The 288,358-nt window shown below is 45.6% G+C and overlaps 1 protein-coding gene and 2 long non-coding RNA genes across 7 annotated transcripts; 1 reads left to right on the forward strand and 2 right to left on the reverse strand.

The window, feature by feature from the left end:
* Positions 1-71,581: 71,581 nt before the first annotated feature.
* On the reverse strand, positions 71,582-181,315 carry MIB2 (MIB E3 ubiquitin protein ligase 2). 5 transcript variants are annotated; one of them, XM_066606788.1, is made up of 20 exons: positions 181,229-181,315; positions 120,579-120,926; positions 118,094-118,159; positions 116,277-116,448; positions 107,623-107,729; positions 105,879-106,073; positions 105,649-105,791; positions 104,571-104,678; positions 103,146-103,250; positions 99,437-99,599; positions 97,314-97,447; positions 96,704-96,852; positions 94,934-95,090; positions 91,851-92,005; positions 81,339-81,465; positions 80,659-80,877; positions 78,398-78,576; positions 76,240-76,421; positions 73,677-73,742; positions 71,582-72,630 (listed from the first exon to the last, which is right to left on the reverse strand). In XM_066606788.1, exons 2-20 carry the CDS (start codon positions 120,832-120,834, stop codon positions 72,389-72,391), a joined length of 2,925 nt encoding a protein of 974 aa, XP_066462885.1. In that variant the 5' UTR covers positions 120,835-120,926; positions 181,229-181,315; the 3' UTR covers positions 71,582-72,388. The 5 variants fall into 5 exon arrangements, with proteins under 5 accessions (XP_066462885.1, XP_066462886.1, XP_066462887.1 ...); XM_066606789.1 differs by lacking the exon at positions 181,229-181,315 and adding an exon at positions 145,069-145,300; XM_066606790.1 differs by lacking the exon at positions 118,094-118,159.
* Positions 181,316-220,171: 38,856 nt separating this feature from the next.
* Positions 220,172-222,072, forward strand: LOC136572079 (uncharacterized). Its single transcript, XR_010785750.1, has 3 exons — positions 220,172-220,422; positions 221,420-221,565; positions 221,792-222,072. It is a non-coding gene; the product is annotated as an uncharacterized lncRNA (long non-coding RNA).
* A 3,806-nt stretch (positions 222,073-225,878) lies between these two features.
* LOC136572080 (uncharacterized) lies at positions 225,879-228,675 on the reverse strand. Its single transcript, XR_010785751.1, has 4 exons — positions 228,412-228,675; positions 226,538-226,683; positions 226,214-226,312; positions 225,879-226,123 (listed from the first exon to the last, which is right to left on the reverse strand). It is a non-coding gene; the product is annotated as an uncharacterized lncRNA (long non-coding RNA).
* Between the last annotated feature and the right edge of the window lie 59,683 nt (positions 228,676-288,358).

Raw genomic sequence — 288,358 nt, forward strand, 5'->3', positions numbered from 1 at the left:
AGGATTGTGAGTTTTCTGAACCGTTTCTTCTATACATATCCTGTGATCGTTCTCATTATGGCGTTCAAGATACCCAGCCATATCGACAGTGGGATCAGCCGGAGACTGAGGTGGGATCCAACCTACAAGAGATCTGTAGTGGACAACTTCCTCGAGCCTATTGCAGACTGGGAGACTGTACCCCCTCTGTTCCTCCTGGGGTATATGACATTGAAACACCCAAACTGGAAGTGTGGTCTCAGGCAGGTTCAGCATTGGTCTTACCGGGGTCTCTGGGCACAGCTGGAACCACCGTTCTTGGAACTTCCACCATTTGTAGGAATCAGTGGTAGAACGTCCAGTAGCATGGTGATGTGGAGGTACAGGAGTTAGAGTCGGCCACATGCTTAAAACAGTTTAAATGAAGACTAATGCAGTTCAATAACAGGAACAGAAGATTGGTAAATGTCAACAAGTTGTGTTAGCGACTTTAGGTGACAGCGGACTCATTATAGGTAACCGGATCTTCATCTTTCCGGTAGAAGCTAGTTTTTGTTCACCAGGACTCTACATGATGGTCTCACACAGGGACTGCTTTTCACCAAATTCTCTCAACTTTCTGATACGTCACAAATCTCGCTCCTGTGTTAGGGCTCCTATCCACAGGCGTAGCAATATCCCGCGGTAGATCTCCGCCGTGGGAGCCGCCGCCAGGGAGAGCGGACGGCTCTCCACGCTGAGCCTATCTGACATGCTGCAATTTTAATACTGCGAGTGGAGAATCGCTATGGTTCTCCGTTCGTGGACAGCATGGCTGCGGAAACGCAGTAGAAAATTTTCCGTGGACAGGCAGCCTTAAAGGGGTTGTCTCACGCCGAAACGGTTTTTTTTAAAATTCAATAGGCCCCCCGTTCGGCGCGAGACAAACCCAAGGGATGGGTTAAAAAAAAAAAAAAGTTTATTACTTACCCGAATCCCCGCGCTGCGGCGACTTCTTTCTTCCTTTACCAAGATGGCCGCCGGGATCTTCACCCACGATGCACCGCGGCTCTTCTCCCATGGTGCACCGTGGGCTCTGTGCGGTCCATTGACGGGGCGGAGCTACGAGGACCAGCTCTCCGGCACGAGCGGCCCCATTCGCCAGGGAGAAGACCGGACTGCGCAAGCGCATCTAAAAACACCAGAAGACAGCGAATTTAGACGGATCCATGGCGACGGGGACGCTAGCAACGGAGCAGGTAAGTGAATAACTTCTGTATGGCTCATATTTAATGCACGATGTATATTACAAAGTGCATTAATATGGCCATACAGAAGTGTATAACCCCACTTGATTTCACGAGACCACCCCTTTAATTTCACCTTTTACAAACTGGTCCACCCAGTTTTGTGGTATCACACATGATCCAACTGCTGCCTGCTATTACAAACCAAAAAGGCAGCAACACTATTATCAAGGAACAACGTACCATAATTAAAGAAATAACCTTCTTCTGTGACGTTAGCTTAATTACACCCGCAATCACCCCCTTACAACATCAATAACAGAGCTCCTGTGCCTGCATGAACAGTGCCAATCTGCTTCCATAAACAGTACCATGTGTCAATGGGCATTGCAATCAAAGCCAGAGGCCCCTTAGAAGCAGAATGAGGCTAAAAAAGTGCCATCATAATGCCAAACACAGTCAGTTCCTCATTATTCCTATCTTTCTGTACTTTCTTCCGTATATGAAAAAGGATGCATGCGTACCCTCTTCAGTCACCGGCCAATTATTTGCCACTTCGTATTGTTTTATAGCGCACTATGGGACTGTTCACACGTGCAGAATATTTCTGCAAAACGCACCTAAAATGCAGATGTAGATTTCAGCTCCATAAGCCACATGCAGATTTTGGTGCAAAATTTTCTGCATCTCTAGATGGGTCTTGCAGAAATATTCTGCACATGTGAACAGTCCCTAAGGGTTCATGGACATAAAAGGGTCAAACTTCAACATGTGACAATTCAAAATGTGCACACAACATTCATCCCACTGGAAACAGTCTGCACTTTCAAAGATGGCAACAACAGGGTTAACTGGAACCAACTCAAACAGGTTCTTGCAAGTAACTAGGACTGAACTCAGGGCAACAGTTTCAAATATAGAACTCAGGTCAATAGCAATCTTCATGGGAATTGACTCCTTTTTTTTCCTTCTGCGACTATTTCCTCTTCGCACCAGGTGCCCTTGTATCTGAAGATTGCCTTGCTGTGCGGTTCAGCAACACAGTGACTATTCCTCTGGATTGGGGCACAAGGCCATCGTTTCTTCCCTTGTATTTCCAGGATTCCACTTCTGCCCCTTTCTTTCTGGGCTACAACTACCCCACACAGCCTCACACTGCTGCTCCTGTCTCTGGGTTCCAACTGGACCACAGAGCTGCACACTGCTCACACTTAAAGTCACTAACTCAACTCTGCTCACTGTCTACCACTTCCGGTTGAGGTCGAAACAACTTTTTCCCTCGACACTGTGGTTGTAGCTCCTCCACACTCTGCATTGCTTTACACACAGACCTGGTAGAAGTGTATGGAGGTTGGTTGGCATTATAGTATGAAACTTCTGTGTGGTACTTACTGTATGTACAGAGAGATTCTCCTCTAGAATTATTCTGTTAATACAGAATCCAATGGGAGAAACCAAGTAATCTTGTAGATATGATACCTTTTAATGGGTAACAAAAATACATGATGTTATAGCAAGCTTTCGGACTTACTCAGACTTTCATTTTGCTCTACTGGCTAACATTGTACCAAACTTTTTTCAGAATCCAATGGAACATATCACAATTTTTTTTACTGTTAGATTCATGCAGAATCCAGCAGAAAGAAAATTAACTTTCTTATGAAATTGGAAACAAATGGAGCTCCAGTAAAGGTCTGTACACTTGTATGTTATATTACAGCACTACACAACTCAGAGTTCATGCAAAGCCATAATCCAGTCGTGTGTATGAGTCACAAATGGCGGGTGTGATAATATGTGCTAAGGAAAGTGACTACAAGATGGAAGTTATAAAATTGCCTTTTTTGGATAGTTTTCACTTGGAAAGAGGAAAATGCATTTGGGACGGAGCGAAGCTGCTGTCAATGACCGATAGTCATATGGAGAAGGAAACCACTTATTAGAGGAAACTGCAGAGACGACAGTTAATGCATCATGAGAATGCGTCAGGATTCTGATTACATGCCGCATTAGCAAATCATGTTCTGTCTGTCAAGGACGAGTCTTTTTGTAGATAGTGGGATGTAGATTTCCCACTTTTTGGCCCTTTATTTTAACTACTTTGTTATTTGTAGAAGGAAGCAACATTTATTCTGGAATGTATAATATATAGCTGTGTATACATTTACTTCAAAACCTGCAAATTCATATGTCCTAACTACACATACCTCATGCAGATAGGACATAATAGACGTACACATCGCATGCTGTGTATGCAGGGGGTTCAGGAGGCGAGCCAGCTCTATACACTGCGGGTATCGGCTGCCTTTGACAGCCGGCATCAGCCTGCCGCAGCTGTAATCTCAGGTAACATCAATAACTCTGCACTGAAATGTGCCAAACTACCACGCCCCGATTGTTCGCCTATTAAAACATGCCTGTGGCATGTCTTTAATAGGTAACCTGTAATACAGTATAATGCAAGACCACAGTATTGCACTATACTGTATAAGCGAACAAGCAATCTCAAGTTCAAGTTCCCGAAGATCCTTATGTGATCGAAACGTTGCACAGAGGAATAAAGACAAACATCTGATTAACTACGGCATCATTATTGCTGCTGCGGCTTATCTTCTACTTCAAGTTCCCTGTGGGGACTTAAAAAATTAAGGTGAAAATAATCATTAAAGCATTGAATAATCAAGTTTACTTTTTCTATTTAGGACCTAAAGAATGGTTGTGCCAAATTTCATGTTTGTATGACACCGGGAAGTCAGAGACTTAGTGGCGAGTCAGTCAGCCAGTGAGAGCTTTCGCCTTTATATATATAGATGTTCACAAATTCCTATGTGCTGTATAGCAATTGGGTATACTCTGTTTTGGTCCTGACTCCTGATGAATTCATCATAGGAGAAAATGCATCTGGTCGGTTATTTGACCTTTCCACATAGGATCATTATAGGGAACCTATTATAGGGATTCCGTGGAGCCGCTCTTTGTTGGGCGATAGCCCCACATTTACCTTTCTACATATAGAATAATAGATCGCAGGGCTTTTTAGGGACAGATCGATTGGTCTGAAACCTCCCCCTATCTGGCCAACTAAGACCTATCCATTGTTATAGGCAGCTTTGGATGAAACTGCCTCCATGAAATAAGGTATTTTATATACTTTGTCTGGCTTGTGTGCTTTTGTTACTCTTGGCGCCATTTACTTCAGTATTGTATCAGTAAAAGTTATGTTTTAATATATGCCATTATTCACCCCTTCTTCGCTAGATTCACAATCCGCAGCAATTTTGTATTGTAATACAAAGTGGATGGGGCTTTCAAAACCCACCCAAATGTAGTGGGGAAAATCCACACAGAAATCAGAGCATTCTATTTCTTTCACTGCAGATTTTACCCTTTGGGCAATCTGAAGGTCAATCCACCGCAAAGTCTACATGTAACACATGATTTGTGGCAAGATTGGCGGAAGAATAATTGTAGTGTGAAGCTTGGAAGACTTATGTGTTGAAACAAATAGGAAATCCAGTCATTTAATATTTTCCATTACTGAGTTCTTCGCTAGATTATAAATATTACATGTATGTCATATGGGTTTAATTCCAATGGATTTATTAGATTTACAGGTGATCAGCTACGTGTGACTTGTTATTTGTATAGCGCCAACTTATTCCGCAGCGCTTTCAGGTAATTTTATTTATTACCCCCCAACAAACTGGGTACTCATTTTACTAACCTTGGAAGGAAGGAAGTGCAGCAGCCCAAAGGGTAACTCAGGGCACAAGGCATACGTTGAGGAGCTGGGAGGGTAGAGTGGTCACTTGTCACAGTGGCACTTACCAGGCTTCCCCCAGAGGGACACATGTAGCCTCGGCCAGAGCAGAGCTGGGCCTCTTTTTGGACACCCCTAGGAGAGGGATGGCCAATATAGATGGAACAGGAATACATTTTTGTCACGCGTGATGCCATCGTTCCTATTACCTACCTGTGTGACCCTCGGCGGTAATAAAGAGAATTCACACACAATGTAGGGTTGAAGTGCCTTAGTGCCTGAGAAATGGTCAGGGCCTGGCAAAACTTTACTTGGAAACTTCAATGTCGCACAAATCAGGAACACACCAGTGCAGGTAAGAACAGACGGTCGGAGGTCAGGGAGGAAACTAAGGATGACACCGGTCCTTCCAATTCTGCATTATCTGTCAGGTACTGCTCTTGGAAGGGGAACTCTCCAGAGGAGGATAGGGGTAGGGTCACTCCACAGACACTCTTCTAACACAGTACCTCTGCATGGTGGTCTTAGCCTTCTTTTCTCACACTCTCTCTTTCTCCTCACTCTCTATTGGCTCCTGGCATTGGGATCATCAGGATACCTCTTTTCTTCCTCAATCACTTCACCACATGAGGGTTGAAGGTACCCCCATGTGGCTGACACTCTCACTCCAGAACCCAGAAGGTGATAGACTGAACTCTTCTCCCCTTTCCCACTTTCTGACACTCATATTTATAGTCTTTAGCATACCACATGACAGGATATAAATGGATATATTTGCAGACATCTCCCAGTCTCATGCAGACATTAACCTCTCACTAACTGTGCAATACACAAACAGGAGACTAGACAATTTGAACAGTGCATCTACACAAAAGACATGACATGTATGACAGTTATGGAGGGGCCAAAAATATACGTTCTGGGCCACTACAGAAGGCTGAGTCAACCTTGAGCCGGTTACCTGAACCATGCAGGGATTGAACCAGCAACCTTCAGGTTATAAGTGAGAGCTTAGGACTGCATTCTGGTGCCTTAACACTCTGTGCTATATGAGGCACAGTCATACAGGTTGGGGGCCATTCCCCCCCTTAGGTCCACCCAGTCATATGACGATCTTTCTCCATGTGACAGAATCTTGTGGCGTTACATGAATCATCCTCCTCCTTGCACTGTTTCCCCCCCTCTGATGTTCTGAGATGCCGCTGTCAGCCCTATAGTGTACCCCACAACAAAATTGCTTAGTTCTCCTACTGCATTTATGTTATGAGCTTGCTTCTGGTACTGTATCTATGTACCGAGCTTGGTTCTAAAGCTGCATTTGTGCTATGAGCTTGGTTCTGGTGCTTTATTTGTTATGAACTTGCATTAGGTGCTGTGTATATGTATTAATCTTGATTCTGGGGCTGTAGTTGTTATGAGCTTCGTTTTGGTACACTATTCACTGAGCTGAATACAGGAAGACAGCTTAGCGTAATATAGATTTTTTTCGTAAGACATGGGCGGGAGGATTCTGTATAGCATACCATCTAACTTAAGGCTGGCACTGCTTATAAGTAAATATGAAAGGTTCTGTTCACATTTGCGTTGTGGCTTCTGTTTAACTACAGTGCAGTTCCAGAACTCAGAACACTGTGCAGGTCGGTTGCATGACGGACACATTTGACTTACAAGGTCAGGGTGCCAGTTGTTTTGGCAGGATAAATAGTGCTTCACGTAGCCAACTTTTGATGTCAAACATGGCGGAATCCGTGCAGATGTGAACATTGCATTAAATGACACTAGTATCCACTCCATTACAGTAAATGCAATAAGCACAGTCCACAACCTTCTTTTGAGACTTTGGTATCCACAAAGGAGATTAAAGATCTTCACATTTCAAGAACATGTTGTGCCGCAGAAGTTACGGGTTGCTATTAGTCTTTTGAAGCACAACATGCTTTTTTAGCCATGTACTGACTCCCAAAAGGCCGTAGGCTGCGCTAATCACATATATTATATTGAAAAGTTGAAGACGTTTGACCTGCTTCTAGGGTGGACCTCTGCCTGAGACATTTACCTATATAGAACTCTGCTTTAGGCCGCCTGCAGACGGGCTGGTCGGATCCGGCTGCAAGGATTCTCGCCGCGGGACCTGAACCGAGCGCCTGCAGAGAGCAGCCCGTACTCACCCACGCCCCCGGCTCCGCCTATTGGATGTGCGGCTTGCCGGGTAGCCAGCGCATGTGCAGACCGGAGCCGGCGGCCGGGCACTGACGTTTCTGTGCGAGCTCCACAGAGAAATAGAACATGCTGCGGTTTGTTTGCCACGCGAGATTTTGCGCAGACAAACCGCAGCCGTCTGCCTAGGATTGTGTTTGCTAACGCAATCCTATGGCAGCCTCCACGGGTGGAAATTCCACTGGAAATCCCGCCGCGGAATTTCTGCCCATCTGCAGGCGGTCTTACAGATTTATTTTGCTTGCTGGTCATGTTACATTGTAGGGGAGCTGGCTGCCTGGCTTATTTTGTCCAGACGTGTCAAGAAAGCAGACCAACAGTTTTAGAGATAGGAGACTAGGACATGCTGAATGACATGTAAAACAAAGAGGGTAACTGGGTCATTAGATGTGTGAAACCGTGAGTAAGGAAACAGATGAAGACTAGGTAGGGTCTTTGACTTGATCTTGCCCTGAGTGAACCTGCCAAAAGTGGAGCACCTGCCCCGAGAAAGGGCGACCCCACGACTGGAACCTTTGTAGATTCCCTTGCAAAATGGAAGTAATGGAATAATTTGCAGGATAGGACAAGCAAATACTAATTCCAATAACAGAGTACCGAAGAAACAATAGCACCAAAAAGAAAACTGAGAAACGTAACCCAAAGTCTAAACAGAAGGCATAATGAAGTGTTCAGAAGCATGAGATAAATTACGACCTAGCACTGAGCAGAACCAGTGTATACAACTATAACTTAACTAGGAATGGATTGATATAAGTATAACGCTCTTGATAACCCCTCTAAACATCTCATGTCTGGATGCTTCAAAAAAGCAAGTCCAACCATCTACCAAGGAATTTCTTAGCAAAAGCCTGGACACCAGTGAAATGGCAAAGAATGTTGTCCTGGCTACAGACTTTCCAAAACAGGGAGATGGCACAACTCATCAGCGATGGTTTTTTGAACATCTTTCAAGGAAGTGTGTGAACGTAGTATGGCTGGGCGTTTCTGGACCCCCTCATTTAAGAATTTCCCCCTTGAGTCTACCTGCTAAAAAGAGCTGAATTCTTGTATGTTCAGAAATCACATCTAAAACCGTCACTTAACAATGTAGCTGATCCGTCTGTGGCCTCCGTCAGTTCTGCGTCTTTTGATTATGCCGTACATTTGATCAGGTGGTTTGGTAAAGGAGCCCCGTTAGCAAAAGAACATAACAAATCAACGTTTCTTTTGCTACCAGTTTATCTGATGGGTATTTACTTTGGGAATAAATTGTATTTTGATGTCTTCCTATTGGTGTTACATGGTCTTCTTATTTTGAAGCTTTTGCCAGTACTCTGCAGTGGGTAGTTCAGAGAGAAATTCCGGAAGGATAGGGGTTAATCATCTTCTTGATAATTTTCTTTTTGAAGGACCAACTGAACTGGATAGGTGTGCGATGGTTTGGGATAAAGTTGAGAAGATTATATCATATTGTTTGGTAAAAATTTGGAGGAGTTAATAGAAATTTGATGTTATTTATGCCATTAATTGTAGGTTTTTCTTTTCACCATGTTGGCCGAGAGGGTTTTGTTCCTGGTTTGTACAAAGAGGGCTGAACACATCTTCCAGAGATAGGTTTGAATATTTAGAACTTGGAATTACAGTCTAAGTTTAAGAAGGCTGCTGTTTTATTGTTGGTGGAGACATGTCAACTTAAGTCATGGGGATTAGTGGGGGTTGTCCCCAGTTAATACAGGAGGGCTGTGTAACAGGGTAGTACATGTCCAATTGGGTTTTTGTTAAAGTAACATTGTTTTTTACTGTTTAAAGTATTGTGCCCTTTAGTAACCTTTATACATTGCCGTTATTGCCCGAATAATCACTTGAAACCATGAATTTGGGCAAATAGTCGTCACGTGTGCAAGCGGACGCCGACAGAGCACTGAGGAACAAAACGCTCATTTATCATAGTCGCTTGGTTTTTAACTCACCTACTAACCAAGCAACTGTTGGCCCATGTAAACAGGAGCAACTCAATCTTAGAGCAACTATTGATCCTTTTACAGAGGAGTGATAGATTACCAATCCGTTCCGCCGCTATTCACAGAATGACTATCGCTCCTCTGTAAGAAGAGCGATAGTTGCTGAGACAGCTGTCCGTTCTAATGCGCCCAACAGCCAACCCATAGAAAGGGACCTTTAGAGGCTTGAGATTGGATTACAGCGTTGCACAGCGGTAGTCTCGTCAGACTCAGAGAGAGGTGAAGCTAATATATAGAACAGCCTAAAAAAAGTGCGCTAAATAGTTTGAGCAAGGGGACATTGCCTTGGAGCAGATGCATCGTCTACTAAAAAATGTACGTATGCCACTACTATTGCGAGTCTGAAGGTCCTGTGCTAGATTCATGTCTGAAACAAGCCTCCATAATATCAGTACAGATTGCGGTAATGGAGGAAGTAACTGTCCTTCTGAGAGTTGTATCCTGAGCCGCCAGCTATTACGTGCTACCACTTGCACCCTTGCTACATATGTGCTGAGATGGACATGTTACGTTCAATGAAAGTATACAAAGTAAAATAATTTGGTTGTTCAGAAGATGTATCATTGGGAAACCTATGCAGGGTCATGTAGCTGAGCCCATTTCAATAGCCGCAAAGGTCATCTCGTGCAACTGGCACTTGATGCCAAAGAGAAGGTGAACAGTGACCGCTATATGATCAAATTCATTGTGCCAATCCTGGAGTCTGTCAAGCAGACGGATGTGGATCTACCTTGCCACACACCGGTTTGACTTTGGGCTATATGTATAGGCTGAACCTGGAATAACCAGTTTTCGCTCTAGACTCTTCGAAGCAGGTTACGGTCTCTGTTGCAGGGTCCTCAAGCCATTTTACACACACACAGCCTCGGTAATGTGACTGCCGATGCTGCACTGGACTGAGGTGCGTAGTAGAGAAACAGGCTGTAGACCGTGTTGGTGGCAGAGGTTACATGTTAAAGTCCATGCTGAAGGTCAGGGCAGGCAGTGATCAATAACGAAGTCCAGAGTACAGAACTGGTCGGGGAACACAGAGGTCAGAATAGTCAAAATCAAGCAAGGATCCAGAACAAACACAACCAGGGACTTTGTCAGCAATGGTAGTAGAAGACCAATTGCTTAGGCATCCACTCTAGGGTGTGGGTGCCTAATATAGGGAGTGTAGGAACAGGATTGGAGAAGGACGAGTTGTGGGAGCTCACACTGGCCAATTAAAAGAATCGGCAGGAGCGAGCATGCACAAGCCGTACAGGTAGAGATCAGGGGGCAAGAAGAGGAGAAGAAAGGAGCTTGAGCATGGCAGGGACCACCCGTGGCTACAGGAGCAGGTGAGCCACAATGGAAGTGTGCCATGACAGAACCGTCGTTTTACATCGCTGTCACCCTGGGGTACCACAGATATTTTTATTCCTTTATTGATATTCTTTAATATTGTATGGCTTATTAAGTATTTATGGTTTTAATAATTTATTATATATCTGTAACCCTTATTAAGTATCTTTTCAGCCTTTTTTGTGTGTGGTGTTTCATTTATGTATTATATGTCACCTATGTTCCTATCCGTGTTCAGGACTCCATCGATATATCTTCATAGCATTCAGAGCTTTGTTCTTTGCTTTTCCGATATGCAGCTCCAAATCCCTCCATGGACATGTTTAAAAAATAACATGCCGGCTATTGTGTGGGACAAGTTGCCATCTATCCTGGAACTAAAGCTTTCTTTCTATCTTTCTAAGTTCTATATGCAAGTGACAGGTTTACAGCAAACCGAAACAGTAGTTATATATAAAGTAAAGTCATCATCATCTAGGAACTTAATACCAAAACAATCCCCCGATTCCCGCATTACTGGAAAGGATACAGTAGCTTTTTCATTCTTGTGGATTAATATTTGCAGAGTTGAAACCCAAATCCTTATGTAACTTGGCACAGCGCTGGCAAGGGCACAGAGTGGAACTTCTTATTCATTAACTAAACATTTGTACAGAGTCAAAGAGGGCGACTGAGGCTAAACTCGCTTCTAGTTGTTATGGCAGTAACCCAGGCAGTCAGGTCAGCCTCTCTCAGACACCAAACAATCGCGGAATATAGATTACACTTACCCAATTTGTGTTTCATGGCCTGCCACCATTATCTACACTGTAAAAAAAAAAAAATATCAACATTATAAATCAGACCTAACAGCTTCAGACCCATAATGCAGCTGTTGAAATTAAAGCAATTATGTGTGGCTCAAATATTGCATTAGACACCAGTCAGTCCTAAAATTAAATCCAATTAATATTGCGAAGTTCCTCCTTGTGCCACCAAAACAGCTCTGACCCATTAACTCCACACAACCTATAGAGGTATCCGATGGTATCTAGCTGAGCCAAACATGCATGTTTGTATATGAGGAAGGTGGGAGAAATAGCTGTTGGCTCATGAGTAGAGATGAGCGAGCACCAAAATACTCGGGTGCTCGTTGCTTGAGTCGAACTTTCTGCGATGCTCGAGGGTTCGTTTCGAGTAACGAACCCCATTGAAGTCAATGGGCGACTCGAGCATTTTTGTATATCACCCATGCTCCGCTAAGGTTTTCATTGGTGAAAATCTGCAAAACCCAAGAAAGTGATGGAAACAACACAGAAACGGATAGGGCAGGCGAGGGGCAACATGCTGGGCTGCATCTCAGGCTCCCAGGTCCCGCTATTAAGCCACAATAGCGGCAAGAGTGGGCCCCCCCTAACAATTTTTACTTTGGACAAACCCTCATTAGTAAGCCACACCTTAGCTAAGCACCACACTACCTCCAACAAAGCACAATCACTGCCTGCATGACACACCGCTGCCTCTTCTCCTGGGTTACACGCTGCCCAACCCCCCCCCCGCACGACCCAGTGTCCACAGCACACACCAAAGTGTCCCTGCTCAGCCTTCACCTGCCCTCATGCCACACGCTGGCCTCATAGCCACACCACCCTCATGTCTATTTATAAGTGCGTCTGCCATGAGGAGGAACCGGAGGCACACACTGCAGAGGGTTGGCAGGGCCAGGCAGTGATCCTCTTTAAAAGGGGCGGGGCGATAGCCCATAATGCTGTACAGAAGCAATGAGAACTCCAATCCTGTGCCACCTTCGTCAGGAGCTGCAAACATGGGCATAGCAATGGGGAATCCATGTGCCACACAGTATTCATTCTGTCAAGGTGTTGCATAGCTCAATCCACACTGCAAGGGGAAAGCCATCAGCGCTCTGTCCTCTACCCAAGTCAGTCAGTGTCTTTGTGCCAGACAGGTCAAGCACCACGATGGGAACTAAGTTTGGACCAACAGCATAGGTGGGTCCTAGGAAACCCAAGATATGAACAAAAAATTGATCTGAGCGGCCAAACATGGCAGACTTGCACCGCGCCCACGACATAGGCCTCGGCCCACAGCTTCAGCAATCGTAGGCAGGAAGCGGACTTTCACTGCACCCAGGACATAGGCCTCTGCACAAACCCTCAGCAATCGCGGGCCTACAGCGGACTCCAATGCTAGCGTAGCTGTGCACGTCTCATTAGCGCTGTATTGCTCCTGTAGTTTGTCCCAATGCAGTGCCCCGGATAGTAGAGCTAACGTCAGATTAAATACAGGTGGGCTTCGGCCCACACTGCATGCCCCAGTCAGACTGGGTTTTTTTATAAATAGTCACAAGCAGGTACAACTCCGCAATGGGAATTCCGTGTGCACCCACAGCATGGGTGGGTCCCAGGAAGCTACCGGCGGTACATAAATAAATCCCATCACAGTGCCCTGCACAGCAGAGCTGACGTCAGATTAAATACAGGTGGGCTTCGGCCCACACTGCATGCCCCAGTCAGACTGGGGTTTTTTATAAGTAGACACAGGCAGTTACAACTCCCTAATGTGAAGTCCGTGTGGACCGACAGCATGGGTGGGTCCCAGGAAGCCACCGGCGGTACATAAGTAAATCCCATTGCATTGCCATGCACAGCTGAGGTAACGTAAGATAAAATACAGGTGGGCTTTGGCCCACACTGCATGCCCCAGTCAGACTGGGGTTTTTATAAGTAGACACAGGCAGGTAAAAATCCCCTATGTGAAGTCCCTGTGGACCCACAGCATGGGTGGCTCCCTGCAACCCACCGGCGGTACATAAATAAATCCCATTGCAGTGCCCTGGACAGCAGAGATAACGTCAGATAAAATGCAGGTGGGCTTCGGCCCACACTGCATGCCCCAATCAGACCGGGGTTTTTAATACATAGACACAGGCAGGAACAACTCCCCTATGTGAAGTCCCTGTGGACCGACACCATGGGTGGCTCCCAGGAAGCCACCGGCGGTACATAAATGTATCCCATTGCATTGCCCAGCACAGCTGAGGTAACGTCAGATTAAATGCAGTTGGACTTTGGCCCACACTGCATGCCCCAGTCAGACCGGGGTTTTTAATACATAGACACAGGCAGGAACAACTCCCCTATGTGAAGTCCCTGTGGACCCACAGCATGGGTGGCTCCCAGGAAGCCACCGGCGGTACATAAATAAATCCCATTGCAGTGCCCTGGACAGCTGAGCTAACGTCAGATAAAATACAGGTGGGCTTCGGCCCACACTGCATGCCCCAGTCAGACTCGAGTTCTTTATAAGTATACACAGGCAGGTACATCTCCCTAATGTGAAGTCCGTGTGGACCGATATCATGGGTGGGTCCCAGGAAGCCACCGGCGGTATATAAGTAAATCCCATTGCATTGCTCTGCACAGCTGAGTTAACGTCAGATAAAATACAGGTGGGCTTTGGCCCACACTGCATGCCCCAGTCAGACCGGGGTTTTTAATACATAGACACACACAGGAACAACTCCCCTAAGTGAAGTCCCTGTGGACCCACAGCATGGGTGGCTCCCTGGAACCTACCGGCGGTACATAAATACATCCCATTGCAGTGCCATGGACAGCAGAGCTAACGTCTGATTACATACAGGTGGGCTTTGGCCAAGAATGTTTTCATTGTTGGAAGAGGAGAGGGATGTTTTTGAGGCAGTACGTGTCCTGTCCCCGTGTCCGTGGTTATATGCACCTTACTAGTAACCGCGTTGGTGGGATAGTGGTCGCGACTGTGGACCTATTAGCGTGGTTTTATTTTGTTCGTTTTTGGAATGTGGCCAGGATTAAGTGGGCTGTGGTGGGGGGCTTTCTTATTGTGTCGTTTAAGGTGAAATTCTTGGACTGCCGCCAGACGGACCACTGCGAAAGCATTTGCCAAGAATGTTTTCATTGTTGGAGGAGGAGGACGGGGATGTTTTTGAGGCAGTACGTGTCCTGTCCCCTTGTCCGTGGTTATATGCACCTTCCCAGTGACCGCGTCGCTGAAAAGTTGTCGCGCCTGGGGACCTAGTAGCGCAGCCTCGCCTGTTACCGTGCAGGGCGGCGCGGGGTCCCCCGGCGACGGGGGGTGGCCGGTGGGCGGTGGCGTGGGCGTGTCCGCCCATAGGGTGTCGGCCGCACTCCTCCACCTCTCTTGTGCAGTAGTGGGGGAGTGGGCTCTTCCCTCCTACGCCCCTGGGCGGAGTCCTGTAGTCATAAGGCTGGCAGTGACCTGAGCTCACCGCCAGTTATTGGTTTTGTCAGCTCCTAGTTGGTCCTGTCTGCAGTTCGTCTCAGTCAGTTCCCTAGTTTGCTCGTCAGCTTCCTTTTCCAGCTTTGCCTTGTCCTCAGTATTTTATGTTTGGTCACTCCATCTGCCTTTCCTTGTCGGTACTCTGTCCCCCATTAGTTAGGAACATCTAGTGCAGCCGCCAGATCCCTAGCCAGGGTAGGGACCGCCGTCCAGTTGTCCGCCTGGGGTTAGCCAGGTCGAGGCAAGTAGGCAGGGACAGTGGGGTGTGGTAAGTTCAGGGCACCCCACCTGGCGTTCGGGGGTCAGAGTGCCGTAACATCGCCACCATCAGATCTTTGGGAAGCCTCCGTTTCCACAACCCTGTAACATAGCAGTAGCAGCAGTATAGGTAGAGCCGAGAATTAGTAACATTTCAGTGGTAAGAGTATGGACAGACCCCTGTAACATTTCATTGGCAGCAGTGAGGACAGACCCCACTAACATTTCATTTGCAGCAGTATACACAGACCCCAGTAACATTTCAGTAGTAGAAGTATAGGCAGACCCCAGTAACATTTCAGTAGTAGAAGTATAGGCAGACCCCAGTAACAGTTCAGTAGTATAAGTCTAGACAGACCCCAGTAACATTGCAGTTCCAGCAGTGTAGACAGACACCAGTAACATTTCAGTTCCAGCAGTATTGACAGACCCCCGTAATATCAGTTGCGATATGTCCCAGTCACATTTCAGTTCCAGCAGTGCAGACAGACCCCAGTAACTGTTCAGTAGTATCATTAGGGACAGGCCCCAGTAACATTTCAGTGGTAAGAGTATGGACAGACCCCTGTAACATTTCATTCGCAGCAGTGAGGACAGACCCCACTAACATTTCATTTGCAGCAGTATACACAGACCCCAGTAACATTTCAGTAGTATAAGTATAGACAGACCCCAGTAACAGTTCAGTAGTATAAGTCTAGACAAACCCCAGTAACATTTCAGTTCCAGCAGTGTAGACAGACCCCAGTAACATTTCAGTTCCAGCAGTATTGACAGACCCCAGTAACATTTCAGTAGTATCAGTTGCGACATGCCCCAGTCACATTTCAGTTCCAGCAGTGCAGACAGACCCCAGTAACTGTTCAGTAGTATCATTAGGGACAGGCCCCAGTAACATTTCAGTGGTAAGAGTATGGACAGACCCCAGTAACAGTTCAGTAGTATAAGTCTAGACAGACCCCAGTAACATTTCAGTTCCAGCAGTGCAGACAGACCCCAGTAACAGTTACGTAGAAGCAGTATGGGCAAAGCAGCAGATAAACATTTCCCTGGCAGCAGTGTAGGGAGAGCATAGTATTTGTAACATTTCAGTAGTAGTAGTATAGTCAGACCCCAGTAACATTTACGTAGAAGCAGTAAGGGCAAAGCAGCAGATAAAAATTTCCCTGGCAGCAGTGTAGGGAGAGCAAAGTATTTGTAACTTTTCAGTAGTAGCAGTATGGTCAGACCCCAGTAACATTTACGTAGAAGCAGTATGGGCAAAGCAGCAGATTCACATTTCCCTGGCAGCAGTGTAGGGAGAGCATGGTATTGGTAAGATTTCAGTAGTAGCAGTATAGACAGGCCCCAGTAACATTTACGTAGAAGCAATATGAGCAGAGCCCACTATTAGTTACATTTCTGTTATAGCAGTATAGACATGCCCCAGTAACATTTCCGTTGAAGCATTATGGGCAGAGCCCAGTATTAGTAAAATTACAGTAGTAACAGTATACGCCAACCAAGGTAACATTTCAGGAGCAGAAGTATCGGCAGACCGAAGTAACATTTCTGTTGCTGAAGTATAGTCAGACCCCTGTAGCATTACTGTGGCAGAAGTATAGGTAGGCAGAACAGAGTTACATTTCTGTAGCAAAAGTGTAGGCCAACCCCAGACACAGTGGTGTAGCATGAGTGCAGGCAAAGCCCATAAAAATTACTTGGATTACACTGTAGGCGAGGGCCCAAAAATTGGTGTACCAACAGTACAAATGTACTCCAGAAAAATTGCCCATGCCCAACCCAGAGGGCAGGTGAAACCCATTAATAGCTTTGCGTACTGTGGCTTACTTTGTAACTTGGCCTGGAGGCAGCCCAGTCTAAAAAACAATTGGTTCAGGTGGAAGTTTCAATGCTTTAATGAGAAGTGAAACAGATAAATATTATTTAGAAACGTTATATGAGCCTTTTGGCCCACAGAAAAATTGCCCGTTCGCGGTGATTACGAGAGGTTTCAGGAGGAGGAGCCGGAGGAGGAGGACGAATACCATACACAGATTGACAAAGGTCTTTAGGTAGCGCTGCTGTCCGCTGGTGGAGAAGAGAAATTATAAGGAAGGCTGCACTTAGGCCTTGCTGTGCACTATGCAGTTTGGATGGACGTGAAGTCCCACAGGCCACGCAGGCAAATGCACTGGGTCACCGGTAGCCGTAAAAAGGATTTCTTTTTTAAATCTCCTTTTTTTTCTATGCAATGCAGGCTGAGGCTATGCAGTGTGTATTGCACTTTCAATCTATGGGCGTCAGACACACCGTGCAATTGTCAGACAGCACACGTATAACACAGAGCGGTGTAGAAAATGTGTGGTTTCTTGGCGTACACTTAGAGGCAGACTGAGCTGACGCAACGCAAAGTGAGGACAGAAAAATATTTAAATGAAGGCTGCACGCAGGCTCTGATGTGCAATACTGAGGTACTACAACTCCCAGCAACCACGGAGTTAAATGCACACGGTCAGAGGTTGCCCTAAGAAGAACCGTTGGGGTTCTTGTAGACAGGATTCTACACTACCACTGTCCCTGCCTGACCAATACTGCCCCAATACTCAAGTACAGACTGCACGCCCGATATACATAAAAAAAAAAAGTGCAAAACTGCTCCCAGCACCCACAGCAGTAGTGCACTAGGTGAGCTGTGGCCCTAAGAAGGACCATTGTGGTTCTTGAAGATGCTAACACTATCCCCATAGCAGCAGCAGCACTTCCCCTGATCTCTGTCAGCATGCATCTGTGGAGAGCCGCGGGCGGGGCAGATTTAAATACTTGGGGGTAACTTGATCTCCCCAGCCACTCACTGCAGGGGGGTGGGATAGGGCTGGAACGTCACAGGAGGAAGTTGTAATGCCTTCCCTGTCTTTCTATTGTCCAGAAAAGGGTGCAAATTTCTCAGGGAAGGATATGTAATTGAGTTGAGTGCCGCGTGGTGCTCGTCTCGAGTAATGAGCGTCTCGAACACCCTAATACTCGAATGAGTATCAAGCTCGGACGAATGCGCTCACATCTCTACTCATAAGCATCTTAAAGGGCTTGTCCAGTCATAAACTTTCGATGGTCTATCTTTAGTATAGGTCAATAATAGTAGATCTGCAGAGGACTATCACCCGAGAACCATGCTGTTCACCTGGCCAGTGCGCTTGTGCACTGAGCCGATTTCTGCAGGAAGCAGACAGCTTCGTTCCTAAGGCTTGGAAATTATAGGCCAAGTTTCCATGCATTTTAATGGTAACGCTGTCTGCAATACCAAGCGGGGACACTGCAGTGAGAACGGAGCTGTCCGCTTCCTACAGAAATCAGTTTAGTGCGTCAGCCTCGCAAACAGCTGCTTGGTAGGTGTCCTGGGTGACAGATCTTTGCTTTTTTATTTTTGCCGACGTATCCTGATAGGATAGACCATCAAAACTTTACAATTGGACAACCCTTTTAAATTGGAAAATTGGGTTGGAAGATCCTTGGTTGGGTTGTGTATATTCTGACTGAGCAGATATGATTTAGTGGAATATGAAGCATCCCATCTGATCCAAACATGGAGCAGTTCTTTTAATCCATAACTTGATCCCAAATGTGGAACCACACTGAGTTTACAACTTAGAGACTTCAACCAATGAATGTTATGCCTTCCTAGACTAACCTGTCCCGGTACAGGCGTGTAGAATAATTTCTTCTGTTTTATTAAATAACTGCTGGATTGTCTCATGCTAGAGGAAACTATTGCATGTAGTACAGTGAGGTGGCAACTAAGCTTCTGTAGAGCTGAATATTGGTGGCAACATAGAAAAGTCTTTCCTGGTTGTCAACATGCACCTATTAACACTTCAGTTTTCAGCTTTGGGAGAGATTTTCTGAATATGAACTAGGTCCTGAACTCTTATGTAGTAAATCAGAAAAATGTAATACTTAACAAAATGTACCTAACCTTTCAAAATAGGCTCCTGTGTGTACATGAGGAATAACATTATTTCTGGCCCTTACATGACTTGTATCCTGCATTTATGACCAGTTTTTTTCCTCTGCAGGCTGTATCCCTAATTTTCAATTTTCTCTGAGCTGGTGGAAGGAGAATGCTGCTATGATGTTTTCATACGCTGCACATGCAGGAAACTGCAGATTCTGCTCTCCAACGCTATGTAGAGCAAACAAATCTCATCATCGTAGAGGGCATTAGAGAAGTACCGAGCAGTGTAGATGTGATTTCAGTAGCTCTATCACAGTAAATCACTTCCTATGAGTTCCAATTGCCACATTTGTGTGTGATTCTCTGCTTCTGTATGTCCCCCCCACCTCTGCTCTTACATGGAACTGTGATCTCGAGTTCTCAGTAAAACACAGTTTTATGATCACATACTGCACCAACCCATGACAACTGTGGTCTCCTTTAAGTAAACACAGCACAGCTAGTAGTACATAATGCAACCCAACCATTTATACAGTCCTCAGACCAATCTCCACCTGTATACAGACTCCAGACCAGCCCTCCCCATATATATATATATATATATATATTTTTTTTTTTTTTTTATATACGCCAAGCCAGTTTCTCCTCTCTGTCTTTAGACCACAGAATAGTCCCTCCTGTATGCAGACTTCAAACGAGCCCTCATGTATACAGATCCCATGCCCAGGCCCCAGTACATCCATAACACAGATATTAACATATATCTACTAGCTTTTATACCAGACATTGTTCGGGTACCCTTGCCACTCTTGATTTCTCTTTTTGAATTTGGGCCTGATGCTGTTCTGGAGTCTCTGCAGCCCTTGATGTCCTGGCTCTTTCCTGCAGTACTTGAAGTCAGGCCTCACACTGTTCTGTGGTTTCTGATGCCCTTGATATACAGTCTCTGTCTTTCTCTTTTTGAATTTGAGCCTCATGCTGTTTCGAGGTCTCTGCAGCCCTTGATGTTTTCCTTCTTTCCTACTCATTCTTAACCCCTTAGTGACAGCCCTATCGTAAAACAACGTCCTGCTGTTGCAGGACGTGTATGGAGGGAGGTAGCGGCGCTATCTCCCTCCATACAGCGCGGGCATCAGCTGTTTATTACAGCTGACACCCGCGGGCAATAGCTGCGCTCGGCCGTTCGCGGCTATTAACCCTTTAAATGCCGCTGTCAATTCTGACAGCGGCATTTAAATCCCCCGAACGCTGTTCGGGGGTCCCGCACGGCCCCCCGCGGTGAGATTGGGGGATCCGTGCAGGTTTCATGGTAGCCGGGGGCCTAATGAATGGCCCCAGGGCTGCCTTAGCAGACTGCCTATCAAGCCATCCACACAGGGTGGCTTGAAAGACTGCCTGTAAAAAAGCAGTATGACGTAATGCTATAGCATTACGTCATACTGCAGGAGCGATCAAAGCATCGCATGTTAAAGTCCCTTCAAAGTAATGTAAAAAAAATAATCAATAAAGTTTTTTTAATTGTGAAAAAAAAAAAAGTAATAAAAGTTTAAATCACCCCCCTTTTGCCATATCCATTATTAAAAAATCAAAATCATAAAATAAAAATATGTATTTGGTATCACCGCGTCCGTAAAAGTCCGATCTATCAAAGTAGTGGATTATTTTTCCCACACGGTGAACGTCGTCTGAAAAAAAAAAAAAAGAACGCCAGAAATACACTTTTTTAGTTAACCTGTCTCCTAGAAAAAAAACGCAATAAAAAGCGATCAAAAAGTTGTATGTATTCCAAATTGATACTATCGGAAACTACAGGACATCCCGCAAAAATTGAGCCCTTGTTCAACTACGTCGACAGAAAAATAAAAAAGTTATTGCGCGCACAAAATGACCGCAGAAAATAATTGAAAAAAATTAAATATCTTAAAAAAAAAATAAAAGTACTACAGCAAAAAAAATACTATACAAGTTTGGTATCGTAGTAATCGTACTGACCCATAGAATAAAAATATCAGGTCGTTTTTGTTGCAATTTGTGTGCTGTAGAAACAGGACGCACCGAAGGATGGTGGAATGTCGTTTTTTTTCCATTTCTTTCCGCTAAGAATTTTTAAAAAGTTTTTCAGTAAATTATATGGTACAATAAATAGTGCCATTGAAAAATACAACTCATCCCGCAAAAAACAAGCCCTCATACAGCGACGTCGGTGGATAAATAAAGGAGCTACGATTTTTTGAAAGGTAGTAGGAAAAAACAAAAATGGAGAAAAGCAAAAAAGCTCCGTCACTAAGGGGTTAAACAGGTTGTCTGAGTTATAAGATCTTGGGACAACCCCTTCTCCCCAAGCTCGGTTCTCCGCTCTCTGTTTACAGCTCCAGTCCTGCATGGGTTACAGGGGCTGCAGCCAATAGCAGAGCTTAAAGGAGATGTCCCGAGGCAGCAAGTGGGGTTATACACTTCTGTATGGCCATAATAATGCACTTTGTAATATACATTGTGCATTAATTATGAGCCATACAGAAGTTATAAAAAGTTTTATACTTACCTGCTCCGTTGCTAGCGTCCTCGTCTCCATGGTGCCGACTAATTTTCGGCCTCCGATGGCCAAATTAGCCGCGCTTGCGCAGTCCGGGTCTTCTGTAGTCTTCTATGGAGCCGCTCGTGCCAGAGAGCGGCTCCGTGTAGCTCCGCCCCGTCACGTGCCGATTCCAGCCAATCAGGAGGCTGGAATCGGCAGTGGACCGCACAGAAGAGCTGCGGTCCACGAAGACGGAGGATCCCGGCGGCCATCTTCAGCAGGTGAGTATGAAGACGCCGGACCGCCGGGATTCAGGTAAGCGCTGTGCGGGTGGGTTTTTTAACCCCTGCATCGGGGTTGTCTCGCGCCGAACGGGGGGGGGGTTTAAAAAAAAAAAAACCCGTTTCGGCGCGGGACATCTCCTTTAACGATTGATCTATAGATAAGTAGAGGACACATATCTATATCACTGTCAATCAATATGTGACGGGGGGGGGGGGGGAACACTGCTCATCGTCTCGTAGAGAGCACATTAGGCTGGGCCTAGTTGAAACTGCAATATGCACTTTTTCATTGCCCATGCAGAGCTCTGTCCTCTGAATAGACTTTCAGCTACTGTACTAATGCAGGAATGGGGTGAGGAGTGGAGCGCTCGGGAGATTTGTCAACTCTTGTGAGAGATTGCCCCTTTTTCAAGGAGTCTCCCTAACATTCCCAGAGAGTTGGCAAGTATGAATATGAGTTACAACTGGTCCCTTATACTTTTGTGCTCTCAACCTTCCTAACATGTAATAAAGAGATCACACCAATCTAGTGTTATAATAAGATGTTTAACATAGTCTTTTTTTTCTTACTATTGCGCACTACAGTGCAATAGTTACGTTTTTGTTATTTAAATTTCAAAGGGCCTGAAGACCCCCGATGGGTATAGGGGAGTCTTCTCCTGCCCTTTAAGTCTCCAGACAGAAAAAGCTTCAGTAAGTTTCTGTCTGCCGCTGCAGTGTCTGCTACCAGACCGAACAAAAGCTGATGAGGTAATATGGAAATGGAAATAGACCGTATTATTTTAGAATAGATACAGCAGGCGTGCCTGTGTGCCAAACCTTCTAACAAATAGACAGTGCTTCCTATGTATCAGGAAGTCTACTGTGCCTGCTGCTACTGTACAGCTGAGTGAATGAGCCTCTGTGTTCTTGTGTTCATTCTTCATCTGGTGCAGTGTTACCTCCTTTTCTGTCAGCTTCTGTTCCCATGTAGGAATTGTGGCCTCCATGATAAAGCTCAATAAAAAAAAAGAACAATCAGGGAGGTATTTGACCTAATAAAGCAGACCATGGAACTAATGGATGTGTCTACACCATGATTAATTTACATTCTTTGCCCAAGTTCTCTATCTACTTCCCTACCTGTAGCTCCATCTTCCGCTAATGACCTTAGACTAAGTTCCACCGTAGTCCGATTCTCACACTCCCATATCCAGTTCTTTTCCTGAGCTGCACCAGTTCCCTGGAATTCACTACCCCAGACAAATCAGATTAATACCCAATGTCCAAAGTTTTAAGCAAGACCTAAAAACACCTCTCTTTTAGGGGATGTGATAGGCCTCTCTATTTATATCTTACCCGTTTATCCAGTTTCAACACTGTCCATCAAAACTTGATCACACTAACCCCACGCCCCATACACTTTAATGCACTATCTATGTAGATATTGGCTGGTGAGCGACTCGTACAGATTTATGTACTGCGTTGTTGTTAGCCATTTAGTTGTTCACAACCCTCGCCGACCTTAAAGGCTCCCTCCATTCACGTTTTTCGGTTTTGCACTGCGTCTTTCAGTTGTGTGATATCCATGCCAGTATCAGCTGTGACAGTATCAGCAATCGTATCTTTTGGCGGCCGGGTCTTCTTTTGCCACTGATGTGTCGAAGCATTATAGATTTTTCTAGCAGCATGACCAAAATACATGAGTCTGAATCTGGCCATCTTCCCCTCCAGTGATATATCAGGTCTTATGCTATTCAGGACTTCTCTGTTTGTTACGCTCGCCGTCCAGAGTATATGCAGCAGCTTTCGCCAGCACCACAGCTCCAACACATCAAATCGCCTTCTATCAGCTTTTTTCGCAGTCCAGCTTTCACATCCATACATGACTACTGGGAAAACTTAGTTGCAATATCACTACTGTTTCCAGATTTTGTCCATGTTTAGCATCGTGCTTCGCCACAATGCTACCCTACGTTTTATCTCTGGCGTAGATTCTCCAGCCTGGCCAATTTTTGAACTGAGGAAGATGAAGTCTTACACATATTCTATGGCCTCATTGTTGATTTTGATTTGAATTTGGCCATTTTTTGCAGCTGTCGTAATTTAAGTCTTCGTTAATTTCAGGCCCATTTGTTCACTTTCAGTTTTAATCTTCCATATCAGCTACTTCACACCGGCTTCTGTTTCTGCAAGCAGAGTTGTTGTCATCCGCATAACAGAGATTGTTGATGTTTCTGCCACCTATTCTCACCCTTATTTCCAAATAATCTAGGTCCATCTTCCACATGATCACTTCTGCATATAGGATAAACAAGAATGGTGAGATGATGCAGCCCTGTTGGACGCTTTTGCCGATCCTAAACCAATCTGTGTCTCCATACTGTGTTCTCACAGTGGCTTCCTGATGGGTATAAAGTGATTTTATTAGCTTGACTAGATGTGCCAATACGCCCAGCTCTTGTAGGGTGTGCCATAGCTTGTTATAGTTGACGCAGTAAAATGCCTTGATGTAGTTGATGAAGCACTTGTAGATATTCTTTTGATATTTTCGAGCTTTTTCCCTGGTCAATTGTACATTTGCAATATAGTCACGGGTGCCGCATCCTCGCCGGAGTCCTGCCTGCATATCAGGGAGTGCCGCTTCAACTACTCATCTCAGTCTTTCCTGTATCATTTTGAGAAAGATCTTGTTTGCATGTGGAATGAGGACTATTGTTCGGTAGTTGGAGCAATTCTGGGAGTCGCTTTTCTTTGGTAGAGGGATGAAGACAAATCTTTTCTAGTCCTGTGGCCATTATGTGGATGCCCAAACTGCCTGGCACAGCGCCATGATGGTTTTCACTGACACTAGCAGCATTAACTCTGCGAGTATGTTATCTATGCCTGATGCTTTATTTTTGGCTTGGTCCTTCATTGCTATTACCACTTCTGACTAAATAATGGAGGCTCCAAGTCCACAGACTCCACCTCACGCAATGTACTACATACTACCCTATTTATATAAAAGACCATTGCACACAGCTACCTTTTGTTTCACCCCTATTTCCTCATAAGGCCGCTCACTTCTATTGTTCATTTTGGTTATAAGTTTTATATTGTATGTAATGTCTGATTTTGTCTGCTCATGTTCCCTTTGGATTTGTAAAGTCCTGCTGAATATGTTGGCGCTTTATTAGCTGTCATGTTAGTAGTCATATCCATCCACTTCTGCTTGAAGCACTCCAAAAGCCCCTTTACCACAAGAATTGGCACCAGCTTTACAAATAGCTTCCAATTACATCTCTGTCAAGAACAAACTATTCTGTCACTGTTCTAAAAATACCCAAATTGTGTGTTCAAGTCCCAGTCACTTTGCCAAAATTAGGGAAGATTAGAGAAACGATGAATAAAAAGCATGAGTGACTTATACCTATAAATAAATTCGTCTGTAGTCACCTCAGCTGGTGGTTCCTAGAGATCATCAATAAACTACACTATGCTACGAAAAGTAATTGGACACCTGAGCAAGCATCAAAAGTATTTCCATGTGTTAATACTTGGTGGGGCCTCTTTTGGCCCTAATGGCATTGGATACTCTCTGTGACATACTTTCTACTAACATCTGATACACTTCAGCTGGTATTTCCCTCAAACCATCCTGAAAACATCAGATAAGTTCTCCCAAAGAAGATGATGTTAATATTTTCTGACCCGATGTTTTAGTTCATCCCAAAGACATTCAGTAAGGTTCAGGCTTGGACTCTGTGCAGCCAGTCCAATTGCGGAACATCTATACCCTCAAATCCACCATAAACCTGCATTGGATTTGTGACGAGCTGCGTTGTCTTGTTGGAAGTATTGCTGACTATTTTCAGTGTGTTGCCCCATTGTCAGCAGCACATTATTAACTAGAATGTCAGCGTACAACCAATGGACTGAGACTATGCCACATAAAACATCCCCAGACCAGAACGGAACTTCCACTGTACCTAACTGTTGGTACAACACACCTGGGCAAAAGTCGCTCCCCAGGCATTCTCCACACCCAGGTACATCCATCTGATTTGAAGATGAAGTCGCATGATTCGTCACTCCATAGAACGTTCTTCCATTGCTCAACTGCCCAATTACGACGCCCCTTGCATCGCTGTTACACTTCTTAATGGTTGACTTGTGTGCAGCAACATAACCCGTATATCCAATAGCATACAGTTCTCGTTACAAATTATAGATGACACTTCCAAGGGTCTGCAGCTTATGTAGCATGGTTTAGGACACATGATATGCTACGACACAATGCATTCTATTGATAGGGCTGTCCAAATACTTTTTGTAGGATAGTGTACATGCACGCTTTCCTGAATACAAGATTTGGGTCTGACTTTCTTAATATTAATATTTACCTTTCACCATCATCTCTATTTTGGGTTTAATATTCATCTGTTTATTTCTTAAATTTATTTTACTACAGGTTGGAATTCCATTTGTCTGATTCAGAGTGCCAAATCTCCTGCAAAGACATACACAGCTCAGCTACAACATTAAAACCACTTTCCTGATATTGGTTAGGCCTCCCTCATGCAGCCAAAACAACTGTGCCCCATTGAGACACAAAACCTATGAAGATTTCCTATAATATTTGGCACCAAGACATTGCAACGCCCCAATGAACTTACTGTACGTATGGCCAGAGGCCTAGTCCTTGTCACATGATGCCAGTACTCTATCTGGACCCTTGGGGTGGTATGCCGCAGAAATCAGAGTCAAGTCCAGTTATAGTTTAGCAATCTGAGAGTGCGCAGATTTACTAACTTTGAAATTAGCAGTAACAAATTGAACACACAGTTCTCTGTAAAATGTACTTGTAGTAGGTACACCAGGATACAGCACTAAGCAGGCAATTTGAGTACAAGAAGATACAGTGGTAATGAATTGAAGATACTCTGACTTCAACGCTCTCACTTCCCTTCCTGTAGATTATTTAGTAAGACAATTTCCCCACTAGTAGATTTGGATGAGGAATTGGTTTGGATTTTAGTGAAGGATTTATGAAGCAGAGGGACAAGTGGCTGTAATGCTAATCCTGGCTTTGACTTCACCGGGTAGCCATGAATCACTGTTTGTAGAAGATGGACCTTAGAAAGGTTCTTCTTTTCCTCCGCTGTGGTGCCAAGGGAGAGGGTTTTCACCTCACTCTACCTTGGATGACAAACAGGCTGTAACGGACTTCTCCACTCCGACAACTGAACTGCAGCTTCTGCTCTCTCACACCTGGCTGAGTCTGCCTAACTGCTCACTGTTACTCTCTTTTATCACCTCTTTTTCCTACCCCCACTTACTAGACTCCTCCCACTCTTGAATAGGGACTCGTGTGTTCGTTTCCTGCCCTTGGGGCTCTGCACCAGTGAAATTAAACCTGTCAGCCAATGGGAGACCAGCTGACATCAGTGTTAAGCTCTAGGCTTAAGGAAAAAGGGGGGACACAGGGTCTCTCCCACAGACGTCACCTTCTGCATCCATGGTTTGCATGCAGAGAGGTGTGACAGGACAAGTGTGTTGTGCGTGTTCTGTAGGACCCGCTGGGCCACTACAACATTAGCAAGAAATCCATTGAGTGCTACAAGTTGTAAGGTGAGGCCTCCATGTATTAAACGTGCTTTTGCAGCACAATCGTCAATCAGATTGAGATCTGTGTAATTTGGAAGCCAAGTAATGATTTTGATCTCTTTGTCTTGTACCTCAAATCTGACCTGACGAGGAAACTGACCAACAGAAACAGTACAGGGACATGCAGGGTGACGTGTAAACACAGGAATTCAGAGTGGAGCTAGATGTGTAGGATTATACAACAGTCAATGGCAAAAATGGAAGAAAGGCCTAAAATCTTTCCCTACAACAGTCCTTACTAGATCTGCCAAAGAAGCAGAGAACCTATGCAACAGCCGAGCCGAGCGTGTCAAAATGAGGGAGACCACGAGGTTTGCAGAAGGGTTGTCATGGGTGGCTCTATGTTCCCTCCCGACAGTGGTATCAAGAGTGCTCTGCTCAGGGGTTGTGTAGCGACCCAAAGAACATATTGTGGTACACTTAACAGGAAGGCTTGTTTTGTCACGCGTGACACCAGTACTCCAATCGGACCCTTGGGTTGGAATGCCAATGAAATAACTAACAAGTCCTGTAGCTTGTGGTAGTAATCTGGGAGTACGCAGATTTACTAAGCTGATATTTGAAACAGTAGAAAATACAGACTCTCCAATTTGGTACTTGGTAATGGCACAAATAAATACAACAGTATGCAGTGAATTGAGCACGGTGAAGAACATCGTAATACTGACTTAAATAGAAACTGACTTCAACGCTCTCTCCTTTCCTTTCTCTGAAACAGATTTGCAGGACAATTTCCCCATTAGTTGCTTTAGCTGAAGGGATGAGTGAATTTAACAAAGTGTAGATAAAGCAGAATGTAGGAAGGTCACTAAACTAGTCCTGGCTTTGATTTCACCAGGTAAACTTCAGACTCACTGTTTTGTAGAAGACCAACCTTGTAAAGGCTCTCCTCTTCTCCACTTTGGATCACCAAGGGAGCGGAATGAGACCTCGCTCGACCCTGGGAAGAAACATCCTTAATGACGGCCTTTTCTTTTTTGTGCACATACCTCCTTCTCCTCAGACATGACCCTGCTACAACCTCTCCTCTCTTTCTCTTGGCTGCAACTATTAACTGCTCACTGACTCCTCCTTTTATCTCCTCTTCTCCTTCCCGCACTTTCTCTACTCCTCCCACTCTGCACAGGGACTTGTGTTGCTGCTTTCCCGCCCTTGGACTCTGCACCAGTGAGTTCAAAGCTGACTATCAGCCAATAGGACACCAGCTGACATCAGTGCTAAGCTCTAGGTTTAGTGGAGAGAAGGGGAGAAACAGGATCTCTCCTACAGACAGCACCTTCTATGTCCAAGGACAGCACATGGACAGGTGTAACAGGACAGATGTTGCTGTAAGTGTTCTGTTGGACCCGGTGGGCCACTACACCTGCCCCAAAAAAGGCAACCCCATGGCTGGAACCTAAATTAATTCCCTAAATGTTCCTGGAGGTTATATGGAGTAAGAGAATAATTTAGGACAGGGTCGGAAAGATTAGCCAAATAAACCAACCAGATACTGGTTTGATACAGAGTACAGATACTGAGAACGACAGTTGGTTTTAGAAAGAAAAGCAGACTGGCAAAATCCAAAGCCCAAAACGTAAGGGCACGCAGAAGCACAGTGCAAAAATACCCAACCACTGAGAGAGACCAGTAAAGAAGTATATAACTGGCATCCTCTGTCAAGAGAAGCCAGAATAAATACCCTCAGAAAGACACCGATAGGCTGACTAGGGCAATAGATAGCCAAGCCAGCCTATCAGCGCTATAGAGAAGGGAGTTGTTTATCCCTCAACATCCAATGCCAAATGACAATGCACCGGAAGGTGCATCACGTGGTCCAGCACTAAACTGATGTTTTGAAGTCACACTGGACCCAGGCATGTGTCAAGAGTTAGTTGGGGCCAGCAGCATGGTTACAAAACCATTCTCCAACAATTCTGCAGTGCAGCAGGGTGCATTATCCTACTGAGAGAGGCCACTGCTATTAGGAAATACCACTATTATGAAGGAATACTTGGCCTGCACAATGCTAAGTAGAGGGTACATATTACATCCACATGAGTGCTTAGACCCAAAGTTTCCCAGAAGAGCATCTATCAGACATCATGTTGCATATGCCAGCTTGTCTTCTTTCCGTAGTATGCTCTGTTTGCTATTCCCCAGGTAAGTGATGCACCTGGCCGTCCACATAGTGGAAAGGAGATGTGATTCATCAGATCAAGCAGCCTTTTTCTCCATTGTTCCATGGTCCAGTTAAGATGCTCACGTACATACAGTAGCTCTTCTATGGGTTCATAAAGCTAGTGGTGCCAAGGAGGAGAGGATGAAAACAATGCCTCACCGCAAAACGTCAGGGATCAAAAATGTATACCGATTTATGACACTGCCTCCATTTCCTGGGGAATAGATGAACTCTTAATTGTAAATTAACAAACATTAACAATTTCGCTCATCTCTAAGGCCTCATGTCCGCAGGCTTAAAATCCGCAGCGTTTTTCCCGCACACGGATTTGCGCCCCATAGGGATGCATTGGACTCCCGCAGGTAGTTAAATACCTGCGGATGTCATTTTTCCCATCAGGCGCAGATCCGCGTGCGAGAAAAAAAATGGACATGCTCCATTTTCGTGCGGGTCTCCCGCAGGCTTCTATTGAAGCCTATGGAAGCCGTCCGGATCCGCGGGAGACCCGTACCAGAATTAAACTCACTTGCTCCGGACGATGCGGATCTTCCCTTCTTCGCGGGTGGATCTTCTTTCTTCGGCCCAGCGGATGTGCCCGACGCATGCGCCCGGCACGCCACCGGCGTGCCGAGCACATCCGCCGGGCCGAAGAAAGAAGATCCGGCCGCGAAGGAAGGAAGATCCGCATCGTCCGGAGCTGGTGAGCTTATTCTGATTTTTAGGCCTCATGTCCGCGGGACAGGAGGGACCCGCTACGGATTCTACATGAAGAATCCGCGGCGGGCCTGATTTTTCCAGTGGACATGAGGCCTAAGGGTGACTACCCACTAGCGTTTTTTTTCAGCTGCAAATTCGCTGCGTTTTTTTCTCCAATTGTCAATGGGACTTTCTAATGTTACAAAACGCAATGCACAAAAACGCAAGCAAATTCGCAGCGGAAAAAAACGCTAGTGGGTAGTCACCCTAATAAAGGACTTCCAAGTTTAAAATACCTGTAAAGTTCCACCACCTTTTCCATAGATGTCTGTGGTTGAAGGTTCTATAAAGTCAAGTGTACCTTTAAACATCCATTCCATCATGAGATGTAGGCACAGTGTCATTCTGCAAGGGTCTATCAAGTACCCCAAACTCCTTTTTAACAGGCCTTCAAGCTTTTAATGAGATATGCTCTCTAAACAGACACTTTTCCAGCTGGCGGGGAATGTGGAATATTTTATACAATCTGTTCCAAAATAAGACAAATTCAACATACTCCCGGTTGTGTGCCAGAGAATGGGCGTGACGCAGGCAGAGAACTAGGTCACTGACTGACTTAGGGTGAATTTCCATTGACTCATGCCGCTGCCTACTTGTCTTGTACAGATCGCTTCTTTTAATTCAACCTCTCATGTTATTGGAGAAGGTTGATGCAGAATGTATGTTTTTATTAATGACCCATACGGTTTCCTCCGATGTCTATACACAGTGTCCGCACTGTGGTAACATGCATGATGTATTTGTTGTGAGTTTTGGAATTTCAGGCCATGATGAAGGACCAGCCTGCCACCCATTGTGTAGAATATGGTAATAAATTGTAAACATATTACTGCAGAGCTAAATGTAGCCATTCACGACATGAAAACATTAAGAAAATGGACTATTCACTATTATCATTCATTTTTACCTATATGGGGATTAAGTGCGTAATGCTTATTTGTACAACACAGCCAACATATGTGCAATGTAGTAGTTCTGAACTTGTCGGTAAGCATGAGGTATGGCAATTGTCACAGCTTTGCGGTTGCGACGGTGTTGTAGCATGTTGGCCATAATGCGGAGACAGACCAGTCACTCTGCAGGTCATGGGTTGACACACGTGATGCGGGGGTTGCTGGCTACTATCAGTACCGGTATGCTGCATGCTTGTATTCACTCTGAGAGTTCTACCTTTCAGAGAGGGTTTGAGGTGTGGTTCCCTCTCTGTGCTACCTATCAACAGGAAGGGCTTTATATTCCGACCCCTCCCTTAGTCCATTGCTGTTTATTCAGTTCTGTTGGTGGTTGGGGTCTCTATTCTGGGTGAAAGCGGTCTACTTACAGATAAGTGCTGGTTTACTTTGCTCTCGCTGTGTTAGCGTTCGCACAGTTGCGTTGCTGCGTTTATTGTATCCCTCATGGTGTTTTTATAGGGATAGTCAGGTCCCAGAAGAAGGTAGTGGGGCCGTCCTTTCCAGGACACTAACTCAGTGTTTAGGCAGGGGTTCCCCATCTTCCTGAGCAGTAAGGGCAAGTTACTTCCATCTCCTATGGTCTCGTGTCATGTAGTCTTTCCCAGTATAATACTGAGAGTGGTTTTGCGGTTCAGTGAGGACGCTGCCCTAGGTCTGTGCTGGGCATGGTGCTCACCAGGGACAAATTGGTAATCCTTGGAGAAAAAAAAATCGAAAAGTGGCCTCATGTCACAGGTCTAAATTACTAGGAGGTGTGGCGAACACAAGTAGGTGGGGCCATAAAAACGTTATGTATAGCCAGCCTCATTGGGGATAGATAGAATAGAACGTGTACAAGGTCTCTGTACTGGGCCTTTAAATTTTGCGGTCTTCTCCCCTCCTCATTGTTTGTGTCTGTCCCCTTCTTACGGGACAGAAAAATCTTCAGCAGGTGTTTCCTCTTATATCAACCCTAATTCAGATGCAAGGTGGTGCCATGGATCCCAGTACATGCCCAAGTACTGAAGCCAGTCCTGTCTGACCCAACCAGCCCACTGGGATTTCTCCCTGTAGCCAATCTACCCCCACTCTCCACACTTTCCAATCAAGGTGAAGAAAACAAATATTTAAAGAGACCCTCTAGTTCACAGTAAAGATTTTGCTTTACATGCAAAATGTATAGATAATGTACCTTTTGTCCTTTCAATTTTGCTTTTGCGGTTTGTTCCATTCCAAGTTTCTTCGTGTAGATAAAATGGCCACCAGATTCTCAGACTACCTTATTCACAGTGAGCTTCGTAGTATGAGAAACTACACCTGCTAGTGGGGCAAAGGATCTGCAGGGGAAGAAAGAGAACAGACATAGTGGCAACATCATCAGTGCTGATCCATTCAAGAACAGGAGGAATGTACCCCAGAATAGTAGTATTATATGACTGCCATTCAATACGTGTCTGGGCCAGAGTGAAAAATGCTACAGCTACAGGGGTTCCGAATGGGTGACCTCCACCTATGATGTCCATATACCCTAGAATATGGAAGGCATATGGAAGGGGTTGTCTTATTGAGTCATGTAGGTGGAATGGCCCAGAGTTAATGGGGTCCCCTGCAGAATGTTCTATGTCTTGTCAGTGTCTTGTTTGTAGAGTGCATTAGATTTATGTGTATTGGATATTTGCAGGACTGAGGGGTTAAGGTCTGGTATGTTCTGTCCTGTCTGGAAAATGTATCATTTGTGAGCACATGATGATGCTTGATATATGCGTTTGCAAGAATGTAATGAGGGGGAAGTCTAGTCAGTCACTCAGACCAAGACACTACAGAGGGGCTGTCAAGTTGGCCTGTGTGTGGAGTATGTAGAAGGCCGAGCAATTGCCTGATGCTCAGCCTGGGCCCGTTTAATCCAGGAACCCTCTGTACAACTGCTGAGTTCTGAGAGAAAGGAACCACTTATCAGTAAGAAGAGAAAAAAACAAGTGTGAGTGTTGTTGCCGGTGGAGAAAGTGATTGCCTGGAGTGAAAGGACCTGCAGATAACTTGGACTGTGGATTGTTCCAATACCCACTGAGCTCCACCGAGATATAATTCTGGTATGCTGTGATTTCTGCAACTGTTATTGACTTTATTAAGAAGTTTAAATAAATGGACAAGATCGACCGTTCCCGGTTTTGTTCCAAAATGTACTCTTCTGGCGTTGAACTATTTTATTCTTCTACAAGATCCACTCCATGAGAAGGAACAACGCTGCATAGGCCAACTAAAGGTAAAGAGTGGCAGCCTCGCAATTGCATGCTGCATACAAAATCCATGGAGAGTGGGGGATACAGCCAAGATTGGTTTGATTCCCATCGCTTGTCAGAACATATGAAACAGCTGTGATTTAGCAACTCAACTTTTTCTAATGTTTGCAATACATTCATTTTTTTTTCTCCCCCGAACCACAGAGATTCTGAAAAGGTCTCAAAGGAGTCTAAAATGTTATGAATGGCTGACATCTGCTATAGTTATATTGAAGTAGATGTTACTTAAAACTCTTTTTCTATGGCAAGAAACCCATTATGATGGCTTGCACTGCTGGGAACCCACAAACTAACCACCATAACTACTCCTGGATGCCACGTAGCTCTACAGAACCGGACTTAGAGGTGATTGGGTTCTTCTGAACTGAACGTAGATCTCCATAAGGTTCTGTTACACTCTATGTGCTGCAGCAGTAATATGGAACTTAAACATGGCCTTAGACGTCTTTAGCAGACGGGGTTAAAATTTCCATAGCAGACTCAAGATTGTGAGGTTTGTGCAAAAAATTCCTCAGCTTCTTTGCTTCAGATAAGGGATCCAACATTTTTCCTGTGATCTAGAAAAAAAAGGTTTGGGATGTGGGAAGCCTCTCCCGTTCCTCTTAAACACTGTGTACAGTTATTATGGTGAGAAACCGCAAATGAAAGGGTAACGCTGTACAAGAGCAATAAAAAAGAAACCTGCTCTTTGTGGTAAACTAGAATACTGCTATACAATATGAATATATGTAAAGTCTGAACGGAAAGAACACTGATTTTTTCATTGCAAACTTTTCAGAACTACAAAAGTCAGTCAGGGTAATTAATGAATAGGATCTCAACATCAATGGAGCAATGGAACAACTGCCCCCGCAGCCTCGAGCAGGGGACCAGAGATCAATCAAAGAAGAAGCCATCCATACATGTAAGACTGCATTCACATAGCGTTTTACACTAGGTCCCACAGTTCCATCTGAATTATGGAAAATGGCACTCTGGAGGGAAACCTAAAAGGTGCAAACTTTGGTCTTAGCTTAAGCAGGTTTGCGTTGGATTCCAGCGTTTGTACAGAATAGCAGTCAGCCAAATGTGCTATTCTGTCCGGCTAAAATACCGGAAAAGAATGAAAACCTGCTGAAAAGGAGACCAAAGTTTGCACCTCTAGTCTTCGTTTTAGTAATCACAGCCCATAATTCATTCCAGGTTGCCATCTGGATGTGTTTTTTGGCAATCCAGATGGAATTCTGGAATGCAGTGTAAAACGCAATGTGAATATAGTCTTAGTAATCACTTCTATCTCCCATCTCCAACCTAAGGCCTCATGTCCATGGGGAAAATCAGGCTCGCCGCGGATTCTTCATGTAGAATCCGTAGCGGGTCCCTCCTGCCCCGCGGACATGAGGCTGAAAATCAGAATAAACTCACCTGCTCCGGACGATACGGATCTTCCCTCCTTTGCGGCTGGATCTTCTTTCTTCGGCCCGGTGGATGTGCTCGCGAAGAAGGGAAGAACCGCATCGTCCAGAGCAGGTGATGTTAATTCTGGTACCGGACGGCTTCCATAGGCCTCAATAGAAGCCTGCGGGAGCCGTCCCCGCGAGAGACCCACACGAAAATGGAGCATATCCATTTTTTTCCCCGCACGCAGATCCACGCCTGACGGGAAAAATGACATCTGCAGGTATTTAACTACCTGCGGGTGTCCAATGCATCCCTACGGGGCGCGGATCCGCATGCGGGAGAAACGCTGCGGATTTAAAGCCCGTGGACAGGAGGCCTAAGGCCTTATTCACATGTGTGGTTTTGGTCAGTGAAAAATTGCTGCATTTCATTGCAAGTGTATGTGCATTTAACAACAGTTTTGTTTTTTTGCGTTTTTAACAAGTCATCTATTTTTCATGTACTTTAAAAAAAAAACAACAAAAAAACGTGGCCCAATTGATGTAATTTAAAACTCCCACTGAAGTCAATGGGTGAAGAAAAAAAACAAAAACAGAAACCCCCCATATGAGTTCATTCAGATTCTATAATGCACCCATTGACTTGAATGGGCACTTCTGGTCCAAGAGTCACACCAGAATGGTGCCATGGGGTGACCAGCTATTTTGTCAAACCTTCCTGTACCAATACCCATTCCACTAATTCTCGGGTAAGAAGTTGAAAAATATAATAGTTGGGCTAGTAGTGTACAAGGGAGAAACAGGACACCAATAAAAGAAGTGCTTTATATCATAGACAATTAATCTGCCTTGACTTTATAAAGAAAGTTTTTGCAGAAGTATTTCGTTTTTAGATTCCTCACCAGTTTCTCTTCTGTGTTCATCTTTGACAAAAACTAGTGTCTTCATATATCATTTGTGGTGTACTTTTATATTGCACATTATTTAGAGATTAGAGATGAGCGAGCGTACTCGCTAAGGGCAAATACTTGAGCGAGTATTGCCTTTTGCGAGTACCTGCCTGCTCGTCTCAAAAGATTTGGGTGCCGGCGGGGGGCGGGGAGTGGCAGGGGAGAGCGGGGAGGAACGGGGGGGGGGGATCTCTCTCTCTCTCTCTCCCCCCGCACCCCCCACTCCACACTGCTCACTCCCACAACTCACCGCTCACCCCAGCTGGCACCCGAATCTTTTGAGACGAGCAGGCAGGTACTCGCAAAAGGCAATACTCGCTTGAGTATTTGCCCTTAGCGAGTACGCTCCCTCATCTCTATTATCTCTATTAGAGATCCCTAAATCAGTAACTTCACATTTCCCTTAGTTTTTGCTTCCATAAATCTAGAACTTGCCGGATTGTCCGGAGTTTTCTATGGTTTATTTCACTGACCACATGTGACCTGTAATAAAGTGTACTTTGCCAACCATCTGCATTTTTTGCAGTTTCGGTTTGCTGTTCCTGGCTTACACGGCTGTTCTCTTGTCAGAAGGTTAAGCTATTAAAGAAAAAAATCCTGGATAAACAACACATGTAAAGCAGCTGGTTCAATACAAGCAAACAAATCCATCAACACCGATTTAATGAACGTCAGAAAAAAATTACCATCCTAACGTGTGAGGTCCTCCAGGTCCAGAGATCTTCAACATATGGGATGGACGCATGGATCCACAAAGTACAGACCAAAACCACTGACCTTTAGTACCGAAGCACATTACTATTAAATTTATACTAATTAGTAATTAGATTTTAATTTTCAGACATTGTCATAAAGGGTTGATAGTTTTGAAAAAAACCTAAAAAGCAATGATTTTTTGGTAATGAATCTCTCACTAAATGCTACAATATTTGACCATTTCCAGATGATATACTTCATGTGCCAACAAAACAGACCTAATGCTTTATGATATGTTCAAGGATTGTAAGCTATGTTCACAACGAAAGTCACAACGCTCTGCTGAATCCATCGTTTGATACCAATGAAACCGGACCGACCCTACAGACTTAAAGGGATTTTCCAGGCAAATTCTAATGATGACCTTTCCTAGGAAAAGGTCATCAATAGCCAATTGCCAGGCATTGCTACTCGGGATCCCCAGTGATCAGCTTATTGTCCGGCTTCCTGTCAGTTCAGCGGGGCCGAATGTTGGGGTCGTAGATGGAAGCATCATAAAGGGCTTCACTTCCATTGGAATTAATGGAAGCTGAATCCTCCTATTTCTTCCCAGACACCAGGGTCGGATGTGGAAGTGTAATAGGAGGCAGCACACCCGTTGATTTCAATGGGAGTAAAGCCCTCTCTGATGCTTCTGCCTCAGACACTGATGATGATGCCTGGCCCCGCTGCACTGACTACAGGTTGAACAATCAACTGATCACCAGGGATCCTGAGTGGTGGGTTCCTGGTGATTAAGGATATGTCTTCAATAGAATTGACCTGGAAAGTCCCTTTAAAATGGGATGTTTTAGGGTTCAGTAGTAGAGACACCTCAAACTTCTTAATATGCCCCAATAAATTTGTCTTATGCTGAAAACCCCCTTCAAAAAGTGAAGATTTTAAAAGCTGTAACCAATTCATATGGCTATTACTGTAGTGTTAACCCCTAATTATGTACAAGTTAGTATCCGTAGCTACCAAACAAAATATAATCTCTGTCAAAAAAAAAATCAAGCACCTAGGAGTTGTCGTTTTGTTGTAAAACTCGGCATGGAGTTACATCTCAGGCAGATATGCAAATGATTAGACTTGTGGAGTGATTAGATGAACAGTCTTGCCATTTGATGCCCTAAAAGGGGTTCCAATTGTATTGGTGCTTGTAATGTCTTACTGGCGCTCGATAGGAGCTACGGGTATAGTAGCTGTGCAGGACCAGAGATAATTCAGGAGGAAGCTGGAGGTCATCAGCAAGTAGTCACAAGTTGCAGTACAAAAGATGAGGCGGAAGCATAGTCAGATGGAATAAAGGAGATGTTATCAGGTAGTCACAGTTGCAGTACAATGGGTGATGTGGAAGGCGTAGTCAGATATAAGACAGGAGTCATTATCGGGTAGTCTTGCAGAAATAGTGGAGGAGCGGGTAATGTGGAGCTTGACCAAACACTGCTGTTAAGCAGAATAATCACGCAAGGAGGGAGTGGCAAGACTAGGTTTAATATAGAGGGCTACTTGGGGAAGGAACAAGACACGGAATAGCTCAGTATGAAAAGCTGCCGTTCATGACAATGCTACTTGTATGTCGTGGACCTCTTTTTCTACTTGTGTAGAGCTGATTGACCACTAGACGCCTCTATGATGCAGTTAAAGAGTTTGGGGGGAGGGACATTATTGAAATGCGAGGGTATGCACAAAAGGCAACTGGGCTCAGGATGCTCTTGCCAGACAACCAGTAGAGAGAAATGTCTGATCGTCCGACAAGCTCCAATTGTTTTGTTGACCACTATCCAGTGACAAGTCGACACAGAAAAAATGAAAAAATTCTTCCCCGCGCTCCAAGGGTTAAATATAAATACAGACTGCTGGTCCGTAATTTACCAAGACTGTTTTATTGCTACGCGTTTCGGCGTTCAGATTACGCCTTTTTCAAGCAAAATCCACATACAATTTAAATTTAAAACCATCTTATATATGTAAAGGTTTACCTCACACATGTTGTATCCGCTACGGACGCCGTCCAAAAGCCCGCCTTCCCCCTGGGAAGAGATTTGGTCACATGACTTAGTCATGTGACTTAGGTCATGGGACCCGAGTTCCTAATCTGTGGAACGCATGATGCGTTCCACTCGCGTTTCATAAAGCCGCGAGAGAGCGTTCCACAGATTAGGAACTCGGGTCCCATGACCTGAGTCACATGACTAAGTCATGTGACCGAGTCAACTCCCAGGGCAAAGCGGACTTTTTGATGGCGTCCGTAGCAGATACAACATGTGTGAGGTAAACCTTAAACATATATAAGATGGTTTTAAATTTAATTTGTATGTGGATTTTGTTTAAAAAAGGCGTAATCTGAATGCCGAAATGCGTAGCAATAAAACAGTCTTGCTAAATTATGGACCAGCGGTCTGTATTTATATTTAACCCTTGGAGCGCGTGGAAGAATTTTTTCCTTTTTTCTGTGTTGATATTCTTTTAAGCCCTGGTTATCCAGTGAGCTTTTCTTCCTGAGCTGCTGCTCGCTAGACAGAGACCAAGGATAAGGAGGATGAGAGGCCAACGAGGACACTAGGTGCCGGCAGATATCCCCTTGAGGGATTTTCGGCTGAGCACCATGTGAGTTATCATTTGGAAGGATTATTGTTGTGGAGGCGATATCTCCTGAGATGAGGCGCTGACATATGCTTTCTGTTTCTACTACTTCTATCCAGTGACAAGTGGCGATATAGTTACAAGGCCCCCGATGAAGCCATTTCCAAGTACATACTGCTTTTAACCCCCACCCACTGTCATAGAATCACAGAATGGAAGGGTTGGAAGAGACCTCTAGGGTCATCTGGTCCAACCCCCTGCTCAGTACAGGATTCACTAAATCATTCCAGATATTTGTCCAGCCTATGTTTGAACACTTCCATTGAAGGAGAACTCACCATCTCCCACGAGGAAGAAAAATATGTTTATTAAATGGAAAGAGGGGGGAATATCTAAAGAAGAATATAATGAAGTCTGCAGAAACTGTAGGACAAGTGTCGGAAGAGCTAAAGCTAATAATGAATTGAGGTTTGCAACAGAGGCCAAAAGCAATAAAAAAGGATTTTGGGGGTATGTCAAAAGCAAAAAAAAGTCAAAGATGCTATTGGATGCTTTCGAGATGAAAATGGTGAATTGGCTAAGAATGATGTTGAGAAGGCTGAACTTTTAAATTCCTATTTTGCATCGGTTTTCCCTCAGAAAGTAGATGTAACATTAACTGATCTTCCCTGTGCTATTGGGGGAATAAAAGAAGGCTGGTTATCTATAAGCAGAGAGATGGTGAAGTAACACATAGCTAATTTAAATGAATTCAAGTCTCAAGGTCCAGATGAATTACATCCTAGGATACTAAAGGAAGCAGCGCAGGCGATTGCCGAACCACTCGCCATAATCTTTGAAAATTCCTGGAGAACAGGAAAAGTCCCAGAAGATTGAAAAAGCGCAAATCTTCAAAAAAGGAAAGGAGGTGGATCCAGGAAACTACAGGCCTGTGAGCCTGACTTCTATACCAGGAAAGATCTTTGAACAAATTATTAAACAGCATGTATGCAAGTACTCGGATAAAAATAGAGTAATTAACCAGAGCCAGCATGGCTTTGTAACAAACAAGCCATGCCAGACAAATCTAAATTTTCTTCCATGACAAAATTACCAACTGGGTTGATCAGGAAAATGCATTGGATATAGTATATCTTGACTTTAGTAAAGAATTTGACAAAGTATCTCATACCAGACTTACTGAAAAAATGACCAAATATGGGATTGACAAGGCAACTGTTAGGTGGATTCGCAACTGGCTGAGTGATTGTACTCAAAGAGTGGTCATAAATGGCTGCGCATCCAAGTGGAAGAATGTATCAAATTGGGTACCACAAAACTCTGTCCTAGGCCCAGTGTTGTTCAACATTTTTATAAAGGATCTGAAGGAGGGAATTGATGGGAAACTGATTAAATTTGCAGACAACCCAAAGCTAGGAGGGATAGCTAACACTAGGGAAGAGAGACAGATTATTCAAAAAGATCTCATAGAAAAGCTTGAACAGTGGGTGGTGACTAACAGAATGGTATTTAACAAGGAGAAATGCAAAGTCCTACATCTGGGCAAGAAAAATGAAAAAAGCACATCCAGAATGGTAGGAATTGGGCTAAGCAGCAGCAAAAAAAACCTTAGGTATACTAATAGATCATAGACTGAACATGAGTCAACAATGTGTTGCAGCAGCCAAAAAGGCAAACACATTTATGGGATGCATTAAGAGAAGCATAGAGTCTAGATCATGTGAGATAATTATCCCCCTCTGCTCTTTCTTAGTCAGACCTCATCTGGGATACTGTGTTCAGTTCTGGGCACCCCGATTTAAAAAAAGACAGACAAACTGAAGCAATTTCACAGAAGCGTTTCCAAGATGATGAGCAGTCTGCAAATCATGTCCTATGAGGAACTGTTAAAGGATCTGGGAATGTTTAGCTTGCAAAAAAGAATGCTGAGAGGAGGTTAATAGTGGCCTACAAATATTTGAAGGGCTGGGACAGTGCAGAGGGATCAGCCCTATTCTCATTTGTACAAGGAAAGACTAGAAGCAATGCTGAAAGGGAGGAGACACAGACTAGATATTAGAAAAACTTTGACAGTGAGGGTGATCAATGAGTGGAACAGGTTACCACAGTGTTAGAGATGGGATTTCCACTAAGGACGTCGGTATGCGGGTGAGGCGGAACGCTCGTCCTGGAGCTGCGGGCACCCAGCCTGGTGGCCATGTCCGGGGTTTCCCTGCTCTGGTGGTTGGTCGGGGTCATGTGCAGGCACGCCTGTCCGCTGTTCGGCCGCACGGCGCTCTGGTCAGTGTGCGCCTCCAGGAAGGGGCGACCTTGTTGTCATGTGACTTCTCCCCACCCCTCCGTGCAGGGAGTTCTGCTTATAAGCCTGGCTGGGCCAGACACTGGTTGCCAGTGTTTGGTTCTGACTCTGTCTGCCTACACCCGCATTATTGACCTGACTACTCGTGTTCGGACTTCGGCTTCTATTCTGACTCTGTTTTTGGTTTGTCCTCCTGTACTGCACATGTGCCTTACTGGTTTGACCCGGCCTGTTTCCCAACTACTCTCTGTTTGCTTAGTTGTTTACGTCTTGTCTGCTACGCGGTACCCACCTGCCGGTCTCTCTGTCCCTCTTTCCTTGGGGTTCCTGTCCCTAGTGCAGCGCAGGGACCTTCGCCCAGTTGTCGCCCTGGGGCCTAGCCCAGGGGTGCAAGTAGGTAGGGACACGGGAGAGGGCTGGCGTAGGGACCTGTCCACCTGTCCCAGCCAGCCGTAACACACAGGAGGTGGTGAGTTCTCCCTCAATGGAAGTGTTCAAACAAAGGCTGGACAAATATGTCTGGGATAATTTAGTGAAACCTGCACTGAGCAGGGGGTTGGACCCGATGACCCTGGAGGTCCCTTCCAACTCTACCATTCTATGATTCTATGAACCGGTATACCATACAGAACCTGTGTGCCTCCATGCCTGCCCATATCACATTTTGTATCCAAGCTAGAAGCAGTACAACAGGGTACTAGAGCCTCCATTCAAGGGGTCAGTTTTCCACAATAAATTATCCTTTTGCTCTGATATTGTAATCACTTATTTATAGCAACACTGCAAATCACACATAGAAAGTTTCATTCCATTCCGACAACTCTTAGGCTCTTTTTTTGACAATAAGTGTACTTGAACATTAGGTTTTTTTAAACCAGACAACCTTTTTCATGTCCACTTTGGCCAACTCAAGTTGTATTTGAGGAGTTAAAGGGGTTGTCCTTTCCAAAAAGCGTGCGTGGCTGTATTCTAAGTATACTGTTTTCTAAGTGCGCTGTGTATTAAGTGTGTAACTTGGGATTTGTGTCTTTGGATTCAGGAACTTTGGCAGACTCACTTTTATTTAATTACTACTTATCTATTTGAAGTTTTGCATATAATACTTTTCTTAAATCTATCTGTATGATCCCCATTCAGAATGTGCTCCATGATTGACAATGCCATCAGTGTACATCTTGTGCCATGTATGCAGTCCTTGAACAGCCATTTGAGGGTGCATACTGCTGTACTAAATGTAAGTGTGTTGTGCATATAGATGTCCAGATCCTGGTTCTAAATGCACAACTGGCAACACTGAGATCCAGTGGCAACATAGAAAGGCATTTGCTGCTCACTGAGCAGGCACTCAGTAGGGCAGGATGAGCAGGCAGCCAGCTGGGTAGAAGTTAGGAGGAGGGGTAGATGGGAGAGATCTAGTGAGGCTAGTCCTGAACTGGCACACCCCAACAAGTTTGCAAAGTTGGCAGAGGAGAGGAATGCGATGTACCACACAAGAAAGGTAGAAGGAGATTAGGGAGGTAAACATGTGGCTCAAGAGTTGGTGCACAGAGCAATTATCTCTCATTTTTGTTAATTTGAACTCATTTTGAGCGAAAATCGTCCCGTGTAAATGGCCCTTGAGTAATGGAAATGGGTCTGGAGTAGAGATGAGCGAGCACCAAAATGCTTGGGTGCTCGTTACTCGGGACGGACTTTTCGCAATGCTCGAGGGTTTGTGAGCATTGATTTCTCTACGAAGGGCTTTAAATCCCCGCCTCCAGAAACACACGTGCCTTCAGCCAATGACAGCCAATGACAATGATGTCATTGAATGGCTGTGATTGGGTGTGTTTCTGGAGGCGGGGATTTCAAGCCCTGCATCCAGAAAGCAATACTCTGCCGTGGACCAGGAGGGAGCAACAGCCTGCAGGAGCGCCGCAGAACGTCAGAAGAAGTAAGCAATGATTTTTATTCTTTGCTCCACTGCATTGCCGGCGTATAAGGTGACAGTTGGGGGGTCGTCTTATACGCCCCGTCACCTTATACGCCGGTATATATTTTTATTGTAACACATTTCTGGATGAATTGCAGGGAACGGCTTATATATTTAACCCCTTCCCGACAATTCATCCCCGCGCACGCCGGCAGACCATTGCTTTCAGTGGAACCTGCTGTATTGCTGGCTCCATTGAATTCAATGGGCAAACATCGTTCTTCTCTGCCACAGCTGTTACAGCTATGGCAGAGGAGAACGATCTTTACGCTGACAGTGGGGGGGGGGGCACTCTTGCCGCTATTGTGGCTTAATAGTGGGACCTGGGAACTTGAGATGCAGCCCAACATGTAGCCCCTCGCCTGCCCTATCCGTTGCCGTGTCGTTCCCATCACTTTGTTGAATTGCCCAGATTTTCACAAACGAAAACCTTAGCGAGCATCGGCGAAATACAAAAATGCTCGGGTCGCCCATTGACTTCAATGGGGTTCGTTACTCGAAACGAACCCTCGAGCATTGCGAAAATTTCGTCCCGAGTAACGAGCACCCGAGCATTTTGGTGCTCGCTCATCTCTAATAAAAACCCTTTTTGGAAAAAATAATTATTTTTACATCACTGTATTCAAAGTCCAATAAATAACTTTTTTATTTTTCAATGTATGGCGTTCTGTGAGGGCTTGTTTTTTTTTGTGATGAGCTGTAATTTTTATTTGTACCATTTTGAGGTACATATGACTTTTTTGATCACTTATTGCATTGTATGAGTGATAAAACGAACAAAATCATTTTCCTTTTCTTCTTTAAACAGTTTTTGTTGTGCAGGATAATTGGGGAGTTCAATTTATAGTATAGGTCATTACATTGCGGGGGTCCGATGATGTCACAGAGGGATTTCCCTTCCTCTGTGAACATTTTACGTGCCGCGATCTACATAAATTGCCGCGTATTGGAGGTCACTGTCCTTACGTGCTCCCACTGGTGCAGCGGGGTACCAGCTATCGGTAGCAGCTAGCTCCCACAACTTCTGATCTCACGCCATCCACAGGATGATAGTTTACATCCTGTTGCTTTAAGTACACCGGAGCCAGGATGTAAACTTACGTTCTGTGGCATTAAAGGGTTAAACTACTAAAACAAGAAAGCACTAAAAACTGAAAAAGAAAAAATGTAAAAAGCAGATAAAAGTCGCAAAAGTGGAGACAGAGAGACTTATTATATAATTGAAGAGCAGTTTAGGATTAGTTTTACTCCCTTTGGCAATTAGTAAAAAGATTAATACTGAAAGTGTTGGGCCTTTAATAAATAATGTAGGAAAAATTGTAGAGGCTGATGGGGCGAAAGGAAATGTCAGATGAGATGCAGAGTGATAAAGTACATTTTAATAAATGTCACTAGTTTAGGGCGCCCACCCACTGGCGTTTTTTTTACCTGCGTTTGCGTTTTTCCTGCACAGGCATAGAGATAACATGTGTTCCTGTCCACTGGCGTTTTTTTTTCGGTCCGTTGCGATTTTTAACATAGGAACTGTCAGTTGCATATGTGTCCTTATTTTTCTCTTAATACACCCATGAATGGCAATGGAAATTAACGGAAAAGCCGCGAAAACGCCGCAAAAAACGCCGCGAAAAACGCACGGAAAAATCGCGGAAAACGCGCCGAAAACGCTGCGTTTTTCACGCACGGAAATCGCAAACGCCAGTGGGTGGGCGCCCTTAACCCAGAAAGGAGTGCAGACCAGCTTTAAAAAGATTAGAATACACCAATCACTGGGTGTAATGGGATATACTCTCGGGTTTTAGGGGAATTAGGTAATGTGAAAGACAGAGCCTTGGTTCTCATATTTAAGGGCTCTATAGTAACTGTGTCTGTTCCACTGGGTTGGTGCATATCTAATGTGGTGCCAATATTCGAAAAAAAAGTCAAAAATTGAACCTGGAAACTACAGACCGGTAAGTCTTACTTTTATTGTGGCTAAAATGTTTGAAGGGTTTCTAAGAGATGCTATCCTGGAGGACCTCAAGGAAAATAGCTTTGTAACTCCATATTAGCATGGGTTTATGAGTGGTCGCTCCTGTCAAACCAATCTGATCAGCTTCTACAAGGAGATAAGTTCTAGACTGGAACCGGGAGAGTCATCGGATCTTGTGTATCTGGACTTTTCCAAAGCGTTTCATACTGTGCTGCATAAAACGTCTGTATATAAAATGAGAATGCTTGGTCTGGGGGAGAATGTGTGTAAGGGGGTAAGTAACTGGTCAGTGATAGAAAGCAGAGGGTGGTTAGAAATGGTACATACTCTGATTGGGTCACCGTTACCAGTGGGGTACCACAGGGGTCAGTACTGAGCTCTATTCTTTTTAATATATTTATTAACGACCTGGTAAATAATAAAATATCAATATTTGCAGATGACACAAAACTATATAACGTAATTTACACAAGAGGACAAAATGCAGTTGCAAGTGAATTTGGATACGTTAAGGGTTTGGGCAACAAAGTGGCAAATGAGGTTTAACATTTTCCAATCCAGTTCCCTGCCACCCACACACTCCACAAATCATTTGTATGTGTTTCTGTTGAGTAATTCCAAGGAATCTACAATGCGCCTTTACTCCAAAAATAAATATGATGATTTTATTAGCAATTTATGAGAATGAACTCTTTCCAATCCAGTGTCGGTTCTTGTCCGACATTAAGATTTCTTTGCATAGCTCCGATGTCAGACAAGGGCCGACACGGTTCTAACAATATACAGGACAGAGCTCCAATGTAACATACATATGCAGAACAGCCTCTGACATCAGGGTGCTGACCTGCATACTGTTAGAAACACGTGTCGGCCCTCGTACAATAATCGGAGCTATGTGAGAAAATCTTAAAGTCGGACGAGGGTCAACACTGTATTTGAAAGGGTTAACACTGATAAATGTAAGGTTCTGCACATGGGCAGGGAAAATACATGTCACCATTACACACTAAATGGGAAACCACTGGGTAAAACTGACATGGAAAAGGACTTGGGGATTTTAGTTAACTAAGGTTAACTGGAGCAAACAGAGTCAGGAAGCTGCAGGGAAAGCAAATAGGATCATGGGGAACATTATTCGTCCTCTTTACAAATTACTGGTCAGACCACACATGGAATATTGTGTACAGATATGTACTCAAGGAGTACATATCTGAGCTTGAGCGGGTACAAAGACGGGCAGCTAAGCTAATAAATGCAGTGGGCGGACTACAATACCCAAAGAGATTAATCAAATTGGGATTAGTTTAGAAAAAAAAAAGTTGGAGACCTGATAACTATGTATAGATATATCAGGGGACAATACAGAATCTCTCCCATTAACTCTTTATATCCAGTACTGTGACTGTAATAAGGGGGCGCCCTCTACGTCTAGAGGAAAGAAGGTTTCTACATAGAAGTGGGTTCTTTACTGCAAGGCAGTGAGACTATGGAACTCTCTGCCTGAGGACGTGGTGATGGCAAACTATAAGATTACAAGAGGGGCCTGGATGCCTTTCTTGAGTGTAACTATAATACATGTAAATAGTAACTTGTTACATCAGAGAGGTTGTTGATCCAGGGATTATTCCAATTGCTAGATTTATGGTACAGATGGCATTTTTCCCATAAAATGAGGGAAATTGGCTTATACCTCACGGTGATTTACCTTCTTCTGGATCAACATTGCAGGATAATAGGCTGATAATATATGTCATACTATGTTAACAGATGTGACACCATTTACAGAAGGAAGAAGCCATGTTTTTCTAATCCAGTACAACACCTTTAATATTCACCTAAAGGGTACTGAGCTGCAGTAACAGTCACAGCCACAACTGTATGTATGGTGCCATAAACCATGAAGGGGATGTGGCATTTGCTGGAGTGTTGCAGACCCTACATTCTGATGATTTTGGCTCCCATCTATTAAATGGTGAGGTTATCCTACGAATAGGCTATCAATAATAAACTCCAAAAGAACACCAGATCCTCCACAAGAAGGCAATTAGAATACAGATGTATCATTATGGACATTAACCTGTTTATGGTTTAACGCACAGCCACCATATAACTACACAAATACATGGATATATTCCACCAATCACAGAGCCTGTATGGGTTGCGAGTCTTTGTAGGTGTCACTATTAGGGGCGTAACTATAGAGGGTGCAGGGGATGTGATTGCACGCGGGCCCAGGAACCTTAGGGGGCCCATAAGGCCTCTCTTCTCTATATAGGGAGCCCAGTATTATGAATAAAGCATTATAGTTGGGGGCCTTGTTACAGGTTTTGCATTGGGGCCCAGAAGCTTCAAGTTATGCCTCTGTGCAGCTTGGCTTAGGTATGGGTACGGGTATAGATAGAGGGGAGCCCCAGATCACCTTTTGCATCCGGGCCCCTGAGCCTTTAGTTACGCCCCTGGTCACTATGTAATTTTCCAAAGTAACATAAGACATTTTAATCTGTACGCTAAACAGTGCTGAGATGGTACTTACCACCTGGTGTTGAGCAGCACGAGAAAGTTAACAAGCGATGGATAAATTTAGAATATTATTGTACATGCTCCGCAGCCAACATTAATAGAGCATTTAATTGTGCTATGTGGCCATTTGGACAGTTTCTGTGTTTGCAGTAAATGCTCAATGAAGTGGACGGTTTTCGGGAGAGCATCCAGAAGCTGATGTGTAATCTTCCAGCTGAGCTTAGGGCAAGCCTGAAAGCACAACAATTACTGTACATAACACTAACAAGTTTACAGTAGAATAAAGTTTCCACCATTGAATGGACGCTCTACACATTCGTAAGACATGATTAGGCTCCGGTCAGCTGATTCAATGATTTACAGATGGGGAACAGTTTACAGATGTCTAATGTCATCTACAGGGTGTAAACCTCCTTGAACTTGGCTGCTCGGATGGAGGTTGGGTCTTCTTTTATAATGAAATATTTGCCCAGTCTAGCAGTTCTTTAGAAATTCATTCTATCTGGTTAAATTAAAGTGAAATACAATTATTAAAAGTAATGCAAGCTGTTTAGCAGCTGCATTCATGAGATAGCTAAAAACTGGAATCTCTTACTCAACAAGGAACTGCAGGCTCAGATCTGTGTTTCTGTGAAGTGGATCTGTTAGCTAATAGTCCTGTGATCACAGCAGCATCAGCGACGAGCAGGCAACCTCTGTCATGTGAAGAGAGATCGGACAGAAGAGAGAAGTCTGCGGTGAAACAATTGCCTTGTAGAAAGAGTGACTATAAGGGCTCATGTCCACGGGCAAAATGTGATTTAAAATCCGCAGCGGATCTCCCGCGCGCGGATCCGCACCCCATAGGGATGCATTGACCACCCGCGGGTAGATAAATACCCGCGGATCGTCAATAAAAGGCATTTAAAAAAAAATGGAGCATGAAAAAATCTGGACCATGCTCCATTTTCATGCGGGTCTCCCGCGGGGACGGCTCCCGCGGGCTTCTATTGAAGCCTATGGAAGCCGTCCGGATCCGCGGGAGACCTAAAATAGGAATTAAAAGCATTTACTCACCCGCAGCGGACCGCGAAGCTCTGCTCTTCCTCACGGCCGCATCTCCCTTGCTTCGGCTCGGCGGATGTGCCCGGCGCATGCGCGCGGCACGTCGACGACGTGCCGGCGACGTGCCGCCGGCGTCAGGAATTCATCCGCCGGCCGAAAATGAAGATCCGGCCGTGAGGAACAGCTGACCTTCGCCGCCCGCTACGGAAAGGTAAATGCTTTTAAATTTCTATTTTCAGCGCTCATGTCCGCGGGGCAGGAGGGACCCGCTGCAGATTCTCCATGTAGAATCTGCAGCGGATCTGATTTTCCCCGTGGACATGAGGCCTAAAGGAAAGGCCAACAGACAAACCATCTTCACACTTGTACTATATATGAGGATTTAAGGGCACTGCGATGTTGATTGTACACTGAAAGTACTAGATTAACCAAGTATAATGCACACAGTTCCAATGCCCTCTAATTTAGATCATAACTTATGACCCTGTCAATCAGCACTGAGGGAAAGAGCCATCATTGATCTTAATACACTTTTCATATATCTGTGAAGATCTGATGTCGGCGCCCTGTCCACGGCCGAGGCAGAATACCACTACAGGGGAGAACTGACAGGTCTCCAAGGTGAGCCTATCTGATAGATAGGCTCACCGCGGAGAATTGTGGCAATTGCAGCATGCCGCGACTTAAATCCCGTGAGCAGAGAATTGCTATGATTCTCCGCTCATGGACGCCGGCGCTGTGCTTTCCATAGCAAGCCTATGGAAAGCTTCACAGAGCGTGATCCGCAGGCGATTTAGCCCCAGCGGATCGCCCGCGGACAGGCAGCTGTAGGTTACAAGTCCGTTTTAGACCTGCTGATTTGAGCGAGCAAACTATGGCAGACTTCACTTGGCCAACCTGTCTGAACGAGTCAAGGATGTATCTGTCTGTATAAACGAAAAGTGTTCAGTTGCTCACATTCATTGTATAAATATATACGAACGACTGAAGGATCGGTAATTGAACCGAACAATGACTGAAGCAGCTAACGATGATTTTTATGCCTGCATAAAACAACGATAAATGAATGTTCATGGTTGAAATGAGCAAAAATTATAATCGCTGCGTGTAAAAGGGCCTTAAGGCTCAAGTTTCTCAGACTCTTCTCTGGAAAAGAGAGAAGGAGCGAGGAAGGGTGTGTGAATGAAAGTATGCACATATATATTTAACCATAACGAAATACTCTACTGTGCATGCTGTGATGTAGTAAATCTCCAAAGTCTACATTACATTGGTCTCTGTATACTTTCTAGTGCTTCTAGACTTGGCGAGTATGCCATGCTGTTATGTGTGCCCTGGCACCAAATCTAAAGGCTGTGCCTAGCATATGTCTGTCTGTACAGAAATGTTTACAGTACATCAGTTCAATAACTGGTATTATGCTATTACAAACCAATTATATGTTATATCATAGATCTTCTTAAATCCTTCATGGAAATGGAAAACTATCATTTTGAAAACTCCACCTGCCTTTGATTCAATACATGCATAAAGTTCACATTACATTCATTATACTGTCCAGATAGCAGCGCAGTTATGATCCCATTGTACAAAAATCTGTGCACTGGGAATCCTGTTTCAGAAACACTGCTTTCTGGACCCAAAATGGCAAATGCAATTGTAACATGGCTCCATTTAGGTGAATGGAGCCATTTGGTAGTTCCTTGCACAGTGGATAGACTGTAGTATTACTCCCTAAGGTAGATCTGTGAAGGAGCCACAGTTTACTCATTACTATGGCCCCTACATTCTGAGGGTCCTGGCATTAGCGATATGCCGCTATTTACTATGGTACAAAAACCTCTAACATAAATGTTCTACACGATCCTACCAAAAGTAATTAGACACCGGAGCCACATTCAGAAGTAGTAGCAGCTGGTATTTCCTCCATTCATCCTGCAAACGTCTCTCAAGGAAAATGCGCTGGCCAGTCTACAATGTTGCAAGGATAGTTGTCATTGGACAATTGAGCAATTGAAGAACATTTTATGGAGTGACAAATCACACTACTTCAACTTCAAATCAGGTAGAGATACCCGAGTTTGGAGGACACCTGGCGGATGCCTTTTTGCCCGAGTGTGATGTGCCAACAGCTAAGTATGGCAGAGGTTTTGTTATGGTCTGTGGATGTTTTACTGGCATGTTCTCGGTCCGTTTGTTGTAGTGGCAAGATCCATGGACACGTAGGTGTACCTCGACATTCTAGACAATAATATGTTACCAGCAGCGTGGCAATACTCTGGGAATGGTCAGCAATACTTCCAACAAGACAACACTCCTTGCCACAAATACAGCGCCGTTTTATGGCTATGAATGTTCCATCATTGTACTGGCCTGCACAAAGTGATGATCTGAACCCTACTGAACATCTTTGGGACAAACAGGAACATCGGGTCAGGAAGTATGAACAGCGTCCATCTTCTTTGAGAGAACTTGCCAAGCACTTGCAGGATGAATGGAGGGAAATACCAGATGAAGTGTATCAGATGTTGTGTCACAGAAAGTGTGCCACATAGAGTATCCAATGTCATTAGGGCCAAAGGAGACCCACTAAGTATTAAGCTATGTAAATAAATATACTACTTTTAATTTGTAAGGCCCATTTACATGCAAAGATAATCTTTCAAATGACTGAAAGATTGTGTGATCTATTTGCATAAAATATTAATCGCTATTAATGTCCATTAACACTATGATCTTCATTTGCATGTAAAAGGGCCTCCAGGAGCTGTTTGCAGATCCAAGCTTGTGATTAATAACACACCTAGCTGTGCACACAAGGCTCGCGGTTGCTGGCAAATTACAATGTTATCTGCCGTTTCCCATGGAGAGAACAGCATGCAGTCTTTTGAGAGACACTTTATCTCAGTGTCTGAACGATGGATTTTAAGTTCACCTTAAAATTATTGTTCAAACAAAAAGTGCACAATGCCCACGTTTACATGTAACTATTGTTGCTCGTTTTCGGTCATTTACACGCAACAATTATAGCTCAAAATTTGTTCAAATGGGCCTTTACTCAGGAGTCCAATAACTTTTGGTAGGATAGTGTATGTCTGTGTAATCAAGTTAGTCCACAGAGCTGTACTGTAATACAGTCAGTAGGGAAAATTTGATTTTTGTAGTTACCGTCAAATCTTTTTTTCATTGGAAGACACAACTTGGACCGTGGGTATAGCTACTGCCACTAGGAGGCAGACACCAGGCACACAGTGTTAGCTCCTCCTACTAGCTATACTCCTCCTACAGGCAGCAAGCTAATCAGTTTCTATGCAAGCAGTAGAAACAGCAGAGTATGATATGAAAAAGGTACAGCAGGTAGTGTAACGTACAAAACACTAAGAATTAAACCGTAACAGTGCAGAACTATGTAACTCTGGGGAAAACACTCCAACAAGGAAGGAGATATCAAACAAGCCTCAAAATAGGAAAAAAAGGGGGTGGGTGCTGTGTTCCCCAATGAAAGGTGGGAAAAAAACTTTTCTAGTACCGTCTGCAATCATGAAAAGGGAGTCGGAGCACCTGAAAGTAGAAATTTGTGCTAGCTAGATACTCAGAGCATGAACCAAAAAGCGAACATATGGAGATCTGCTAGGCAGAAGGATGGCAGCACAATATCCTCATTGATGTGGAATGACAACACCACCTTCGGTAGAAAGGAGGGCACACGATGGAGGACTACCCTGTCTTGGTGTACTACAGTAGAGAGAGGCTTGGCCAAGAGGGCTGTCAGCTCTGAGACTCGGCCAACGGAGGTGACAGCCATCAAAAATGCCACCTTGCATGCCAAAAAACGAGCTTGGATGTCTTGCATGCATTCAAAGGGACATGATTGATGTGCATCTAGAACCAAGTTAAAGTCCCAGGGTGGAACTGGAGAATGACAGGAAGGAGCACCATGGACAACTCCATTTATGAAGGTGTGGACGGCTGCTATAGATGCCAAATGGTGCTAGAAAAGAAATGGACAGGACCGATCCCTGTCTTTTCAAGGAGCGTAGGTGCAAGGCCATGTCTAGACCTGCCTGGAGAAAAGAAAGAAATCAGGAAAGAGAAAAATGCACGAGGTGAAAACCACACTGATCGCACCAGAAGAAAGCTTTTCACACCCGGAGGTAAACTGGAGAGGAATTTGGATTCTCTAAACCAGCGTTTCTCAACTCCAGTCGTCACAGACCCCCAATAGCTCATGTTTTCAGGATTTCCTGAGTATTGCGCACAGGTGATGTAATTTTAGTCAGTGCCTCAGAAATTGCCACAGGTCTTATTATAGGATTACCTTAAAAACATGACTTACTGGGGGTCCCTGAGGACTGGAGTTGAGAAACACTGCTCTAAGCTAGCGAACGTGCGGATTTGTCCCATTGAGAGAAAATTCTCCAGTGGAGAAGGTGGCCATGAAATTGGCTCCATAAAAGAGACTATTAACCCCAGGACTTGTGCAATGTCAAATGCAGTTCTAAGTCCGAATTTGTAAGCAGCTCAACTGTGTCTTGAGTGACTGAAGTTTCTGCGATGGTAGCAGAATACAGGCACTTCTGTCGAAGACCAAGCCCAGAAACTCCAGACACTGAGAAGGGAATAGAGAGGACTTAGAGTAGATGATAATCACCCACACGAAATGAAGGAGTGTCTAGAGTGATGTAGAGACTTTCCAGAGCGGCTGAGTGCAAAGGTCCTTTCACTAGGATTTTGTCGAGATAGGGGAAAGTGAAACTCATCTGAGTGTTTAGAAGGGCAATCACTGCTGCTAGGACTCTTGTGAACACCTGCGGAGCTGTGACCAACCTGAATGGAAGAGGCACAAGCTGGTAGTTTTCCGACCGAAGTGTGAAGCACAGAAAACAATGTTTTCTGCAGATGGGCACAGGGAAGGTATGTGTCCTTGATGTTGATGGACGCCAGAAATTCAACTTTTCCATGGATGCGATGACCGACTTTAGGGACTCTATGTGGAAATGCCAGACTTTCAAATATTGGGATCATCCTTCTTCTTGAAACCAAGAGTTTGAATGAAAACTCGTGAAACGCTGCTGGCATATCGCTTCATCCAAATTGTTGATCCGTGAAGGAGACATTGAAAGTCTGGAGTTGAAGAAATGGTCTGGAGGACGGTTGACAAACTATCACGTACGCTTAGGAGATACCTTCAGGACTTAGGCGTTAGAAACACAGGAAAACCAGATGTACAATAAAAAGGAGAATTCAGCATTTCCCAATATAAATCTATAGGTGCATATTAACTCTATGGTTGCAACAATGAAGCAGAAACAAAAAAAGTGGCAACAGCACTCAACTACATTTGTTATCAGAAATATACCAAATTACAGTATACACACTAACCACATTAAATAATGCAAGGTTCTTGGTATATAATCTGTCCCTCCTATTGGGCCATATAAATGGTATCCTACTTTATCTTGGCTTTATTTGTTGGCTTAGTCCCAAGAGATTCATTCTTAAAAAGGTTGAGATTAAACCACCTGGTATTCATTCGTGTTAGGACCCATCTGATAGTTTGGTCACCTGGACATTGGTAGATGGCTCAATATGATTTGATCAAATTATATACCAATAACCTTGCATTATTTAATGTGGTTTATGTGTATACTGTAATTTGGTATATTTCTGATAAATGCATTTTGAGTGCTGTTGCCACTTTTTTTTTTCTTTTTACGGGAGAACCAGATGTCTAGGAAATGGGATAATTATTCCCCCCATCCTGAGTGATTAGGGTGTGGGCCACAGTTTATGCAGATAATTCTGTGGATGGGAACGCCAGGAGGGTTTGGGTCTGAAAGAAGGTTTCTTCCTCTAATCCTGTGTGGTTTTCTTGGTATCCACAGTATGTAGAATGGAGCGCCGAAAGGAACGAAATTAAGGGCACCTGTTCTCAGGTAGGTGGGAGCTCTTACCACCGGGGCCTTCCAAAATGATTTTATCTAGCCGATTGCAAAGAAGTGGGAACCTACAAAGGGAAATCCAGTTTAAGACCTTTTAGATGCTGCATCAGTGTCCCAGGTTTTCAGCCACAAGGTCTTTCATGCTATGGAGGCCACCGAAGCCCGAGTCACTAGCCTGGCTGCATCCAAGGAGGACTTGCAGAGGTATCCATGGCTGATTTGTTATGCACTGTGAATTTTTCAGGGGAAGAACCGAGGAGAATGCCATAGTGTAATTGCTTGGCCCACTCAGAAGTAGCCCTGCTGATCCAGGCAGAAGCAAAGAGAGGTTGTAGGGGCAAACCTACTGTTTCAAAAGAGGTTTTCTAACGATTCTAGTTTCTTATCACTTTAGTTCACAAAGTTAGAGGCATCCGGCATAGACAAAATGGTGCATTTTGTCAAGCGTGATCGGACGGGTCATCCGATGGAGAGGATGTCCATTTCTTTATAAACACCTCAAGAAAAAGGTACATAATGGATAAACGCTTCAGTTTAGTGAAACACTTGTCAGAGAAATTACATTCCTTGGTCAGGACTAGAGATAAGCGAGCACCCAAATGCTCGGGTCCGCGTTATTTGAGTTGAGCTTTTCGTAAAATTCAAGAGCTCTACGCGAGTAACGAACCCCATTGACTACAATGGGAGACTCAAGCATTTTTGTATGTGGGACGCTGGGTGCCGAGCTTTTTTTTTTTTTCTCCCTATGTTCGCGCTCTCTCTCTCTCCAGTCAGCCAGCCAGCCAATTTGCCAATTACGTGCGCTGCGACGTGGTGGGGAGGGGCCAAAACTGGCACGTCACAACGGGGAGGAGCAAAAAATTGGGGCAGGGTCAAACACGGCTTGATGCTCGTTCGAGTAATGAGCACCATGGAGTACCCTAATGCTCGAACGAGCATCAAGCTCGGCAGAGTATGTTCGCTCAACTCTAGTCAGGACGTCTTCAAATTTCTTGTAGGAAGGAAATACCTTAGAGGAATGTCTTCCCCTGTGAATGCTTCTGGATCCGAATCTTTCACCTGCACAGGTTCTTTCACTGCAGCTATCAAACTAAAGAGGATATTTGGACGATTTTTCCTAATCCAGATCTGAATTAAAGAGATACTCAGACACTTGGCCTTCCGAGTGTGGGTCATTCCTGGGGAAAAGCTCAAAGCGCATTCCAGTAGGGGAAGGGGAGCGCGATGAAGCTCTCTGAGGATTGTCGCGAGTAAGGTGATATAGACCAGTGGTTCCTAACCTTTTTTAGTCCAGCTTCCCCTTTAGGTATTGGGATGGTTTAAACCCAGTCAAAGTTTACCTTGTTTACAAAGTTAAAAGTACAAACTAAAATACTGAATACTTTTTTTGCAAAGTTTGATAGTGTTTAACAGATTAGCATGAATTGTGAAAACAGGTCTCTAAAAATTACCAAAGTAGTAGTTTAACATATAATGCGTAAGGGAGGCGCTTCCGTAGGCTTTTGGAGTATTAGTAGATAAAGGAAATTAATACTGGTATAATGAGAATAGGACTCACCTGGTGTTTAGTGAGAACCCCTTAGAAGGGGGCCCCACTAACACCTCCACATCCAAGTAGGCTTATAGGATCCTAGAAGGATCTCACAGAAATACTTGTCCGTCCTCAGGTGTGTAGAGTAGGCTGCTCGGCTTCTGTGTCCAACTGCCAGGTTGGACTCACAAGGTGAGTAAAATAGAAGTGGAAAACAGTACAGTATTTTAGAATACATTTTGACTATATGAAGACGTCGTCCCTGGTGGCATTTGGATAGATAGTGCAGGCGGACTTTCTTTTTCTACTTCTAAAGTAGTATTTTAGTCAGCTTAATTTTAGCTGCTAGAATGTAGGTGCTAAATACCTTAAAACATGTTTATTGTGGATACAATAATAAATAGGTTTTATAGCAGAAGATAATTTTTTTTTGGGAAGCAAGCAATAATACCATCTTTAATTTTATCATTCGATAGAAACATACAACGTATAAAGAAAATGCAAGATACACCTTAATCCTTAATGGTAAGAAGACTAATTAAAATGCAAGAACAATGAAATTCGACTAATAATAATGTTTGCCACAATCAATCTGTGTCATTAACGCCAATTTCACGATATCGGGTTATATCTTTGTCAACCGCAGTCTCAAGTTGCCCCTTACACATATCTGAAGTTTGTTTCTCGCTTTTGTCAGGAGCTGCTGAACCGCGCTGAAGCCCCTCTCCACTAAGTACGTAGATGGAAAAGCTAACATGAGCAACAACTTCCTGCCACAGGATAGGAAAGGAATTCTTCACTTTTACCCAAAAACATTCATAGCCACATTGTTGAAAAACTGCTTGGTCTTCGCTATCGTGTTTCAAGTCGATCAACTGCTCTTGTAATCTGGGATGAAATTCTCCTGCGTCTGCTGAAAATAGACTGAGTACCCACGTTGGTATTTCAAGGGTACATAGATCATGAAACCTAGTTTGCATGTCCTCTTTGGCTTGTTTGAGGTGTGAGCAAAAAACCTCTAAGTCTGCATCTTGAAGTTTGTTTCTGTCTTCGTGTGCAATTTCTTGAAGACTCGGAAACTAGCAGAGCTTGCATCGACTCAGGTTATTGGTATGAAGGTCCAGTTTGGCAATGAAGGAAGAGATCATACCTTTAGCCTTAATGAAAAAATGGATTATACCTACCTGATAATCAGGTTTCCAGGAGTCTCCACGACAGCACCAATTGAGATTGCCTCCTCCTGATAGGACAGGAACACACTGAGAGGTTAAAAGCTCCCCCCCCTTCCCCACTTTCCTCAGTGGATTCTAATGAATTGCCGGGGTAGGAGCTCAACTTACATTTTTTCCCTTAACCGGGGTTTTTTAAAAAAAAAAAATTTTTTTAATAAAATTATATATATATATATATATATATATATATATATATATATATGTTTTTTTATATTATATAGTTTCTTTTCTATCAATTTAGGGGGGGAAGGTACGGGTGCTGTCGTGGAGACTCCTGGAAACCTGATTATCAGGTAGGTATAATTCATTTTTTCCCCAGTCGCCTCCACGACAGCACCAATTGAGACGTACCAACTAAAGTTTCCCTAGGGTGGGATTGCTGCCGAGAGGACATTGCGGCCGAAGGCCATGTCCTTGTCCTGCTGCACTTTTACTCTATAGTGTTTAACAAACATGTGGGGTTTCTTCCAGACTGCGGCTTTGCATATCTGCTCGACCGAAGCTGAGCTATGTTCGGCCCATGAGGATGCTACTGCCCTTGTAGAATGGGCTTTAAGAGCTAAAGGGATTTCCTTCCCGAGGGCTTTATAGGACTCTATGATGGCCAGGCGGATCCACCTGGCTATGGAGCTTTTTGCTGCTTTGCTCCCTTTATTTGGGCCACTGAACTGGACGAACAAGTTGTCGTCCCGCCTCCAGTGGCTTGTCGCCTTTATGTAGCCTAGGACTGCTCTCCTAACGTCCAGGCAGCTTAGGGTTTTTTCTTCCTCGTTTTTAGGTTTACTAAAAAATTAGGGGATTATTATGTCTTGGGACCTATGAAAATGTGATACTACTTTTGGCATAAACGCTGGGTCCGTTTTAAATACTAATTTGGTGTCCGAGATTTTCAGGAACGGGTGGCGAATGGACAAGGCCTGCAGCTCGCTAACCTGTCTTGCAGAGGTGATGGCTACTAAGAAAATGGTCTTGATAATAAGCATTTTTATGGGTAGTGCTTCGATCGGCTCGAATGGTACCGTTGTCATGGCCCTTAGGGCCCAATTAAGGTTCCAGTCTGGAAAAAGATTTATGGGCCTAGGCCGTAATCTAGTTGCTGCTGCTAGGAACCTGTTGACCCATCTGTTGTCTGCAAACTGTGTGTCACATATGGCGCTAAGGGCTGCGACCTGGACCTTCAGGGTGCTTGGAGAGAGGCCCATCTCTAGGCCCTCCTGCAAGAACTCTAAGATTAGAGGGATGTCCAGGATAGAATCCCCGCGATCCCTTCCCTGTCTCCAAAAGTTCGCGATCCCTTCCCTGTCTCCATGAGGAAAACCTTCTCCAAACTTTCTGGTAGATAAGGTGGGTAGTCTTTTTTTCTGCTGGACATTAGTGTTTCTACTACTCTCTGAGAATCCCTTCTCTTTTAGTGAGGATTTCTCAAGAGCCATGCTATTAAGTGGAGCTTGTCTAGGCTCGGATGGCTCAGTGGCCCCTGTGATAGAAGATCTGTCCAGGTAGGGAAGATGACTGGGTCCTGGACGCTCAATGTTGCTACAAGACCGAACCAGCTTCTTTTGGGCCAGAAGGGGGTCACCAGGATTAGTGTGCATACCTGGGTTCTGAAATGTTGTAAGACTCTGGGGATCAACGGTATAGGAGGAAAGGCGTACACCAGCCCCTCTCCCCAGTCTTGGCCTAGGGCGTCTACTGCTGTCGGACAATCTCCTGGCCGGAGGGAGAAGAAATTGCTTACTTTGGCATTTTCCCTGGTTGTGAACAGGTCCAATTGTGGGGTCCCCCACTGGTTGATCAGGATTCTGAATGCTTTCAGGGAGAGAGACCATTCTCCTGGGTCTATTTGCCTCCTGCTGAGAAAGCCTGCTTTTTGGTTTAGCGTCCCCTTCAAATGGGTTGCCGTGATCGAGAGGATCCGGCCCTCTGCCCAGTGGAAAATTTTCTGTGCGATTTTTTGCAGAGCGGGAGATCTTGTGCCCCCTTGGTGTCGTATATGGGCGACCGCGGTGATATTGTCTGACAGTATCTTTATATGCTGGTCCCGTAGCGAGTTCCCTAATTGCTGTAGGACCTGCCATACGGCCTGTAGTTCCCTGTAATTTGAGGACTGTTCTTTTGTCCTTTGAGGCCATGGGCCCTGAAAGAACTGGTTCCCCACATGCGCTCCCCATCCCCAGGCGCTTGCATCCGTTGTGATGTGAGTGGCTGGGTTTTGTAGCCAATGAACCCCTCTCCGCAGGTTCTCTGGGGATGTCCACCAACGCAGGCATGTTTTCACCGCGCTTGGAATGTACATTCTTGTCCCTAGAGAGGACTGCTTTTTGTCCCACGTGAATAGGACTGAGGCTTGCAGGGCTCTGATGTGAGCCTGGGCCCATGCCACTCCTGGAATGTATGAAGTCAAGCTTCCCAGGAGAGACATGGCTTCCCGAATTGTGCATAATCGTCTCCGTAAAAAGGTTTTGACTAGCCGTCGGATTTTTTGTATTTTCTCCTCGGGTAGGCAGGAGCATTGCGATTCTGAGTCGAGCGTTATACCCAGAAACGTTTTCTGTTTGTCGGGATCTAGGCTGGATTTTTCCCAGTTTATGATCCATCCTAAGGATTGGAGAAGTTCTAGCACTATCCTCAGGTGTTTCGTTAGGAGTTCTCTGGACTCTGCTATTATTTGGACCGACTTCTTCCTCAGGTAGGCGGCTACCTCCGCCATAATTTTGGTGAAGATTCTGGGTGCTGAGGAGATCCCAAAGGGCAGGCATCTGAATTGATGGTGCTCTATTCCTTTGCCCATATCCACTGCGAACCTTAGGTATTTCCGGGACCCCTCGTTGATCGGTACGTGGAAATAAGCATCCTTTAAATCGATGGATGCCATGTAGGCTCCCTTGGAAATCAACTTTATCGTTGAGGAGATGGACTCCATCTTGAATTTTCTGTATCTGATGCAGGTGTTCAGAGGTTTCAGGTTCACTATCATCCGCTGTTTCCCACAGGGTTTCCTTACTAGGAAGAGCCTGGAATAATGGCCCTGGGTTTCCTCGTTTTGCGGTACGGGGGATATTGCGTTTAGTTGTTGCAGGTCCCCAACGCTTTGCCTTAGTAGGTGTAACTGTTGTTTGGAGCCTCCCGTGATAATGAATTTTCTTCTGGGGAGTGACACCAGCTCTATCCGATATCCCTGCTGTAAGATCTTTGGGATCCATGGGCCTTCGGAAATCGCAGCCCCTTGATCCACAAAGCCCTCCAGCCTTGCCCCTACGGGGATGGCGTCAGGGTCTCTGCTTTGGCTCCCCCTGGTGGGGGTTAAAGAGGATGTTCCTTCCTCTGCCCCCCTTGGGGTAACTCCAGCGGCCTGTCTTGCCCTTGCCTCGGTAGGCCTCTGGCTGTTGCCTTGAGGCCCGGAAGAAGGTCTTCCCTCTCTGTGGCTTTTCTTCCGGGAATCCCTTCTTTTTGTCGGCCGCCTTCTCTAGAATCTTGTCAAGATCCGGTCTGAACAAAAACTGGCCGTAGAACGGGAGGGCGCATAGCTTATTTTTTGAGGCTAGGTTGCCTGACCACGATTTCAGCCATAACACTCTTCTGGCTGAGTTAGACCGGGCTGTAGCTGTCGCCGAGAGTTTGACAGTTTCGGCCACTGCGTCCGCTAGGAAATTTGTTGCCATACGCAGGATCGGAAGGGAATTTAGGATCTGTTCCCTCAGCGTCTTATTGGTTAGGTGTAGCTGTTCTAGCCATAACCCCAGAGTTCGTGCCACACAAGTGGTTGCGATCCCTGGCCTAAGTATGTTTGCCGCTGCCTGCCATGATTTCTTTAGAAGGCCCTCAGCTTTGCGATCCATGGGATCTTTTAACTGTGCGGCGTCCTCCACTCTTTTTGGATTATTTTGGTGATATTCTTGTGGACAGGGAAAAAATGGATTATACCTACCTGATAATCAGGTTTCCAGTAGTCTCCACGACAGCACCAATTGAGATTGCCTCCTCCTGATAGGACAGGAACACACTGAGAGGTTAAAAGCTCCCCCCCTTCCCCACTTTCCTCAGTGGATTCTAACGAATTGCCGGGGTAGGAGCTCAACTTAAAATTTTTTATTATTTTTTTTTTTTAAAATAAAATTATATTATATATATATATATATATATATATATATATATGTTTCTTTATATTATATAGTTTCTTTTCTATCAATTTAGGGAGGGAAGGTACGGGTGCTGTCGTGGAGACTACTGGAAACCTGATTATCAGGTAGGTATAATCCATTTTTTCCCCCAGTCGTCTCCACGACAGCACCAATTGAGACGTACCAACTAAAGTTTCCCTAGGGTGGGATTGCTACCGAGAGGACTTTGCGGCCGAAGGCCCTGTCCTCGTCCTGCTGCACTTTTACTCTATAGTGTTTAACAAACATGTGGGGTTTCTTCCAGGCTGCGGCTTTGCATATCTGCTCGACCGAAGCTGAGCTATGTTCGGCCCATGAGGATGCTACTGCCCTTGTAGAATGGGCTTTAAGAGCTAAGGGGATTTCCTTCCCGAGGGCTTTATAGGACTCTATGATGGCCAGGCGGATCCACCTGGCTATGGAGCTTTTTGCTGCTTTGCTCCCTTTATTTGGGCCACTGAACTGGATGAACAAGTTGTCGTCCCGCTTCCAGTGGCTTGTCGCCTCTATGTAGCCTAGGACTGCTCTCCTAACGTCCAGGCAGTTGAGAGTTTTTTCTTCCTCGTTTTTAGGTTTACTAAAATTTGAGGGGATTATTATGTCCTGGGACCTATGAAAATGTGATCCTACTTTTGGCATAAACGCCGGGTCCGTTTTAAGTACTAATTCGGTGGCCGGGATTTTCAGGAACGGGTGGCGAATGGACAAGGCCTGCAGCTCGCTAGCCCGTCTTGCGGAGGTGATGGCTACTAAGAAAATGGTCTTAATAGTAAGCATTTTTATGGGTAGTGCTTCGATCGGCTCGAATGGTACCGTTGTCATGGCCCCTAGGGCCCAGTTAAGGTTCCAGTCTGGAAAAAGATTTATGGGCCCAGGCCGTAATCTAGTTGCTGCTGCTAGGAACCTGTTGACCCATCTGTTGTCTGAGAACTTTGTGTCACATATGGCGCTAAGGGCTGTGACCTGGAACTTCAGGGTGCTTGGAGAGAGGCCCGTCTCTAGGCCCCTCTGCGAGAACTCTAAGATTAGAGGGGTGTCCGGGATAGAATCCCCGCGATCCCTTCCCTGTCTCCATGAGGAGACCCTTCTCCAACTTTCTGGTAGATAAGGTGGGTAGTCTTTTTTCTGCTGGACATTAACGTTTCTACTCCTCTCTCTGAGAATCCCTTCTCTTTTGGTGAGGATTCCTCAAGAGCCATGCTGTTAAGTGGAGCCTGTCTAGGCTCAGATGGCTCAGTGGGCCCTGCGATAGAAGACCTGTCCAGGTAGGGAAGATGACTGGGTCCTGGATGCTCAGTTGCTACAAGACCGAACCAGCTTCTTTTGGCCCAGAAGGGGGTCACCAGGATTAGTGTGCATACCTGGGTTCTGAAATATTGTAAGACTCTGGGGATTAACGGTATAGGGGGGAACGCGTACGCCAGCCCTTCTCCCCAGTCTTGGCCTAGGGCGTCTACTGCTGTCGGACGATCTCCTGGCCGGAGGGAGAAGAAATTGCTTACTTTGGCATTTTCCCCTGGTTGCGAGCAGGTCCAATTGTGGGGTCCCCCGCTGATTGATCAGGATTCTGAATGCTTTCAGGGAGAGAGACCATTCTCCTGGGTCTATTTGCCTCCTGCTGAGAAAGGCCGCTTTTGGTTTAGCGTCCCCTTCAAGTGGGTTGCCGTGATCGCCCTGTGATTTGAGGACTGTTCTTTTGTTCTTTGAGGTCATGGGCCCTGAAAGAACTGGTTCCCCACGTGCGCTCCCCATCCCCAGGCGCCTGCATCCGTTGTGATGCGAGTGGCTGGGTTTTGTAGCGAATGAACCCCTCTCCGCGGGTTCTCTGGGGATGCCCACCAACGCAGGCATGTTTTCGCCGCGCTTGGAATGTACATTCTTGTCCCTAGAGAGGACCGCTTTTTGTCCCACGTGGATAGGACTGAGGCTTGCAGGGCTCTGGTGTGAGCCTGGGCCCATGCCACTCCTGAAATGCCTGAAATCAAGCTTCCCAGGAGAGACCTGGCTTCCCGAATTGTGCATAATGGTCTCCGTAGAAAGGTTTTGACTAGCAGTCGGATTTTTTGTATTCTCTCCTCGGTTAGGCAGGAGCATTGCGATTCTGAGTCGAGCGTTATACCCAGAAACGTTTTCTGTTTGTCGGGATCTAGGCTGGATTTTTCCCAGTTTATGATCCGTCCCAAGGATTGGGGAAGTTCTAGCACTATCCTCAGGTGTTTTCGTTAGGAGTTCTCTGGACTCTGCTATTATTTGGACCGACTTCTTCCTCAGGTAGGCGGCTACCTCCGCCATAATTTTGGTGAAGATTCTGGGTGCTGAGGAGATCCCGAAGGGCAGGCATCTGCCTTGATGGTGCTCTATTCCTTTGCCCATATCCACTGTGAGCCTTAGGTATTTCCGGGACCCCTCGTGGATCGGTACGTGGAAATAAGCATCCTTTAAATCGATGGATGCCCTGTAGGCTCCTTTGGGAATCAACTTTATCGTTGAGGAGATGGACTCCATCTTGAATTTTCTGTATCTGATGCAGGTGTTCAGAGGTTTCAGGTTCACTATCATCTGCTGTTTCCCACAGGGTTTCCTTGCTAGGAAGAGCCTGGAATAATGGCCCTGGGTCTCCTCGTTTTGCGGTACGGGGGATATTGCATTTAGTTGTTGCAGGTCCCCAACGGTTTGCCTTAGTAGGTGTAACTGTTTGGAGCCTCCCGTGATAATGAATTTTCTTCTGGGGAGGGACACCAGTTCTATCCGGTATTCCTGCTGTAAGATCTTTGGGATCCATGGGCCTTCGGAGATCGTGGCCCCTTGATCCACAAAGCCCTCCAGCCTTGCCCCTATGGGGATGGCGTCAGGGTCTCTGATTTGGCTCCCCCTGGTGGGGGTAAAAGAGGATATTCCTTCCTCTGCCCCCCTTGGGGTAACTCCAGCGGCCTGTCTTGCCCCTGCCTCGGTAGGTCTCTGGCTGTTGCCTTGGGGCCCGGAAGAAGGTCTTCCCTCTCTGTGGCTTTTCTTCCGGGGTTTTTGGGGCGCATAGCTTATTTTTGACCACGATTTCAGCCATAACACTCTTCTGGCTGAGTTAGACCGGGCTGTAGCTGTCGCCGAGAGTTTGACAGTTTCGGCCGCAGCGTCCGCTAGGAAATTTGTTGCCATACGCAGGATCAGAAGGGAATTTAGGATCTGTTCCCTCGGCGTCTTATTGGTTAGGTGTAGCTGTAGCTGTTCTAGCCGTACCCCCAGAGTTCGCGCCACACAAGTGGCTGCGATCCCTGGCCTAAGTATGTTTGCCGCTGCCTCCCATGATTTCTTTAGAAGGCCCTCAGCTTTGCGATCCATGGGATCTTTTAACTGTGCGGCGTCCTCCACTCTTTTTGGATTATTTTGGTGATATTCTTGTGGACAGGGAAGGTATGCTTGCGCCTCTCCCCTAGTCCCCCAAATATCTCATCTTGTAGGGTACGTGGTTCTCTGGGCTCTTCCATTTTTAGTGTAGCCCTGACTGACTTAATCAATTCCATTAAGTCGTCCTGATGGAATAAGTATTTTTTGTAGTCCTCCTAATCTGAGGACTCCTCGGCCGCCTGTTCCTCTTGCTCCGACCGATGGAGCTCTCTGAGTCGGAAGGCTCGTCAGGAACATACGCCCTTTTCTGGTGTTTCGCTGGCGGCGCCAGCTGTGACGTTAGGGCTGATCTATCTCTTCTTTCACCAGCTTCCTAACGTCCTCCTGATTCCTCTTTAACTAGCCTAGCTACGCATGCCTTGCATAGAGGCCTCTGGTACGTAGCTGGCAGTTTTATCCCGCAATCCGCGCATTTTCTGAGTTTTGTTCTGGGGGTGATGTCTTTTTATATCCCCCTGACAAAGCATTTTTTGTGGGTAAATATGCAATTTTCCATACACAATACACTGGATATTTGCATTGTATTTTTGCGGGTACATATGCAATTTTCCATACACAATACACTGGATATTGCATTGTATTTTTGCGGGTACATATGCAATTTTCCATACACAATACACTGGATATTTGCATTGTATTTTTTGCGGGTAAATATGCAATTTTCCATACACAATACACTGGATAATTGCATTGTATTTTTTGCCGCACTGGCTACTTACGGCCGCTGAGGCTGAGGTTTCAGCTGTCCCTGGGGCTGGAGCACTCATTACTATACCGATGCTGCAGACACCCTGCGACCTGTAGTGCTGGTTTGTTCTGGCTTCTCTCAGGTTCCTATTTTTTTAAAAATTTCCGCGCTCCTGCGCTAAGCCCCGCCCCCTCCGCTCCTGATGCAGATGCGATGACGTCATTGCGCTGGACACGTGACGCGGCGCCCCGCCCCCCGCCGTCGGAGGGCTTCCTGGAGCGCCGTGCTGTACTTCTGCAGGGAGGACGAGGGGGACTGAGGCTCCCGCTTTGTACCCCCCATGGGCCGCCGCGGGAGGAACCTGGCCCGGGGGTTACCACCCCATGTGGAGTCCCGGGAGTCGTCTGGCTGGGAAGGGAGGACAGGGTGAGCCACTGCCTTCCGATCCGCCTGTAAGTAATCCTGGCTGGCTTCTCCACCAGCTCCTCTCAGAGATCCTGCCTCCTGGCAGGACAGGAAGACACTGAGGAAAGTGGGGAAGGGGGGGAGCTTTTAACCTCTCAGTTTGTTCCTGTCCTATCAGGAGGAGGCAATCTCAATTGGTGCTGTCGTGGAGACGACTGGGGGAAGGTATGCTTGCGCCTCTCCCCTAGTCCCCCAAATATCTCATCTTGTAGGGTACGTGGTTCTCTGGGCTCTTCCATTTTTAGTGTAGCCCTGACTGACTTAATCAATTCCATTAAGTCGTCCTGATGGAATAAGTATTTTTTGTAGTCCTCCTAATCTGAGGACTCCTCGGCCGCCTGTTCCTCTTGCTCCGACCCGATAGAACTCTCGGAATCGGAAGGCTCGTCAGGAACATACGCCCTTTTCTGGCGTTTCGCTGGCGGCGCCAGCTGTGACGTTAGGGCTGATCTAACCTCTTCTTTCACCAGCTTCCTAACGTCCTCCCGATTCCTCTTTAACTAGCCTAGCTACGCATGCCTTGCATAGAGGCCTCTGGTACGTAGCTGGCAGTTTTATCCCGCATTCCACGCATTTTCTGAGTTTTGTTCTGGGGAGGGGGGGGGGGGGGGGGGGGGTCTTTTTTTATCCCCCTGACAAATTAAGCATTTTTGCGGGTAAATATGCAATTTTCCATACACAATACACTGGATATTTGCATTGTATTTTTTGCCGCACTGGCTACTTACGGCCGCTGAGGCTGAGGTTTCAGCTGTCTCTGGGGCTGGAGCACTCATTACCATACCGATGCTGCAGACACCCTGCGACCTGTAGTGCTGGTTTGTTCTGGCTTCTCTCAGGTTCCTATTTTTTCAACATTTTCGCGCTCCTGCGCTAAGCCCCGCCCCCTCCGCTCCTGATGCAGACGCGATGATGTCATCGCGCTGGACACGTGACGCGGCGCCCCGCCCCCCACCGTCGAAGGGCTTCCTGGAGCACCGCGCTCTAACTTCTGCAGGGAGGACGAGGGGGACTGAGGCTCCCGCTTTGTACCCCCCATGGGCCGCCGCAGGAGGAACCTGGCCCGGGGGTTACCACCCCATGTGGCGTCTCGGGAGTCGTTTGGCTTGGAAGGGAGGACAGGCTGACCCACTGCCCTCCGATCCGCCTGTAAGTAATCCTGGCTGGCTTCTCCACCAGCTCCTCTCAGAGATGCTGCCTCCTGGCAGGACAGGAAGACACTGAGGAAAGTGGGGAAGGGGGGGAGCTTTTAACTTCTCAGTGTGTTCCTGTCCTATCAGGAGGAGGCAATCTCAATTGGTGCTGTCGTGTAGGCGACTGGGGAAATTAATTTTGTCTTCATCGTCAAAAGCACTTTCCTTTTGACAGCCACCTCACTTTAGTGTGTAGGAGTAGACATTCAAATTCTTCTTCATGGTCTTGACAAAGCTTGTGGAAAAGACGTTCATTCAAAGAGTGCGCTTTTATCTTGTTAACAGCATTAATTACATAGCGCAGAGAAACACAATCTCTCACATAAATGTTTAGCAACAAGGTGTTGCCGATGGATCACACAGTGGACTGCTATTATGCCAGGTATAGCAGGTTTTAAATGGACTATGATAGCTGCGATATCGTCCATCATGGATGCAGCTCCATCAGCTGCACAAGCAAGTACATTTGTAAAAGGGATGTTTTTCTTGGAATAATTCTTCCTCTTTTTTTGTATATAGAGGAGGCTTTCGTGTAGGTGGTTAAATTTCTGGAAAACAACAGTTCCTCCACTGTACCTCTTCATTCCGATTAATGAAACGAACGTAAGCTAGCAGCAATACTTAATTGTCTCTAACAGTTGTCTCGTCAATTTGCATTACAAATTCTGCGTTCTTTAAACATGTCCAAAAGTGTATATTCCACATCAGCAGCCATCTCACCAATTCTTCTTGAAACAGTGTCATAACTTAAAGGAATCGATTTCACCATGGCACACGCGTCAGGCCCTAGCATAGTACTGACAATCTCTAACTACGGGTAACACAAGTGTTGTCTGAATGCATTTTTGCTAAGTGCTCACTCAGTCTCGAAGGCTTCATAGCTTTATTCGAAAACGCCTTTTCACAAATGAGGCACAAGGGAAGCTGGCTGTTTGTAGGAAAAGGGATGAATACGTATTTCAAGTATTCATTTGAATATTGACGGCATTTCTTCTTCTCAGCCATTTTTATAAAATATGCTTCAAGAATGCACTGTTTATGTCACTCTCATAGAATAATGTATGACTTTTATAACTCCATGACTCCGCTACAGATCAATCACACTGGATAACCTAAAGAACAACCTAACTTGCTGTATTCCATATGCTGCTGATTGGCTGGAACTTTCAATTGTGTGGGTCTCTGGGAGATGTAGTTGTTACGTGTGCTGCTGAGACATATCGTACTATTGTGATTCCAGCAGCACAGCACTCTCAGGGTTAATGAATGAGCTGGCTGGGTGTGGTTCTTCCTGCTAGCCAATCCCCTGGATCTGTGCTCATATATAAACCCAGCTCCTGGTCAGTCTCTGTATGGCACCAAAGGTGAGCAGTCATGAATGCTTGTCTGGTGAGGTTTGCAGTGTGATCTGGTTTATGTACGTTTAAATTCTGTCAGTTTTGTGTTAGCTTGCTGTGTGTCCTGCAATCTGTGTTGTGTCCTGTTGCAGCGTGCGGTGTGAACTGTGTCCGGTTCTGCTGGACTCCTGGTTAGTGTAGGGACTAGCAGTATAACCAGGAGCCGTGAAGTGGCCTGCTAGCTTCCACATATTGTACAACATGTCAACTAATACCTGGTATTTATATTCAGCTTCCTATCTGTTACTAGTGGTTGCATTTTGTATGCGGTGTATTCTGGGTCTGTCATGTGGCATGTGAATGCATCCTGTTCTGGTGCGTGGCTCCTAGGATCAGCTAGGGCCCAGATCCGAAGACCGCTGGGCTGCCCTTATTGGGGCAATGTCCTCGCTTAGGTAGGGCCTTGCCAACCTCCCGGTAGCACAGGGTCAGTTTGCAAGAAACCCGTGTGTGTCCCCCTTTGGTCATGATCGTGTGGGCCCTGTGCTTTGTCTGCCCACACGATCGTAACAGTAGTTTAGATCCGTGTTCTGAAAAGACTAGAATTCCCAGAGATCCTGACAAGTGAAAATTTGAAGCGGTTCCAGCCAATCAGCGTCATTATGGAATACAGCAGGTTAGGTTGTGCTGTAAGTTTATCCAGTGTTATGAAGGGTGATTGATCTGTAGTAGAGTTATACAAGTCATACATCATATGATCGAGGAGCGCAGGCTGCACACAACTCCCATTACATGTAAGTGATTCATATGGAAATAATTGCCTTGGTTTTCGTCGGTTTCGAATGTCACCTATTGTTTTTGGGCGGATTATCAACGAAAACTGTGGTATCGCTACAAATTTTTAGAAACATGGATTTACTAGACGAAAAAAAAATTAAAAAAACAAAGCAAACACGGAACGCCCCCCTCCCGCCCCCTTTATCTTCCATCGCCCTCCTGCAACCCTTTTTTGTTCCACCGCCCCATAGAGAAGTAACCCCCTCCCCCCCAAGGGGGCAATAACACCCATGCTGAGAACCACTGATCTAGACCACTTCCTGCTTCTTCCATGGGAGGGGCTAAGGTGTACTCGCTGTCAAACAAGGTTGAGAATGGGTGATGGGAAGAGTATTCCAGTATGTCAACGATAGTCTTAGATGCTTTAGTGAGGACAAGACAGAGTGCGTGCCAATTCTAGTTCAGCAGCTGAAGGGGCGGCTGTAGCTGGGAGGGGGCCAGTAGGCAAATCGCTGTCTTAAAGGGATGCAATCAGTGCAGAGTGGTTCAGATAGTTGGGTATGACAGTGACAGCATGCAAAATGTATGACTAGCTGTAGCCTATCTGGAACATTCTGCCCTGGGGTCAGACATGGTGCATGGGTCTAATTTGTTCGCCGCTATTGGTACTGCAGAAGCGGCACTAGAAAAAAGGATCTACATGCCAGGCAGAGCTTATCCTATCCTGTGCTGGAGTTCCCAGGCCTTGCTTTTGGGGGAAGAAGAGCCATGAGAGGTACCTCAACTCGCAGCAGAGGACAGGTTGCTGTTATTAGGAGGAAAAGGACCTGAGGGTGGGCTTTAGCACTGGGAAGGGTAGAAACCAATGAGAGCACAGGAAAAGGGCACCCAGAGCAGTGATTGGAGGATTCCCCAGGAAGTACCTCCTCCCTGCAGGGGCACCCTCCTAGGCTGAAGAGAGCCTGTGGGCCAACCCCTATAAGCATAGCAACCAATCGGGTGACTATAGTAGCCTGCCCTTTAAGGTACTATGGCCCTAGTAATATCACCACCAACAACACTCTTCCATCCCAGGAAATCTGGTCTGGCAGCAAGTGCATGTAGTGAAGCAAGTACTGTCGAGAGGAGAGAGAGAGGCTCCTGTTTGACCTCCGGCAGCAGGAGAAAGGAGCCTTAGCAGGAAAGGTGGGAGGACTTCCATCCAGTGGGTGAGAGGTTAGGAGTGAGGAAGTGGAGAACTCTTACACGGTAAAGTATACTCACCCATCTGTAGATTGACTTTATTCCAGCAGTGTGCGCCCCAATGCTCGTCTTCCCTTTGTGGAAGGAGTGCTCTCATTGGAGAGTGCACACTATGGCTAGGTCATGGTCAAACTAGTGTTAGACCATACCTCCTTTTCTTCTGAGGGCTGGACATACAACAGGGTGGTGGTCTCTATGCTGTTAGCCCTCCTCAGTAAGGTACCAGGAAGAGTCTAAGGTCTGTCCTGTATTCCCGAAGGTAGTCATAGAAAGAGGAAGGAAGAACGGTAACAGAGAAGTTTTCTTCTTTTGGACACCAAGCTAAAACTGATTTGCTTGGTGCCTGCAGGAGGTGTATAGCTGGTAGGAAGAGTCAACACTTTTTCTGCTTAGTGTCCACCTTCTAATAGCAGTAGCTATACCCATGATCCAAGCTGTCCGCACCCAATGACAAAGATTATGTTTTTGTTGTTGTAACAATCAGTGTAAGGGGCGATAGATAAGTATCCGACAGGTAACCCTAATCGCTACACAAAAGGGAAGCACAAAATTGGACAATTGTAAAATTTTGAAGCAGGAAGAGTCTAGTAATCATGAATTTGGTAATATTAACAAGCCTTTTATTTAATATACACATTTCGTACATTGTACACAAAAAATGAGCAAACTTTGCTAATTCACTCAATTATCTTAAAAGTGGAAGATGTGGGATTGATGAGAACAGATCCTAAAGAGAACAATGTATCCTTTTCTCCCTTCCCTCCTCTAATCTAATGTCATGACTTCTAAGTGTGACCCTTTCTGCCCCAAACGTTTTCCTGTTGGAAACCAGTATTTGGTGGTCACTACTACATCCCTAGGAAGCAGGAGTTTTTTTTGTTCTTTTTTTCCCATGGGCCTATTAACTTTACTGGTGCACAAGTCTACTCTTCCCAGGCCAATCAAGGGTTATTGACCTAATGTATTGCTTTGTCATGTCTCATGAACATGTATGAAACAAAAAAATGAACTTTTTTGTATTGGAAGGCCGTGATTTAAGTTCATTGATTTTACAGAAACAAAAGGAGGATAACTCCTATATAGACACATGGTAAGAATGGGCAGTGATGACATTATAATAGAATGAGTGATTGGAATTGGCCTTTTCTATCTCTCTGAAAAATAGTATTTCTCAGGAAGACTGCGCTACAGAATAGCCCTTCCAGTGTGGAGAGATACAGATTATAAGTGTTTACAAAAACACACAGAAGCCACACTTCTCCATAAGCAAAGCTGGTCGTCTCTCCTCCCAGAAGCCTTGCGTTGGGAGAGGGTCTACACAACCATGCTTAGCTCAGGCAAGATCTCTTGTTCTTTTCTTCTACAGTGTTGACTCCCTGCAAATCGAGCAACACTCACACAACTATCAGACAAATAACTGTATCCTTTCTCGAATGCCCTGCCTACAAATGGGGCACGAGGTTAGGGATGTACTGCATTCTGCACAGGACCCATGTCCACACTGGAACACCAACTTGATGTGACTGTCAATGCAAATCGGGCAGGTCATCCTTTCCTCCATTTGGCGATATCTGTTTTGAAGATCTTCCATCACCTTGCGTTGATCTGATGCTTCTAAGCTGAGAATATTGTCTATTTCTGTACTATCTACAAAGGAATACAGAAAGAAAAACTAATTAGTTCATGCACACTTAATAGAGAAATCTAGTTGAATTATTGGGACTTTCATTTTCCCAACGGTGCTTTCCAAGTACTTAAACCCTGTTACAGTAGATACTAGGGAACAGGCTGTTATAGCACTGACAAGAGTGCATACAATATAGAACGGAAACCATGTGGCTGTTATGGGTCTTTGGTCCCCACAGAACCCCAATCTAACGTTATTGAAGAATGTCACTAATTCCTATAGACATCATTCACGATTGATAGCTTTGAGACATACTGATTAATACTGATTTGGACAACAGATATGACTACCATCATGTAGGACACATTCAATTAACCCATTCCCGACCTGCCCCATATATATGGCACTGATGGGGGGGGGGGGGGGGTGCGGCAACGCAAAAAATTGCAAAAGTGCAGCATAGTGATGACGTGGCTCCCTCAACCTAATTAAGGCCCCCAGGTTTGCTTTTTTTTGTTATATCTATTAAGCCCTGCCTCCAAATACAATGCCTGTCAGTGTTATGCTGATAGGCATAATACACTGCAATACAGAAGCAATGCAAGGTATCAAATAACATATTACGTGATGGCATGGTCACAAAAAAAAAAAAAATCCCATTAAAATGCATTATAAAAGACAATGCCAGAATTGCAGCTCTTAGTTCATGCCACCTGCCAAAAAAATGAAACAAAAAGTTATCAAAAAGTTGTATGTGCCCTAAAATGATACCAATGAATTATGCAGCTCTACCCACAAAAAAAACAAGCCCCCACAGAGCTACGTGAATAAAGCCATTATGGATTTTGGAATATACTACCTTTGCACTATATAGAACTATATAGATTCTGTATTGTATAATTCTACTGACCCACAAAGTTACCATGTGATTTATACTGTGCGGTGATGGCATTACAGGGTTTTCCTTGCCACCACCCTTGAAACAGTTAAACATTAAGTTATGTACCCCAAAATAAAAAATATAAAACCAGGCAATGAAGAGTTAAGAGATACAATTATACTGCACCTTGTCTCATCTTCTTGGTGATGGATACCTGACACTTTATACACTTCTTCATTCTGCGGGAACATTCTGCAATAGAAAAGCAAATCCTGACTGTTTCCCATTAAGATCTCTGGTGATCGAGCCGTACATCCACGGCTAAGCCAGATAATTCCATCTAGTACTGCTACACTTCAATGGGACTAACAGACACAGTTATTACCAATAGCACAGGGCTGTATGAAGTATACAAACAAGGGGAAGAGGCGAGCCCCTTTTCATTTGGGTGATCAGTAGTGGTCCTGGGAGTTGGACACTCACTGTTATAACACCAATTATGTATCCTAAAGGTGGACCGTCAGTATTATAGTCCCATATAGAAGCATAATTATGGAATAGCCTTTCCTCCCCATTGCATACTATTTCATCATGGGTGAAATGCTCCATGATGTAATAGTACATCCTAGTGATGGAGCTATGCCCGTACCATCACCAGTAGGTGCCAGCTGTATCCGATAGCCAACATCCCGCTGCGGCAGAATTAGAGATAAGGAGCTAGAATTGGAGCGGACTCCTTATATACTGTGGAATTTAAGCAGTTTGAGAATAAAGCTTCCTCTGTCACACTATTGGTACCCCCACAACGTAACTGCCGGGTGCCAACTGATTTTCATGCCAACTGGGGGCCAAATAACAAGCCCAGGTCTGCTGTGTATTTGTCTAAGACATGGCCTAGATTGCCCTGACAGAAAAACACTGACAGGCAAGAATGCAGTGTAATAAACCCAAAAAAGGTACCAGTGAAAAATATAACTGGTTCTTCAAGAAACCGGCCCCATATCAAAGCATCAGTGGAACAATAAAAAAGTAAAGGCTATTGGAAAGGAGGTATGAAAAATATGGAAAACACACACATATGCACACACCATATAATATATATATATATATATGTGTGTGTGTGTCCTGAAGGTCAACATAGGCCACGCCCTTGAGGGGTTAATGAACATATGTCGTCCTTGGAATGCTATTAGACAGTTTACATATAGCACTAATTGGCATTAAAAAGTTGTGTCATTTAAATATACATGTATTGCTTTACTTGTCTTGTAGCGATCCTAAATTACAGCCTGTACCGCCATAAAGAAGTGCCTTTAAAGGGTTGTCCAGTTGTAAATTATGGGTGGCGTATTCACGGGATCGGCTAACAATGGATCAGCGGTTTGCCACCTAGTACTCCTGCTGATCAGTTGTCTTGCCCGCATGCTGCACTCATGCACCGATTTCTGAAGGAAGCATACAGCTCCGTACTCACTGTAGTGGCCTGGCTTAGTATTACAGGCAAAGATCCCATTCATTTCAATGCCTGCAATACCAAGCCTGGCAAATGGTAACGGTGATGTCTGCTGCTTTCTGCAAAAATTAGCTCAGCGCACAAGGACAATGGCCCAGCAAACAACTGATTGGTAGGGGTTCTGAGCAGAGGACCTCTGTTGATCTACTATTGATGACTTCTCTTGAAAATAGGCCATCAATAGTTCACAACTGGACAACCCCTTTACAATCCTGCAAATCTGCCACATTCCTTGCTGAATGGATGCCAGCACCAAGCTTGCTGTGGAACTCTGCATTCTGGAAGTGTGGTGCCTATGAGATATGCATCCAGGATGAATTACAGGAGCTCATCTGTCTACTTAGACCCCATTTAGACACAACGATTATTGCTCAAAAGATTTTTGAGCAATAATCTTGTGCATTTACAGGGCAAGGTGATCGCTCAAGCGCCCAGCCAATCACAGGCAGCGCTCAGCTGCCAATCAGATACAGCTCTTCCAGCAGGAGGAGATTTTAAATCCTCGCCTGATTAAAGAACTTCAGAGCAGTACAGGGAGAAGACTACTACACGTGGCTGAGCCCCGGCAGCGGCAGACAGGTGAGTATATATTTTTTTACACTTGATAGGGGTGACTTTTAGGGAAAGGCTTATATTTAAAGCCCTTCCCCGAAAATCACTGTACGCTCTGTGCCGGGTATGCAGAACACAACTGGACCGCTGTGTTCTTCATACCCCAGCTGTTCACGGAGCGCTCAGCTGGTATACAGCTGTGCGCTTTGTGCAGGGTATGCAGAACACAGCTGGACCGCTGTGTTCTTCATACCCCCGCTGTGTTCACAGAGAGGAATACCACCTGAAACAATAGTATCAGCTGTATCCCGCTGTGAACTCCTGATAAGGCTCATCGTTTTCTCTCAGCATACTGAAAGAGAACGATCAGCGACTCGTGCACGAAAACTGCACGATGTCCGTGCCGTTAGACCCAACGATTCTCGCTCAAAAGACATCTGCCTAGTGTTAGAAACCTGTGTCGGACCCCGTCTGACATGGGAGCTATGCAGGGAAATCCTAATGTCTTACAAGATCTGACACTGGATTGGAAAGTGTTAATGCAGCTCTGGGCTACGGTGCAGGCTGCGACTCCTGAGGAGTGAAGAATAAGTAGAGCAATGCATTTACAGTTATTTAGCTTTATACTCCCTACTTGTGAAATGCAAAACTGCACAAAGAATAATTGCTGCCATCTTCTCTTACCTTCACATACTATGCTGTGCTGACATGGGAAGAAGGTGATGAGCATGTCCAGTTCTGAACACACAAGGCATTCGGAAGGAGTGCTAGCACTGGACAAGCTGAGGTTGGTCATTGTGTTTGGAGTAGTGTGGACCCTGCGGAGGGTGCAGCTGATGGTGGATGAGTCGGTCTCAGCCTGTTCCCTGCAATCAGTATAAAGGAGCAGGATTAAAAGGCATCCGAAGCTCAAGAATATTTACTATATGCACGGAGCTTCTACATTCTAAATCAGTTGACTTTAAAGTGAACCTATCATAGTGAAAATGCAGGCCCTTCTGCAGGCAGTTTGTTGTAGAGCTGCGGGAGTCGAGAAGATATATAGTTTTGTAGGAAAAAAGATCTATATACTTTGATTGGATTCATTGATGGATACCTCCACTTATTCTGGGTTCAGGAGTCAAGTGGGCTGTCGATCACTGATTAGAACTGCCCACTGGACTCCCAAGACCAGAACTGGGCCATGGAGCAAAGGAAAGGGCGGCCTGGTTTGATTAATCATGTTATCTTTTACATTATCTGGACAACTGGGTGCATCGCTTACCTGGTGAAGAGAAGGAATCAAGATGCGCTCTAGGGAGATAGCAAGCTGGCAGAGGCAGTGTGATGGTCTGGGCAAGTTTTTTTTTTGCTGGGAACATCATTTACTCTGGAATACCCTGGCATCTATGTGGATGCTACTTTGACATGTACTTTTGACACCACCAGAAACTCCTGTTGAAGTCAAGATTGACGGGGGGGGGGGGGGGGGGGTGACGCTCCCCGTTTGTGATTGGCTGCACATCTGGTAGCCTTGTAGGTCCTGGAAGGTGACTACCGATTCAGAGTTCAGGGGGGAGCAGAATGGCATTGGTGAGCATGAGAGCGGACTGGCTTTGGTGATCGTGAGAGCGGACTAGCTAGCTGTGAGCGGGGGAGCAGCGGTGAGTGAGCAGACACGATGCGGCAGCGGTGTCGGCCGGGCCAGAGCTGACAGACAGCTGCTGGGACGCAGCACTGAGGCAACGGTGGCCGGCTGTCCCAGCCACCAGAGCAGAAACAGCGGCTGAGGCACTATTGCGATCGGTGACCGGGGAAGCTTGTCAGGGAGCACATAGTTGCAGTGGTCGGCACGTAGGTGACAGCCAGCTGCCGGACAAAAACAGCGACGAGGCGCCAAAGGGGCCGGAGGCGGGGGCAGCTGCTCAGGTGACTGTTATCACTGCAGCATCTCCATTGATGAGTGCCAGTGCTGCAGCCTTAGGCTGAGGGTTTGTGGTCTTCTTAGCCTTACACTATTACATGTTAATGATGCCATGTTACTGCGCCGCTAACATCGCAGCATTTACACCTTATAATGCAAGGCTAAGAAGACCACAAACCCTCAGCCTAAGGCTGCAGCGCTGGCACACATCAATGCAGTGTGCTGCTAGGAGCTGCCTGCCTTGACCCTATCGGGGGCTAGGGGTGTGAGAGGGGTGTTCCCCTGTCAAACCCCTAGCTTCCGGTGGCGTCAAGATACACTAATACACCATAACACTGTACAGACCAAGTACCTCCCTTCATGGCAGAGATATTCCCTAATAGCAGTGGCATCCTTCAGAAGGAAAATGTGCCCTGAACTCTGAAAAACAATCTTCAGGGATGGTTTGAGGAACACAAGAAAAGAGTTTAAGGTGAGGACTTGACCTCAAAACTCTTAATCCTGTTGATCATCTGTGGGATGTGCTGGAAAAGAAGTCTCATCTTCATTTCAAAAACTTACAGGACATGCTGCCAACGTCTTGGTGCCAGATATCACAAGACACCTTCGGAAATCTTGTGAAGTCCATATCTCAATGGGTCAGAGCTGTTTTGGCGGCACGAAAGGGACCTACACAATATTAGGCAGTTGGTTTTAAATGTTATGGCGGATTGGGTTAGTTCTGTAGATTAGATGATAATGGGTTTTGAAGCTCAACACAGCTAGACCTCCTAAGATCACCTAGTCCGAGATGGATCTATAATCTAAGATCAAGTTGTCCAAGCCTGACAGCTATTTTTGGTAAATTAAGATCCTTCTCACCTACCACAATACATAAAGGTATGATCACTATGTTTCATAGGGAAACGGACCTAGAAGATACACTTCTGTTTGATATACCTGAATTTCTGAGAGAAGCTCCTCACAAGATGTGCTATCCTTCCATCAGTGATCAGGTCTAGAGGTGACTTCCCACGGTGGTTGGCGTAGTTAATGTCTGCACCCGACAGTGCCAAAAAGCAGGCAATTGCCGCAGTGATGTTTAGATCGGTATTTCCAAGCAAACCAGTAGCCTGCAGCTGTTAAGACGATAAAAAAAGTAGAAGATTAACCACTAGAAGACACATTTGAGATGCCTTTTAGAATTTTAAAGTGTCATTTTTTATGGTAGACATCAAATTTACATCTCTTAATTTGAGTCCTTTCATTGCATCGACCCTTAAGGTCTTCACAGATTTTGGCTTTCAGGACCAGTAAAATAGTTCTCCCCTCTACATTCGGCTAAGCATAACTCTTTATGGTCTTATCAATGTACCCATGTGAGGTCTTCTGTTTCGCAGGATGATCTATAGATATTTTAGCAACCGATTTCAATGAATGAGAAGGAGAATGAGAAGGCGATGAGAAGGAGAAAGCACAATGTACCCTCGTTGGAGTTTTCTGTACTCATTGCTGCATTTTACAGAGTTTCAAAAAGATAGACCCTATTTCAGAGCAGTATCTTTCATGGCAGCATATTACAATTACACAAAAAGTTACAAACTGATCAATGAGCCACCAGGTTTTGCTAACTGTGTTATAAATGGTCTATGTGCCCTCCACCTGCTATGCGGACCAATATAATAAAGGAGCGTCAAAAGTGTAATGAAGCATTCCAAGTTAGCCAGATATTTTCAAAAAGTAGAAGAGTTTTTCCTTTATTCCATGGTCAAAGACAGCAACGTTTCGGCCCACCATCTGTGGTCTTTCTCAAGCTGGTACCAGCTTGAGAAAGACCCCAGAGGGTGGGTCGAAACGTTGCTGTATGGACCACATTGAGACAATAGTTGAATTGGTCCCAAACATCTTTCAAAGTGTCTTCTTCCACTGAGGTAATTTCTGGTTTTGTTTTTGAGGTCATCCAGATTAGTCGCTAATGGTGGTACAAAAAAGTGACACATTCCCACAGGAAGTCGTCACAGGGTGTAATGTCTGGGAATCTTGGGGGGGGGGGGAGGAACAAGAGTAGCGTCAAGTCTTGGGATCCCCACATAGAGGCGGTAAGAAGCAGTCATCCTCCACATTCTGCAACAACGCATCACTAAATTATACACGCTTTCTTGGTCACCTGCACGAGGATCCTGTACCAGTTGCAACCAAGATGGCCTCATGATCACAACGTTTTAACAGACGCTAGACGGTCGTATGAGGGTTCTCAGCCGGCACAATGTGAGGATTTGCATAGACTACGTAGAAAAACCTCTTGAATTCTTCTTATGTTTCCCTCTGAAATATGTGGTCGCTCTATGCTCTCTCTTACATAAACAGCTCATTTCCTCAAATTATCTGGTATTGTCATTAACACAATACCAGAACAGGATGAGCAGAGGAGTAAATACTTAAATTAGTCCATTGATAACGGATGTAAAACTTTTATGGTCTCTAAATTTGTGCTAGGGGGTCACCACGCCTGTGTGTTACCTCTGCTCCAGATTTTTCATATTCTCCACTAATGCATGTAGCCCCCTCCGAGGTTCATTCCGTTCTTGAGATTATCAAAGATGACTATAAACTTGTCTTCCCAAATTCCTCTGTGACGCTGAGATTTAATATTGCCTTTAAGAATAGTAACTTTCATATGTTCTATCTATGACTATAAAAATGCTCCTTGCTTAAAGTTTTTGTCCTGTTTCTCCAACAAAGCCCCCCAACAGGACATTTACTGCACATGCAGTAAACATCAGACTTTGAACATGTGAATGTCCGGGGAATCCTATAGTCCTGCTGTGTGTTGGTGATCTGTATCCTGTCCGCAGTCAGTATATGTGAGCAGGTCTTACAGCTCCTTACATTACAGGGATATGTTCCTTTTTGTGCGTCAGAGGGTAATGCACTCCTGATTATAAGGTTCCTCAAATTTGGAGGTTGACTATAACACAGAAGGGGAGGGTATGGCCTGAGGAAAACCCCAAGTAGGATCGAAAGCTCGCTATAACATCATGTATTTTTGTTAGCCATTAAAAGCTATCATATCTACAAGATTACTAGGTGATAGAATTGTAACGTGGTGGGAATTCCTGCATTTGTTGAAGATTACCTGCAATTTTTCACCTCATTTGCCATAATTTTTCATTAGTAAAAGGCCAATCCTTATGGACTTGCAAGTGCGTTATCTCTTTTACCTTGGCAAGAGTAGCGGATCCGTTGCCCTCTGGATCCAGACATGAAAGGTGCTGCTGGACGAGCACTATGTGCATTGGTGTGTCACCGTCTTCATCCTCTGCATTCACGCCTGCCCCTTCTGTCACCAGCAGCTGCACCAGGTTGATGTGGCCATAGGTCACCGCTAGGTGCAGAGGCGTTTGGTTTCTGTTGTTCCTGAGATTAACATCACAGCGACCCTGAGAGGCGATACATAAAAGACATAAAAAGAACACCAATGTCAAAAATCTGAAAAACGACATGTCACATGCTTTTCATTAAAAGCTACAGCGCACCACAGAAAAACAAACCAAAATGGCCAGCAATACAGAAACCAGAGGAAGAGGACAACTCCCATTGAAATACTTGCTGTAGCAGGAACGACATCTATTGAGACATGTACTACTGGATATTTTAAAGTGATATTCCAGCAGCTACGTACAGGTATGGTAATAACTGGATTGCTTGACTTGCAATTTTATGTATGTAGTCGCACGTTTGGCCAATGTCTTTGCTAAAAATGGACCAGGTTGGTTAAGGATCTATGAGTTACAACTGCTGTAGGTGTCCAGAGCACCACTGCATAAAAATCCCATCCCTATTGAAAACTTGGGAATTCTCGTTGTTCTTGAGGTTACAGAAGGTCCCAAATGAGCCTTACCTCTTTAATTAAGATGTCCACAACTTCCTGGTGGTTGTTAAGTGTGGCCAGATGCAGCGCAGTGAATCCGTCTTCCTTCTTGGAGTCCACCAACTGTCGAGCCCTGTGCAAAATCTTTCTTACAGCTCTGCAGAAGAGAACACAACATGGATTAGTCTTCAGTTTCACAGTACATCAATTGGATAGAAGTCATACTAATCTTCATGGTTCTAATCATTTTATGGCTAAACTTTGGTTAAAGGGGTTGTCCCGTGGCAGCAAGTGGGTCTATACACTTCTGTATGGCCATAATAATGCACTTTGTAATGTACATTGTGCATTAATTATGAGCCATACAGAAGTTATAAAAAGTTTTATACTTACCTGCTCCGTTGCTGGCGTCCTCGTTCCCATGGAGCCGACTAATTTTCGCCCTCCGATGGCCAAATTAGCCGCGCTTGCGCAGTCCGGGTCTTCTGCAGTCTTCTATGGGGCCGCTCGTGTAGAATGCCGGCTCCGTGTAGCTCCGCCCCGTCACGTGCCGATTCCAGCCAATCAGGAGGCTGGAATCGGCAATGGACCGTACAGAAGCCCTGCGGTCCACGGAGACAGAGGATCCCGGCGGCCATCTTCAGCAGGTAAGTATGAAGACGCCGGACCGCCGGGATTCAGGTAAGCGCTGTGCGGGTTGTTTTTTTAACCCCTGCATCGGGGTTGTCTCGCGCCGAACGGGGGGGGGGGGGGTTAAAAAAAAAAAAAACCGTTTCGGCGCGGGACAACCCCTTTAAGGCTTAGGTCCAATGTCCACGGGCGAGTTTGATTAGCGGAACCCGTGCGGGAGATACGTAAATCAACTGCCCATAGGGAAGCATGAGTGTCCCCAAATTAATTTGAGCAAGCGGATTTATTTTGCAAACCTTTTGGTCCGGAAAACAAATTGCAGCAAGCTCCATTTATCTGCGTATCCCGCAGAGACAACTTCCATCGAAGTTAACGGAAGCCGTACCATCCATGGCACACCCGCAGCTGACATTGCGGATTCCGCGGGAAAGTAGAAAGGGTTTAAAAAAAAAAAAAAAGGTACTGCGCATGTCCAACACGACCTGTGAGGACCATGCGCAGTACAGCAAACCCGAAAGTGGAGAGATCCGCGCGGACGCAGCTGCCGGGAAAAATAGGTAAATAGAGCTCACTGGCCACGGACAGGGCTGGACACGCCGGTGGACATGAGACCTCAGGGTTTGTCCATTAGCTGCGCTGATGTTCAGTGGATGTTGTGGATTATACAATCCATGGGGCGGCCATTGTGGAAGCCACAACGCAGAAGTGGACAGAGATTTGTCCAGAAATGGCTTAGCAACAAAAATGTAAATCTTTGCAGAAGAAAACAACTCTGACCGATTGTTGCGTTTGCCGTAATATTTGTCCAAAATTAGCAATTCTAATAGAATTCGATTGGTTGACATTCTGTTAATCATTATGGGAAAACATTGCACATAGAACACGAGATCAGCTTACTGGACTGTGAATTTAAAGGCACGTGTTCGATGCAAATGTATTTGGAGGGTGTCTATTCTGCATTTCCTCTATTGATTGAGGGCAGCTGCCGCTGTGGTTTGTGAGGAGGATTGCAAAATATGTTATGGAAGGAGCGAAGAAAAAAAAGAATAAGATTTCACAAGTCATGCATTTTTCATTGGAAGGCGTCAAGCCAAGGACTTGGAGTTGGTTTCCTCTGTCAAATTCCTAATGCTACCTTTAAGTTAAAATGGGCTTTGTTGCATTGCTGGAGCACTACCGTGCGTCACAATGTGTGACGTCTTATCCGGTAACTGATTTCCAAAGTTAACAGATGTGTGTGGCGCTGACTGATGTGATTCCAGCTCCTTTCACTTATAAGAAGGTCACTAAATACAAGAATTTTATAGTTCTTATTCACTGACCTACATACAAAATAGGACTTATTTGAAGAGGTTGTCCAAAAACTAGAACTTTTTTTAAATTCTAGAAACAGCAAAACTCTTTTTCACCAGCTGTGTCCGGTACTGAACTTCATTCCTATTCAATGCAATGAGGATCTGGTGCAATACCACACACAGCCCATGGACAAGACGGGTACCGGGGATTAGATAATAATAATCTTTATTTGTATAGCACCAACATATTCCGCAGCACTTAGATGCAATACCACACACAGCCCATGGACAAGATGGGTACTGGGGACTAGATAATAATAATCTTTATTTGTATAGCACCAACATATTCCGCAGCACTTAGATGCAATACCACACACAGCCCATGGACAAGATGGGTACTGGGGACTAGATAATAATAATCTTTATTTGTATAGCACCAACATATTCCGCAGCACTTAGATGCAATACCACACACAGCCCATTGATAAGATGGGTACTGGGGGGGATTAGATGCAATACAACACACAGCCCATGGAAAAGATGGGCACTGAGGGATTAAATGCAATACCACATACTGCCCATGGACAAGATGGGCACTGGAGGGATTAGATGCAATACCACATTCAGCCCATGGACAAGATGGGCACTGAGGGATTAGATGCAATACCACATACTGCCCATGGACAAGATGGGCACTGGGGGGGATTAGATGCAATACCACACATAGCCCACGGACAAGATGGGCACTGAGGGATTAGATGCAATACCACATACTGCCCATGGACAAGATGGGCACTGGGGGGATTAGATGCAATACCACACACAGCTTATGGACAAGATGGGTACTGGGGATTATATAATAATCCTTATTTGTATAGCGCCAACATATTCCGCAGCGCTTAGATGCAATACCACACACTGCCCATGGACAAGATGGGTACTGAGGGATTAGATGCAATACCACACACAGTTTATGGACAAGATGGGCACTGGGGGGATTAGATGCAATACCACACACAGCCCATGGACAAGATGGGCACTGGAGGGGGAGTAGATTCAATACCACATTCAGCCCATGGACAAGAGAGACACTGTGGGTTGACATGCAATACCACACACAGCCCACGGACAAGATGGGCACTGGGGATTAGATGCAATACCACACACGTCCCATGGACAAGATGGGCACTGGGGGGATTAGATGCAATACCACACACAGCTTATGGACAAGATGGGCACTGGGGGATTAGATGCAATACCACACACAGCCCATGGACAAGATGGCTACTGAGGGATTAGATGCAATACCACACATAGCCCATGGACAAGATGGGCACTGGGGGGATTAGATGCAATACCACACACAGCCCATGGACAAGATGGCTACTGAGGGATTAGATGCAATACCACATTCATCCCATGGACAAGATGGGCACTGGGGGGATTAGATGCAATACCACACACAGCCCATGGACAAGATGGGCACTGAGGGATTAGATGCAATACCACATACTGTCCATGGACAAGATGGGCACTGGGGGGATTAGCTGCAATACCACATTCAGCCCATGGGCAAGATGGGTACTGGGGATTAGATAATAATAATCTTTATTTGTATAGCACCAACATATTCCGCAGCACTTAGATGCAATACCACACACAGCCCATTGATAAGATGGGTACTGGGGGGGATTAGAAGCAATACAACACACAGCCCATGGAAAAGATGGGCACTGAGGGATTAAATGCAATACCACATACTGCCCATGGACAAGATGGGCACTGGAGGGATTAGATGCAATACCACATTCATCCCATGGACAAGATGGGCACTGGGGGGATTAGATGCAATACCACACACAGCCCATGGACAAGATGGGCACTGAGGGATTAGATGCAATACCACATACTGTCCATGGACAAGATGGGCACTGGGGGGATTAGATGCAATACCACATTCAGCCCATGGGCAAGAGGAGTGCTGGGAATTAGATGCAATACCACACAGCCCATGGACAAGATGGGCACTGAGGGAATAAATGCAATACCACATTTAGCCCATGGACAAGATGGGCACTGGAGGGATTAGATGCAATACCACATTTAGCCCATGGACAAGATGGGCACTGAGGGAATAAATGCAATACCACATTTAGCCCATGGACAAGATGGGCACTGAGGGAATAAATGCAATACCACATTTAGCCCATGGACAAGATGGGCACTGGGGATTAGATGCAATACCACACACAGCCCATGGACAAGATGGGCACTGAGGGATTAGATGCAATACCACATTTAGCCCATGGACAAGATGGGCACTGGGGGGGGGGGGGGGGGGGAGGTGATTCAATACCACATTCAGCCCATGGACAAGAGAGACACTGTGGGTCGACATGCAATACCACATTCAGCCCATGGACAAGATGGGCACTGGGGATTAGATGCAATACCACACACAGCCCATGGACAAGATGGGCACTGGGGATTAGATGCAATACCACACATAGCCCACGGACAAGATGGGTACTGAGGGATTAGATGCAATACCACACATAGCCCACGGACAAGATGGGTACTGAGGGATTAGATGCAATACCACACATAGCCCACGGACAAGATGGGTACTGAGGGATTAGATGCAATACCACACACAGCCCATGGACAAGATGGGCACTGAGGGATTAGATGCAATACCACACACAGCCCAATGACAAGATGGGCACTGGGGATTAGATGCAATACCACACACAGCCCATGGACAAGATGGGCACTGGGGATTAGATGCAATACCACACACAGCCCATGGACAAGATGGGCACTGGGGATTAGATGCAATACCACACACAGCCCATGGACAAGATGGGCACTGGGGATTAGATGCAATACCACACATAGCCCACGGACAAGATGGGTACTGAGGGATTAGATGCAATACCACACACAGCCCATGGACAAGATGGGTACTGAGGGATTAGATGCAATACCACACACAGCCCATGGACAAGATGGGTACTGAGGGATTAGATGCAATACCACACATAGCCCACGGACAAGATGGGTACTGAGGGATTAGATGCAATACCACACACAGCCCATGGACAAGATGGGTACTGAGGGATTAGATGCAATACCACACACAGCCCATGGACAAGATGGGTACTGAGGGATTAGATGCAATACCACACACAGCCCATGGACAAGATGGGTACTGAGGGATTAGATGCAATACCACATACAGCCCATGGACAAGATGGGTACTGAGGGATTAGATGCAATACCACACACAGCCCATGGACAAGATGGGTACTGAGGGATTAGATGCAATACCACACACAGCCCATGGACAAGATGGGTACTGAGGGATTAGATGCAATACCACATACAGCCCAAGGACAAGATGGATACTGGGGATTAGATGCAATACCACATTCAGCCCATGGACAAGAGGGATTCTGAGGGTCGACATGCAATACCACACACAGCTCATGGACAAGATGGGCACTGGGGATTAGATGCAATACCATATTCAGCCCATGGACAAGATGGGCACTGGGGATTAGATGCAATACCACATTAAGCCCATGGACAAGATGGGCACTGGGGTTTAGATGCAATACCACATTCTGCCCACGGACAAGAGGAACGCTGTGTGTCGACATGCAATACCACACACAGTCTTATGGACAAGATCGGCCCATGGACAAAAGTGATGCTTGAGAAGGAGATGCAATACCAAACATGACACATGGACATCAGTGGCATTGGAGGAGGAGATTCAATACCACAGCACCCATTAACAAGAGGTGCACTTGGGGATGACATGCAATATCATAAACGCCCAATGACAAAAGTGGTGGTGTTTCTGGAAAAACAAAAAAAATCCCCTTTTCTAATTTTGCACAAGCCCTTTAACGGTAAGTAGTAGATTTCAACAGATTCAAGTTATCAAAAACACCAATTCAACAATATCTATAGGGGCCTTACTCCTACCCTAGATCTCACTCACTTTTTTTCTAACAATACAGTACAAAAAAGTTTGAGTGAAAAAAAAAGAAAGTAATAGGGGAGTAGGATGGGATTTTCATATTTAAGGGGGGGGGGGGGTTCAAGGACTGTAATATTTATAGCCTATTCTTCGAACAGGACGCTAATACAAGATCGATGTGGGACCCTGGCAACTCAAACCAAATGTTTAACTCTGTGCCTGGGCAAATAATGAAGGGGCCCCTTCAACCAGATTATGGGCGAGTTGACAGGAGCCTAAGGACGTGCCATCCATCAATATTGCAGTCCCAGAGAACCTCTTAACAGTTCTATAACTTTTTTCCCACCTTGTGTCTTCTTTGTTTTATATCTTCATCAAGTAGCCGGCTGGCATGGATATTTTAGATGCCTTTAGCTATGATACGGATTTGCTTTAAGATCAGAGAGATGGTGCTGCTTTAACCTTTTCCAATCCACTGAATCTTCCTACATTCTGATTGAAGCCTGTGCAGCTCTGATGTTGGAAGACGTCCGGCAGGGTATTCTTACTGTCTATTATTGGCCGCTCTGTTGTCTGGGGCCTCTCCGGCATGTCACATACTGCAGTACTGGCTCTAGCCAGCAGATGGCGCCATTGTATAATGGCAGAAAGAGAAAGCCCCATAGGAAACCCTGAATCCAAAATTGGAGTGCAAAGGGTTAAGGTGCTCATAACTTTAGTAAGATATAGGTTTATACACATTATGGGCACCCTGCATGTTGGATGAGATGAGAACACAGCTGTTTGACATGAAGGACTACAAGGTATCCCAACGTTAAGCACTGACAGCATGGGCATCCATTATTAGGAATTAACCCATGCATAAAAGGGTGGAAACACACCATGTGGATGCAACATGCTGCCCAACTACATCCAACAACAGCAGCCAATGGCTGCACAATTCTGCTTGTAGTTCACATCACCATTGGCCACCATGGGTGGCCGTAGTTTGACCATGTGTTGTAGCCACACAGTGTGTTTACATCTAAAAAGTGAGACTCCTTTCCCCTCAGCTTTTTAACGTGAAACTTATCCTAAAAAATATATGGGATTGATTTGTCCGAAGTAAAAGAAAACCCTTCAAGAAAAAATTTCCCTCCATTATTTTCTAGCCGTGGAAATAAGTGATGAGGTTTAAAAAGTTAGTTAACCCTTTTCAATCCCATTTTGAATTCAGGGTTTCCTAGGGGGGGGGGGGGGGGGGGTTTCTCTGCCATTTTACAATAGCGCCATCTGCTGGCTAGAGCCAGTACAGCAGTATGTGACATGACGGAGAGGCCCCCCCGACAACAGAGCGGCCAGTAATAGACAGTAAGAATACCCTGCTGGACGTCTTCCGACATTGGAGCTGTACAGCCTTCAATCAGAATGTCTTCAGACGTCAAATGGTGGATTGGAAAGGGTTAATGTGGAAACAGAAATACAAGGACTGACGTAAGAGGAACGGTGAGGCCTGTAAAATGCAGCATATTAGTCTCATCTGGAGGATGTGAATGTGTTACTCATGCTTTCCAGAGCCTTTCCATTGCACAGTCTATTCTCCACCTGGCAAGTGACCTGGAATCAGTGGGGTATTGGGCTCGCTCGGCGGTGGTTGCTATTGTGTTTATGAACCATGCAAACAAAATGTTTGCAAATCCTTCTCACAATCCAGCCGTCTTCCCCTCCGGTAAACATTGTGCTTGGACAGGCTCCTGTATACTGAGTGCTAAGCCCTAGCCATTCGTGTTTACGGAGAGATTCATTCACTATTCTATTATTTGTCTTAGAATGTAAAAGTTGAGACGCAAGTTATTAAGAATCCGGATTCCATATTCCAAAAGTAAATGGAAAGAGTCAAGTTTTAGGTCATTTGGGTGCCCAGGAGACTAAATACTGGTACAACTGGAAGTGACCGATATTCCTTAATTAGGGGCGTAGCTATAGGGGGTGCAGAGGTACAGTAGCAGTCGCACCTATTGGGGTCCAAAGGCCACATGAGACCTCAGTATTACTATAGAGGACATATGGGAGGTGGGAGTGCAATTACAGATTTTATATTGGGGTCCAGGCCTAGGGTAAATATGACAGAAATCATACATTCTGCCATGGAATATTTACAATTACCACGTATAGAGTCTCAGTGACAATGCGGCAGATGATACTGTATAGAGAAAGCAGCATGTGTGTAGAGAACCCCGATGGGCGTCTTCCAACATCGGAGCTGTACAGCCTTATATCATAATGTCTTTAGACGTCAGGCAGTGGATTGGAAAGGGTAATCCCACTCCATATTTTTACCATCGGCCTAGATTACAGCCCAGGACCAAGCCCCGTATATTGGTTAAAGAAGTAACCAATGGGTTAAGTAATGTAACAGATGTATACTATTATAGTTCTGTTCCTATTTTTCACTCCATATTAGGATTATGACACCGGAGAAGGTAATAATATGTAAACCGTGTTATACGCAGACGTGGAGTTATTGATCCAATTTACGAGCAATCAGACCCACATGCTATGAGGCAATGACGTCTGCGGCTAGCAGCTGCCCTGCACCTCGGTAAGCCATCATAGCCAACGACTGTCAGAACACACTGGGAGTTGTAGTCAATCAGGAGCTGTACGTGGGGTGGGGGGGGGGGAGGGGGTGGAGTAGGTTGCGCACCACTGCTGAGAAGATAGGCCATCTATGCCAAATTCCTGGGAAAAGCTATTAATGTCATCCAGGTACTGGCGGCATTTATATTCACGGCGGTCACTAATGTGAGCTTTTGCAAACAGTGGAATCCTAGGATTGTAGGCGGTAAGTAGATCTTGTATGTCAATAGGCAAAGCGTGCGGCCGTCCATCATTCAGGTTTTTTTTACTTGACTGCTGCTATTGGATGCAGAATTATTAAATACAGGGACAGCCGGTGAATACCCGACTCCCGGATATAGTTACCGTAGGCGTTCTCATTTTGGTTTAAAAATAACAGGTTGCGTAAAGGAAGAGATTAGATTTCTAGGTTTTCAACACAAGGTGGTTAATAAAATTCTGGAAATGTCAAGAAAAAGGTTTGCCTATCCAGCCTCTGAAAAGTCCGTTCCATCATCAGCATTACTCAGATTTATTTAGCCCTCGGAAACATTATTTCACTATCTGAGAGTCCAAACAAGTATGTAATAGCTGGGTAGTTATGTGTATTAGCAGAGGTGTCCTAAGCATGTGACGCAAGATGCAGACAATTGGAGAGGTCGGCCATAGTTTGCCATAGGGACTGCACGCTATCGGATATGGGGGTTATACCGCTACACACAAGCCGTTCATCACAAAGCGCTATGCATCGGCCCGTCTACAATGGTACAAGGAGTGGTGTAAATGGAGAGTTAAGTAATGGAAGAACGTCTGTGGTGTGACAATTCAGACGGAGGTACCCGGGTTTGGGGAACACTTTTTGCCTGAGTGTGTTGTGCCAATAGTTACATACAGTGGAGGTTCTGTTCTGGTCTGGGGATGCGTTACGTGGCATGGTGTCAGTCCGGTTGTAGTGGTCAGAACCATGAACACAGAGGTGTACCCTGACCTTCTAGACAATTATGTGCTGCTGACAATGTGGCTATACTCGGGGAATGGTCGGCCATACTTCCAACAAGATAACGAGCCTAGTCACAAATTCAACGCTGGTTTACGTTGGTTTGTGGATATGGATGTTCTACGATTGGACCGGCTGCAGGTGTTCTTGCTCAGGTGTCTAATTACTTTTGGTAGGATGGTGTACATCAGGCCCTTCTTTGCGTCCCCATCGCTTGCAGACTCTTTGAGGCGATGAAACTTTTGAGTGAACCCAAATTTATTTTTCTTCTGACATCTATTTTATTAAAACATACAAACTTGTTTTCTAAACCAGACAACCCCTTTAGGGCTAATGTCCACGGACGGATTTCTGCCGTGTGAAAAGTGTCGTAAATCCTCGGCGTTATGCCGCAGCTATTAGGTTCTATTGAACCTAATAGCTCAATGTTCATACAGCGGAATTCTGCAGAAGGAAAGAAATCGCGACATGTTCTAACTGCCGTGGAAAAACGCACGGCTGGCTTCCATTGTAGTCAATGGAAGCCGTCCGTCACGCAATACTCTCGCAGTGAGCACAGCGGAAGTATCGCGTTATTACGCGTCACCGCCAGTCGCATTATTCCCCACAGCCGGCTGCATTATGTGCTGTACTGTGCATGCGCGCCGGCTCACCAGACAGATTCAAGCTGCGGATCCGGAGAGGAGAGTATGGGGGCTTTGGGGGGTGCCGTGACTGACTCCGCTGCGATATTCCTCTGGCGGAGTCCATCACGGCTGTGGGCACGAGGCCTTAAAAGCACGGTGAAGAAGCAGCATGAGCTGCTGATACTTGCTGCAGAGTGCTGCACACGGTTTTGTAGAATGTCAGTGGGAGTAAGAGACTACTGTACGCTATTAGACAAAAGGTGTTAAGCTCTTCTAATCAAACACTCCAGGAAATCTGTCTTGTCCGTACAAGCCCCACATGATTTCCTTAAATCACTAATGTATCTTTTTGATGTGCGCTATTGTCAGAAGATGAAAAGGATCAGAAGTTTAAAAAAAGTTCCTTACAAGACGTTTCCCTTCAGAGCCGAGTGATGTAGAAGATTAAAGCCTTGCTGATTCTGGATGGTAAAATCAATGTTCGGTATGTCAGTGAGGATCTCAATGATGCTTCTGTAATCTGCAGTGATGGCGTAGTGCAGCGGAGTATCCCCATGTAAGTCCTAGAAGCAAAGACAGCAAGTTACACACCATCCTGTATAGGTTTACTGTCGGATCATTAAAGGGGTTTTCTGTTGAAAATACTATTAATGACCTATCCTCAGGACCTTGACCGATCAGCTGAGTGGGCACATGCTGTCAGTGCCGCAAATACACAGAGGGCAGAGCTGAAGCAACGGAAGTCTCTGCTCCGACCTCTGTGTAGTGGCCGGTGCTTGTAATTGCAGGCACGGCTCTTATTGAAATCAACACAAGCTGTGCCTGCAGTTACAAGTGCCGGCCACTACACAGATGTCAGCGCCAAGACTTCCGCTCCGACCTCTGTGTATTTGCAGCACTGACAGCATGCACCTGCTCAGCTGATCGGTCAGGGGTCCCGAGCAATGGACCCCAGCCGATTAACTATTGATGACCTATCCTGCGGATAGGTCTTCAATAGTATTCTCCCTGGGAAACCCCTTTAAGTTATATTTGCACAGCGGATTCCGCCATGGAGTTTTCTACTCGGAATCCCCTGCGAAATTGCGTCAGAAATCCACAATTATGCCACGCTTTTCTTCCATGATGTTTGCTGCGGATCCACACGCAGATTTAACTCTCTAAATAGACAAAATCTACTAGTTGAATGCTGACGCTATTCGGCGTGAAGAAGTGACATGTCATCTCTTGAAAGGTATCCGTGTGGAAACGCATACAGAAATTACGGAATTCTGCATACAAATTTAGCCCCTTGATAAGCCTAAATCCGCATGTGGATCCACAGCAAAAGCCATGGCAGAATAGTAATGGAATGTTGCTGTTATACGTGTGAATTCTGCGGTGGAATCTACCATGTGAACATACTCTTAAAAAGTCAGGGTGCGATCACATGTGGCGGATTTGGTGGGGATTTGCTGCAGCACTGGTGTGGATTTTTGACGCGATTCCGCAGCGGACTTTACCCCTTTAACTAAAAGGGTGAAGTCCGCTGTCAATTCGTGTCAAAATCCACACTGAGTAAAGCAGATTTTGGTGCAAATTTTTTTCAAACCTGCTACATGTGAACACACCTAGCTGCAATTTTAAAAAAAACTTTTGATATTAGAGTCACATGTCAAATGTTTTGCGTGCGTCCAGGTGCCGAGACCCCCACTGATCGCTGAAACGAAAGGGTTGCAAAGCTCACCCAAGCGCTGTGCACCCTTCGCTGTCCTCACAGCCTGTCAGCATCTCTGGGCAGCTGAAGACAGAGACATAGCTGTCTATAGAAGTCTATGCATTAGTCTTCAGCTGCTAAGAGGAGCCAGCAAGCAATAAAGACAGCTTAAGGGGCACAGTGCTCAGGTGAGCACCAGACCCCCTCAGTTCAGAGATCAGCAGAGTATCAGCACTGATCTAAAGCTTTGACATATCAAAGTCATGTCCAAAGTTTTTAAACAGAAAGATGGAACAATACCTCTAAAGCGCCACCTATTGGAAGGCAGCATTCCTGCAAGTTAATGTTAGACTTTAAACAATACTTGTAACAATGACTGGGAATTGTGAGCCAAAGCTAGAATCCATACACAGACAGCTGTTTTGGGGTGATTGCCGCTGAGCAGTGTGCAGCAGGTTTATGGCTTGGCTAGTAAGAGGCCTATAGCCGTGGGTCAGGAAGGGTGCTCTAAGGGGAAACGATACCAGTCTGGAAGAAAAAGTTTTTAAAAAAGTGCAGTTACTCTTTAAAGAGTTAGGCCACCTGCATATGAAAGGGTCGGATTCTGCATGTGGGATCCCTCAGCGGAATCAGACCTCGTGTCTGTACCTGCCTGGAATCTTCTTAATCTGTACTGCGGACGGACCAGCACACATGCGTAGTACAGAATTTGCTGCGCTATCGCTAGGCAACGATGTGGATCCCGCGACCTGTTTGCGATGATTGCGGAAGGGCTGCGAGTCGGATGGCTTCCATTGACTTCAATGGAAGCCGTCCGCATGGAATCCGCCTAAAAATAGAGCATGCTGCGGATTTTCCTCTGCAAGCAAAAAATAAAAAAAAATAAAAAAATAAAAAAAATAAATCACAATTGATTTCTGCTTGTGTTCAGGAAATGGAAAAAAACACGCTTTTCCATTGCATGCTATGGGCGGTATTCACTGCAGAATCCGGAGGTGTACAGGCCACTCTGGATTCCGCAATGCAAATCCACCCGTGTGAGGCAACCACATTGGACTTAATGGTGGGTGAGGGTTTGGTCTCACCTCAGGATCACTCACCAATCCCGAGACTGAAGGGGAAGCAGATCTGATTCGGCGCTGCTGCCCCCTTACTGTTTTTTCCTGCATAGCAGTGGTTTGTCCACCCAGCTATGCAGGAAACTGCAGCACAGCTCCATTCACACCCAAATCAGCTCTGTAGCCCCTTTGTCCTTGAGATTGGTTAGGGTCCTAGAGGTCAGACCCCCTGATCATAAAGTGATGGCTTATTCCAGCAATATGCCATGACTTTATGAGATGGGAATACGCTTTCACAGCTTTCTGTGGCTGTCCATCGCTGATAAGACCATGCACTGAACTCCTAGGCATAAAATGAACATGAGAATGAATAAAATACAAGCTATGCTGAATCTTTTCCCGCAAAGCTATATATTAATCTGCTCAGCTCCTGCTCAGAGTGTTAAGGCAGCAGAAATACAGTCCTAAGCTCTCGCTCACGGCCTGAAGGTTGCAAGTTCAATCTCCGCTTGGTTCAGGTAGCCGGCTCACGGTTGACTCAGCCTTCCATCCTTCCGAGGTCGGTAAAATGATTACCCAAGCTTGGCGTGGGTAATCAACTACCTGAAAGCGCTGCGGAATAAGTTGGCGCTATACAAATAACAAGACTTTAATTTTTTTATTCTACTCTATAACATGCCGACTACACATGTTCTGTGTGACACGTTCCCTTTAATACAATCCATTCTAACCCTCACCTGCATATTGATGGCAGAATTAGGAATACATAGGACCTGCACCACTTCTGTGAAGCCTTTGTTGACGGCGATGTACAGAGCAGAGCACTTGGCATTGTTGAGGAGTTCTGCATTGGCCCCCTTGGCCAATAAAACTCTGACGACAGCAGCCTGGTTTCTGTGTAGAAATGACAAATGTTACAAATCGATGCTAAAGCGTATTGGTGCGACGGAAGAAAAAAAATCTACATTTCAGGTAAAAATACCAAAAGGTAAAAGATGGGGTTATGACACATCCAACAGAAGAACTCCCCAAGGCAGGGTTGTATTAGAAAAGATTAATCATTACGGAGGATTTCAGGGAATGACATCTAGAGCTGTGAAAAGACACGTTAACCCTTTCCAATCCAATTTGTATCCTGGTTTTCCTAGGGGGGCTTACTCTTTTTCTGACATTATACAACGGCGCTATCTGCTGGCTAAAGCCAGTACTGCATGCGGTGACACATTGGATAGACTCCGACAGCAGAGAGGCTGGCAATATTACAGTAAGAGAACCCAAATGAACGTCTTCCAACATCGGAGCTGTACAGCCTTAAATCATAATGTCTTCAGACATCAGTGGATTGGAAAGGGTTAAATGAAAAGCGAGTTGGCCAAATGGGAGGGTAATGTAAAATCTAGCCTAACCCAAACGGAAGGCCTGATCTCTCTCACAGACTTCCTCTTGGGGTGTGTTCACATGTGGCAGATTTGCTTTAAATGTCATCTTTTAGTTAAAGGGGTGAAGTCCGCTGCAGATGTGCAGAAAATCCCTCCGGTGAGAACGTATCCTTGGGACGCGCTCGCAGGTAACAAAGTTGCTGCGAATTTTGTCATAGTTTCTTGCTGAACATCTTCAGCAGATTTCAGCCTTTCAATTGAGTTAAACTTGGGGCTTATTGACACAATGAGTTTGTGTGCATAGAGACGCAGGTCTGCGTGTTGTCCAAGCCCTGCAGGCGTTGGACATTGCAGTCTGCCAAGAAAACCTCACGATGTGATGTCCCCCTAGGAGTCAGTCATCACACTGTGCTAACCCCAGGGGGCCACAAGACGCACTTAACACCACAAGACGTACAGCCAAGTACCGGGCATTTGGGGTTTGTATAGAGGAGGATTGGAACCGGATTTTGCTCCATACAATGCAGGTGCCGGCTGTTTCTCATAGCTGGCAGCAGCGATCAGCGTGAACGCTGATCGTGGTTACTTACCCTGTAAATGCCACCAAAAATTCTGACAGCGGCATTTAAATTTCCTGATCTCTTTTGCGCAGTACCGAATGGCCTCCCCACAATGAGACTGCAGGCTGCCATGGCAGCCTAGGGACTTCTGAAGGTGCATGGCAGACTGCCTATCAAGGTATGACTGTGGCGTGGCTTGACAGAATGCCTGTTGTATCACGGTATAATATACTATGGTATTACTTTACACTGTTGGAACCATCAAAAAACCAAAAAAAAGTAATATTGGAAAAAATAAAAGTATTAAAAGTTTCAAAGAAAAGCATTTTCCCATATTTAGAATAATGATAATAAAAAAAAAATTGGTATTGTTGCGTCCCTAAAAGTCCAATCTATCAAAGTAATATATTATTTATCCCATACTGTGATTATCCGGAAAAAAATATGCAACTCCAGAATTGCGCTAATTTGGTCACCCCGTCTTCAAGAAAAAAAATGTAATAAGGAGTGATCATATAAGGAGGATTAAAAGCATGCGTTCATCCCTCCTCACTTTGCCACATCTTACCCATAAGCAGCATAATGTAAAGCAGAATCCCCCTCGTCATCCTTAAGGTCAATGTTTGCGTTGGCTTGAAGCAAAACCTTCACCACCTCCAAGTGTCCCAAGTGGGACGCCACCTGCAGGGCTGTCCTGCCCTCATTCCTTACATCCACCTATCATGGGATAAAGAGAGGTAATCATGAACGTTCGCAAACATTTCATATAGAATAAGTCCTCTTAACTCTTGCCAGGTATTGTCCTTTCTTTCCAAGGAACTAGCGTCCCACTCCTGCCGAATATCAGCTGGAGAGAACTCTGGCCAAGGGTGACTCAGTCACTTCTTTTCTTGTTTTGATGTGGGTCAAAGAGTAATTTCCTAGAAATTTCTTTCTAATCAGCTGGGATGACTTTAAGCAGGCCAAGTTCTGGTTTGCTTCATCTTAAAAAAAAGGGAAGGATCTTGTTGGAGGGCAGACAAATCCATCCAACCACGTTCTGGTCGGTCAACTAAAAGGGCTAATCTACAAAGAGGAATCCACGGGGGGCACAAACTTTATTGCACGATTTTATGACTGCAGGGATAATGAGGACAATCATATAAAGCGATATTAAGTCTAGGTATTACAAGAGGTACCTTGTCGGGGTGTTTCAGGAGCGTTTCCCTCACTCGGCCGGTGTTCCCCTGGGCTGCCTCAATAACCAAGGAGCTTGGGCTTTCACAGTCAGTCTTCTGAGCAAGTATCTTCTCTAAAATGGTAACTAATGTTCCTGCCGGAAAAGGTAGATGCGCTTTACGTATCGTTTTAGAGTTCATGTCTTGATGCAATAACTTCAACCTGCAAATGTTCCGGTATTTACGGCATAATACTGATTCTGGGTTACGGGTCTTCCACTCCAGTGTTTCCCAACTCCAGTCCTCAGGGACCCCCAACAGGTCATGTTGTCAGGATCTCCTCAGTATTGCTCAGGTGATGTAATTATTGTCAGCACCTGAAACATTGCCACATGTGTTCTCCCTATAGGATATCCTGAAAACATGACCTGTTGGTGGTCCCTGAGGACTGGAGTTGGGGACCCCTGTTCTACTCTATTCACATTCAGAACTTCATGCAGCACATAGAATGGGGGGGACAGAAGTAGCTTTATCATAGAAGTGAGTTGACACTGCACCACTTTTCGGACTACCTGATGCATAGCATGCCTTATTAGTCTAAGATGCTACATGCTGCTTTGATTGGCCAGTGCTGCTCAAGTGGGCAAGACTTGCCAGTCAGGGTAAAAGGCAGTCAGAAAAGTGATGCAGCCATCTTTGTTTGCCCAGGACCGGAGCTTTAATGGTGCTTTTAGACAAAACAATCATTGTCCCAAAAATAAAAAATCATTAAAACAAGCAAAGTGAACGATAATCGTTCAGTTTAAAACACAAACCAACGACCAAACGCTAATCGCTTCTTGCTTGTCGTTTATTTTATGCAGGCATATAAATTGTTGGCTCGTTCAGTCTAAACGGCTCTCGTTCAGTCCTTCTCATTCACTTGTACAGCGAATGTGAAAGATTCTGCGCAATTTCTCGATGTATCTACCTGTATAAAACAGAGTGCAGAAGTGAAAGTGCCAACGATGATGTCATTCGCTCTATCAAATGAGAAATCTGCTAGTCTGAAAGGGCCCCAGCGGTAAGGGTAATAAAACTCAACCTTTGCATTGAGATATATTAAGGGTGGTGTGAAGTTGGGTCATTATGTTATCAACTGAAGAATCTTTCCTGGGATTGTCTTAAAGGAGAACTAAACTTTTTTGTTTAAAAAACTTCCGACGTGCCACAGTGACATTTCATAAGTTTTGATTGGTGGGTGCTGAGACTCCCACTGAACACTAAAACAAGCGGGCAGAATAGTTGATCTGAGCGCTGTGCCTGTTCAGTTGTCATTGTGAGCGGTGTATGGACTCCACAGACATTGTATGAAGCCCGTACACCGCTCCAAGCAGTGATGAAGACAGCATAGACCTCAGATGAATACCTCCGCCCGTTCATTTTAGCGATCGGTTGGGGTCTTGGCATCGGGACCTGTACCGATTCAACTTATGATCTGTGACTGTAACTTGTCAAGTTTTTAAAAAGTTTAGTTACCCTTTAAGACTGATGTGCCTTAAGGTGCCTTTACATGGGGAGATTATTGTACGAATATTAGTTTGTAAATTCCGGCGATAGTCATCGGTGTACACGAGGCCATCGAGTTGAAGTCCCTTGGCTTTTATCTCGCCTAAAAACCAAGCCACTATCATCCCCTGTGAACAGGCAGTCTTTCATCTATGAACCACTGCCTGATTCCAGTGAATGGATGCAGACAGGCCAGAAGTCGTCTTAGGCAGCTCTGACTCCATTCTCTGAATGACTATCCCTCCTGTATGAAAGCACAGGAGCAAAGGTCGGTGGGACGTCTGTCAAGCACTTCTGCTCCCGACAGTCATCCTATGTAAAGGCACCTTCACTTCTAGAACTCAACAAATATAGAGTTAAGAGCGCTAAACCATCCACTGTCGGGTCATTAAAGACAAACCCTGGTCATTAAAGGGGTTTTCCAAGACTGAACTAAAAATTCTGTGCGTTGGGAATGTAATGAAATAGAAAAATAAGCCCTAGTCTCCTCCTTAAACAGTCCCCAGTCCAATCAAGAACACTGGGCCCCACCATTCTGAAACTCCACTTTTCCTGAGATTTTCTGAAGTACTACAAGACTTTTTTTTGGTTCTTACGTTTAGGTTCCTTTGTGTTTTCTGTTGTCATCAAGTTGGCGTCATCATCTCTCTGATAAGAAGTCAAGCAGGCTGGGTTAAAGGTCCAGGACTGGCCGCCAACAGACACTCTCATGTCTCCATCCTCAAACACTTTGATGACTTTGCCAATCTGGCCTAGTGCCTGAGGCAACAAAATGGGAATTGTAAAATAGTGATTAGTGCGCACTCCAAGAGTTGGTAGCGTCTGCGAGACTTCCCAGCTTCCTTGCACAGAATATAAAGTAAGCTGTAATTAATCAATTAAATCGTATGTCGTTATGGATGAAGACAAGAGGACAGATTTATAAACCCTAGAACACATGGTAGACAGTGGTATTGCCCATAGCGACCAGTCAAGATGAAGACTGGGTAACGGGACCCTGTGGTTTCCACGGGTTAATTTCTTGGCCGTTACCAGAAAATATGATGAAAATACAGAAAATAAGAAAAAAAGGTTTTAAGAAATTTGTTGCAACAATTCTGTCAGCCATTTTGAACAAGTTTCATACTCTTATTTCTATGCGAGTACACTATATGTAACAGACAGGGTTGGCGCCGGGTTTACTAAGGCCCTTGGGCGATAGAGTCATGATTGGCCCCCTTATGCCCAAAGCTCCTTCTTCCTCCTAGTACTTTGCTATCATCTTTACCAAAGAACAGTAAAAATCCCACCACTTATGAACATACCCCAAATGTGGAGAGTGGCAGCAAAGCTGGTAGTTTAATCCTTTTATGGATAGAAAGTTGGGTGTTTAGTTAGGCTACCTTCACACAGAGAAACTCCACCCGATATCGCGCTCATCCATGTGCGTTTTACCCGCGGATGCAAGGCGATTTTCCGGATCGAAAGAGCGTTTGCCATTGATTTCAATGGGAAACCTTCCATCGCATTCATGTGCCCATCACATAGCATGCGAGAGTCATGTGATGTATTTGAGGTCCCATCAGAATCAATAGACGAGGTGTTCAGAGGAGCGCGAAAAATTAGAACATGGCACGATTTCTATCCTCACAGCATCGCTACTAAGGAAAACATTGCTCTTGTGAAGGACTCCATTCAAAATAATCGAGGTCATATTCGTGCGCGTTTTGTGCATTTTGAACGCACAAAACTCACACGAGATTCTCGACCACTTAAAACTAGCCTTACCGAGATGGCAAGATGTTTTTTTTTTTGCCTTCACACATCAAAAGCCATAGTTTTTGTATGTTTAGATAAACATCGATATATGAAATCTTGGTTTCGAGGGTGAGGAGATACTTTTTCTTTGTTTTGCTATATTGAGGGGGTAATAGGCTGAACTGGATGGACATGAAGATCTTTTTTAGGCCCTACATACCATGTTACTACATAGATAAGTAAACATTTAATTTCTATAAACTTTAATTATGATTTTAAGGGACAATATCACCATTTAAAAAAAATTAAAACCAAACAGAGAAACCGAGATAGGGGGCGACTATCTTGCCTGAGCTGCATTTCACAGCATTTTGAGATAAGTTTTACAGCAGCTTCATGGGCCAGTCCCACAATAGGATCTGACCCATTGACCTGCATGAGAGACTGTTCTAGACATGCTCTGGGTCCTGTACTGAGGTCATTGTGCAGGGAGGGGCAGTAGATAACTATTATAAATGGGGGGGTCCTGTGTGATCTACATATAGGTGTTAGTTTCCATAGTAATCCAGCCAGTGATGTTCGTTAGATGAATGCTGCAAAGCTTTCTCTACCGAATAGGAAGCATCAGTCTATTATTAGGCTTTGTGTGCAGTGTGAAAAATGCAGGATTTTAGGATTTTTTCTTTAAAATACAGATTGTTACTAAAAGTTAAAAAAAAGTTCTTAAGGAATATGTTTAAACACAAAAATGTGATTTATATAATAGGTCATTCTCTGACGACACATAAAATGCATTAAATGCAGAAAGAAACAACTGCAACAATTGTGATATTTTTAATTACACCATTTACAGACCACCGTAAATATGTTTCACCGTATTGTAGGGTTTGTTATGGTCACCAGGATAAAAAATAAATAAAAAATTATGTTTTTGGTAATTCCGGTACTACCTGAAATTTAGTACTACCTGAAAGGGTTTCTTGAAAATTGTTTTCTATTACAACAACACAGCCTCTGGCAACCTTTAGGCCCCCTGTCCATGGCAGTGATTTCGCTGGCGGTAAACCGCCGGCGAATCACGCTGGCAGACCCTTCCCATAGCATTGCTATGGAAAGCGCCGGCCCCTGTCCACGAGCGGAGAATCAGTGCGATTCTCCATGGCCAGCCTATCTATCAGATAGGGCTGACCGGCGGAGATTCGGCGGCGGCTCCCGCAGAACTTTACAATGCCCGTGGACAGCCGGCCATAGGGTATGTACACATGGTGGAATTTTGCCGCAGACTTAATGTGGAACCTGCACGAAATCTGTGCAAATTCTGCATCAAATTTTCAACAAACCCACACCAGTTAGGTGACACATTAATTTGTATGGGAATCCATGCCATAGTCTATATGGCACAGAAAAAAAAAAAGAGCCGTGTCTCTTCTTAATGCCAACTTCCTGCCAAATCCACACAGAATCTGATCTGTATTGGCAATTCCATACGTGTGGATCCACGGCAGAAAAACGCAAACTGCTGCAGCTTTAGAGGCGGAATCTACGTGGAAAAATCTGGCACGGATTTCACTGTGTGAACATACTCTAAGTATGCCTCCCATACAGCATGTCCTAAGTTTGAGACCTGGTAGAGACCTAGTAAAAGAAGGGGTTAAAGTGAGCCTCCAGTTTCGGGACAAAATTCTGCATCAGGACTATAGGGGGACGCGGTATATTACCTGCAGTTGTACTTTGCCATCCTTCCGATCCGCCAGTTCCAGGCACCATTTTCAGCAGTCCACGTTGGCTGACAATCTTCCAACTGCCTAACCCCCGCAGTGCACTGGTAGTGTTAGACTACCAATGCACTAAACTTTCTCTAATTTTCCACAGCTGGTCATGTGATCAACATTGGCCAATCAGAGAGCAGTGCACAGTAGGCATTAAGTACTTAGAAAATTACTGCAGCCATCCTGGACAACTGAAAACAAGGACCGACATTGGATTGCAACAAAGAAGCAAAACTGCCCCCTTCCGCTCTTGTCCAAAAGCGGAATTTGGTCACTTTACATAAAAAATTAAATATTCAAAAGCAGCCCCCATGTACCGTCAGCGTGCCCAGAGGCCCTCTCCCCAAAAGTCCTTTGTAGGCGACTCTACAAAGCACATCAATGCAAATGTCCTAAGTGTATTCTCCAACTGTCCAGTGTAAGGAAAACTACATGGGGTGCAAATGCCGAAAACAGCAATGGACCCTGCTGGTGCTGACACCGGCCCTGGTCATCATACACAGTAGTTACACCCCTGGGGCACTAGTAAAGATTTATAATGGCACTACCGCTAGGGAACTTATACTCCTGGGTCAAGTTTTTGGAAACATGGATAAACTGATGCATTTGGGTCCAACTGTCCGAAAACTCCAGCTGTGTACGGCCAATTTTAGCAATGCTGAAAACTTGTTCAAAATGGTGAATGATCTTGGAGCAAAAGAGAGAGACAGATGAGGAACTGACAAATTTGCACAGAAAGTTAAAGATAGCGATAAGCAGCACTGAGTAGTTTTAGTGCGTGCCATTTAACGTCACTCACAGGGGCCATATCATCTGTCCATTCCCCATGACCAACTTGTAGCTTCTTGACTGTATCCATGTCATCCATCACACGCACAACATCACCAACCCAAATGCTGCTGTGCTATAAAAGGAAAGAAAAATAATAAAAAAAAAGCTTTTTTTCTCTAATGGAAAAAGGGAGCAACTTATAGAATATACAAGACGTATTTTGGAGAATGCAAAGCGTAATTTCATACTTGGACACTGGGGGAAGCACTAAGTAACGAACACACTTATCACACCACCAACAAGACGAAGTAGCTGCACAAATGTGATGGGATGCACAAGTCATTCTATACATCCATCTCCAGCAGAAGCACCATGGGGCATTAAGAGCCGGGGCACTAAATGCCCCGGGTGTGCCTGCTATTACACTCATGGATAAGTCAAGGAGTCAACGGATCCAATATTTTCTTACTAAAGAGCAAGTCAAGAGTAGCGTCTGATTATTTGGGCCCTGAGCTGTCCTTGCTAATCCATGGACAACACGTGATCCCATTATATGCTTAAGGCTTGGAATATCTTGGAGATGGAATATCTCAGCAGCGCCACCTATTGGAAGGCGGCATTTTTGCGAGTCAATGTTAGACTCTTCATACAAGCCTTGTAACAATGACTGGGAATTGAAAGCTAAGCCAGAATCCAAACACAGACAACTGATTTGGGGTGTTTGCCCCTCATCAGTGTGCAGTAGGTTTCTGGCTTGGCTAGCCTGCGACATGGGTTAGGAACGCTATCTTTTCTCCATAGGAAGAGGCTATGCACATTGCCTTTTTTTTTTTCAAATGGTCCGCATAAAAAACAAGTCCACTTACCGTTCGTTTCATGAACGAGAAGTAGGACAAGCCAATGCATGTCAATGATCTGCCCCCATATAAAATCGAGCAGCACACAGGTGTGATGCCAGTTGCACCCAAGCTTCTTGGGTGGAGCTCGGGCGCACCTAGCCACATGGTGCTAATACATGAGCGTTTGCGGTGGCCACCATCATTCACAGTTTAACGATAATTGTCGGTCTGAAGATATAATTTCAAGTGCAGCCCGGCAATTAACAGTAAATCGCAAGCGTTTGCAGCGGTCGCAGTCGCTTGTGTACCAGCGCCCTAATTATCTAATATTCTGTTAGACTGTAAGCTCTCAGGTCTTCTAGCATCTCTTGAAATCACAAGAAAGGAAAAACAATTTGGCAACTCTCTAGATTCCAGGCTATCCATGTAAGCCATCTAATGGTCATTAGTAATGACATCACAAGGATCTGTGAATGTGATCATCTCTGTGTGTAATGAGCACCAGATCTACTGGTACAAGGAGTGAAAGGTCGTCATCTTGGCATCAGCTTTGGTTCATAGTGAACACATCCTGCTGTAACTCCATGTACCGCTGTATTCTGTCCTCCGGGTACCTTAGTTAGAGCTCCGGGATGGAAGGTCCAGCGCGTTTCACTGTTGTACTGAACTCTGACATCTCCTCGCTCTGTAATCCGGTGAACTGTTCCCGTTTGACCTATAAACTGTACAACCAAATCAGACTTATAGACCGCTAACGAAGTAAAAGAAAGCTAAGAAACTACAACAACACAAAAATACATAAGCAGCCCTTTACTTTCAAGCTTCTATGAGGGCCTGTTCACACGAACATTTTTTGTTTCTAGCTACTCCATTGTGGGAACAGCTAAACAGAAAGAAACCCCTCCAGTTTCTGTGCCCGCAGACGTGCGTCGAAACTGAAGACTTAGCTGCAATCTGTTTGTCAATATTCTGTCGCCATTGCGTTCTTTTAAACTAAAGCAAAACCGCAAACCGCTGCGCTTTTATTTCCAGATCAAAAAATGGAACCGAAGCGGATTGCTACCTTACAGTTTTTTCTAAAAAAAAACAAAAAACACCATTGCCGTCAATGGAAGCGGAAGCAAATGGAAAGAAAAAAACAAAACAAAACAAAAAAACCAGAAACGTTACTTAGCCCAATAACGAATCTGAGCAGTTAGGAGCCGCCCCTTTAAACTATTGGCTAATTAGGACTAAAAATGGGTCATTTGTCCAAATTAGATACAGCATGGGTAGAATTCACTGCCCCCACGCTTCAATTCCACCCCCTATCCTACTTTTTCAGGGCATTTCATGGGGCCGTAAAATAGAGGTTTCCCACAAATCTAATTTATCACCTATCCATAAATTAAATGTATCAATGGTGGTCCCATAAATCACTAGAATGGGGGGCCTGGGTCCCCTTTTCCACCTCCCCATGAACATGGATTGGTGGTCGAGCACGGTTGTTTCATTCAAAGTCTATGGTGATAACAGGCGAGTGTTGTGCTCAACTCCCTCTGCCAGTCCCACGAACGGGGTCCGAAGAAAACCCCTTTAAAGCCAAGCTAGCTAGGAAGGGCACAATGCATAGTTCTAAGGAAAGTACAAAGTCCTACAATCAGATACAACTCAATTTCCTTGTAATCAGGTAGGTACAAGATTGCCACTTACCTCTGCCATTTTAGGGTTCCATCCCCCATGCCCCTCTTGCATTTCTCGCAAGATCTCCACTTCCAGGAGACATTTGACTTTGTCGCCATGTTGGAACGGATGCCGTTCTGAGCTTTCCTTCCGCTGAATTTCTGCAGGTTTGCCTACATTATAATAATAAAATGTAAGTTTCAGGAGTTGATAATTGCGCTGAGAATGCGGCCATATTGACAAGACCGGTAATTTCATACCAAGTTTTGGCAAATGGTCTTTGTAATAATGTCCTCCTGGAGCATCGGCAATGCATTTCAGATCCACTTTGCCCTTGTGCCCAACCCTGTAAACATTTGTGGTTCCATCCGCCCAGGTAACACTTGCCACGCTGCGTCCTGTTTCTACGTCCCAACCGCGAATGTCGACAACTCGTCCGACCTTGGATTCTCCACCTAGGTGAAAGTATAAAGACATTTCCATCCATTCTCCTGTACATCACCCTGTGTGCCCACCAGAGAGTCCATCTAAAGGGAGTCTCTAGGTTCCCAAAAAAGTTTTGTAAAAGTTTTGCATGTAGCAATTGTATCTATTCCTGCCTGTTTCAATGCTCACCCTCTCCGGGTGCCCAGCTTCCTTGTAGGTGCAATGTTATGATATTCATATTGACACCGTGTCATGTGATTGTGGCGGCCAATTGTGGCCATGTAATAATGGACAGCGCAGTTGCAATCAAGTAGCTTGCCTTCAGTAGGACCATTTTATTGCACATAGGGGGAAACAAATAACCTGTGGTGACCCAGAAAGCATGGTGGCGCTAAAGTGAGCAGCAATAGATAAAGTACATTCCTCAGTAAAGGGGTTGTCCGGTTTAAAACTAACTTTCAAAATTAGATTAAAATGACTGAAAATAATAAAACTGCCCGTTCTCATGGCATCAGCACTCACACCCCGGGCACCATGATGCCCGGAGTTCAGAACAGTAATGCTACGGTTTTGATCAGCAGCAGCAGTCACCTGACTTTCACGGTCAACATAGACGAGGAGGATTGTCGGGCTGCAGTGCTACATCACCAGGGCTGAGGCCAGCCAAGTACCCTTTATTTTATGGTTTTTAGTCATTTGGATCTAATTTTTAAAAAGTGTGTTTTTAACTGGACACCCCCCCCCCTATATGCCGCTTTGTAACCTGCACAAATCAGGGAAACTGGTTGCTAAGAAAACGTTACCCGATGACCTCTTGTAGTTGCTATAGCCATCAGCTCTTGTGTTCCTTACAGTTTCCTAAAAAGGTATTCCCATTTTATAGAAGGATGGCATATCACTTTATCATTTGTGGGGACCCCTACTGATCCTGAGAATGAAGAAGATGCATTTCCATCACTTGCTGATGGGTGGATGGAGATCCAAGTGCTTGGACACTAGAGAGGGGTTACACAGCACTATGTATAGAGGATTACTAGAGATGAGCGAGCATACTCACTAAGGGCAATTACTCGAGCGAGTATTGCCCTTAGCGAGTACCTGCCCAAGATTCGGATGCTGGCACGGGTGAGCGGTGAGTTGCGGCAGTGAGCAGGAAGGGAGCGGGGGGGGGGGGGGGGGGGGAGAGAGGGAGAGAGAGATCTCCCCTCCATTCCTCCCCGCCAGCACCCGAATCTTTTCTTCTGAGCGAGGAGGTACTCGCTAAGGACAATAGTCGCTCGAGTAATTGCCCTTAGCGAGTATGCTCGCTCATCTCTAAGGATTACCAATGGCCAGCTCATGTGCCGTGTCCAGTGGTACTTTCTGACTATCAGATGGCGCCGTGTTGCATTCTGGTCAGGACCTTCGTTCTGCATAGGAAGTAGCAGCCAGCCTTCCCCATTCTTGATCAGCATATGCCATCCCTTGTTAAGCTAGCCATTTCATTCTGCTCTCTGTTATGTGAAACAAGTAATACAAGTCCTTCCCTGCCTCCATCTAAACCCCTAATCCATCACTTCACAAGATCATTACACTTACCATCCTGGTTTCCCCATTCCCAATCAGGTCCACGCACAACTTTGGCTCCTTGGAAGATCCCTTTGAGGACTATACGGGGCAATCCTTGACGAGGAGTCAATACGACACTAGAATAGAAAGAACATAATCACCCCTATGTATGACACTATGACAGGATCACTAACCAAACACTGGAAAGACAGACTTTACTTAAAAGGGGTTTTTCCACAAGTTAAAATTGCTTCACATGCACTCTGTCCATCTTAGTTGGTGCTGACCAAGACATGTGACTGTTGTAGCCAATCACTTGCTAAAGAAGGTCACTACTGTGGCCAGTGATTGGCTGCAGCAGTCACATGTCCTGTTCAGCAGCGCCCTGGATATACAGAGTGCCTGTGAAGCAATTTTAAGTCATGGAAAAACCCCTTTAATTAAGACTAAATTAAAGGGGATTCCAATCATGTGATAAATGTATAATGGAAAGAAGCACCATCGCTTGCTGATCAGCAGGGATCAGATTTCCCGATCTCCATGATCTTCCAAATGAAGAGGCAGCAGCACTGGTTCGTTAAAGGGATTATCCAATCCCGAAAAAAACAATGTTCTCCGATATCAAAAAGCTTTGACTGTCATGACAGAATGAGTCTGGCTTAGTGTCCTTGTAGATGGGATGATTGTCGGGCGCTTATGTTCCCAACTGTCATCCCAGTGATAATAGTTTCTGGGGCAATGATCGCTTAATGAATGGAGGCGGAGCTTCTGGCTGCCAATGTCCATTCACAGTAAACAGGCAGTTGATAGATAAATGACTGCCTGTTTAAACAGGCCAATCGGCATTTGATTTTTATGCCTGTGCAAACTGGCCGAATAATAAACAAATGAATTATCGTATTACACTTGCAGCATTTACACTGAATGATTATGGTTCGGTTTTGCACAATCCAGGGAGAAACTTGAGGGCCCTTCGCTAATAAACAGAGGCGGACAGCCAGTCTCTTCATAGCCGTTATTAAAACGGAGGAGAGAAGAGGACAATCTTTACACCCGAGATGTGAGAACACGTTACAGGTTACAAGAAAAGCTCCGAACTTCTAGGAATATGGTGACGTTTTGAGAAGTATATTGCCAGTGTAATTAGCATATTATTGTATAGTAGATATTCACACTGTTAAACAGGATTTTTGGTCCCAAATAACTACGTTCTGTAATTCCTCCATTAACCAGTTCCCCCAGCACAGCGGCGCTCCCATCCACTCAGTGTGCAGGGAACTCTGGTACAACCCAATTTGATCCGTACTGTAGTTCCCCGTGCGGTGGGTGGACGGAAGTAACTGTGCAGTGAAAAGGCTGAGGAGACCTTGATATCTTCATTCTTGACATCAGTGGAGGTTCCAGAGGTCAAGTCCCCACCAGTCATAATATAGTTGATACACGTGTACCTATCTGGATGTCACAGAGGGGGAGGTCCGCTTGTGACCCTTTCCTATGGGTCAGAACAGAGAGCCGCTCTGGCTCTCTGGTAAAGCCTGTACGTCCATGTGATATGTAGATGACCTTTCATTTTAATAGCTGGCATGTACAGTGGTTTTACACGGGACAACTGGTAAGGGCGACCGGTATAGCTACTGGTAAGGGTGGCTTTACAAGGGACAACTGGTCAGGCGCATAAGTGTCCAACAGTCATCCCAAGACTTATTGCTCCTGCGCCTTCACACAACAGCGATATTCTTTCAGTGAATGGAGGTTGAGCGCTCCGAGAGCTCTACTGGCCGCCCGCCTTCATTCACTGTGAACATGCAGTTGTTTATAGGTGAATAACTGCCTGTTTAGGGTACTTTTACATGGGCCAATAGTCGCCCAAAAGCGATAACGGGCAACTGTTCTCCCTTGCAACCATGGGACGTGTCAGGGCAAGTGAGCGAGAATTGGTCCCTTTAAACAGGCAGTCGTTCATCTATGAAGTACTACCTGTTTAATTCTGTGAGAAGGTGAGCGGTAAGAAGAGATCTCCAATGTGCTCAACCTCCATTCATGGAGCAATAATGGTTGGGCCGACAGTCCTCCCATGTAAAAGTAAGGGAAAGGGACTTGTTATTTGTATAGCACCAACTGATTCCGCAGCGCTTTCAGGAAAATTTTTATTATTTTTTTAAATTTGTTATCCCCCACCCCCAGCAAGCTGGGTCCTCATCTTGCCGACCTCAGTACCCTGTCAATTGTCCCGTGTAAGCATAATAATCTTTATTTGTACAGCGCCGACTTATTCCACAGCGCTTTCAAAGCACGGAGACCCGCAGTTGAAAAAACACTTATTTTTTGGCTAATTAACGTCCTTTGTAAAGCTACCCCAATGCTACATTTCATTAAGGGTTTGGACCAGTTAGAAAGCAGTCAGACCCACACAGCGATCAGCGGATATCCGTGCCAGCTTCTTTTTAAACAAAATGTATTCCCAAGGTTACTCCTTTGACACAATCCACAAATATTTATACTATCTCTCTCTTTTCACAAGCATTCAGGTGATTTCATACCTGCGCCTGGGGTTCCCCTTTCCTGCTCCAGACTGGGAGCAGAAGAGGGGAATCCCCCAGCTGAATGTCTCCGTATGGAATCGAATAGCGCTGGACAGACCCCATTGAGTCTAGTCAGTGGGGTCTGTCTGCTTTCTGCCCGGCTTTTGAACATGCAGCACTTTTTCTTCCGGTCTTCTGAGCCGGATCTGTGATGAGCCTCTGACCAGAAGTTCCGATGCAGATGTCAAACTGGCCTTTGTCCATGAAAACTTGTTTGTAGAGTGAAAAAATGAGTTTGGTTTTCCTGATGCTTGTAGCAGGATTTTCTCGAGAACTTTCCTCGTACACCTTATCAGTCACGGACGTTTTTTTTTTGAGATCTGTTAAAAGACCTTCAAATAAGCGTCCTTCAAACAGAACATGGCTGTAAGCCCAGATACATCCTCAACTGCTGACGAGTCTTGGACCCTCAGAATTAACCAAGTGTATGAAGTGCTATCTATCTATATGTACATCACAAAATCCTAATTTTAAAAAAGTTGAGTCAAGTTTCAATCATATGTTAACCCTTTCCAATCCACTGTCTGACGTCTGAACACATTATGATTTAAGGCTGTACAACTCTGATGTTGGAAGACGTCCGTTGGTGTTCTCTTACTGTATATTGCCAGCTTCTCTGCTGTCGGAGCCTATCCAATGTGTCACCTCATGCAGTACTGGCTTTAGCCAGCAGATAGCGCTGTTGTTAAACCGCAGAAAAAGAGTAAGCCCCCTAGGAAAACCAGGATATAAATTGGATACAACATAGGGCACATATCAGAAGTTGAAAAGTGAGGCATAGGTCTATGTCATTCTAAAGAATTAACTCCTTCAGAAATTGACACCAGCAACAAATCTTAAAAAAAAAAAAAAAAAAACGAACAACAGTTGGGACAGAGGTAACAGAAGGCTGGAAAAGTAAGTAGTACAAATGAAAAGCAGCCAGGGGCCCAGTTTTCCACTAAGTCACATGACTGTGTATCAAAAGAGCATGTTAGAGAGGCAGAGTCTCTCAGAAGCAAAGATGCTTAGAAGATCACCAGTCTGGGAAAAACTGCATCTAAAAATTGTGAAACAATTTCAGAAAAATGTTCATTGATGTAAAATTTCAAAGACATTGAATATTCCACCAACCACAGTACAGAATATAAAAAGATTCAGAGAATCGGGAGAAATTCATGTGCACAAGAGATAAGGCCAACGGTTAATATTGGATGCTTTTAGAAACCATTGTCTGTGAACACAGTTCGCCATGCAATCCACAAATGCAGGTTAAAGCTATATCATGTAAAGAAGCTGCCATATATCATCGCAATCCACAAACGCCGACGTCTTCTCTGGGCCAAGGATCATTCAGAATAGATGTGGTAAGACAAATTACATTTGAAATTCTCTTTGGAAACCACAGATGCTATGTCCTGACTCAGGAGGAGAGGGACCATCCGGCTTGTGGATGCTACGCAATTGCAGACATGGCCCTTTACCACCTTTTTTGAGATGTGTTGCTGCCATCAATTACTAAATGAGTTGATTTTTTTTGTTTCTTTTTTACTTGAAATGGAAAAATCTCTCACTTGCATCATCTGATGTGTTCTATTCTATTTTGAAAAGAACATGGTTATATAATATGTATCTAATTTACATAAAAATATACAGAACATTCTGCATCGACCTGCCGTGTCCAGACCAGAATCACAGAATGGTCCCGATTCTTTCCTGCACGAGGCTCTGCAGGGATGTTGAATTTTCTCAAGTACATAAGAGACGCTCGCGGTCATTCCAGCAGACGCTCTACGGCAGTTTTTACAGAAGATTATGTTTCAGCAAGCAATGCTAATTACCTCCGAGATTGTCTCAAATGACTTTGCTGCTCGTTGCATAACATGTCAATTAGCTAAGAACATGATGTATCTTTCTACCAACCGCAACAATTATCCTATTGCCAAAAGCTGCGCATTTAACGAGGAATGCAATCTACGTGGCAGACAATGCAACGCGCGAGATCATAAAAAGGCTTTATTTCACGCTTTCTGTATTTATGAAGCCTGGTGTGACTGTAATTGTGAGAAAATGATAAAATGGTTAGTGATTTCTGCTCCAGTGATCCCGCTGTACAATCTCGTATAAATCTATGCTACTTGCCAACTATGGAACGTCTCCAACCAAATTATAAAGGAGTATGTCTCCCTCTATAGGTGGAGGGTAAAATTACAATTTTACAACTTAAGGCCAACTCCGTTGGTCTACTTCAGGTCCGTATTTTTTTGCTCCCCTCTACGCGCTTCTTCATCCTGGGATTCAATCACACTTGTAAGAATACAGATCTGACATACTATTGTTTAGACCCTTGTTCTTTCATGCCGGACTTGATTTAAACTAGCGTTTAATGAGGTCCAGTTCTTCTCTCCTTACATCCGTGCTTTAATAAATAGGGCCATTAACATCTGTGTCAGGTGCGGGTCTGGCATGTGCGCGTACACGTTTGAATGGGGCCATAGATGTATTTCACCATGATCAATTATAGAGTTCCTTTTCTTTGAATTGTGTTTTCCCTCAGTTATTCCTCCTGCCAATGCATGAAAGAATTAACTGGGCATCACCACTCCCCCTATAAATAGGGCGTGTCCCTATATAGTCTGACACAGTATCCAATTGGGACAGACCATCATACTGTTTAAGGACACACTCTATCCATAAAAGGAAAGGTAACACCCAGTTGTCAATGTATTCATTTATTTCCAGGAGGATTAACAGGAGGGACATCATAGTACAAAATTCCAAAAAAAAAAAATGTAAAAGAAAACAAAATGCCCCAAAACAGTGAACAGATGGTGGCGAGTTGAGTCATAAGTTATAAACACAGATCCATTCACTATACTGTGGTCTAATCACAGCACTATCTACAGTACTGTGTGCGGGAATGCCTCAGGCTATGGTCACTGGAAGGATTCTGTAGTCTGAAAGTCACCTGGACTACGGTCAAACAGAAGTCAGGACTGAATATAGCTATACTGTGTGCTCTCACCAACCAGGCGCCCCCTGCTGCTCCCTATAGGCTGCTGGGAAGTGACGATGAGGCCAGTTCTTCCAGATAAGTAGACCCTAAAGTAACCTCTTATTCAATATTTCAGCTGCAAAATTGATACAAGATACAATCTCCTCGTTGGTCAAGTAGCAGCCTGTACAATAAAGAGCATTAAAAGTTTCCCGTGCAGCTTGTGAAATGAAAATAGACTTGTCTAACTGTGTCATCTGAGCAATAAGCCACCGCCTGGGGGAGCTGATCCCCTTAAATTAATACAATCAATGCACTTTTGTGATTGTGCGTGTTGGCTTTTCATTAACTCCTCCGGTGTCTGAAGTCTTTGATGCGCGGCCAAGATTTCCTCCTTCCTACTGTTAGCACTGACATCAGTAATATTCCATGCAGGTGGATTATGGACTAATGAGTCCTCTTCTCTTCATACCAGAGGAATCCGTAATATAAGGATGGCGACGAGGATCTTCTCCAGTCTACAGCCCTATAGATTGTCATTGCCAGAAGGACCGTTAAAATTAGCGCATGCAAAGACATTCTGCGCTACGACTGGAGAGATCTGTCCGTGATAACCCTAGCTAAACCCACTGTGGTAAAATATAGGACTAGTAATACTATATATCGGGATTATATATACCGTTTCTCCAATTACATGAGGATTAAATACGAGTCCAGCTGAGTACCCCATAATTAGTGTTAAGTGAATCAAAACAGTAGAACTCAGATTCAAGATGAATTTTGCTAAAGGTTTTGTTCGGGTCGAACCCGAACCTTGAGTGGTTCGTCTCGGCCGAACAACGGAGTGGGGGGAAAAAAAAAAAAAAGTCTTCCTTTTTTCCCCCCTTTTCCTCTTTCACTTCTTTTTTCTCTTTTCTCATTATTTTGCCTTCGAAAAAAAAACTTGAAAAGAAGTTACCTAGCTACCCTCCTAGGTGACCTAATAGCACTCTTGGACCTAATGACTCTTAGACCGTGCTATACACCAGTTTCAGGGGTATTGGTGAAGTTCTAGCTTGGTTCAAACTAATTTGGACCGGACCAAACTTTTTGCCGAAATTCAGCCAACCAGACTAACTGAAGTCATGTAAAGTTTGCTCAACACTACCCATAACAAGATGGAAACAATCACAGTTGATCAAGGCTCAAATGGCCAAGCCTTTGTCAGTCAATCAACATTTCTCCCAGGGCTCCGGAGTTGAAGCCTCATTTTGGTGAATTCGGAATCGGTAGAAATGTACCGACTCCGGCTTATAAAAAAAAAATGTAGCGGACAGGGTCAGTTCTTTGGGCTGGGAAAGATGGCGGGGTAAACGCTTTCATGGTCACGGGTGGCTCTATCATCTTCCCCCTCACGACCACCAAATCACAGTCAGCCCAGACCCGGTATATTAATGGTGCCGGATCGTTTTATTACCTATTTGTCTTCGTGACGCCAGTGCCCTTTTATAGTGAACAAAGTAAATAACAAAGTCCACAATCAAGGAAATAGTTTCAAACCGGAGGCACATGGTTTTCTTTTACAGTAACAGTCAAATGCAAATTTTCTTCATTACAGGGCATTAAACAGTCTAAAGAATAACAATGCAAACACTACTTATCCTTATTCTTCCCTCAACAAGTTTGTATCCAGAAGTCACTTTTTCTCTTTGAATATCCGCAGTGTCAGTTATCCGTCGTTACTGGGATGTTCCCGTTACTTGTTTGACACACATCACATACACTTCACTTTTCTCTGTTCAGTCACTCCCATAACTCTAGTTACTCAGTTCCTTTGCGGGTGCTTACTGTGGTGGTAGATGAACAGAACCACCATGCGCTCGCCACCATCAGCTCCAAGAGAACAGAATCTACTTCTCACACTCTCCGAAGGAAAAGCATTCTATTGCCGCGGGAGTAAGCCTGGGACTCGGCACGGGTAAGCTTCAGCTCTCCTGTCTCTTCCACATCTCCACATATGGTCTCTCGCATCACCCTTTTCTCTCTCCCTCTCCGGCTACCACTCTACTCTTGTCTACTTCCCCACAAGAGCTACTGACTCATCACTCACACATGTTTAAATGTCCTATAAATGTATGTTCTATCAATCTAATCCCGCTATTTATCAAAAACATTGATAACTTGGATGTGGAAACCACAACAGAAAATCAGTTATTGCCTTTCCTCTCCATTAGACTAAGGCCGGGTTCACATGAGCCCTCCAAATTTCTGCATGTGGGTTCCCGCAGCAGAATCCAGCTGTGACCTTCTCCTTTCTGTACGGTGGATGACCGCAGACGCTCGCCGTCGGTCACGCGTGGTACAGAATTTTTTTTTGTTTAAATTTTGTATTTTCAGTGCCAATTGCTGGTCGATGACGCGGGTACCCGCGACCTACCCGCAATGTCAATTGTGGATGGGGTGCAGGTCGGACGGCCCCCATTGACTTCAACATTTTACCTGAGCATTTTACAGCGCAAGTTCTCCCTTCATGGCAGTGATATTCCCTAATAGCAGTGCCCGTTTCAGCAGGAGACCGCATCCAGCAACACTGCAAAAGTCGGTCAGGAATGGTTTGAGGAACATGACAACGATCAAGATGATGACGGGTTAAGGCTCTCGCTCATGACCTGAAAGTTGCGAGTTCAATCCCCGCCTGGTTCAGGTAGTTTGACTCAAGGTCGGTAAAATGAGTACCCAGCTTGAAAATTACCTGAAAGCGCTGCGGAATACGTTGGCGCTATACAAATAAGAAGTCCCTCCCCCTTAACTCCCTATCCCACTCCTGATGACTTGGCCCCCAGATTCTACAGATGTTCTGGAAAACATGGAAGGCGACCTCACAACTAGCAATGTCAATTGTGGATGGACATGAACGCCACAATTGACCACCTTCAGAGATCTTGTGGCATCCATGCCTTGGTAAGTTGGAGCTATTTTGCTGACGAGGGGACTTTCCTTATAAAGCAGGATGTAGTGCAGCCTCAGCCCTTGGGCCTACAACTCCAGATAATCATATCTCAGCATATATGATGGCAGCCTACCCACTATCAGTCTGAGACATATACCATTTGTTTACAACCCTCATGGATCACTAACTCCATACTTACGGCCGGGAATGGGCAGTCTCGTATCTCTCGAATGCATGGGACAGGTCGTGCTTGTTGTTCATGTAACACTGGGTACACAGGTCATAGTCAAAGCAAACTTTACACTTCCAGCGCATTCCTCGAATCCCGTGCTTCTTGCAACAGTCGCAAATGATATTCGGATGACGGACGCCTGAAAAACAGGATAATCGTTAGTGACCAGGTCATGGTAACAGAACATTCATGACACAATATTTGATTATGCATATAAGCAACTAAACAAGTTCTAGATTAAATTTCCTTTCATATCAATCAACCTAACCCAAGAATGAACAAACCCCAGGAATCAGCAGCCCATGAGTCTACCATGTTTCCACTGGTGCCTAAATTTTTAGGTAGTCTTCCACTGGTGCCCATGATAATTCTTAAGGTCTAGCCACTAAAAAAGTCCAAGTGAAGCCTCTGGGCAGTTAAATCTGAGGTCTCTAGATTAATAATAAGAGCGAATCTAGGTTATTTAAAAGGGATTATCCCAAAATCCAAAGTTTGCCCCATCTACAGAATAGGGGATCACGTTATGATCGGTGGGGGACTCAGCTAATCGGGTCCTCCTTTTTGGGCTGGGTTTACATAGCTACAGTGGTGACGTGCCCACACACCCATGTGACAGCTTCAGCTGTGTACAGTATGGAGAAAGCGGTCCCGCAGGTACACTGGCACATCACCGTTGCGGCCATACAAACAAAGGCCAGTAGGAAGTACTGAAACAGTGGCGCAGGAGCGTTGGGGTATCAGTCTGGGGGGTATAGCTTCTTTTGTTATGTTAGAACATTTCCTGCATTTACACAAAAAAGTTACATCTCGGACAACCCCCTTTAATAGAGGACCCAAAGACTTTCCTGACTTGTCCGTTTTGCATTCCGCAAGAAGAATCTTCTGGATCTTTTTATTTTTTTTCCTTTCCCACTGAACGATCATGTGAAGGGCGCACCATGATCTGCTCCCAGATAACATGCTGACCCCTCCCCTGTGGAGCAGAAGGCAAAATTTGGCAGTCATGGGTAAACATGGTGACTTGGGTGACTTTACTTGAAGGCAAATTGTTGGTGCCCAGAGTTGCAATGTCTGCGTTTCTAACATAGTGGTACTTATTGGCTCTTCCTGAGCCAAGGTATGAAGAGTGCACCAAAACTGGTTAAACCATATCCGATACATGATCACACAGTGGCAGGTCACTTGTGGTTGATTCTACAGGCGGGCATTGGGTGGCATGTCTGGTCTCTCAGCAATGTCGTGCCACAGTGAACCATCTGACCCAGAAGTACAACAGCAGGGAAGTTAGACTAATTTCCACAATGGCCATGCGGCGTACCTTGCGCCAACTGGATATCAATAGCTGAACCCACACAAGGGTGCCCCTGATGACCCCATAGGATTGCCAACAATGCCTCGAATGGGACTAGGAAAGAAGACTATGGACCTTGGACACATGGCAGAAGGTTGCCTGGAGGTATGAGTCACATTCGCTGCTGAACTATACAAATGGCTGGGTACGCATCTGGTGTAAACCGCATGAAGCCGTATCCCGTGGGTGTACCCTTGGGGTTCAACAGGCTTCTGGGGGAGGTATAATGGTCTGGAGAGCATTTTGCTGGCATGGCCAAGGATGTAGTAATGGTGAATGCTACAGGGACCTGTTAGTTGACCATCTGCACCCATATCTTCAGGAAGTCTTCGCCAATCACAGTGCCATCTTTCGTCGTGACCACGTTCCATGTCATCTCCTCTGCCCAATGTGCATAACCTTACATTTATCATTGTTAAGTTTCCTAACTTACCCAGATCCTCTGGCAATCGCCTTGCGTCCTCTCTCGTGTTAATATCTTTACATAGATTTGTATCATCTGCAAATATTGATATTTTACTGCACAATCCTTCTACCAGGTCATTAATAAACATATCTAAAAGAATAGGGCTCAGTACCGCCCCCTGTGGTACCGCACTAGTAACGGTGACCCAATCAGAGTATGTACCATTTATAACCACCCTCTGCTTTCTGCAGTACAAAAGGTAAAGAAGGCACTTAAAACAAAGTGCAATTTCCTTTTCCAATCTTCAAATGTGCGCTTGTTGGGGTACCTCCAGCATTTACTGTTCAAGGGGAGCCAAGGTGGCAATAATGGAATTACTGCTTTGCGCCAGCCATTTAATTTTCAGAAAATGGATCACGGAAAAAAGTGCCAGAGGCAACAGAGTGGTCCAGGGATATGAAACAGGGATAGACATCTGGTATTTAACATTTATAGGTCAGTAACAATTAGTAAATGTATTAGGATAACCTTATTTCGTTTTTTTAGACCGATCTATATTCAATAAAAGAGTAACTAAAAAAATAAAATAAAAATCTTCAAATAATTTAATTCAGCTGGGGTACAGAACGTGATCCCATCTATAAATTGTGTAATTCTCCAAAACTCCACCCCAAGCACCACATTATAAACGGGTTGTCCCACTTTAAGAAAAAACTAATTTTTAAACAGGTTGTCATGACCCAAAAACAACAACAAAAAAAAAGCAAATACTCACTTCTCTTCTCCCTCCAGTAAGCAGTGCAGCAGCTCCCTCAGCTCTCCTGGTCTGTGGTTATAGCGGAAGTCGGGTGACCACTGTAGCCAGAGGCCATGCCATCACCGTCCTGAGCTCCTGGCCACAAATGGTACTTAACCCTAATATTACTTAGGTGTCCAGCCATCTGGTTATTAACCCCTTGAGTGGCAGGTTTCCTACCACCCTGTCGTGCCCACCAGGGCAGGTATTTTAAAATGGTCTAATCATTGAATTTCAACTAGTTTTGCAGTTGCGTCTCAAGAGCCATAACTTTTTCATTTTTGCATTGACATGGCCATATGAGGGCTTGTTTTTTGCAGGACAAGTTGTGATTTTTTAAACAGGAGGGAGGAAAAAAAGAAATGGGGAAAAAAGAAAAAAAGAGGCCATGTCATTAAGGGGTTAAATAATGTATTAACTTCCTTTTCTGGGTCATTACGACGCACACGGATACCACATGTGTGATTGTATTTTTGATTTTTTACAAAGTAAAGGGAGACAAGTGTTTTTATAATTTTTTTTTTAATAATTTTTTAACTTTTTTTTTTTTTACATTTTTTTTTGTCCCTTTAGGGGACTTCTACAGGGACCCATCAGGACCCCCTGATCACATTCCGGGGGTCTGATGGTGACAGCCCTTTACACGCTGCAGTGACAGCCCTTTACATGCTGCAGTCACATAGACTGCTGCATGTAAAGGGTTAACACAGCAGAGATCGGAGGTTTTCTCTGATCTCTGCTGTAAGAGCTAGTACCTAGCTGTCCTCTGACAGCTAACAACCAGCCCTCCCTGTCACAGAGACCATCGGCTTGCTTCTGACAAGCCGATGGTCTCTATGGCAACCTGTAAACAAAGCAGGAGATTGCCGATATGCCGGCAATATCTTCTGCTGGTTTTTCAAAGCCCTTGCACTGCTCTGTGTGGGTCTGTGCAGGCAGAGCACACTGTCACAGCTTGTGGCATTGTGCTCTGCAGCTCCCATAGTGATACATAGCCCGGAAATCTTCGATTTCCGGGCTATGTCACTATGAGCAGTGGAGCTCGTCCCGGAAAATTTCCGAGCGTGCCACTCAAGGGGTTAAAGGGGTTGTCTGTTACTGGACAACCCCCTTTGTGAAAATAGAGAAATGCCTGTCCGCGGCCACCGGATCCTGCACTGAAGCCGGCAGGAAACCATGTGACCGCTGCAGTCAATGAGAGCCTGCAGTGTTACGTTCTTGAGTTTCTGTGTCCCCGAAGTGATGTGAAGCTGTTTTCCCATGAAATTCACATGGTGGGGAGCGCGATATGCCCCATATCGCACTTGCCCATATGAAGTTGGCCTTAAAGGGGTTAAAATGATGTCTAAGTGTCTGCAAAAATATCTCAAAAACTCACGTCCCATTTTTGGTATCATAAAAAGGAAAGGAAGTCAGTTGCCCACGCTACATTCTAGATATAATCTATTATCCTGCTGATGGCGGCCATTAGAAAATGCTTCTCACATACATCCACTTCTACCTACATAGAGGATCCCAATACTAGACCAGCAGTGATGACACTAACTGAACCCCCCCCCTTCTCGCACGGTGCCCTCGATAGCTACTCCATAAAGGCACCAGCAAAGGCCTATAAAACTCAAACAGTCCAAGAGAAGGCAAAGTATTTTTTCTTTTTACAAAGTTACTTGCCATTTTATGAGGCCCGTTAATGTGCCAATGCATGTTGGTACATACCTGTCTGGGCATTATCATACAGCAGCAGGTCATAAGCTCCTTGGAATCCAGTGCGATAGTTTGTCCTGGTGCCGTGATCCCACTGAACAACTACTGTTTTATCAGGGGTGGTAGGGCTGCCTTGCCGTCCAATTTCCACCACAGTGCCCACACTGCCCTCGCCATTGTCCTGGTTGGCCCATTTCCAGTCAACTCCTCGTACCACACGCATTCCCACTTGCATGGCTGCGGAGGGGTCCCAGTCCGTCTCAAGCATCCAGTGGAATTAGAGGGCACATTAGGAAGGATCCCAAAAATTGCTGAGAAGGTTTTAGGACAAAGTTCCAACGCTGTAAAACTTATTTAGCACTGAGGAAAGAAAAAAAAAAAAAATTAAGTTAGGAAATTAGGATTAAAAAACATAAAAATCCTCCAAAAATAAAAAAGCCTGCCGGCTGTTTCTTGGTTAATAGCATGAATAGCTGAATAGCATTTTTACCAACTTAAAGGGATTTTCCATGACTACATTACAGATGTCCTATCCTCAAGATAGGTCATCAGTAGTTGATCGGCGGGGGTCTGCCGCGTGGGATCCGCGTCAATCAGCTGATCGAAGAGGCTCCAGCACTCATCCCTTCTTTTCTCAGGCCAGCAACGTAACGTTCATTTATCACATGACCTGAGAACAATAATTGTTACAGCCACCATACAATGTACCTGGTATGGACTGTCCCTTCAATCAGCCGATTGGTGGATCCTCACCGATCAACTATTAATGACCTGTCCTAAGAAAAGCTCATTAATAGCTTATTCTAGGGAAACCCCTTTAAAGGGTTCTCCCCAGGACTAAAATATCGATGACCAATCCTTAGCATATTAGATTGAATATTAGATTGGTGTTGGGTGTGCGTGTATGGATGAGAGACTCCCAAGCACCCCAGCTTTAACAGAAGAGTCTGTGGTGCTTGAGTGCGTGCCATAGCCTCTTCACTGTACACCAGGAACGCCGCCATACAATCTGTAGCACTGATGCCTCGTATTGCAGCTCAATAACATTCACTTGAATGAGACTGAGGTACACAATGGCTATGTGACTGGTGGAGAAAACCAAAAAAGGTATAGCTCAAAAAAAGGGCAAGAACGTCCAAGTAGAACTATGTAAATGGAGGCTCACCCGATAGGGTTCTGCATTAATAATAATCTTTGTTTGCATAGCGCCATCTTATTCTGCAGCGCTTTCAGAGCACGGGGGTCACACAAACAATACAACAGTTACCTGCGGCATTCAAATGTTTGGAAACAAAAAGGGGTAGGGGTAATACAGGAGGTACAGGGGCAGGAGAAGTACACGAAAAGGCAAAGTGGAAAGTGTGGGAGCCATGGATTAGATCAGGAGATTTGGATTGCCTCCCTGAAGAGGTGCGTTTTTAAGGAGCGTCTGAAGTTCTGTGCGTCGAGACTTGTCCAGATGTTTTGGGGTAGAGCGTTCCAGAGGATCGGTGCTGCTCTAGAGAGGTCCTAAAGGCGAGCGTGTGAGTTTTGAATTACAGGGGCGTCCAGTGTGAATGTGTTAGCAAATCAGACTGTGTGGGCTGCGTGATGTATGGACAGGAGGAAAGCGATGTACGGTGGCGCGGCACCATGGAGAGCTTTGTGGGCGAGGAGTTTGAATTGCGTTCTCTAGTGGATGGGCAGCCAGTGCGGCGATTGGCATAGTGTGGAGGCATTACACCATTGTACAGCTTCATACATCCAGTTCAACAAGGACCCATGCCAATGTGAACAAATCCCTGGCTGAATGCCAGATCCCTCCTGGTCATAACCTGTAATGCATAAACCTAACTTCATTCACATATGGTGAAGGATCGGAGTCAGATAACACGGATTCTGCAACATACATGAATGAAGTTGGGTGTATGCGTCACATGATGACCAAAACGTCACAAGACCGGAGAAGAGGTTGCAGCGCTCACCTTAACACGGTGACCCCTACAAACAGCCGATCAGCGGAGGAGCTGGGAGTTGACCCCTACCAGTCTAAGCTTTCCTAAAAATAGGTCATCAATCCCTTCGTCCCTAAAAACCCCTTTAAAAAAAAAAGTGACTGTCTGATTTAGTAAATCCATTTTCGAAATCACTTTCAGGACCCATCCCTCATTCTGAAAAATAGGGCACAGACAAGGCCATTCATTTCCATAGGGATTCTGTAATGCTTCATTTCCCCAGTGGAGGCGCTGTAGGAAAAATGAACACTTGCAATGATCAGCTCTGATCTCTTGAGGAACTGTGTAGCAAGTCCAAACAGCAGACACAATATACCGTAGTAGCGATGGTATAAATAGACCTCATACATTGCGGCACACAAAACAAAAAGCACCATTCCCAGGCAACAGAAGGCTGGAAATATCCGCCCGTCACATCTATCTATGTCCCACTTCTATTCAAGGAAGAGACTGTGTACGAGCTTTTCTTTGTTTCTGATTAGCCGGTGATTAGCCTGGGGATAGAAATAAAGCCGATAACAGACATTAGCTGCTCCGGTAATTCATTCATTTAAATGCATTACGCCGGTGCGGTGTGCGGCGGTTGGCGTCACTGGTTTTCAGATTCATCAGCGGCACACAATAAAAATCAATCTCGTTATTACACAAGTGATAACCCCGCTGGTAGGAGAGGAGGATCCGTGCAAACCATACCTGCTGCCAATGGTATCAGCGGTTTCTGACAGCTGCCAGTAACTGCTGTGATCAGTTAGCTCTGATTGCGGCCATTACCAGTTAAGATGCCACGGTCAAAGCTGACCGCGCATTTAAGTGGTCAGCAGGATGGCGGGAGCTCAGTGCACTGCTCCCGGCTCTTCCAGCCTCCTCCCCCTGCAGAGATATACGGTCGTCTGAATAAGCCCTTAAAGTATTAAAGTTGAATAATCACAGTATTTATTCCGAATGGTGGAGGCCATAAAAATAAGTATGGAATGCCATAGGGTGAGGGGGGTAGGGAATTAATAAAAAGTGATAGAGATTTTGGTTTCCCAAAATGGTAGCAATAAAACTACATCTCATAAAAAATAAATATAAGCCCTGACACAGCCCAAATCGACCAAAAGAAAAAAAAAATGACACCATTCAGAATACGGCAATTGAAGCAATTTTTGTTTAAGAAAAGATTTCGATTTTTAAAGAGACAAACATTTAAAAAAAACAAAACTAACTATAAGCATTTGGCATCACTGTAATCATACTGACCCATTAGAACAAAGTTTAGTGTACTATGAATGCTGTAAAAACCCACAACCAAAAAATGGCGCAGTACATTATGGGGGGGGGGGGGGGGGGAGAAAATCTCTGGTCCTGAACGGGTTAAAGGTGTTGTGCATTGTGATGTGATTTTTAAAACAGGATCACAAGCTGTTAAAACAATAAGCAGCGGGAGTACTTACCCGTCCTCTGCTCCGCCCCAGCAATCTGGGCCCTGTAGTTGAGCAATCTGGGCCCTGTAGTTGAGCAATCTGGGCCCTGTAGTTGAGCAATCTGGGCCCTGTAGTTGAGCAATCCTCCTGGTCTTCGTTTAGAAATAGCTACCGCCTGACTGCCGCAGCCAATCAAAGGCCACAGTAGTCAGGTGCCCTTCTCCTGGCATTATGGCTGCCAGCAAGAGAACAGCATGTGACCGCTGTGGCCTCTGATTGGTTGCAGCTATTCCTAACCAACAGTGGGGCTGGATTGTGGGTGGCAGAAAACGTGGGAGTATAGCTGCTTAGTGATGAAGCCCGTTTGCACCTTAATGAACTAATTTTTCAGTTTTTTTTCAAAGTGGCATTCCAAGAGCCATAACTAATCTTTCCTTCGTCGTATGAGGGCTTGTTTTTTGCGGTACAAGCTGTATTTTCTAATCGCCTCATTTATGGGTCCATATAATATATTGTATAACTTATTATTTAGTTTTAGGATATTGGGGGGGGGGGGGGATTCTGTCAATTGTGTACTGGATTTCATTTGTACGGCATTCAGTTTACAAAATAAATCTCCGGTTCAGTACGATTGCGGCGGCACCGAGCTTTTACGGTATTTTTTAGGTTTTCTGCGTGTGAAGATTTGCTTTTGTGTCGCCGCATTCAAAGAGCCATAGCAGTTTTACTTTCCCACGGACGGAGCTTTTTGAGAGTTCGTATTTTTGCGGGATGAACTTTAGTTCATTTGTCCCGTTTTTGGGTACATGTAAACTTTTGATTGCTTTTCATGCCATTTTTTTTGTAGAGGCAAGATTAATAAAAAAAATCTGCACTCTTGGCATGTTTTTATTTTTAACGGTGTCCACCATTAAATGCTAAATTAATTCTGCAGGCCAATACGATTACCTCAATACCAAACTTATAGAGATTTGTTTTTTATGCAACTTCACACTTTTTTGTTTATGGCATTCAAGGACCCCTAACATTTTTCTTTTTTTTTTTTTGTCAATGGTGTGGGGAGATTTTTTTTGGGCAGAACGAGTTGAACTTTTTAATGGTAGCATTTGTTGATCCATGTGAGGTTTTGATGACATTCTATTTAGTTTTTTTTTTGTATTTGACGTGTTTTTGTATTTCTTTTGCATGACGTGCGCTCTAAAGGTTAAGTTACTAACTTTTTTCCTATGTGTCATTCCGAACGCAGTGGTAGCACAAAAAAAAAAAAAGTATTTACATAGTAAAGGGGGAAAGGTCCCCACCTTTCCCCCTTTACTATGTAAATACTTTTTTTTTTTGACGTATCTGTTTCTTTCTTTACTATTTTTTAAAACTTAATTTAATTTTAGTTCCACTAGGGCACCTGATTATCAGCATCTTTTATCACTCTGATACACCACTATACTTCAGTATAGAAGTGCATTAGAAAGCCTATAAGTTCACTCAGTGGCTGCGCATCATAAGCTCCGGGTCTGCCAGCTACAGTGGCCTATATTAAAGCCTCCGGGTGCAATCGCAACCCATCGGGACCCTGCGTTCACATTGCGTGGGTCCAATAGGTGACAGAAGGAGCCCCCTCCCTCTATCAACTTTTTACAGGCAGTTGTCGCACTGACCACAGCGTGTAAAGGGTTAAACGTTGGGGGATCCAAAGTTTCTTTGGTCCCCACTCATTAGAGCCAGTGCAAGCTGTCATCTTCGAACTCACAACCTATATTTTAAATAAATCCTAAAATCCTGCAGTTTTCTTACTGACCACTAGGCCCAATAATAATCTCAGAGCTCTTGTTCTGTAGACAAAACTTTTTAGCACTCATTATCACAGGTAGGGTTACAATGAGAGATAACCCCTACTTACAAATAACAAGGGATCCACCCTTCACAAAGCACCATGCTCACAGCTCACCTCCTCCCCCACCATGCCCAATGACCTCTGCACATGGCACCTCCCATAGAAATCAACAGGTCAGTTCCTCACAACTGTATCTAAATTACAATGCTTTGAGGACATCCCAGCCACTCAGGAAGCAAGTTGGATTGGCTGACAGGCACTTAGCGTTCAAGGGGTTGTGCCAATTTATAGGGGACAACTTTATGATTGGCAGGGTCCAACCGCTGGGACCACCACAGATCCCGAGAACGTGTGTCGAGTCAGTCCACCAATGAATGGAGCAGAAGTTGAGCAGGCGCACCGCTACTCCATTCATTTCAATGACAGCGCCAGGAATAACAGACTTCAAGCGTTTCCACAATCTCCGGGATGGTCGGTGACATGAATGGAGCAGCGGCACGCCTGCACAACCTCCCTTTCTTCCTTTCACTCCGGGGGTTTGGTCAATCCCATTCTGGTCATCGGTGGAGGTCCCAGCAGTCGGGTCGTCACCTGTGGATAGGGCATAACTGTGTAAAATGGAACAATCCCTTTAATGCTGTGACACAATAAAAACTGGCAGCGGGAAGCCTTCAGAGGAGGTGAGGGGAGCGCCGCATAGAATGAAATCAGCTGTGGATACAAAGCCGATTTCCAGTCAACATCTGCACCAAAGCTGCGAATTCAGACATGTTTTTGGATGCAGAAATGCTGCGGAATTTACCACGTAAATTTCCGCTGTGGACATTGCGCAGCCTTTTTTCGCCATGTGTAAATATACCCTAAGTCGAATTAAGGTATGCTGTGCAAAGTGGCCCCAGTAGTCATAGCGGCTCCCGGTAGTCATAGTGACCCCTATATCGGCCCCCGGTAGTCATAGTGACCCAAATATCGGCCCCCGGTAGTCATAGTGACCCAAATATCGGCCCCCGGTAGTCATAGTGACCCCTATATCGGCCCCCGGGTAGTCATAGTGACCCCTATATCGGCCCCCGGGTAGTCATAGTGACCCCTATATCGGCCCCCGGGTAGTCATAGTGACCCCTATATCGGCCCCCGGGTAGTCATAGTGACCCCTATATCGGCCCCCGGGTAGTCATAGTGACCCCTATATCGGCCCCCGGGTAGTCATAGTGACCCCTATATCGGCCCCCGGTAGTCATAGTGACCCCTATATCGGCCCCCGGTAGTCATAGTGACCCCTATATCGGCCCCCGGTAGTCATAGTGACCCCTATATCGGCCCCCGGTAGTCATAGTGACCCCTATATCGGCCCCCGGTAGTCATAGTGACCCCTATATCGGCCCCCGGTAGTCATAGTGACCCCTATATCGGCCCCCGGTAGTCATAGTGACCCCTATATCGGCCCCCGGTAGTCATAGTGACCCCTATATCGGCCCCCGGTAGTCATAGTGACCCCTATATCGGCCCCCGGTAGTCATAGTGACCCCTATATCGGCCCCCGGTAGTCATAGTGACCCCTATATCGGCCCCCGGTAGTCATAGTGACCCCTATATCGGCCCCCGGTAGTCATAGTGACCCCTATATCGGCCCCCGGTAGTCATAGTGACCCCTATATCGGCCCCCGGTAGTCATAGTGACCCCTATATCGGCCCCCGGTAGTCATAGTGACCCCTATATCGGCCCCCGGTAGTCATAGTGACCCCTATATCGGCCCCCGGTAGTCATAGTGACCCCTATATCGGCCCCCGGTAGTCATAGTGACCCCTATATCGGCCCCCGGTAGTCATATTGACCCCTATATCAGTCCCCAGTAGTAATAGTGACCCCTATTTCGGCCCCCGGTAGTAATAGTGACCCCCTATATCGGCCCCAGTAGTAATAGTGACCCCCTATATCGGCCCCAGTAGTAATAGTGACCCAATTTATGAGCAGCAGTCGGCCCCACGGATATAGGGGGACAAATGATTGGTCATATGATTGTTCATCCTCCAAACGTTTTAATCATTTTTGATGGCAGCACATGGCCCCATGCAGATAGGGCAGATGTGGAAGGGCAATATATCAAGATCGGTGGCCCCCAATGATCAGAAAGTTATCCCCTATGCTATGGATAAGGGATAACTTGCAGAGATGGGAATACTCCTTTAAAGCTTGGAGAAAGCCAGTAGCTTTGTCGCTTGCCTGGAGGCAGCTTGCTTCTACAGCAACCCTCCTCCCTTTCTGATGAGACAATCCTTTGCAGGTAGAGAGGAGAAAAGCCGATCTGACATGTGGGCCCTACAGCTATTATGTTCACATATGACACCCGGCAAGCAGGGCAACACTCAATATGACGGCCAACACTGTGCAAACAAATGATAAAAAAAAAGTAAAATCCCAGAGACTGATGGATGAAATAATGTACAGTTCACTGAAGCAATGCAGCTTAGATAAACAATGGAAGTAACAACAAGGATGTCATCTCAGTGATCTGGAACACAACTCATCATATTAGACTGAGAACGTCTCCATTATCTGGAATCACAGTCTGGGGCAAACACAATAAAATAGACCAAAAGGACAACGCAGAAACACATTTTTAGCACATTTCTAACTATCTGCCACCGTCCCCCGAAAGATTGTTTTCTGAGAATCTGGATGATAATGAAAAGAACAGAATCAGACTCAATCCAACGACTTCTGTTCTCACGACTCCTTTGTGGCGCGAACATGAGAACAAACCGCACAAGTTTTACTTTTACCCGCAAGAACCCCTTTTATCCAAACCCATCTTATGAGGGAATTAATAGATCGAGTTTCGTTGATGGCGCCTCTCACTCTGGAGGACCCTACATTTCTGTGCGCTACACTTTCAGCCCACTGACTTCAATAGGAATGTAATGCTTCAATTCCCCTGTTGGGGCACTGCAGGAAACCACTTTCTGCCAGGTGCACAGATTACAACTAATTGCTGGAGTTTACCAAAGTGAGAAACTCTATAATCAGTTTAGGGTTTATTCACATGGGCATATGCAATTTCGGTCTGTTGAAAACAAACCAATTTCACTACGTCTGTATGTGTGCGTCGCATCCGTTTTTGTTGCATAGGTGTCATCCAGATTTAACGTGCACCCATTTGATGGATGGAATTTTTTTCCTGTTTTCACCATCTCTTGGCAACATATGTCAAAAAGGCAGTGCACATGCAGGCAACATCCACGTTCGCGGCATTTTTTTTATGCTCCCATAAACTTTCAAGAGGGATTATGTTTTGTGAATACATACCAAAATAGGATATACTGCACATTTATATATATATATATATATATACACACATACACATACATACACACACACACACAATAGCAGTACGCATATTGGTACATCTCAATACACCAAATTACTTTAATGGGGCATTCACACAAAAAGCAAATACCCTTGTGAATGGACCCTTAAAAGGGAAACTGTCACCTGCCTAAAGCACCATAAACTAAATCATGGTGCGGTTGGGCGCGCTGACAGTGAGCCAAGGCGCTGTATTTGTTCATACCCACCCACCTCCGGGGTCCCACGTTGCACGCCGCTGAAGTCCGTGTGCGTGCTCTGCTATACAAGTCTATAGAAAAGAGTGTGCACAGGACTCTGAAAGAGAGTTGGATTTTCGTCCGACGCGTAGACTTCAGCAGTGGGCATTGCACAGAATAGGGGATCACTTGCTAATCGGTAGGAGTCTTGCCAGTGAAACCCCCGCTTATCTTGAGAACGGGAATCCAGTGTCCCGCTCACCTGTCACTGCAGGGGTCACTTCTCCTACCGCTGTGGCATCAATCAGAATGAAGCGCTAGCCGCACTTGCACGGTCCGTGTTTCATTCATTTCAATCAGGCTGATAGAAAAACACAAGCGGGTGCTGATCTTGGCATCCCTACTGAAAGTGAATGGAGCGTAGCGGTTCATTCATACCCACCGGTTCATTCAGTCTCCTCAATACAGGAGGACTGCAGGGGACAAGTGACCCCTGTTGTTGAGATTGGTGAGGGTCTCAGCAGTGAGACCATCAATCAGCAAGTTATAGGGGATGATTTGATATTCTGGTACAACACCTTTAAAAGTGACCCTCTGGTCTCAGGGCCAAATTGGGGGTGTGAGGTATTTGTAATATTACCAACCATTGTTCTTCTCCATCAATACGCCTGAAATTCCATTTCAGCGGTCCAAGATGGCCACATTTTTTTAAAATTATCTAAGGCACACTGTGCACTACTCTGAGAACGTGAGCAGAGCCAGCCAATCAGAGCGGGTATAGTACATTGATATTTCTACACTATCAATGCATTTTTGGGATCAAGTAGTCTAAATATTGTATCAGCCATCTTGGATGGTGGAACCCAGGGACAACGGTACAGAAGAAGAACCTCTAGTCCGAAGACACAATTATGTCCTGAAACCGGGGAATCGCCATTGCTTGAATTTCAGAGGATCAAAAAACAAACAAAAAAAAAACGGACAGGATGTCTTCTGCCCTAAATTGTAAAAGTAAACCTCTCACCCTACTTGGCCTCATGTTTTCATGCCATCAGCCAGAAGGAATCACAATTTCTGTTTTACTGACAATTTTCACATTTTTTTTCAGATCCCCAAGAACTTCTTTACTCCACCAGTATCGTCTCTCTGTACTAGCTCAGATTTGAAATAGGAATATTTTCGTAAAGTGCTATTTTGTACAATCCTTTTTTATTTGAAGAGTCCCCCAACGATAAACTGATCGCACTTTACTGCTGGAACCCCGTGAATCAGCTTTAATCTGTGGTGGAACTCTGCAGAAAAAAAAAAAAGTGTTCAATTCCCCTGCAGCACCACCGCAGGTGAAATGAGGCATTACACAGTTTCCACTTAAATCAATGGACGGTCTATGTAATGCAGGACAGGACAGGCCCTCCAGAGCGGCAGATGCTTTTTGTAAGCACTCTCTGCTTTTGCTAATTAGTAAGGGACTCAACCCAAGAGGTTAATGTTGCTATGGGGACGAACTGGAAAAGTGCACTAAAATTTGGTGCAAATTTTAACGCAGCAAATTGGAGCATGCCGATTGAGGAGGATTGGTGAATGCCCCGATATTAAAAAAAAAGGACAATTTTTTGCCATGCAGTGAGGTGAGCAGATGCTGGACAGAAGTAGGAGAGGTCACTGGCTGTGAGGAAAAGGCATGTTGGTAAGGAAGAGGCCAGAGAAAGCAGAGCTGGAGGCACAGGACTGAGCCTAAGAACACTGGAGAAGGTACTGCCCAGGTTCAGAGTGGAGCAGGATCACCCGACATTGATAGAGAAGAGTGGAGATTAGCACTCCTGACAACAGTGTAGGATCGCTTGGGTCGGTAGAAATGTAGTGGCCCAAAGTCTATATATCTGGCCTCTTCATAATGGTCATACATGTCATGTCTTCAGTGTGGATGCACTGTGCAAATTGTTCTGTCTCTAGTTGTGTGTATTGCACAGCTGCAGCATACAAGAGGTTAATGTCTGATTGTCTGGGATATGTCTGAGAATTGTATCAAATTGTCTAGTCACATGATGATTGAATCCTATAAATATTAGTGAGGGTTGTCAGGTGGTTGTTCTATCTTTTTCCATGGTTGAGTGTTGAATAAGAGTGACAGCCACATGGGGGTACCTTCAACCCTCATGTGGTGAAAAGATGGAAGCTGAGGAGAGGTATCCAGATGTTCCCATCCCAGGACCCCTACCTTGAATGAGCAGAAGCAAGCAGCCCGCCATGCAGTGTTCTGTCTACTAACTACAAGGGAATGTCAGCAGAGTGTTCTTCCCACCTCCGGTGTGTGTCTGTCCAGGAGCGGAGCTTTACAGATGACCCAGACTGTAGGCCCAGTGTCATCCTGTGTCCCGGAGTGTGCATGTCCAGGAGCAGTGAGATTTGGATAACTAGGACTATAGTTCTCCTCCCTGCCCTTGCTCAACTGTTATTCCTGCACTGGTGTGTAAAAGCTATAGTTAAAGAAGTTCCAGCCACTGCACGTTCCCAGTGATTGAGGTATTCAACGTTCATCGTGTGTGGACTCTTATTTTCCGCCGGACAACCAACGCTGTGAAGGAACGGTGACGTCACGAGTGACAATTTCTTCAGTCCACTGCACATCTATACAGGTAACTGGTGTCCCAGCGTTGCCTGAAAGAGACCTAGCGGTGCCTTGGCTGAGGTTGACCGCGTCCCTCTGGGGAGGAGTTTTGCAGAGCAACCGTGACAAGTGCCATCTTTACCCCGCCATCTCCTCAGTGTGTGCCTCATGTCTTGGTTGCTGCAGGACACCACAGAAGCAGGAACTCCTGCACATCAAACTGTAAGTGAGGCCAGCCTCAGTGTGCATCTTTAATCACTAGGTATCCAGCAGATCTGCTGCAGGGAAAAGAGACAGTCTGAGGGAATGGGATTGTCTATACACTTGCGTTGCTCAAACTCCTGTTCACAGACTGAGTTAATTTTTCATGGGGGAAAGTGGAAAGACGACTCGACTCGGGTAGCATTTGGGCCAGAGATAAAAGGCGTTATGAGCGGATTCTGCAAGTTGTATTTCTCTAATAACCTATTGCTAGTAATCTGTGAATCTGTGTAGCACTACAGGCTGTATTGGCGATTTTCCCTATAGGCCCTCCATATTGTATTTTGGAAGCATAGTAACATTCTGTTTGGGAAAGATGCTTTGAGTTTATGGACAATATATTTGAGATGGGGTCCATCTAGAACAATGGCTTAGTCTATCCTAGGTACACTGTAAATAAACTATCTAAAACAATGGCTCTTAATGTTTGCTTGGCTGTCTTGTGACTTCTTCAGGTATCATGCAAATATTTTGAGATGAGCCAACACAGAGACAAATATTAGGATGCGCCAGCACATATGAACAATAGAAGGTCTATGTGCACATAAGCCTATCTTATAGACCATTTTCAAAAATTGTCTCCATGCCTGAAGGTACTTGGGCAGGAAGCTGCTCACCTACGGACCCAACGAGGTGCCTTGGACCATTACCCCGATGTACATGCGGCTCCTGCCTCAACAGAAATCAATGGCTTCCCCTGTCTGATGCGTTGGCTAGGATGTAGAGAAAACTATATCTAATCAGTGATATTTTACTAAGTCTATATTTATTGTATGACTCCTACAACAAAAGACTAATTGCATAATTACACATAAAACATCTTTTCTATTTGTAACCCGACGTGATAAGCCCGGTTTCCCATCTGCGATGGAACACGTCCGGTCGGAGATTTTGCCGCAGATCCGGCTTAAGATACTGGAAGAAAAAGTGCTGCATGCAATGCTTTCTCTTCCATCCAAAGGCCGGACAGCTGAGTGGAGACCAAACGGCCCCTATTATAGTCAAAGGGGTCCGTTCCACGCTGTTCGAACAAATTTTACGCGATAAGCGTTCTGTGTAAGTGGCCCTTTACTCAGAATTCCATAATTTGGCGTACAGATGAAAACTTTTGTTGGATGTCCTGCGCGGCGAGCTGCTGAGCATGCGCAGTACAGTTTTTTTGTTAAACCCCTGATCTTGCTGCGTCATCGCCTAGTGATAGCGCAGAATCCGCGCCTTTCCGCAATGTCATTGCAAAAGGGCTGCGGATCAGACGGCCTCCGCCGACTTCAATGGAAGCCATCTCCGGAAAAATGGAGCAGGCTGCGATTTTTACTCCGCTTGCGGGAACTGCATTTGGTTTCCGCAAGGGTTCAGGAAGAATCCAATTTCCATAGCAGGCTATTGGCGCTATTCACTGCGGATCCGCGGTGCAGATTCCGCAGCAAATACCTGTCCGTGGGCAGGAGGCCTAACAAACAGGTTTTGGAAATCTAGAAGAAACCCAATTAGAAGAGGCAATATCAACATGGGATATACACGTATATTAATAAGTGATCCCACATCTAACGTGTGTAAACTGGGCTATGCCAGTCTGCTACAAAAAAAAAAAAAAAGTGAAAAAAAAGTTCACCCGGCCTATTAAAAGCATTGTTGCTCAGGAGACGGCAATGACCTGCGATGACTACTAGACTGTGAAACGAGACCATGAATAACTGTCCGCCTCGCTCTAAATTTAACCCGAATAAAAACAATAAAAGAATAGTAACAAAAATAACTGCCGAGTCCGCGGCCCCGAGAGACCGAGAACAAAAATGCAAGAACTCATTTTGCTTTTAATCCAGAAAATCAATAGAATAAAAAAAAAAAAAACGAAACAAAAACAATAAGAGGAAATTAGGTTGAATCTGGTCCAGGGACGAATGCCTTCAGCTTAACCCAGATGGAAAAGTGAACTGCAGGTATAACCCGGGCAAACAGGGGAGGATGAGGAAGGAGAGGAGGCCGAGACCTTGCAGACAGTCAACGTAAAGGGACAGTTCACGCTTCGCGTTTTTTTTTTCTTTTTTTTGCTGCAGCCTCAAAAGTAGAGAAAAACACAAGAAAAAAAAAAAAAAAGGAAATCATACTCATCAGCTACAAAGCTATCAAGATCATAGAGTGGAACCCTAAGGGGACTTACCGAATGTTCTGTACATGATAACCAAGAGCTGGCGAGTGAAGCTTCTGCCAGTAATTACTAATAACATACTTACTGCAGTAAGTATACGGTATTATGGAATATTTAATGGTTTTATTTTGAAGCTGGGGTTCTACCAACTCCACCCAAAATTTACTCCACATTCCTGATAAATACAACTTTATTCCAGCAGTGTGGTCAATAAGAGCTGCTGATCCCAACATCATGCGGCCACCGGGTAATATCGCAATGAACATTCAAGATTGGTGCAGATGATAGGTGATAACGGTTAGGTCCCGTTCACATGGCTCAATTTGGCGCGGCACCATTTTAGTCTTATGTGGACTGCCATGTAAGGCAAAAATAGTGCGCTACCGTGCGAACCAGAACAACGTATACGATGTTAAATATTCTTGGATAAAGACGACCACAAGTATTATAGAGGAGAGGTTCTTATTGGCCACCAGAAAAAATGTAAATATGCAAGACTTCGAGGCTACTTAGGGCCTCTCCGTCGGGTTCAATCAGATTATATCATGTGAATGGAAATGAATCTCACCGGGTCTAAAGGTTGTGTCTAAAGTTGTGTCTAAAGGTTTCCTCGGGTTTCCTTTAAGGCTTCTCCAATGATGATTGCAGAAGGGCCACGGGTCGAATGGCTTCCACTGGCTTCAATGGGGGTGGGGGGTGGAAGGTGTATAAAAACCCAACACATCACCCGACTCCCTGTCTTAGTTTATGGTGCTGTCGGGACATGACAGATTCCCTTTAGGTAGTCTCAAAAGCTTCCGTATATAATTGTACAGGTATCCCCTGTATTGTACTTTTGCCTTTCTACAAGAGTATTTAACATGACATTGACTGCAATGTATATCCGAGCTGCAGTTCCTATAATACGGATATTGAAATCATTCTTGGACAAAAAAAATAAGAAAAATGACAAAAATGACAAAATCAATTCTTCACGTCGGCACAAGGATTGGAGTAGGGGAAAAATCTGCGGTAAACTTTTGAGGCTCGGCCTCACCAACAGTTCATCGCTTGGGATCCCGAGTCATGAGCTGATTGGTCCGTCTCGCTGTCAGTTCAGCGGGCGTCACAGGGAATGGGAGAGGAAGTGCCATAGCTGCTTTACTCCAATTGAAATCAATGGGAGCTGATTTTTCACACTTTTACGTCCGCCCCGCCAGTAGACTGGGTGATCTGCTCATCGCTGGGGATTCTGATCGGTGATCATCTACTGATGGCAATCAATAGTTTTTGCCCGGAAAACCGCTTCAAGTGTCAGATCTGCATCGTAATAATCCAAAGCCACACGAGCGTATGCGTATTTGTATGCACATTCACTGCACGTTAATCCGCATCGGCCGTTGCCCATTTACAGGCACAGCTGCATTTTTCACTGTACTTTTTGTGCATGCAAATGGTGCGCATTTGCGCGTGCAGAAAACCAGTCGTCAAGGCCCTGTACATTGAAATGGCCAATTACGGTAGCATAATTAGTTTCATATGTTGTATTTCTATTGTAAGATGGAACATGCTGCATATTTCTTTTTTGCACGATGGAATGGAGCGTGTAAAGTACGTGAACGAACCGACTGAAATCAATGAGTTCTATGCACTGTGTATTGCACACCTAATTGCTGGGACTACCACCGTTCCTGGTATGAGGGTCCAGCACTAGGGGGAGTACCTAGTATGGAGCAGAGGTCGAGTACGAGCTCCATATAACCAGGGCAGAGGAAGAAGGAAGGGTTTCCGACTGATGGGGATAAAGGTTGTTTGTGGGGAAAACTTCTTTTATGCCATTAACCCTTTCCAATCCAATTTGTATCCTGGTTTTCCTAGGGGGCTTACTCGTTTTCTGCTGTTATACAACAGCGCTATATGCTGGCTAAAGCCAGTACTGCATGAGGTGACACGTTGGATAGGTTCCGACAGCAGAAAGGCTGGCAATATACATTAAGAGAACCCCGACGGACGTCTTCCAGCATCGGAGCTGTACAGCCTGAAATCATAACGTCTTAAGATGTCAGACAGTGGATTGGAAAGGGTTAAAATGTATACAGACACAGAAAACTACACATAACCACTGGAAATGTAGTGTTCCCTGTCCGTATAGCATAAATTAGAACTGTATTACATAGAACAAACGTTTTACTTAATTCGACTTGCTTACACATGAACAGTTTACACCATTAATCTTTTCTTCATAAACCAATACTACAAATGAATAGAAGGGCGCTATTACAGACCGCTAGCGCTCACGATTCAAGGCCCATTGCCGGGCTGCACCCGCACTTACAAGTTCAGTCCGACAATTATCTGTAAATGAGATAATTGCCAGCTGCCAGCACTCGAATAATAGTGCCCTAAGCAACTTCTGTAATATATCTCATAAGGAAGTCATTAGTGCGCTATTACATGAGCACCGTTAAAGCTTATGTAATACCACTAATTACCAAGCTACACATGTGCTTGCAGGTTGAGCCGAGCAATTGTTAAGAAAACAGGAGCTCTATAGGCCGCCACTAGCGCTCGTATAACAGCACCCTTACACAAGTGCCCGTTAACAATCATATGATAACACGGATTGTCGGGCTGTACCTGTGCTTGTAGTTTCAGATAGGCAAATGATGGTAAAAGGCGAGCGCCAGCGGCAGCCACTAGGGCTTGTGTAATAGCAGACTTGCAGAAAACCGACTCTTAACCCAAAAATTCTCCTCTCCCCTGCATTGATCACTTGAGGAGTGAGGGAAGGAAAGGGGGGTGGAGGGAGACACAGAGACGTCGCTGTAGCTTCTAGTATGTGTTCTAGTTCAGCCCAATCCTAAAGTCACATCTACACTGCTCAGTACTGTGGCTACTTAATAAGAGGGTGAGTGATTGAGAGAAAAGAGATAGGGGGGGGGGGGGGAGGGGGATTCTTCTATTGTCCTGTGTGTATAAGAGACATAGCTCCTAGTTTTTCCCTACCAGCTCAAGGAAGATTGAGAATTAAAGATACAGCCTGCAAAGGGGAAAACTGGTGACCGAGGCATAATACAAGTCATATACTGGTCAGAAATATGGTTATTCCTCATGTACATACATATAGGCAACTTATTCTGAAAAGTCATCTGAAAGTTTGATTATACTTTAATACGACCCATACACCATGATGATTATCCCAAAACAACAAGCCAAGTACTCATTGTAAAAGTTTATGGAAAGACAGCTAAACATACCCAGTGTGACCAAACCATGTAACGTAATTATTTTACCCTCCATTACCCTCTGTACAGGAAACGAGGGAAATAGATAATGTATTAACCCTTTCCAATCCACTGTCTGACGTCTGAAGACATTATGATTTAAGGCTGTACAGCTCCGATGTTGGAAGACATCCGTCAGGGTTCTCTTACTGTATATTGCCAGCCTCTCTGCTGCCGGAGCCTATCCAATGTCTTTTCTCATGCAGTACTGGCTTTAGCCAGCATATAGCGCCATTGTATAAGAGCAGAAAAAGAGTAAGCCCCCTAGGAAAACCAGGATACAAATTTGATTGGAAAGGGTTAAATACTTTACCTTACCCAATGCACACAGTGACTAGTCTGAACCAGTCAGACTGTATCGAGCCGTGCAACATCTTGCCTCCAATAAAGAGTCGTTGCAGTGATAACTCAACAGAACCCTTGGCTTTCCAACTACTCTCTACATCCGGCAGGTGGAGGGCTGGAGGTATGATGCCAGTCACCAGACACACCTGCTCAGGTCATTTTCCTAGAAATACTTCGTGCTCTGCTGCTTGTCTTGCTGGACCTTACGTTTGAGGATCACAATCCGGCTTTGAGTCAGCCAGGAGGTATATGCATGGGAAGACAATAGTGAAATTAGGCTTCTTACAATGAAAGGCATTGCAACGGTATGAATTAGCAGCCTTCACCCATCTAGTAATATTGAGTTCAGATTGGTACCAAGCTATTGGAATTGCTTTATGCCGGCGCAGTAGATTAGATGGTGGTATAACGAAGCATTCTGCCATGCCCCACCAGCAAAAAAAAATGCTCATTTGTACTGAAATTTGGGAAAAGTAAAAAAATCCTTTTCCCATTCACTATGATCCGGTAAGCGATGGATGGAAGGAAGAGAATAGAGCAACCACATCTCATCTTTCAGTGGACACTAATGGTCATGCCCTACCGGGTGCACACTACATATTGCCCTGGGCTTTAGTTAGGTGGAGTAAACCCAAGCAGAAGACTCACCTTTTCTTTGAGCATGCTAAACGTGAGAATAAAGGAGCAGAAAATGCCAGAATATTTAAATAAAAGACAGGAAGAGTGAATGACTCAAGAAATTTCTTAAGAGTCTATCCCCAAAAATCCCTGACACGGGAAAGATTTCACTCTGTACACTGGTTACTAGAGCACACAAAATAGGCTGACAATCCCTTCTTACCAACAGCTCACTTGTCAGCTTTGCTGTGTAGAATGGGACACAGTCAGCAAAGGACGGCCAAATCAGTTCTCTGACTACCTGATGCACATTGTGCATAGTATGCATCAGTAGTCTAAGATGCCTGACTGGCCAGTGCTGCTCATGTGGGCAACACTAATTGATCAAAGCAGCATGTAGTGTCTTAAGACTAACGATGTATACGAATTCACAGTGTGCACCAGGCAGAGAAGCTGGTATGGCCATCTTTGCTTCTCTAGGCCTGGAGGGTTGCTTTAATGACAGCTCTATTGTATAGCTGGAGCTCTAGTTAGGGCTCCTGTCCACGGGTGTAGCGATATCCCACGGCAGATCGCCGCCGGGGAGCAGGGGAGAGCCGACGGCTCTCCGCGCTGAGCCTATCTGACAAATAGGCACATCGCAGCAATTCGCAGCACGCCGCGATTTAGATCCCACGAGCAGAGAATCGCTATGATTCTCCACTCATGGACAGCGGGGCTGCGCTTTTTTAATAGTAAGTCTATGGAAAGTGTTCACTGCGTTCCCCCCAGGCTGGATTAACGCCGCGGGGAACGCAGTAAAAATTCGCCCGTGGACAGGAGGCCTTAAGGCAGGATATCAACACTATAGACACACAGTTAAGGCTCTGTATGTAGCTCCTCTGTCACCCCTTTTTGTCCGTGGGAAGGGTAGCACTCCATTTCCTGGAAACTAATCTATGGGATAAAAGGTAAAAGCATGGGACCTGGAGGAACTTTACTGGTCAGAACCAATAGTCACAGTTTAATTCTCTGTATTTACATGAGTGGCTACCATGTTTCAAGGCCTATAGCCTCTTCTTCAGAGAACTGGTGGTGTACAAGAGAGTTTTTGGTTTTACCCAAGGAGTGTCTCTTTTATGGGTGATACCAAGAACTACCTGCAGGAGCACCAATGTACATCATCTCCCTGAAGAAGAGGCTATAGATCTCAAAATGTATTAGTGCTGGATATAAATAAAGGAGGATTACATTTTTCATTCATGGATTCCAACCAGTAAAGTTGCGCCAGATCCCATCGCTCTTGCTTTCCATCCCCCATGAAGTTTTCCACCACTGCTCACACTGTTTTCGACGACCATGACCTTGGGACAGCAGCACTTTATCCATCTCTTCCTCATCGATATCTGCATTGTTCAACTGCACATATGGCCGACAGACCGGTCTACTAGCGGGACTCGTATTCATCCCAGGAGGCGCTCTGGACATTATCTCACAACATATTGGCCTGCAATAATAGTTTCTGTCCAAGGGGTTGTGCAAAGTAAAATTATCCCCTATCCAACTGCAGGGACCCACACCGATCCCAAAAGAGGGGGTCTGGTCTCAAAAGGAGTGGATCAGAGGTCACGTAGGCACACCAAAACTCCATTCACAGTGTTGGAGATTGCTGAAATGCTTGAATGCGCTCATTGAAGTGAATGGAACAGTGGCACACCTATACAACCTCCGCTCAATTTACTCAGGGACAGACCGGACCCAGTTCTCGGGATCGGTAGGAGTCACAACGGTCAGAACTAGAGATGAGCGAACGTGTTCTTAACGAACACTTACGCTCCCGGACACCGGCTTTGCCGAGGACTTCAGTGTCCGCGCGTAAAGCTTCGGGGGGCGGGGAGAGGCGCGGCGGCGCGGGCGGCAGCAGCGGGGAACAGGGGGGAGCCCTCTCTCTCTCCCTCTCCCCCCCACTCCCCGCCGCACCCCCCCCCCCCCCGCGCTGCCACGGCGACCCCCGAACTTTTTTCGCCCGAGCACGGAATTGCTCGCAAAGTTCGGTGTTCGGGCGAAAAGGGGCGGAGCCGATCACGTTCGCTCATCTCTAGTCAGAACCCAACCAATCCTGTGGATAGGGGCCAACTTTATAACTTGGCACAACCCCTTTAAAAGGGGTTGTCCGGTTACCAGACAACACTCACCTTTAGGGCCTACTGCTCTAAAATAGCAAAAGGAGCTGCACCTATTCGTCCTCTGCTGCTTTGATCCAGCGCTGCAGCCCCGCTGTGATCCCGGTGTTTGATGTGGCAGAGGTCACCAGAAGTCACCTAATCGCTGCAGCATCACCGGCCCTTCTCCTGGCATCAGCGCTCACATCCTGGGCGCCGTGATGCCAGGAGTCCTGATAGAGGACTATGGCAGCCTCTGATTGGCTGCAGCGGTCAGGTAACTTCTGGTGACAATCTGCTACAAAAACATCTGGCCCATGGTGGGGCTGGAGCACTGGATATCGGGAGGGAAAGTACAGCTTCTTCTGTTACGTCCGCACAGTGGGGCCTATAGGCGGAATGTAGTCTGGTAACCAAAAAAACCCTTTAAAGCCCACTTGCTGCAGCTGCCATAAAGCACACACCCTGCTACACTGTCTATACGGATAATAGGAGGCAGGAAGTGTGTACTGGCCAGAAATAAAACAAAAATAGCTGCATCATTTAAATGGTCGTCCGGGTTTAGAAAACCATGGCTGTTTTCTTCCAAACAGAGCGCCTCTCTTGTCCATAGGGCTGAGAGTTGTATTGCAGCTCAGCTGAATGGAAACTGAGTTGCAATACTAGACAACCCACAGAAAAGGGTGGCGCTGTGTTTGAAAGAAAGCACAATCCTGAACAACCCCTTTAAATACATCAGGCATTCCCTTTTAGAAGAAATACTGTCAGCTAAAGCAATGTTTTTAGACTAAAGAGCAGGACCAGAACAGTCAATAAGCGGCAAAGGGGGGGGGGGGGGTATAGGAAAATGACCTTTACCATTATGTCAATAGCTGCCAGTAATGATCTGTGGATTCACAAGGCCCGGCCATGTGCTGCCCGGTTACATAGCAGAACAGAGCACATGTATGGACACCTTTAATCCTCGCTTACAAATGACAAGGCAAAATAAGCATTAAAGGGGATTCATGGGATAATGCCAGTTTGCTGACACAGGCCGTGTATGGGAGCAGCACCGGGCGACGGGGACCTGGAGCAAACAGAATATGTGCAAGCGAAGACCGAGGGGGTTAAATATACAACCTAGTGCCGAATACAATCAGAGGCTTGGATGCAAACACCGTGGCTGAAATGTAATTTGTATTTCTGCTCCTGCTTTATTAACAATTATACCGTATTCCACTGTATATTATTTGTGAAAGCAGAACTGTTTACAGTAGCCGATCTGCCGTCTAGATGTGCGCTGATGGCGGTCGTCAATCATGGAGTCCAGTCTAAATGGGGATCGTACAAACAGATTAGGGAAAACGTAATATATAGAAAAATTCAAAATCGATAAGCAGTAATTAAATACAAGTGACTCTTTACACACTTAAGACACAGCACACTTTGCATACAGCCATGCACACTCGCTCTACTTGGCTTTACATCGCACTTCTCTGTAAGACTTCTGCTCCTCCTCGGTTTGGAAAGGACGACTCCTTTATCTCCTCAAATACAATGTAATTGGCCAAAGTGGACATGAAAGAGGTTGTCTGGTTTAGAAAGCCTTATGTTCAAATACGCTCACTGTCAAAAAAGGAGCGGAGGCTAGGATTTTTTTTCTACGCGGATACCACCTCTAAGGTGGGTTTCTACTGCATCGCTGCACATCTACATTGCGAATCCATACGCAGATTTAGCGATCGGAAAACGTGTGTGCAGAGTTACTGGCATGGATACAACGTGGAATCCACATCAAGGCGGGACAGGTCACTACTTTTTACCACAACCAGATTTGGAATTGGTGCGCCAAAAAAAATAAAAAAATAAAAAAATAAAAAAAAATTGCAAATCCACATAGACTGAGGACAAAATCCCAATGAAAGTAATGGAACGCGAATTTGCGACAGATTCTGAGTCAGGTCTGCGGTGAAATTCTACTGTGATCACACCCATCACGCAAAAGTGTCCAATTCTGGTGCATGAAAAGCAGAATGATGTAAATGTGAGTATAGGTCTGTGTGAACGCCGTATGTGCTGTCTCCCGTGTTTTACATCCATGTTTTGTTTTGGGGGGTTTTTTGTGCGTTTTTAAAAAAATAAAATAAATAAGGATGCACAAATTCACAAATATATGCTGTATATTTATGTGAGTAAAAAAGGCTGCCGGTGGGCAGAAAAAACGTGCAGCGAAAGCGTATTTCAGCCCATGAATATTCACCAACCGAAAAACACACCCACCCGTGTGTATGCACCCCAACAGTGTGAATCCACATTGCAATAGGAATATTGAGCAATCGGAGCCTGGTCATCGGTGCTAGGCTAGCTGGGGCAAAGATTTCACTGCCAACTTTGTAGACTTTCTTTTGGTGCAGCAGTGTGGAGAGTCTACTGAGAATCATGCGATCAAGGGGGAAAAAACGCAAGACGGAATCTTGGAGGACAGAAATTTTTTTTTTGAATGATAATCGTTCAATCTAAAACCACCTCTAACCCTTTGCAATTCAATTTGGGATTCAGGATTTCCTAGGGGGCTTTCTCTTTCTGCCATTATACCATGGCGCCATCTGCTGGCTAGAGCCAGTACTGCAGTATGGGACATGCTGGAGAGGCCCCTGACAACAGAGCGGCCAGTAATCTACAGTAAGAATACCCTGCCGGGCGTCTTCCGACATCGGAGCTGTACAGCCTTCAATCAGAATGTTTTTAGACGTCAGACCATGGATTGGAAAGGGTTAATAGTCCGACTGTAGCGGTACTCATTGGTAATTTCAGATCTTCTTTGATCTCTCTGGGGGTTATCATTGGCTGAGCTTTCGCCACTTTGGCCATTCTGCGATCCAGTCGGACAGCAGTTCCCCACTTCCTTCCAAGTCTTTCAGGGTTGGGTTGCCACTTCAAGGCACTTGAGATCATTTTATCTAAGCAGCCTATAATTTGCTGTACTTCTGTTTTTCCCTCTTCAAAATCAACTTTTCAATCCAAGTACGTCCTTCATCAGAACTTGTCTGGAATGACCCATTTTCACCAGTATTTCAGAAGGAAGTTGCGTTATAACCAACAGGTGCAACATCTGCCGCCCTCCGACCTTGAGTCAAGGCCAAAACTAACACTTGTTATTCCGCAGAATTAATAACCTCACCACTTTTACGCCTCATTGCTATTATTTTGAAAACTCCCCTTTTCAATCAGTGATTCATCTACTCCGAACTAGCGGCGCGGGCGTCCTAATTGTTGGGTCTGTGGTTTTTTTCTACTACTGTACTGCACTTGCAAAATTAAATGGGGGAAATTAGCTTCTACCTCATTGTTTTTTTTCGCCTTCCTTTGGATGAACATTGGGGGGGGGGGGGTAAGAGGCTGAACTGAATGGATATATTTTCAGCCTTACATTCCACCGTGTTTCCCTGAAAATAAGACCTACCATGATTTTGGCTATTTTTGGGGAAGCTTGAAATATAAGCCCTAACTAGACTACATAAATTTTTTTTTAAATGAATGCATTACGTGGCAGGCAAGGTCCGGGTCCCTCCCGCTGGTCTCCTAAGTTCTGTATCTCCGCCGTGCATCCTGCACTCTTCGGCCGCCAACAGATCACTTCCTGGTCGTAAGGTTCATAAATCCAGCCTCCAGGAAGCAATGGCTCTGATTGGCTGAGAGCAGCGCTCGCTGAACCAATCACAGTCATCGCTTCCTGGAGGTGGGATTTATGAACCCCACAATTAGGAAGTGAGGTTCTGTCGGCGGCCCGAAGAGTGCAGGATGCGTGGTGGAGCTACAGAACTTCAGAGACCAGTGGGCGGGACCCGGACCGTGGCTGCTAGGCAACTAAAATCAGACATTCCCTGAAAATTCCTCTTTTGGGGCAAAAATTAATATAAGACAGGGTCTTATTTTCAGGGGAAACTCTGTATGTTACTTGCTATGCAGAAATATTGCTTATACCAAAAACTGATTTATCAGGTTACCGATGTTGGACTGCTATTTTTTGAACACTACTGTAGATAGGTGTCTCTAATATAGTGGTCGTTCAGTGACTTATACACAACCTCCACCTACAGTCAAAGTCTCCAATCTAAGTACCATAAAAGTAAGTAATTGGTCCGCGTGGTATCACAATTTACATAGCAAACTGCAAAAACACAAACTCCATAAGCAAATATCACTATTCAAGTAACCACGAGGTATTCACTCGTATGACATTAACCCTATAGTATCTGCCAACGAGCAATCAAACCCCACATCCGAACGTTCCTGCAGGAAGCCACAGATACTTCTTCAAGCCCCCGCCTTACTCTGCTCCCCTACTGCTGTCTTACCGTTCAGCCATTGACGCCCTTAAATAAAGCGTTCGCTTGTGATTGGAGAAGAGGAGAGCAGATATTAATACGCTGCTGTTGTCATGTTCTCCGGCAGGCGAAGGTGGTCAGATGAGGATGTGGAGTATTAGCGGCAGCACTTTCCAGAGGTTGGATGGCAGCACAGGAGACATCGGGTTTTTAAAGGGTTCCGCCGGGTGAGATTGGGTTCCGCGACTTCACAACATTAGCAGATTGTGGAAGAGTAAAAACCTCTTCTTACAAAAAGGCAGAATACAGGACAGTCTAACAGGAGACGAGCTGCAAACAGCACCAACCTTGAATGAGGCTCGGGCTGCCAACTGCAAGATGGCAAGGATAAGAGAGGGATAACCTCGGGGCATTTCTGTCTATTGTCCCGTAGCTGGAAAAATAAAGGAGGAGCGCTTTGAGCAGACTGGTATACTTGGCTACCCCTGATGCGGGCGTGGGGCCCAGCACAAGCCTGGTGCCTAATACACAGCTGTCATAGCATGACAGACTGACAGCAACCCCTCCTATCACTGCAAATCCCGGGGAGAGCAGGCGGAGCAGACAGGACGCTGCAAGTACCAGGGAACAGGTTGATGGAGCGACGGTGCATGAGGGTGTAAGGGAGAGTTCACACACAGGCAGGAGTGGCAAAGTAAAAGCACTACTAGAACACAATATATGCCATCACAATATAGAGAAACGATTGCAAGAGTAAACGCAATAATAGGAGATTTGCAGCACAACAACGTGTTTAGCACACTGAATTTTATTCCAAAGGTTAACCATCACAAAGATGTCACACCTACAGCAAATGATTTAAAGAAAGCCTGTCACTAACCATAGGTGTGGGGGATGATGAATAGAACGCCAAACATGCACTATACCAGTGTTCCCCAACTCCAGTCCTCAGGGACCGCCAACAGGTCATGTTGTCAGGATTTCCTCAGGATTGCACAGGTGATGTAATTATTGTCGGTGCCTCAGACATTGCCACAGGTGTTCTTACTATAGGATATACTGAAAACATGACCTGTTGATGGTCCCTGAGGACTGGAGTTGGGGACCTCTGCACTATACTATCCAAAGTAATAGGGCACAAGCATAACATCGAAAACAGCCTCTTTTTTTCACTTGTTAATACTTAATGGGGTTCCTTTGGCCTTAATGACATTGGACACTATCCACGATATACTTTCTACTAATGTCGGATACACTTCAGCTGGTATTTCCCTCCATTCATCCAGCAAACGTCTGGCAAGTTCTTTCAAAGCAGATGGATGCTGTTAATGCTTAATATAAAACAAAACAAACAAAAAAAAACAGCAGGGAAACAGCGCATACACACAGTGGGTGTCAGTGGCCTCAAAAGTCACTCAAAGTTGACAGTCTGGCCCCAACAAAATTATTTGTAGGTTTAACGGAGCTAGCAGTGGTTTTCTGCAAACTACAAAGTTAGTTCATAAGTTACTTAAAACTACGATAAAAAGTAAACAAAAAAAATAAATAGGAATCGAAATAAAGTAAAAGAAATGTACAGGTTGGTGGTAAAGGGCTGGCCAAGTTGGCACTTCAAGCAGCTCCCACTGAAGCAAAAGCTGCAGGAGGTGAGGTAAGCCAACTGCCGTTCCGTAGAAGCAGTTCTGCCCGTACGTTACATCCGCAGCACACAGAACAGGTTGTAGAGTGGATGACATAGCATGTCCAAAGCACCAACTCCTCTTCCTCCCAGTCACGGGGACACAGCAGTCAGTCTGTACCAGTCAGCCATGAACCCCCCCCCTTCTCCTCTCCTTCACCTCGTGCCAAATCCCCTGCGCCCTCCAAAGCAGTCCACATGGATCAGTATGACGAGCTGTTTGATCATTCAGTATCATGAATGTCAACTGCACAGTCCAAACAACTAGAGGTAGAAGACCAAGACATTGAATGCACGAACACCCAACCAGAGGAAGATGGTGGGTCGGTGCATGCGATCAGCCCTCCACAGGCAATATGTACTCAGGGGGATGTGGCAACGGAGGCGTCAGCTCCAAGTGCGCCCTGTGACATACAGTCCACTCAGGAGGACAAGAGGAGGTGGAAGATGATTAGGTGCTTGACCCAGCATGGAAAGACAGGGAGAGTCATCAAAGGATCTTGCAGGGGGAGGAGGAAGAGGCGGATGTTGCAGGGCACCAAACTAAGACAGGGAGTAGGGTATCGCAGACAAACATAAGGGCAGTACCGTCACCATCAGCTACTACTAGGCGCACAGCTAGGTCTGCTCACAGGACATGTGCAGCCTGGGCATTCTTTGAAACCGCATGTGCGGACAGCAGAATAGTCATCTGTGAGATCTGTGCTAAGCATTTAAAACTTGGCAAAAATGTCAACAACCTCAACACAAAAGTGTATGAACAGTAACATGAACTCCCACCACCCGCTGCCCTAGAGAGCCCATCTGGGTAAAGTGTCAGCCTCATCCTGCTCCAGCTCACTCTTCCTCCATTGCCCTCCCTGTTCAGACAGTAGCCTCCGAGCACCGAGAGGCAGTTTTGTGTAGGGGCAGCATCATGCCTACTTCAGGCTTTTCCTCCACAATTGACGATTGGGCTGCAGGCTTCAGAACCAGGAGCGGGAGATGGAGAGCAGAAGTTGGGCACCACCATCACCGCCTTCACAGACATTAACATCTACCCCGTATTCCAGTGGGTCCCAGTTCAGCAGCCAGCCCTCCATCCCCAAGTTATGGGAGCGTAAATACAAATAAAAAAAATTTAAAAAAACACCCTAACCGAGCACAGAGCCTGAACACAAGCATTGCACAGCTGCTTGCATTGGAAATGTTGCCCTTCGGGCTAGTGGACACAGCCGTCGTCTGCAATGTGTCGCTCTGCGCTAACTCACAGTACCAGATGCCAAGCCGCCATTTCTTTGCCCAAAAGCCATCTCTGCCCTGTGAGTGACAACATGTTTTTTGCATTGAAGAATGCTGTCAGTGGCACGGTGCACCTGACTATGGACATGTGGTTCAACAAGTATGGCCAGGGGCATTACATATCTTTAACAGCACACTGGGTCAATGTCCTACAGGTGGGGCATGAAGCCAAAAGTAGTGGCCCATGTTTCATGGTACCCCCACCCCCCAAGAGTTGTGGGACCTTCATCCTTGTCTGTCCCTTCCTCACCCTCCTTCCACAACAAACATTTTCAAAAGCACAAGATCCATCTGTAGCTCTACAGCTTTTCCTTGGAGAAGGCCCGTGTTCAGCTGTTCTGTTCACCTGGTCGAGTTTGTCCTTTGCTTTTAAAACAAGCAGCACACCTGCTATCTGGGCTTGACGTAGTTTTTGGTAACTACTTTGCGTTGCAGTAGGCGGCGGCCCGTGCTTAAGTGTGTTCACCTGGCAGAATTTATGACATTGCTTTTAACCCTTTCCAATCCAATTTGTATCCTGATTTTCCTAGGTGGCTTACTCTTTTTCTGCCATTATACAACGGCGCTATATGCTGGCTAAAGCCAGTACTGCATGAGGTGACACACTGGATAGGCTCCGACAGCAGAGAGGCTGGCAATATACAGTAAGAGAACTTCGATGGACGTCTTCTAACATCGGAGCTGTAGAGCCTTAAATCATAATGTCTTCAGAGGTCAGACAGTGGATATGAAAGGGTTCAATGAAACAGCACGCCTGCTGTCTTGTATAGCAAAGTTTTTGGTAGCTCTACAGCTGCAGCTAATCAGAGGCCAAATATTCCCTGCTCGTTCTAGGATCCACACTCACTTCCATGGCAGAAGTTCAGAATGGTGAGGTCGTAGCAGTAAGCGGATATCTGGTGACATCATCTTCCACAACACACACCGGTAGGACGGCGGTGCTACAGCACTGGATCCCCATGGCTGAGGATGGGTAAGTACAGATATTTTTCGCATTTTAGCACACTTGGACCAATAGGGGAAATACAGTCCAATATCCAGACAACCATTTTAATGTACATACTGCACAAAAATTGTGATTTCAGAACCTTGGCTGCACTTTGAAGAAAGCCAAAAGGTATGGTTAAAGCTCTCTTCATATTCCCCACCTATGGTTAGCATTTTTTTAAATGAGTGTGGGAGTGTAAAAGTTAGGGACAGACTACCTTTAAAGTGAACCTCTGGCTTCGGGAGAGAATCATGTTCCAGGACAGGTCTACTGCCCCTCCAATCCACCTATTTCAGATCCTATTTTCAGCTGTCCAAGATGACTTCAGCAATTTTCTATCTACCTATTGCACTGTATACTGCTCTTTGGTTGGCCAGTGCTGATCACGTGAGCAACTCTGGCCAATCAGAGCAGGTAGAGTTTATTGGTAGTCTAACATTAGCAATGCACTTTGGGGATTAAATAGTCTGAATATTGCATCAGCCGTCTTGGATGGCCAAAAATAAGACTTGAAACTAGTAGTTCAGAGAAGAACTGTGAACAATATATTCCTCTCCCTCCTCGGTCCTGGGACAAAATTGTCCTGGAACCAGAGGATCACCATTTTGTGATTCTTCAGCTGTTGCAAAAACTACATCTCCTATAAGTGACACGAGTCCTGCATTGAGAAGGGGGTTGGACCCGATGACCATGGAGGTCCCATCCAACTCTAGAAAATCGTAGAATCTTATTCTATGATGACATGAAGAAGAGACTGGGCCTCATAGTAAAGCTCAAAATGTGTCCCTTCCCCCTTAATTGTGTCAGGATGGAAGATGTGTGTGCTATTGTTCCCTTTCCATGAGCCTTGGGTCAATTTTTGACCCCTTCGAGAATCTTATGGAGAGAGGAGTCTTGTCATCCAACAGTAAAAGAGATGGTGCCAACCATGGCATTAGTAACAGCCTCCTTTTCTATCTCTATTTAAGGTACACCCTTGACAACCAGCAACCCTCAGTCATGTTTTGGCCCAAATACATGGTTGTCGACTACCTAGAGAGAAAGGGCTGATAGGAATTTTGCATATAAGCTGCCAACAATTCCGGTCTTGGAAGGCAGATGAAGATGGCTGCAGAGTGGTTTTCTTCACAGTATATTCTATAGAGGGGTTTTAGGGCAGGATGGGACCGAGTATCTCCACTGGGGTTGTTCTTTAAAGTCCCTTGGAGCAGAAATCTTCAACTTTCGGAAACTACAAATCCCACCCAGAGGCTGTAAAGGGTAATGCTGGGAGTTGAAGCTTTAGAAGCTGGACCGCCGCAGGTTGCAGACCATATATCATAGGTCCAACTATTCGTTGAAGATGAGGAAATGTATGTAATGCCTCCTCAGCAACTCATACCGTATCGGAGTCCATCAGCAGAGAAACCCACACTCCTCACTAATGTGAAAAAATAATTATCACATCCCTGAGCCTCAGGCTGCTCATTAATATTTATGTGCACCCCGTCTGCGAGCAAGGAAATGAAAGGCGGTAAAGATATGTAAAAGAACACGGTTAACTCTTCCTCCGTACACAATTTTTTTGTTCGGTATGGATTAGCTCATTTGCAGTGACAGAGCTGAAAAACATATGGTGCAATGATCAGAGGACCACGTGAGGGTGCAGCTCCTCCATTTACAGTCCACTTAAACTAAAGGTGTAATAAAGGATGTAAGCTTATCATATGCATCAGGAAAGCTCCAGGAGCCTATAGTGAAATGGACCCATACACCCCAATTCACCCGACGGAGGCCAATTTGGTTTGAATTATGGTTTCCAGTTTTTACTGCATGGAATAGTACAGAAGAGACATGTTATAGAAATGATCACTGCATTAGGAAAACCTACACAATAATGGATTAGTCCACCTTTTTGGGCGATCGCAGCTTTCAGATGTAAGGGAAAAAATTCCACAAGTTGGTGATCATCCTCCATACTCAACTCAAGCCATGTCGGCTGCAGCAGCTATGTCAGATGTCACAGCCCTTTCTAGAATATCCCAAACATGTTCATTGTGTTTACAGCGCAGTGAGTTTGGGGGCCACAGCAGTGGGAGAATTGATGGTCGTGTATCTCTAACCACTTCCTAGTGATCCTAGCTCAATGATAGAGCGTTGCCTTGTAGAAAGATGGCACTATGGTTGGGGAAGACCATAGTCATAGGCCATGTCAGGAAAATGCTCCCAAGACCATGTCACCACCAGCCTGTTGAACCTCAATGGTACACCCATGGGATACGGCTTCACGCAGTTCACTTCAGATGTGAACCTGGCCATCTATATGGTTCAGTGGGAAACGAGTCTCATCCCAATAAATGACCTTCTGCCATGTGTCCAAGGTCCATTGACGTCTTGCCTGGGCCCATGCAAGGCGTTTTTGGCGATGACGTGGTATTAACAGAGAAGCCCTTGGTCAGTCTTTGGCTACTTAACTCCAGTTGATACAATGTACATTTCATGGTCATTGTGGAACTTCACCTAACTTCCTCGCTGTTGTACTTCTGAATCAGGTGGTCAACTGTGGCAGGTCTTTCCCGAGACACCCGTTCCAAGCCTCTAGGATCAACCACCCGCTGTGTGATCTGTCAGATGTCTGCCCATGGTTCAACCAGCCTTGGTACACTCTTGCTACCATGGTTTGGGAACAGCCAACAAGTGCAACCGTTTCAGCAATACTGGCACCACACCTCGAGGCACCAACAATCTGCGTCACCACGCTTACCCACGACTGTCAGATGTTGCCTTCTGCTAAACAGAGGAGACGTCAGCACATTATTTGAGAGCAGATCACGATGTGCCCGTTACTTGGTACTGCATTACTGATCACAAGACGTCATGAGCCGGCTGCTCCTAAAGCGGTGATCGTTCGGTGTAAGTTACATTACGATTGTTGGAGAGAGACAGCATTTGCTAGTGGTTCACAGTACCAACTCTGACAGGTCCGGGTGGGCCATAGGTCCCCAATAACTACATCTTCACCTATACCTACTGCATAGATTTGGAAACTTGTATAAAAACTGTTTTTAAAAGTTCAGTAAGGACTGAAAGCAATAATATAATGGAATCTACTGTTCATAGATATAAATCCATCTGTTGTGGAATGACAGACTCTATGGAGTTAAAGGATAGCATATCCCAAGTTGCATGCTTGTACTTTCCCTTACATCCTCCTACAGTACACTGTGGACTAAAGACATCTCCTGGGCTAATTTCAGATGATGACGTAAGCAGCCAACGCTCATGAATATATTCAAATGTGCCCATATGTCATTGCAACTGCTCTTTTGTGCTCCCTTACTTGTAATGCTCACACGTAGATTCCACTTACCAGACAGATCCTTGAGTCAAGTCAGAAAGGGAGACGCGCCGAATAGTAAAAGTGCCCGGCTCCGACTCCTAAGGGATTTCTATTTGTCTGGAATCTCATACGCAGTTTTTGATTGCAGTAATTGAGCAAAGCCAAAAGCGGATCCAATAGAAGTCCTTCCTTTATATGTCCCATTGAAACCATTTTCGTCTTACGGGTTTTCTGGACATTTAATATTGATGACCTATCCCCTGGCTAGAACATCAATATTTGATCAGTGGGGATCAACCGCTTAAGATACTTGCCAATCAGCTGATCCTCTGGCCCATAGAGGAGCCAGACGTCCACATCAGTCACCAGGCCAGAAGTGTAATAGTTGGTTTTCGCTTCCATTAAAATCAATACAGCTGCAATCTGCGATGTTTGGTAGCCTATGTTTCCCTATGGAGCCTTAGTTTGTGATACGTTACATGAAAATCACATTTTTTTGTAAGGTCTGATGCAACTTTTACAGTAGGAAGTGCTACTGTTTGTCCCTAAAATAAGCCCTAGCTGCATTTAAAACCAAGAAAACCCCAATACATTACCTAACAGACACTGTCCCCTCAGCCGCACTTCTCTTCCGGCAGTTCCGCTGGACTTGTTTGTAGTCTTCAGGGAGCTCAAAAATGCCGCCTCCAGGAAGTGCTGATTCCGATTGGTTCTTGAGCGCCACAGCTCAGCCAATTACTGCAGCGCTCGATGAACCAATCACAGCCATCAAGGTGGGATTTATGACCTCCTGACCAGGAAACGGAGGCTGAAGACTACAAACAAGAATTGCAGCAGAATTGCCGGAGGAGAAGTGCGGGGGAGCGGACAGTGCCTGTTAAGTAATGTACTAGTAATTACTAGGAAATTATAGTACCAGTGTTTCTGGTGGCGCAATGCACCATTTACTGAAATAATATAGTGAAAGGGATTGGAGTTGTAAGCACACGGCTGCTGGTTTAGGACATGTGATGATGTCATTCTCATTGCGCCTCTAGGGTATTTGATAGATTATAGAGAGCTCTGCTACATGCACGTCACATACACGCAGCTCTGCTACATGTGCGCATCACACACACTGAGCTCTGCTACATGCACCCATCACACACAGCTCTGCTACATGCATTTTATATTCCATACAACACGGATCACCACCAGCAAAGGCAGAATCCTAAACACATTGTTTACCCCCTGGTCATGTGACCCCGGGCTCCTCCCACACAGGTAACTGGTCACATGACGGCGACATCATCACAGGTCCTATAAGCATATGGCTGCTGTCTGGCTCTGCGGGTTGCATATATCTATATTAAACCCTAGTTCGGCACTATGCAGCAATTCCAGCAACCTCATTGGTTGTTTGGCTTGTGTGATTCAACCTCATTGGTTGTTTGGGTTCCCTGATTCAACCTGATTGGTTGTTAGTGCCGAACTGGGGTTTAATATAGATATATGCCTGCGGGTTTTTAATAAAGTAAAGGACTTGACGTCACCATCATGTGATCAGGGGCAGAGGTGAGAGCCCAGGTGACTGATCACATGACGGTGACATCACAGGTCCTGTAGAAGTACACGGTTGCTGTTAGGCTCTGCATGTTTAATGCTTTAGGACTAGAGATGAGCGAACGTACTCGGTAAGGGCGATTTCGCAATCGAGCACCGCGATTTTCGAGTACTTCACTACTCGGGTGAAAAGTACTTGGGTGCGCTGTGGGGCGGGGGGAGCCCTCTCTCTCTCCCTTCCCCCCCACTCCCCGCTGCAACCCCCCGCTCACCCACAGCGCACCCGAGTAGTGAAGTACTCGAAAATCGTGGTGTTCGATTGCGAAATCGCCCTTACCGAGTACGTTCGCTCATCTCTATTTAGGACCCATGATGACATCATAGTAATGTGATCAGGGGCGGAGCATGAAATGCACTCACTCACAGACAAGTGGTCATTAGTACTTAGATTTTTTTTTTTGTTAATGTAGCGTGGGCTTATTTTTGGGGTAGGGCTTCTATTTCTCAGGCCTCCACCCCCCCTCCCCCTTTCCACCAGTAAATCCTGTCAAAACAGCACTAAAAATAGCTATATCACCAAGAGAAAACGCAGCGATATTGCACAGAACACAGCTGCGATATTGCTGTCGCCCGTGTGAAAGAGCTTACACTTCAGCCCTGACCACTGATGTGGATGTCGAGCATGCTGCACTGACAGCAGAATGGGGAGGAGTGGGGGAAATCAGCAAATTGGAACATATCGTGAGTGGTGGACCCCCATAGATCAATTACTGTTGATGATCAGTCTTCTGGATAGGTCATCAATTAAAGTTCCGGAATACTCCTTTAAAGTTGACCATTGTTAGGTGTCTTATGGGGGCATGTTGAATCAATAGAGGCTAGTCTAGTAAGGCTCTGAAACCCAAGTCATTCACCAATGCCCTGCAGTGCTTTATAGTGAGGAAGACGAGCTCTAAAACAAGAAAAACACTTGAGCAGATTATAGTGAGGAAGACGAGCTCTAAAACAAGAAAAACACTTGAGCAGATTAATAAATTATCTACTAGTTCCATCCGGAGCCCAATAATGGTAATTAAAAGTCACCAAACTCGGGCCTAACAGGTAGGCATACAAGGATTGTCACAGAAGTGAGACACCCCCTGTAAAGTAAACCTGGACCAAGTTTGCCCCCAGACTGGAGGGGAACTAGTATTACCTGTTACCCTCAGTTTACGGTGTTCTGATATGGATTCCCAGGTGCCTGGGCCCAGCTTTGGTATTCCAAAATGACTGCAATACCCGGTGCACATGGTGCATCGGTAGTCTGAGACACTTGACGCTGCTTTCAGATTAGCCATTGCTGGTTGATCAAATGCACAATGTTCTACGGTTAACCAGAAGAGCGCATCAATCCTCTTGGAAGACCGAAGGAGGGCCTCAAAGTTGATGGATCTGCAGCAAAATGTAGGGAGGCAGATAAATAATAATCACAGCTTTCAGGATTTGTTATGGGACCTAAAGTCACTTTAAAAAGGGCTGTGCCAAGATATAAAGTCATTTCCTATCCACAGAATCACTGGCACAACTAGTGATCTAGAAAAAAAGTGGTCCCAAAGTTCCCCACATGAATGGAGCGGAGGTCACACAGGCACACTGTGGCTCCATTCATTTCAATTACAACACTGAAGACTGCCAATCGCTCCCACTGAAATCAATGGAGCGTGGGTGACTATGGCTTCATACCTTTTGGAATGCCCGTTCTCAGGATTGGTAGTGGTCTCAGCGATTGGACCCCCAACGATCATAAAGTTTATGACTTTATACCTTCGCACAATCCCTTTAAAGGGGTTATACCATGATTTCAAGTTATCCCCCTTCCGTAGGCTAGGAAATAACTTGCTGATCAGTGAGGGTCTCACCACTGGCTCCCCCGCCCATCTCAAGAAAGGGGGCCCCGATTAATTCTCTGCCAGTTAATGCAGGGGTTGCTTCTCCCACCGCAGTGTCAGAGTGAAAGGAGCGTTGGCCAAGCATGCACGGTTGGCGTGCCATTCATTCAATAGGACAGATGGAAATACCCGAGTGCTTTCTACTTCAGGTAACTTGGCAGTCCCACTGAGCGGATGGAGCTCTAGCGCACTTGTGTCTCCAGCGCTCCAGTCTCCTCCTCACTGCAGGGGTGCAGTTATCCTGTAGTGGAGGATAGGTGACACAAGACCCCCATTCTCAGGTCAGCAGGGGTGAGACGCCCTCCGATCTGCAACTTATCCTGTGGATAGGGGCATTACTTGCAATTCTGGAGCAACCCCTTTAAAAACAGACTTCTCTTCAGAGACCTTTCATCCCCAAACCTTTCTATTTATTATACTTATTGCTTGTTTGGCTACAATGTATATAAACATTAACAAACAGTAATAAACAAAGACTTTGCACTTATCTGTCTTCTATTTTGTAAACGTTGAGCAATGACTCAGCATGTAGCACTGAGGAGTATAAACAGCACCGCTATCTACATGTCTGCCCTTTAGGAGGCGCTCTGTTTAGGCCAAACATGCCTGTTGTGTACAGTCCAGCAGATACGGGGTGCGATTCTACTACGGTTACCAAGAATGTTATATAAGCGGCTCCATCATGGCACACTATGCTACAAACAATAACAGGACACAGCAGCAAGAAACAAAAGGAGTTTACAGTATCGTGCAAAAGTTTTAGGCCGGTGTGAGAAATGTTGCAAAGCAAAAATGCTTTCAAATTGAAGGGTTAATAGTTCATTTTTGTCAATTAAGCCCGAATGCATATGGCCGGGTCGGATTCCGCATGTGGGATCCCGCAGCGGAATCTGACCCTGTGCCCAGCCGGTGACTCCTGCGCACCTTTCCGTATTCTTCAAAATATGTATTACGGATGTGCAGGTCGGCGCACATGAGTAGTACCCCCCACATGCCACTATCTAAAAAGATCGCAGCATTGAAAGGGTTCATAGGGTGATATATTTGTGATGTCATTGGAACTCCATGACTTAGTCATAGAGGGACGATGGGTTGCCATGAAAACAGGACTGATACTGGCGTCCCAGCTTGATATTGCCTATGATAGCTATTGTAAGCAATGAGGCATTGGAGAACAGAAGTCCTGCAACGCCTTATCATAGCAATCAAAGTTGTTATGGTTCAAGTCCCCTATAGGGATATTATATTAAAAAAAACAAAAAAAACTGTAACAGCCTTTTTTGTTCATTTTCCCCTCTTTGTATAAAACAAAAAAAATGAAAAGATTATAAAAAAAAAACAAAAAAAAAAACCCCACACATATTTGGTATCATCATATCCGCAACGACCTGTACAATAAATCGAACACAACATTTATCTTACACAGTAAAAAAAAGGAACCCACCTCTCTCCTCTTGAACAAAATAAGCATTTCGCCTCCCTTTTTTATTTTGCCTCCCCAAAAAAAAACACAATAAAGGTATAATAGAAAAAGCCGTTTGTACTCTAAAATGGTACCAGAAAAAAAAAACTACAGCTTGTCTTGCAAAAATCAAGTCCTCTCAAAAAACAATAAAAAATAAAAAGTTATGGGACTTTCAATGCAACGATGTAAAAATAACACTTTCCCCCAATTATATTTTTGGTATCGCTATAATCATACCAGCCTGCAGAAAAAAAAGTGTATTGTGTCATTTATGTTGTATGATAGACGCTGTAAAACAAAAAAAAAATTAAAAAAAAACGCAACAAACTTTTTTTTTTGTAAAGAGATGAAAATCTGAAAAAAAATAAAAAAATTATCTGTCTGTCTGTCTCCTCATGGCCAAACTAGGCTACGTCCTTCAGGGATTAACCACCGGTCTGCTTTGAAATGGACCAGTTTACCCAAATATAAGCCTACAAAACCCCTGACTTTGTGCAAGCGCACCTGGAAGGGCGGCCGCACCGAATATTGATATGATTTTGATTTCTCTTTTGTTCATTCACTTTGTATTTTGATAATTAACAAAAATAAAAACTATTAACACGTCTAATTTTCAAAAGCAATCTGACTTGGAAACATTTTTTTCCACACTCATCATAAGGCTCATTTAGACAACGATTCTCGCTCAAAGCAGTCTTTTGAGCGACAACCGCTGCGTCTAAATGCACAGACATCATGATTTTTAAGTGCACAATTCGTTCCTCGCTCAATTCTAGTTTTCTAGAATTGAGTGATGAATTCTTGTCAGCAATGCAGGCTGTTTTCCCAGTCGGCAGCGCTGATAAGATTCTTTCAGCTCGTGTCCCGCTGGTAGTTCACAGCGGGGCGTTACCTGTAAGCGCAGAGAACAATACAGCTGTTTGCTTATGCAGAACAGCTGCATTGTTCGCCGAGTGATAGCGGCAGTGTCCCGCTCCACCTGCATAGCTCTTTTAGCTACTATAGATTATGCAAAGTTGATCGCTCAAAACAATCACTCAAATTTTCGTTTGAGCAATCACCTTTCAATGTAAATGGGGTCTAACGCATTTAGGCCTCCTTTGGCCATAATGACATTGGATACTCTCTGTGGCATACTTTCTACTAACGTCTGATACATTACAGCTGTATTTCCCTCCATTCATCCTGCAAACGTCTGGCAACTTCTTTCAAACAAGATGGATGCTGTTCATATTTCCTGTTCCCACATTCCAGTTCATCCCAAAGAGGTTTTCAGAGAGAAAACATTACATGAGAGATAAGCATTGCGAGTGTGTCTAGAGTCATTTATTGTTACAGGAGCAGAAGGAGTTAATTGGATTCCTTTCTCTGCTCCACTTTCCATTTAACCGACTTTTCCCAGTGCTCAGACTTCTTCAGGAGTAATATGATGTGACCTATTAATTAGCTTTCTGTGTTAATGACCCCCCTTCCCAATACTTTTTTTTTATACAGCATTCCCCCTGTACTGACTGCAGAGCAGGGAACATTAGTTAGGGGATCCAGATCTGCTAACATGAGCCCCCCCATGATCAACTGTACCATTATTGGAGAGGGAGCAGTAACGTTAGGGCTGTCTTCTCAAAGTTGGTCTCGCCAGACACTTCTGACAGAGGGCTATTTCTCGGCCAAGCGAGCACGCTTATTTCAATGCAGAGAAGAGAATACGTCGCAGCCGGACCCCTCATGTAGCTGCTCATCTCCTAGTGGAAGGAAGGATCGGGCATGTTGAACTAAAGTATGCCCAATCCTGTTTCTCCCTCTACCAGGATGCCCCAATACACCTAAAGCAACCCTCAAGTTCCAGGACAAACTTTTGTCACGGGACTGAAGGAGGCGATGGAGTATATTACCTGCACTTGTTCTTCTCTGTTGTCCATCCAGTTTCAGGTCCCACTTTCATCCATTCAAGATGCCAGCACAATCTTCAGACTACCTCATTCCCCATAGTGCACTGGCAATGCAAGACTATGAATACACTATATCTGCTCTGATTGGCTACTGCTACTCACATGATTAGCAACACCCAATCAAAGAGCAGTGTATACAGAGCCAATCAAAGAGAATTATACAGTGCGTATTTAGCTAGTTAGAAAATTACTGCTGCCATCTTCGATGGTCAAAATCCAGGAGGGCAATGAACAAGTGCAGGCAATATACCCTTCCGGTCCCAGGACAGAATTTTATCCTGGAACAGGAGGGTTGCTTTAAGATATTCGTCTGATCACACAGAAGATGGTAGATTTGGCCAACTCTTGTGTGTATCGCCAACTTCAGAGGGGGATTTAATACAAATTATCCCCCTAAGGTAGCTACAATCTATCCATATTATGTAACTGCTCCTTAAAGCAACCCTCCAAGCTTGGACAAAGTTGGCCACACCAGCTTCTCTGACTACCTAATGGCGGCCATCTTTGTTTGTCCAAGACTGGAAGTTTTTTTTTTTAAGGTTATACTTTTCATCTGTCTTAACACAATTCCATGCACTTGGGTGACATCACTTGGACACGGTGGCGGCATGTAGAGATTATCTTTACGTGTAAACTCAGCTGGTTGTGACTTTTCATAGTCTTAACACAAGTGACCACCACCTGGAGGTCCCTTCCAACTCTACCATTCTATGACTCTATGACCAATGGCTGCCATGATATCGCCCACGTAGTTGTCAGATTTCTAAAGACCTGGATGGTGTGCAAACCTGCACCGTTATATAGCATTACTTTGCCCATCTCTCTGCTACTGCTCCGCCTGTACGATTATGAACCAGAAGGCCCAGGATGTACAGCGCTTCGTAGGTGCCTCCTAGATAGGGCAGGTCTGTAGTGCATGGAGTTGCCCACTAATGAGAATATAAAAAGTCTTAAAACAAGGCATTGGGTTATCATACTAGGACTCCCATTTCCGTATGCCCCCCGTCCGCCCCACCCAGTGATGGACAGGCGCCCGTACCTCTGATGCTTGGCCATGAGTAAGCAGCTTTGGACTTTCTACACCAGACGATTGTGGCCGGGGCACAAGTATGCTGAGACAGAATATTTTCTAGACAGAGGATAGCGGCAATCCCTTACTGAGATTAATAAATCCCTCTATAGGATTTAACAGGATTGAAAAGTCTCCTGCCCGGCGATTGGCTAAATCAGGATTCAAGTGTTCAAAACCGAATTAAGAATGACTGCAAGCAAATGTCTCGGCGAAATGATTAAGGGAGAAGATTCTATAAATAGGCCCAGAAAATAAGCCTCGCTAAGTATATTATCGCGTCCCGTACCTGAGGAGACGCTGTAATAAACACGTATGACGCGGAGGCGCACGGCACGCTATGTCTGAGCACCTTGTTTAAATGGCTACAAAAATAGGATTAAGTCGCAGGACGTGCGGCTGGGCATCCCTGGTGGGCCGAACGCTTCCAACCCACTTACATAAAACAATGGAGGGACGGAACAGCACACCATGTACACTATACTACAAATGGATGAGGACACCCTTCTCAGGATGGATTGTGTCTTATGATTGACTATATGTGTCCTAAACCATGCTATATAAGATGCAGAACCTCGGAGGTGTCAGCCACAGTTTGTGACGGGAACTGCATGCTATTGGATATAGGGGTTATGTCGCTGCACACAAGCCGTCCATCATAAAGCAAAATGTATCGACCCGTCTACAATGTTGCAAGAAACGTTGTCAATGACACTTGAACAATGGAAGAACGTTCTATGGAGTGAAGTATCACGCTGCGCCATTTTCACATCAGATGGAGGTACCCGGGTGTGGAGGAGCCTGGGAAATGACCTTTGCCCGACTGTCATGCCAACAAGTACGGCGGAGGCTCCATTATGGTCTGGGGATGGTTTAGATGGCATGGTCACGGTCCGTTGGTTGTAGTGGCAGGGACCGTGAACACAAAGGGGTACCCTGACATTCTAGACAATAATGTGCTGCCAACAATGTGGCAATACTCTGGGAATGGTCAGCCATACTTCCAACAAGACAACGTGCCTTGTTACAAATCCAGCGCTACGTTATGTTGGTTTGAGGATTTGAATATTCCATGGTTGGACCGGCTGCACAGAGTCCCAGCCTGAACCATGCTGATCATCTTTGGGATGAACTGGAACATTGAGTCAGAAAATATGAACAGTGTCCATCTTCCTTGAGAGAACTTACCAGACATTTGCAGGATGAATGAAGGGAAATGCCAGCTGAAGTGTTCGAGACATTAGTAGAAAGTATGCCACAGAGATTATTCAATGTCATTAGGCCCCAAGGAGCAGCCATATTAACAGTAATAAATGCTACTTTTGATTCTTGCTCAGGTTTCCAATTACTTCTGAAATATAAAGCTTCAAGTAATTGTTTGCAGATCCACAAAAACAACATTGGTGCAAATTAAAAGTAATCCTTTTGGGTAGAGCATCCCTTCATCAGGCTGGTTCATACAGGGGCAAGTACCTGAACATGGTCATCTCTCACCCCCTCCATTGTAACTGGGTTAATGCAGTGCTGATTCTCCATGTGCTCAATGCCATGATTAAGGGTCTGCTGTAATTGAGACATACTTTTACATTTTCACCGGCGGTGTCTTTTGCGGATGTGAATAAAATCACATTAAGCATAATTGGTGTGCGGTTCTATTGCTCCATTGAGTCTTACATTTACCGTATAGGTCAGCGTTAATGTATCCATCGAGGTCTAGGAGCATATACCTCTGATGGAAGACTTGAATGATGTGTAGACCTGTTTTACATGCTGTAGTTCTTACTATGTGGCTGGGAGGGGTGGGGGGGGGGAGAGAATGGTAAAAACCACCATGGTTTTACCGCGAACCGCAGTTCTACAACTAGCTCAATAAAAGGGCTCCTTCACACTAGAGTATATGCAGAGAATAGAACCCATTGACTTCAATGACTTTGTTCACATGCGGGTATTTCTGCTTGTGCGTTTTGGCCGTAAGTTTCTTAAAAACTACTGCACAGATCCACATTGTGGACATAAAAAGTGGACGACGGTAGCCTTCACCTTACTGACTGCTTCCCAGGGAAGAGTCTGACTTCCTAGCCATTGTCTTCTATCACTACATTGACCCTCACTTCGGAGGAACGGTTGTATGTGCGATTCCCTCTTACACAAGTATGGATGGAGAAGTCCTATCCGGACTGGATGAGTTATTATCTACAGGCCATTAGCTCTGTATAAATGGATTATTAGCCTGGATGGATGAACGCGATCCTTTGAAGCATAGGAAATTCATTAATGAAAACGTTCGCTCTCTGCCAATTTCTGATTATTATTAGAAATGGATGACTAAGTGATCACCATAATTTACTTTCTCGCTGTCAGTCAAAACGCAAGTCAACTTGACAGATGATGATGCAAAGCTACAGAGAGAAGACAAAACGGGCCGATAAAATGGTACAAGAAAGTGGTATTCCTAAAAGCTAAATGTATGTGTCAGCAGATAGGTGCCGCTCCCCCCTCCCCAGCAGACAGGCACCGCCTGACCCCCCCTCCCCTTCCCCAGCAGACAGGCGCCGCCTGACCCCCCTTCCCCAGCAGATAGGTGCCGACCGCCCCCCCCCCCACCTTCCCCAGCAGATAGGTGCCGACCGCACCCCCCTCCAGCAGATAGGCGCCGACACCCCCCCCTCCCCCAGCAGATAGGCAATGCCCCCCCCCCCCTTTCCCAGCAGACAGGCGCCGACTGAACCCTGGATGGGTCAAGTGATCGGGTTATTAGGAAGAGGACACAAGGCTTTTGGGCAGACAAACTCTTTCGAGAGTGCCGTTTCTATAGGCTCAGCGCGAAGACCTGCCAGCTCTCCCTCCCTGCTCCCCCGCGGCGGAATATCACTAGCGATAGTCCGTCACGGCCCTGGACAGGGGGCCTAAAGCTAAATTATTGGGGCTAAGGTGACAGTTACAGCAAGAGCTCAAACTATTAGATCTCGTCCGACAGCCCGATGAAGATAAACTGTTGTCTGTTTCCAAGGGCAACCAGTAGAAATTTAAAGAAAGTAATAAAAATAAAATAAATCCTGAAATAATTAGCACAAAAAGAGGAAAATATATGGAACATAGTTGATTATAACTATGGTAAGTTCACAGAACAATTACACTTCATAGAGCTTCAAACAAGTTTGAAACAAGCAAAAAAAAAAAAAACTTAGGAGCCAAAGCAAACTCTTCAAAATATATTGTTGTAAGGCGCACGGTGCGCAGCTGCTCTCCCCGCAGTCTAGTTAGCCTGCCCGACTCCTGCAGCATAATAAGGCTGCTATTAAACGGGCGCTAGCGGCTGCCAACAACTGCTGAACTGAAAATGCCAGCAGAGATGCAAGCAAGCAGTTTGTGCTATAACACAAGCGTTAACAGTGCTCATGTAATAGCAGCCTTAGGCTACAAGCACACGAATGAGGATCTTCTGCGAGTTTTGTGCACTACGAGACGCACAAAACCCGTGAATATGAATTCCACTAGTAATTATTAGAAAATTAGAGTACCAGAGTTTCTGGTGGTGCAATGTGCCGCACAGCTCTGCTACATGCACATCACACACACAGCTCTGCTACGTAGCTTTCGCATATGAGATGCACGTGATTTACTATCTTTAGCAGCTCACTGAGGAGACATGTTAGCTTGTAGCTTTCGCATATGAGCTGCATGTGTTTTGCGAACTTCAGCTGGTGGCTCAGGTGAAATTGTGACATGTCCCTGTGTCATGTAAGCTGCTTTAGCTTCACAGAGGCGTTGAACCCATTTTTGCACGACAACGACGGTTTGTTTCAAGACTGGACAACGCTTGACAATTAGCACTTGAGATGACATGATATCATATTCAGGAGATGTGAAGATAGTGGTGAAGGACTATGCTGCAATGTTGTTGGTTAATATGCACTGCCAGCTATGTATTTGGACATTTGTGAGGTGTCATTTATTGGAGTCTCCACACAGGTGTCCAGCTGTCTCACAACCAGCTACAAACTGCCAGACTGAGTACTGCTGTATCCATAGCAACTGAGGCCATGTGGGTTTGTGGCGGATGTAGTCCGCCCATAATCCCTCATTCAGCTCAGAGACCATGTGAATGATCACATGATGGCGACATCATCACAAGTCCTGTCAGCACACAAGCTATGCATGTGTAAATTTGTGAGGTGTCATTTCTTAGTGTCATATATCCACCCCCCCTTACAATTACAGGGTGTATTTATTATGAGAGCACATTTATATTCCACTGTCACAATCAGATGTGCAGGACATCCTCCTCCAATAGGAAAGGTGTCTTGTTCAGCTAATTCACCATAGTTACGTTCTGAGACTTTATTACACCAGAAAAGAGAGTAATGTGTTTTGATTAGCTGGTGCTGGTCCTGGTCTGACACATTTTGCTCAACAGAGCTCCGCTCCTCAGGGACCCAAATATATCTCTAATACTAAAGTAACTATTACTGGTATAACAGTATATCGATTCATACAGTGTATTGATTCCAAATATCAGTTTGTGTAGTATCCTGTTCCCCACATTGATTAGAGGAGAGTTTCAATATATGCAATATCGGTATTATTGTATCTTGACACCACCGGAAGCTAGGGGTTTGACAGGGCATGCATGGAGGAACGCCCCTGTCACACCCTAGCTCCCGATAGGGTCAAGGCAGGAGGTCCTAGCAGCTTACATGAGTAGTTGTTAATGCCGCCATGCTTGTGCTGTAACATGGCAGCATTGACATGAAAGATTATAAGGCTAAGCAGCAAAGTAATCCTCATCCTAAGCGTGCAGGGCCTGGCAAAAGCAATCCACACGCTACCCTCCTCAGTGAGACCGGAGCAGACATCCCCCGTTGCATCTGGTGCCTCCGTCCCGGCCGCTGCCTCAGTGCTCTCAGGTCGGTGCCGGCCGCCGCCTCTGTGCTCAGTGAACACCGCTCCCCGACTCCCGTTGCATGTGGAGGCTCTGTCCCGGCCGCTGCCACAACGCTTTAAGGTTGGCGCCGGCCGCCGCCTCTGTGCTCGGTGAACACCACTCCCCCGTTCCCGTTGCATGTGGAGGTTCCATCCCGGCCGATGTCTCTGTGCTCTCAGGTCGGTGCTGCCCGGCACCTTTGTGTGGCGTGACCGCCGCTCCCCCGTTCACAGCTTTCAATGCTGCTGCAGTCCGTAATTTCATGCAGCATGTACATTGAGCTATTAGGTTCAATAGAACCTAATAGCTGCGATGAAACGCCTCGGATCTCCGCCGCATTTTACACAACGGAAATCCGGCCATGGGCATTAGGGCTTAGGCTCTGAGAATCACACTAGATAGAGAGAATAAAAAACTGAAGGCCCATTTACATGGGACGACTGTTACTCGGGCCAGCGATGCCCGAAACTCGTCCCTGTGTGTCCGCGACCTTGTGCTGTCACATGGGAGCTAGCAGAGCTGACTGGTTCAGGGAGCAGCCAGCAGGGAGGCAGGGCAGTACAGGAGATTCCTCTCCTCTCGCTCCCCCGCCCCCTCCATTCACATAACACAGCGGAAGTTCATTACTGAACGGCCGCTGTGTAAACTGAACGATGAAGCTCATCGTCCATGCTGCATCTAAAAAGCCTAGGAAAAAAAAAAACCTTTAGAAATGATGACAGGTCTCCTTTAAGCATGTAAAACCACCTACAGGAAGTTCGACAACTGGTGGCACACGCACAGATCAGTCAATGAGGTCATGAATTCTAAACCAAAATCCACGTTAAAAAAACGCTTCAAAATTCAGACCAGATGGTGCAAGTCTTGATGTGGACTTTCCAGCTGCGGAATGTTCGCTGCGAACATTCCGCAGCAGATCCGCCCCATGTGACCATGCCCTAATAGAGCCATCTACTCCATCTTTCTAGACCATTAGATCTGGATCATAAGGGTCACACTTGGCAGGGTTCTCTCCCTCCTAAAAAAAAAAATAAATAAATAATAAAATACTGCAGCGCCCCAATGTTCTCCACAGAAGCAAATCTAGAAACCTGTCCTAGAAATGCTCTTTAGCAAAACCTGCAGTTTTGATTACGGCACAACCATAGCAAAAGCCAAAATCTAGTAATGTGGCGTGCCAAGTCAGTGGTCGTGTGCTACTGAAGCCAGTCTCGTAAAGTCTGCCCTATGGGATGAATCCCCGTTTATGTCTTTCGCACAGGTACTGGCACCGGCTTGTGTTCGCCAGGCAGAGATAAACATCCTGATGCGACAATCAGATGGTGCGGCGCCCCGACCTTGCTCGTCTTTCAGAATACAAAAACAATGCTTGGAATGCAGCTCTGGAGATCTCCATGCAAAGAATGCAGCATCTAGTGTCTCATGTGCAATGGGATGCAGACGTGATCGCCTGTCTGTCCCCTCATTAAACCTGACTGTGAACTGCTGACTTTTTAATCCCTACACCCAAGGATTATGAAAGCAGATCAGACAATCTGGTAATTAGAAGCCATACATTAAAGGGAATTTGTCAGAGAGAGTAACCCCTTTAAAATTAGGGCATTCGGTTAGAGGAGTCAGCGGGTTGTAAGCTACTACCCATGGCTGCATTCGCGGTATCCCATTGTATACTGATATAGGCTAATGAAGTCTACGCACCCTCTAGGTACAGATTAGTGATAAAGCAAACCATATGTCTGAAGGGGTGGGATTAGACTTGGTCGGCCCTAAACCATTTCCCCATAGACTTGGCTTCCTACAATATTATTAAAGCCCAGGAACTACTCTATCCTACCAAAAGTAATTGGACACCTGAGCAAGAAAAATGAGTCTTTATTTTTATATGGTAATACTCCTTCGGCCCTTATGACTCTCCATGGCATACTTTCTACTGATATTCGATACACTTCAGCTGTATCGGATGGTTTCCCTTAATTCATCCTGCAAACGTCTGGTGAGTTTCTTCAGAGATGATGCATCACTTTATCTAGAACGGTGCAAGAAGCATCATCATCATTGCAATATGAATCACACTACATCTTCAAGTAGGAGAGAAGTATCTGGGCGTGGAGGGTGCTGGGGAACGCCTTTTGCCTGAGTGTGTTGTGCGACAGAGGTTCTGTTATGGGAAGGTACTATTGGTTGTAGTGAGATGAACACGGAGGTGTCTAGATAATAATATGCTGCTGACAATGTGGCAATACTCTGGGCCTTGTTACAAATCGTTACAACGTTTGCTTGAGGATATATCTGGGATGAACTGGAAATAAGAACACCATCTTCTTTGTGAGAACTCGCCAGACGTTTGCAGGGTGAATGGAAATAAATACTTGTTATTTGTATAGTGCCTACTTATTCTGCAGCGCTAATAAGTTTTATATATTACCCCCGAATTTTACCGAAATGGTAGGATGGAAGGTGGAATCAACCTTGAACTCACAACCTTCAGGTCGTGAGCTAGAGCTCAGGACTGCATTCTGCTGCCTTAACTCTCTGTGCCACACAAGCCCCGTCAGTTTAATTCTTGCTCAGGTTTCCAATTACTTTTGGTAGGATAGTGTATATGTGGCTAGAAAGAGATGCAAACAAAGCTGGACCAACATTGATGGGTAGTGTTTGATGGCATAAACCCAAACCAGGGACAAGGTACCATCCAGATTTTTTTCTATGGCGCCCTTACCTCTCCAGAACTATTGCCCAGAGAGCACTGCTTCACAACCATGATCCAGGGATGACTGCTAGCATAATTATACAGAAACACAAATCATGGAGGTAGCCAATGTGACGTCTGTGATGCCCAGGAAAAAAAAGGGGTGTAAAACAGGTTGCCCCATCTTATATATCCATGGGTAGCATGCACCCACACAAAGCTCCCTCTATACAGGCATCTCCACATTAGCATATAAGGAAAGAAGAAGGGAGCTTACGGGCCACAAGTTCTTTTTAATGGGAAGGGTCAATAAGCATGGGACTCGCCTGTTAGAAAAATGGCGCAGAGCAGGACAGTCCCATTTTCCTCTTGCTATTACGGGCACTCTCCACTAGGTGTATCGCTCACTAACGATACGTCACGCTATGATAGGATGGCTCATATGATAGCATAGTAGCACCCTCAACCTTGATGGCTCTACACTTGGTCTACGTAAAAGGTTCCTCCTCTATGTGACGCGAAAACATCTGGACCTTTGTACTGTTTGTTCTGAACTACTCTGACCTCTGGTGCAATATCCTCACTTTGCAGAGTTTAGAGGCGCCGAGTTGCCTTTAGCTATGTAAAAATTTGAGTTTGATCCAGAATTAAGAGTAAATTTTGGCATATAGACCTAACAGAATAGTAAGGGTGGCCATACATAATCCAGGTCATCGGCAAAGGTATGGGGGAATAGCTGAACGTCAAGAAGAAACCTAAAAGATTGACAGTAGAATAAGACCCCCCTGGTCCACCTAGTCTGCCCTGATATTACTCCTTTTAGGATACATATATGTTTATCTTCAACCTGCATTCAGTTACTGTGGAACTGCAGCAAATCTGCCCCTCTGGACCCCTTCCTTATACTTTTAACATATTTGAAAGTTCCAGTCACGTCACTTCCGAGAGCACCTTCCATAAAACCTGACCGCCTCTTGGATGGAGGTGTGGTCTAAGAGGGGAATGACCTTTTAAAGTGGACCCATCACCTGAAAAAAAAGTCCCCTTTTATGGTAAAAAAAGAACAGAAATTAGGTACACAAATGGGAAATGGCATTAATCCTCTGCAGCCCCAACTACCCTACAAATCAACATCCAACTTTCTAACAGGCCAACATGACTAAGGATGTAACCAAACCAGAACCCAGCCGTGAAATGGTGAGGGGCAAGAACCCCGAAACAGCTGTCTATACGTAGGCATATTTCCTACATCAAGAGGATTCTCCTTTAGAGAGGGACCCACCAGGTTAGGCGAGGATTCAGTTTTTCTTTATTTTTGGGCTAACTTTTTTTTTTTAATTAAAAAAAAAGTCCCGGAAAACCCATTTAAGAAATAAGAATTTTTCTAAATGTAGATCAATTAACATGAAGAAAAAAACTAAAAAAAAAAAAAAAAAAAAAGGAATACCACCTTTCTACCAGCCCTCCATCATATATGCAAACTGCCCAGCTCTCCACAGGAGTTGGGTATCCTCACCACTCCTCTGAGTCCTCCCAGCATCCTTTGAGGCAACAGATCCTGTCTCAGACCGCAAGATCTCACTGCTCAGTCCAAAACGGCATTAACTGAATTAACCCCCAAAGGGCCAGACACTTTGGGGATTTTACCCATGTAGTAGTTTTACTGCCCTATTTTTCTTTTTCAGCTAACAAAACTATTTTTGTTCGAATGGGTTCCTCATTTTGTTTCAGACGTTTTGATATATAAGTTTGAATAGTCCAGATTACAGGGCGCATATGGCGATGGTTTTGATTGGTGTTGGGCCATTTTATTTATGTATTTTTATTTTATTCAGTAATTTATTTATTTTTTTAACTATTTTTTTTTTACCATCTATGACCCCCATGACATCACATAAGACCTCTGGGGGTCATTCACATTTTTTTTTTAATTTCACACTTTTCCACTGTAGCTGGGGCATCCATAGCAACTCCAGTCACATGGGAAAACATCAGTTGTAGTAATGATAAGTCACTAATAGAGCTAATCAAGGGCTGCTAGGACCCTGCAGCTCTGCTGTAACAGGGGAACCCGGCAGTCATGTGATCGCTGGGTCGCAGAGCAGAACAAACACTTCTGCTTTCACTTTTTAGTACATCGCACTCATTAAGCGCTATGTCGCCTGTAAGGGAGAAGCAGTTAAAAACCGCTTCTCACTTCTCTTCAGCTGCGTCTGACCACCAAGAACCCGACCTGCTCCTGCAGGAGCAGAGGCTTTAATTCGGCGCCGTACTTCTATTATCAACCGGGATACAGCCCAGGACCAAGCACTGTATATTTTCCATGTATGGTCCGTAAGGGGTTAATGGAGCAGTTATTGATCAATGACTGATGCATAAATTCAGTAAATAACGCTGTTCTGGACAGAGCCGCCAGATCTCGTGATCCGAGTGATGCCACAAGGACATGGCGCATGCTAGGACCTCATGAACAAATTCTGAGAAACTCTTGATATTCTACAAACTGATTTTCAAGTATATTGGAAATTCTTTCCAAGTTGGTTGGGACAAAAGGTCAAAGAACTGAAGGATGTATCACTGAGTATCAGAGACGGCAAGACATCTTTCCACATATTGTTGGTTTTGTCGTATATTGGTATTTAAGCTTTCCAAAAACTTTTCTGTTTTGACTGGTGGGGGGTCTGGATACTAAAATTCTTATTGATTGCTAAAAAGAGACAGAAGGGCTCAGCGAGATGGGGTGTCACTTCCATGCTGTGATCGGGGCAGGGACTCAGACTTTAATGAGCTCATACACTGCTCTGAGGAGAGGCAAAATAGCCCATCAGGCACAGAAACCCTTAGTTTAGCGATCAGTGAGGGTTTTGGCACAGAGTTTCCAACTGATCAAAACTTCTGACATATCACTATGACATGGCAAAAGTTTTTTGACAGGTTAAGCACACTTTAAAGAAAACTCCATCCAAAGTGCCCTCAAAAAATACACTCATTGACAAATAAAATAATGCACCAAGGAGGAGTTGTTGGATTTGGATGAAACTTTCTATGCATAAATGTAATGGATTACAATATTACAGCGAAAAGGACAAGTTTAGAGCCCCGTGTGGTGCAGTGTGCTAAGGCAGCAGAAATGTAGTCCTAAGCTCTTGCTCACGACCTGAAGGTTTCGAGTTCAAATCTCCGCTTGGCTCAGGTAGCCGGCTGAAGGTTGACTCAGCCTTCCAAGGTGGGTAAAATGAGTACTGTTGTATCTTGTCTCCACCAGGATAATGGGTGGAGACATGCCCTCCTGAGCTGGACCTCCTGCCTCATCCTCTCGCCCTGAAGCTGAGGCCACTAGAGTGACAGCAGTCCCCCTCTGCAGGGGCCACAGGGAGAGCGACAGCGTTAGTGAGCCAGCACAGCAGGGCACTGAACAGCGCCGTTCGGAGGCAACTCGGCACGGATGGCATGGGACCATGTGAGATGGGAGGTGGTGAGTGGAGAGGCAGTGGCAGAACACTAACTAGTTGGCAGCTCTAAAAGTCTGAGACCGCTGGTGGGGTCGCCAGCAGAGGCCAGCTGTGAAACAGCCACTAGAAAGCGTACATGCCAGAGGGGCGTGTACAGCTGTCAGCCTGGCCCTTCCCTACTGCTGTCCCCAGCCCCTACTTACGGTGTAGACAAGATACAACGGTAATAAATAAATTACTTGAAAGGTATGTTTATTTTTTACATTTGTCACAACTGAGCCTCTAGATCCGGCACACTGCTAGGCTGCTGAAGCTGGTGTCCCGGCTGTGACAAATCTGCCGACTGGGCAGGCCAATGACCTTTTGCAACCTGGGCATTTTGGCATATGGGCTGCAGGTAGCCGTGTCATTGCTGTCAATAGCGCAGGAAATGAAAATTAAAAAAAAACAAAAAAACAGTGTACTACATGTGACCGCCTGCGAGCCTCCATGGTCATCCCCAGTACAGTCATAGGAGTTGAGCAGGCTCACAGGCAGAACCCACTTGGCTCTCACGCATGCGCAATCCGACCTGCACGTGTGAGCCTGGCCTTATAGCCCGTGAGATGCCACAATGAAAACAACTTGGGACCCGACATACAGCAGGTCCTTCATTCTGGAACCATGCAAAGTAGATTAAAGCGGCATCCAGCCAAAAGATACTTATGGCATATTTATAGAAAACGCTAATACTGTACATGTGGATTTAATGATTGGAACCACATCCAACTGGAAAAATAGGGGTCCCATGTCTACCGTTAAGAGAAGCCATTGGGCAAGTGAGAGAAGAGGCGAGAGAGAGTCAGCCAGGCACTTCTCTCTCCATTATAGTCTATGGATATTACATGAAAACCTATAAACAGCCCCCATCATACTGGATAGGGGTAGATGTGAGATACCTGACAGTAGATTAAACGAAACGGGGTCTCTTCACAGTCTGTAACCATGGAGAAACATTAGCCTACATAGAAGCTGTGTACAAAATACGGTAAGAAATTTTTAATCAATTATAACTATTTCCAAAGGGTTTTTTGTTTGTTTTTTTAGATGCAGCCCAGCAATAAATAACCTAAAGCATTTTTCAAAACATGATTTATGCTTCCTGATAAGTCACTAATGGGCCTGATGTCTCTTTAAATTGTAAAATTGGTTTCATTTCCTTCAGAACTGAAACTCAACATCTTGCAATGAAAAAGTCAAATAAATTCTGCACTTTTATTTATAAACCTAATCTGCCCTTGGCAGCAGTTGTGGAACTTGCTGGAGAGGTCCCCGGAGCTCTGACCTGATAACGGCTATTCACATGGGGAGACCGAGCCGCCCCTGGAACACAGAAATAAGAATGTGCTCACAAACTGTGGCATTCTATTCTCCATCTTCAGATCCTTGGCCCTTACCCTTCTGCTAAAGAGAAGGAACCTATAAAAACACTGAAAACCCCCCTTATTCCTGCATGAATGGGACCTGGCAGAGTTTGGATTATCAAATAGTGATAAAAAAACAAAACAAAAAAAACAACTAAAAAGTATACAAAAAGTTCTAGTGAGGATACAGCGGACCACTAGCATACGGCCTCATTCACACGAGTGTGACATAGGTACGCGTTTTACAGGTGTTTCCATTGACAACTATGGAAGCGGGAGTTGATGGAAATTTCTGCGCTGCCAATAGCTTCGTTGCTGCTTACAGCAGGGCATTTAAAGGGTGCTTCTGGCCAGAAGCACCTTTTAAATGTCTCGCTGTTAACCCCCTAGTTCCCGCAGGAATGAGGAGACTCCAAGGGTTCCGTTAATCGCCACGGGGAGTCCCTTCATCACTGAGCACAGTGATGAGGGGACTGCGGCGGAGGACGAAAGAATGCCCTGCCACAGCTGTGGCAGAGGACCGCGCTGCTGCCACTCCATTGAAAGCAATGTGATGAAGGCAACCCCTGCAGGGTTTTTCAGGGAATGGCTTGAAATATAAGTCCTTCCCTAAAAAGAAGCTCTAGCTACTGGGAACGTCGGGGCTCCGGCGCGTTTTCTTCCCGGCTCTCCGGCACTGTTCTAAAGCATTTTCTTCAGGCCGGGGATTTAAAAATCCCCGCCTCTTGAAAGCGCTGGCTCTGATTAGCGGAGCGCTGTGTCCAACCAGAGGCAGCGCTCAGCTGTCATTCAATGAATGAATTATTATACTGCTAGAGGCTTACATAAAACAGGGTAAAGCTCGCCAAACACAGATTAATGTTGGCTGAACTAGGAACGACCATTTAATGTGTTTTGGGGACTCCCAACTTCCCTGATGACAAATGTCAGAGAGAGAAGGATCAGGCAGTTGGATTTCAACATTCCTGATCCTTTTGTTCTCAGGGGAAATAAGCTGCCTCCAGGGGAGTCTGGCAGTGGCTTACTCCCCTGTGCGCATTGAGAACATATGTCAAACATGTATGTTTATGTGGTTTGGGGAGGGGGGTGAAAAGGGATAGTGTCTACATAGCAGATAGATGTGTTTCGCCAACGGCCATCTCTCACACACACACATGAACACTCAGCAAGTGTATATGTTTTCCAGATGGGTTGAAGAGTGCAAGATGCTGCCAGCCTCCCTTGGTGGTGGCTAATCTCCCAAAGAAAGAATAGAGCATACTGAAATACAAATGCCTGATACTTATGTCACCCAACATCTCCTTTGGAGGAAGTCAAGATTCGAGCATAATATTAAATTATCATCTGGTCCCATTGAAATAGGGGTGGGGGCGGTTAAGACATCCAACACACTTGTTAAGAGCCCTTTTACACAGGCTGAAGAATTGTTCAGATTCCTACAGCTAGCATGAATCTGAACGACTATCAGTCAGTGTAAAGGCACGCCCCGACTGCACGACGAACAATTGGTTTGCTTCTCATTCATCGTTGCAGAAACCTGATTGATGGATCGGTGCGTGTAAACAGGCACATTCTGCTGCTTAACCTATATAGTCAATACAGGAAAGAAGTGTGCCTCCAACATGATTGCCCCCAGGGAAGTACATCAAAATAAAAAGTAGCGGAGAAAAAAAAAAAACCATCTAAGTGATGAAACTAAAATCAAATATATAAGAAACTTCCATTCAAAAATCTCTTTATATATTTCCTTTTGCAGTTGGATAGTAGAAAATTACATGATCAGAAATCTATCACAGCAGCAGAAGAGGAGCGTGCCGACCTTGTGCAAGAGAGTGACCTATCTACTCATGTGATGGAGCTAAAGGGGCTACACTCCTCTCAGCAAGTCATACCCCATCCATAGGATAGTAGATAACCTGCTGATCAGTGGGGTTCCGACCGCTGGAGCCCCCACATAGCCCAAGATTTCAGCGCCGGTGAAGTGTTGGCAGCGAAGGCCACGCATGTATCCCTGTGTTCCCTTCACTCCAATGACAGCGGTGGAGGTAATCAAGCGCTTGAACTTGGCCATCTCCGACAGTCCCATTGAAGTGACTAGAGTACCGACACTAATACTCGGCCTCCAGAGCCTATACTTCAGAATTTATCAGGGCTGAAGTCTCGGGATCAGTGGGGGTTCCAAGTGTCGGACCCCCACCGGTCCGCAAGCTTTCCCCTATCCTGTGGAGAGGGAATAATTTGCCGAGATGGAACTAACCCATTAGGCCAATTTCACACGGGTGAGCGCGATATCGGGCCGTAAAACTTGGCAAGATTTTGCTTTCGCCAACGTGCGACGTACCCAGGGATGTGAGGCGCATGCGTCAGAAACGCCTCCCACCACTTTAGGACAGTTGCAATCCTCCGGCACAGCTGAAGGATCGTCAAGTGTTTCCCATTGTTCTCAATGGGAAGCCTTATATCACACGCCGTGCAATGTGTTTTCCGGTCCCGTTGAAAACAATGGACGAGCCGTTCCAAGGAAACGCTAAAGATAAAACATGTGCGATGCGGGCAAAAGAATGGGGTTCATATTCGTGCGTTTCGCAATGGGAACTGCGATAGAAAATTCTGTAGCTATCAGAATAGGATGACAGAGATGGGAATCATAACATGTGGCGGCACATCAGAAGCAGATGAACGTGTGGATTTTGCAGGAGGCAGTGACCTGTCCACTTGTGATTAGTAACGTCAGCACTCCTTGTATGGGCCAGGTCAAGATTCAACACCTTGCAGCCAGATCATATCAATGTAATGTTAACAGCAGCGGTAAAGGAGCGTGTTGAACTTGTGCAATCCAGTAACCTGTTTATTTATGGGCTTATGTTAGGGAATAAAGGGCTAATGAGGTCTCTATTAATTAGCATATTGACTTCTACCAGCATCCATATACCGGGTGACCGCATATACTACATGACCGCACACTTTATATAGTAGACATCTACAATTTCAGCATTTCCAATATTGTCTTAAAGGGCTATTCCCATCTCAAACTTTATGGCACTTCCACAGTATATGCCACAGAAGTCGAGTAGATGCAGGTCTCAGAGGTGGGACCCACACCTACCTTGAGTTAGGGCCCTACCACCACCGGCCACCATAAATTAGGTGGTCAGCAGGATAGAAATAGCCAGCACCCTGTGCTAGCTATTTCCATACTTACCATAGAAGTCAATGGAGCACATAGAGCTATGCCGTTTCTGCAACTCAAGAAGTGCGGACAGAATGTACGCTACGTTCCTTGTGTAGAAGTCAATGGGAGTGACGCAAACACCGCAGCTCAGCCCAGTTCTCGGCTGTTTCCATTATCTTGGCTACTCATAATCAGTGGTGTTCCCATCTGAACCATGTTTGGCCCGAGGTGGGAACACTCCTTTAAAGACTTTATCCGGAAATGCACATCGATAGCCTATTTCAATATGTGTGGTCAGTGGTGGTCTAACCCCCACCACCCATCTGTAGAATGAAGGGTGAAGGGCCTTTTCATTCCAACCATTGGTGGGGTCCCAGAGGTTGACTCACCACAGGTCCTAAAATAAAGGCCTTAAAATGTGCATTTCTAGAAAACCCCTTTTTGGGGCATTTACTGATGATGATGTATCCTCCAGATAAGTCATCAATAGTTGATAGGCGGGGGTCTGCCACTTGGGATCCCCGCCGAACAGCTGAGCCAGACATCTGCATTGGGGGTCGGAGCCAAAAGCGTAATAGAAGATTTCAAAGTCGGTGCAGATGTCCGGTTCAGCTACACTAACCGGCCGGAAGATCGGCCGATGGGTGGGGTAAAGGGGTAAAGGGGTAAATGCCCCCCCCCCCCCCCAAAAAACAAAACTTTAACAACTTCTTGACACATCTACAATTCTCCCACTGCCAGATACGCCTTTATGCCACTTTGATGCATAGCGGCTGACGACGGCATCACCATATAAATACTATTCGACATTGAATGACATTTGCGCACTTTCTACAATTGTACATCTAGTGCTGGCGTAACAATACTATTTATGATATCGTCAGAGCTGTCACAGCGGTTCAAGGATGAGGATGCCGAAACAGCTTTAAAATAAAGTCAGAAAAAAAAAAAAAAATCTCATTACATTTCAATGTGACTTTTCTCAGTGAAACGCGCCGCCGCTCGTAACCCAGAAACCCCTCGTCTTCGGAAGAGAAATGTATGAGGCCTTAATAACTGTGATTTTTTCCTCCAATGAGGATACATACTGCGCACATCAAACGAGATTTCCTTTCTGGGGAATTCATCCTACACGCCGAGTAAACACAACTATGGATTACGCTGAGAAGAATGTGAAGCGCGGTCGGCATTCTCTAGAAAGCTTCGGTTTATTCATCTCTGTAGGCACCGCGGGAGCTGAACACGGTCCAAGAATTAAAGTGACCCTCCAGGCCCAAAGTCAAACCTGCATTGCTTCTCCAAAGACCCTGATGCACACCGGGCATTGGTGGGCTAAGACACTGTATGCGGCTCTGATTGGCCAGCAATGCTCATGTGAGCAGCACTACCCAATCAGAGCAGCATGAAGAGTCTTAGACTACCGAAGCGCAGGTAGCCATAGAAGCGATGAGGATATCTTGGTTTGTCTCAGGACTTGAGTGTTGCTTTAAAGCTTACCTCTACTTTATCTTCTCCTCCTGGTCCTAGGTTACGACGGTTCCGTTTTTCAGGTGGCCCGTATGGCCACCGCAGTCTTTAGACTACCAGAACATCTATAGTGCATTGGTAGTAGCTGGCACATGATCAGTGCTGGCCAATCACAGAGCACTTCACAGTGTTTGTTGGATCACTAGAAAATCGCGGAGGCCATCATCATGGCCGTCCTAAAACAAAGCGCCGAACTAGCAGAATGGAGGGGCGAGGAAAATAAAGATTAGGCACAGGTAAGATACCCTTCCAACCTCCTGTCCGAAAATGGAGGGTCACTTTAACCTTGAGGTTGCGTTCACGCGTTGCCGATTTTGTCACAAATTTTGGTGCAGATCTGCACCAAAATCCACAGCAAATCAGCGATGAGTGAACACATCCCGTTAGCCATCGCAGAGTAGTCGGACCGCCGGCAATTACCGGAATGAAGGGACTGCAGTGCTCCAATGAGCTCTATCGTCTATTCGTTGGTTAACCAGGCACCGCGGTTCATTGGCACGTTGGCACCACAGCTCAGCCTCATTCAAGTGGAAGCAAGGATCTATCCTGAGAATGAAGGGGCAGCGGTTGCTAGTTTAGCACTGTGGCCCTGTTTGGAGTCTTCCCTACAAAGTGGCGCTCCCAGGGAACTGCAGCCGCCCCATTCACTTGGAAGGGATTGTGCCGTAGTTTCCTGTGCGGTAATACCGGTAAAGGGGTGCAGCACTAAACTAGCGGCGCTGCACCCCCCTCATTCTTAAAGGGCTTTTCTGTTACCCAAATTGGTTTTCAAAAACTGCTGCCCACACAATATTAGGCAGTCCTTCCACCCCCCGAGAGCACTTGCACCGCTCCCTCCATGTGCCCCGTTGCGGCTACTTCCATTTCCGCCATACACCTGCCCCCATCATACCTTGTGCTGGCCTCGATGCCAGCACAAGTTCTGCCCTGCACCCCTCCGCCTGTGGATTCATTAATCAGGACTGCATTAACCCTTTCCAATCCACTGTCTGACCTCTGAAGACATTATGATTTAAGGCTGTACAGCTCCAATGTTGGAAGACGTCCGTCGGGGTTCTCTTACTGTATATTGCCAGCCTCTCTGCTGTCAGAGCCTATCCAACGTGTCACCTCATGCAGTACTGGCTTTAGCCAGCAGATAGCGCCTTTGTGTAACGGCAGAAAAAGAGTAAGCCCCCCTAGGAAAACCAGGATACAAATTGGATTGGAAAGGGTTAAAAGGGGTTGATCAAGTTATAGGTTTTCACGAAAACCCCTTCCCCATGCAGTTGAATAGGCCAGCACACACACCCAATGTCGCCGCTTCGGGTCTCCCCTCTGATGTCACATTTACAGACCTCCTCAGCCTATTTATGGGAGCAATCGATCTCTGTCATTGGCTGCGGCGCCTGTGACGACCCATAACACCAGGCGGAACTGTAGCCTGTAAATAAAATAGTGGAGGACCGAGTATCGGCGCTGGACAGGCGAGAATATGCTGGTTTGTACATGAAAAAGGGGTTATAATGAAAACCTACAACTTGGACAACCCCTTTAAGGAGCTGAAGTTATAAGTGGCCCGGAATAACCCGCACTAATCATAAAGTGACGGCTAAGCCTAGCAGTACCCCTTTAATTAACGTGATGACCAGAGCGCCCCCTATACAGCCTCCTTTGAACCTCACTTTGCGGTGTTCCTCTTCAGTTACATCTGGTCAGCGGTTCTCTTCCAAATCAGAACCTCTCAGTAGTGCAGCCCCCCCGGCTTCAAGCCTGCAAGCTCATGATCATATCTTAGGACAGCAGGGGTGCGTCTCCAATAAAAGGGGTACCCAGCACCCCATTTTTTTTTTTAGAACCTGTCAAAACAAAAGAAGCCACACTCACTTCTCCACATTCCGCGGCACTCCCATTCTAAGAGCCCCCCCAACTGCAGTGATGATGTCACCGACACCAGGGCGCACTTCACCTACTGATTGGCTGCAGTGGTCACATGTCTGCATCAGAAAACAGAGCAAGGGGCCGGGAACAAAGCAGCAAATATATATAACTTTTTTTTTTTTTTTTTAATGGCTTTTCCACCAACCTGGGCAGATTCCAAAAATGTTTGGTGCTGGATAATCCCTTTAAAAAAGTGATCCTCTGGTTCTGGAGAAACAAAGATGGCCGAACCGCTTCTCTGACTACCTGATGCACAGTGCGTATTAGTATGTATTGGTAGTCTAAGACACTGCATGCTACTCTGACTGGCCGACGCTGATCACATGGGCAGCACTGGCCAATGACAGCAGGTGTAGGGTCTTAGATTAATGTAAATACTAATAATATGTCGTGTACATCTGGTAGTCTGAGAAGCGGTTCGGCCATCATTGTTTCTCCAGGCCCAGAGGGTCGCTTTAACTTTAATGGCCATGACCATGAACAGCCCCTCTAAATCTCAAACAAGAGCTCCCTTTTTGGGATTATGTAAATGAAAGGATTACAGAGACGTCTGGCGGCCGCTTATCCCTCTACAACAGTAAACATACCTGCTCGGTGGGGGTAGGTGGGGCTGAATATGCGGGAAATGGGGGGGGGGGGGTGTCCATATAGGAGGGTCGGGAGATTGGGGGGGGGGGGTCGCTCATAGAGTCCAGTACTATTATCTCATGTTTGCATAACAGTATTAACCCTATAACAGACAACCCAGCCCCTCCCCCACCATAAAGCATCATCATTAGCATGCAGAATTAATTACCTAATCAACCCACTACACGACCCTTAACCCCTTCCAAGGCGCCTCAACCAATGAAAATGACCCCCAAATGTAACGTATGCCGTATATAATGTGTGCCAAACCCATTAGTTACGACTGCCCCAAACGAGGGTCCCCATCGAAGTTCGCCGCCTTTCTCCCACCATTAGCTTGTATGATAGTATCCCAGCGAGTACGGCCGCCATGACAGCTCGCATGAGGTTTGTCACCCAGCTTTTCCGTATTCCAGAACGGTAAACTGCCTTTGCTCTGCGAGGATGCATTGACCCCCGGCTGTATAACCGGGCTGACATCTTATGCAGGAGCCTAGGAAAGCCGGGCGACACGCCGTTAGAAAGCGGAAAAGCAGTTGTCACCCGGCTTTCCTATACTCCTGAACGGCGCATCCGCTTAGGGATGCACTAATACAGGGTCAGGTGACGCGTCGCTGCACAGAAAGGCAAATCTCACAAGCAGGAGTCTAGGAAAGTAGGATGCCTCCATCTGCGGCTGCAAAACCGCGATTACCCATCTTTCCCGGGACAAAGACTAGATTTGCGGTCCAACAATACACGGTAAAGACTGAGACACAGCAATTTTTTGTCGTCGTACGGGATACGAAAAACAGTAATACGGCGATTACACAATATCACGTATCCGCCATTTTTTAGGGCTGATATGGCCCCCCTTTAACCCCCCCCCATTGATTTTTAACATTTTGAAAATGACCAATTTTCTCGCCATTTACCAGTACGCCTGGTCATATTGGCGAACTATTCCTGCGCCCGGTTTAACCCTTTATTTCCCAGTCATTTTAAAAATAGGAAGGGGGGGGGGGCGACCATAAAAGTTCTAAACACAATAACATGGTGCAATCCTCACACCCTGTGATATTTTGGGGGTGCCAATACTTGAGAGAGGTAGTCCTTGCAAGGGTAGAGGATGGCACAACAACTGCACTCCACCTGGCAAAGTGTCATTGTCACCTAGAAGTCCCCAGCCAGGGGATTAGTGCCACCCATGCCCCCAACCTAATGCCAGGGTGAAGCAGCATGCACTGCAGTGTAGGGTAAGGAGTAGCGGGCACTCACCGGGTGAGGAGAGAGAGCTGTGTCCGCCGCTCCGTGTCTTCTCACCGCCGCATTTCCCTTTCCACTTGCATCGTTCTGTCTCTGACAGAAGCGACAGCTAAATCCCGCAGGGGCCGACGGGAGTTGTAGTTCGCTCACTTCGCTGAGCTTATGGAGCAGGCAGCCCAAAAAGACTACAGTTCCCGGCGTGCTTTGCAACTAGGGCAGTCTGTAATGATCTGGGAGGGTTTGGGGCTCCCCTAGTACTCTCTGCAGTGCCTACATAGGAAAGCCCTGCTGAATGGTGACTAAACAGGAATGATTAGCGTGTGAAGACCGGCCTCCTGACAGGACTGCTGCCTCCTCAGCCCAACACCTGGGCATTGGCAGTCCTAGAAGGAGCTGCAATGGCAGAAAGGCATATACAGGAGGGTGCTAGTATATAGGCACAAGCCCCTCGTGTACAGTGTCTGGAGGCACAGACATGTTTTGACATCAGTGGGTTCTATTCTCTGCACACTCTTATTAGAGCTGTCCAAAAGAAAATCTCTGTTGCCCATAGCAACCAATTACAGAGCAGCTTTCATTTTACCTCAGCAGTATAAGGAATGGAAGCTGCGCTGTGATTGGTTGCTATGGGCAACAAAGATTACAGGGGAAGTCGGTGAGTTTAAAATGTTTAATTCTGCCAGTATTGGTCGCCTGATGCTGACGAACGCTCATGCAGAATTTCACTAGAATCGGACCAGAAGTGTGGATTTGTATACGACACATATACACAAATGTTGTGTCTTATATATAAGATATACAGGCCATATTGGGTAAGGTGCTCACATGTCCCGATTTAGGCAGGACAGTCCCGCTTTCCGCCACGACCCCTGCAGGACAGCCATTTGCCGAGCTTTCAGGACGTTGGGTCACCATTATAGTCATTACCATCCAGGTTGCCGCAGCTCCCCAGCCAGTAATCACTCTGCAGCGCTGCAGGCCGGATGCACACACTGACCGCAGTGTGTGCATCTGGGATCTTCTCCTCCTCACCTCTCCTTTTTGGTTCTGCCCACACATCCGCCGGCGGCAGCGCTGCGAGGAGCAGCGGCACTATGAAGATCAGGAAGAGGTAAGTATATTGGTCTTAGGGGGAGCGCTAATACTATGGGAATTCTCTGGGGGGGGGGGGTTACTGTTATTGTTGGGGTTACTGTTGGTGGTTACTATTATTGCTGGGGCTACCGTTTGGGGCCACTATAATTGCGGGCCTACTGTAGAGGGGCACTATTATTGCTGGTGCTACTGTGGGGGATCACTATTATTGCTGGGGCTACTGTAGGGGGGCACTATTATTGCTGGTGCTACTGTTGGGGAGTCACTATTATTGCTGTCTGGGGCTACTGTGGGCGGTCACTATTATTGCTGGGGCTGGTATAGGGCAGCGATAGTACTATTGGGGCTACTGTGGTGGTCACTATTATTGCTGGGGCTTCTGTGGGGGTCACTACTCTTGCTGGGATACTGTGGGGGTTCACTATTGATGGGACCACTGTAGGGGCGCACTATGAATGCTGAGGCTAGTATAGGGGACACTATTACTACTGAGGCCGTTCTGCACGTGGCAGCATACCTCAAGCGGATTTAGGGTATGTTTACACATGGTGGAAATGCTGTGGAATTTGCTCCCTGGATTGTTTTGAACCGAGCCTGTACTTTTTATAACGCTGGAGGTAAAATCATACGCTGTGATAAGCCCCGCCCCTGACCACGCCCCTCTGTCCCACTTTGACCCTGTGAAAATCGGGTCAAATAGCCATTTTTTATTCGTATATAGGAAACGCTATCTTCGAAGGAATATGGCACAGAAATATGGGCGCCCACTAATAAGGCAATGGAAGATGAAAAGAGAGCGCGACTATCTGCAGATTATTAGTAGGTGGCAAACAGTTTTTTTTTTTATCAACTTTTAAAACCCGCTGTCCGCCATTGCAATGATAAAGTTCTCTTGACACATGCCAGGGAAACCGATGGTCTCCTTACTAACCACCAATATGCCTTTTTACAGCGATCATCATTGGGCTTTAAAACTACACATGCATCTATTTAACCCTTTGCTATCCAATTTTGGATTCAGGGTTTCCTAGGGGGCTTTCTCTTTCTTCCATTTTACAGTGGCGCTATCTGCTGGCTAGAGCCAGTACTGCAGTATGTGTCATGCCAGAGAGGCCTACGACAACAGAGCGGCCAGTAATATACAGTAAGAATACCCTGCCGGACGTCTTCCGACATCGGAAGCTGTACAGCCTTCAATCAAAATGTCTTTAGACGTCAGACAGTGGATTGGAAAGGGTTAAGGCAACGGTTTAGCGATGGACAGCCAGGCTCCTGCCTCAAGGGCTTATTTGGACGACCGAATGTGCAATAGTGCACACTTCAGCGTAGCGCATTTACGCCATGAAATAGTACTGTACTTTTTGCGCATGCAGGGCCTGTTCCTATGCACACGCAAAGCCCTGATTTAAAAGGCTAATTAGCCTAATGATGTCCAGATGTGTTCAGTTTTTCACTCAATTGCGCAGCATTTTGATGATTTATGCGTGTATTTGTGCACCTCCCATAGACGTCTATGGGGGCCTTTGCTACACAATACGCAGAAAGATAGAGCCCGTCCGACTGCTTTGCACAAAACACGGTAAAGTGCATCATTAATGCCGATGGGTCCTATTCTCTGGGCACTGCGTGCGTACGCACGCAAAAACACGTGCAGCTATGACCCCAAGGGCTCTTGAACACTTGTGTTTTTCTTGCGCATTTTTTTCACGCGATGTCGCTGCATTTTTTTTACGCGAATGTAAACGGGACTTTGTAATGTTCAAAATGCATCGCAAAAAAATCGCAAAGCACAAACTTGCGATTTTTGAGCGATGCGTTTTTAACATCAGAAAGTCCCGTTGACATTTTTGTTAAAAAATTGAACTGATATCGCATGAAAAAACGTGCAAGAAAAAAACACAAGTGTGCAAGAGCCCTCACAGGCAGGAATGAGGAAACCTCAGGTACATGCCACAATCAATAGCAACTGCAGCCTGTAAGCAGGAGGAGGGGCTCTTTATTTCACCAGTCACTGCACTCCGCAGTGTGATCTCATAGTACGAATGGGTTGCCATGTAATGGGGATTATCGCTCAAAATTCATTCAAACAAATGGGCACAGGCATATTTGCACTGCGGGATCCTGAGCGGGCATCCGCCTCCAAAATACTGCCCATAACATGCTAAGTAAAACCACTTTTCCCTGCCCACGAGCGGAAATCAACTATGAATTTCGGCTTCTGGGGCGAAAATCGCAGCATGTTCTATTTTGGTGTGGGTCTCGCACAGACTGCTTCCTTTGATGTCAATGGAAGCCGTCTGTCCCGCGGCCCTACCGTAGTGAGCAGTGCAGATGGGCCACGGGATCCGCATCATGGCCTAGCGACAGTGCGTCACTCTGTACGGTGCGATGGCTGGAACATCCGCAGTACAGAAGTTGCCTGCACATGAAACCATCAGACAGGTACGCAGGGGTCACCGCCGGGCAACAGGGTTGGATTCCACTGCGAGATGTCGTAGAGCTGGAATCTAACCTGTTAGTGTGCAGGAGGCCTAAAGGGGCCATAACTCAGCCTATTAGGCCCTGCCTCTGGTAGGGTTTAATAGGCTGCTGTCTTTGCCTTAGTAGAATGCACCACATAAGTAATGCAGTGTACTATTCTACAGGTCTAACAATCACAACTTCAAAGTCCTCTTCAGGCAATAAGAAAGGCGTTAACAAAGTTCCATTAAGTACGTTCGTAATGATCCAAACAATGAAAATATTTTATTTGTCTCGCATGGTGAACACAGTAAAAATACTTTTTAAAATTAACGGTAAAACTGCTATTTTTCTTTTGTTCGCCTTCCAAAATATGTAATAAAAAGAAACCAACAGTCACATGTACTCTAGAGATGAGCGAGCGTACTCGCTAAGGCAAATTACTTGAGAGAGTATTTCCATTTTCAAGTACATGCCCACTTGTCCCAAAAGATTCAGGGGCTGGTGGGGGAGAGCGGGGAGGAACGGTGGGGAAATCTTTCTCTCTCCCCACTGCTCCCCCATTCTCACTCCCGCAACTCACCGTTTACCCCCGCCGCCCCCCGAATCTTTTGGCACGAGCGGGCATGTACTTGAAAATGGCAATACTTGCTCGAGTAATTTGCCTTAGTGAGTACGCTCGCTCATCTCTAATGTACTCGAAATTGGTATCGATAAAAACTACAACTCGTCCCACATGCAACATCCACTACCCACGGGGCTCGAACAGGACATGGACTTGTGTCTTTGTGCCGTCCAATGCAGGCTGCGCCCAAGAATCTTAACCCCTTAAGGACCAAGCTCTGTAAATTTACGGTGCTAGGTTCTGGGCTTAAGGCCGCTTCCACACGGGCGATTTTGTGGCAATGCGACAGTTCAAAAAAACGCATTTATGGGTTCTTTCACATGAGCAATGTTTTATAGTCTGCGATATTGCGAGACTACAAAATTGCGGCATGCTCTATACAGCCGTGACAATGCAACACTAAGGAAGGCTCCATAGGGAAACATAGGCTACAAAATATTGCAAATCGCGGCTGTATAGCGCATGCTGCGATGCAACTTTTACAGTAGGAAAACCCTACTGTCAAAGACCTAAAATAAGCCCTCACTGCATAAAAAAAACCCAGAAACGTTGTCAGCTCCGCCGTGTCTCCTTTCCGGTCCCTGGCAGCTGATTTCAAGCATCTCTTCTGGTCAGGGATTGGAAAATCCCTGCCTCCAAGAAGCACTGTCTCTAATTGGCTGAGGACCGCGGTGATATCGCATCACCCATGTGGAAGCAGTCTTAATCCTGCCCGATCGCAGAAATACGGTGCAGGATTAAAGTCTCTGCAATCAAGCAAGAGCAGGCTAGGTGCTCGGCTGCAAGTCACAACTGAGGACCCTGAGGAGAAGGGAGAAACGTTTTTTCTGCTTTCTCTTTTCCCAGGTATATAGCGCTCAATAAGCACTTTGTAGTAAGAATTGGAAGTGTTTGTTTTACTACGCGAGCTGCCAGTCACGTGATCACCGGGAGCCCCCTGGCATAGCAGAGCTGCAGGGTCATAGCAGACCCCAATCAGTTGTGCCAGTGACTATTGTCACTACAGGGGAATGTTTTACCCTGTAACTGGGACTCCTAAGGATGTGGCTCCTATGGATGCCCCAGCTACAGTGGGAAAGTGGGAAATAAAAAAATGAAAAAACCCAGGTGAATGTCCCCCAACGATCTTATATCATGGGGGACATAGATCGTAAAAAAGGAGTTAAAAAAAGTTAAAATTATTGAATAAGGCCGGTGCAACACCCCAGAGGGGTATCCTGGATACTTGACTAACATGAAAAGCTGAGAGGGTTAAGTATTTGCTTGTTATGACGGCACTTACCAGGCTCTGGTCCAGAGGGATGACACATAACCGAGGCCAGAGCAGGAGGGCAGGCCACCTTCGACGGTATGAGGGGAGTAGTAGTAGATATCACTTGTGACGCCACCATTCCCACAAAACGGTATGCTACGCAGCTGAGATAGAACACAGAGACTTGGTGTAGTACCTCAGGTCCCCAGGAACGGTTAGGGCTCGGTATTACTTTACTCGAAGTAATTTATGCAAACAATTATTCAAAACAATGCAGGTACAATTCTTTGAAGTGCAGACAGACTAGAGCTCAGAGATCAGGGTGGATACACAGGATGAAAACCGGTCCTATAGTCCATATTATCTGTACTCCAGAGGAGGAAGGGGGATAGGGGGTCACTCGGCAGACACTCTGGCCACTATTTACTTATAACACCCCGCACGGTTGGTGCGTGGGTATGACTCAGCAGCGTTCCTCTATCCAGTGATCCTGGAGATTGATGGCGGCATAGAAAACTTGTAATAATGAATTGGTACCTGGTACGATAAGTCTCTATATGTAGATGCTCTCTCTTATGGTTTTTGGAACTTACTCCATACACATCCAGACTTCAGTCGCTACGGGATATCTCTCCTCTTCCTCCATCTTCACCTACCTGGAAGCTGAAGGTGCTTCCATGTGGCTCTGTGTTGGCACTCTCTGAAGATGGACTGGAACCCTTTTCCTGCTCTCAATCACTGCTATTTATACTTTCATTCACACCACATGACATGAAAAACTGATACATCTACATGCAGGCAATGATTTTATGGAAGTTAACCTCTCAAGCGCCGCAGCTGTGCAACACACACACTGGATATGATAGGACAAGCCTTGCACAGTGCACCTACATAGGACAAACATGTATGACATTTATGGAGGGGACCAGGATGATGTTCTGGGACACTACACCGGTTTTCCCATGGGTGACAAAATCGTGTGATTTTCTTGTGATGCGACATCGCTACAAATCGCATGTATGTGAAGCCCATGCTTTCCAATGGGTTCCTTAACATTAGTGATGTTTTGTAGGCTACTACATTGTGAGACTACAAAATTACAGCATGCTCTATACAGCCGCGATTTGCGATGTTTCGTAGCCCATATTTCCCTATGAAGCCTTCCTTTGTGTTGCATCATATCACACAAAAACGTGGTTTTTGTGCGGTGTGATGCAACTTTTAGAGTAGGAAATCCTACTCTAAAAGCCCTAAAATAAGCCCTAGATACATTGCATTGAATGGCTGTGACTGGTTCATCGAGCGCTGCAGTGATTGGCTGAGCCGCGGCGCTTAAGACTCATAGCTAGCGCTTCCTGGAGGCGGGGATTTTGAACTTGCACTGACTGAAAACTACAAGCAAATCTGCCAGAGCTGCCAAAGAGATGCGTGGCAGAGCCGACAGTACCTGTTAGATGTTGTATTGGTTTTTTGTTCTTTTATGCAGCTAGGGCTTATTTTAAGGGTAGGGTTTATATTATAAGCCTTGCAATTTTCTGACGGCGATATCGCTGTCGCCCGTGTGAAAGAGGCCTAAAACATATATATATATATATATATATATATAAAGGAAGGTGTAAATGCTATGGCATTACAGCATACTGCAGGAGCAATCAAAGCATCACAAGTTCTTGTTCCCTCTGGGGACTTGGTAAAAGTTTTTAAAACTTAATTTTTACATTGTTTTTTTATTTATTAAAAAAAAAATGGGGAATTAAATTTTAAAAAAAGGCTGATCTATCAAGGTAATGCATTATTTATCCTGCAAGGTGAATGTTGTCAGAAGAAAATAAATAAAGAACGCCAAACTTTTTCTGGTCAACCCATCTCCAAGAGCAGTCAAAAAGTCGTATGTACTACACAATGGTACCAACGGATTTTTTTCCATTTCACTCCACTAAGAATTTTTTTCAAGTTTTTCAGTACATTATATTGTACATCATATAGTACCATTGAAAAAGAGAACTCGTTCTGCAAACAACAACCCTCATGCAGCGACGTCAATGAATACATAATAGAGTTATGATTTTTTTAATGGTGGGGAAGAAAAACCAAAAATGAAGAAAATACTTTTTCATTTGAAGAGTTGAAATCATGGGGGAAACCATTAGGGAATATAACATGGAACCGGCTGATGTATTTTATTATACAGTTCCGCAAACCAGCGGTGTTCTACTGTGACGTCTGCGCAGAAGACCAGACTCTTTGCAGAGTCCTGTGCGCATGGTCTCCTATACATGTCTATGGGAGAGCGCATGCATGGGAGTCTGAGTCAGATTTTCAACAGACGTGCGGACTTCAGAGGTGCACACCGCTGGATCGCGGGAGCCTGTGAGTGTCAATACAAATACATCTCCCTGCTCCTTGTCACGTCCTCTAACAGCACCATAACTTAGTTCATAGTGTTGTGACAGGTTCCTTTTAAATTATTCACTGCAGGTCAATTTACGCTTCATATTTTTCTGCAGCACATAGATTAGATTTGTTCGAAATCACATCCCCTTGCCAGATGTGCTACCCTGTTTCCACAAAAATAAGCCCTAGCCTAATTTTCAGGGAGGCTTGAAGTATAAGCCCTACCCCAAAAATAAGTCCTAGTTACACTTCATTAGAAAAAACTAAATGCATAACCTAGCACACTCGGTCCAGGTCCCTCCTGCTCTCTAGGGGTTCAGCACAGTTCCCCCAGTCCTCAGCCACTCGTACAACATCACTTCCTGGCTATGGGATTCATAAATCCTGCCTCCAGGAAGCAATGGCTGTGTTTGGTTCGCGGGAAGTGCGTCGGAGCTATGAAGAGGAGTGGGAGAGCCCTGGACCCGGACCAAGCCTGCTAGATAAGTATAATAAGGCCTTTATTTTCGGGGAAACACGGTATATGTGCAATGTTTATTATGAAACATTACGTAGAATAACAGGCATGAGGGGGGATGTAGTTGCCAGTTCGTGACGCCACCGTTCCACACACCGGCATCCATACACGGCGGATTAATAACACTGAACAAGTGTATAGTACCTCGGGTCCTCCGGAATGGTAAAGGCCTGGTAGAACTTTACTAGTGACTGAAAACACGGTACAACAAACTTCAGCAGGCAGACTTTACAGTGCCGGCAAATTAGTACTTATTCAGAAAACTTGACATGAGTGTCAATGGCCACAGAATGGCAGTAATTATCACCCCGCTCTCATAGACTTCAGCACCTGCGGGTGTCAGTTAAAGGTATACCACTATACGGTGATCCAGACTTCAAACGGACGCATAGGAATCATCAAACAGACTTAGTTTTATTTTCAGAGGTTTGGTAGACTTCTGCACTGATCTTGTTGTAGGAAAACATGTAGTCACTAAAAGAGGTAGTAACTTACAATGGCTCTCTTGTGATGGGACTTTTTGGGGAAGAAACACTTAAGCTCACTCACTCCCATGCGCTTCACATACGGTTAGGCGATCTCTCAGTCTCCGCCATATTAGATGCAAAGAAACCAGAGGTGTCTCCTTGTGCCCCTGCGGTTTCTCCAGATGATCGGGGAAGAGGAAAGATCCTCAGCTCCTACTAGGGATCCTCTCTTTCTCCATTTTTGATACAGGGAAGCTGAATGTGTTTCCCTGCATTACTGTGGGTCCTCCAACAGCATGGGCAGATGGAAGATCATCAACCTTCTTCCTGCTCTCCGACACTCACTTTTATAACCTCACTTGTACCACATGACACAGAAAGACAGATACATTCAACATGCAGCAAAGCTCATAGGCAATGATTTTAAGGGAGTTAACCCTTCAGACGCTGCAGCTGTGCAATACACATACAGAAAATAGACAGTTTTGCACAGTGCATCCACATAAGACAATACATGTATGACAATTATAGAGGGGTCCAGAATGATGTTCTGGGACTCTACATATGCAGTAATTTATGCATGAAGTCTGCGTCAGAAAATATGCAGTGAATACACCACGTGTGAATAAACCCTAGTGGTATGCCCCCAAGTGGTGTAAATGTTACATACGCAAGCTATGTGGATGACATTTTATCCCCTTCCAGCTACAGTGCTTTTTTTTGTTTTGTTTTCTTGTTTCCTACCCACTTTAAAAAAAATCATAATTTTTTTTTATCTTTCTGGCATCATAGCTACATAAGGGTTTTTTTTTTTTACAGGATGAATAGGTGTTTTCATTGGTACCATTTAACATACCACATAGTGTAATGGAAGACTTTATACGTGCGGTTAAATGAAAAAAATAATTTCGCCATTTATGGTGAAGTTAGTTTCTACAGTATTCATGGTGCAATTAAAAAATTACCATATATACTCAAGTAAAAGCCTAGTTCATCAGCACATTTTTTTGTGCTGAAAAAGCCCCCCTCGGCGTGTACTCGATTCAGGGAAGGGTTAAAAAATAAAAACCTCCATACTCACCTCCCAGCCGGCGTCTGTGTTGCCAGCGGTGGTGCGGCAAGCTGCTTGAATTCCTGTGTTTCCGACAGCGATGCGGTAAGCTGCTGGAAGTCTCCCCGCTGTCATCCGCCGCCGTCCTCTCTGCTCGGCTCTGTCACCCCCCGCCGTCAACGCTGTGATTGGATTGAGCGCCAGCCAATCACAGCCAGCGCTCGATCATTCGCAGCCAATCGCAAGCTGCTTTTGAATTTTCCCCGCTGTCATCTCCCTGCTTAGCTTTCAAATCCCCCGCCGTCAGCGTTGTTTAAGTAAGCGCTGTGATTGGATCGAGTTCTAACTGTGATTGGCTGGCACTCAATCCAATCACAGCGCTTACTTACACAGCACTGACAGAGATGACAGCGGGGAGAATTCACGCAGGTTGTCACACAGACGCCGGCTGGGAGGTGAGTATGGAGGGTGTCTTTTTTTTTACTCAGTATATACTTGAGTATAGCTCGGCTTATACTTTAGTCAATATGTTTTCCCAGTTTTTTGCGGTAAAACTTATTGACTCGGGTCGGCTAATACTCGAGTCTATATGGTACATGCTATCTTTCTTCCATCAGTACCACTGTGGGAATACCAAGTTTATATAACTTATGGTATGCTACAAAAAAAAAGTGCTTTCTGTCGCCACCTTTTGACCCCCATAGCTTTTTTATTTGTTCACCCGTGCAGCTGTGTGAGGACTTGTTTTCTGCAGGTTTGATTAGTACCAATTTAGGAAGCATATTACGTTTTGTATGCTTTTTATTCAGGTTTTATTTTTTGAGCCAGGGTGATAAATAAAGCGCGTTTATGGCGATGCATATTTTTTTGTTGGCACTCACCTTGTGCAATAAATGTGATATTGAAATAAATTGGACTTTTACCAATGTGGAGATTCCATTTTTAAATATGATGAGTAGCAAAGCTTTTTTTTATTACCTGTTAACTATTGTTTTTCAAGCTATTGAGATTTTATAAAGTGACAGCTCCAGATTTCAGGAAATTTTAATTTGCAGAGTCACCTCATTCGACATTTTATCAGAAACAAAAGCAGAAAACTCTTGTCTAGGATATTGGAAAATTAGCTGAAAAAAGAAAGATAAAAACTGTGAAAAAAATACAGAAAGATAAAAAAAATTAAAATGAAACATATCAAAATTGAAAAACAGTAAATAAAAAAATTAAGGAAAACAACAACAACAAATCATCCACAACATACACCAATACATTATAATGTCAATTGTTAGAAAAATAGACCAAGAAATGTAAGGAATAGTTATATTTTTTTTTTATTTGCCAGTAATTAAAAAAAATTGATTAATCTTCTTTTTTTTAGTCTTTTCAGACCCCATAGGAATCCTAATGTTAGGAGGAGGCTCACCGCTGGGGGTGTTGGTTCTCGGCGTGGGTGTGCTGGCCTTCCCGATGCCATCGGCGGTCGTGCAGGCGTTGCTGCCCATAGTTCCCATTGGGCTGGTCGGTGGTGCGGCTCCCGCTCTGCGCGCCGGCGCATCCGCGCCGGCCAGGCTCAGGGTTCTCCTGTTTGGAGGCGTGGCTGGAGGGAGGCCGGATTTATTGCATCACTGGCCGGTGTATCATCACGCTCCGCCCCTGCCTTAGGCGGGGACTCCTGCACTTAGCTCGGCTGACACTGTTTTGGTCAGATTACCAGAAGGTGGCTATTATCTCTCGGTTAAAGGATAATCCACAAAATTGGGCCTTTTCTTGCCACCTGATTTACCCTCTTGTCAGTCCGTGGATGCTTTCTTTGCAGCGTTGGGTCAGATATATGATGAACCAGACAGAGCAGGCTATGCTGTGTCTAAATTATTAAGAGCAAGAGTGCAGCAGAAGATTTTTGTTCTCAGTTCCGACAGGTCAATGTTGATTCTGGGTGGAATGACCGGGCCTTAAAGGATTTTTTTTTTTACCGGGTTGTCTGAAGCAGTAAAGGACCTGCTGTTGTCTCATCCTGAGCCTAAGACATTAGAGACTGCCATGATGTTAGCAGTTTGGGCTGGTCGTCGTCTTAGAGGCAGACCTAATCCTAGATCTGGTAGTTCCTCCCCCGCTCTGAAGGATCAGAATTCTGTTCTACCCAGCAACCATACTGAAGCTATGGAACTGGGGTATATCTCACCTCCAGATCATAAGGTATTCCGCCTAAAGAACAGGCTGTGTTTCTACTGTGGGATCCTTGACATCGGGTTGCCACCTGTGACAAGAGACAGCTGCAGAAAAACTTCCGTTCCTAGGCGATGTTCGGAGGGACCGCTAGGAGCTCAGGTACTTACGGGTATTTCTAAGTTGCTTCTTCCTTGTTCCATTATGTTTGGTTCTTGTCTTATTTACGGTCATGTATTTATTGACTCAGGGGCGGCTGCCAATTTTGTAAACTTGGAGTTTGTTAAGTCATTTGCTTCTGAATTGCGGGATTTGAGTCCTCCCATACAATTCTCTGGAATCAACTCAACCGCGTTGACTGCAGGGCTAGTTAAGAAGATTACAGCTGAACTAACGTTCTCTGTAGAAGCCCTACATACAGAGACCTGTACGTTCCTAGCCATGGAGAATTTATCTCTCGCTATTGTTTTGGGGTTACCATGGTTACGTCTTCACAACCCCGTTATTGATTGGGCAGCCTCTGAGTTGATACAGTGGGGAGCTGGCTGTGGAGATCATTTAACATCTGTCCAACTGCATTCTTCCAGTTGTGAGGTTCCTCGCCTGCCTAAATACCTAGAGGAGTTTGCTGATGTATTTTCTAAGCAACTCTCAGAAGTGTTGCCCCCTCATTGGGAATGGGATTGCAAAATTGATCTTGTTCCTGGGGGTAAGATTCCCAAGGGGGGAATTTACAATGTTACAGTCCCTGAATGGGAGGCCATGAAGAAGTATGTAACAGAGTTTGGCCAAGGGGCATATTCGTCCCTCTGAGTCTCCTGCGGGGGCTGGGCTCTTCTTTATGGAAAAGAAGGGTGGTAGTCTCCGGCCTTGTATTGATTATCGAGCATTAAACAAGATTACAGTGAAGAATCAATACTCACTTCCGCAAATCCCCGATCTCCTTAATCAGGTGCCAGATGGTTCTCCAAACTCGATCTCAGGGGAGCATACAACCTGATTAGGATTAGAGAAGGGGATGAATGGAAGACGGCATTTAATACTCTTTTCGGGGATTTCGAGTGTTTAGTGATGTCGTTTGGTTTATGCAATGCCCCGGCCGTTTTTCAGGGCTTCATGAACGCCATCTTTCATGATATTCTGGGTACTTTTGTGGTAGTGTATTTGGATGATATTTTGATTTTCTCTCCCAATTGGGAGACGCATCTGAGTCATTAATGTGTTGTGCTCTCTTGTCTTCGAGAGCATCGTTTGTTCACTAAGCTGGAGAAATGCAAATTTGGGGTCCAAGAGATCTCTTTTTTGGGGTATGTCATAACGCCTTCAGCGATTCAGATGGATTCAGACAAGGTACGGGCCATAACTGAATGGTGTCAACCGACTAATTTAAAGGCGTTGCAACGCTTTTTAGGTTTTGCAAAATTTTACCGTAAATTCATTAGGAATTTTTCAGTTGTGGCCAAACCTTTGACGGACCTCACTAAGAAGGGCGCTGAGGTAAACGTCTGGTCACCTGAGGCTAAGGAAGCTTTTGCCCACCTTAAGAAGGCATTCTCTACTGCCCCGGTATTGGTACAGCCTAATCTCCATTGTCCATTTGTTGTGGAGGTGGACACGTCCGAGCATGGTGTGGGTGCTGTCCTATCCCAGGGAGCTGCCTCTCTCTCCAATCTGCAGCCATGTGCCTTTTTCTCTAGGAAGTTTAGTTTGGCTGAACGGAATTATGATATTGGCAATAGAGAATTGCTGGCCATCAAATGGGCATTTGAAGAGTGGAGGGACTTCCTGGAGGGGGGCAGACATCAGATAACCGTGTTCACGGATCACAAGAATTTGATTTATCTAGAGTCTGCTAAGTGCCTAAACGCTAGATAAGCCCGGTGGGCTTTCTTTTTCTCTAGTTTTAATTTTGTAGTTACGTATGTACTAGGGTCAAATAATGTCAGGGCAGATGCTTTATCCCACAGTTTTGGGGCGCCTGAACAAGAGGATTCTCAACCCAAGAGTATTCTATCTCCTGGGGTGGTGGTGGCGGCGTTGTCTTCTGACATCTCCGGTCAAATTCTTGCAGCTCAATCGGGTGCTCCGAGTGCCCTTCCTGAAGGGAGGTTGTTTGTACCCAGTGACAATGTAGTGTCGGACAGAGGAGTGCAGTTTGTTGCTCGATTTTTGGCGTGCCTTTTGTAAAAACATCGGAGTTGGGTTGTCATTTTCCACGGCTTTTCACCCGGAATCCAATGGGCAGACTGAGCGCATGAACCAAGAACTTATTCAGTACCTTAGGTTATATGTCAGCGATCGTCAGCATCAGTGGGCAGATTTTTTGGCGTTGGCAGAGTTTGCTATTAATAATCATTGTTATTCTGCTTCTGGAACTTCGCAGTTTTTCTGCAATGCTGGCTATCATCCCAGGTGTTCCTTTTCTGTGTCTCCGGCGTCCGAGAATCCTTCGGCGGATTCTATGGTCAAGAGGCTTCAAGGGATTTGGGGTGAGGTACATCGTAATTTGGAGCATTGTTGGGGGTCATGCTAAGAAATAACATGAACAGACACACTGTTTTTCGGTTGGTCAGTTGGTTTATTTATCTTCCAAGAATTTGAAATGAAAGGTTCCCGCATTGAAACTGGCTCCGCGATTTGTGGGACCTTTTCCTATCACTAAAATTGTCAATCCTGTGGCTTATGAATTGTCATTACCGGATTCTTGGAAGATTCATAGAGTTTTTCATAAATATCTGTTGAACAGATATGTCCCTCATGAGCCCAGTGCCAGTGTTTGATTTGGTCCTGTCAAGCTAACACTCGCTACATCAGTCTGTCTCCAATTGCCTGACTCGGCTATTCTTTGACTCTGAGCTTGTCCTCTCCCTTGGTCTGTTGCTTCTGTTTGGTTTGACCCTGCTTTTTCCTGACTCTGAGGTTTTGTGTTTTGTCAGTTGTTTGTTGTTAGTTGGTCTTCTCTCGCCCTTCTTTCACGGGGTTCTCCTTAGTGCAGAGTAGGGACCGCCGCCCAGTTGTCGCCCTGGGGGGCAAGTAGGCAGGGACAGGGGAGAGGGCTGGTGTATGGACTTCCGTGCCCCCAGGTTCCTAACCAGTCCTGACACCTGAACTAGCAATATACTGCAATACTTTAGTATTGTAGTTCATGGTATTTCTGTAAGCAATCTATTAAGCCATGCCACAGGCATGACTTAATAGGCAAAAATACATGACAGCCCTGGGGGCCTTCACAAGGCCACAGGGTGCCATAATGACCGAACTGCTGCCTGCAATCTGTTGAGCTTTATAAATGCAATTGTCACAACTGGTTGACTGCTACGATCTGAGTTATCTCCAATTCTAGATATTGCAGCTAGATGTCAGCTCCTGAGCCCTCTCTATACAATAATACCTGATATCTGCTGCATATGTATGGCAGATGTCAGGAAGAGGTTAGAAGTGGCTTATAGTTTTCTGCAGATTTGATGTGGATTTCGCGCTCAATATAATCGCAGCCTGTCATATAAACATCACAGATCCTTAAACTAGTGTTACAATCTAATAGACACACTTCATTTACTGGAAATACATGGTTTTCGTTTAACATAATATTTGTGTACATTACTCAGTATTTCGCTCTGACAGCATCACAAAATACTGCAGAATCTTAGCTGTGATCATTTAGCTCGGGATTTGTCAAATACAAGTACAATCTTATTTTATGTTTTTTTGATGTATGCGATCAAATTGTATTTACTGCCTACAATAAATATGAAAAATGGGGAAGAAAATAAAGTGCTGGATTATGACTTGAATCGTAAGTTGCTTTCACAGTACTGAATGTTATGGAAATTTTCATTACCGTACTTCTCCACAAGGGGGCAATCTCTCTGCTGAATGTATCAAGTGCAACACTATATAGCGTAAACCCCAATACTTGTATTTACTTAACACCATATTTGCACAGGGCTAACATAGTACATCACACTGTGTGAAGAATGCGCTCACAGCTTTCCCTCTGTCCAGAGAAGCCAATTTCAAGGTATTAAGTCCACACACAGTACTGCACAAAGGTTTTAGGCAGATGTAGAAACAATTCTGCAAAGTAAGAATTCTTTCAAAAATAGAAGTGTTAATAGTTTTTTTTTTTTGTAAATTACCAAAATGCAAAGTGAATGAACAAAATCCAACTGGAATCGATATTTGGTGTGAACACCCTCTGCATTCAAAACCGTGCCAATTCTTCCAGGTACGCTTGCACAAAATTAGGGATTTTGTAGGATTATAATCAGATATATGATTAACCAATTATACCAAACAGGTGATGATAGTCATCATTTTCATATGTAAGTTGAAACACAGTCAACTAAAAGGAGTCTATAAAAGCTGCAGCTGTATTCTGCCCGGAAGATAGTTCCGGAACTATCTTTCTTGGCCGTCGGGAATACGCCCATCAGAACTGATGCATTGTAAACCAATGCATCAGATGGGCAGCGTATATCGGCCGATATACGCTCGTGTGAAAAAAGGCTTAGGGCCCTTTCGCATGGGCGTCAGCGTTTTTACGTTCGCCCGCCGGCAACGTAAGAATGCATGAACGGGCACACAAACCTAACGTTTGTGCGCCCGTTCAGACGGCCCGAGCATATACGCCGAGCCCGCAATGACTTCAGCGGATAAAGACAGTTTAGCTCTGCTAAACTGTCTCCCCCTCACCGTCTCACTGCAAGGGTAGGAGGCGGGATGGGGTTGGAGCTAGTGTGCTTAACAACTAGCTCCTCCGCTATCCTGGCCCTCCCATTGCAAACAGCTGTCATGGGGCGGAGAGGAGGAGAGGGAGTTTAGCAGTCACGCTGCTAAACTCCCTCCCTTTTCCGGCAGCTGTCATAGACTCCCATAGGAGTCTATGCAACCGCTGATGTATTCCGGCCAGAAAGATAGTTCCAGGACTATCTTTCCTGCCCGGTGTAAAAGTGCCAGTGCTATATTGTCCGGCTGGGCACTTTTGTGATGCGGGAATACGCCCATCTGAACTGATGCATTGGAATCCAATGCATCAGATGGTAGTGCATATCATCTGGCCATGAAAACAGCAGCCGATATACGCTCATGGGAAAGAGCCCTTAGTCCCATATCATGTATACGCCAGGTAAGACATCCCACAGGTTGATAACTTCCAAAAAAAAAAAGTCTGCAGGCATTTAGTTGGATGTCTCCATCGTTACAATTATCATACATAGCGAGATAATTTTTAATTATAGTTTGATCATGGCAACAATGTACTTTTTAAAAGAAAGTCGGACAAGAAACATTTATGTTAACCTCACAAACAATACTGATGACTCTTGTATAAGAAAGATTCATTTTCATCAATAATGAACAATAGTCTTACCAATTCTCAGCCCTCCTTCTGTGTATTTACACACTGTGCTTATTATAATTGCTCCAAGCCTACAATACATAATAATAATTAGTACATATTAATGGGCCATTAGCTGGAGGATGATTAAAGGGCCATCTACATGGTGGAAGGGGGGGGGGGCAATAATTGCCCAAATAATCATCTCCGATCATTGTGCAGTGTCAATATGTGCGGCGAGTGAAAAACGAACATAAGCAAAGTAAATTGTGTTGTTATTACAAGCTCTGCACACAGACGTGATTATATAGTAGATAAGGATGCGGTTGTGGTAGATGAAAGTTTATGTATGTGTGTGTAATGAGGACGGAGGTTTATAACGATACAGGCCTCATTACAAAATCCTAGGTGTATTCCTCGTAAACAAGGTAGGATTGCAGGGAAGCGGTGGTAATTAGCAAGTAATGAAGTGATATTTCACTCCAATAGTAAGGTATGATTGCGAAACTTAATAACCAGAGGGAGCACATTTACTTCATATGGCACACGCTATATATTATTACAGAGATCATAGGCTTCACATCCGCTCTTCTGGGCAGCTCCTAATTATTTTCCAGCACTGGGATCAGATCCAAATATTTACGCTAGGCCAATTACACACAAGCGTATTACGGATAAATTTACGCACCCATAATATGGATAAATGTCCCAGCCCAACCACAGGTCTACTGACCCGAACTGAAGGCATCATAGTATCAAATTGCTTGGGCACTCGTCCATATTATGGGCGCTGATGCTTTCAGTTTGGGTCAGTAGACCTGCAGTTGGGCCTGGACACTCAACCGTATTGCAAGCGCATAAATACACCCGCAAAACTCTCATTTAAAACTGGCCTTAAGGTGGTTTCACACAAGAGTTTCTTATAAAAATATCACTGCCGTTTTCGATGCAATTTTTGAGCCAACTGCAAAAATGCATTCAAGAAAGAAGTACAAGGCCACTTTCACACCATGGTTTGTGAAACCAGGGCCTGCTCCATCCTTGGTTCCATCTAACATGCAGAAGACTGTATGAGTGCGAAAACCAGGATGGAGCACAGGACTTTCCTACCCAGTGTATAAGACTGACAGGGACAGAAACTGTGAGACGGGGGCTAAAAGGGTCTCCATCTCGCATAGTCTCACTTATGGTGCCCACCAGGTTCCGTCCCCATGCAGCTTTCTGTATGGAGGATGGCACCCAGGACAGAATAAATTCTGGTTCCACAAAGTTCCGCAAACAAAAGTTGACCCAATACAAGTCTAAGAAAAGCCATATAGAAACAGAACGCAGCAAGGGTTTTAGGCGGTAGATTAATCCCTAACAATGAAATATATAACCCGTGCTGCTTCTTCTATCTACAAGGGTGAGCGACTGAGTGAGGAGGTATAGTGGCCCGAAGTTGTAGTGTTAATGAATGTGAATAACCGTTCTGAGAAAATCGTGTGTGTGCGGCCCTTTAACTGCGTGAGTGACGTGGTTGTAGGCCTTGAGTAGTTAGGGGGTGGAGTTTAGAGAGAGACAAGAGAGTTGAGAGAATGTAGTCGGAGGAGGTGGACATCCCAGCGTGAGGCTGAGGCGTTGGGTAACAGTTCTCCTGCTACCACTAAAAGAAGAAAAGTAATTTAAGGAGCCAGAGAAAAGAGAAACTTGAGGGAATGCTTGTAATGTGTCAGGAGTTCAAACCCCATGGACGATCTATCAAATAACTGGGACTGAGGACGTCTGGAGTTCAGAGGGAAAAATGATAGTTGTACAGGAGTTGGAGACAAGCCTGGGAACTGAGGATAGAGCAGCCAAGAGTTAAATACAGTTTATGCCGGCTGGTTACCCTCCTGAATGATCCCATTAGTATTTTGGGGATGAAGAAAAAATACAAGAACTTTTACCCTCCATACACCCATTGCCTGCTGGACCCTCTGAGGACTTAAACCAAACTCCTGCGGAGCCTGCCCTCCATGCTTTTGTTGTGCCCAGCTGGGATCATAGAGTGCGACATGGGGTTGTGGAACATTCTGCAAAAGAAACTACAATTTTGGCTGAAAAGCTGCAAGAGACCTTTTGTAAAAAAGGGTCCGCCCCGACTGCAATGGACAAGACAGCAGGGAAGGGAGAACTGAGTGAGCCTGCCCAGGAGGCAACAGAGAATATTCAACCCGTCCCCAAGACTCAGAAGTTGCAAACTTTTGTGTCGTGTGAATGAACTTTAATGTCTGCCTATACCCCAAGGATTCTGATACACTGGAACAATCGTGAAGCCCGTCAGGCCATTCCTTCACACCAATGGCCTTTCATCACGGAATATGGTGATCAAAACTTTGCATTTGGGTTCTGAGATGTGAGTACTGAGGTGGAAAGAGAGAAATAGACTGCGGAAGACCGGGAAGTTTGGGATCTGTGGAGTCCTGGGCCGTCGGTGTGTTCATCCCTCAGAATTCGGTCTTGGGAGAGTGGTCCAACACCCTTTTTTTTTTTTTTAATGGACTCTGATGTAGAGGAACTCATGTTTCCGGTGAGGACTCAAAGGGGGGAATGAGTCTAGTCAGATTGAAGAAGGACATTTGGACTTTGTGCTTTTTTGTGTTTACAGTTGGGCTGCTATTTTACCAGGTACTCTGACGCTTTGTTTTGCTTTGAGTTTTTTTGAAGCATACTTTAAGTTGACTACGTGATAATGTGGGACTCAAAAGCTAAAATTCTTTTTCTTTGTAAAAAAGGTCTTGTTGCTAAAAAGGTATGTTTTATTGTGCATAGTTCAGTCAAAAGTTATGTAATAATATCTGTCATGGTATAACTGCTAGAGTGTGACAGGTGTTTGGTGTTGATGTCAAAAGAAAGAAAATGTGTCTGCAAAGAATCGTTAGTATCGTTTAAAAGCTATTGTGTAGGAGTTGAGTTTGAAAGAAGTGTTATAGCTAAAGCTAAAGGTATGCTTCTTGAGTGACAGTGAATTTAAAAGTAAAGAATCCTCAGTGTCTTTGATGCACACACTCCTCCCCATCTCTGTCCACAAAAGAAAAAAAAGGGAGAGCAAAGTTCATACCGCTTTCACCTGTATTGTTTCTAATCAGGCACCTTTTGCTATCTTAGTGTTGGCAACACTGTACAATTGAGTTTCAGACTTTGGGGAGAAGAGTAATGTATGGACCCCATAGTTTATGCTGAAGTATTTAAAATTCCGCTCGGCTCAGCTGAATTTAAAAAAAAATAGACTGGCCAGTCCTTGTGTTCTTGTGCGCTTTTATAAAGTAAAGTCTAACACTGGAAGTGCTATTCCAGAAAAACCTGGAATGGGTTAATGTTCTACTGAGTTAACAAAAAGGGGTACAGAGTTGTGGTTCTACCATGTTCTCATCCGCCTGGTTTACAGTTTCTCTAAAGGGTACAACCTGCTCTTAACTGGAATTAGTACAGACTCTCTTTACTGAGTGGTTGTAATCCTGGGGCAGGAGGTTAGTGCTCTGGAGGAGTTCCATCTCGGGCATATATCTCTATTTTTGGACATAATGTGTCAGGAGTTCAAACCCCACTGATGGTCTATCAGATAACTGGGACTGAGAATGTCTGGAGTTCAGAGGGAAAAGTGTCTCAAAGCAAGCGTGTGAAACTGAAGGTGCGAAAAAGGAATTAAAGCTTGTGAGGAAAATGCTATACCTGAAAATTGGACTACGCAAGTGATTTTTTGAAGAATCAAAGCTGGAAAAGTGTGAGTAAAGTACAGCCTTGCACCTCTGGTTGTTTTCTTAAAACTTCAATACTTGACTGTGGTTACTTTATTTTGCGCCATGTGAATAGCGGCCTAGGAGAGGTGCTGGCATCACGTGGCATTTATATTCAAAGTCAGGAATATTATAAACCTGGATGCTCTGTTCACATTCACTGTGCGCCCGACCGAGCTAGGCCATGCTGACGTCGCTGTCGGGAGAGATTATATAGGGACCCCGTGAACGGCATCATAGTTTCCCTGTGGGTCTCCCGCTCAGGCCGTCGCAGAGGCACCGCGTAATGACTGATAAAAATTCAATAATTGTCAATCACTATTTTTTGGTTGCTAATGGGAAGCACCTGACCAGATCTTGTTCAGTCTTCATATGTTCGATGTAAAAGCAACACGAAAAAAAGCCACTTAAGGTGAAGTATTGAAGTGAATAGGACTTGGCATGCAGTACCAACCACGGCCACTGCACAATGTACAGAGCTGTCTGCTTCCTGCAGCCAAACAGTTAGAAGTGGGTCAACCCCTTTGAAGAAGCATCTAGCTGAAATTAGCTTTTTCCCCTTCCCTCACAAGAAGCATGCACCTTCCCAACGCTAGCAAAAGAAATGTAGGGAAAGGCAATGATTAAGCTTTCCATCTTTCCTTCATTCAATTGGCCAAATTATTGGCACATGTAGAAGGACCATAAGGTGCAGTGCCTATAAAATAAAGGCAAACAATAAGTGCCCCTTAAATGCATTTTATTAACCAAAATCAATATAGTTACAATCGTTGGTAGGGGCGTGGTACCTCTAAAGGGAACCTGTCACATCCTCACAGCACCGTAATACAAGCCTAAGGGAGATTGCATGCACGGAGTCAGATTTTCCTGCACCGAGGGATCTCCACCGGGTGACAGCGTTGGAGCTGGTAAGTATTAGAAATCCTCATTCTGTAATGGCGACGGGTCCCCTTTAATACCGTGGGCCCAGATCACTTCAATCTGCTCCTTTGTGCAAGATTATGTAGGTTATAATTTAATGAGAAAATGAAATTTATCACATATGGTGCAGTGTAAAAATATTGCAGCGTGAGAGAAATCTGTATCCTGGGACGGAGTCCAGCAGAGTAAATAACATCAATATTAATATTCCTTCTGACCAAAAACAAACTTTGACATAACGGCAACAATTACCAAAATTCAATGATGACCTTCAAGGTAGGCACAAGGGCAGAAGAATGCAGCATCATGTCATTGTAATTTGCTGCCTGACACCTTGCTGACCGGCCAAGTCTATATCAATTATACTACATCAGCAGTTTCTTAAGAAAGTGTGGGGTTGTATTAGACCATCTGGAGGAGTTAAAAAGTTAAAGGGGTATTCTGGAGACTGGGCAAAAGTTTCCTAGCGTTTGGCGGGCAGGAGACCACAGGTAAAGCTATATCTGTGCCGCTATGTTACCGCCCTATGAAGCATATAACTTTGACTTGGAATTGCAGGTCTTTTAAGGCAGGTCTTCATCTAGCAATTCCCTGTGTGTCTTTGCTGATCTTAAGGGGTTGTTTCACTAAGACAGTCCTTTGCCATATTCCTTATTAGTCTGTATGACCATAATAGAGTGGGGACGCTGTTTATGGGCCAGAATGGAATGCTAGCCCATATTAGTGAATGGGTTTCATGTAATACCACCATTTCCCTGCAGGGGAACATATATGTTTGACCGCAACTTTCCCTTGCACGAAAGGACTGATCCTTTCCTGTTGGGAAACAGGACAGGATGTTTTGTCCGTACAGACAAACTCCTATTTTGTTAGTGAGAGAAAGATCCCCGCTGTTGCCACAAACACAAGACTGTGAGGGCTCAAGCAAACAGCTCCTTATATCTCAGCTTCCTAGACCACTTTTAGCGTAGTAAGGGGTAGGTAGAGTGGTGTAGCGTGGTTTTTAAATTTATAAATTATGGGTTCTCTAGGATTAGATACTTTCAGAGGGCAACGTTTGTTTTCCACTTGCATGGATTTGGGGCTGACAGTTTTTCCAAGAGGTTTTAGTTAGAAATTTTGCACTGATTTTCTTCTGCAGCTTCTACATATCACTGTATATAGACATTGCAGTCTAAGCCTCAGCAGGAGATCTCGAAGTGATGCTGGATTGATTGCTTAAGGGTTTATTCAGACGACCGTATATCAGCCGCGTATTCACGCCAACCGATATACGGCATCTCTCTCTGCAGGGGGAGGAGGCTGGAAGAGCCAGGAGCAGTGCTCTGAGCTCCCACCCCCTCTCTGCCAACTCTTCATCCCCTCTCCACCCCTCCTCTCCGCCCCTCTGCACTATTTTCAATGAGGATAGGCAGGATGGGGTGGAGCTAATTCTCGCCACTTAGCCCCACCCCGCCTCCTCTCATTGTAAATAGTGCAGAGGGGCGGAGAGGAGGTGGAGAAGAGGCAGAGAGGGGGCAGGAGCTCAGAGCACTGCTCCCAGCTCTTCCAGCCTCCTCCCCCTGCAGAGAGAGACGCCGTATATCGGCCGGCGTGAATACCCGGCTGATATACCATCGTCTGAATGCACCCTAATATACTATGTTACTATGATGCCTTGGTCTGTATTTTGAATGAGGAACCTACATATGTACCGGGATGACGCTTTTTCTTCCTGTCTATACCTTGGACATCCAAATACAAAACTTTTGAAATGCAAGTTAAATGGTGTTTGCATCTTTGTTAAAAATTGCAATGTATTTTCGATATGCCACAAATATCTCGGATGGTTGTATCCCTTTACATTTTATTGCGGATTTTAGGATTTGTTCAATTTTGACAATGTTACCCTTGCACCAAAAATGGCTGTGCATCCTTGGATTATATCAAGCAAATCTCGAGCCTGTTAAGGAAATCACCAATTATATAGACAGGTAATGTTGCGGCGGTGCTGGGATTGCTGCCTTGCTGACAAATCTGGTGCTGGTTTTGGAGATGGTTCTACATCTTCTGGCTCAGTGGGTGTGGTATTAGGTGTGAGGTGCTCAGTCGCACCTGTGGGTAATTAGCCTGGCTATTTAACCTGGCTGGATACTGAGCTGAACTGCTGTTGATTGTCAGTCTCTCTCTGGCTGAGCTTGCAGTCAGTAGCGTGCTCCTGGATCGCTCAGTTACCTACCGCATCTCAAGCTAAGTACTGCATTTGTTTTCTTTTCAAGTTTTGGTATTCTTGTGTTCTTTTCCTTTCCCATGTAGGGTCAACTAGGGACCTAGGCATGCGGTCAGGGCCGTCCTTATCAGGACAATCCCCCTGCTTTCAGGAAGGGCCCTTCCCTGAGTTTGGTTATATAGGGACAGTGTTTCCCATATTCTGGTTCTATTTCTTGTTTTGTCATTTGTTCTTTTGCATTTGTGGGGGATCTGTGGGTAATAGATCCAGCGTGTCCAGGTTGGACGCGACAGGTAAACTCTATAATACAGGTTTGGTCTAGATCATGTATACATCATAAAGAGTCCACTGCAAACAAGCTTTTTAATGGATGATTAACCAAGAGGTGAAAGGACTATTTATATTGTAACTGTTATATCTGATGGTAGTATGGGGAGGGTGATTTGTTAGTAAACAGATTGAGATAGCATTAGCGCGTGCCTAAGACCTCTCTCACATGACTGTATGTAAAACCGCAGCCTTTTACTGCTCGCAGAGCTGCATTTTTATGAACGTTTGCCTGTGTTTTTCCTGCGTATTTTTGCACAGTGATGGCATGCTCTTTTTCTTGTATTTTTAATGGGACACCTCACGCGATGTGCACACAAGTGCGATGCAAGTTTCCCCATTGAAAATGATGGGGAAACACTTGCCGATCCTCTTACATATCTGAAAGCCGCTCCGGAAGATCGCTACTTCACAGACGTAATGGGAGGTGTTTTTGCCACTGTGTGTAGGTAGCCTAAGGGAGAGATTCCTAATCTTGAGGAAACCTATTGTGAAGCTGTTACCATCTGTCCTTCATACTGTACACCTAGACTAGCCAGCCCCATCTAGCACTATGGAAAGGTACCTTTGCACAGGATGATTATTGGCTTAATAATTGCTTGAAAGAGTGAATGCAGATGAACGATAGTCGTTCAGTGTAAACACAAGCATGACAGGGTGGGGGGCAATAATTCGCCCACTAGTCGTTTCATTTCTGCCCATCTAAAAAATAAACGGGTGGTTTCACATCTGCATTGGGGATTCAGCTTTCCTGCTGCATTCAGGAAGCCTTTCCATTCACGTTTATGAGAGATACGGTAAGGGACGAGCAAGAGGACACCTTTCCGTCCAGTTTGTGGGTTGAGTCAACTGCTTCTGGCCACCTTGCCTGGCAGAACAGAGGTCACGGGAACTTATGTTCTTATGATAGGTGGGGATCTTATAGCATATGTCCTAAATGTCCCATGTGAAACCCTCTTTTCGCATTAGTCTTGAATTTAGCTGGACGGAGACTGACTTTGCATCTTGAGAATGTTGTATTTGATCTGCAGTGACTTAAAAGTAGAGGAATTTTGTAGCAGACGGAAGTTAAAAGAACGTTAAGAGAACATTTTCCTTAAAGTTTGTTGTTTTGCTAAATAACTTTAACTATGTTTCTGTAATTCAGCAGCAGCCCTCCCCAGGGGTAGGCTGGACAGGGGGTCAGGAGGCAAATGTTTTGAGCCGCCTGGCATTCTGTTGAGGCTAGGGTTCCCCACTGTTAGTGCTCTGTCTTTGAATAGCCCTGCCTCTACCATGCGTTGTGGTGCCTGGACGAAGGATTCAAAGAGCCGAACATGGTATGTTGTAATTTGTGTGCATGCGCCACTTCTCACTGCTCCCGTTTTTTTGGCCGGGTCCACTTTCTCTGCTCCTGCAACCTACATTATTGCTGCAGTGAGCAGATGGTGTAAGGGGCCAGAGGGTCCTCCAGAATAGTACACATGCATAGTCCTGTCACACTTTGTTATGTTCTTCTAGGAGACATAGAAAGTGCTGTATGTTTGTTTTCTCCTCCTTCCTAAGCTTGAAGCTTAGAGCTTGGCAACAGCTGGCTGCTTATTGGCTGTATGTCATGCCCTCACTGATTGGTAAAGGGGTGTGGTGAGTTCAGAGCGGGAAACTACAGTGATCCAGTATGCTGAGGAGGAGAGTGCGGGAACAGGAAAGGAAGTGAAGGAGGAGTTAGAGGGGAGTCTGCTTAGGAGGACGTGTATGAGGAGGTTAGCAGAGCGAGCAGCTTCAACACACGATTGTCCAACAGGAAAGCTAGGATTCATCGGCTCTGTAGCCTGACAGCAGTGAGGGGAAGGGAATCTGGGAACCAGTCCACTTAAACAGTAAATTACACAAAAAACCCGGAGAAGTCAAAACCAAGGATAGGCAAAAGGTCCACAAGTTATTTTCATCTCAAAGCTGCATCAATCCTTTTTCCAGTATGCCCAACAGGTAACTAGGCCTGTGCAACTTTCTACTGTGTCACCTTTAGTTTCACAGAGAGCATTGAAGATTGAACTGTATTCATTCAGGATTCAACTGCATTTCAGTGTTGTCTACTGCAAGATTAATTGCTTTGCTCAAGACTGCTATTAAGTGTTATTTACTTAAAAGCTTGAGTAAACTGTGCACTACCCATTTACTATCGAAAAGCTACCAGGACTCCTGTCAAGTTATTTCCCGCCCTTGATTCTTACAGTTCTGGGTAAAGTGTTGGCGTCACGTGATTAAACCGCATTCATTATAAAGACTGAATCTATTATTTTGTGCCACTGTGCTGCAACCGAGGAAGACACATTTGCCACCATTGTCCGGTGAGATTACAGAAGCACCCATGATATCCATATTGCAATCCCTGTGGTCTCCCCCACTCGCTTGGATGCTGCAACGGCACTAAGCCTTTCCCACACCGAGTACAGAAACACCTTTGTGGGATAGTTAGGGATCATTCACATATGATAACATATTTCGCAACAGCATTGCGAAATATGCCCTCCCGTAGAATATTCAGCCCCAAAATCCACACAGCTAAAATGCGAATTTTGGTGCAGAGTTGACAATAACCGAATCCTGCCAGCAAATCTGCATCAAAATCCAGTTAGCAGTGCGGGATTCGGGGACGGCATATTTTGTAAAGCTGTTGCGGAATATCCCATCCTGTATGAATTCAGGACAAGATGGAGGGGGGAGAGTTGTGTGTGACACAGTGCTGAGAGCAGAAGGCCCCATCCTGCCTAGGCAGACTTCCCCTGTAGCTGCTTTTTTTGCAATTTCTGGACTCCCTCCATTCAACTCATGAGGAAGACCTTGACAATGTATGAAAGATAGTTAATTCATAATGCTAATGGCTAATATATATATATATATATATATATATATATATATAGCATGTAATGTATCTGTGTAATATACAGAATGGCCTGCAGGGGGCTGTAAACAGGCCTTCTGTGTACTGGAAGGTGTGCTAATCAGCAGGGACAACTGTGCGAGTGTGTCTGGAGGAGCTAAAATCTCCAGGCACATTCAGTCCCTAGCTGAAAGCTAGGGCAGAGATACTGCCAGAATAGAGCTGTTGTAGAAAGCCGCGCTGGGCCAAGCTCTGAGAGAGATAGCTGGAGCTACTCCTTGAGAGGGCTGCTAAGAGGTGGCTGAAAGCCTGACATCTGCTGGAAACCAGGCTGTGATACTGCCATAAGTCAGACTGGGAAGGACGCCCCCAGACTGACACCTGGATAGGTATGTGTAGTGGTGCTAGACCACTGTTGGTAAACTACTGTTCAGTTAGTGCCTTGACAGGCAAGTGTTTATAGCCAGTGGCTGCTGTGTTTCCACTGGATTTCTGTGTTATTGCTGAATTTTCAAGAAAATAAAGATATTTGGACTCTTACACGGATGAATGGAGTGATCTGCTGTGTCATTCGCAACACTGCTGTACGTTATGCATTTCATGAAGAAAGGAACTTTACAAACCTGGTTATGTGTAAATGTAAACGTATGCAGGCGATTAAACATTGTGGATGTAAATGGGCGGATGGGACACTCTGGATACATCTATAGGCACTGACATTCTTGCAGCAGAGATATCAGTTAATGCAGGCGTTGGACTCTATAAGGGTTTGTGTCTGTGGGTGAGGAGGATTATTCAGTCTCCACATCTCTGGCACAGACCAGAGAGATATCTATATATCTGTTGTAGAGAGCGACTCCAGGTTAGATAATACAATTCTCCAATTTGTTGCTCCAATGCATCTAACAAAAAACATTAAGCAACTCTGCAATTAGTATTAATGTAAAAAAAATCTACCGTTTTGTGCCTACTGCTCTTATGCAGAATTATGTGTTTCCATAGTTACATACTACAAACAATGCATGGGCAGTCTGAACCTGCTATGCATAGGTTAAGTATATTCAGACAACACCTGACTTGCTGCAGTTATCGTAGCATGCCCGCCCTATTTGATAGCACTGCAGTCATTGCAAAGTAATGACTATGCATATATGCTAATTGATCCTCGACTTCTTGACTACATTCACACCACTTTTATTTTTTGCTAAGCTCTGAAAAGAATTAACTGTTTATATGTGTGATTGGCTTTTACAGTGGCATCTCAACAACCAGCAGAATAAGGGGGGGGTAACCCCCACAGCGTGATCGGATGGTGGTGATGGGCTAACATGGCAGTCCAAAGCTTATTGAAGGTTCCCAGGGCTGCCATGCATAGATGCCTATGAAGACCTACCCGAAGCAGGACTTGAAAAGCAACATCCAAAATCTCTATTTACTGAAGTATTGCCGTATATACAATCGATCAAAGCACTGCAAGTTCAAGTCTCCTATGGGATCTAAATAAAAGAAAAAAAAACAATGTTTTTAACAGTTAAAAAAATAAATATTAAATCATAATAACAGTATGTAAGGCTGAAAAGACCATCCAGTTCAGCCTACTAACTCCCAATATTGATCCAGAGGAAGGCAAAAGAAAAACCCAATGAGGTAGAAGCCAATCTTCTCCATTTAAGGGCTCTTACCCATTCGCTTTTAACGCGAATGTCAATGGGACTTTCTAATATAAAAAACGCAAAGCACAAACTTGCGATGCGTTTTTAATAGTGATGAGCGAGCATAGTCGCTAAGGGCCCCACAGGTTTTGAATGCAAATCGAAAAAAAAATAAATTTGTGTTTTTTGGCAATTGTGTCACTTTAAAAACAGGTTTTTTTTTTGTACAGCACACATATGAATGAAGACTTACATCCCAAAATAGATACCCCTATTTGTCCTGTGTTGAGAGACATACCCATTGTGGCCCTAATCTTATGTCCATATGCACAACGGGGTCCAAACTGAGAGGAGCTTCAAACTTCAACCGTCTTAACTTTTACGTGATTGCCATTTTCCATTGGATAACAGCGCTAAGTGACCAGACACCACTCACAGCAGCCCTCAGTCACTGCTCCAGGCTCTCTGCTACCTTTTAGTAGCCAGGAGCAAGGAGAATTTTAGTTTCCCCGGGCCGTCCCCAGCTTCTGTGCTTGCATCTGCCATTTTGTCAATTTGCACATGTGCTGAAGCTGGGTAAAGGTCCGCGGATAAGGATCCCATCGGAGGACATTGCCAGAGGCCTTAGGCAAGTAAATAGGTAAAAACGTAAGTCTTTTTTTTTTTGGACTTTTAAAATTTTTTTTATCGCCGTTATCCATTGGATAAGGGTGATAACGTCACCAGAGACCACATACCATGGCCCCCTGTGAAATCTCCAGGCTCTCTGCTACATTTGGTAGCCAGGAACGGGGAGATCTTAAATTACCCCGGCAATCCATGGCTTTTGCGCATGCGGCCGCTATTTTGGCGACGGGCACAAGACCGGGGTAAGGTAACTGGATAAAGCCAGGGGCCTTAGGTACGTAATTTCATCTCCCCTCATGGATATGATCCATGCATGTGCAGCCGCTGACATCAGGCCTTGGAAGACCAGAACGCCACGGGACATCACAGAGGATGGGGGTGAGTACTCTTAGCTCCCCTAATGGATCAGACCCGTGAGGGAAGCTAAATCTTTAACTTCTTTTAACTTTGTATTCCCTGTAATGCAATCGCCGGTATCCGGTGGATAACGGCGGTCGTGCGACCGGGGGTAACTGTCACGTCCACAGCCTGCAGGGCTTTAATCCCCAGAGAATGCGTGTTTTTACGGCCATGTGGATTAAAGCCCAGCCAACCGGGACATAAAAACACTATGGGGTGGTCAGTAAGAGGTTAAAAAAAGCACCTAGCAAAAATTAGTTTCTTCCCCTTCTTTCATGAGAACCATGGACCTTATCAAAACTAGCAAAAAAATTGTAGGGAAAGGGCCAATGAGTAGTCTTTCCGTGTTTCCATTTATTTGGTTGACTAATTATCGTCCCATATAAGAGGACCATAAAGTGCAATGCCTATAAAAAAGGCAAATAATAATAGGTGCCCCTTAAGTGCACTTTATTACCCAAAATCACGGAACAGGAAAATATAAACAGACAAAAATATCACAGGAAGCGGCCATATACTTACTGATACAATAGGGCAGGCAGAAACGCCACATCCTAAACATGCAGAGAGCCATACTACTGAATGGAGGAGCAATTAGCACAGGTGAAGGTACAACCATTCACATACCTTCCTAAGGGTGACTAGTAGAGATGAGCAAACGTACTCGTCCGAGCTTGATGCTCGTTCGAGTATTAGGGTGTTCGAGATGCTCGTTACTAGAGACGAGCACCACGTGATGTTCGAGTTACTTTCACTTTCATCTCTGAGACATTTGCGCGCTTTTCTGGCCAATAGAAAGACATGGAAGGCATTACAACTTCCTGTGATGTTCCAGCCCTATACCACCCCCCTGCAGTGAGTGGCTGGGGAGATCAGGTGTCACCCGAGTATTTAAATCTGCCCCGCCCGCGGCTCGCCACAGATGCATTCTGACATAGATCAGGGAAAGTGCTGCTGATGCTGCTGCTATAGGGAGAATGTTGGGGTTATTGAAGCCTAAAATTACACCTAACGGTCCTTCTTAGGGCCACATCTGACCGTGTGCAGTACTGTTGAGGCTGCTTTTAGCAGTGTTGCACATTTTTTTTTTTTGTATATCGGGCGTGCAGAGCATTACATCCTGAGTCTGCAGTCATTGTACATAGTATAGGGACAGTGGGAAAAGTGAAAGAGATATACTGTCTATATAGGCAGTGGGCTTTTTCAAACAAATTTGGGAAAAATACTATATTTGGGCTGCCTGTGACCGTCTTCAGTGTACTGCGTGTCTGCTGGGGGTAGTAGTCCTAATTAATACGCAGCTAAGTGTTAAAGCAGGCTTGCGCAAAATTGTTTCCTGGCTCTGCGTTGCCTGTTACATCATCGCCGTCATCCCGTCCAGAGGGAAACAGTACACATATATACGCTGCCTATAGTATCTGTCTGCTGTCTCAGCTCAGCCTTTAAAAAAATAGAAGCAAAATACTTAAGGCCTACTAGTAGCCTTTGGACACTTGACTGCTTCTGCGCTGTGAATTCCACTAGCTCAGTCATACGCACCTACGTCTCACTACAGGCTTGCGCAAAATTCTTTCCTGGCTCTGCTGTGCGTTCCGTAAGCGAAGTCAGCCTCCAACCACAGGCCAATAAGCGGCACATTTAATTACAGCGTTCTGTTTCTGTACTACTGGTAATACAGCATGTTGAGGGGTAGGGGTAGGCCTAGAGGACGTGGACACGGGCGAGGACGCGGAGGCCCAAGTCAGGGTGTGGGCACAGGCCGAGCTCCTGATCCAGGTGTATCGCAGCCGACTGCTGCGGGATTAGGAGAGAGGCACGTTTCTGGTGTCCCCAGATTCATCTCACAATTAATGGGTCCACGCGGTAGACCTTTATTAGAAAATGAGCAGTGTGAGCAGGTCCTGTCGTGGATGGCAGAAAGTGCATCCAGCAATCTATCGACCACACAGAGTTCTACACCGTCCACTGCTGCAACTCTGAATCCTCTGGCTGCTGCTCCTCCTTCCTCCCAGCCTCCTCACTCCATTACAATGACACATTCTGAGGAGCAGGCAGACTCCCAGGAAATGTTCTCGGGCCCCTGCCCAGAATGGGCAGCAATGGTTCCTCTCCCACCGGAGGAGTTTGTCGTGACCGATGCCCAACCCTTGGAAAGTTCCCGGGGTCCGGGGGATGAGGCTGGGGACTTCCGGCAACTGTCTCAAGAGCTTTCAGTGGGTGAGGAGGACGATGACGATGAGACACAGTTGTCTATCACTCAGGTAGTAGTAATTGGAGTAAGTCCGAGGGAGGAGCGCACAGAGGATTCGGAGGAAGAGCAGCAGGACGATGAGGTGACTGACCCCACCTGGTTTGCTAAGCCTAGTGAGGACAGGTCTTCAGAGGGGGAGGCAAGTGCAGCAGCAGGGCAGGTTGGAAGAGGCAGTGCGGTGGCCAGGGGTAGAGGCAGGGCCAGACCGAATAATCCACCAACTGTTTCCCAAAGCGCCCCCTCGCGCCATGCCACCCTGCAGAGGCCGAGGTGCTCAAAGGTCTGGCAGTTTTTCAGAGTGCAGACAACCGACGAACTGTGGTGTGCAAGGTTTGTCGTGCCAAGATCAGCCGTGGAGCCGCCACCACCACCAGCATGCACAGACATATGATGGCCAAACACCCCACAAGGTGGGACTAAGGCCATTCACCACCTCCGGTTTGCACCACTGCCTCTCCCCCTGTGCCCCAACCTGCCACTGAGATCCAACCCCCCTCTCAGGACACAGGCACTACTGTCTCCCGGCCTGCACCCACACCCTCACCTCCGCTGTCCTCGGCCCCATCCAGCAATGTCTCTCAGCGCACAGTCCAGCCGTCGCTAGCGCAAGTGTTTGAGCGCAAGTACGCAGCCACGCACCCGTACGCTCAAGCGTTAACCGTGCACATAGCCAAATTGATCAGCCTGGAGATGCTGCCGTATAGGCTTGTGGAAACGGAGGCTTTCAAAAACATGATGGCGGCAGCCCCCGCTACTCGGTTCCCAGTCGCCACTACTTTTCCCGATGTGCCGTCCCAGCCCTGCACGACCACGTCTCCCGCAACATTGTACGTGCCCTCACCAACGCGGTTACTGCCAAGGTCCACTTAACAACGGACACGTGGACAATCACAGGCGGGCAGGGCCACTATATCTCCCTGACGGCACATTGGGTGAATTTAGTGGAGGCTGGGACAGAGTCAGAGCCTGGGACCGCTCACGTCCTACCCACCCCCAGAATTGCGGGCCCCAGCTCGATGCTGGTATCTGCGGCGGTGTATGCTTCCTCCACTAAACCACCCTCCTCCTACGCAACCTCTGTCTCGCAATCAAGATGTGTCAGCAGCAGCATGTCGCCAGCAGTCGGCGTCGCGCGGCATGGCAGCACAGCGGTGGGCAAGCGTCAGCAGGCCGTGCTGAAACTACTCAGCTTAGGAGAGAAGAGGCACACGGCCCACGAACTGCTGCAGGGTCTGACAGAGCAGACCGACCGCTGGCTTTCGCCACTGAGCCTCCAACCGGGCATGGTCGTGTGTGACAACGGCCGTAACCTGGTGGCGGCTCTGCAGCTCAGCAGCCTCACGCACGTGCCATGCCTGGCCCACGTCTTTAATTTGGTGGTTCAGCGCTTTCTGAAAAGCTACCCACGCTTGTCAGACCTGCTCGGAAAGGTGCGCCGGCTCAGCGCACATTTCCGCAAGTCCAAGACGGACGCTGCCACCCTGCGGACCCTGCAACATCGGTTTAATCTGCCAGTGCACCGACTGCTATGCGACGTGCTCACACGGTGGAACTCTACGCTCCACATGTTGGCCAGGCTCTATGAGCAGCGTAGAGCTATAGTGGAATACCAACTCCAACATGGGCGGCGTAGTGGGAGTCGGCCTCCTCAATTCTTTACAGAAGAGTGGGCCTGGTTGGCAGCCATCTGCCAGGTCCTTGGAAACTTTGAGGAGTCTACCCAGATGGTGAGCGGGGATGCTGCAATCATTAGCGTCCCCATTCCTCTGCTATGCCTCTTGAGAAGTTCCCTGCAAAGCATAAAGGCAGACGCTTTGCGCTCGGAAATGGAGGCGGGGGAAGACAGTATGTCGCTGGATAGTCAGAGCACCCTCATGTCTATATCTCAGCGCGTTGAGGAGGGGGAGGAGCATGAGGAGGAGGGGGAAGAGACAGCTTGGCCCACTGCTGAGGGTACCCATGCTGCTTGCCTGTCATCCTTTCAGCGTGTATGGCCTGAGGAGGAGTAGGATCCTGAAAGTGATCTTCCTAGTGAGGACAGCCATGTGTTGCGTACAGGTACCCTGGCACACATGGCTGACTTCATGTTAGGATGCCTTTCTTGTGACCCTCGCGTTACACGCATTCTGGCCACTACGGATTACTGGGTGTACACACTGCTCGACCCATGGTATAAGGAGAACCTTTCCACTCTCATACCCGAAGAGGAAAGGGGTTCGAGAGTGATGCTATACCACAGGACCCTGGCGGACAAACTGATGGTAAAATTCCCATCCGACAGCGCTAGTGGCAGAAGGTGCAGTTCCGAGGGCCAGGTAGCAGGGGAGGCGCGGAGATCAGGCAGCATGTACAGCACAGGCAGGGGAACACTATCCAAGGCCTTTGACAGCTTTATGGCTCCCCAGCAAGACTGTGTCACCGCTCCCCAGTCAAGGCTGAGTCGGCGGGAGCACTGTAAAAGGATGGTGAGGGAGTACATAGCCGATCGCACGACCGTCGTCCGTGACGCCTCTGCCCCCTACAACTACTGGGTGTCGAAGCTGGACACGTGGCCTGAACTCGCGCTGTATGCCCTGGAGGTGCTTGCTTGTCCTGCGGCTAGCGTCTTGTCAGAGAGGGTGTTTAGTGTGGCTGGGGGAATCATCACGGATAAGCGTACCCGCCTGTCAACCGACAGTGCCGACAGGCTTACACTCATCAAGATGAACAAAGCCTGGATTTCACCAGAGTTCTCTTCTCCACCAGCGGACAGCAGCGATACCTAAACAATACGTAGGCTGCACCCGCGGATGGAAGCATCGTTCTCTATCACCATCAAAAACGTGGACCTTTTAGCTTCATCAATCTGTGTATAATATTCCTCCTCCTCCTCCTGCTCCTCCTCCTGAAACCTCATGTAATCACGCCGAACGGGCAATTTTTCTTAGGCCTACAAGGCTCAGTCATATGACTTTAGTAAACAATGTTTATACATTTCAATTCTTAATTCAATAAAGCGTTGAAACTTGCACCTGAACCAATTTTTATTTTTACTGGGCCGCCTACAGGCCTAGTTACAAATTAAGCCACATTAACCAAAGCGATTAATGGGTTTCACCTGCCCTCTTGGTTGGGCATGGGCAATTTTTCTGAGGTACATTTGTACTGTTGGTACACCAATTTTTTTGGGCCCTCGCCTACAGTGTAATCCTAGTAATTTTTAGCCCACCTGCATTAAAGCTGACGTTACCTCAGCTGTGCTGGGCACTGCAATGGGATATATTTATGTACCGCCGGTGGCTTCCTGGGACCCACCCATGCTGTCGGTCCACACGTAGTTGTAACTGCATGTGTCCACTTCTAAAGAACCCCAGTCTGACTGGGGCATGCAGACACCTTGACAGAATGAATAGTGTGTGGCACATGGGTTCCCCATTGCTATGCCCACGTGTGCAGCTCCTGATGGAGGTGGCACAGGATTGGATTTCTCATTGCTTCTGTACAGCATTATGGGCTATCGCCCCGCCCCTTTGAAAGAGGGTCGCTGCCTGGCCGTGCCAACCCTCTGCAGTGTGTGCCTGCGGTTCCTCCTCATGGCAGACGCACTTATAAATAGACATGAGGGTGGTGTGGCTATGAGGCCAGCGTGTGGCATGAGGGCAGCTGAAGGCTGCGCAGAGACACTTTGGTGTGCCCTGTGGACACTGGGTCGTGCGGGGGGGTTGGGCAGCATGTTACCCAGGAGAAGTGGCAGCGGAGTGTCATGCAGGCAGTGATTGTGCTTTGTTGTAGGTAGTGTGGTGCTTAGCTAAGGTATGCCTTGCTAATGAGGGTTTTTCAGAAGTAAAAATTGTTGGGAGGGGGGGCACTCTTGCTGCTATTGTGGCTTAATAGTGGGACCTGGGAACTTGAGATGCAGCCCAACATGTAGCCCCTCGCCTGCCCTATCCGTTTCTGTGTCGTTCCCATCACTTTCTTGAATTGCCCAGATTTTCACAAATGAAAACCTTAGCGAGCATCGGCGAAATACAAAAATGCTCTAGTCGCCCATTGACTTCAATGGGGTTCGTTACTCGAAACGAACCCTCGAGCATCGCGAAAATTTCGTCTCGAGTAACGAGCACCCGAGCATTTTGGTGCTTGCTCATCTCTAAGCGCTGCGGAATAAGTTGGCGCTATACAAATAAAGATTATTATTATTATTATTATTATTATCTCTAGTGACTACCCACTAGTGTTTTTTTTCACTGTGAAATTCGCAGCGTTTTTTTATTTTTCTGCAGGGGTCTATGGGACTTGTAATGTTAAAATCGCGATCGCGCAAAATTGCGATTTACTGCGAAATCGCGATTTTGCGCGATCATGATTTTAGCTTTAAAAGTCCCATAGACCCAAAGACTCCTGCAGAAAAAAAAGTTGCAAGTGCAGGCTGAACACCGCTGTCTTTTGTATGGTTCAAAATGTGTTTTATTTTTTGTAGTTCTGCAATTAACATCTTATACCATCAAATCTTGTCAAGTATTATCACATTACAGTATTATGGCAATTTTATGTACCAAAACATTAAACTAAATAGAAAAAACAAACTTGTCATGGTGTAATTGTACTAGCATGAACTGTCTATACTACTAACAGTAATTATTATAGAGAGACTATAGTGAAAAAGGGAAGAAGAGAAAAGAATATTCTTGTGTAGAGAAAAGTATAGATGGGAAAGAAGGTGGTGGTGGTGGGGGGGGATGATCCGACCTGTTAGCCACTTGGATGTCGCTCATCTATTTTGAGACTTAATTATGATAGGATGGATTGGTTTTGTTGATGAGGGGTGAGGCCGCTCGTAACCCACGTTGACGTCTCTGGTGAATTTCGAAGCGAGACCCAGATGGTCCAGGGTGCCAAGTAGCTACCATGCCTCATCTCGTCTCTAGTACATAATTCTTCCAAATGTTGGATGTTAAGTGCTTCTAGCCACATTAATCTGGTAGGTGGGGATGTGGATTTCCATTTCCTGGGTATTATCTGATGTACGGCTCCGTTGTTTTTTTTATAAGTTGGGCCTGTGTAGCCAGGCAAAATGTTATGGCCCTTGTGTAATACCCTTCACAACTACAGGAGCTGTGCCGAAAGTCTCCAGGCCTGCCGGTTTCAAGCAGACCCCTATAGTAGCTGCGTCGTTGGTGTTAAACAGGGAACCCTCTGCAAATTTCCAGGCTGGTGCATACACCTTTAAGATTTTCCCACAATAAGGACATGCCTTTAGATCTTTGCCTTTTTAAAACCAGTCCACCTTCAGCGGTTGAAGACACAAAGCCATAAACCTCCAGGCAAAATATTTAGTTTCCATGAACTTTAAATGTCTTGGGGCTAGTTTTGCCAGGTTTTTAGGCAAATAACCTATAGAACAACCCCCCCCCCCCCACCCTTCCTGCTTGGCCACGGGCCTTTCTTCAGCAAGGTGCCCGCAGGAGGGCTGCAGGAAGCAAGATTACGTGGATGTAGAATCTCAAAGATAGACAAAAAGGCATGTGATGTGCATGGAGGCCAAGGTATGCCATTCTAGAAGGGTTGGAGCCTAGTAAAAGGTTTTCTGAGTGCCATATGGTGCTTGTGAAGGCAGAATGGGACTTTTTTTTTTCTCTTCCACAGCATTGGAGCCAATACCCCCTGGGGCGAGGGTGGCTTGGTTCTTTGAACATGTCAGGGGGTGCACTGCGCATGTGCTAACATAGCTTAGTGCACTCCATGACATGTTAGAGCCTTGCCGCCTTCCACCAGTAGGGGGTTGAGACCTTCAGAAAAACTGTTTGAGGTCGCTCCATTTTTCGGATGGTCCCAGGAGTTCCACTGGGATGCTCTTCTTAGGGGAAGTTGGTTGGATTGCATTCCCGCGTTTCCCTTTGTGGCCTGCTGGTCCATTATTTTGACTAGCGGGTATTGATATTTAAAAAGAAAAGCTTTTTTGCTAAGTGTCAGCAAATTCTTTTTCGCCAAGCTGAGCAGCTACTCGCTTAACACATAACAGAACTTTCATTTGATAACTCCACTGATTGCACCTACTGTGACATGTGTGAATGCCACAATGAAGGCCCAAGTCTGTGCTCAGCTTGGGGTCCCAACAAACATAGTTCCTGGTTGATGTGGGGGAGGGAAGTGGAGGGGCAGCACATGGCCTTTAACCCCTTCCCGCTCCAGGACGTACATTTACGTTTTAGAACGGTGTATGTATGAAGAGAGTTTGCAGGGTGACCTTTCAATATACAGCATGCGTGTCATCTGTTTACAGCTGACACAAGCAGGCAATAGCTGCAATAGGCCGCGCAGCTGTTTGCAGCTATTAACTCTTTAAATGCTGCTGTTAATTTTGACAGCGGCATTTAAATCCCCCAAACAATGGGCAGGGGTCCTGTACGTTCCCCCCCTCCCCCGCCCCGAGGGAGCCATACAGGTGTCATGGTAGCCTTAAACTGCCTATCAAGCCATTCCTGTGGGGTGGCTTGATTGACTGTGTTTCAAATCGCAGTATGAGCTGATTTTATAGTATTACGTCATACTGCAGAAGCGATCAAAGCATCGCATGTTGTAGTCCCCCAGGCATATTAGTAGTTTACACTGCGGTTATTCCTGCTGCCGATTCCAGCCAATGAGGTGGCTGGAATCGGCACCATGTGACCTCCCATTGTGCACGAGCAGTACAGTTCAGCTGCCGTGCACGATGAGAGCTGTGCCCGCGCCTCACGTGACCGGTGACGTCACCGGTACTTGAATTTGCCCGCGAATTCCGAGCCTACAGAGGAAGCTGATGGTTGGAGCCTTTTATACTACTTTCAACGTGGGAGAGGAAGATTTCTGCGCTGTGTGGTGAGTACCTACCTGAGATTAATGTGCTGTGTGTGCTGAGTACCTACCTGAGATTAATGCGCTGTGTGTGCTGAGTACCTACCTGAGATTAATGCGCTGTGTGCTGAGTACCTACCTGAGATTAATGCGCTGTGTGCTGAGTACCTACCTGAGATTAATGCGCTGTGTGCTGAGTACCTACCTGAGATTAATGCGCTGTGTGCTGAGTACCTACCTGAGATTAATGCGCTGTGTGCTGAGTACCTACCTGAGATTAATGCGCTGTGTGCTGAGTACCTACCTGAGATTAATGCGCTGTGTGCTGCTGTGTGGTGAGTACCTACCTGAGATTAATGCGCTGTGTGTGGTGAGTACCTACCTGAGATTAATGCGCTGTGCGCTACGTGTGGTGAGTACCTACCTGAGATTAATGCGCTGTGTGCTGAGTACCTACCTGAGATTAATGCGCTGTGTGCTGAGTACCTACCTGAGATTAATGCGCTGTGTGCTGAGTACCTACCTGAGATTAATGCGCTGTGTGCTGAGTACCTACCTGAGATTAATGCGCTGTGTGCTGCTGTGTGGTGAGTACCTACCTGAGATTAATGCGCTGTGTGTGGTGAGTACCTACCTGAGATTAATGCGCTACGTGTGGTGAGTACCTACCTGAGATTAATGCGCTGTGCGCTACGTGTGGTGAGTACCTACCTGAGATTAATGCGCTGTGTGGTGAGTACCTACCTGAGATTAATGCGCTGTGTGTGGTGAGTACCTACCTGAGATTAATGCGCTGTGCTGCTACGTGTGGTGAGTACCTACCTGACATTAATGCGCTGTGTGGTGAGTACCTACCTGAGATTAATGCGCTGTGTGTGGTGAGTACCTACCTGAGATTAATGCGCTGTGCGCTACGTGTGGCGAGTACCTACCTGAGATTAATTCGCTGTGCGCTACGTCTGGTGAGTACGTCACCTGAAATTTGCGCGACGCCACCTGACGCAACCTGTCTTTTTTTCAGATTTGTGCGCTACGTGGGGAGACGCGGCCACCTGAGATTTGTGCGCTTTTTTTTGCAAACTTACGTGTGGAGATGATCCTGACGTTTGGACGCGTTTTGAGAAGAATTTCGCTTCGCTTGCACACAAGCTGACATAACTCGTCGAGGTAAGCTGCTGCATCTGCTCATACGTGCTTATTTTGCGCATATTTGCAGGTTTTCGCTTGCGTGTGTGTGTACGCACGCGCGTGTGTGTACGTATATATAATATATGATTCTTCTGACCAGGTTGGGGGAGTAGTGGTCAATGTAAATGGGTGGAGCGGATCTAGGGATCAGTAATACTGGTGTGATGTGACTGTTAACCTGCTGATTTTTCGTTATTTCCTGCAGATCTGACGTCCTTGAGAATGGGAAGGCTGGCGGACAGTGAAGAGACCCTCGACGTTCAGCAATCTTGAAACCCTTCGTTTTATGGACTGCTTTTTGCCGGTGACTCACCTTTTTTTTTTTTTTATAAGCTTTTTGGAGTATCCTGAAAAACTGCGCAATATTTTACACCGATTGAGTAAACAGAAAAGATCCCCAAACACAGCGGCCTTTGGTTTATCAGGGAATGACACTTGGTGTAAAATCCACATTTTTAATAAATAATAAAACGTGATTTGAATTTGTTTTTTTGTTTTACCTTATTTATGTTTTCAGGCTCCTGATTACCCACGCTGTAAAGCCGACTGCGACGAGCTCCGCCATGGAATTCCGGGGCGGAGCCCATCACGGCAGCCCCAAGAGACCCCAATACTTACCTCTGGTTCCGGAGTCCCGCATGACGCCTCAGTGCGCATGGGTAATAGAGCGTGAGACGCACCGCAGCGGCATGTGACGCGGCTGGCGGTAGGCGTAGAGGCGGTTTCACGCTATTTTCCGCTGTGCTACAGCGGAAAATAGCGTGAATGGACGGCTTCCACAGACTGCAATGGAAGCCGTCCGCGCGTATACCCGCGGCATTTTACGGTGCGGAATTCCGCTGTGAAATTACGCACCGTAAGCATTGAGCTATTAGGTTGAATACCGTGTTTCCCCGATAGTAAGACACCCCCCGATTGTAAGACGTATCGGGGGTTTCAGGGGGGTCGGCCAATGTAAGCCGTACCCCGAAAGTAAGACATATGTCTTACTTTCGGGGAAACACGGGGGTATTGCCGCCTCCCTCTCATCTACGGTAGCTGCGCGCCGCCTCCTGCCCACTTCCGCGCCGCCCCCCCTCCATACGTCACCGCGTCTGCCGCCTTTGGCCTCATGTCCACGGGGAAAATCAGGCCCGCTACGGATTCTCCATGTAGAATCTGCAGCGGGTCCCTCCTGCCCCGCGGACATGAGCGCTGAAAATAGGAATAAATCAGAATTAACTTACCTCTCACACGCTCCGGATACTTCCTTCGCTGCGGCGTCATCTTCTCTCGTCGCGGCCGGATCTTCTTTCTTCGGCTCGGCGGATGTGCATGATGACGTCGGTGACGTGCCCCGCACATGCGCCGGGCCGAAGCAAAATGATCCGGCCGCGACTGAGAGAAGATGGCGCCGCGGCGAAGAGAAGAACCAGAGCGTGTAAGTACAATTTGATTTTTGTGTCCCGGGAGACCCGCATGAAAATGGAGCATGGTCCAGATTTTTTCATGCTCCATTTTCCAATATAAGACATACCCCGAAAGTAAGACATAGTGGGGCTTTTGGGGATAAAAAGAAAGTAAGACACTGTCTTACTTTCGGGGAAACACGGTAGATCCGTCTGTGGGAAGGAGCCTTATGGCCTCATGTCCACTAGCAAAATGGAATTGCGGTTTCCGCAGCAGATTTGCCCCTAGGGAATCATTGGCCATCCCGTCCATTAAACTGATTTTTGCACCCGCGGATGGAATTTTAATAGAATTGCGTTTTTCATGCGTGGGAGAAAAAACCGCGGCATGCTCCATTTTACCGCGGATCGGCCACATTGCTATCACATTGACAGCAATGTGTGCGGATATCTGCATGAAAATTATACAATTGAAAGCTGATTCTACGCGGATTGTATTTTTCCAGTGGACATGAGGCCTAAGGCCGCCTGCAGACGGCCGTGTCGCATCCAGCTGCTCGCAACGGGACCCGACCTGAGCGCCTGCAGAGAGCAGTGCGGAACTCGCCCGCTCCCGCAGCTCTGTCTCATGTGCCAGCAGACGCCACATGCGCAGAGCCGGCAGCCAGCGAGTGGCGTTTCTGTACGGGGCTCTGCGAACCCCGCACAGAATTAGAGCATGGCGCGGTTTGTTTTCTGCGCGTGATTTCGCGTAGACAAACCACGGCCTTCTGCATAGGATTGCGTATTGAAATGCAATCCTATGCAGGCGTGTACAGCCGGAAATGTACGGTGCTGCGTCTGGCATAGACTGAAGTGGCAGCGGTGCGCACTCGTCATCAGCTGATTGGCAGGGATTCTGGGAGGCAGATCACCACTTCACTGCGCATAGATCATCAGTACTGGAGTCCCAGGGAACCCTTTTAACCCCTTGCCACCGCAGCACGTGAATGTATGTATATGTTAGGAAGCAGCTTTCTGGAATGGACTTGCATCTACATCCTACAGATCTGAGCCCACACCATCTACTGCTGAAGACTGTTGCTAATGACAGTTGGCCTCCCGCAGCCACAGAGGGGATGGGTGAGACAACAGATTCCCGCTGTTAACCCTTTCCAGTCCAATGTCGGGCCTGCCCCGACATTATAATTTCCCTCCAATGTCGGGGCAGGCCCGACACTGCAGTGCAGGAGTGGATCTGCAACCGATCGTCAGGCACATCGGGTGCAGATGCACTCCTGCACTGGTCCTCATCGAAGACCCCCGAGGAGAAGGCAGAAAGGGATTTTAATCCTTTCTGCCTTCTCCTTTACACATTACTTAGCGCTATGTAATGCATAGATTCTGGCCGGCGATCATGTGACCGCCGGTGTTACCTGACCCCAGCAGTCACATGATCGCCGAACCGGGAGGCAGAAGGAGAGTACTGAAGACGCCGGACAGGTAAGCAGGTCCCTCCCTGCACCCTCCTGAACTCTGTCAGCTCAGGAGGGTGCAGGGAAAGTGTATTTTTTCTCACCCATTCTCCCCAGAACCAATTTATTTGGAGCTGGGGAGAATGGGTGAGAAAAAATAAGTGGATTGGAAAGGGTTAATGCTTTGCATGCAACGATTGCTCTTATTTCATTAGGTTTTTGTATGTAATCAGATATACTTCAGTCTAAGCCGACCTGAGTATAAACCAAGGTACCAACTTTTACCCCAAAAACCTGGGGTCAATTATTGACTTGAGTATAAGGCAAGGGGTAATATTAGGTACCTCGGCTAACACTGGGATCGGCTATACTCGAGTATGCATTGTGGCTGCTGCTACAGGCCAAGTGGGCAGTATTGTCCGGGTCTCCTGGACTCATGGTTAGTGTAGGGACTAGCGGTATAACCAGGAGCTTAGAAGTTCGCCCACTAGCTTCACGTTTTGTCTACAATGTCAAGTAATACCTGTTCTTTATAATCAGCCTGTTAGTAGTGGTTGCATTTTTGGCTTCTGTATGCAGTGTTTTCTATCTCTGTGTATTCTGTTCCGTCTCTGTTATATGCCATGCGTGTGTCCTGTTCTGTGGCTCCTAGGATCAGCTATGGCCCAGTTCCGAAGACCGCTGGGCCGCCCTCTTATTTGGGGATGTATATGCTTAGGTTGGGCCACTGTCGACACCCCCCCCCCCCCTCTTTTGCACAGGGTTAGTTGCATGGATTCCATGTGAATCTCCTGTGTTTCCTGTGTGCATGTATACTACTAGACTACTACTCCTTTGGTCACGATGGTGTTGGCAGTCTGCTAAATCTGCCCACACGATCATAACCGTCTGTTCAGAAAGCCACATAGTACTGATTACATTTTGGGTCCCATTTGTGCATACTAACATAACATTAGGGCCACAATGGGTACATTTCTGAAAACAATACAAACAGGGGTATCCATTTTGGGGTGTCAGTGCACATAAAAATGATGATTTTTGGTGGAAAAAAATTTAGAATAGCACATTAGCCGAAATAAAGCCTTATTATAATTTTTTTTTATCATAATTCCATTAATTCCTGAAAATGTGTGATCTAAATACTCCTCACACCACTCAGTGAACACATTAAGGGGTGTACTTTGTAAAATAGGGTCATTTTAGGGGGTATGTATTCTGACACCCACGAGCCTTTGCAATCTTGGCTCGGTGGAGGAAAAAGGATTTAGCAAAATGAGGAAAAATGAGGTTCAACTTGAATGTCTCCAAAATGGTTCCAAACAAAAGATGTTTTTGCAAATGTGCGTCCAGAATAAAGTGAACAGATGGAAATATATGTTGGCAAAGATTTGTAGAGTATGCTTGCACATATGAGATATAACATTTGCAAATGTTAAAAAATTACAATGTCTTCAAAACTGTCAATATTCTTAATTTTAATTAATATACACAACTTCTAACTGCCCATTTTTACCACTTAAACGAAGTACAACAAGGCACAGAAAAAACAATGTAAGAATCACTTCGATTTGCAAACATGCCCATCTTGAAAGCGTCCTACTGAGCCAACATCTAGGACCGTCAGTCTCTCTGCTGCTTCAACAACGATTGTGAGCAAACGCAGTGTGGTAATCTTGAAATTACTTATCAGCTCACCTGTAAAGAAGAAGGAAAAAAGTTTGCAAGAAAATAAATAAAAGCTTAGTCTATCCAAAAATACCAAAAAAAAAAAAAAAGGTGAGTCACCGGCAAAAAGTAGTCCATAAAACGAAGGGTTTCAAGATTGCTGAACGTCGAGGGTCTCTTCACTGTCGGACAGCCTTCCCATTCTCAAGGACGTCAGATCTGCAGGAAATAACGAAAAATCAGCAGGTTAACAGTCACATCACACCAGTATTACTGATCCCTAGATCCGCTCCACCCACTTACATTGACCACTACTCCCCCAACCTGGTCAGAAGAATCATATATTATATATACACGTACACACGAAAACCTGCAAATATGCGCAAAATAAGCACATATGAGCAGATGCACGCAATGAAAATTTTAGCAGATGCAGCAGCTTACCTCGACGAGTTATGTCAGCTTGTGTGCAAGCGAAGCGAAATTCTTCTCAAAACGCGTCCAAACGTCAGGATCATCTCCACACGTAAGTTTGCAAAAAAAAGCGCACAAATCTCAGGTGGCCGCGTCTCCCCACGTAGCGCACAAATCTGCAAAAAAGACAGGTTGCGTCAGGTGGCGTCGCGCAAATCTCAGGTGACGTACTCACCACACGTAGCGCACAGCGCATTAATCTCAGGTAGGTACTCACCACACGTAGCACACAGCGCATTAATCTCAGGTAGGTACTCACCACACAGCGCATTAATCTCAGGTAGGTACTCACCACACAGCGCATTAATCTCAGGTAGGTACTCACCACACAGCGCATTAATCTCAGGTAGGTACTCACCACACAGCGCATTAATCTCAGGTAGGTACTCACCACACAGCGCATTAATCTCAGGTAGGTACTCATCACACAGCGCATTACTCTCAGGTAGGTACTCACCACACGTAGCGCACAGCGCATTAATCTCAGGTAGGTACTCAGCACACAGCACATTAATCTCAGGTAGGTACTCAGCACACAGCGCATTAATCTCAGATAGGTACTCAGCACACAGCGCATTAATCTCAGGTAGGTACTCAGCACACAGCGCATTAATCTCAGGTAGGTACTCAGCACACAGCGCATTAATCTCAGGTAGGTACTCAGCACACAGCGCATTAATCTCAGGTAGGTACTCAGCACACAGCGCATTAATCTCAGGTAGGTACTCAGCACACAGCGCATTAATCTCAGGTAGGTACTCAGCACACAGCGCATTAATCTCAGGTAGGTACTCAGCACACAGCGCATTAATCTCAGGTAGGTACTCAGCACACAGCGCATTAATCTCAGGTAGGTACTCAGCACACAGCGCATTAATCTCAGGTAGGTACTCAGCACACAGCGCATTAATCTCAGGTAGGTACTCAGCACACAGCGCATTAATCTCAGGTAGGTACTCAGCACACAGCGCATTAATCTCAGGTAGGTACTCAGCACACAGCGCATTAATCTCAGGTAGGTACTCAGCACACAGCGCATTAATCTCAGGTAGGTACTCAGCACACAGCGCATTAATCTCAGGTAGGTACTCAGCACACAGCGCATTAATCTCAGGTAGGTACTCAGCACACAGCGCATTAATCTCAGGTAGGTACTCAGCACACAGCGCATTAATCTCAGGTAGGTACTCAGCACACAGCGCATTAATCTCAGGTAGGTACTCAGCACACAGCGCATTAATCTCAGGTAGGTACTCAGCACACAGCGCATTAATCTCAGGTAGGTACTCAGCACACAGCGCATTAATCTCAGGTAGGTACTCACCACACAGCGCATTAATCTCAGGTAGGTACTCAGCACACAGCGCATTAATCTCAGGTAGGTACTCACCACACGTAGCGCACAGCGCATTAATCTCAGGTAGGTACTCACCACACGTAGCGCATTAATCTCAGGTAGGTACTCACCACACACAGCGCATTAATCTCAGGTAGGTACTCACCACACAGCAGCACACAGCGCATTAATCTCAGGTAGGTACTCACCACACAGCGCATTAATCTCAGGTAGGTACTCAGCACACAGCGCATTAATCTCAGGTAGGTACTCAGCACACAGCGCATTAATCTCAGGTAGGTACTCAGCACACAGCGCATTAATCTCAGGTAGGTACTCAGCACACAGCGCATTAATCTCAGGTAGGTACTCAGCACACAGTGCATTAATCTCAGGTAGGTACTCAGCACACAGCGCATTAATCTCAGGTAGGTACTCAGCACACAGCGCATTAATCTCAGGTAGGTACTCAGCACACACAGCACATTAATCTCAGGTAGGTACTCACCACACAGCGCAGAAATCTTCCTCTCCCACGTTGAAAGTAGTATAAAAGGCTCCAACCATCAGCTTCCTCTGTAGGCTCGGAATTCGCGGGCAAATTCAAGTACCGGTGACGTCACCGGTCACGTGAGGCGCGGGCACAGCTCTCATCGTGCACGGCAGCTGAACTGTACTGCTCGTGCACAATGGGAGGTCACATGGTGCCGATTCCAGCCACCTCATTGGCTGGAATCGGCAGCAGGAATAACCGCAGTGTAAACTACTAATATGCGTCCCCCAGGGGGGCTTAAAAAAAAGTGAAAATAAGAGCAATAAAGTTTTTTTTAAATTGTGTTTAAAAAAAGAAAAAAAAGTAATAAGTTTAAATCACCCCCCCCCCCTTTTGCTATATCTATAAAAAAAAAAATCCTAAGAGAAAAATACATATTTGGTATCGCCGCATCCGTAAAAGTCCGCGCTATCAAAGTAGTGCATTATTTACCTCGCATGGTGAATGTCGTCCAAAAAAAACACCAGAAATGCACTTTTTCAGTCACCCTGTCTCCCAGAAAAAATGCAATAAAAATTAACCAAAAAGTTGTATGTATTCTGACACTAACGTAAACTACAGGACATTCTGCAAAAAACGAGCTCTCACACAACTACGTCGACGGAAAAATAAGTTATTGCGCGCAGAAGATGGCGGCAGAAAATTTAAAAAAATTAAATGTCTTTAAAGAAATAATTATACAAGATTGGTATTGAAGCAATTGTACTGACCCATAGAATAAAGCTATCATGTCATTTTTGTTGCAGTTTGTGCGCCGTAGAAGCAAGGCACACTGAAAGATGGCGGAATGTCATTTTATTTTTTTTTCCCTCTAGGAGGTGACCGCAATACACAGACATTTTAGACCTTCAGGGCCCCAACACTAAACCCCATAAATTGTTTCAGATATGGCTTACACCAACATTGGGAAACTGGCCAAGAGAGGAGAGAAATGCAAGGTCTTGGTTACTAATTTGGCCACTAAAGTCTTAAGTCTTCACGTGTTTGTTGCCACAATGTGAAGGCACTCCTTAGCTGCCAAATTAGTGTAAGCTCGCAACCTGCATCAAGGGGTCTCGTAGTTTTGTGAATCCCTAACTTAATCACATGCCAATAGATCCCTATCTGAAAAGAGACACAGCTGGCTAAAAAAAAAAACTCCTGTCGGGAGAGAATAGCTCATCTGCTTCCCTTCATATGGTCTAACTGCTATGTAACATGTCCATGCGAGCTCATAGAAAAATCTGCAAATTGGTCCCGCATTCGCATAGCAGATTGGGCTGGCCTACTATACAGCCTCGACTCATCCAGAACTTTCACCGGGAGAGTTGTTGGTTGACCGTCGGCTGCATTCCAAACAGCATTGTTGTGCCTGCAAAAATTATGCAGAACCATGCAGGCTCTAATTACCACATATTGGCCGCAGCCTGTTGAATGGTACTATGGAAAACCCGCTGCCTGTTGTCAAGTATTCCAAATATACACTCAACATAAAGCCGGGCGCCTATGAGATGGTAATTAAAACCTGCCTCCTGGTGTCCATGTCCCTGCGAGCAAAGGGATGCATGACATGAGTCGACAGACCAAATCCCAAATCCACCACAAATACAAAAGGGGCAGCTTGGCCGACTCATTCTGAGAGCACTGAAGATGCGAGCATCTGCAGCACTTCCATAGGTCCCGATATCAACAAGGCGGAAGCAGTTGTTGCTGTCTGCCACAGCCAAAAAAAACAACGCAAAAAAATTGCTGATAGTTGAAATATCGTGACTTTGACTGCAGTGGCTTCCGGACAATAATGTGCTTTCCGTCCAAGACCCCAAGGCAGTTGGGAAACTGGGCAAACGCCCAGAAGCCCGCCGCGAGTCATTCTTGTCGCAATAGTGGGGCCATCACTAGCAGGACCAGGTGCTGCCAAAGGAAATCGCATGTCTGCAACAATTTTCGAAATGGTGGAGATCCCACGATGAAACTCAAAGGGGAGGGAGACGTATGAATTCGCTGTGGCCAGGAAACTGTGTAAAATGTGTACCTTTTCCCATTCTTCCAATCAATGCACACATATTCTGACCTTAGCTGCGCACCATATTTCAAGTATTATCAACACCCGTCAACCCTGTAAACCAGGGGTCCCCAACTCCAGTCCTCAGGGACCACCAACAGGTCATGTTTTCAGGATATCCTATGGTAAGAACACCTGTGGTAATGTCTGAGGACTGACCATAATTACATCACCTGTGCAACACTGAGGAAATCCTTGAGGACTGGAGTTGGGGAACACTGCTGTAAACACACCTGCATTGCCACAACCACAGTGAAACCCGGCGTGTGTTCACACAACCTTGGAAGGCACACAAAACTGGTGTCTTGCATGGGCCTACAAACTGTCCCATAAACAAGATTTCAGACATTAGGTGTGTAGCAGGGGCGTAGCTAAAGGCTCATGGACCCGGGTGCAAAAGTTTATCTTGAAGCCCCCCAACTTCTCTTAACTCCTTTACATAGAGGCATAACTTGAAGCTCCTAGGCCCCAATGCAAAACCTGCAACAAGGCCCCCAACTAGAAAGCTTTATTCATAGTACTGGGCTCTGTATGGAGAAGAGAGGTCTTATGGGCCCCTAAGGCCGCCTGCAAACGGCCGGGACCCGACCCGAGTGTCTGCAGAGCGCAGCGTGTTACTCACCTGCACCAGCGGCCCTGGCTCTTTCATGTGCCGGCTGCCGAGCGGGGCCGGCGACTGCCGTTTTTGTGCAGGATTTCGCGCGGCCAAATCGCGGCTGTCTGCATAGGATTGCGTTTGTTAACGCAATCCTATGGCAGCTTCCAGGGGAGGAAATTCCGTGGGAAATCCCGCCGTGGAATTTCCGCCAGTCTGCAGGCGGCCTAAGGCTCCTTTCGGCCCAGGTGCAACCGCATACTTTAAATCCCCTATAGTTACGCCAGTGGTGTGTAGGTAAATCATTGGGAGTACAATGGTGTCCAAAAAAAACAACAATTAGCACCCAGATGTATGCAAGGATTTAGTGTAAATGATTACTATATTTGAGGAAGGCAGTCTGAAATGTCTGACCAAAACAAATAACATAATAGCAGAGAGAGAAAGCGAACAAACTGATCATTCACACAAGGGCTGGCTTGGGGGAACCAGAAAGTTGTACATTAGGCTGTAGGGTGGAAAACGTGTTCCTCACCATTTCTGAAAGCACAAAGACGACCAAAACGCACACAGTTTTTGATGCATGCACTTTTGGATGCAACATGGCAAACAGCCTAAATGCTCACCGTGAAGAATGGAAGCATAGTGTTGCCAACAGCAAAACAGAAGCCAGTCTCTAACATATAGCAGCTGATGTACTTACCACAGGGTCACCAGCAGTCTTTCTGGGGATGAGACACACTCCCACATGTTTGTGCGTCTGCGGGAAAAAACAGGGTGTAACTCCACCAACAGCAGGTCAAACTGCTGGATGCTTAAGTGGCAAAATAAAAAAAAATTGTTCTGGGTGCCGTCTCAAGCCTTCAGATAGTTGAACAAAATGTCAGAAGACCTTTTTAAACGCTCAAGCCTACGCTCACAAAGATTTGCAAAAGCAGCAAAAACTGCTGGAGAGAGCAAGGCAACACTTGTGGGGGCAGCAATTAACTCTTACTTTGCTTTTACTGGCTCTCCACATGAAAACTTTGCTGTATTTTTGCTGGCGCAACAACACTCGTGTGAACAGGCAAAAAAAAGGTAAGTAGCTCGGGCCAAGATGGCAGGAAAATGTCCATCCATGCGATTATATGGCGTGGACGTGCAAACATAAAAACACCTACGCTCGTGTGAAAGAGCCCTTATATCGCTTATAAATTAATGAGAAAATGAAATTTATCACACCTGGTGCAGTGTAAAAAATATTGCAGCGTGAGAGAAATCTCCGTCCTGGGACGGATTCCAGAAGCAAACTTTGACATAGCGGCAACAATTTTTAAAATTCAATGATGACCTTCAAGATAGGCACAAGGGTAAAAGAATGCCGCATCATATCCTTGTAATTTGCTGCCTGACACCTTGCTGACCGGCCAAGTCTTTATCAATTATACTACATTAGCAGTTTCTTAAAGTTTCTTAAAGTGTGGGGCTGTATTAGAGAGTCTGGAAAAGTTAAAATGTTAAGAGTATGCTGGAGACTGGGAAAAATGTTAAAACTTTCCCTAATGTTTACTGCCTTTATTCTAAGTATGAAGTAGCACCCCAGTCCTCTGACACCACTGATACTGCTGAAATGATGGTCTGTGGCAGAAAAGAGTGGAACCTGCTGGAAATGTAAAGTTTTTCCTAGCTCGTGAAGCCTCTTAAGATGGCGCCGGCCAGCTGCAGCATTGGGCGGCCTCCTCCCTCTGACGATTCCCACCAAAAAAGCTCGCTTAACCCCTTGAGTGGCGGGTTTCTTACCCCCCTGTCAGACCGGGGTTCCATAACTTTTTCATTGTTCCATATGAGGGCTTGTTTTTTGTGGGGCAAGTTGTACTTTTTGGTGGCATCATTTTTGTGTATGTATAATGTATTGCATAACTTTTGTAAAAAAATTTGTAGGGAGATTGGGGGGAAAAAAGAAATTCTGCCATTTGTTTTTTGGATTTCATTTTTACGACGTTCAGCGTGCAGAATAAATAATGTGACACGATTCCGGTGATACCAAGTTTATACAGTATTTTTTATGTTTTGCTATTTTTGTACATTTTAATTGTACATTCTATTTAAAACATTTTTTTCTTAAAGGTGTGTCGCCACATTCCAAGAGCCGTATTAATTTTATTTTTCCATTGCCAGAGCCCCAGAATGCCTTGTTTATAGCGGGATGAACTCCAGTCTTCATTTATCTAATTTTTTGGAACATGTAAAATTTTGATCGCTTTTTATTCCATTTTTTTTCTAGCGGCAAAATTAACAAAAACTGTAATTCTGGCATATTTTTTTTTTTTTTTCACTGCATACTCTGACCAGTATAAATAATGTATTAAAGTAATTCTACAGGCCGGTATGATTATGCCAATACCAAATTATAATAGTTTTTTTTTCTTTTTCACACTTAAAAAAAAAAAAAAAAAAAAAAAAAGTAATAAGTTTAAATCACCCTCCTTTTGCCATATCTAAAATTTAAAAAATCTAAATCATAAAAGAAAGTTACATATTTAATATTTCCGTGTCCGTAAATGTCCGATCTATCAAAGTAGTGCAATATTTACCCGTGAACGTAGTCTGAAAATAAAGAACGCCAGAAATGCACTTTTTTAGTCACCCTGTCTCCCAGAACAAATGCAATAAAAAGCGATCAAAAAGTCTCATGTATTCTAAATTAGTACTAACGTAAACTACATAACATCCCTAAAAAATGAGCCCTTGCTCAAGTATGTCGACGGACAAATAAAGTTATTGCGCGCAGAAGATGCAGCAGACAATAATTTTTTAAAATTAAATGTCTTTGAAAAAAATACAAGTACTACAGCAAAAGAAGAAAAAACTATACAAGTTCGGTATCGCAGCAATCTTACTGACCCATAGAATAAAGTTATGTTGTGTTTCTTGCAGTTTGTGTGCCGTAGAAACGACACGCACTGAAAGTTGGCGGAATGTCATTTTTTTTTTTTTCATTTTACTCCACTTAGAATTTTGTTAAAGTTCTTCAGTACATTATATGGTACTTTAAATAGCACCATTGAAAAATACAACTTGTCCTGCAAAAAAAGAGCCCTCATACAGCGACGTCGATGGATAAATAAAGGAGTTACGATTTTTTAAACGGGGAGAGGAAAAAAAGAAATAAGGAAAAAGGAAAAAAAAGGGGCCGTGTCATTAAGGGGTTAAATAATCTACTAACTTCCTCCTCTGGGTCATTACGATGCAGCGAAACCACATGTGAAATTTTATTTTTAATTTTTTACAAAGTAAAGAGAGACAAGTGTTTTTATTTTTTAAATAATTTTTTAACTTTTATTTTTGTCCCTTTAGGGGATTTCCACAGAGGCCCATCAGGACCCCCTGATCACATTTCGGGGGGCCCATGGTGACAGCCCTTTACATGCTACAGTCAGACTGCAGCATTTAAAGGGTTAACACATCAAAGATTGGAGGTTTTCTCTGATCTCTACTGTAAGAGCTGGTGCCTGGCTGTCCAACCACCAACTCTCCCTGCCACAGAGACCATTGGCCTGCTTCTGACAAGCCGATGGTCTCTATGGCAACCTGTGAACAAACCAGTGCAGGAGTTTGAATTCAGAATTGGGAGATTGCAGGCAGATCAGCAATATCTTCCTGCTTCTGTTTTTCAAACTCTTGCACTGGTTCTCTGTGGGACTGTGCAAGCAGAGCACAATGCCATAGTTTGTGGCATTGTGCTGTGCAGCTCCCATAGTGATACATAGCCTGGAAATCGTCCAGGCTATATCGCTATGGGCAGTGGACCTCGTCCCGGAAAATTTCCGGGCGTGCCACTGAAGAAGTTATTGGCTCACCGAAAGATTAGCTAAAAAGTTTGGTGAAAGACCCGCCGAGGTGTACACTTGGAGTGAGGAATGTAGCACTGATGCCCACAGATCCCCACAGATCCCCACAGATCTTCTGGTAAATACTTTGCAGGTAAGCAGCCTTTTACCCATGCCTGGACTGCCAAACATAGAATCTGACAATGCTTAACAAGGGGTCTTCAGATGAAGGAGCTGCAGACTCTAAGGAGGCACTTTTTCCCTCACTTTCTCCAACTCCGCAATCTGGGGGAGGTCAGGGTGAGTTTCACTACTTTTACTACCCAACTCGATCTCTCAATTAACAGGCTCCCTAAGCCCAAGTCTATTCCTATGTTCATACCAAGAGGCGTTATCATCATCCACATACATTTTTTTCACATAAAAGAAAAAAATAATAGAAGCTGCCAGGCTCTTGACTACCCACCCGGTCTGCAGCGACACTCCTGAGGAGAAGAGCATATGCTTCCATTACCCAAATACTTGTGGGATCATGGCATCGCATACAAATGGGGCTTCACATAAGGAATGGATAAGTTGCTCCTATGGCAAATGTCAATCCAAGGGATAGCTACCCAATTATATGAAAATAAGAGGAATACCACCCCTACCAAATGGAGGATAATTTCCAATACGCGTGTACTATATTCCCTTTTACTTAGTCAATCTTGGCGCACGATTTACTGGTAACCATTAAGTCCAATTTCCTACCAGGGCTATGGTGATATGGATACCATTTAATCTGTTAAGTTTTCTAATGTTCTTCTCAGCCTGTGCTTTAAAGTTCAATGTTTTATTTTATGATTTCCTTACTAATGTCCCCTTTAAACTGGTCTGAGCTACATTTAATTAAGGTCATTTTTTTGGCAGTGCTGGTGGTGGGGGAGACTGTAGGGCCTTTGCGGTGAAGCAGTTCTCCTCCTGGCCCTAAAGTTCCTTTAATAAGGGCAAAGTTATTTGTCCCCACCATGGTATTTAATACAGGTATGACTAAATTGCTAGGGTCCTAAACTCGCCCTTTAAAAGGTCAATGATGTGGAAAGAGGCCCAGTATATATAGCTATTAAAGATTCTGTTAAATTCTCTTTAGAAAAAAATTACTGCTAAAAATGGCCAATATGTCATTTTGATTTGCTCTATCAATAATGCCAAGTACATCATATCTTCAGCATATGCTCCCAAGTCCAGACAGCAGACATTTATCAAAACGATTCTCCGAATTCTAAAGAACTCTAGAGTAGGTCCCTTGATACTGCTAGGTGACTTTAGCAAAACTCTTTGGCCTTGTATGGACTTGTCCAGTGTCAGACCCAATGATCAACCAACTTCGAAAGTCTCCCTACTTAATAGTCACAATTCATTTGATACTTGGCCTATACAACATCCTTCAGAGCGTGCTTATACTTTCTACACTCACCCTCATAAGGTATATGGTAGACAAAGACCTTGTAAATAACATCACCTCTACAGTGATAGACACAATATCACGATATGGCTTCTTGATGAATTTGAGCTCCATGATCATGGAAAGACTTCTGATTCTACCTTGTGGTGCACCCACAAAGAGGCCATTTTATAAAGCAAGCCTCTCATGATAAAAAATAAAGAGGTGCTCTACTATTATCGTTGCAAACGCAACTTTGCTCTCTACATAGACTAAATAAAGCATCTTGCGCAGCAGATCGAGCCAAGGAAATATCAGCTCTCACTCAAGTCTACGAAGTTATGATTATGACCTAGCTTTGAGGAAAATGAAACTGACATATTATTGGCAAGGTAATAAACTAGGAGCTACAAGTATGTTAGTGAAACAGGCAAGATCGAACGCAAATAAATCTTAGATACTATTTAACTATAATGCCAAAGAAAATAAAAATGTTGACCCTCAAGGTATTGTCAATGCACTGGCAGATTACCATAAGTCCTTATATAATTTAAAAGGTGACTCTACCCTTCAACCCATGCATAGAGTTCATAAACAATCCTCCTTTTTGGATAATATAAATTTACCCACATTGTCTCCTGCCAAATTGACTACTTTATTGCAGCCATTTAATTCTTCCGAGGTCCTAATGGCTATTAAATCCCTCAAGCCTGACAAGTCTCTTGGTCCTGATTGACTTACAAACAAATTCTATAAAGGCCATAAACTTACTCTAGCCCCCTATTTATCTAGAATGTTCAAGGAAATGGCTTCCAAGGGAAGAGCTACTCTGGAAATATTGAAAGATCCCGGATGGCCCTCCTAATTTTAGACCCACCTCCCTTTTGAACACAGACATAAAATTATATGCTAGAATATTAAGAAATAGGCTCTCAGAGCTTTTGCCACATCTCATTACCAAAGACCAGGTGGTGTTCATTAGGGGACGCCAGACCATTGATGGCACACACAGATTCATTGACGCTGTCTTTATGGTGTTGGATCAGGGAACAGCTTCTCTGCTTTTTACCTTAAATGCGTTGAAGGCACTCGACCGTGTGCGTTGGGGCTACCTCAAGGAGTTTACCGCTGAGGTTTGGCTTTGATGGTCACTTGGTTTCTTCTTTAATGGCACTGTATTGTAGCCTATCGGCTTAGGTGTACTCACTGGTTTAGTCTCAGACTCATTCGACATCTCAAATGGGCCGCATCAGGATTGCCCATTCTTACCAATAATGTTTCCCTTGGTGATAGCACCAAGACGATTCACTCATCCTTGGATGTGCACGGGGTCGTTCTAGACAACACTGAACACCGAATTGGCCTTTTTGCAGGTGATGTAATTCTTAGCCTGGCGTCCTTGGAATCCTGTCTTAGTGCAATTTAAAGATTTATTGGGAACTTTGACCTGGTAAGTTATTATAAAATAAATGCATCCAAATCCACTATTCTTAAATGGGTATCCCTAAACCCGTCCAAACATATTTACAAAATCATTACCCATACAAATGGTCTGAAGGGCATACTTCATATTTGGGAATCACTTTAATATTTCCCACATCTCAATTGGTGAAATGTTAATTTCAAAGCTCTATTAACAAAGTTAGAAAAATACTTTAAAAATTATCAACATTTATTAGTCTCTGAGATAGGCCATATAACTATTGCTAAAGTGTTATTACTCCCCAACATCTTATATTTGTTCCGTAATCTCTGTGTGGTTGTGCCCAACACCATTTTAAATAGAATTCAACGTCTACTAATGGTCTACTAATGTGTTTCATATGGCGGGATCAAAGGGTGCAAATCTAATCCAAAGTGCTGTTTCTCCAACCCTCGGGCATGGACTGTATAAAGAATTGCTATAGCGCCACACTTCTTGACCAACTGAAAAGTTGGTGGACAGATGACCCCTCTAAGCATTGGGTTCAGATTGAATCTAGTGTTACTTGAGATATTAAATTGTCAAATCTTTTGTGGGTCTCCAGATTAATTAAAATATTTCCTACACTTACATCTCCTACGATAGCGGACACCCTATTTTTATATGGAAAAGCATGTCTCTAACATTGGAGTTCCTTTCTTTACAGATTCCTAAAATAGCCTTAGAAGTGATACAATTACTAATTCCAGACACAAATTTTGGTACCTGGTGTGCCAGGGGTATCTCCAAAGTAGAGGATTTACTTGAAGGTCAGACATTAAAGTCATGTACAGATTTGCAAAAGCCCTCGCTGGGCCTTTTGATACTACGCCCTTTACAAAATATGAATCCTTCCTGTTTGACCACAGGGCACAGAAGGGAGGTATCTCCAGAGCTCACTCTTCATTATGAGATCATATCATCTTAGTTGTCCTACCTTTCCAATTCAAATGGGAGAAGCATCTTCAGGAGTCTTTTAGTGAAAAACATTGGTTGAGGGCATTCCAGCTTAATCTCAAGACCTCCCATTGCATAAATCATCTAGAGACAAGTAAGAAACGTCTATATAGTTAATACCTGACCCCTTAACTCCTTGCTAAGATGTCATCGCAACACTCCAGTAGTTACTGGAGATGTCATAGACAAACTGGGTCAATGATACACATCCTGGTGGTCATGTTAAGCCAGTGTGGGACCAGGTATATCAAGCATTATGCTCTATACTACAAACTAATTGCAGTTGGGGCCTAAGCATAGTGCTTTTATCATTGGGGACAGATGACTATAACACTGCTGATATCTTCATTACCTCACATTCAGCAGATACAAAAGGATGCCAACAGCACATCTTGATGCTAAGATATAGCTGGACAGGTAATGCCGAGTCACCATAATAGGTATCCTTGTAAGTTCTCATTCGTTTCATGTCCACACTTAGTTGTGGAGGACCACCAACAATCAACAGTGAGGCTACCACAGGAACTCAATAAAACATGTCGATCTCCACAACTATACATCTCCAGCAACCTATCACAGGCTTGACTGCAGGTCATAGTGGAGATTTCTCTTCATTTGGGCCATTTGCATGGCAGGATTGCCAGCATTAAGTATTGACATGGTCGTCATCTCATATTATTCTTATATATTTCTACAGTGTGGACTATAATTTTCATGTTTATCGATATATTTATGCATGCATTTCTGTGCAAAAACCCAATAAAATATTTATTTAAGAAGACAGGCCTTTGCCATATGCCCTTTTAGTCTAAATGGACATCAAAGAACGTGGAGCCCGTTTATGGGCCAGATTGGATAGCCACCGAATATTAGTGATGTTAAAAAAAAACAAACCTCTTCCCATTTTTCCTATAACAACCTAAACAAAAAAAACCCACATATCTTAATAGGTTGAAGTTTTATGTACATGGCAATTCCAAATATCACAATATTTATCCTGCAGAGTGAATGTCCTAAAAAAAACCGAATGCCAGAATTGTGAATTTTGTTGCAATCCTCGCTCCCAAAAAATGTGAATCAAAAAGTGATAAAAAAATGCATGAATCCCAAAATGATACTACTAAAAGCTACCGCTCACTCCGCAAAAAACGAGTCCTAATACAACCCAAAAGTTACCGGTCTTAGAATATGGCAGCGTATGCTATTTTTGTTTAAGAAAAAATGTTATTCCCTTTTTTTAAAAATAGAAAAACATTATGAAAACTATATAAATTTGGTATCACTGTAATCGTAGCGACCCAGAGAACAAAGTTCATATGTAATTTTTATGCACTGGGAGCCCAGTAAGGACTAAACCCACCAAAAATGGCGCAATTGGGTTTTTTTTATTCATCCCCACTTAAATTTTTTTAAGTTTTTTTTTTTTTTTTTTTTCTGTACATTATACAGTGCCTTAAATGGTACAATTTAAAAATACAACTTGTCTCGTTACAAACAAGCCCTCATATGGCTGTCAATGGAAAAATTAAAACATTATGGCTCTTGAGAGGTGGTGATGAAAAAACAAAAATAAAAGTGATTCATCTCTGGTCCTAAAGTGGTTAATCTACTGTATTTTCCACAGGTGATAAACTTTAAAATGTCACTGTTGCGACTTCTCTATGTAAAAAGTGTTGAGCCAACAGCAAGCTCGTTCATATCCAGTAGTAAAATAGTGCCCTCTGCTGGTTATTAAGTAGAAAAAAATTGATGCAATTCATGTTTGGTTTAATGGTATTTCATAAGGTTTCTACTGGGATTTGGTGAAGAGGTGTGAAGGCATGTAGCTATATGAGTCACCTTTGAAAGGGAATCCATCTTTTATTAATATGTTGTTTTTCAGGTGCAATATCCTATGCTGATTCATTTTTTTTCATATATCATCTTTAGGGTCAGAGCTCAGTTTTCCTGAGAAAGAGCTCCAGACATAGACTCAAGGCCGGCCGCACACGACTAGGTCGGATTCCGCATGCGGAATTTACTTCAAAGGAAGCTGTCCATACAGTTTCTGCAAAAAAAAAAAATAGAACATACTGCGATTTAACACACTTTTGTTACATAAGGCAGTCAATTTAGCCTCAAGAGAGTAAGGCCAAATGCACACGGCTGAGTCAGATTCAGCATGCAGGATCCCGTAGCAGAATCCGACCCTGTGCCCAGTCAGTGACCCCTGCGTACCTGTCCGGATTCTTCATAATCTATATTGTGGATGTGCCGGCCGGCGTGCATGTGCAGTATAGATTGTGCCTCGCTTTTACTAGGTGATGACATAACCCGGGACCTTACCACAATGATGATTGCGTAAGGGCCACGGATTGGATGGCTTCCATTGACTTCAATGGAAGCTGTGCACGCAGATTCCATGCTGAAATAGGACATGCTACGATCTTCCATCCGCGAGGCGAAAATCGCAATTAATTTTCAATCGTGGACTGGGAAAAGCGATTTTCTATAGAATGTTGATGGGCATGCTCCAGATATGCCTGCTCCGGATTCCGCAATGCAAATTTGCTAGTGGACGTTCGGCTGGATTCCCATTTGTGCTAGAACCTCCATTCGGAGGTTCTGTCGCAGATCTGCCAGAAAATACCGGAAGGAAGAGCGCTGCATGTTGCACATTTTCTTCTGATAAAATGCTGGACAGCTCAATGGAAACCGAATGGACCACATTATAGTCCATGGGGTCAGTTCAGTGCTGCTTGGATCTTCTATAACACGTACAGCGTCCAAGGAGCAGCCAAGCAGATAGCGTGGAAGATTTCCCCTGGGGGTAGCACAGGACTAGAGATAAGCTCGGACGAGTACGTTCGCTCGATGCTCGGGCGAATATTAGGGTGCTCGGGATGCTCGTTACTCGTAACGAGTACCACGCGATGTTCGGGTTACTTTCACTTTCATCTCTGAGACGTTAGCGCGCTTTTCTGGCCAATTGAAAGACAGGGAAGGCATTACAACTTCCCCCTGTGATGTTCCAGCCCTATACCACCCCCCTGCTGTGAGTGGCTGGGGAGATCAGGTGTCACCCGAGTATAAAAGTCGGCCCCTCCCGCGGCTCGCCTCAGATGGGTTGTGACAGAGATCAGGGACAGTGGTATCGTGTTGGAGCTGCTGTAGGGAGAGTGTTAGGAGTTAGTGTAGGCTTCAAGAACCCCAACGGTCCTTCTTAGGGCCACATCTAACCGTGTGCAGTACTGTGGAGGCTGCCTTTTGCAGTGGTGCACATTTTTTTTTTTTTCTCCAAATCGGCCGTGCAGAGCATTGCGCCCTGCAGTAATACTACAGGGACAGAAGTGGTGGTTAGGCAGGGAGAGTGTTAGGAGTTAGTGTAGGCTTCAAGAACCCCAACGGTCCTTCTTAGGGCCACATCTAACCGTGTGCAGTACTGTGGAGGCTGCTGTTAGCAGTGTTGCACTTTTTTTTTTTTTCCAAATCGGCCGTGCAGAGCATTGCGCCCTGCAGTAATACTCCAGGGACAGAATTGTGTAGGCAGGGCCAGAAGACATATTTTATTGATTGAATATAGGCAGTGGGCCTTTCCTTTAAAAAAAAAAGGGCAACTATTCTATTTGGCCTGCCTCTGACAGTCCTCAGCGTTCTGGGTACGTGTGTGCTGGGTGGAGAACTTAAACAAAAATCATACGCAGCCAGCTACGTTTAACAGCAGGCTTGCGCCAATTAATTTCCTGGCTGGGAAATCACCGCTCTGCTGTAGTTAATAACTGTGCAACACTGCAGTTCTGTGACACACTGCAGGGCCACAACACATTTATTATTGATTGAATATACGCAGTGGGCCTTTCCTTTAAAAAAAAAAGGGCAACTATTCTATTTGGCCTGCCTCTGACAGTCCTCAGCATTCTGGGTACGTGTGTGCTGGGTGGAGAACGTAACAAAAATCATACGCAGCCAGCTAAGTTTAACAGCAGGCTTGCGCCAATTTATTTCCTGGCTGGGAAATCAAATCACTGGTAATACAGCATGCTGAGGGGTAGGGGTAGGCCTAGAGGACGTGGACGCGGCCGAGGACGCGTAGGCCCAAGTGAGGGTGTGGGCACAGGCCGAACTCCTGAACCAGGTGTATCGCAGCCGACTGCTGCGCGATTAGGAGAGAGGCACGTTTCTGGCGTCCCCACATTCATCGCCCAATTAATGGGTCCACGCGGGAGACCTTTATTAGAAAATGAGCAGTGTGAGCAGGTCCTGTCGTGGATGGCAGAAAGTGCTTCGAGCAAGCTATCATCCACCCACAGTTCTGCGCCGTCCAGTGCTGCAAATCCGAATCCTCTGGCTGCTGCTCCTCCTTCCTCCCAGCCTCCTCACTCCACTACAATGACACATGCTCAGGAGCGGGAAGACTCCCAGGAACTGTTCTCGGGCCCCTGCTCAGATTGGGCAGCAGTGGTTCCTCTCCCACCAGAGGAGTTTATCGTCACTGATGCCCAACCATTGGAAAGTTCCCGGGGTCCGGGGGATGAGGCTGGGGACTTCCGGCAACTGTCTCAAGACCTTTCAGTGGGTGAGGATGACGATGACGATGAGACACAGTTGTCTATCAGTGAGGTAGTAGTAAGGGCAGTAAGTCCGAGGGAGGAGCGCACAGAGGATTCTGAGGAAGAGCAGCAGGACGATGAGGTGACTGACCCCACCTGGTTTGCAACGCCTACTCAGGACAGGTCTTCAGAGGGGGAGGCAAGGGCAGCAGCAGGGCAGGTTGGAAGAGGCAGTGCGGTGGCCAGGGGTAGAGGCAGGGCCAGACCGAATAATCCACCAACTGTTTCCCAAAGCGCCCCCTCGTGCCATGCCACCCTGCAGAGGCCGAGGTGCTCAAAGGTCTGGCAGTTTTTCACAGACGCCTGACGACCGACGAACAGTGGTGTGCAACCTTTGTCGCGCCAAGATCAGCCGGGGAGCCACCACCAACAGCCTCACCACCACCAGCATGCACAGACATATGATGGCCAAGCACCCCACAAGGTGGGACGAAGGCCGTTCACCGCCTCCGGTTTGCACCGCTGCCTCTCCCCCTGTGCCCCAACCTGCCACTGAGATCCAACCCCCCTCTCAGGACACAGGCACTACCGTCTCCTGGCCTGCACCCACACCCTCACCTCCGCTGTCCTCGGCCCCATCCACCAATGTCTCGTACCGCACCGTCCAGCCGTCGCTAGCGCAAGTGTTTGAGCGCAAGTACGCCGCCACGCACCCGCACGCTCAAGCGTTAACCGTCCACATAGCCAAATTTATCAGCCTTGAGATGCTGCCGTATAGGGTTGTGGAAACGGAGTCCTTCAAAAGTATGATGGCGGTGGCGGCCCCGCGCTACTCAGTTCCCAGTCGCCACTACTTTTCCCGATGTGCCATCCCAGCCCTGCACGACCACGTCTCCTGCAACATTGTACGCGCCCTCACCAACACGGTTACTGCCAAGGTCCACTTAACAACGGACACGAGGACAAGCACAGGCGGGCAGGGCCACTACATCTCCCTGACGGCACATTGGGTGAATTTAGTGGAGGCTGGGACAGAGTCAGAGCCTGGGACCGCTCACATCCTACCCACCCCCAGAATTGCGGGCCCCAGCTCGGTGGTGGTATCTTTGGCGGTGTATGCTTCCTCCACTAAAGCACCCTCCTCCTCCTCCTTCGCAACCTCTGTCTCGCAATCTAGATGTGTCAGCAGCAGCAGGACGTCGCCAGCAGTCGGTGTCGCGCGACGTGGCAGCACAGCGGTGGGCAAGCGTCAGCAGGCCGTGCTGAAACTACTCAGCTTAGGAGATAAGAGGCACACGGCCCACGAACTGCTGCGGGGTCTAACAGAGCAGACCGACCGCTGGCTTGCGCCGCTGAGCCTCCAACCGGGCATGGTCGTGTGTGACAACGGGCGTAACCTGGTGGCAGCTCTGCAGCTCGGCAGCCTCACGCACGTGCCATGCCTGGCCCACGTCTTTAATTTGGTGGTTCAGCGCTTTCTGAAAAGCTACCCACGCTTGTCAGACCTGCTCGTAAAGGTGCGCCGGCTCTGCGCACATTTCCGCAAGTCCCACACGGACGCTGCCACCCTGCGCACCCTGCAACATCGGTTTCATCTGCCAGTGCACCGACTGCTGTGCGATGTGCCCACACGGTGGAACTCTACGCTCCACATGTTGGCCAGGCTCTATGAGCAGCATAGAGCTATAGTGGAATACCAACTCCAACATGGGCGGCGCAGTGGAAGTCAGCCTCCTCAATTATTTTCAGAAGAGTGGGCCTGGTTGGCAGACATCTGCCAGGTCCTTGGAAAGTTTGAGGAGTCTACCCAGGTGGTGAGCGGCGATGCTGCAATCATTAGCGTCACCATTCCTCTGCTATGCCTCTTGAGAAGTTCCCTGCAAAGCATAAAGGCAGATGCTTTGCGCTCGGAAACGGAGGCGGGGGAAGACAGTATGTCGCTGGATAGTCAGAGCACCCTCCTGTCTATCTCAGCGCGTTGAGGAGGAGGAGGAGCATGAGGAGGATGAGGAGGAGGGGGAAGAGACAGCTTGGCCCACTGCTGACGGTACCCATGCTGCTTGCCTGTCATCCTTTCAGCGTGTATGGCCGGAGGAGGAGGAGGAGGATCCTGAAAGTGATCTTCCTAGTGAAGACAGCCATGTGTTGCGTACAGGTACCCTGGCACACATGGCTGACTTCATGTTAGGATGCCTTTCTCGTGACCCTCGCGTTGCACGCATTCTGGCCACTACAGATTACTGGGTGTACACACTGCTCGACCCACGGTATAAGGAGAACCTTTCCACTCTCATTCCCGAAGAGGAAAGGGGTTCGAGAGTGTTGCTATACCACAGGACCCTGGCAGACAAGCTGATGGTAAAATTCCCATCCGACAGCGCTAGTGGCAGAAGGCGCAGTTCCGAGGGCCAGGTAGCAGGGGAGGCGCGGAGATCGAGCAGCATGTACAGCACAGGCAGTGCAACACTCTTTAAGGCCCTGGACAGCTTTATGGCTCCCCACCAAGACTGTGTCACCGCTCCCCAGTCAAGGCTGAGTCGGCGGGAGCACTGTAAAAGGATGGTGAGGGAGTACGTAGCCGATCGCACGACCGTCCTCCGTGACGCCTCTGCCACCTACAACTACTGGGTGTCGAAGGTGGACACGTGGCCTGAACTCGTGCTGTATGCCCTGGAGGTGCTTGCTTGTCCTGCGGCTAGCGTCTTGTCAGAGAGGGTGTTTAGTGCGGCTGGGGGAATCATTACAGATAAGCGTACACGCCTGTCAACCGACAGTGCCGACAGGCTTACACTCATCAAGATGAACAAAGCCTGGATTTCCCCAGACTTCTCTTCTCCACCAGCGGACAGCAGCAATACCTAAGCAATACGTAGGCTGCACCCGCGGATGGAAGCATCGTTCTCTATCACCATCCAAAACGGGGACATTTCTGCTTCATCAATCTGTGTATAATATTCATCCTCCTCCTCCTGCTCCTCCTCCTGAAACCTCACGTAATCACGCCGAACGGGCAATTTTTCTTAGGGCCACAAGGCTCACTCATATAATTTTTCTAAACAATTTTTATATGTTTCAATGCTCTTAAAAGCGTTGAAACTTTAACTTGAACCAATTTTTCGTTAAACTGGGCTGCCTCCAGGCCTAGTTACCACTTAAGCCACATTAACCAAAGCGATTAATGGGTTTCACCTGCCCTCTTGGTTGGGCATGGGCAATTTTTCTGAGGTACATTAGTACTGTTGGTACACCAATTTTTTGGGGCCCTCACCTACAGTGTAATCATAGTAATTTCTATGTTCGCCTGCACTCATGGTACAGAAAGGTGTGTGGGGTTGGCCTACACTTTAGCTACATAAATGTAACTGGGGCCTTGTCTATACTGCAGCTACTGAAATGTGAAAGACTGTTATCTCCCTAAACTGCTGCAATGGGAATGTTACTGGGGCCTGTCTTGAGTGCTACTATTACTGAAATGGAACTAAGACTGCGCTCCCCCTATACTGCTGCTAGTGATATGTTAGTGGGGCCTGTCCCTAATGCTACCGCTGAAATGTTAATAATTCTGGGCTCTGCCTATACCGCTGCTAATGGTATGTCACTGGGGTGTGGAAACAGAGGCTTCACAAAGACATGATGGCGGCGAGGCCATTTCCCACCAACGCTGTTACTGTTAAGGTGCATATAACCACGGACACGTGTAGAGGACCCATAGTGCCTCCAAAACATCCCCCTCCTCCTCCAACAATGAAAACATTCTTGGCAAATACCTTTGCATTGGTCCGTCTGGTGGCAGTCCAAGAATTTCACCTTTAACGACACAACAAGAGAGCACCACCACCATCCCCCCGCCACGGCCCACTTAATCCTGGCCACATTCCGAAAACCAACTACATAAAACCGCGCTACCAGGTCCGCAGTCAACAACACATTACCACCAACGAGGTTACTGTTAAGGTACATATTACCAGTCTGACTGGGGCATGCAGTGTGGGCCGAAGCCCACCTGTATTGTATCTGACGTTAGCTCTGCTGAGTAGGGCACTGCAATGGGATATATTTATGTACCGCCGGTGGGTTCCAGGGAGCCACCCATGCTGTGGGTCCACACGGAGTTGTAACTGCATCTGTCCACTTGTAAAGAACCCCAGTCTGACTGGGGCATGCAGTGTGGGCCGAAGCCCACCTGCATTAACCACGACATTACCTCAGCTGTGATGGGCAATGCAATGGGATATATTTATGTACCACCGGTGGCTTCCTGGCACCCACCCATGCTGTGGGTCCACAGGGAGTTGTTACTACATCTGTCCACTTGTAAAGAACCCCAGTCTGATTGGGGCATGCAGTGTGGGCCAAAGCCCACCTGCATTAACCACGACATTACCTCAGCTGTGATGGGCAATGCAATGGGATATTTTTATGTACCACCGGTGGGTTCCAGGGAGCCACCCATGCTGTAGGTGCACACGGAGTTTAACCTACATCTGTCCACTTGTAAAGAACCCCAGTCAGACTGGGGCATGCAGTGTGGGCTGAAGCCCACCTGTATTAAGCACGACATTACCTCAGCTGTGATGGGCACTGCAATGGGATACATTTATGTACAGCGGGTGGGTTCCAGGGAGCCACCCATGCTGTGGGTGCACACGGAATTCCCACTGCGGAGTTGTACCTGCCTGTGACTATTTATAAAAAACCGCGGTCTGACTGGGGCATGCAGACACCTTGACAGAATGAATAGTGTGTGGCACATAGGTTCCCCATTGCTATGTCCACGTGTGCAGCTCCAGATGGAGGTGGCACAGGATTGGATTTCTCATTGCTTCTGTACAGCATTGTGGACTATCGCCCCGCCCCTTTTAAAGAGGGTCGCTGCCTAGCCGTGCCAACCCACTGCAGTGTGTGCCTGCTTTTCCTCTGGCAGACGCACTTATAAATAGACATGAGGGTGGCGTGGCATGAGGGCAGCTGAAGGCTGGGCAGGGACAATTTGGTGTACACTGTGGACACTGTCGTGCGGGGTTGGGCAGCATGTAACCCAGGAGAAGTGGCAGCGGAGTGTCATGCAGGCAGTGATTGTGCTTTGTTGGAGGTAGTGTGGTGCTTAGCTAAGGTATGCCATGCTAATGAGGGCTTTTCAGAAGTAAAAGTTGTTGGGGGGGGGGCACTCTTGCCGCTATTGTGGCTTAATAGTGGGACCTGTGAACTTGAGATGCAGCCCAACATGTAGCCCTTCGCCTGCCCTATCCGTTTCTGTGTCGTTCCCATCACTTTGTTGAATTGCCCAGATTTTCACACATGAAAACCTTAGCGAGCATCGGCGAAATACAAAAATGCTCGGGTCGCCCATTGACTTCAATGGGGTTCGTTACTCGAAACGAACCCTCGAGCATCGCGAAAAGTTCGTCTCGAGTAACAAGCACCCGAGCATTTCGGTGCTCGCTCATCTCTACACAGGACCCGTTCAAGTTACCGCTGGAGGAACTTTCATTGGGGTAACCCAAAACATAGATTACCTTAAAAGTCCTGTCATTTGTGACACCACTGTTCCTTCCTACGCGGTGAATCCAGATGGTGAAAGAAGTGGTCCACACACGGGAAACGTTTAAGGAGAAAAGCCAGGAACAGTCGTCAGTGCTCGTTTACTCAAGAAATTATATACAATCCAAAACAGAAGATACACATGCCAACAGGGAATGGTGCGTAACACAAAGTGGTGTGACAGGGAGGAAGTCGCAGGATCACAGAAAAATCCACAGCCCAAAGTTATGTGCGAGGTTCTATTCCTGGGTCACTCTTCTCTACTCTCTTTAGCTCTCTACCGGTCAACACTCACATTTAGAAGCAAAAAGCACTCAGCGCTGCTTGGCGGTTCCTCTTTCTCTCTCACTCTTTCCTCTCAGTGTTTTTTAGGGAACACTGGCATCTCCAGGGTAAAGCGGCCCAGGGAAGGCTGGTGGATATCTCAGTCTCTTCCATTCCGGCCAACACAGAACAGATGTTGTCTGCATGGCTCACTTGCAGAACTCCAAACGCTCCTCTCTTTTGCAAGGCCAGACTCTTTGCACAACACTTTGCAAACACATATGCATAGCACGATCACCTGACAAACCAGGATACATTTTCCAGACATCTCACGTATCAGACAGTTAACCCATTCAGTGTTGCAGATATGCAATACAAATCATATTCATGCAACATAGAAGACCCTGACAACACATAGGCACAAGACAAATGTATCCATACATAATGGAGGAGCCTCGTTAATTTTCGGGCGACTACATATGAAAATTAATCAAGGATATTGATTAGGAAAATTGCTCAGTGAGGAGAGAACCAGAAGAAGGATATAGGTGAATGGGGCAGGATGAGTGAGAGGGAGGAAAAGAAAAAAAAGTAGGGTTATTTAAAATCCATACTAATATTATAAATGCAAAAGTAGCTCTGTCTATCTGTTTGTTACCTTTGCATGGCTAAACCGCTGAAGCGATTTTGATGAAATTTGGCAAGGAGATAGCCTATGTCTTTCCTCAAGATGCAAGCTATCTTTTATCCTGAAAAGTTATAGAGTTCTCTAGGGAGTGTGACAAGACAGATTTATTTGGTGATGCGCAGGCGCACCCTCGATTCCCCGCCGTCGCCGTGCGGCAAGGCAGAGGGGAAGGGGGTGCATATCATAAGCTATGCCTACACAAATAGGCAAACATTGTAGTTTGTGATCGATGTCGCTTGCTTCTCTGCTTTCCTTCTGAATTGTTTTGTCTCTGTTCTAATAGTGAGGTTCTCAAATGTATTAATTAGCTGTATATTTTACCTGGCCTCTCACTTCCCTTCCCATAGTGTTCTACTTTAAAGATTTTGCCCTACAACTTGAATGAAAGACAAATTAGTGTGCGATAAGAAAAAATAGAGTGCACATAGGTGTGCAAAAAAAACGCCCATCTGACTGAGCCCAACATTAGCATTTGCGATGACAATCAATAAGGCTCACGGGCAAACACTTAAGGCAGCAGGTGTACATTTAGAAAAAACATGTTTTTCTCATAGGCAACTGTATGTGGTGTGCTCACGTGTATACGGCCCACAAAACCTTTATATCCTAGCAAAAGATGACAAGACCACAACACAGTTTACAGAACTGTGCTGACAGCATAATGCAGTTACATTCCTTTCACTATTTTTTACTTTTTACGTTTCAATATATAGTAAAACACAGATTAGATTAAAAAATACAGGTTCTATGCAGACGAAGTCGCGGGTAACAAGCTAATAGTAGAAAGACATAAATAAAAACTGATGGAAGCCCTAATCCCTGACAAATGACAAGATGAAGCCTATCCAAAACTATCTTTATATTCCTGAGAGTCCTGCACGTTGGTCCACGTCGTCCAAGCTGTGATGTTTGCATCTAATTTATCATTCAGTTGCGCAGTCAGCTCATCCATTCTTTTGATATTGTCAACTTTATGCACCCAATGGGCCAAATATGGTGAGGTGGAAGATTTCCAGTAGGCTGGGATGCATGACCTAGCTGCATTGGTTAGGTGAAACAGAGGTCCAACTAGAATAAAGACATATTAAGAAAATATAAATTTTGGACCTATTTAGATTAAAGGAAAGCAAAATGAAGTTGAGCAGCAAATTTCTTACTTACTTTAACTCCTTAGTGACCAAGCCTGTTTGCGCCTTTATGACCAGGACACATTTTAGAAATCTGATACGTTTCACTTTAGCATTGAATAACTCCGTAAAGGTTTTGCATATCCAAGTAATTCTGACATTGATTTTGACACATATTGTACTTCATTTTGGTGGTAAAAATAAATTGATAGAATTTGTGTATATTTAATTAAAGTGCCAAAATTGGGAAAATTTTGAAGAAAAAAATCATTTTTTCACATTTTCAACTGCCAAATTTCAAATATGTGCAAACATGCTGTACAAATTTTTGATGATGCATATATTTCCATCTATTTACTTTATTCTAGACGCACATTTAAAAAAACGAGTTTTTTTTAGCAATTTAGGATTGTACAAATTTAACATTAATTATTAAAAGTTTGAGGAACATTTTATTTTCCTCCACCAAACCAAAATTGCAAAGGCTCATAGCTGTCAGAATGATAGATAACCCCATTTAATGTATTTACTGAGGGGGGGGGGGGGGGGTTATGAGTATTTTGACCCCACAAGTTGTTTTCAGGAGTTAATGCAATTCAAAGGAGAAGAAATAAAATTTCATATATTTGGTAATGTCATTTTAAAGACAGGGTTTTTTTTTCTATAGTGCACATGAAAATGAGGATTTGCACCCCAAAATGGATATCTGTTTGTTCTGTGTACTTAAACATACCTGTTGTGGCCCTAATCTTCTGTCTGTATGCACAACGGGGCCCAAACCAAAAGGAGCAGCCAGTGGCTTTCAGAACAGAAATTGTGCTTGAAGGTGTTTGAGCCCCATTGCGCACTTGTAGAGCCCTTGAGCTGCCAAAACGATAGAGAGCCCCCACAAATGACCCAATTTTGAAAAGACCCCTTAATGAATTTATCTAGGGGTGTACTGCATATTTTGACCCTACAGTTTTTGAATGAATCTAAGCAAAGCAGAAGGTAAAAATTATGATTTTCATTTTTTTGGCAGTTGTGTCATTTTAATTTTTTTTTTTTGTGCAGAATCATAGAATGGTAGAGTTAGAAGGGACCTCCTGGGTCATCTGGTCCAACCCTCTGCTTAGTGCAGGATATACTAAATCATCCCTGATAGCTATTTGTCTAGCCTTTGTTTGAACATTTCCATTGAAGGAGAACTCACCACTAGAGATGAGCGAGCACCAAAATGCTCGGGTGCTCGTTACTCGAGACGAACTTTTCGCGATGCTCGAGGGTTCGTTTCGAGTAACGAACCCCATTGAAGTCAATGGGCGACCCGAGCATTTTTGTATATCGCCGATGCTCGCTAAGGTTTTCGTTTGTGAAAATCTGGGCAATTCAAGAAAGTGATGGGAACGACACAGCAACGGATAGGGCAGGCGAGGGGCTACATGTTGGGCTGCATCTCAAGTTCCCAGGTCCCACTATTAAGCCACAATAGCGGCAAGAGTGGCCCCCCCCTCCCAACAACTTTTACTTCTGAAAAGCCCTCATTAGCAATGCATACCTTAGCTAAGCACCACACTACCTCCAACAAAGCACAATCACTGCCTGCATGACACTCCACTGCCACTTCTCCTGGGTTACATGCTGCCCAAACCCCCCCCCCCCCACGACCCAGTGTCCACAGCGCACACCAAACTGTCCCTGCCCAGCATTCAGCTGCCCTCATGCCACGCCACCCTCATGTCTATTTATAAGTGCGTCTGCCAGAGGAAAAGCAGGCACACACTGCAGAGGGTTGGCACGGCTAGGCAGCGACCCTCTTTAAAAGGGGCGGGGCGATAGTCCACAATGCTGTTCAGAAGCAATGAGAAATGCAATCCTGTGCCACCTCCATCTGGAGCTGCACACGTGGGCATAGCAATGGGGAACCTATGTGCCACACACTATTCATTCTGTCAAGGTGTCTGCATGCCCCAGTCAGACCGCGTTTTTTTATAAATAGTCACAGGCAGGTACAACTCCGCAATGGGAATTCTGTGTGCACCCACAGCATGGGTGGCTCCCTGGAACCCACCGGCGGTACATAAATATATCCCATTGCAGTGCCCATCACAGCTGAGGTAATAAATTCATGTTTAATGCAAATGGGCTTCGGCCCACACTGCATGCCCCAGTCAGACTGGGGTTCTTTAGAAGTGGACACATGTAGTTACAACTCCGTGTGGACCGACAGCATGGGTGGGTGCCAGGAAGCCACCGGCGGTAGATAAATATATCCCATTGCATTGCCCATCACAGCTGAGGTAATAAATTCATGTTTAATGCAGGTGGGCTTCGGCCCACACTGCATGCCCCAGTCAGACTGGGGTTCTTTAGAAGTAGACACATGCAGTTACAACTCCCTGTGCACCCACAACATGGGTGGCTCCCTGGAACCCACCGGCGGTACATAAATATATCCCATTGCAGTGCCCAACACAGCTGATGTTACGTGAGCTGTAATGCAGGTGGGCAAAAAATTAATTTGATTACACTGTAGGCGAGGGCCCCCAAAAATTGGTGTACCAACAGTACTAATGTACCTGAGAAAAATTGCCCATGCCCAACCAAGAGGGCAGGTGAAACCCATTAATCGCTTTGGTTAATGTGGCTTAATTGGTAACTAGGCCTGGAGGCAGCCCAGTAAAAATAAAAGTTGGTTGAGGTGAAAGTTTCAACGCTTTAATGAGCATTGAAACGTATAAAAATTGTTTAGAAAAATTATATGACTGAGCCTTGTGGGCCTAAGAAAAATTGCCCGTTTGGCGTGATTATGTGAGGTTTCAGGAGGAGGAGGAATATTATACACAGATAGATGAAGCAAAAAGGTCCCCGTTTTGGATGGTGATAGAGAACGATGCTTCCATCCGCGGGTGCAGCCTACGTATTGTTTAGGTATCGCTGCTGTCCGCTGGTGGAGAAGAGAAGTCTGGGGAAATCCAGGCTTTGTTCATCTTGATGAGTGTAAGCCTGTCGGCACTGTCGGTTGACAGGCGGGTACGCTTATCCGTGATGATTCCCCCAGCCACACTAAACACCCTCTCTGACAAGACGCTAGCCGCAGGACAAGCAAGCACCTCCAGGGCATACAGCGCGAGTTCAGGCCACGTGTCTAGCTTCGACACCCAGTAGTTGTAGGGGGCAGAGGCGTCACCGAGGATGGTAGTGCGATTGGCTACGTACTCCCTCACCATCCTTTTACAGTGCTCCCGCCAACTCAGCCTTGACTGGGGACCGGTGACACAGTCTTGCTGGGGAGCCATAAAGCTGTCAAAGGCCTTAGAGAGTGTTCCCCTGCCTGCGCTGTACATGCTGCCTGATCTCTGCGCCTCCCCTGCTACCTGGGCCGCGGAAATGCGCCTTCGGCCACTAGCGATGTCGGATGGGAAGTTTACCATCAGTTTGTCCACCAGCGCCCTGTGGTATAGCATCATTCTCGAACCCCTTTCCTCTTCGGGAATGAGAGTGGAAAGGCTCTCCTTATACCGTGGGTCGAGCAGTGTGTACACCCAGTAATCCGTAGTGGCCAGAATGCGTGTAACGCGAGGGTCACGAGAAAGGCATCCTAACATGAAGTCAGCCATGTGTGCCAGGGTACCTGTACGCAACACATGGCTCTCCTCACTCGGAAGATCACTTTCAGGACCCTCCTCCTCCTCCTCTGGCCATACACGCTGAAAGGATGACAGGCAAGCTGCATCTGTACCCTCAGCAGTGGGCCAAGCTGTCTCTTCCCCCTCCTCCTCATGCTCCTCCCCCTCCTCCTCCTCCTCCTCCTCTGGCCATACACGCTGAAAGGATGACAGGCAAGCAGCATCTGTCCCCTCAGCAGTGGGCCAAGCTGTCTCTTCCCCCTCCTCCTCATCCTCCTCATGCTCCTCCCCCTCCTCCTCAACGCGCTGAGATATAGACATGAGGTTGCTCTGACTATCCAGCGACATACTGTCTTCCCCCGCCTCCGTTTCCGATTCCAAAGCGTCTGCCTTTATGCTTTGCAGGGAACTTCTCAAGAGGCATAGCAGAGGAATGGTGACGCTAATGATTGCAGCATCCCCGCTCACCATCTGGGTAGACTCCTCAAAGTTTCCAAGGACCTGGCAGATGTCTGCCAACCAGGCCCACTCTTCTGTAAATAATTGAGGAGGCTGACTCCCACTACGCTGCCCATGTTGGAGTTGGTATTCCACAATAGCTCTATGTTGCTCATAGAGGCTGGCCAACATGTGGAGCGTAGAGTTCCACTGTGTGGGCACGTCGCACAGCAATCGGTGCAGTGGCAGATGAAACCGATGTTGCAGTGTCCGCAGGGTGGCAGCGTGCGTGTGGGACTTGCGGAAATGTGCGCAGAGCTGGCGCACCTTTCCGAGCAGGTATGACAAGTGTGGGTAGCTTTTCAGAAAGCGCTGAACCACCAAATTAAAGACATGGGCCAGGCATGGCACGTGCGTGAGGCTGCCGAGCTGCAGAGCCGCCACCAGGTTACAGCCGTTGTCACACACGACCATGCCCGGTTGGAGGCTCAGCGGCGCAAGCCAGCGGTTGGTCTGCTCTGTCAGACCCTGCAGCAGTTCGTGGGCCGTGTGCCTCTTCTCTCCTAAGCTGAGTAGTTTCAGCACGGCCTGCTGACGCTTGCCCACCGCTGTGCTGGCACGCCGCGTGACACCGACTGCTGGCGACGTGCTGCTGCTGACACATCTTGATTGCGAGACAGAGGTTGCGTAGGAGGAGGAGGAGGAGGAGGAGGAGGAGGAGGGTGCTTTAGTGGAGGAAGCATACACCGCCAAAGATACCACCACCGAGCTGGGGCCCGCAATTCTGGGGGTGGGTAGGATGTGAGCGGTCCCAGGCTCTGACTCTGTCCCAGCCTCCACTAAATTCACCCAATGTGCTGTCAGGGAGATATAGTGGCCCTGCCCGCCTGTGCTTGTCCACGTGTCCGTTGTTAAGTGGACCTTGGCAGTAATCGCGTTGGTGAGGGCGCGTACAATGTTGCGGGAGACGTGGTCGTGCAGGCCTGGGACGGCACATCGGGAAAAGTAGTGGCGACTGGGAACCGAGTAGTGCGGGGCCGCCGCCGCCATCATGCTTTTGAAAGCCTCCGTTTCCACAAGCCTATACGGCAGCATCTCCAGGCTGATCAATTTGGCAATGTGCACGTTTAACGCTTGAGCGTGCGGGTGCGTGGCGGCGTACTTGCGCTTGCGCTCAAACAGTGGCGCTAGCGACGTCTGGACGCTGCGCTGAGAGACATTGCTGGATGGGGTCGAGGACAGCGGAGGTGAGGGTGTGGGTGCAGGCCAGGAGACGGTAGTGCCTGTGTCCTGAGAGGGGGGTTGGATCTCAGTGGCAGGTTGGGGCACAGGGGGAGAGGCAGTGGTGCAAACCGGAGGCGGTGAACGGGCATCGTCCCACCTTGTGGGGTGCTTGGCCATCATATGCCTGTGCATGCTGGTGGTGGTGCCTCCCCAGCTGATCTTGGTGCGACAAAGGTTGCACACCACTGTTTGTCGGTTGTCAGGCGTCTCTGTGAAAAACTGCCAGACCGTAGAGCACCTTGACCTCTGCAGGGTGGCATGGCGTGAGGGGGCGCTTTGGGAAACAGTTGGTGGATTATTCGGTCTGGCCCTGCCTCTACCCCTGGCCACCGCACTGGCTCGGCCTGTGCCCACACCCTGACTTGGGCCTCCGCGTCCTCGCCCGCGTCCACGTCCTCTAGGCCTACCCCTACCCCTCAGCATGGTGTATTACCAGTAGTGCAGAAACAGAACGCTGTAATTAAATGTGCCGCTTATTGGCCTGTGGTTGGAGGCTGACTTCGTTTACGGAACGCCAGGAAATAATTTGGCGCAAGCCTGCTGTAACTCTTAGCTGGCTGCGTATGATTTTGTAGAACTACTACACCCAGCACACACAGACCCAGAACACTGAGCACAGTGACAGGCAGGCCAAATAGATTTTTTGCCCAATATTTTTTAGAAAAGGCCCACTGCCTATATTCAATCAATAATATGTCTTCTGTCCCTGCCTCCACACTTCTGTCCCTGGAGTATTACTGTAGGGCGCAATGCTCTGCACGGCCGATATACCAAAAAAAAAAAAAAAGTGTAACACTGCAAAAAGCAGCCTCCACAGTACTGCACACAGTTAGATGTGGCCCTAAGAAGGACCGTTGGGGTTCTTGAAGCCTAAAATACTCCTAACGCTCTCCCTGCCTAAGCACTTCTGTCCCTGGAGTATTACTGCAGGGCGCAATGCTCTGCACGGCCGATATACCAAAAATAAAAAAAGGGCAACACTGCAAAAAGCAGCCTCCACAGTACTGCACATGGTTAGATGTGGCCCTAAGAAGGACCGTTGGGGTTCTTGAAGCCTACAATAACTCCTAACACTCTCCCTATAGCAGCTCCAACACGATAGCACTTTCCCACAGCTATGTCAGAACGCATCTGTGGCGAGCAGCGGGAGGGGCCGATTTTTATACTCGGGTGACACCTGATCTCGCCAGCCACTCACTGCAGGGGGGTGTGATCTGGATTATGATTTCTCCAGCAGGCTTTGGGGTATTTTGTCGCTTTCCGAATTGAGTATCGTGTGCACACATCGACCAGAATCAGACACAAATGCTGGTCTAAAACCGGGAGAGTCTCTACCATGTGTAGAGGCTCAGGCCTTTTATTATAACACATGACAACCGCCCTTCAATGGGCGTGCAACAGATTACATCAGTAACATATAAGATTCTCATTTGCTGGATCATATAGAATCCCCCACCTCTCTGCCCACCCCCTTCCAAGTGTTGAGGCAGCATGGACTTCATCCTCTAGCTGAAGTCATCTCCGTGTAGTGATGAATCATTGTTTACCTAGCTTCAGGATGAGAGTGGAAGGGGGCCTAGGTAAACACTCAGTATTAAACACAGGATATACACGACACTATGGCCCTTAAGTCTTAGAAGCTGGTTGTGCAACTTGTGTAACTTCTATGTACTTAACTAACATTAGATCAGACATCCATTGTCTAGCAAATACTATGATTAGATTGTGTGTGTGTCCTTTAAACTCCTGAGCTAAAAATTCATTACAACAGCAAAATACATTTGGGTTATATTAATCGATAGACATTTTATAATAGCAAAATAATCATCATGTCTATCACAATCCCCCCTTAAAATGTCTATCCTCTAATTCTCTATCTAATTTTCACAGTTTTCTGCGCATGAGCCTATAACTGGAGCGCGTTGAAGGTTCGTTTTAGGGTCTTCAAGGGGGTGTAGGACTTGTCCACTCCTTCTGGGGATGCATCCAGCAAACTCATGGTGGGGGTGGCTTTTCCAGCATCAGTTTCACAGGTCTCTCTGACACAGGGGATAACACAGCAGACTAGAACAGAAAAGGTAACCATCAGTTCACATACAACAGCGACGCCCGTCTGTGCCAGGATCCTTTACCACCCGCTCATCCATGGCGAGTGCTGGTCCCAAAAGTTAGCTCTTTTTAGTTAGTGCGGTCAGCTTCTTAATGACAACTGCGTCTTTACCCGCGGGTCACGTGTCGTCTAGGATGTAGGTACAACAAGTCTCCCCTATCATCTTATAGACACTCCCCTTTTTAGCTAAAGTCATATCTAAGGTCACTCTATTTAAAAAAAAAGTCATAGTCGAGGTAGGTCCTATTGGTCGACTAGTCCCTATAAGGCGTCTCTAGTATAATTTATAAACCACTGCTAATTATAATAAACATAATTAATCCAGTCAACATTTATTTACTCTAATGATCAGGAAAATGGACTCGAATCTAGTTTTAACTTGGTCTCTAATTTTTAAAACTTGTCAGGTACCCCCCTTGGCTATCCTATGACGTCAATGTACACGTGTAGATCAAAACTACCACCAGGGGTCTCTCTTCTCGCTCTAGCATAATGTTACAATACTAGTAGCGTGAACAGGTACGCACGGCGTGGGACTCCCTAATCTTCACCCACACCAAAGTCCCTCCTGGAGATAGTCCTAATGGTGAACACGTCCAAGTCGCCTCACCCTTGCGTCAGGGTTTTCCCACTGCCCATAAGTCCCTACTCCTAGGAGGGGGGGATCCCTACCTTACCTCAGAGGGAGGCCATGGATTCCCTGGGCTCATTTCCGGGCATCCATACCCTCTATCCGTACAAGTTAACACCCCACAGGGTGTGCCCTCGCCGGAACCTAAGGTCTTCTGCACTATCCCTAGGCAAATGGGAATTCCACTGACAATCCATCTTAGGAGATCGGGGCAGGCACAGTACTAGTACATTTCTCCTTTTCTTTGGTAGCGTATGTGGTTGGCATTATCGGAACTGGCTCTTCATCTTTTTCAAACAAGGGAAACGTTGGTGTCTGACAGGATGTGGAGGAGCATAAGGGCTTTACTAAGGCACACTCCCCTGTCCAATTACCCTCCAGGCGGGTCCTCTACCTCATGTCTCCACAAAGCCAGTAAACGTCTCCTAAGGACTGGACCTGATTCTGCATCTATTCCCCTCCTATCATACTGTAGGAGGAGCAATACCCGTTGGTGAGTTCCCCAAAAATCTCCCTCCACCCTGCCTATTTTCCTGGCAGGTGTAGTTTCCAGGGTAGTCAGTAATACTCTCTCCGGTGCAAAACACTTAAGTAGTTATAGAGTATTCCTTCTTCCATTTCTCACGGACAGTGTAATTAGCGGAAATGTTCGTGAAGAGACTAATAAACCACTCTTCAGCATCTACAGGGAGATTTAGGGGGACCATCCCCGAGTGTAGTCGGGCACTACCGCACACGCAACAGTTAGACTTGTTGCTCCTGTTAGCATTGTACCTCATCAACTCCAACCAGAGATTCTGGTCAGAGTAGCCAGTCGCTACTGTCAAGGTGTCCACAAAGGTAGGGTCGGCTATGATCATCATGTTCGTCAAGGTCTTTATCTTACGGCGGAGGGGGTTAATTATGGGCACGGGACTAAGTGAAGGCTTCCATTCGGCTGCATCTACCATATCCCTTATTTTAAACTTCCCTAAGGGATCTGTCCTCCCGTACCGGTATGTCCCCAGACTATAAGTCTCCCCGTCCCCCGGGCTTGGATCTCCCATGGTTAATGTAAAAACCGTATTAAAACCAAGCAACATACTAAGTTCAGCCTTCCAATACCTGCTGTCCTTATTATTCTCAAGGAGGGTTATACAACTAATTAGGGATTTCCCGCTCTTATTTTTCTTATTTAAGGCACTTCGCGGTTTATAGGACTAGTCTGTTCCTGCGTTACATCCCACTAATCCCCAATAACGGCAGTCTTCTCCCCAGACGTTATCAGTGGCGCAAACATATTGTATTCCCCGGGTATATAAGTCATATAACCAGCCGGACTGGGCTAAATCTGGCCTGCGGTGGGATCTTGCGCCTAGACACGGGACCACAGTACAATAGTCGAAGGAATATGCGGCTACTTGAGCATTGGACGAGTTATACTAGAAGGTAACCATACCCTCATATTCTTCCGACTAAGGATTCCAGTTGCCACCCTCCTCTCACTAGCCCTAACCAGAGTAACGTCTTTGGCACAACTAAGACTGGTCTCCCGGATCTGAAGCTTTCTTACAGTATAAAGCATGGATCCATGTAAGTCTTTCGGCTAGTTTCACAGCTGTGGCAGTAGTCAGAAGCACCTGGTAGGGGCCATCAAATCGGGGCTCAAGAGGGTGCTTCCTGAGGAACTTCTTGACGCACACCCAATCCCCAGGCTGCAAGATATGTGTCCCAGTGTCTGCCTCTGAGTCTGGAAGAGAACACCTGTGCATAGGCTTTGGTTAGTTCTTTAACAACGGAAATCACATACTCAGTCAACACATCAGATTGTAATTGTAACCACTGAGGATAGTAACAACCTAGCCTTGGGGCTAGCCCAAACAATCTCGTAGGGAGATAATGTATAATCCCCCCTAGGTTCATATCTAACACTGTATAAGGCTATTGGATGACAGTCTTTCCAAAGTGGCACCATTTTTAAGTATCTTACTTTTTAGCGTGCCACTACGTCTCTCCACCTTTCCACTACACTAAAGGTGGTACAGTATGTAAAAGGCCTGGGATACACCCAGAGCAGACATGACATGTTACATTCACCTGTGAAGTTTATACCTCTGTCTGACTCTGAATCACTTCTGGTACCCCATATTCACAGTTTACCTCATTCATGAGCTTCTTTGCGGTTACCTACTTGTTTACCTTGGTAACAGGGTCGGCCTCCAACCTGCAAAGACATCAACAACAACAAGCACGTATTCATACTTCCCAACAAGTGGGAGCTGAATGTAGTCAATTTGCAATCCCTGAAATGGGTAGAGTGGTCCAGGCAAGTGTGATGTGGCAAATTTACTTCTGCCCTGTCTTACCTATGGCATAGATCATGCTAAACCGGACAAATGATGCAGCAGCTACAGAGAACCCAGAAGTCGCCCAACCTCTTTCAAGCGTCGTCGTCAGTGCTGCTTTACTAGGTGGGTCTTTGCGTCCATCAGCTGGGCCATCATGGGATACAGGAACTGTGGTGGGCAAGTGCTGTTGACCGTTCACCACACGCTGTCCTGTTTCTGCTGCTCCCATATTAGTCCATTTATTCTTTTCTTCCTTGCTGGCTTGTAACTGTAAAAGTCTTTTAGCATATCAAAGTCCAAAGTTTTTTGTCAATGTCCAAAGTTTTTTACCACTGACTCATGCTGTCAGTATCTTTCTTCTTTCTTCCACGGCTTGAGGGCCGCTGCCTTTGCTGCGCTGTCAGCGAGGGTGTCGTCTCTCGCCTCTCCAGTGTAGGAATCGGTGCGAACTCTCAACTCTGTCAGGTAGAAGCAGGGCCTCCATGCGACTCTGTACCGCTGCACCATTCTCAATTGGTTGTCCTGTTGAGGTAAAAACTGTCTGGCCTTCCATATTGGGCCGTAATCATGAGCTATGCCAAATGCATACCAGGAGTCAGTGTAAAGGGTTGCCGTCTTACCTCTCGACACTCTACACGCCTCAGTGAGGGCCTTCAATTCCGCTTCTTGTACTGTGACATGCGGAGGCAGAGCTTCTGCTTCTAGGACATCTTGTTGTGTGACCACTGCATATCCGATGTGGAGTCATCAGTCCTCACGCTGGTACCATCTGCAAAAAGCTCAACAAATGCATTATCAACAGAGGTTCTGATAACTGTTTGCATACCTGCAGTTTCTTACTGAATTAGTACTAAATAATCGTGCTGATGTTCTATTTCACATGGCTCGGAATCTTGTTATCTTATTCCATTTATTTATTTTATTTTATTTTTTCAAACCCAATAGCTGATCTACAACACCTAGATCATCTATGACCCAGATCACCTATGCCTCCCCCCTTTTGAAGCGGAATACTCAATGGAAAAAGTCATTGCGTTCAAACTAGTAAACCAAGAGGCACAAAACAAGCACTTTGTAGGTCAAGGTGACATTGTATGCAGCGAAGTCTGAGCGAAAATCTCCTTACAAAAAAAATGTTTTTGTTTTTTTTTTGTTTTTTTTTTTTATTTCAGGTCGCAGTTAGCATTTTTTAACACAAGGGGGCGCCACACAATTCAAATTTTACGTCACCCAGTGTAATAGTATTTCAGGGTATGGCCAGCGTTTAGCTTTTACTCTCCTGTCGGAATATAATTATAGCTTCAGTGTAGACTGATACTAGAATATACAAAAGACTTAAAGAAAAACTAAAGAATACGGATGAATTAACATCCTACTCTGGGCAATTCAGTCCCTCTTTCTTCACATAAAAAGTAAAATTACTTCACCAAATTGCATGAAAAAGTTTGCTGGGTGACTATAGGGAAATTATTCCATCTGTAGGAGCCTTCCATAACATCATCGGTCTGAGTATCCATTGGAGAAGCGGGCAGTGGAAAACAGAGCCCCCGGGAACATGAGAGAGCGTCCCCTGTCATGTATTCCTGGTCTCTGCCCCCCATGCATCAACTCCAATCTTCCATGCACTATAAACCAGCTTAGTCATCTACTATGTCCCAAGCTGCATCTCCACAAAGGTTTGTTTCCCTGAACTTATCACACATCCAAAGTGGCCACATCTTGGAGCGTAACAAAGTCCGGTCAAACAAGACCTTACTTCAGACAATCATGATGTTAGCACTGGATACAGTGGCATTGGGGAATATAGGCCTCCCAAGTGCAGCAAAATGGCCACCAGAGGCAGAAAGGGGCGGGGCTACAAATCTCCCAGGTGAGGCAAAATGGCCGCTGGAGGACCGGGCGGGGCCAGGGGCAGCAACACTTCCAGGTGAGGCAAGATGGCCGCTGGAGGACCGGGCGGGGCCAGGGGCAGCAGCACTTCCAGGTGAGGCAAGATGGCCGCTGGAGGAGGAAGGGGCGGGGCCAGGTCCTGTCCCGGATGGGGAGGGACCGGAAGTAACATCACACACCCTGAAAGTGAGCACATGGGGGGGAAGTAACTTCAGGGTGGGGGCAGGCCTCACTACATTTACTGCAGAGTCACACTATGTTGGATTGTAAACATTGCAAGCACGGCCGCCATTACAGGGAGGGGCTGTAGTCAACACAAAGACATTACATTGTTCATTAGCAATACACATACCCCCCTACATGCTTTCCCCTCTTCAATCTCTCAACTATGTTATACCTCCTCCTAGCAATCTAAAAACACATTTCTTTCTGCTAGGCTTCCTGCTCATCTTCTGAAAACTTTCTACAGTCTATCTTACCTGTCTATAACCTGGCATTTCTTTCTGCAACTTTTCCTGGTCCTTTCCCATTGTTCAGTAACCAAATCACAAGCTCTATGACCTTTGTCCTTGCTCACTTTGCTCAACTCTATGCTACCTGCTTATTCTAGCCTATTCGAAGTTTCTGCACACAGTAGTGTTCCTCTTCTAAAATCTGCTTTCTTCAAATCCTTCCCATATAACCTCTTTCCCACTCAGATTACAATGCACATTAATTCTACAAAACACAGGGAACGACAAAGTAAACAGAAAGGGTTAATTGGAAAAAAAAACTTTCAGTTCACTCTTACCAGCACCCCTTCCCAAATAATCAACACTGCACATTCTTTCTATAATACCAGACAGACGGGATTACTGGAGAATACCCACAACGGCTCAAGGTATATATATATCTCATCTACCTTTTTTAACAACCCACCGTCTAGTAATCCCCAAGAGCACTTCTTGTACACGATCTAGACAGGACATTTAGCTATACACAGAGACTGACGATTATTTTCAATGACCAAAACCTCAATAATATTCTGGAGAAATCAGCCGTCACAAAGCACGACTATACTTCATACGTATATACCTTTCCACATATGAGAACATAACACGCTCAATCATAAAGTTAAGTATACGTATCATAAATCTTCCTAACCTCACACTAGTTTTACCTAGGAGCACGTGTCACTGGCGTGTTCCCTCAGACTTAAACAGCCGAGTCCGCCCTCCCGACACATTAACCCTCACAGAATTTATCTCTTGGTCTTGCATAAACAATTTTTAACCGTCTCAGACACAACAGCATACACAGCGTACAAAATACCCCTAGACAGGTAAAAACGGTGGTTTTTCCGAGTGGACAGACCTGTCTTTCAGTGAAGGTCCAGTCTGGATCAGGAACAGGCAGAAAAGCAGTCAGAACCCAGCTCACATCGGTAGATTTACATAAAGCAATCTTACCGTGTTCTGTAGATTTTCGGGCCCCTGAGTTCTGCGTGCCATCTGCCGATCTCTGTACGTTCCAGGCTGTGACCTCACAGATCCACTCGCTCACCCAGGGACGCCACTGATCTGGATTATGATTTCTCCAGCAGGCTTTGGGGTATTTTGTCGCTTTCCGAATTGAGTATCGTGTGCACACATCGACCAGAATCAGACACAAATGCTGGTCTAAAACCGGGAGAGTCTCTACCATGTGTAGAGGCTCAGGCCTTTTATTATAACACATGACAACCGCCCTTCAATGGGCGTGCAACAGATTACATCAGTAACATATAAGATTCTCATTTGCTGGATCATATAGAATCCCCCACCTCTCTGCCCACCCCCTTCCAAGTGTTGAGGCAGCATGGACTTCGTCCTCTAGCTGAAGTCATCTCCGTGTAGTGATGAATCATTGTTTACCTAGCTTCAGGATGAGAGTGGAAGGGGGCCTAGGTAAACACTCAGTATTAAACACAGGATATACACGACACTATGGCCCTTAAGTCTTAGAAGCTGGTTGTGCAACTTGTGTAACTTCTATGTACTTAACTAACATTAGATCAGACATCCATTGTCTAGCAAATACTATGATTAGATTGTGTGTGTGTCCTTTAAACTCCTGAGCTAAAAATTCATTACAACAGCAAAATACATTTGGGTTATATTCATCGATAGACATTTTATAATAGCAAAATAATCATCATGTCTATCACAGGTGGTATAGGGCTTGAACGTCACAGGGGGAAGTTGTAATGCCTTCCCTGTCTTTCAATTGGCCAGAAAAGCGCGCTAACGTCTCAGTGGTGAAAGTGAAAGTAACCCGAACATCGCGTGGTACTCGTTACGAGTAACGAGCATCTCGAACACGCTAATACTCGAACGAGTATCAAGCTCGGACGAGTACGTTCGCTCATCTCTACTCACCACCTCCCGTGTCAGCCTGTTCCACTCATTGATCACCCTCACTGTCAAAGTTTTTTTTCTAATATCTAATTTGTGTCTCCTCCCTTTAAGTTTCATCCCATTGTTTCTAATATTTCCTTGTGCAAATGAGAATTGGGCTGATCCCTCTGCACTGTGACAGCCCTTCAGATATTTGTAGACAGCTATTAAGTCTCCTCTCAGCCTTCTTTTTTGCAAGCTAAACGTTCCCAGATCCTTTAACCGTTCTTCATAGGACATGATTTGCAGACCGCTCACTATCTTGGTAACTCTTCTCTGAACTTGCTCTAGTTTGTCTGTCTTTTTTAAAGTGGAGTGCCCAGAACTGGACACAGTATTCCAGATGACTAAGGAAGAGTAGAGGGGGATAATTTCCTCACGTGATCCAGACTCTATGCTTCTCTTAATATATCCCAGAATTGTGTTTGCCTTTTTGGCTGCTACATCACACTGTTGACTCATGTTCAGTCTATGATCTATTATTATACCCAAGTCTTTTTCACATGTGCTGCTGCTTAGCTCAATTCCTCCCATTCTTTATGTGCTTTTTTCATTTTTCTTGCCCAGATGTAGGACTTTGCATTTCTTCTTGTTAAATACCATTCTGTTAGTCGCTGCCCACTGTGTAAGCTTTTTTAGATCTTTTTCAATACTCTCTCTCGCTTCCCTAGTGTTAGCTATCCCTTCGAGTTTTGTGTCGTTGGCAAATTTGATCAGTTTCCCATTTTCCTCCTCCGCATCATTTATAAAAATGGTGAACAGCACTGGGCCAAGGCCAGAGCCTTGGGGTATCCCACTTGATACATTCTTCCACTTGGATGTGCAGCCATTTATGACCACTCTTTGAATAGATCACTCAGCCAGTTGTGAATCCACCTAACAGTTGCCTTGTCAAGCCCATATTTGGTCATTTTTTCAATAAGTATAGTATGAGATAATTTGTCAAATGCTTTACTAAGGTCAAGATAAACTATATCCACTGCATTTTCCTGATCAACCCAGTCGGTGATACTGTCCTAGAAGGAAATTAGATTAGTCTGCCATGACTTGTTTGTTACAAACCCATGCTGGCTCTGGTTAGTTACTCTTTTTTTTATGCAAGTACTTGCATACATGCTGTTTAATAATTTATTCAAAGATCTTTCCTGGTATAGAAGTCAGGCTCACAGGCCTGTAGTTTCCTGGATCCACCTTCTTCCCTTTTTTGAAGATGGGGACAACATTTGCCCTTTTTCAATCTTCTGGGACTTCTCCTGTTCTCCAGGAATTTTTAACGATTATGGAGAGTGGGTCAGCAATTACATCTGCCGCTTCCTTTAGTATACTAGGATGTAATTTATCTGGATCTTGAGACTTGAATTCATTTAAGTTAGCTAAGTGTTCCCTCACCATCTCTCTGCTTATAGATAGCCTGAATTCTTTTATTCCCCCAATAGCACAGGAAAATTCAGTTGATGTTCCAAAATAGGAACTTAAAAATTCAGCCTTCTCAACATCATTCTTAACCAATTCACAATTTTCATCTTGTAAGCATCTAATGGCATCTTTGACTTTTCTTTTGCTTTTGACATACCCCCAAAACCATTTTTTATTGCTTTTGGCCTCTGTTGAAAGCCTCAATTCATTATTAGCTTTAGCTTTTTTGACACAATCCGTACAGTTTCTGCAGATCGCATTATATTCTTCTTTAGTTATTTCCCCCCTTTCCATTTGATAAACCTATTTTTCTTTGTTTTTAACATGTGTGCAAGTTCTGTGTTCATGCATTCTGGTTTCTTTAAATGCTTCCCATTCTTCCTTCTTTTAGGGATTGTTAACGATTGTGCTTTGACAATCTTATTTCGTAATATTTAACAACCTTCTTGGGCATTTCTGTCCTTAAGAACATCCAGCCATTGGATTCTTCCTACCCTCTTTCTGAGTTCATTGAAATCTGTCTTTCCGAAATCCAACCTTAAGGTCTGAGTCTTCACAGGTCTTCCTCCCCTTTTTTTATCCAAAATTCAAGGATAGAGTGATCACTGCCTCCTAAGGTCCCAGCCCCCCCTACTTCCTCAACCATTTCCTCCCTGTTGGTAAGAATTAGGTCCAATATAGCAGATTCCCTTGTTTTCTCTTCGACCTATTGGAAGATAAAGTTGTCAGCAAGAGCGGATATGAATTTGTTGGATCCATTACTTCTACCTGAGAGAGATTCCCAACAAACTTCTGGATAGTTAAAATCTCCCATAATCACTGTTGTGCTTTATGGAGACCTTGGCCATCTGATGTAGAAAGAGTTCATCCATATCTTCTACTTGTCCAGGTGGCCTATAGTAAATGTCTACAATGGGGTCCTTTCTGTTGTCCTCTCCTTGTATTCTTACCCAAACAGTTTCTACAGAACTCCCATGCTCTGAAGCTTGAATCTCTGTGGAGATTAATGTTTTCCTAACATACGCCATACCTCCTCCCCTTTTTTTTTGGTCTGTTTCTTATACAGCACACATATGAATGAAGATTTGCACCCCAAAATGGATAGCCCTGTTTGTCTTGTGGTCAGAAACATACCCATTATAGCCCCAGTCTGCTTACTGGACACATGGCTAGGCCAGTAATGGAGGAAACACCCTTTGGCTTTCATGGGACAACTGAATAAATTCCAGGCCCTATTGCACACTTGTTGAGCCATCAAACTACCAAAACGATAGAACGCCATCCACAAGTGACACGATTTTAAAATCTAGACCCCTGGGCCCATTTATCTAGGTGTGCACTGAGCATTTTGACCCCAGTTTTTTTATTATAAATCAGGTGAAAATAAATAAAATTTCAATTTTTTTCACATATATGTCACTTTCATGATAGTTTTCCTTGTTTCAAACAGGGAAACTGGGGAGACGCACCCAAATTTTATAGCACTAGTTCTTTTGTGTTCAGAAATACCCCCATTGTAGCCCCAATCTGCTTACAGCTCACATGGCTAGGCCTATAATGGAGGGAACACCCATTAGCTTTCAGGGCACAACTGAATAATTTCTAGGCCCCATTGCACACTTGTGCTGAAAAAATATAAAAAAATTGATTCCCCCCCCATCTTTTTGACATTTCCGAAATCTTACAAAAGTAATCATGTAAAACTGTGTGGTATGTCTCAAAGCAGGGATAATTACAGAAACTTGGTTGGGATGGGCACATAGGGCAATAAATCCAGGTATGCCTCCTCCTCACATGCTTGCTGCAAACCCTACACTTTTTGGGGGGTATTGACTCCAGTGGCAGGGATGGGTGTAAAAAGTGGCGCTCTGTGAACCTTTGCATCTCCTCAGACTCATAAACTTGCTGAGAGGCAGCGGTCTCAAACAGAAGACCCTCAACAAGCTGCTCCTGGAACTGCAGGAAAGTGACCGTTCCCTGGGACTTTTTGTAAATTACGTGGGCATTATAGGTAGCGATCTGAATAAGGTGGGCAGTAACTTTTTTTTTTTTTATATCATTGGACAATAGCGATCACGTGACTGGGCATCGGTAGCCAGGAGCATGGAGATTTTAAAACTTCCCCAGCCTCTGTGCATGCGTCGGCTATTTTTCCAGTGGGCGAATGCGCAGAAGCCGGGGAAGGTCTGTGGAGGATGATCACGTTGGGTGACAAATTCGGAGGCCTCTGGTTAAAAGTTTCATCCCTCCTCAGCGATCGAATTGGTGAGGGGAGATGAAACTTCAACTTTTTAAACTTTTTTTAACTTTTACGTGATCCCTGTTGGACACCACTCACCAGGCCTCCGGTCACTGCTCCAGGCTCTCGGCTACCTTTAGAGATTTTGAATTTTCTAGGCCCTCCCTGGCTTCTGTGCATGCGTCTAACATTTTGCTAGCGGGCGCATGTGCAGAAGCCAAGGAAGATCCGTGGATTAACATCCGTGAGGAGAGATAAAACTTTAGTGTTTTTTTACTTTTGCGTGATTGGCGTTATTTGTTAAATATCAGCAATCACATTACCATGGACCGCACACTGCAACCCCCATTGACTGTTCCTAGTCAATGGCAGGCAGCTGTCACACTTCCCAACCCCGGGACTTTATTCTACAAGGCCGACGCGTTTTCACAGCCCTGTAGAATAAAGCACAGATACCCAGGACATGAAAACACCTATGAGTGGTCAGTAAGGGGTTAAAATAATGCTTTGTTAGATACCAGAGTAATATTTGAATAGCCATATCACTAACTGTAAACCTCATTCCCCACATCTAGACACAAAATATCTTCATATATATATGATAATGACTTTGTGCTTTCCTGCCAGCACAAAAACACTTCTCCAAAAATAGCATAACAACCCTTTAGCCTACATTCCAAGATTACAGCAAATCACCAGAGAACCTCTAGACCATAGGCTGTTGGCCAAGTGCCTTTAGCCGAGACAACACAGAGCTGGGAAGTAATTCAGTGAAAATATTTGTTTTTGTACGTTTATAGATCAACGTTTTTTTGCCACCAGTAAATGGATGATTAAGCTGAGCCTGCCGTTGTGTTTCCAGACCATTCCCAGCAGCAGGGTGCAGCAGCAAGCCATTAGACATCCTCAACTATTTTAATTGGATTTGAATTGCTGTGCTGGGAAGCTCTGATGACTATGGAAGTAAAGGAATGCAGCAATTTCTAGAATTTGCATCAGATATGACTATTTGTGTTGCATATGCAGACTTCATACCCATTAAAAACTGATTAAAGAGGTGAAGTTAGAAAGTTCCACATATCACTCTTATGTGAATGTCATCTTAGTGTTCTGTATAGACATCTTTCTAATGGTGTTTTTCAGAGAGATGTTGGAACTGAATGTTACCTTAAAGTTCTAAGACTTGGTTATTGTTTAAGGGCATATATAATATAAAGGACTTAGGGTGGTACTTTGAAAGGCATGTAAGGTCTCATGTATTTTTGTTAGCCATTAAAAGGTATCATATCTACAAGATTACTTGGTTGCTTTTACTGAGAGCAAGCACGCGCAGGTCTCCTGCAGGAACACGAATCGACCTACTGCAGGAGGCTTGGGTCCCTGACTCGTCCATTGTAACATCTTACCGGCGCTGGCTAGGAGCCACAAGTGTAGTAGCCATGCAGATCTGAAGAGGTAATCAGGGACAAGCCAGGAGGCAGCAATGGGTGGGGTATGCAGTACAGAAGGATGAGGTGGGTAATGTAGTTCGAAGGAAAGCCAAAAGTCAGCAATGGGTGATCTTGGTATGTAGTACGGAAGGATGAGGTGGGAAGTCAAGAGTCGTTATCAGGAAGTCTTCAAGTCACTTGTAGTGGAGAAGGAGGGGAGGAGCTAGATCAAGGCTGTGGAGCACAATAATCACACAAGGAGTGGGTGGAAGGGCCATTCTTATATAGGAAGTGCTAATTAGCAGCAGGGCAGGGCCCGGATAAAGAGGCAGGAACTAGATTAGGAGCCAGGACAATGCTATGATAAGCAGATAAGTTTGTGCAGCTAGCTGGATAGCTCATTGGCGAGAGAAACCGTCCAGAGCACAGGAGGCCAAGGTTCAATTCCTGATATGCATTCAGGGTTGGACTACCAAATGTTACCATTGGTGAAAGCCCCCTCACAGAGCCAGGTGTCGTGCAGCAACAAATACCTGGCATTTATAGCATTAACATCTGCTATTAGTTATTGCGTATTGGCTGCTGTATGGTGTGATTTTTGGCTCTGTGTGTCATCCTATCCGGTGCAGTTGTCTCTGTCAGTGGTGGCATCTGTATGCATTCTTGGGTGCATGGGGTCCTAGGGGCAGCAAGGGCCCAGATCTGAACACCGCTGAGCTGCCCCCTATTGCTGCGATGTTTCTGCTCAGGTAGGTCCTTTGGTCATCTTTCTTTGTAGAAGATAGGAAGAGATTTTAATTGGTGGTTTTCACATCGTGTTCCTTAAAGTGGTTGTCTCGCGGCAGCAAGTGGGGTTATACACTTCTGTATGGCCATATTAATGCACTTTGTAATATACATCGTGCATTAAATATGAGCCATACAGAAGTTATTCACTTACCTGCTCCGTTGCTGGCGTCCTCGTCTCCATGGATCCGTCTAAAATCGCTGGCAGCTTGCTTTTTTTAGACGCGCTTGCGCAGTCCGTTCTTCTCCTTTCAGCACGAGCCGCTTCAGTGTGCTCCCCGCTACAGCTCTTCTGCGCATGCGCAGACGAGCTGTCACTGCTCGGGAGCGCGCTGGAGCGGCCATTCTGTACCATTCTCTGTTAGAGGAAGGTGCAGAGCCGCCCAGCTGTCCCGAGAAGCCGCCCAACTGTCCCGCCGTCCTGCCGCCCAGGGAAGTGATGGGCCAGGGGGGCTGCCGCTGCGCGGGGGGGGCTGTGATGGGGGCGCTGTCGCTGTGATGGGGGCGCTGTCGCTGTGATGGGGGCGGCTGTCGCTGTGATGGGGGCGGCTGTCGCTGTGATGGGGGCGGCTGCCGCTGTGATGGGGGGGGCTGCCGCTGGGATGGGGGGGGCTGCCGCTGGGATGGGGGGGGGCTGCCGCTGGGATGGGGGGGGGGCTGCCGCTGGGATGGGGGGGGCTGCCGCTGGGATGGGGGGGGCTGCCGCTGGGATGGGGGGAGCTGCCGCTGCGATGGGGGGGCTGCCGCTGCGATGGGGGGGCTGCCGCTGCGCCGGGGGGGGGCTGCGCCGGTTACCTGCTGCCTGGCGGTGGGTGACTGGTCGGCCGTGTTCACTCCAGGGGTCCGGTCAGCGGCTGCGGGGCGTCTGGTTGTCAGGGAGACACAGCTGGTAGCATCTCGGGAGCGCGCACGTCGGGCTACAGCAAGCGACGGGAAAAGAGCCGGCGGCCATCTTGGGAAAATTTTTATAAGTTGCTGAAACGCTGGAACGGTAAGTACAAACCAGCTAGAAAAGTCATTTACAGGGGGGCTTAGTAATGTTTGCTTAATTAGGGGGACTGGGCAATAAAAAAAAATCCACTCCTGCCTCGAGACATCTCCTTTAACATCATGTATTTTTTGTTAGCCATTAAAAGGTATCATATCTACATTTTTCCCTATCCTAGGTAATGTTCATGTGGGCTCACTAGCCCACACGAACATTACACAGGGGTAACAAAAGGCTGGAAAAGTGGTACTAATGAAAAACAGCTGGAGGATCAATTTTCAGTTATATGACTGTATAAAAAGACCATTTTAGAGAGGCAGAATCCCTCAGAAGCGAAGATGGTCAGAGGTTTTGGATATCCCACCATCTACAATACACAATTTCAACAAAAGATTCAAAGAATATCGAGAAATTCATGTGCACAAGGGACAAGACTGACAGTCTATATTGGATGCTCGAGATCTTTGTGCCCTCAGATGGCACTGCATTAAAAACAGGCATGACTCTAATGCAGATCACTTCATGGGCTCAGGAGTACTTCCAGAAATCATTGTCTGTGAACACAGTTCGCTGTGCAATCTACAAATGCAAGTTAAAGCTGTATTATGCAAAGAGGCCATATATCAATCCAGAAACTGGCATCTTTTCTTGGCCAAAGCTCATTAAAAATAGCTTAAGGCAAAAAGGAAAGTGTTCTGGTCTGATCAAAAATTTTCAGATTATTTTTGAAAACCGCAGTTGCCGTGTCCGGTGGACATGAGGAGAGGGACCATTCAAGTTAGTGCACAGTTCAAAAGCCTGCACCTCTGATCGTATGGGGTTGCATCAGTGTCTGTGGGCATGAGCAGCTTACACATCTTGAAAGGCAAATTCAGTGCTGAGCAGTATGTAGAGCACATGCATCAAACACAAGGCCCGCTGCCTTATTTCACGTGGCCAGTGGCGTGCCGATGGACGCTCACAACTGAAGTGATTACTAGCTGAGGTGCTGCAGCTCCCCGCTGATAATTACACAGTTAGCGCTAATCCTGGCGCACACTGTGATGTAAGTGTGCAGCTGGGATCCTCCTCCCCTGAGTCCCCTGCCCCTCAGTTCCGCAGGAGAGGACTCGGGAAGGAAGCGTTCCGGGCGCACATACTGATGTCAGTGTGCACCCGGGCTCAGTGCAAGCAGAGGGGAAGCGGCGCTGACAGCAACTTCCCCCCCCCCCCCTAACCCATATACTTACCAGGAGGTAACTCTTATTACTGAGGGGGGTTAATATTACTGTGGGGGGGTTAATATTACTGTGGGGGGTTTAATATTACTGTGGGGGGGTTAATATTTTTGAGGGGGGTTATTATTAGTGATGGGGGATAATGTTACTGAGGGGGTTAAGATTACTGAGGGGGGTTAAAATTGCTATGGGGTTAATATTAGTGACGGGGGATAATATTACTGAGGGGGGTTAATGTTACTGAGGGGGTTAAGATTACTGACTGGGATAATATTACTGAGGTGGTTTCATGTTACTGAGGGGGGTTAATATTACTGGGAGGGTTAATATTACTGAGGGGGGTTAATATCACTGATGGGGATAATATTACTGAGGGGGGTTAATATTGCTATGGGGGTTAACATTGCTGAGGGGGATAATATTACTGTGGGGTTACTACTGAGGGGGTTAATATTACTGTGGGGGTCGCTATTACTACTGGTGCCACTGTGGGGGTCGTTATTACTACTGGTGCCACTGTGGGGGTCGTTATTACTACTGGTGCCACTGTGGGGGTCGTTATTACTACTGGTGCCACTGTGGGGGTTGCTATTACTAATTGGCCCCCTGTGGGGGTCAATATTACTGGGGCCACTATGAGCGTCACTATTTTTACTGGGTCCACTATGAGAGTCACTATGACTACTGCGACCACTATAGGGGTCACTATTAGGGCTCGTTCACACGGGTGTAATCGTATTTCAGTCGCACAAATACGCTGCGTATTTGCGCAATTGAAAATCGCTTATGCCTGCATATTTGGGCGCGCAAAAAAGAACGCAAATGGGCCCACTGAAATGATGCGCAAATATGCAGTGAATACATAGGTTTCCTGCACATTCACCACGTATTTGTGTGGCCCATTCACTTCAATGGCCTATTGGGGTGCGTAGTATGTAACATAATAGGTCATGCTGTGTGAAAATATACATCATGTGAAGGTACTCATTGAAATCAATGGCTTCTATTCACTGCATATTATGTACGCAAATACGCTTGTGTGAACGAGCCCTTACTATACTGTCTTACAATCGGCCCTTTGAAGGTCACCACAAGCCTGATGTGGCCCCCAGTGAAAATGAGTTTGACACTCCTGATTTAGAGGTTTTAGAACATATGCTCCCATCCAGACAACATCTCTTTTAGGAAAGGCCTTGTATATTTCAGTAAGACAATGCTAAACCACATGCTGCATCCATCACAACAGCATGGCTTCACAGAAGAAGAGTCCGGGTGCTCAGATGGCCGCCGGCAGTCCAGACCTTTCACCAATAGAAAACATTTGGCGTATTATAAAGCGATAAATCTGGCAGGGAAGACCCAGGACTGTTAAGCAGCTAGAATCCTACATCAGACAAGAACGGGACAACATTCCTCCCCCAAATCTCCAGCAATTGGTCTCCTCACTTCCCAGATGTTTACAGACTGTTGTAAAAAGAAGAGGGGATGTTGCACAATAGTAGACATGGCCCTGGCCCAACTTTTGTCAGATGTGTTGCTGCCATCAATATTTAAATGAAATGAAAAAATGTCCCCCTCTCACCTTCTGATATTTGTTTTATGTACTATTGTGAATAAAAAATGGTTATATGAGATTTCAAAATCATTGCATTTTTTTTCTTTTCATTTATTTACATTTTACGCAGCTTCCCATCTTTTTAGAATTGGGCTTGTAAAAGTACATATGTAGCTTATATAGAAAAAAGAAAGTTGCTCACCACTTTCCTCCCCACAGTCTTCCATGCAGCTCCGGCAAGAATCTCCAACGATGCAGCTCCGCCGCCCAGTTTTAGCAGTACTTCTTATACAGTGCTTTGAATACCCCACCTCCAGCAAAGCAAGCGCTGTGATTGGCTAATCGAGCGCTGGCAGCCAATCACAGCCGGCACTTGATGAGCCAATCACAGACATTCAGTGATGTCATTCACTGAATGGCTGTGATTGGCTCATCGGGCGCCGGCTGTGATTGGCTGCCAGCGCTCGATTAGCCAATCACAGCGCTTGCTTTGCTGGAGGTGGGGGTATTCAAAGCCTCGTCGTCAGCAGAAGGCAGCTGTGAGACGGAGGAGGACACTGTCGGGACACCGCAGGCGCCGCCGCAGACTACCCCATATATTTCAAGCCTCTCCCGAAAATCCAATAGGTCTTACTATTGGGGTAGGACCTATTTTTGGGGCAACACGGTATTAAGAAAAATCCTTTGTATCAGTTCTTATTGGAAAGCACTTATAGATTGTCATAAATTATTCTTTAAATGCAATAAGTTTTCTTGTAAATATTATTTAATACATCATGGGGAAAAAAAAAGATAAAGAGGAAAAGGAGAGAAAGCATGTGGACTGTATTATGCTTCTTCCATTCTAATACACTGGTGTCAGCATATAGATATTTTTCCATTTGTTCATTAATGCTTCCTCTTTTTTACATTTTGGCTTATATGATTTTTGAGAAGCGAATGAATGTGTTAAAACTGCAAAAAAAGCAAAAACAAAATGCAGTTATAAGAACATATTATATTAAACAGTTATATTAAAAAATGTACAGCAAATTAGGCTTCATGTTCAGGCCTTTCGGAAATCTTTTTTCAAGAGTGAGTATGCAAAAGGCTTCCCGTTTCAGAACCTGTTTCTGGCTGATTTGTAATTTTCTTGTGTTCCTCACTTACTCAGTTCTATAAAAGGAGAAGTTATCTGTAGCCCCTTGATGTTTTTCTACGAAATGTCTAACTGCACCTCAGCTGCCCATATTCCCCTTTATATGATGTAAATGTTCCATTATCTTTAACTTACAGGTAGTACAGCCCACACATTTGAGTTTGCACTCCTTTATCTAATATGTTATCAAGAATATCGTCCTGTTTTAATATAATTTGAGAAATAACCTTTTGATCTTATGAAAATCCCTATTGTAAGATGTGGTAAAAATTTACTTTCCTGCTTCCGAGCATGTGTCAGACTTTTTTTTCGCTTAGAAGATCTTTGAGTTCTCTTTATTTTATTTTACTGATTGCTTTATATCAGATAGGGGTTTTTTTATACCCCCGGTCCTGTAATCTCATGCATATTAAATTTTTTGATGTTTCCAACATGTTTGTCTCAGAGCACACCCTTTTCGCTCTTACAAATTCCCCTAACGGGATTGCATTGATGGTTGCCTAGGATGCCCACTGGATGCATGTAATATTGTGTTTCCTGATGTGGGTTTTCTATAAAGGCAGGTTTCTACTTTGTTTGTCACTATTTCCTACCAACAGCAGGTCTAAGAATGACACCTCCCTTCTGTGATGCGAACAGACAAATTGCAAATTAAAGACATTATGGTTGATGTACCTCTCAAATTTGATTCCATTCAATATTCTGTATTTGTTGTATAACATTTTTGCTGTCCATAAAGTATCCTGGGGTTCTATGCATATGAGTGGTTGCAGGGATCGATCCACCCACGAGCTTAACCTCTCACAGGGTGAATCGATCCTGGCAACAATAGGACGTAGTGGAAGAGGAAAAATGTCCTTATTAGAGATGAGCGAGCACCAAAATGCTTGGGTGCTCGTTGCTCGAGTCGAACTTTTCATAATGCTCGAGAGCTCGTTTTGAGTAACGAACCCCATTGAAGTCAAGGGGCGCCTCGAGCTTTTTTGTATGGGACCGATGCTCCACATAAGTGATGACTTGTCAAACACCAGAAAACATCAGAAAGTCATGGAAACACCATAGAAACGGGTAGGGAAGGGCAGCATACATGGCTGCATCTGAGGCTCCCAGGTCCCACTATTAAGCCAAAATGGGGCAAGAGTCTGGCGTCAACCCCCTAACAATTTACTTAGGACAAACCCTCATTAGCAAGACACACACGGTGGCACATCTTAGCTAAGCACCACACTACCTGCAACCAAGGACAATCACTGCCTGCGGGTGACACCTCTGCCTCTTCTCCTGGATTACATGCTGGCATTGCTGTCCAACCCCCCTCCCCCCCCCCCTGCACGATCCTGCATCCACAGCGCACCCAAAATTTTCCCTGCACAGCTTTCAGCTGCCCTCATGCCACACACTCGCCCACAATGCTGTTAAGAATTGATGATAAATTGCTGTATGATTATCATTCCAATCCCGTGCCACCTCCGTCACAAAATTGTCAGGAGCCGCAAACTTGGGCATAAAGGGGACTCAGGTGCCAGCACTTCTACACATCTCCACAATGCAGCAATATTCTGTGTGGGAAGCACGTGAGCGGGCCCAGGGTCAGTCTCGGTCCCAGCCTCCACCTTGTGTGACCCAAGGTGCCGTGAGTTACATAGCAATGGGAAATCTATGTGTCCCCACACAATTCATTCTGTGTAGGTGTCAGATAGCTCAACGGCGCAATGGGAAGTCTTTGAGTTCCTTGGGCATCGCCTTTATGCTTAGCAGCGAACTTCTCAGCAGGCAAAGCAGCGGGATTGTAACACTAATGATGGCCGCATCGCCGCTTACCATCTGGGTAGACTCCTCAAAGTTTCAAGGACCTGGCAGATATCTGCCATCCATGCCCACCCCTCAGTATAGAATTGCGGAGGCTGACTACAGCTACGCTGCCCATGTTGCAACTGGTATTCTACTATTGCTCTACGCTGCTCGTACAGCCTAGCCAACATGTGCAGCATACAATTCAAGTGTGTGGGCACAGCAGTAACTGATATTGCAGGGTCCTCCGGGTGGCAGCGTCCATGGTGGACTTGTGGAAATGTGCACAGACACAGCGCACCTTGCCGAGCAGGTCAGACTAGTGGGGGTAGTTTTTCAGAAACCACTGAACCAACAGATTAAAGACGTAGGCCAGGCATGGCACGTGTGAGGCTGCTGAGCTGCAGAGCTGCCACCAGGTTACGGCCGTTGTGACACACGATCATGCCCGGTTGGAGGCTCAGCGGCGAAAGCCAGAGGTCGGTCTGCTCTATCATACCCTGCAACAGCTCGGGGCCATGTGCCTCTTGTTACCTAAGCTGATAAGTTTAAGCACAGCTTGCTGACGCTTGCCCACCACTGTGCTGCCGCGCCGCGTGCTACCGACTGCTGGCAACGTGCTCACACTTCTTAATTGAGAGGTAGAGGTGGTGGAGGAGGAGGAGGGTTTGGAGGAGGTGGCATAAAACGTTGCAGATACCAGCACCGAGGTAGAACCAACTATTCTGGGTATGGATAGGACGTGAGCGGTCCCAGGCTCTGTCTTGGTCCCAGCCTCCATCAAGTTCACCCAATGTGCCGTCAGGGAGATATAGTGGCCCTGCCCACCAATACTTGTCCACGTGTCCGTGGTTAAGTGGACCTTCCCAGTAACCGTGTTGGTGAGGGCAGGATTTGTGTTGCGGAAGGCGTGCTAGTGTAGGGCGGGGATGGCACACTGGGAAAAATAGTGGCGACTGGGTACCGAGTAGCGCGGGACAGCCGCCGCCATCATGCTTTTGAAGGCCTCCGTTTCCACAAGACTGTACGGCAGCATTTCCAGCCTGATTAATTTGGCAATGTGCACATTTAAAGGTGGTGCATGCTGGTGGGTGGCGGCGTATTTCCGCTTTTGCTCCAACGCTTGTGTTAGTGACAGCTGAATGCTGCGTTGGGAGACATTGCTAGAGGCCATGGAGGTGAGGGTGTGGGTGCAGGCCGGGAGGCGCTGGTGCCTGTATCCTGGAAGGGGGATGGGAATTTTGTGGCAGGTTGGGGCACAGGGAAAGAGGCAGTGGTGTGACCCGGAGGTAGAGAATGGCCTTCGTCCCACCTTGTGGGGTGCTTGGCCATCATATGCCTGCGCATGCTGGTGGTGGTGAGGCTGGTAGTGGTGGCTCCCTGACTGATTTTGATGCGACACAGGTTGCACACGACTGTTCGTCGGTCGTCTGCGCTCTCACTGAAAAACATCCACACCTTTGAACACTTAGCCCTCTGCATGGAGGCTTGCTGCGACGGGTTGCTTTGGTAAAAATTTGTGGGATTCTTCGCTCTGGCCCTGCCACTACCCCTAACCACTCCACTGCCTCTTCCAACCTGTCCTGCTGCTGCACTTGCCTCCCCCTCTGAAGACCTGTCCTCAGTAGGCTTAGCAAACCAGGTGGGGTCAGTCACCTCATTGTCCTGCTGCTCTTTCTCCGAATCCTCTGTGCGCTCCTCCCTTGGACTTACTGCCCTTACTACTACCTCACTGACAGACAACTGTGTCTCATCATCTTCATCCACAAAAAGCTCTTGAGACAGTTGTCGGAAGTCCCCAGCCTCATCACCCGGACCCCAGGAACTTTCCAAAGGTTGGGCATTGGTTACGACAAACTCCTCAGGTGAGAGAGGAACCGTTTTTTACCATTCATGGCTGGGACCCGAGAACAGTTCCTGGGAGTCTGCCTGCTCAGAATGTCATTTTCATGGAGTGAGGAGGCTGGGAGGAAGAAGGAGCAGCCAGAGGATTCAGAGTTGCAGTCCCTAGGCCGGGAGTAGTGGACTGCGTAGAAGCCTGGGTGGTCGATACATTGCTGGACGCGTTTTCTACCATCCACGACAGGACTGGCTCACACTGCTCTGTTTGTAATAAAGGTCTACCACACGGACCTGTAAATTGTGATATGAAGCTGGGGAGCCCAGAAACTTGCTTCTCTCCTAATCCCTCAGCAACCAGCTGTGATTCACCACACCCAGGAACTCGGCCTGTGCCCACACCCTCACTTGGACGCCCGCGTCCTCAACCCTTATCCCTACTCCTCATCATGGCGGATTAAGAATAGAGCAGGGCCCAAATAAATTACCCCACTGTACAGCACTGACAACTGTGGCTACTTCACCGCACACAGAGACTTGTAGCTAGCAGAGGCTCTATGCTGTGACTTGAAAAAATTAACCCGCTGTCTTGCGCTGATACCTAGGGGTAATTTACCGCTCGCAGAGACTTGTAGATAAGTTGGTTTCCACTCGTGGTCATGAAGAATCACCTTGCCATAGCATGCTATGGGCAATATATGTTGCGGAATATGGAAGCGGACGCCTGCTCCCGGATTACACAATTAAATCCGCCAATGAGCATTCACCTTTAACAAGAATAGAGCATTGGCATGTCTGCTCAGATGAGTGGACAGCAATTCTGATTTCAGCTCGCGGAAATGAAATCACAGTATGCTGTATTCTTGTGTGGATTCGGTATGGACAGCTTCCATTTAAGTTAATAAAGCGTCTTACCCGCGGCCCTTCTGCAACTGACATTACAGAAAGGTCGTGGATTTCGCGCCATCGCCTAGCAACGGCGCAGGCAAAAAAATTATTTGAAAAAAAATCTGTACTGCGCATGTCCAATGGCGAGCCATCTGGATCATCTGCAGTACAGATTTAAACATTTCCGTGCGGACGCCAGCAGCAGTGAGGGCCAGATACCACTGTGGGCTCCTGCATTGCGGAATCCAACCTGTTCGTGTGAGACCGGCCTTGTACAGGATGATTATTGCCTGAATTTACGGTTTCCAGCCCAATGTAAAGTACCCTTTAGGTTATTGTTCTCGGAAACAATAGGCCTTTCAGGTATAGGTGTTATCACATTATGTATCTTGCAACATGCATAAAATGTTGACATAACATGTTTAGGGTCAAAAATAAACTTAAATTCCTGCTGAGATAGAATATTTTCCTCCCTAGCCTTTTCTATATTGAAGTTCCAACAGAGGCCTCGTTCAGGTGAGCGTGGTTTACACGCTGTTACAACATCGCGTAAACCACGCTTCTATAGCAACCAATAGATTGTTATGGAAGCGCTCAGACAAAGCTTTTTCACCAGCGCAGGACCTGCGCTGGTGAAAAAGATAGGTGAGTCGGCACTCGCTGTACTATCAGCTGCATGCTGCACCGCTGTCCATGGTGCTGACAACAGGCCCCAATGGGAGCTGCGGACATGTGAACAGCTGCTCCTCAGAGCACGGAGAAGCTTGTTCACTGCAGATGTCCTGCATGTCAGCAGTGTGGTTTACATACTGTTGTAACAGCGTGTAAACCACGCTCGTCTGAATGAGGCCAGATATTGTACTGTAGGGTTACCTTATACACCCACTTATCGTCCAGGAACTGTTTCACCATAATGATATAATCCAACTTGTCCTTTATGACAATGTTGCTCCCCTATTCTGATAGTCTAATTATAATATCCTTTTGTGGTTGCAATTCTTCTAGGTCTTTTGTGTTCATCTGGAACTAAATTTAAATCCATTAAGTCCTCTTAATCTTTTTTATATCCCAAGTTACCATACGAATAAATGCATTAATACATGTAAATTATAAAACTGACGGAGTGTTTTGTGATGTTGCTCTTACAGAGTTAGCTGCTGCTCGTACTTCAACGATCATTCTCCAACAATAAATCCTCCAATCTTTGAACTGCTTCCTGATCACTAAGAGCCTGTTTTGTTGTGTCCCTTTTTTCCATAACAGGACAGTTGTGAAGTGCTAGAGAATAAAGTTATATCTTTTGCCCAGTTAAAATGATTAAATGTGAGTGTTGCTATTAGAGATGAGCGAGCATACTCGCTAAGGGCAAATACTCGATCGAGCACTGCCCTTAGCGAGTGGTTGCCGGCGGCAGGCGGGGAGCAGCGGGGGGGAGCGGGGAGGAACGGAGGGGAGATCGCTCTCTCCCGCTCCCCCCCTGCTCATGGCCGCAACTCACCTGTCACCTGCGCCGGCACCCAAACCTTTGCTCCCGAGCGGGGAGATACTCGCTAAGGACAATGCTCGATCGAGCAATTGTCCTTAGCGGGTATGCTCGCTCATCTCTAGTTGCTATGAATGAAATATCCTTTTTAAGATCTGTCATATGGACCTGAGATAATGGGGAAAAATGAAAGATTACAGATCCGCATATCATCCTCTGGACTTTGATTTTCAATAGTAGAGCTCATTTGTGAGTATGACTTATCTCCTCTCGATCTCAGAGCTGCACCCCAATTTCCGCTAAGAAAAGCGGGAGCAGTAAAAAGTACTGATGTATGAATGGTTTTTGGTACAGGTGAAGGTTGATGGACACCACTAGTTCGAATGTTCACGGCAGGGGATGAGTTCAAAATAGTTTCCATCATTATTGTTGAAGTGAAGCACTAGGCTGTAAAGAGGATAACAAAAACCTATTGGGTGTGGGTATTTCCATCGTGGTATTTCCTGAGGGTCCACATTCACCCTTCTGATCTGTCTTTTTATTTGTCAGTGACTGTATTTCCACATATTTTTGCGTACGTAAAATATACACAGACAAAACACAGAGCTTAGAACTCATTGATTTCAATGGCTTCATTCTCATGATAGTGGAACATACGGAGAGGATTCTCTGTTAGAATGGTTTCCCAGCCCTTTATAAAGTCTACATCCTCCTGGTGAGAGTTGGGTATGTTGTTAATTCTCAGTTCCTTATAAAACAATTTCTGTTCTAAATACTTTTCAAAACTTGCAACTTCCCACCAAGACCCGATGTATCGCTTATATGTTCTTAGTAAATAGACCACTGCCAACAAGGAAGTCCACATAACGGTCGACAACGAGGAAATCAAAGTGGTTAATAGTTTCGTATTACTTGGATCCCTCATCTATCATAATGGCAGCTCGAGATGTGAGCATGGACCCAATATAGACGTGCAAGGATGTCTCAGTCACCATCAGACGAAGGTTAATCACACCAATCATCTTCCTGATTACAACATATGGCTGTGAGACGTGAACATTGAGGATAGCAGAAGGAAGAAAAATTGACGCTTTCGATCTGTAGTGTTGGAGGAAACTTCTACGAATTCCCTGGACAGTTAGTGTTACCAACAAAGGTGTCGTGGACAGTATCAACCTGGAGGTGTCCCCGGAAGGCAATATCATGAGACTGAGATTGACTTACTTTGGCCACGTGATGAAGACAAATTCACTGGAAAAAGAGATTCTGCTTGGAATGGTCAGTGGTAAAAGGAAACCGGGAAGACAAAATACATGTTGGCTGGTCACCATCAAGAAGGACAAGGGAATGGACATCAGGCAATGGAAAGCAGCCATGGAGAATAGAGAAGCATGAAGAGGACTGGCCTACAGAGTATCCAAGAGTCGGACACAACTGAAAGCATAGACTTGAGGGATATCCATACCTGGAAAAACCTGGGATGCCTCTAAATTGAATAGCTCCAAATTGATGCCCTGAGAAAAAAAAGCCTGCCATACTAGGTTAAAAAAATGATATGAAGAGATGAACAGGTGGGTCAAAAAAATGGTGATTGAACCAATCACAGCCCTAACACTTGAAAAACAGGCCTTAGGGGTAATAGATTATTACTCCATCAGCAAGAATGCCCAAAACAAGCAAAAATGAACCCATATTATTAAATCCCTTAAACAAACTAGATATTGTGAGGGATTAGCGTTTAGGATCGGTAGCAACCTGGGCATAAGCAGTCAGAGACAGCGACACATAGGATAAAGTCTTTAGTCCAGGCTTTGCCTGGGTTTATTTCCAAGCAAACAAAAGCAAAATACAGGCCTTAACATCAGGCAAACATAACGTAAATCCTGCTCGTCTGAGCACTTACTATACATGTAGCGTCCCTGTCTACATACTGGTAAACAAATGGCTCCTGCACACAGCCAGCCAGGACTCTCAGACCTGCAAAGGTCTCAGCTCTCCCTCTAGGCCCTGTAGGCCCAGGCTTTATAAGGCCTGGTACCAGCCCCACCTGGTACGTGGGAGTGACCATCCCACCCTTCACTTTGGTCACTCCAGGAAAAGCCGTCCCGGATTATGCGGCTTGGAGCCACTTACTTGCTACAACGTGTCAGTAACTTAGTGTTACTGACACCATACTGCCGGCTTCCTCCACCGAGCCCAGGCTGCTCGGTGGCACGTATCTGCCCAAGTGCTCCCTAAAGCCGCATAGGAGAGCATCCTAGGCGAAATGTAACGGCCCTCCAGCCCTTTGCCGGTCACTGTCTCACAATATGTACAAATGTTTTTAAGCAGATCCCCAGGTAGGTAATATTGCATACTGTGTAACATATCACTCTGGAATATAGTGTATTCAGGATAGTGTCATGAACATTTATAGACAAATGAATCCAGACTAGAGATGAGCGAGTATACTCGCTAAAGGCAATTGCTCGAGCAAGCATTGCCTTTAGCGAGTATCTCCCCGCTCGAGATGAAAGGTTTGGGTGCCGGTGGCGGGCAGGGAGCTGCGGGGGAGAGCGGAGTGGAACGGAGGGGAGATCTCTCTCTCCCCCCGCTCCCTCCTGCTAACAGCCGCTACTCACCGCTCTCCCGCGCCGGCACCCGAACCTTTCATCTCGAGCGGGCAGGTACTCGCTAAAGGCAATGCTCGCTCGAGCAATTGCCTTTACCGAGTATACTCGCTGACCCTTCTAGGATATATTCTACTAGAGATAACCGGCTCCTAAGTATGTATTAGAAAGAGGTCAAACGTTGGCACAACAAAAGTAAAAACTGGACCCCCCCCCCACTGCACAAAGTGAGTCCTATACTTGGGGGTAAATCTGCTGCTAAAAATTCTATCAAAGCACCCCAGACATGTTTTGTCACGTAATGTAGTGCCATCAGAGGAATGGGCTGAAAGAGCCTCCGATACTATGTTCTAAAGATCCATGGCCAATCAGAAACTTCGGCTTCCTGACAGCTGAGTATAGTGAAACTCGTGTCGCGGCTGGTGTTTTTTCGTGATTGGCACTTCGGGATCTGGGACCACGATATGATTCAGGCCAGGTTCACACGAGTGTGAAGTAAAACGCTGCTTGTATAATGCAGCATTTTAGCGCTGTGTGAGTGGCTTATCGTCGTGTATGGCAGCGATCTTTCACTGCGTATGACAGCATATCTAACGCACGCAGTCATGCGCAGTTTGACTTGTTTCTATTGTTACTTTCGGTTACTTCACGCTCTTTTGCTTAGCGACATTGCATACAAATGTTGCACATATGAAATGTAGTTGCGTATGTACATCCTTTATTACGCGCCCATAGAGAACAATAGTAACCTATTACACGTACTATGTGGTAAAATAGAACAGGCTGCCTTCTTTTTTACGCGCGCATTATACTCAATGTATACACGCAAGTGTGAATGTATCAATAAAATTCATTGTAAATTTATTGACTCCATACACCGTGTATTACGCAAACCTAAATTGCGAGCGTAATACGCTATTTAAATTGCGCTGGTGCGAGACAGGGTAAGTTTGGGTCAGGTTGATCATGTTTATGTTTAGGGTTTATGTGCTTTATTCTTGCCTCTGATGATTACTTCTTGCCCTTCCTGCCGTGGGCCTCCTGCACACGACAGGGTCGGATCCGGCATTTGGGAGCCCGCAGCAGGATCCGATCCTGTGCCCGGCTGGTGATCCTGCTCACCTGTCCGGATTCTTGTTTTTATGTACCGGCCGTCACGCTGGCTCACATGCGCAGTACGGATAAGGCTGCGCCGCTGCTAGGCGATTACACGGATCCCGCAACCCTTCAGCAGTGCTCACTCCGGAATGGACGGCTTCCATTGGCTTCAATGGAAGCTGTCAGTGCGGAAAACCGCACAGAATGGAGAATGCTGTGATTGTTCTGCCACAAGCAGAAATTTCCGCTCATGTGCAAGAAGCAGCGGGTTTCCATAGGAGGCTATAGGCGGGAAGGAGCAAGGGAAGCAGGCGGGACGAGGTGGGAGCTAGTGTACTAAGCTCCCACCCCCTCTCCACCCCTTGTCGCAGCCAGCAATGGGAGGAGGCAGGACAAGGGTGAGTCTTAGCTCCGACCTATCCCGCCCCCTTCTATTGCAAACAGCCGTCAAGGGGCGGAGAGGAGCAGGGAAGGGGGTGGGAAATTAGCAGTCACACTACTAAACTCTCTCCCACCTCCCTACTCCGGCAGCTGTCATAGGCTCCCATAGGAGTATATGCAGCCGGTGGCAGTGAAAAAGCGCCCGGCCGAAATGCACTATCTTGGCCGTCTGGACACTTACACCGCAGAAATACACCCATGTGCACTGATGTATTGTAAAGCCATGCATCAGAGGGGCAGCGTATATCGGCCGGGCGGGAAATACACAGTGTGAATCCAGCCTTAATGTGATGGGCTAATTCTGAACACAACCCCATCCCCGAATATAAGAGGGGGCTCACACTTATGCAACCACATTATTTTAATTTTGTTATTTTTATGTTTTTACCATAAATGATTTCAGTTTGTTTTTCGATGGGGTTGTACAGATAATGGGTCACATGGATGGTGGAAATAAATCTGGAATGATTCATCTTTGCTGGATTTTTTACATGACAGGGGTGTGTAGACTTTTTCTATCTACTGCATGTATGGGGGGTTATTTTTACTATTAGGTCCACTGCTGTGGACACTGTTACTCTTACAAGTCTCAATGGTTCAAACGTGTGTGTGGTATCTTGTTTATTGGCACTTTCAATGCCTGTAAAATGAATGCTTTTTTGTGTGTATTGGGGAGCGCCATCTCACAGTTTGCCTCAGGCAGCATAAAGGCTTGGGGCACCCCTGCTGGTAGGGTCTGGCACCACATCCATGTACTAGTTTTGATGATTGACTTTTTCTGTCCATCTATCATAGTCAATGCTTTGCAGTCATAGCTTGATTGAATCAGGAAGTCCGGCTTGTCTTAGTTGCCCTTGCATGTGATATAACATTGCCCTAGGGATACAAGTGTATTCGACAATGATGGAAAAAGTGATGCAGTAAAACAAACAGATGTGCCTGGTGGCATCTATATATTAGTGACATATAGAGAGATGTAAATGGAAGTAATCTAGATCATATATATATATATATATATATATATATATATATATATGATAGATAAATAGATGCTGTATACACATTTATGGTTTTTTTAAAATACTTTTTACATTTTTGTCTGGGCTCTGACACAGCATAACTATTGCATTCCCGATTTTTCAAAATGGCTAAATTTCAACCCAACGGTGACATTCTATTTTCTTGCTCACAATTTGCACGTTTTGTTAATTGAAGCATTTTCCCATTTGCTTCAGTGTAGAGATAGCATGAAGAATGTACTCTATACAGCATCTCCTTTGCTAATCTCTCACAGCTGTTTTTTTTTTATTTCTTGATGCCTCAAAAATTCCACAACTATTTTCCAATTTCTTTAGGGTTGTGGTGACTTTTTTTTAACCCTTTCCAATCCACTGTCTGACGTCTGAAGACATTATGATTTAAGGCTGTACAGCTTGATGTTGGAAGACGTCCGTCGGGGTTCTCTTACTGTATATTGCTAACTTGTTGGAGCCTATCCAACATGTCACCTCATGCAGTACTGGCTTTAGCCAGCATATAGCGCTGTTGTATAACGGCAGAAAAAGAGTAAGCCCCAAGGAAAACCAGGATACAAATTGGATGGGAAAGGGTTAAAGTACGATCTTTTGGGGCTGGTGTGTGGATGATGTCTTAAACCACTCAGTGTGCATGCAGCTGCAGGATTTTTCAGTAAGGGCTTATTTACACAAGCGTATATCGGCCGACCTGTAAACTCCAATTAAACCAGATACTGCATCAAATTATCAGCACAGGCCTGAGATGATATTGCCTGCAATGCCAACACCCAAGTTCATGAAGACCAAGTAAAAATCCTCAACACTCTCCC

This window comes from Eleutherodactylus coqui, chromosome 6 (genome assembly GCF_035609145.1).
Source record: "Eleutherodactylus coqui strain aEleCoq1 chromosome 6, aEleCoq1.hap1, whole genome shotgun sequence".
Lineage (NCBI taxonomy): Eukaryota > Metazoa > Chordata > Amphibia > Anura > Eleutherodactylidae > Eleutherodactylus > Eleutherodactylus coqui.

Coding starts and splice junctions, on each gene's coding strand:
- MIB2 (XM_066606788.1), bottom strand. CDS start 120,834: ATGCTTGAGACGGACTGGGACCCCTCCGCAGCCATGCAAGTGGGAATG. Junction 104,679..105,648: donor GGAACCCTAAAATGGCAGAG/GTAAGTGGCAAT, acceptor TTGGTTGTACAG/TTTATAGGTCAAACGGGAAC. Junction 96,853..97,313: donor TCCTGAAACACCCCGACAAG/GTACCTCTTGTA, acceptor ATCCCATGATAG/GTGGATGTAAGGAATGAGGG.